The sequence below is a fragment of the Ascidia mentula genome, chromosome 7 (genome assembly GCF_947561715.1).
Source record: "Ascidia mentula chromosome 7, kaAscMent1.1, whole genome shotgun sequence".
Lineage (NCBI taxonomy): Eukaryota > Metazoa > Chordata > Ascidiacea > Phlebobranchia > Ascidiidae > Ascidia > Ascidia mentula.
In genome coordinates, this window is record NC_138572.1 from 5,815,975 (window position 1) to 6,029,576 (window position 213,602).

A 213,602-nucleotide genomic window follows, 5' to 3' on the forward strand; every position below is an offset into this window, starting at 1 on the left:
CATTTTTATGGATATATCATGAAGCAACAAGGCTCAGATTGAAGTCAGCAGATTTAATTGTAAAAATCGATTTCGCTTATGTAAGCATCGTCAGTTTCTTATTCAAATAGATTCAATAGAAATTTTATGGATTTTACGAATAAAAGGCTAATGCTTTTACGCTGTAACTGTTTAAAGGTTTTAAAACATAAGTTCAGCCCATCAATGTCCGTACAGCACTGAGGTCATGATGTTTTGAACTTTGCATAAACTCTTTAAACATAAGTTCAGCACCAATGTCCATACAGCACTGAGAACAATCGTGTTTGCAAAAAATAAAGTAATTTGGATCAGTTCGAACCAAGGTCCACTGAGAACATAATGTTTGTTAACTTATACGTGTCTCATTATTTTAAAGATGTGTCGCAGTCACGTTCCACTTGTTGGAGCGCGCTGCAAAAGGGCAGCAGTGGATTCGATGCTGTACTTTGATCGATACAGATGCTAAATCGCCAAATAGGTTTTAAACGTTTGGACAAAACAAACGTAAATACGCAAATTAGCATTCTTTAGGACGGTTACAAAAACATTTAATATTGACTACGTGGGTTTTGCTCCAAAGCACGGAATTAAACAGCGTCGCTTCGCCAACGTGACGTGATCGTTCCAAGCGTTGTTTTTCATGCATGACATTACCAAGGTTGGCACATCAAATGACGGATGATAAAGCAACGTACGTGTAACTATGATGAAGCGGGCCAACGTCTTTGTAGCTGTCAAAAATTTCCCTAGTTGCATATAAAATTTGTGAATAATTTATGTCTCATCGTTGCATCACAAACTCCAGACCAACCATTTCAAACATTTCCACTTATTTCTTGATACCCAGATAATGCTTACTCCAGTTACACGATTAAAACGGTTTCTGAAAAGTTTAATGTACCTAACAGCTGCCCCCAGTACATCAGTTTGCATCAAACTTTCAGGGTTAATCACTGCATGCTGTTTAAACATTTGGTTTTTAGGAAAGGGATATGACCTATTTAATTCCACCGCATATTGCATTTTAACTACTCCTTTGCATAAAGTAGTTGTGTGGCCAAAAGGCTTTTTTGAGTTTTAGTTAACATTTCGTTTGACAGCGAAAGCCACAAATGACTTCTTTCGCTTTACAAACGTACTACAGTCTTTTATTTATTGCACTAATGCTGCGCTTACACTGTTTTGGTCTATGATCTAGACGTTTGCAACTGGTTTCTGCCTATCTGCAGAGCGATATATGCCCTCACCTGCTGCACCTGCTAACCAGAAGCCTTCTTTTTGTGGACACGCGTGACGTGAATCGATTTCTGGTTTCGCAGAGACAACTTAAAGTACGTACGTTCAATCTGTCAAGAACGATCTGGCGCGAAAACCCTAACGACTTTCTGTATGTGTCCAACGCAATTCCAAAGCTTTCAATGTTGTTTACCAATCAGCCTTTTTTGGTGTTTTTTTTTCTTTTGGCTAATGGCTTTGAACCCATTGTTAAAGATAGTTTTTATTTGACTTTTCTGTACAAATAACGAGATATTTTGATGTCTTTTATATCTTAAAACCGCTCTTCACAGATCTGCACATTAGAGAATGAAGAAATCAAAGTGAAAATGAAATTGTGCTCTTCACAAAAGCAAATCCAAATCCGGAAAATCGCCGATGAAAAACTTGTCTTAAGCGATTTTAATATAAGCGTTGAAAATTCAAACAAAGCCGTTAGGTTGAGCCGATCTAGGCCCACACCATTTGATGATTATCTCGCCTAGAGCTTAGATCTGGCCTTGCTTCAGATTTGCACAATGCTGATTGTGCCTTCGATTTTGTAAGACCAGTTGCTTGACTCGCGTGGTTACCAGCTGTTCTTGATTGTGTATATATGATTTTATAACATCTACCATTCTATCATCGTACAACAACCTTTTCCCAGGTGATGAGGTTATGGCAATAGTAGCATTTTGCATAATTAGTCATACGTCGCTTCCCAATGAAAAGTGCCATCCATGAAACATTAATTAAATAATTACATTTTCACGCCATTAAAGCTATTTGCATCGAAACGACTGCATCCAATGACCAGAACCTAATTAACTACAGGAAACGTGCCTCGCGATGCCTGTAACCGTTTTTTGACCTTCGAATATAAGGGGGGGAGGGGGGGGGATGTACAATTTCGTGACACCCAGTAAGAAAATCATTGTTCTGTGTAAATGGGAAAAAAGCACAAGGTGGCACAAGAATATTTCGCATTTACCTTTACTACAGGTGACTGCACCATAATATTTTTTGTCCACTTCTGAATTTACTTAAAGCGGTAGTGATTGGCAAGCCGAAATAATCTATTAATAGAAACGTGCGTCGGTGCGTGTCATTAAACCATCGCTGTTTTAATTTGTCGCCTATCGCGTGTGGAATTTCAATCTATAGTCATTTGGATTTCTAATAACTACCAGTGGGACCTCAAGGTTCGTGCCATTGAAATGCTAGTTGAATTCGATTGGTGGGTCGATATCAATTTTTTTTGCAAGATTGCGTCGTTGATTCCACATTCTTCCATTTACTTCAGACAACGCCATGAAACATGTGGAGGAATAATGACTAACGCAACAATAATATCTTAATGTACTCTGTGTTGTGCTTGCTGAAGTGCGACATGCTCCGACATTATTTAAATGAAACGTGTTTCCCTTTTTATTGAAACGTAAGTTAGAAAGCATAGTACAGACAAGCTGATTCGCATTGGGAAGTTGAAATGAATGAGGAAAAGCGCACAAGTGTCATAGAAATCAATCACCAATCTCATGTTTGTAAAGTAAAGTGGCTTCATCCGGCCAATCTTTAACCACTTAATAGGAAATGAGAAACCTGATCAAGAGCAGTTGTGGCCAAAATCCAGTCTCCGCAACGTTTTGTAAATCAATTCAACACACCCGGTAATCTCGAACAAATTATCCCCAATTGTTGGTCTTTTGCTTTTTAACCGAAGACTAACCTTCTCAATGTCAGACACAGTTGTAAAACATAAACGTTGCAAAGAAAGGAACTGCACTGTGAAAGCACACTTGTACAGTTACGTAGGCGCCAACAATTGCGACAGAACGTCTGTGACATACATATGCTTGCATTTAACATTCCCAATGTAACATTAAAATGATACAGTCAAAATAGTTATTTGAAATAAGGATCAAAATACTTTTTAAAAGCCCTTTCTTTCAAATGAAGAAAAATCTTAGAATTGCGGGAGAATGGCATTCCTGTTTAATTATAGCGCAAAGGTATTTTTAGTTTTCCGTAGAAAATTCTCAACTGTGACCACGGGAATTTTGTAAGGTCTATCTATAGCAAAAAAGTGACTAAATGTTGCTGTGTTCATATTATTTCAGAGGCAAGACATGAACAAACTCTGCAATGCTAGGTCGACCATGAGGTAAAAAATGAGGTTTTTCTTAGGCTGTCACGGTAATGCACAGGTCGTGTGCCGTCCATGAACCACCAGCCTCACTTATCCATATTTTTGTTACTCTCTAAACGCCAATATTGATTTGCTGTTACTTCCAGAATGCCACATGGCAAGTTCACCTATTAAGTCTTGAAGATTCGCTCCTACACATACTCTGATCCATCAGAACAATTATGCAATCAGAAACACATAAACATGTTACAAATGGTAGAACAACTTTCAAACGCTTTTGATTTTACTGATAATGGTCAAATAACAGCGCAGAAGTGTATTCGTAACCATAGTAATGCTTTATCTTTCGAAAATAAAGGAATAGATATTTTTTTTAATTTTATTTTCGTATTAATGTTTTACTTTTTGCGTGGATAAACGACTAAAAGATGTGCTTTGTCATCACACATTAAAGCCTCAGACTACTTCAGAAAATATCCACATATTTGGCTCTCTACCGTCGTCTGTGGATATTTTTAAAAAAATTATTGTCACTAGGTGTCAGAGTAGTTTTTTCAGCCAATCAAAGCACTTTTGGCAAATTTACGCATTTTTGGTTATGTATTATGAACATCTATCTCACAAATTCACGCGTACATTCTTCTGCATTTATTTTGTTATTTCTAACAACAGAAAGTGGTTCGTCTCCGGTGGTTCTACGTAGTTTAGTGCCCATTGCATCGTCGTATGCTGTGAAGTAACACAAAGTTGATGAACCTGTGAATGGTTAGTTAACCAGCTGCACTGATGAGACGTCGTGTTTCGAAACAGTGTGTATTGTCTGCAGCTCAACAATAAAGGTTCAGCAACAATGGCAAGCACGCTTTTGACAAACAATTTAGCCCATATAGATGATGTGAAATTAAATTGCAAACCTATTGATCGCATCCACAATCATTATCGATAATGATTATAGAAATAATCGATCCGTCTGCTAAATGAATTTCATATCAGCTATATGGGCTAAAATGTTTGTCCTAAACATTTACAAAGCTGTGAGTTGTGTTCCTAAGTTTTATTAAATGCAAATCATTTGAACTGAGGGTGTTTGCAGCGCAAAAGTCGCAAACAAATGGTTACACGTTTAGAGTCACATCGCAGTCGCCGTCGTTCCACTTTTTCTCTGTGTTTCGACGGCGAACCCATTACGTTCACTGGGAAGGTTGAACGGATGACAGCTCGTCGTCTCTGCCGCCCCACGCTTTCGGTTCGGGGTATTCCCCCGGCTCGAGCGTGTAGCTGGGACCCGAAAAGTTTTTGTCGTCGTAAACGGTCCAGCTGCGTGTGAAACAAAAGAATGTTGTAATGTAATAGAACGGAACACGGATGAGATCAACCAAGGAAGGTATAAGGCGTTTACAACGGCCTAAAAACTCTGTTGCTTGAGATACTGCCAGTCGTGCTATTAATTCTAATCCAATTCGTTGTATTTGATAAAGACTTAAATTTTAATACAGTGGTTTAAAAGAAGTATTTTTCCTTTACTCGTAATTCGGTCACGATTCGAATCGTGATACCAGTTGATGGAAAAGCTAAAAAAAATGGGTCTAACGACCCTCCTAGTACTTGCCCTATTAGTTTAAAATTTGGGGGTTTTAAACGCAATTTTTTTACACAATACCTTAACTCTGAAAATAAACCTTTAACCAACCTTCCGACTTCGACTCTGATGGACGAAACTATGTCGTTGAATTTAAACTTTTCAAGATTTTTCGCCCCTTCGGTGAGAACCAACGTTCTTCCGCCAAAATTCTTGTCTTCGTAAAGGATAATCTACAAATACGTGAATAGCAGTTGTACTAATCAAATCATGTGTATTTTGAGCAAAAAAAAAACAACTACGCAGTTGAACAATACGCAATATAAATAGAACGACATGTGCACCGATCAAACCAAAAAGGTTATCAAGTCATCAGGCGCCCACACTAGACCTCAGGAATTCCCAAACTGGAAGTGGAGAATATCCTCGCCGAATTTTATGGGTCGCAAACTATCACTGAAATTACAACATATGTTTGTACTGTGATAAATTTTCAGTCGTTTCATGACAATTCAATGTTGGACTATGAGATCAAAATCACTTTTTTAACCTGTTTAAAGTGGTAGTAAGCAAAAAAGTTTGAGAAGCCCTTCTGTACTTTGTTAGCGATATTTCAATTTTAAATTCGCCCGCAAAAGTTATGTCCAATTACGTAGTTTAACATAAAATTCCCAAGTCGCTTCGTTGTATGTATCGGATTTTATAATTGTTAGGTTATAAATATATTTGACCCCATGTGGGGATCAATGGATTCAACAAACACAAAACGAATTCACAAAATAGAATTTCTTTTTGTTGTTAAGTTACTGGAGCTATATATGGGACTGCTACATTTTAATCGCCAAGTAAACACATCGTGTTGTTGTTTTTCCTTTCGAAGTTTATTTTTTATCCGCTGACTCATACGCTCGCGCTCCACAATAAAACTGATTTTCTCGAATCTTAAAGCGACTTGATTTATGTCAATCCCTACATTGACGCCACTGGACAAGGTCGCAATTTCTGTTCCTTCCATGGGATACCGGAAGCGCGCGATGCAAAATCTGGCCAATTGGCTCCTATTTACGTTCATACAGGCCTCGAATTGTCGCACGACCTTCAATACTTGACCGGGAATTACGAATTCCCAAAAGAAAGTTTTGGTACTACGTCAAGGGTGAAAAATTGCAATGCCTAAATAGTTGTGCCGAAAATTTATCTGCGTTATAAATTTGACATAACAACATTTCGAACACCACGCAGTCAAGAGTTTTCAATGCAAAAATTATTTTGTGTCAATCTATGGATGATTATCTAAGCTGGACCGAACATCGTGCTACATTCACAGGTTTAAAATATATAATTCGTACTTTTGTTCCACCAAATTCGTAAATTGACCATTGCAATCCCTACGATTATCGGTCAAAACACAGGGTGGCAGTTTTTATAAATTAACTTGCTGGGATGTAGGGGCAATTTTACATATCATTGGGTTAACTGGCAACGCAGACAAGCTGAATCAAATACACACTTTCTGGCTGTTTGAATCTTTGTTTTTCTTTTACTATCTATAGTCATATATCTGCAAATCTTTGAGATATTGTTGTCTTTATTTCTTGCTTACCTTGGACATTCTTGCGCTTTGGGTATGGAACTTCAACAGATTTAAATAGCAACAAATGCTTCTGCAAATAAAAAGGGTTTGATTGGTTTCTGTGTACACTATTGTGTCACGGTTACTGTTTTACTTCTTAACAGGACATAGAAAAAAAAATCGGTATCTAATCATAATATATTTTTGCGTGTTAAGTCGACTCGAAGCTACTTTGCTAAACACATCGTAATATTTTCTACACCACTGTATCTGACTTTTCAAAACTTCTCCGATCAGTGATAATTCTAATTGAACAGATCAGTTCTTATAGCGCGACATCTTGAAACATGTTTCCTATAGTAAGCTTACAAGCTCTTCTGGCAAAAATCATTTACTTGGTCAACGTTTCGGTCGTTGTGCAATTGACCTTCATCAGGACAAACTGCATAAATGCAAACGCCACGAAACATACACAAACGCGTAAAAAATGCAAAAGGGGGCGAGAGAAGAAAGACAAATGAATTAAAAACTGCGCGCAAGCGAAAAACGCGATACCCGACGTGTAAACCGTAATGCCTGGAGGTAAGCTGGACAATCAGGGTTACAGCAAAAAATTTATATCTATGGTAAACTGTTTCCTTTACTTCACATATTCTTGTCACGTCATCTTGCACTTTTACACTTTCGTTACCAAACAGTTGCTGCGATCTGGCAAATAACCTAGGACGAGTTTGTGATCTACCAAGCGCTACAAAGCTTCCGTCAGTGGCCTAATATCCTCCCAATTTTCAGGCAACCACGTCAAACTTTTTCGGGCGCAATTTCCTGCATTTGGGGTGCGTGCCAAGTGTGTGGGCTTGCTAGAGCATAAATTATTCAAAGAATTGCTTGCTAACAACGTTTTAATCTCTGTCGCGCGTACATATCACGGGTTTTGTCCCTGGCTAAGTGATTAAATCTGTCGGATTTGCGAGAACATTACAAGTTATGTATTTTGCTTGTATGTGTAGACTATGTATATTTATTTCCATGGTAAAATTATATTTATTTTTAAAGCTTTGTCTGTGTCCAACGAGCGAGGGGTTTTACATTATTTTATGTCTGTATCAAACCAAGAACGAGAACGAGATTAAGATTTAGGTTAAAACAGTTATGACTGTGGCACATATCTAAGCATTACAAACCCGCAAAATCACCCCCCCAAAAAATACTCCAAAATGTTGGCAACAATGTGCGGAGCTTTGAAAACGTTTCTTGAGCATCGTCAAAACTGATAAAATTTACGCGCCGCCAAATACTATAAAAGCGTGAATGAACTAATAAACTAACGCGGGTGCAACGGAACAAATTGATACGACGTGCGAGCCGACTCTATAGCTTTGTTGTCCGTTCCATCCGTCACGTCATCGTAACGATTGACCGCCTAACATGTTTAGAAAGCTTTTCGCCTCTTTCTAAAGCCGAACCGTTCTTTTCTTTGAATGCATTTTTAATGAAATGCGACCGTGTAAATTAAAATAGGCAAGGAATGTCCCACGTCGAACGGACCTCAATTTGCTAAAAAGTTTAAAGCTTTACTTGGTGTTTATTCTTTTAATAACATATGTTACTACTGTAGTTGCCAGGATTAATATCAGTTCTAAATGGTGCTTTTCTGGTGATAAGCCAATAAGTAATATGTTGAAACCGAAGTTTCACCTTCCATTTCTAAAACGTACGTTTGAAACAATTGCACGATGACACAGGTCGAAAAAGTCAATAAACCCGCTTTTTTTATTTTTAGATTCACTGTTTGTTTGAACAGTCGTCCTTTTTTTTATGTGAAAATCTTGTCATTACTGCCATATGTGGCGTACTAATAGAAACATACGATCACCAGGCGACGATGAAGACCAAGCATTTGACATTCAAAATGAATTAAGAATGCAGAAAATCGTGCAAAGATATGGTAAAAATTAAGGAAATTTAAAACCAATTGAAAAGCTCATTAATAAAAAGCATGCGTTAACAGTATTGTATATGGTAATATTCATAAACTTTGTGTTAGCAAGAAGAATTTACACTGCATAGTATTAGGATTTTTTACAACCTACTATAGGCAACCAATTACCAATTTCAATCCATTACTCATTTAAAGTATGCATTCAACAGATGAGCCTCGTTAAATCGCAGAACTGAGGTTTGTTGCTATGTTGCAAGCATAGAACGAACAATGATACATTTTTATACAGTAATTTATACACAAATAAAATGGTTAGGTGGGAAATACGCCGATTTGTGCAGTAACATGAAAACATTGCAAAAAACAATGAACATCACTTGGTAATGGTGGGAGGAAGCTTCAAAAAAGTCCTGAATTACAGGAAAAAACAGACATTTTCTACAGATAGTATAAGGATTCATTTTTTTAAGATTTTAGAAGTTTAAAGTTTCGAGTATAAACAAATGCAAATCCCAGAGAGAATTTATGTACATTGTTTTGGTGACTTCTTTTTACACTTTTGCTCAATAATCCACAGAATCCAACTTTTTTGAATTGTTTCAAGATTGTTTCATCAAACTTCCACCGGACAAACCCCAACGCCCTGCATCGACACACACATACAGGGAAGGTGCCAAAGCACCATAACACAGCTAGGTCGGTATTTGTGATTCACATGTAGGTGGAACATAAAAATCTGTGCGAACATTATCGGAACAATTTAGTGTTATAGTGTTTCAATTTCCATTTATGACCAAAACAAACACGTGGTTGCTTTGTTTACACGCGACCGTTAACGGCACAGGTTTCTATGCTTTATAGATAACCATGTGGATCGCACATACCGACTTGGCTCTGTTGTGGTGCTTCAGTACCAACACACTATGCACTGCCAGACAGTGCATAGTCACCGACTCATTCTCTTCTAGCCCGAATTCTGTTTTCGATCCTGGAACCGCAGCGATTGCAGCGCTCCAAACTCTCCGCACACCTCCAGCAAGTTGTAAAATGTCCACATGGCGTAAACACCGTGTTACTCTGACGTGTTTCACACACAAAACACAACTGTCGGGTTCCTCCACTTTCTTCTGAAACTTTAAAAAGATGAAGTGAGTTAGTTTTTTGTTACTACGTATTTAGTGCCCACTATCTCAGAAACTTTTGTTTCAGTCTGAAATATGTCAGTCTGTTTTAATCAGACCAATATATGATCGCTTTGTTAAAAGCATCATCGGTGTCTATAAAAAATGCAAAGCAAGAATTAGGTTAAACGATTCCCAGAATCAATTCACAAGCACGTATTTTGTGTGACGTTTTAATCGGATTCTTTTCACAAGGAACTAAAGGTTAGTTGCTAAGGTCAGTCTGAAGTGTATTTTATTTGTTTCTTAGTACTGGTCAACTTGACATAATAGTGCCAAGTTTCAGAGCAGCGATTTACTTCAGGAAATAAACGAGTCACGTTAATCATTATATTTTCGATATTCCTACTTTTTATTCATGTATTTCTATTTTAACTTGTATGTATTCTATAGGAAATCGAATATTAAACAATTTCCTTGTCTAAATACATGGCATTGTGTGCGACGCACTTTAAACAGTTCTATAAAAACACATTGAAAAATAAGCATTGGTATCTATTTTTTGCGCACCTTCAAAAACCACCTCTGGACCCGACTGTACTTCACGTGTAGTACTTTGAGGCCTTTCTGTAGATAACTGATTTTCGTATGCTTGAAGATCATCCACAAAATCAGTCACCGAGTTGTACATAGTACCGACTGTGTTTAATCGCCTGAAAATCCAAACAAGTAAATATAGTTTTCAATTGCTGTATAGATGAGATTTTAATGTGCAATTCCGTTTAGATTCAGTCGATCAGGCACTTTTTCCTGATCACGATTCAATTTGGGTCCCAATCACGAAACCTTGTCATTCTGATTGAGTATTAGTTGTATACCAAAGTGTGTGTGATTTAAGTGCATTTTGCAGATTTAGACAAATTTTTTTGTGTACTTTGGCTGCCACGGCGCTTTTCGTTTGTTTAACGACACCACCTTGTTGGCCTAAAAATGTATCTCACCTTCTTGTAACAGCTTCGATGTTTCGTTGTGAGAACCCCATTTGACCAACTAATGTCGCAGTCGTTGAAAGTAGGGCACGAGCTACTTCATCCATATCCCTTCGTCTTGTGGTCGAATTCGTGTAGCCCCGTATATGTTGCGGTTCCTCAGTAGTACTCATGCTTACATGGAGTCCCGGGCCCCTGTACTCAGTCCTAATATGACCTCCAGGTGACCTTGTTTCCGTGCGTTCCCAGGAAACGGGAGGAAAGATCTGGAAGTCCGGAGGCGGGGAAGAAGGTCGAAAACTTCCTCTTGATGATGATGTGGTGGTGTTGGTGGTTGGACTTCTCCTTGAGGAACTTCTTGTTCCCCCAGTAGTGGAGATGTTGCGGATTGGCATCCTTAAATTTTGACGGTTGATGCGTTGAACGTATTCTGTTCCTTTCTTCTGGAGGAGGTATTCGCACCTAACGATGTAAGACAACCGTGTTTTTCGACTGATTGAGGTTATTTTAACACGCTTGAATACTAGGAGGAAAAACCCTAGTTCACTGATCATTTCCATGCTTGAATAAACAGGGTGAAAGAAGTGGACACAGTTGCTCACTTATCATGGATGACTAAGTCTGATTACTAAAATGTGTGGCTGTATGGACAAGTGGTATGATATTTGGTAAAGCGGCAAGGCATTTTGTTTCATAAATATGTAATAGGATATGTCAGAGTGGTGTCCAATACTCAAGTGCTTCTGTGATTCTAAGAATTGTTCGCACTGTTTGTTCAGGTAAGGTTGGTAAAGTTGCGTTGGTTAAAGTGGAAAGTACCAAAACCATTAAAGCGAAGGGAACCGCTCCCTTCCCTTTCTATTTGATCGCTTCACACGACAACCAACCGTGTTTACTAGTCCCACGATCAAAGTTTTAAAATTAAACACTGTTGTACTTACACCGGATGCCATTTAGCATGTTCTTCCCATGGGTTATCTTGTGGCTCCCAGTTTTCTAAACCGCCTCCACAGTACCAACATACTGTTTCGTCGTCTGGACCTACATAGGTTGCATAACTTTATGCCTGCGGTGTTACTTGTTGCAATTAAAGAAAGATCAATAAAACCTAACTTTCTACATGTACATCACAAAAATGTAAGAAAAGTATTAGCAAAATGCTTTGATGGGTTGTCAAAGGTTTTACCTTTAAAAATCACCAAAATAATGGTTGTTAATATATTTATACTCTGTGTGTTATACATACTAAAGCTAGTCAACATTTCTCACACCGTTTCAAAACCTACTATTATAAGCCTGAAACCACCTTTGGCCATTGAACGTTTAGATACCCTATATCAGTATTGCATTTAAACTTCGTGATGCATTTTTTCAAATAAATTGGATGACACAAAAACAAATTGTTCGAAGGGACGAATATCTGTTCATATTCCAATATACTTACCGACATATAACATCCCTGCTTCTGCGATTTCCCTTGGAGAACATTCGGTACTAAAAGGCCTCCAACCCCGGCTGAATGTTCGGACACGGTCTTCCACGTCTCTCATATGAGGATGTCTTGGATTCCGGCAAGGGAACTGAGCTTCTCGGTTCCGCTCGTCCGGAGTCTAAAGGTTGAAAATACATTCAGACTAGAGGTCGTTTCAAATATTTATGGACTGTAAATGTTGCAATGTTAACCATAAAAAGAATGTTTGTCTGGTGCCCAAACATGGACTTCAAACAAAAATTCAATTTTGTTTACAGCCTGGTCACATATAAACCAGCGTTATAAAATGAACTGTACTGTCTTTATGGTTGCAACGTAGTTTCGTGGAGACAAAGGGCAGTTTGATATATTAGTGAATACGGTACCTCAGGAAAATATATATCGAAAAGGGCTTTGCTTTTTTGTGTAACAACATTTTCTTTTAACGGGCATAAAACAAAATTTTCTTTTAGAGTTTAAGTGCTGAATGTTTCCTGGCTGTGAACGAAGTAAACTTAGTAACAAAAAATCCATGGCATATTTCTTATTTACTCGCAAATCGAAGTTCCTCGAAAAGGAAGCGCTTTGGTTTCGGTTCACTTGGTTCGTGTTCCTGGGAATTTCCTCAATTCTTGGTCGAGGTGACGGAGCTACCTCTCTTCTGTCTCTCGGTGAATGATCGAATCTTTCCAAGTTCCGCCCTCTTCCTCCCCCACCTCCACGATTAGCAGGTTGCTCTTCTTCAATTTGTGACCGATAACTTTGGTCTTCACGAGGAGTTTGAGATCTTCTTGGACTATTTACTTGTCTTCGCGAAGATCTCCCGCTGTTTAAACCGCTACGTATTCGAACTGCCGTCTCTCTAGCTGCTGATACGGAGGCGCTGGTTCTTCCGCGGTTGTTGTTCAATGAACGAGGAACGTTTTGAGTCGGATTTCCATTCGCAAAATCGCACGTCGCCAGATGGCGGTAAAGAGAGATGTCTTCGCGGTTCGTAAAGCGATGACGTACGTGACAACTAAGAAACGGTAATAATAGTTTCTATATTTGCTTCAAAAGAAAATACAACAGCCCACAAAGGAGTTATAAAACAGCCCACAAAGGAGGAATGATACAGTAAAAAATACCGTATCATTTATTTATTAAAACGACATACAATAGCAACGCAGAAGTAATACTATGCTTTCGCACAGCAAAAAGAAGCCTGTGAGCCTTGTGACATAATAGCAACTCCCTTTGTGGAACCACCTTACCTAAAACATTCTACATTGCGATGTCTTGAATCATAGAAAAATCCGCATCTGGAGAGTATCGTTCCGTCCAATCCTTCCATCGCATCTTCAAACGTTGAAAGCCTGTACATCTCATCGTGATAGGGATAATCTGTTGATAAATAATCACATGAGATGTCGGACATGGCCCACGCGTGGGTGGTTTTACTGGGCCGATATTATGGTGATTTTTCAGACGACGTAATAACGGTTGCCTATGGTGTAATGTAATAACAGTCGCCTATGTTATCATATAATCAATACATGATCATTTTCACCAGAGTAAATCTATAATAAACTATTTATGTGTTTTAATACTTCTATAATATTAAGTATGAATGACGGTGTAACTAACTCCAATAAAAGACAACAGGATTGAGTTCAAAAATAAAAACACTTTGTTACTTCATAGCGTTTTTCTCAACTCCTAGTATATGTCTACGTGACTATGGTGGCATGCTCAGACACCACGTCATGTCTGTTTAATTTAAACCATACGATGAACACTAACATTCACATTTCGATTTTAACTTCAGAATTCTGATGCCACGTATATTTCACTCTTCAAAATTTACTGCACATAAAAATCATACCCACTTTGAGTTTACATTTTTAGTGTTATGCATAATAAAATTGTGTACAAAGAACTTGGAGCTTGCTATACTTTGAATACGATATTCAATACTAAGAAACTGTTTAAAGCCGTATTCGCGGACGGTTACAACGCAAACTGTGTTCATCATATCACCAAAACTTATCACTTTTACAGGAAAATATTAAAAATTCGAACCGTTTGGGGGGTTGTCGGAGAACAGGTTGGAGATATTCAATGAACTAAGGTTGGAGATGGGAGTTTCGGGTTCAAACCTATCCTCTTCTTCTGGTTGGTAGAGATAGGTCTCAGATGCGTGCCGGCTAAGGGGGGGTAGAAGGCTCATGTTTTCGTGTCCGGTCAGTCCGTCTTTTGATTTTAAATGACTTACAAATGGTTACTATTACCATACCCGTTGTAAGTACTTCTGAAATAATTTTCGGACAAATTTGAGCTACAAGGCAGACTTTGTTGTTATGAAACACAAAAATTTCTCCTTGTCACAGAAACTAATAAATTACGCTTTTACAACGACAACCAGGCTGCCCACGCTAACAAACCTTTCAAACTCCACCTTTCAAACTTCGTTTCGAAATCGCTATCGCGTTATAAAGAAAACAGCGAGAAGGGGATAAAAAATAACAATGCCTTTACCAACTATCTGTATCATTATACTACCAGCTGCATTAGTTCTTTTTAAATCACCTGAATGATTTAATTTTCAATTGTAACTGTTAGTCTCTCAGCTTCGTTACTATTTAATTAAATTCTACAGTGTCGCAATGATGGCGTCGTTCCTTCTGAATTCAGTTTCGCTATATTTTTGCGTTGGTGGTTTACCTTTAAGGTTACCCTGCGGAAGCCTTGTTCGATAACAGGCGAAACGTCGGTGAACACAAGTTACGTTTTAATGTGCCAGAATAACAGACTAATAAAAAATAAAATGCCTTGCAGCAACAACAACGTTATACTTTATGTAAGGTTATATTTGACACCTGAACTCATGATTGACGTAAGAACAGATTTCCCGTACATTTTTTCATTACTCTTAACTGCTTCAGTTTTGTAATCCATCACAAATGTATGCTTGAGGCATATCGTAGTAACTTAATAACTTGCTTTCATAACTTCCGTGATGCGTTCTTTACATTTCGTAAAACTTGCGTACACTTGCTTATAAAAGAAGTTTGAAAGTTCCAGAATTGCGCGGAATGGCGCGATTCAAATGCATTGTCATGCTGTTGCGCAAACGGCATTGGCTGGTGCTTGTGCGCCACCTTACGAAGGTTAAACGGAGAAAAGAACGCGTTCCAAACATACGCTTCTTGTGAGAGCTCTTTTGGTTAGCTTACGAGACTGAAAAAGCTCCTAAACGTTGCGTTCATCATCTTCAAAGTTTAATAACAACCGTTTTGCGTGTCTGAATTCGTAATCTGAAATAGTTGTTTTACTCAGACTATTGCATGGACTCCTTAACATTGCTGGAATCATATTTTGTACTCAACCTCTTCAAAACTTTTCAACGAACCACTCCGTTGAAACAACTATTTCAACTGGCACCAACCACGTTGTTTATCGTGATATGATTGCGACAGATTGGCGTGGTCACAGGGAAACATTTGATGTATGAATCACTTTTAGTCCCATACAACGTTACCTGGTAGCTAGTACCAGTTACATTAGGTGACGATCATGTGTGAGTCATCAAGTCACAATAACCGTGTTTAACTGCGAGGATGAAACTCAGATTTTTACTGTTGGTCAGCACTCCCTAACGATTGCGTTTTTTTTATCTGTTTCGCGGAAAACACGGCGCGTGATGATCTTGTGTAGTGAAATGAGGCTGTAAATATACACTAAAGTAATCCAGGAGAGCTGCATCTCCAATATTATGGCTTTTTTTGCACGTATAAAATAATCCATATTGTTTTTTTTTTGAATTACTTTACTGATTTAGCTTTCTATGCAAATCAGTTTTGAACATACCCAAATGGTTAAATTTCAAAGACGTTACAAATGTTTTGTTGCATCAATATGAATTCAACTGACTTAAACCACAGTCCCATGACACACGTGACATACCAATACAAGTTGACAGTGTCATCGTATATTTTCTCCTGCTTTAAATCTGAGATAAAAATAACTAAATTTCGTATTGTTGCGCTATTTCAACGGCGGCCTGTTCTGTTTCACCTCCGCACACAAAAAAGCCAGACAAGCGAATGCACGGGAAAGATACGAGTTTCAGCGGTGCTGTCCCATGGGTATTTCCCTCGTGGTGGCGCTTGGTTTTAAGTCCGTGGTGCTTTTGAATGTGTCACAATAAGTCATAGCACCACTCGTGTCCGCTGGGTGACCGCTACGTCAAATAAAGCAAAAATCTTACCTGATTCGCTACGTAACACACAATTAAACGTTTGTTACAGAATGTACAGAGTAACTGCACTAAATTTTGTTTTTATTTTTCTGAATTTAACATTACATTATGATGTTATATATCGTTGGAACAACTGTGTACCTATATCTGTACATCGGGTTAATGTTTAAACGCTATGTCCAATTTTGCGTTTTGTTTTATTAAAAAAGTGTATGCGTATAGGCTGAGCTAAAGATGCAGTTTCATCGCATGCTTTGGCGAGGTCAAACGGCGACAATGGCCATTGAGCTAGTTATACGTTTCAGCGTCATGAAATCCTGATGCTGCATTTTAGTCCTGGAAAATGGTCACATGACAGAGGGCGATTCTTTTTGGCGCTTTGACTCCCTGTCAGCCAATCGTCTTCGAACGCTCCGTTCGCTCAAAAGCGGGCGATTCCTTTTTTGGCGCCTTGAACTCTTTTCAGCCAATCGACGAGCGCTGTTCGCTTCAAAGCGAGATTGAGCTCTTTAAGCCAATCGACGAGCGCTGTTCGCTTCACAGTGAGCGATTCTTTTTGGCGCCCTTTCCAGCCAATCGCGTTCAAGCGCTCCGTTCGCTTAAAATCGGGAGAATGAAAACAGCCGTTCCAAAGGCTGTAGTCTTTTGCAACACATGGTGCTCTTAGATCTTAGTTTTCACAAAAAGCTCGTAGACAGACAAGGTACAAGTATTGAATCTTGTTAGTGAGTAGTTCTGAGTCAGGATCAGAAAGTTGTTGTGGTCGTATATTTTACAAGCTATAGAACTATTCGCTATGTATTAAGTCATTAGATAATTGTTAGAGATGAAGTTGTTGTTGAACAATTTGGATTTTAATGTACATACGTATTTCTCGCATATGTGACTGTAAGATTAATCAAAGTGTAATTTTTATTCCAATATATGCGTACACTTTTGAAGTACTTGAATTTTAATTTTGAATTGTATTAACTGATAATCTCTTTTACTCTTGCTTCTATTTAATTAACTTGCCTGTAACCCAGTTTACATGACGGTTTAAGACGGCTTCGAAGCTGACTCGCCGATCCGACTCTCTCGTTTTCGGCGAAGAGAAAAAGGCAAGCGTCTTAAGCCGTCTCAGCCTTCGATCTAACGCGGAGAGTGGTTTACGGGACAGCTTAAGCGATTAAGTCAGCTTAAACCCAGTTGCGACAAGTGCCGCGAAGAAGTTAGGATTAGGTAATTTGTTTATGAGGTTGTGCGTTGAGGGTTTGCTGTTTACAATAAACCTTGAAAGTAATAAACTAGTTCTAGTACAACTACGTGAGTATGCTCTATGCTGCAGGGGCGAGAAGGATGTGCTTACTCGAGTTAAATTTGATAAATACTGCGCAAGTGTTAAATGAATTGTACAAGCATCAAGATACAAACAAGCAGCATTCGTTTTGAGGACCTAAGTTGCATTTTGGAGACCTGAAGGAAACAAATGCATTGCAGGAATGCTGACACTTGCTTGAAAGAAGAATGCACTTGTGTTAACTGTTTTCATTTGCTGCTGGATGTGCTATAATATAACAAGTCAATGCAAACTGGTTGTTTATTCATATTTAGGTTACTGCATCTTATTTATGCAAGGATTATGTGAACAACAATCAACCATAAAATACAAAAGCAGGCTTATGTAAACCTTTTCTGTTTGTCAAAATAAAACGAATATGACAAGAATGCCATGACACAAGTTTATGTTATGTAACTATCACATCTTCTGTATATTTGTTTCAATTTAATTAACATTGGGCTGCTATGAAACATTCCATTCAGCCTTTTCTGACACTCAATTGTATCTGGGATTACGGGATTAGACAGCTTCTGAAAAGGATCCTGTGAAGAAGGACAGAGATAATTAATACTACTAAACATGAAATTTTCACTTGAATACTCTTACCATGGTGTTGTTGTGAACACATTCCAGGAAAATGCAGCCTTTTAGTTTAATCATCTATTATATCTGGCAAAGTAAACTCACATTATAATCAAGGACCAATTTGCAGCAAGCATTTGCGTAAACTAACTGCCAATAACTTTTCTCTGCATGCCTTGATTAGAAATATTGATAATTTATTTAGTACAGAGGCTGAATTTACTGCCTGTCAGCCCGAGACAGCTTAACTTAAGCTGACTTAAAAGCCCCGTGTAAATTCGTCGTTTTCGCGCGTCGAATTTGAAAATCACGTGACCCGGTCACGAGTCGACTTGATGCTCAAGTCGACTTGGCCATGTGAACAGGGTTAGTGTCGCAATGATAGCGTAGTTCAGTCGGAATTCAGTTTCGCTATATTTTCGCGTGGGTGATTTACCTTTAAGCTTGTATTTGACACCTAAACTCATGATTGACTAAGAACAGATTTCCGGTACACTTTTGCATTACTCTTAAGTACTTAAAATCAAAAATGTATGTTTAAGGCATATCGTAGTAACTTGCTTTTATAACTTAAGTGATGCGTTCACTAGATTACATTAATGCTCACGTTCATATACTTTTAAAAGAAGTTGGAAAGTTAAAGAATTGCTTGAAATGACATGATTCAAATGTTTTTCATGCTGTTACGCAAACGGGATTGGTTGGTGCTTGTGCGCCACCTACGGGTTAAACGTATATAATGAACGCATTCAAAACACAAGCTTTTCGTGGAAGCTGTTTTGGTAAGCTTACGAGAACGCGTTTCATTTGCTGTTTCGGAACAAAAAAGGCAGGTGATAATCTTGTGTAGTAAAATGAGGCTGTAAATATAATTAAATTTGATATTGTTGCGCAACTTCAGCGACGGCCTGTTCTGATAAAAAAAGGCCAGACAAGCGAATGCACGGCAGAGATACGAAGTTTGCCGGTGCTGTCCCATGGGTATTTCCCGCGTGGTGGCTTTGGTCTGAAGTACGAGGTGCTTTAGTGTCACAACAATCACAGCGACTAAACTAAAATAAACCAATTTTTTTTTTTTTTTAATTACTTTACTGATTAAAGTGCATATGACACGGCCATGACAACTTTGCGTAAAACTAAAGGTACATCTACAACAAACATATATCCAAAGTTTTGCGGCTCTACGTCAACTAAAAAATATAGAAAACTGCACGAAAAGTAACGGCGACCAAAAATCCTAAACCTTTTGCGCTGAGGAGAAAATGACATCACACAAGGCACTCGCGTCGAAACAATGCATTGTTTAGATAGGAGAAGGCGCCTTTTTTGCAGATATCGAATAGTTTCAAACACAAGAGAATCCACAGATTACGTTACCATAAAGGTCAGGACAGGGTCTAGCATCACACAAAAATATGTCATTGTGACGTCATAAACCAAAGGCTTATTTGTCCCTAATTAACAACAAGAACACCCTGTCCCAGTAACTGTTTTATTATTACACAACTAAATAAGACATAATAGCTCGAACATCGGCCATCTGTGTTCAGCGTAAATTAACATAAAATCCGTATGTTTCACTTGTTCACTTTTTTGTCCCCTGTTTAATGCAATATTATGCTAAACCAGTTTTACAATGTTTTCCATTCCTATGCATGAGGCTTGCTGCCAGCACTCGCGCACGACCGAAGCGCCTTCTATGACGTCACGCAACAATATCTCGCTTTCGCACGATTTCGTTTGCAGCGGCAAAAGACCGACTTTGATCAGCTGTATCTCAGAAACCAGTCGCGGTATCAAGCTACCTTTTTCGCCAAAAATGTTCTCAAGTTATGAACAACTTTTAGTTTGATTATTAGCATGTTTTATTTTTACGTGGCATATGCACTTTAAGCATTCTTGAATTAATTTACTGATTTAGCTTTCCTTGCAAATCAGTTTTAAACATACCCACATGGTTACATTTTAAAGATGTTACAAACGTTTTTTCTTGTTGCATCAATATGAACTCCACTAACTTAAACCACAGTCCCGTGATACACGTGACAATAGAAGTTGACAGTGTCAACGTATATTTTCTCCTGGTTTAAATGTGAGATAAAAATAACTAAATTGGGTATTGTTGTGCTCTTCAACGGCGGCCTGTTCTGTTTCACCTCGGCACATAAAAAAGCCAGACAAGCGAATGTACGGGAGAGTCTTATTTAGTGAGGTTAGTGCTGCTTTCTTCCCGCGTGGTGGCGTTTGGTTTTAAGTCTGTGGTGCTTTTGAATGTGTCAAAATAAGTCACAGCACCACTTGTTGCCCGCTGGGTGACTGCTACGTCAAGTTGGAACAACTGTGTACTTATGTCTGTACATCCGGTTAATGTTTAAACGCTATGTCCAATTTTGCGTTTTGTTTTGTTGAAAAAGTGTATGCGTATAGGCTGAGCTAACGAGGTAGTTTCATCGCATATTCGATTTGGCGCAGTCAAATGGCGACAATGGCCATTGAGCTAGTTTTACGTTTCAGGGCTATGAAATCGTGCTGCTGCATTTACAAATGATTGCATAACAGAGAGCGATTGTTTTTGGCGTTTTAACTTCCTGTCAGCCAATCGCCTTCGAGCGCTCCGTTCGCTTGAGCGAGCGATTTTTTTTGGCGCCTTTGAGCTTCTGTCAGCCAATTTTGTATTTTTATTCGAGGAATACAATAGTAACTCATTGCATAGCTATGGCAAATTATCTTGGCATGGTTCAACGAAATATTGCGGACGATCTTTGATTAGGAAGTATTAGAAAATATTAATTTCGCCCAAGCGGTATCTTCGGGTTCTGTAATTATTCAAATAGAATAATAGCATATTATTGTCCAATGTTTTTGTTTTTGTAGCCGCCAAAACACAGTAGGAACGGGGTACACATCCACAAATGAAATTGTACATGATATTCTTCAACTCCGTGAACAACGACACCAGCATTGTCACCGACATCGACGCCACAATCCAACACCACAGCCAGGTTCATATTTCCCTAATAAAATTTTAGTTGGTTGTTAGTTTCAACAGGACCGCCCTTCTGGCATAAATAAACGTACTTTGTTCTTTCGACGTTTCGTCTGCTATACAGCAAGACTTCATCAGGGTTTAACATCGTAATTCAGACTTAAACAACACAACATTCAAAGTCACAAAAAGAAAAAAGGGGCATGCTAGTACCGCTTGTGAAATTATGGGATAGGGTAAAAAACACACATCGGGAGGCGCAACAGTTACAACAAATTGTTGTATACTTCCGGAAAATATACACATTGTTCTTTATCATTTACACATCCGCTGTTTTATGGATGTGGAGTTTGAACTGCGTTGTTAATAAAGTCTTGCTCTATGGAAGACAAAACTTTTGAAATATAAATACAATAATTTATGCCAGAGGAGCAGTCCTATTTTATATGTCTGGCAGCAAAAGTAGCACAATATTTGCTAAACTTAGTTTGCTACAAGCTGACCTAACAATAAAACAAGTATAAAACAATGTTACCGAATAAGTGGTGGTGTTAAAAGTACACGCAAAACCTGAAATTCACGTCCAGCAAACTAAACATCGTTTTGCATATGACAAAGTTCGTACCTCTGGAAGAACTTGTGTGCAGTCTTCCACGCCACCTACCATGCCAACACTCAGAAACGAGAATTCCCCAAGAGACAGACAAAAGTATGTGAACGGCAAACCATGAACAGTTGACGTGTTGTTAAGCTTGTGACATTTTGTGCACTCCAAGACTTAATACATTCAAACATATTAATGCGAAAGGAATATATTTTCTTTACAGCGCAAATCATGGTTACAGCAATGGTGCACTTCCCTCTCTAAATACCAATGGAAACAGACGTAGAGCAAGAGGTTAGTGCTTTATTTTAGACCGCTTCTTTACATAAATAAATACTTGAAGTTGATTAAATGTTAACATAATTACAGAATTGCAGCGGTTTCCTTGCCTTTCTCCACGGCACCCTGAAATGAGAGATATTGAAGACAGATTAAGAACATTTACTCGAGGATGGCCAGGTCCGCATTCGCCAAGGCGACTGGCAGAATGCGGCCTCTACTATGATGGTTCGCTTCTGACGACAATTTAGTTACTTAGCTAACTTTTCTAACATTTTAGATGCTGACGGTGAGACTGTATGTTGGTATTGTAATGGAGATTTTATCAACTGGCGGCAACACGACGATCCTTGGTTTGAACATGCCAGGTTATATCCCTTGTAAGTTCTAAATGTTCCTGAAGTATGGTTTGTTTCGTGGAATGAAATGCAAATAACATGGTCGGCTTAATTGACAGATGTGAATTCCTGATTCAGACCAAAGGTTTGGCGTTCGTACAACACATTAATCCCAACGTCAGGACAAACGAGTCTAGGTAGACGTTTTAAAAAAACTTTTAAATTTTTTCTGAAACATTATGCAAAACTTTAGGTTGCATCCTGGCCCAAATCAAACGGGAGGTTTCAACCCTTTTGCCAGACCAGACACTGCCATTTACCCACCTGAGTCTGACCAAGGTAAGACATACTATGTATTGAATGTTGGGACGCGTTATGCAAACGTTGACCATAACCCGTAATACGACTGTTTTGCTGCAAGTTACTGTGCTGTAGAAAGAAAACACAGAAGCGTTTTATGCAGACACATGACATAGAAGAATCGCCCCAGGGATCACTAAGTCTTTGTTGACCATGAGGTATGCTAATACCCTGTCGTCACTTGACAGTAACATACAGAAGTGACTCTTAGTCTACGACATGAAGACAACCATGTGTTTGTTATGTAAAAATGGCATTTATCTTGGTAGCTATTGAAATTTCATATTGTTATCCAAAACTATGCTCGTAGAAAATTTTTTTTGCTCGCGTGTCTCAAAATATGAAATATATGCATTCCAAAAACCCTTTTGTGAAAATTCGTTGTCAAGAACATTTGCTTCAAGAAGAATAATTGTTTTCATTTGCTATGCGACAAACAAAAGCATTCTGCTTCGATTGTGTTTTCTTTGTGAGAAAATGTCGGTGAAAATTGCCATTAATGTAAACGAAGCAAATATAATGTATGTATCGTTATGAGTTCTGCTTTCTGCTTGTACATTGTTTACTTCCATTTTCCGCTGGTTTTATTTATTAAAATGTTCACAATCCAGCAATGTATGATTGACTCTACGACTTGTTTGCTGTGAATTTACTTTGGGCCCGAGCAAATGTACAGCCGAGATACGCGTCGGCGCGGTACCAACCCATGGGTTTTCCCCAAAGGTTTATGGCGGTTAAGGCCAAGGTTTACTTGCGGTGTTTTCTAACTTTCCAAAATCACATATATGTCCAATCTCCAAAAACAGGTGTCACAATAAGTATTTTTTACTGATGAGAAAAAAGCTTTTACCTGACACGTGTTAAACTTAATGGAATAAACAAAGCGCAACGGAAACAGCAAGTCAGCAAAATACGAGGAAACGCGTTACCTCGAGGGGAATAACCCCCTAGTGCTTTCCCTTCGATTTTGTATAGTTTGTGTGCTTTGGAGTTTCTCTTTTGCTTTAAGTGTGAAAAACTGACGCAATGTAGATTTTACAAAACAAGTCTTCATTTCCAGTTTATTAGGTTAAGAATCTGTGACTAATGTATAGCAAGTAGTGTGTTGTACAAAGGCCACAAACAATAAGTGAATCAATAAGCAAACTGTGTGCGCGCTCTTAACCTTTCATTCTAAAAGACGTTTTGGAATCATGGATCCAATATTGATAACTGGAAAAGTTCTTTACGCTTTGGGTAAGTGTATGAGAGGTGTATGCATAGCATAATCAGGCATTGCAACACCCTCTTATTATATTTAACTATATAGGCAAACAGATGTGGAAGCTCATGAACTGTCCAACACAAGGTAATGTAAACAGATAAGGTAATTATGTAAAAAAACTTTATTTATCAACTTAATATCTATTTGAACCAAACCACAATAATGAATAACATATTGTTGATTAAACCAAGGCATAGGAAAACTATCAAACTTCATTGTTGCCAAACTACGTTATGTTTGTGAACAAATGTTGGGTTTGGTGTAGCTATAAAGGTTAAGAACCAGATTCCTTGTACGACTATTGGCTGTATTTTCTATTGACTGATGTCCATTAACAGAAAATGCTCCAACGGCAGAAATGACCAATAGTGAGGAAGAATTATCTTCCAGGCTGGCTAACATGTTTTTCGAAATGGGATTTTCACCTGAAGCAATTTGGGAAGTCATACAGAGGTAAACAAACAGTTTTCAGGTTTAAGGAACCTATGAAGGGAATCTTAAGACTTTTGCATTGCAGACGACTCAGCACTGGACATATATACAAAAACGAAAATGAAATGCTGGATGATCTCAATGCACTGTATGCGGAACAAACTGGTAACTTATTTTTAGAATACTAAATGCTTCAAACAAATCACTGATGCGAATTACCCCAAAATTGCACAAAACCCATGTTGTTTTCTGAATAGGTTAAAAAGCTATCATGTTACATGAATCATCCCACCTTTAACTGCTTTTTTTGACCAGTTGTCTGGAGCAACAGATCACAGGAGAATAGAATTCGTTGTAGTGAGTCGCTGCTTCAACCGTTGGACTGTCGCTCTATTGGAGGTAACAGGTTGTTTTTTATACTTTTTACCAAACACAACTTAATGTCGGGGCCCACGAGAGGGGGTGAGCAGTACTATGTCCTCTGTCAGTCTAGGGCAGGGGTTCTTAACCTGGGGTCCACGAACCCCCAAGGGGTCCAAGAAGATGCATTAAGGGGTCCATGAAACGAAATACAATTATTCCGAAAATCCACAATTTGGCTAAAATTATCATTGAAAAAAGTTTCGCTCTGGGTTTAACGGTGGTACGTGCATGCTTGTCTTTCGACCATCACTATGTTGATTAAAACCTAATTTCGACATTTGCAATGTGTTTCTTGCAAAGGGGCTCCATAGCTTTTCAAAGAATGTTTTAGGGGTTCGTGATCCAAAAAAGGTTAAGAAACACTGGTCTAGGGGGTTCATGAATAGGCAACGGGAGCACACTAACAACATTGTTTTCTAAAAACTACATGTTTTCCCTCAAGGGTCCTTGAGTTAACGTAGTTTGCGCGAATCAAATTTAATGCTGTTCTTTTAATTCATATTAGCGCAGTTTATAAAAAAAAACTATTTTATAATATTTGTTCGAATTTGATTTGATTTGCGCTTAGGCAAGGTGGTAAAATGGTGAACATGCGATGTCACATTTAAATAAGCCTAAAGTCTTGTGTCATTTTCCCCCCTACCTGTCTGAAAACAGTGGCTTTGATATAGCCCAACTGCGGTGATACGACATCCTAATACTGGAACACGATTATTTTTTGTTTTTCTTCAGGTTCGCCAAACCGCAATCGTCGAACCACACGTGAGGAATTGTTCTACTGCCATCACTGCGACGAACTATTTGAAGCACTGCTGGTTTGTCCGCATGCACACGTCACCATCACGTCATAAGTTTCCTGTAGTTTTCTTGCATGCTACAGAAACTCCTCTTGGAACATGTCTTAGTATGTTTTGTTGTGTTGTCGTAAAGTGCCTAAAACCTCAGCAAACCAAAGAGCTCAAATAAGATAAACTTTCGGTGGAATTGATGGGATTTTAGGAAACTATTAGATAGCAATTTATTGTGAAGCTGTTATTGGGGGTATAATTTTGCCCAGCTGTCTGGTATTTGTACATTTCCTTCTGTGTGTTTTCTGTTTCTATTTTTTCACCTCAACATACTTGTACATATGTGTTGTCCACTATCCATTCGAGTTTTTGTATATTGCTTATTCTGTCGATGCTGCTTGTCCAAATTCTTGGCAAATTTAAATATTTGTCAATGTATGTGTGCATGACATCAATCTTGTCAAATAGCAAAACTGTAATGACAACCAACCCCGGGCTGCAGAATGCCTAATTTTGCATGTACATCCGTCCTGGGGATTTCCTGGTGCCTTTGTGTAGCTGGTGCAAGCTACATGGGCATGACGACAGCATTTCACAGGAATATACTGTGTCTAAACATTCTTCAACAAAATATCAAAATGCTGATTTGTGTGCTTGTCAAAAACAATGCTTGAAACTTTAAAAGATTTGTTTTTCTATCGCGTCTGCCAGTTTTGAAGTAAAACTAAAAATTAAAGGCAGGCGCCTAACTCCACATGATCGTACACTTGAACCGTCCAGCTAAGTAACAATGTTTGTCTAAAAAAAAGAAATTTGTTAAAAGTAGGTTTGGTCTTGGTTTACGGGAAGCAACTAGCAGTCAATGTTTTATCGTGCAAAGGTGTTGTAGTTTTTATTACACCTCGGATACTAATCTGACACTGTCGGATCAAAACATGAAGATATTAAAAAACCTTCGCATTACATTTTCCGCTGGGTGACACTAGAGTACCCTGTGTGATGGCAGCAAACCGCCCTTCTTTTACACTAAATAAGAAATATAATCGTAATTCAGCCCTAGGATGACCTGGAAATTGTCTAAAAGTGGGGTTTTGACCATCATTTAACGTAAAAGTTTTTCCTCTTGAAAGCTTTACTTGTGTGAAAATCCACATAATATCACTTCTTGATGCAGGATATAGGTATTTACTGGGGTTAATGGTCATTTATATGCTATTGCAAAAAAATAATTAATTTTTTTCCCGATTTAATCGACCAATCACACTCCCTGGCGTCAGTGATACGGTCCAGTAAGTCGCACGCTAAATAACTTTGGTCTCGACGCGCTTCACTGGCAACAAATGGTGCAGCACAGGCCCGTACACACCTCAACAACGTTTACAATACAACCATGGTTTAGTTCCCGTTGAAGACGCATTGTTTCTAGGTATGTATATTGACAAAATTGAGAGTTTGGACGTGTCAGAGTTTATTACCAGTCGTGACAGCTCCTTGTATTTGGGCAATGGAGGCTGCGGAGAAGTTAGAATGTGTTGGTATAAAAATCGACCTGTGGTTGTTAAAAGAATCACCCACAATGAAAGGTACGTTTCGAACAACGGTGACTGTATATCAATAAATATGACAAATTTGGGACATGTGTTCCGATTTCACGTTGGGCAAGCTATACATTTAAGTATTTTAAATATGATGTATTGCGAATATCTATACAAGGCGTTAGGAAAACAGTCTTTTACAAGTTAGGTTTTCAACGTATTTTGTTGACTTATACAGTCGAGTCAGAATACAACGGGAGGCTGCAATTCACATGAGACTTCAGGGGCATCCAAACATTGTTAAAGTTCTAGGCGTTGTGGAATGGTCAAAGTACCATGGGATTGTGTTGGAGTTCGTGCCAAGGGGCAATTTGCTCAGTATTCTGAAATCCAAAGATAAGTACAAAATCTTACCTTGGGGTATCAGGCTTAAAATCCTTTGTGGAGTCGTGCGGGCGTTGATCCATTTGCACAAGTCATTTCAAAACAGGGAATTTGTGCATGGCGACGTGAAATCCGAGAATGTCCTGATCAATAATGACTTCGTGGCCAAGCTTTGTGACTTCGGCGCGACAAACACTAGAAAGGTTACTGAATCCATCAACTCCTTAGACATCAAAAAGACAACGCAGCACACGGCAATTTATTCCGCTCCCGAACTGTTAAAGAACCCAAGTTTGGACCGAACCGTTGCCATGGATACATACAGGTTTGCCGTTTTTGTGAAACCCGAATCCGTGACGCTAAAAATACAAGAGTAAACAAATTTAAATTACATATAAAGCTTTTGGTACGCTTAGAATCTTGCGCTATTAGGTTTACTTTGTTTTCCTTGCGAAATATAGTACTGGGTACAAATGTTTAGTTAATTTTATTCACATTAAAAAGTTTTTAAAGTCAGCACAGCTAGCCTTGGAGATGTGAAAAATTTGCTGCCACGTCGTAAATCCTTTACGTTTGTCTGGTTTTTCCAGTTTCGGGTGGATTGTGTATGAAACTATCTCACGATCCCCAGCATTTAGCGACGCGCAACGTCCTCAATGGGTTGTGGAAAACCTTATTCGCATGGGAGATGCGAAACCTGACCCCGAACGACTTGAAGAAGTTCGTACAACTTTGAATGAAAAGCACCAGATCGTTTTCGATAAGTTAAAAGCTATTCAGGACACCTGCTTGGACGCTGAACCATGCAATAGACCATCATTAAAAGAAGGTATTAAAATTGCAATGCAATTAACGGTAGGGGGTTCACATATAAGCCTATTCGAGAGGTAGGCTTAATAGTTTACAATACAAAAACACAAGCACCCAAACTAACAACGCAAAAAAATGTATAAAAATCTAAAAGAACCTGATAACAGCGAAACTATTTCAAACTTGGAAATCGTAGAAAATATGTTATTTTTGACACAATATTTTAATCTTGTTTGTTAGTCAAGTATCTACTTGACGACATATGTGATTTCTATGGTCGAGATTGCATTATGCAAGAAGTCGTATCACTTCAACGCAAATTTCCAATTGTCCAACCACTGCTCGCTGTCAAAAACAAAGTCACCCTCGATGTTTTTGGAGATACCTTTAGAGAAATAGGCGTCGACTGGTCTTCGGCAGGTAAACGAGATAGTCTATGAAATGAAAAACATTACTTTCTTTGTTATGTTTCTAGGGTTCATCAACCCGAGTTATGAACATGATGAAGAAGATAGTGAGATCTTAATACAAGGTGTGTGTTTTGTTGGATATGCAACGCAGTTTTTTCATTACGAGGCTAACGGCAGTCATTTTAATTTTTTTTGAAGAGTTTGTTTGTTTTATTTTTTTGTAATGTTTCGAATGAAGCTTGTGCAAGTTGTGTTTAATAACAAGCGCTTTAGCTATACGATTGTTTCATCGAAATTTCGGAAGATTAATTGAGATTGTTCAATTTATGTTTTGCATTTAAATAGCTCACCAACTCCCAAATATGTGCAATCAAGAACTTTCCGACCAAGAAACAGACTCTCTTTTGGTACAAACACGTAACACTCAGCGAGGAAGCGTCGACGAAGTCTATTCCTCTACACCGCTTCTTGGAGATAACACTTCCAGTTAGTATGTTAATAAAGTACCACACGGGCCATGGATCACGTGACCCGACAGTGCTGCTCGTGAATTGCTAGATTGCGCAATAGAGCAATGTTCAGCTCGTTTTTTTCCAATAATGCTGAAAAGCGTACTCGTTGAAATACAAAAGTACTTGATATTAACATAGTGTATGAGTATACAACCAATAACGCCCCCATCAACACATAAGCTTTTGTCATAAATTTACTGCGGTAATTAAGCTACATACAATCATGTCTGTATTTTTTTGCAGACGATTCGGAAGTTACTTTTACTGTAGGCCTCGACTCACCTTCAAATACAGGTAATTGCACGCTGTGAAAAAAACGTTTTCAATTAACGATGTATGTTTGAAAGCATCTAATTGTAATGATTGGCTCTTGTCAATGTGGGTAGTGGATTTCAGTAATAATTACACTTATTCATTTTGTCGACTTTCTGTGCTATATCTGTTGATTTTTTGTTTTAGAGCCCTTTGTCAGTGGACTGCGCTGTAACAAAAAAAATGTTTGCGCAATTCTATTTGGAATTGTTATAACTTTGGTTATCGCTCTCACTTTATTGGTTTTTATTGGTTTGAAACGTGGATAATTGTAAAACTGGAAGTTTACAAACCCGTGCACATTCAATGTTGCTATATCGTGTGCCACGTCATCTGTTGATGCCATGGCATCATATTTTGTGTGTATTCTTTAATCTCGCTGATAAGGACTTTCCAACTTTTACTGCCTGAAAACAAACACATGAAACCCATTTCATGTAGGGTTCGACTTATGTAGGCTTTGTAAATGTCATTTTGTGTCACTTTATACAGATTTTCAGTTATAGCAGAAGTAAAGTTTTATTTCATCGGTTCCTTAATGTTACTTAAAATACGTCGTGTTTAGCGTTATTTTTTGCCGTAATCGTGTTATTTGACAAACCTTACTTTAAGCTGCACTGTACAGTTCTGTAAATTCTGTACAATAGCTGTGAAACTCGCAGGTCACGAGTACTGTTGATTTGCAAATACACAAAATATGCATTGAAGAGAGAATTAGGGGTTTTGAAACGTATTCTATACATTGCATGCTGCAGTTAAGCATTGCGATGCAAAATGCGGCCTTGTTAAATGTTTGCTATGCTTCTCGTAATGCGAAGCATTCGGTCGTAAACTGGGCGCATATATGTGCATGTGACGCACGTAGGTGCATTATGCAAGCTTGTTAAATACCAGACGCAGAAAAAAAGTTTCGTAAGAGTTTGCAGAAGTAAACTGAGCGAAATGCGTTTAAATATATTCTTTTTAGTTTGACGTGTCGTATGTTAGCTTTGCAGCTTAATCGAATTTGTCAATGCAGTTTCCCAGATACAAAGAAATACTAGACAGACAGTGGTTAGAAATTAATAAATAATACAGTTTACTTACGAACAGCAGAGGTATAATGAAAACGCGAACATTTAAGCGCGTCACTATAAAATTTGTAATAATATTTGTTGCTTTTTAAAGTGAGATGCATTGGCTATTGGCTCCTGATTATGCATTATTTGTTGCGTTATGGGTTAGTTGTTATATTACAGATTGCTGTAACTATTCGAGTTATGCAGTGGTTAGCCTGATCTGCAACAAAAATGTCGTTTGCATTTCGGTATCTACCGAAGGCATTTGCGCTGCTTGCCATATTTTGCGTCGCAATTAAAAGTGTCTGTGGAGAACGGGAAGAATTGAATGATGGCGAGTTTCAGGGCGTGTCAGATCAACGAAAAGAGAAACCTATGGTGTATGCATTAAACGAACAGTAAGTCCACTTAGACTTTCTTGCATTAATGTATTTAATCATGTCCGATAAGAGGAACGTTGCTCTAAACTTGGTGGTCTAAATTTCCGTACATTGCCTTCCAAAATTGTTAACTAGTCTGATAGTATTGTGATTTCATATTATTTTATAAATACGAAATCCAAAATGCGTAACATTTCAACTAAGCTTATTTTTGGGGGATTTTTGTTGATAATTTGATAAACTAATCCACTAGATACGGAAAGATAAACGAAGGTTTGTCATTGAAATTCATGCTATTGGAATTAAGCTTAAAAAATTATAGGCCTATAATTTAGAAGGGTTTTTGTTCGGGTCTCACTCTGTCGTTTCACTTTACTGGTTACAAACCGGACTCGCATATAAATCTATGGAAAAGTGTCCTACATAAAAAATACGAAAAAGCAATTTTTATAAATTTTGTGACATCGAAGTAACTTGCAACACCACTGCAAGTACCGAACCGCAAAAATTCTCGGAAACTTACTAGTTTTTTTTTATAGACCAAGAATGTACACGTCCGGTGGACACCTTTACTTTGAAACTGGCACAAGTTGCAATATTTCGTTTCTCACCAACGGACAAGGTCGCGTCAATTTAAACGATGAGGATTTGATCGGAATAGTGCAGCAGGTAACATCATCCAAGAAGTAAAACCGCTTTACTTAACATACAAGAAAGGGGAAGACTCGAAAGCCTAACTGCTGATGTTTTTTTATCAAAAATTTAGGTCAAGCAAAACCAGGCTGACATCAAAAATATCGGCAGCGTTCCATCGGATATTGCTGAAAAGGTTGAAGCCAACACAATTGCTATTGGTAATTTGGACACGCTAACCCAAGACCTGGACGTCAGGATGACCACATTGGAGGCAGATGTGAGATTTTTTTCCAAAAACATGCTTATATTTAATTGATTTAAATTTTTTCGCTTGTGTTATTCATGAGTTTATGAAAACATTGTATCACGATTGAGAAATAAAATACTAATTTTATGTTAAAGCTGTGTTTTGCCAACGTGTGTGTTTTTGTGCATTCAGGTTCAGGATTTGAAAACCAAAGTTGAAGACTTAACTAATGTAAGTTTGCGATAAAGTTATAGTACATCTTTAAAAAACACACCATTTAAATTTAATGAAATCACAGTGTGCAGGTATAAAAAATCTTGGCATAGTTTTCTTCTTATCTATCTTCTCTACAACTAGATTTTTTGTGTTTTGTTTGTACATTTCCAACATGCTTGAGAATTGATTCTGGTAATCATTTCCCATTCTGTTGCAATTTGACCCTGAAGATTTCCACCTTATTATATAACAACTGTCTAAGATACTTTCGTTTCAGGTTAAAATCTTTCAGTCTTCTTTAATTAGACATATATATTTCGCTTCGTTAAAAGCATCATCAGTGTCTATAAAAGCTAATTATGAATTAGGTTCAAAGAAAGATTTTAACCTGAAACGAAAGTTTTTTAGACAGTTGTTACATTTCCAACATCTTTTAAACATATAACTGGTAGTTATTATGTAGTGTATAACAGACAATTTATATGAGCAGCAGACCTGGTTTTCGCACATGTTGCAGTAACAATTTTTAATTTACAGAAACTTGAGACTGACCATTGTCAATCAAACACTTGCCAGAATCAAGGAACTTGTATAAGTATCTATGACGACCATCTTTGCCAGTGCACAGACCAATGGCAGGTAAAATGTTTGAGCAATTGCAATGGTTTAAATGTGAAGATATTGTTCCAAATGCTTTACTTCGAAAGGGCAAAGACTGTACCACAGACGTGGATGAATGCAACAAATATTCATTGTTTGGACTTCCTTGCCAGAATGGTGGAACCTGTGTAAACAAACCTGGTACATTTGAGTAAGTTTTTTTCTGGATTATGAGTCCTGCTAAATTGGTTTATTGTGATGTATGGTTTTGATACGGCAGATGCTTACCAGTTTTCATACTTACATAATTGAGAGCTTTTGGGGAAAAATAAGTTACAAAACTTCCTGTACATAATGATGCTTACCAGTTTTCATACTTACATAATTGAGAGCTTTTTGGGAAAAATAAGTTACAAAACTTCCTGTACATAATTTATTGTGTTAGTAGTCGGCACTTCAGCTTAAAAAAAGAAAAGCAACAGTTAATTGTTTATATTTAGGTATTGTTAATGTTCTTTCTTAATTCTTTTTATTGTAACTCAGGTGCACTTGTCCACCAGACTTTTTCGGGCCTTTCTGTTCATCCCAGTATGATGATTGCACTGATGGAAGTGCTAAATGTGTGCATGGTTTGTGTGTGGATAACCCCAGGGATGACCCAAGCACCCCTAAATACTCTTGCATATGTAATGTAAGAAATTTTAAGCATTGGAAAACAAAATAGTTACTGCTATTGCAGGCATTGTTCCAAAAATTAGAATATTACAAAGTTAAGTATGACATTAGTGAACTGTGTATAATGAATATTCCAAAAGCAAAATGAATCACATTGTTTCCATTGTCAAGGAACTCTTTGAACAGAAATCATAGGGATATTGAGGAGTATTTTCATTAGTCAATGTTTAAAGATCAGCCTTTAACTGGACTGCTGTAGAGTTCAAATAAAAGTATGTTCTCATTACTAGGATGGATGGGATGTTGCTTCTGACACTAACCCAGCATGCACAAAAGATAAAGATGAATGCCTTGAAAAGCCCTGCTCTAAAAACCCAGAAGTGCAATGCTATAATAACCCTGGGTCGTACTCATGTGGACCATGCCCAAGCGGTAATACTGAATTTGCCTCTGTTCAAAATTTAATGTTGGATTAAAACAAATTAGTTTCATTTTGTTCCATAGCTATAATTACCATGCTCGAATATTGTTGGATTTTAAGACCATACACTGGAAGCTTCATTGCCATTATGACAATACCAAACTGGTAAACTTTAAACCCTTTTTCTACTTCAGGTTTTGTTGGAGATGGGTGGGCATGCACTGACATAAACGAATGCGCCACAAACAACGGTGGCTGCTCAGTTACACCATCGGTAATCTGCCATAACTCTCCGGGTTCTTACTACTGTGGACCTTGTCCTTCGGGTAAAATTCTGCTTTTTTCATATCGTGATTTCTGAGTTCAATACGACGTATTTGGTGCGTCTGCTGGGAGGGCGTTTTCTCGTGATATTTTCCCACTTTGTATCAGAGACATGTGCTTATATCATTGACATTAGAAACTATTATTCATCACAAAATATAGTGTTTTGTTTTTGGATTCATACATTTGTACGTTTATGCGACAGTATTGTTACAAGCAAACATTCACCCATTTGTTTGTATTAATACCAATAATCTTACTGCTTATCTGATGAAGAAATGTAGTTCGCGCAGACTTACGTGTTTCTTCTTCTAATGTTCCTGTCCCTCAAACGTGCGCATTGGTTCAAGACACAAAATAAGAATGTCAAAGGTAACTGGATGAAATGTGTGTAGGTTACACTGGTGACGGTTTCGTATGTACTGTGTTGGATGCTTGTACGGTGAACAATGGTGGATGCCACCCCATTGCAACGTGCACAACAAATCCAGGTAACGTTTTATGGCGTGACACAGCAACGCAAACAGTTGTAAACTCTTTGGTGAATCGAAGTGCTTTGTACTGTTTTTTTTTTGTATGCCTGCAGTGTCCGCTTAATGTGCTTCAAATTGCTTTTCATGGGCCTGTGTGTGCTCAATGGAAAAGTAAAAAATGGTTTGCGCTTTACAGCCGTCGGCTCATCCTCTGTAATATGTACATGTCCCATTGGGTACACCGGCAACGGATTCGGCTCCAACGGGTGCACAGCAGTGGACTGCACAAGCTCATGTGCAAACGGACAGTGCTCTGTACGTATAACGCACATTATAACAAAGTATTGGTGTATTTAAAAGTGGAACCATTTTTGCGATTTTTATCTGACTATAATGGTCAACTTTTTCGAGCTTTGTCGATTAGGGAAAATGAAGACCTAAATGCCTAAGATCACGTGTTTAAACTCCATCCACAGCGAGTTTTTAATTCTGGCATACATTATATAAGCCTTAGATACAATGCACAATACAAACAGCGATTATTGGTTGTTGGGTAATAAAAAGATTGACGTCTCCAAACTAGCGGCGGTTTTGTTGAAGCATTTTTATGTCCTGTAGGGACCAGCCGCCGATTGGTGGGTAAACGGATTCCGTTTAAATTTTATGACTTAATTAATATTACACAGACTTTGCCCTCGAACACAAACTAGTCTAGGAGCATTTAATTCTGCCGGATACACTTATTAAAGTCCATGATTATAGTTAAGTAAAAAGTATGCAATTTTGTTGTTTTTTTTTGGTTGTTTAGCATTGGACCTAAAATTATATTTAAACATTGGCTAATTAAGAAAACTGTTTATTTTAATTAAAAAAGCAACCTCCCTTGTAATAGTTTGTATGTTTTTATTGCGTAGGACATCTCGGGAGACCTTGTATGTGTATGTGACCCTGGTTGGAATGGTGTTAACTGTGATAGCAACATTGACGAGTGTGTGAGTGACCCATGTCAGTTTGGTGGAACATGCATAGATGGTGTGAATGGGTATTACTGCCAATGTCAAGATGGTTTTACTGGAGACAACTGCGAAACTCAGCAATCAGGTATTTTGTAATTTAATTAGTAGGTTTTCTAGATACTAGGTGTTTGATATCGTTAAATTCTCCCCATTTTTCCTATTTGCCTCCAACAAAACAAAGAAACTTTACTGTTATCATGGTAGTTCGCTGGAGGTGGCATCTACGGCCCTCAATAACAGGAAAAGGGCATGCTTATATGGGCGAACACATAAAACAAATTAACAGAATATAATATTTTGCTCAACATCATGTGACACCCATGTCTATAACAATTTGACACATTTAGGTATTCGTTGCCTGTGTCTGTTTCTACAAATGATCTTTTTTATCCATTAACACATTTTGTCCAACACATATCCCTTAAGGGAACAAAATGCGTAAAACGTATCACAAACAGTCCATCAACAAGGTACTATTGTTTCCAGGTTGTGGAGCTTATTACAGACAAGATTCGGGCGCCTTTAGCTTTCCTACGACTACAGGACAGACATACCCTCCTAGCAGTAGTTGTGCCTGGGTTATCGAAGTCTCAGCTGGAAAGGTTAGTTTTTATTGTAAGGGTTAAACAGAAGTTTCTCTACGATGAAGAAGCTGCAACGTTTGTGATGTATATTATTTATGTTATTTACTGCAACGTTTGTGTGTATGTGGCGAATTTTATGATGTATATTATGTATGTTACATTAATATGTGTATATTATATTGGCTATTAATTTAATTGACAGAATACATAACAATATATGGACGTACAAATCGAAGTTTAGTGTATATTTATTGGACTGGTTGGCACAGAAATGGGGATTTAAAATATGTTGTATAATTTTTTTGCAAGAAATAACAGTTGATGAATATAGGGGAACAGATATGTTGCTCTTTAGGTTCCCGAACAAAACTATATCCGAGTACAGTTATTTGGTGCAGCAGCACTTCAACAAAATTCTTTTTTCAGGTGATTCAATGTACTTTCCCTCTGTTTGAAATTGAGAATACACAGGACTGTACGAGTGACTTCCTCCAAATCCACGACGGAAATTCAGCTTCTGCTCATCAAATCGGTTGGTAACACTTACGGCCTAAATGCACACTTGAACTATCTGTAAAATGTATATGCCACCTCCATATCATAGGTATGTCTGCCTATACAAGTAACAAATAGTAATGCATTAGATAGTTCAATTACTGTAGTAATACCTGTGACGATAAGAAAGGTTGACTTACCGCCACTTTTTCTTCTCTTTTCAAGGAAAGTACTGCGGCACAACGGTACCAGGAGATCCGCTTGTGTCTACCCACAATCTACTATATTTCTGGTTCTACGCAAACTCACAAAACAATATGAAAGGTTTCCAGGTCGTTTGGCAGACCGCAGACCCAGGTAAAAATCTCTGAAATTTGTGCTACTATTTACCAATAGTTAACAGTTTCCATAGTCATTTTGCCTGAAACAATAAATGTTTTTAGTAAGTTGCAGACAGGGCTAATGTACCTACTAGACAGCCTGATGGTGATATTGTTGAATTTGGCGTAGCAGAACAATATTATTTATGGCATCTGTTTTACCTGTTTATGCCAAAGTTGTTTGTCAAACTTTTTGCAATAAATTTAAAAAAGTGCTTTTTCTGTGAGTGAAAAAGTTCTACGATTTTAAATTCGTTTTCCAGTTTGTGGTGAGGATATTACTGGACAGACTTACGGAGACATTTCGTCACCCGGTTACCCTGGCGACTATCCGATAAACACGGATTGCTATTGGACGATTCAAGTGGTGCCTGGCAACGTAGTGCAGTTGCTGTTTGGCGCACTGTCCATGGAAACGCACGAAAACTGCTCATATGATTATCTAGAGGTTGGCTCCGTTTTGTGTACTTGATGTTATTTCGTGAAACCGGATATATGTGAAATGCAAGAAACAAGTTTCTTCGCAACACCAACATCATACTAGGCTTGTCACGTAAAGTAAGGGCGACATCGCTGCCATAGGCAAGATCAAAGAACCTTTAACCAACTTTTGTAACGATTTCAAATCCCATGATTTTCGATTTTTGATTTTTTTTTGACTGGATTTCAATTTTAAAGATAACAAAAAATATTTTTTTTCGTGTTGTTTGCAAGTTTTGCTCTTATATTCGAACTGGTTTAGTTATAAGTTGTGTTGTGGTAACAGTTTCAACAGTAATATGTAAAGCAAGTCTATGTATATAAAATTTTATGCGGAGTGACGCTTGTTTGCAGACCGCCGTTTTATTACTTCAAACAACCGCAATCTCCACACACTTGCTGTTAAGTTAATGATTATACACGATGCACTGGCGGCCGAAACCCTGCAAACAAAAATTTTATGGCCAGGGTCACTTGCCGACAGGGATTCGACATTCTTTTATATTCGCCTTTTTCAGGTCCGCAATGGCATCATGGAAACAGACCCAGTGCTTGCGAGGTATTGCAGTTCTACGACTCCTCCACCACTGATTTCAACGGCCCCTGCTGTGTGGATCCACTTCCACTCTGGGCCGTTCAACTCCGACCAAGGGTTCCACATTGTCTGGTCGAGTCAGCCTGGTACTGATAAATATTTTAAATCACTTCATGTTAATAATTCACATTTTCAAACTACCAAAACCCATATGTTTTAGTGTAATGCTGAAAATATCAATTAAGTAGTTTCTTTTACTTTTTTCACTCATATGTTTTATTTCTTTGATGTCATACGTTTTTTTTTTGGTTAGCAACTAAACTAATATATTTTTTGCGATTTGACCTTTACTTAAAGTACATGGCAAATTATACAGTACAGCTTTTACACCGGAAAATGTAAACGCAAGCGGTAGACTCCTACCAATGTTTTTTCTTCCTGATTTTGTTGTATTTTCTTCAGTTGATATCAACGGCTGTGGAGGTTACTTTGACGATGAAGATGGAATTATTATCTCACCAAACTGGCCGAATCCATACGAAAGTAACCAGGTAGACTTTGACGAAAAGCAGAAAAATACATACATTCGCACACCAAGGCAGATTTGCCCCCTCAACTAAAGCTCGTGCCTAGCGATCCCAGTAAAAATATCCATCACAATTTATATTGGCAGTATGCAAAGTAATATAATTTAATCTGTTAGGTGCTGTGTAGGTGAACGACGAAAGTGAGTTTTAACTTCTGTTCTTTAGGAATGTTTTTGGCAAATTCACATCCGGGACTCCGGACAAATCGTCTTGAATTTCACCCACATAGATATTGAAGAACATGAGCAGTGTGGTTGGGACTTTGTTGAGGTAAAAATCTTCAGTATCTTTGTATTAATACAGGGATATCCAATATGCAGAGAAACATGACTCGAGTTCTTTCACTGACGTTCTACTCGTTAAATTAACACAGGAACTTGGAGTAATTTAATTTCTTTCCGATTAATATAAACAAACCTTTTGGTTTCCAGAGAAAAAAAAGGGCCATGCCACACAAACCAATGCCCTTTGTTTTGAGTTTGTGAATTGAAATAAAGTCAAAATTCTTCTAGTACTGTGGAATAAATTGTTGACTGAAGAGCAATATCTCTACATTAACTAAGTTTTATATGGCTTTGTTCACTCACTGAAACTAATGAAATTGGCATCAGTTTTTCCAAGGCAGCGTTACCGAACCCAAAACCTTTGTAACTTGTAGTTGTTCGTAAGTTTGTAGCGGATCAAAAAACATACGAAAACCACTGTCGTTATTGAACACAATAACACTGACTTAAGCCAGAAACAACCTGACCATAAGCAATTGCTTATATAACATTTTTATAAAAAAAAGTAATTGTTCATTCTGACAAGGTTCGAGATGGGCCAAACGAAGCTGCTCCTCTAGCCGGACGTCACTGCGGCCAAGTACCCCCACCGCCCTTCACATCGACAAGTAATGACCTCTGGATGAGATTCAGGTCTGATGAAGCTCAGATTGGAGCCGGGTTCAGGGCGACCTACACTGCGCTGTGTGGCGGAACGTATACTGGTACATAGTATTGTTGTGCAGTAGTGAAAGGGTTTAGATGAGAACTGTGTAAAAGTCACTGTTATTTACATTGTGGGCATGCTCATTTATTTCCGGAATTAAATCTCTGAATAGTGTTAAAAGGTATGTTTTTCTCTTTACAATTATTTTTTATGCAGTAGTGGAAGGCTTAAAATGAGAACCGTGTAAACGACACTGCTATTTGCATTTATGTGCATGCTCTATTTATTTTAAGAATTCAATTAAAATGCATGTTTTTCTTTGCAATTTGACGTAAGATCGGAAACGCTGGTGCTCTGACATTTGCAACAGCAATCTGATGCATTACAAAACACAGAAATACGAGCATTTTCCTGTTTTAATTCTGTTTGGCACAAAATTATTTTTACTCTTTAGCTCCCGAGGGTCTACTGATGTCTCCGTATTACCCCGAAGCTTACCCCTCCGACAAAGACTGCTATTACGTCATAAGGCAACAACCTGGCTACGTGGTGACGTTAATTTTTGATGACGTTGACATAGAGCACGAGGATAATTGTCAATTCGATTATCTTGAAGTAAGTTGCTGACGATTTTGAATCACTTTCCGGTGATTTACGAATTATGCAACCATGGCATTGTTTAGAAACAATAACGCCAAGGATTTTGCTTTTTTGCGATTAGTAGTTGTTTATATTGTACATATTTTAAAGTATATTTGTTCAACAATAACTTCAGAACATATTTTATTGCACTATATCCATAATAGTAGTGTTAAATTTGCCGTTGGCATAGTAAAAACGTTAGGGTTATTTTGCTGCATTTGACATATTACATAGTTATGCCACTGTAGAATTACGAATTTTCTTATATATCGATCAAAGGTTCGAGATGGTTCAACAGGAGCAGCCCCACTGTTAGCACGGATATGCGGAACAAGCATTCCAGTTCCGCTGATGACCACGCAAAACTACATGTGGGTTCATATGCACTCAGATCCGTACTATGGTGGCGCAGGATTCAAGGCCACCTACACATCAGAATATACAGGTCTATACTCGCCTTGCTTATGACAAAATATCTCAGGTTTTCATCTTCGTTGGCTGGCTTGTTCATTTTTTTCGGTCATCTTTTCGCTATTAGCAAACTTTCTTTCTGGTTAAAAATTTGTCAAAAATATCCTTCGGTCTGTAAACCGGATTTTTAGGGATAGTTAGTTTAAAGCAGTTGCGACAGCATTAGGGTTTATATACAAGCAGAAAGAAATATTTTAGGTCGCTTCACCTAACGCAAATGCACTGACGCCGAACAACTGTGGACCAAACTTTGCCATTGCACAATCAGTTCACCTTTTTGTTACTGGTATTGCAAGGCACGTTACCCATCAAGTGCTTACCAAACCCATAGAGCCCTATAGGTTACCAAATAGTTGGTATGTTCACATAACATCTCATAAATAGGATGCCATTCTGTGAGCATCAACACCAAATCAAAAACCCTTATTTGTTGCTGTGGTTGCTAGACATAATACTGTGTACAAGAAGAAACATTCATAATTACAAAAATCCTGTATCTTTTAATATTAACTTGGTATTACATACAACAGGATGTGGGGGCGTATACACGGAGCCGATAGGTTCTCTGCAAAGTCCTGGACACCCGAGTCCCTTCCCCCACGGAGTCAACTGTACTTACTACATCAGCGTCGACCCCGCATTTATCATAAACTTCGACTTCATCTCATTTTCTATGGGAGATCCTGGATCCGACGGTGCCTGTGATGACTTTGTTGAAATGTTTGACGGTCCCAGTACAACCTCTCCATCTTTGGGAAGGTAATTACATCAATTTTTTTTTATCAAGAAGTCATATGGGCCGTAAAAAAGAGTTCAGAAAAATTCCCTCAGTTGTGCAACCATGCGTGAATAATTTTCCGCTATGGGTAAGATGAAGTGAAGGTGCAACAAAAATGACGTAAGTCTACTCAATCCCCTTTTTCTGCCGCAGATATTGTGGCTCTGTACCGCCCCCAGCGACAGTGACGAGCGGGTACCAGATGACCGTCATATTCTCATCAGATGAAGATATCAACGCGGAAGGTTTTGCAGCCGCATATTCAACTATCAATGCCAGCCTTGGTAACTTGGACTATTTCTTGTTTTACAAACAAAGATGAAAGTTTAGCAATTGAGTCTGCAAGTAAATGTCTGGTGTAAAAGTAGCATGCTAGCATACTTGCTACAGTTACCATGCATGTCTGTTAAATGGCGCAAATATACACATGTTCATAAGAATGGAACACAAACACCATTGTGTAAGGTCAAAACAGTCGCTATCTGACTGCGAAATACACGTGTATGATTATACACTCCTATCCATAACCCCTATCCTTTATTGCACTTCTCAGCTTGTGGCAAGCGCCTTACTGACAACCAGGGTCTTGTGACGTCACCCAACTACCCTGAGAATTACTACGACATGAGGACTTGTGTATGGACTCTTACAGTGGACCCTACCATGCAAATACAAGTAATTGGTTGTGAGCAAAATAGTAAATACAATCTCTGCTTGTAAACCTGCTTTTTTTTTGTAGGTCAACTTCACAGACTTCGTGTTCGAGGGTGGGAATGCTGAAGGTGTTTGCGTGTACGACTATTTGGAAATACGGTGAAGTATTTTGTTTGCATGAAACCTTTTTTGTTTAAGGTACCCGTGTCAAATTTTGTTGGTCGCCATATAAACTTCCGTCTGTGACTACTGACACGGAATCACAAATAGTTTAATTTGCGGCTCCACAAACAAAACTGCTTGTCCCTCACCCAACTGCGAAATACATCAAAATCAACTCTGGCTAAACAATGCACTCTGAACTTCTTTACAGAAACGGTGGATATGACGATTCAGCGTTGATCGGGACGTACTGTGGGACCAACTCTCCGGGTCGTTTTATTACGCACAGCAACCAGATGTACATGAAAATGTACACTGATCCGATGTCGAACTTGCGCGGTTTCTTGATGTACTACGACGGCAGTCTGACGGGTATGTATCATGATTTTGCAATTAGTTTTTGCGTTTAAATGTAAGAGGAAAAACACGGACGGTTTATTATCCAACGTTGTGTATGGAAATAAGTTAATTATTGTTATCTTGGTAAACTTCATGTTTTGGGAGTAGCAAAAAAAAAACGTGGAAATGAAACATTTTTTTTTGTTATTTTTTGACCCCACCGTGACTTGAACCCTGGCCACGAATCCCGATCTGGGTCAGGCGCTTGACCAATACTGCGTTTTCTTTTTGTTCTCAGGTTGTGGAGGGACACTGACCTCTGCTGACGGATATTTCCAATCTCCAAATTATCCGTTCGCTTACAACCATAATTCGGAATGTTATTGGCTCATTCAAGTGTCCGAAGGTTCGACCATCAGGCTTACGTTCACAACGTTTGACATAGAAACACACGGTTACTGCGAGTTTGATTATGTGGAGGTAACCAACCGTTGTGAATTTTTGCTTTACGGTTTAATGACATGCCACTAATAAAGGAAGAAAAATTCCACTAATGCAGGAAGCAAAAGAAAAAAGTTCTTCTGGCATAAAGTTAACGTACTGTATTCTTCCAACGTTTCGTATGTTATACGCGGCACCAAACCCTGATGAAGTCTGGTCGTATGGCAGACGAAACGTTGAAGGAATACAGGTCGTTAATTTTATGCCTTTAAATTATACTAGTTTCTTAAATCCTCAGGTGTACGATGGCCCAACAACTGGTTATCCATCTCTCGGCCGTCAATGTGGTTCACGATTACCTCCTCCATACGAAAGTAGCGACAACCAGTTGTACGTCAAGTTTAGGAGTGACCCCTACGTGGCTGGTTCTGGCTTCATGGCTCAGTACCACGTTGGTGAGTAAAAGGATTTTCAAAAGTGATCTGGGTGCTTTTTTGTTTTTTGATTAGATTGAAGTTTAATATAGTTAAATCTCTGGACACCCTTGTGCCAAGACCTAAAAAATTTCTTTCAATTTGTCAGTGACAAGATATACGTTTTCTCATATATATATATATATATATATATATATATATATATATATTTGCCCCAATTATATAGGCATGGTCAGTATCAAGTGATACTGTTGTTGTCAGTATTTATGGTTTTCCGCTGTGGCCTTAAATCTCTAACTTTGTTAACTGTTAAAATACTACTTTACAATATATACTTTGTGTTTACGTTTGTCTTGAACCAATGAAAGACCATCACGACCCATTTTTTAACCTAACAAGACTTTGATGTCAGACAGCTCTAGCAATTACATACAAATATAAAAAAGCCGCTACAGGCTTGCGAAGTAACTAAATGATACAACACTGTTTAACTCAACTATTATGCTGTGTGCCCCCCTACAGTAATGCCCGTGGCTCTATCCTCGCCCATTAAAACGCAGATGGCAAGGAAGAATTAGCCAAATAAGATCACCTTTATTGAATTTGTATATAACGCAACCATTTTCGATTCTCCTCGTGGCGAACGGCCAATCATAGTTGAGAAACCATGGTTTAATTATTTTCTGCATTTTATTTAGAATGCACGAGGATCATCGATTCCAAGAGTTCGGGCAAAATCCAGTCTCTGGACTTCCCCAACAATTACCCCCCAAACCGAGATTGCGCTTGGACCGTGAAGGGTTCCTATGGCAACCGAATCAACATCACGTTCAGCTACTTTGCCATGGAAACCTGTGTTGATTGTTCGTGCGACTACATTGAGGTTAGCAAGCATTGCATGTGTTTTTTAATTATTTTACGGGCAGTTGCATGGAAGTGCATAAAATTAACAACAACGATCTTATTAGTATTAAACAATATCAACTTTTTAAAAAAAGTGCTTCAAACCCCATCGATTCTCGTAACTGAGTACTCGTGTCTGCTAGTACGGCATTGTGTATTAGATGTTAATATTGTTCAATGAAAGCTAATAACAGATTTGCTCATAATTCTGAGAATAAAGAAACAAGCCCATACTGCAAAAAGTTGACATGTGGGGCAAGAACAACTACGTCAATTTTAAACTGATAATGGCATTAATTTCTGCGTCTTTAAAACAAACAAAACATGTCTTTCAGCAGTATGAGCCAGTTGTTTCTTTGTCAGAATTGTTTTAATCACTTACACTTGAGAGCTGCTGGCAGTGCGTATACACCATATCTGCAGCTCTCAATTGCTGTGGCTTTTTTGCACATATATTTACTTACACTTATTTTTACGATTTCAATTGTGTTCTGTGTAGATTTACGACGGCGAAGACATAAATGAAAGTCCAATGTTGGGCAGATTTTGCACAGGAAATCCCGGTCCTTTCCGAACCCAATCCGATAGTTTCATGGCAGTATTTCACACCGACCCTTCCATACAAGCACCAGGGTTTGAGATTACGTGGGCTGTAGACGGGTATGACGTCACATTCTGTTGTAAATATCAATTAAGTGATTTTTTGCTGGGACAAGTATTTGCAGGCGTATAAATCGCAACAAAAAGGGCGTGTAACTTGCCACGTAATATGGGATTATTATATGTAAGTATTGGATGTGTAGGTGCGGAGACACTTTGACAAAGCCGACAGGCACAATAACGAGTCCAAATTACCCGAACAATTACGATGACGACAGGGAATGTATTTGGCAAATAAATTCAAGTCCTGGAACAAGCGTTGAACTCACCATCACCGTTTTTGATGTTGAACACCACTCCCAATGTAAGCACTATACGCCACAATGAGGGACTGGATGTATGATATAATGATCCAGGTGTCTATAACGGCCTTGGATGACGTCACGCTTTCGTGCGTTCCAGGTGATTATGACGTTCTGGAAGTTTACAACGGAAGATCGATCGACGCAAGTTACCTTATCGTCCGTCTTTGCAACTCAGAGAGTTCCCCACACAACTTACCTATGATCGTTACGTCAACGTCAACTTTTATGACCGTGAGGTTTCTGACAGGTTCGTTTTTGTCGTTTGCTGCCGAATAATCACCATTAAAAGTACGTTATCTTGCCAAGTAATGTTATGTACTAAAGAGAACAATTCAATGTGCTCGTGCGCCGTACAGCTAAGCAGTTTTGACAAATACAAACTGGAACCAATAACTCGAATGTCAATAACAACTATTAACCATTTCAAGTGATGTATTTTCCGGTTCTGAGACTTATTTCACACTTTCCAAGTTCCAAACATCACCACGCCCTGCATCAGAGAAATAATCTTCTTCCTCATAAAATATTTGTACTTTTTGTAACGTTTTATGACCACAGGAAAGTTGCGCTCCTTCTATTGATTTTGCCGTACAAAGAACATATTTTTCATTCAGACGCTTTTGTTAACGGAAGAGGTTTCAGTTCCACATACCGGGAAGTCCCTGGCATATGTGGAGGTCAACTTGCTACGTCAAGCGGAACCATTACGTCACCGAATTACCCAGGGAATTATGGACAGTACCAGGACTGCGAGTGGTTCATTGACGTTGGAGAAGGTAATGAGCGTTTTAAATACCTTTTAAGTATTTTAAATTACGTTTTACCGTGTACTTTTATCGGTTGGTCAGTATTATGTTTATTGCTTTTGGTGTTCTAACTTCTAACGTGTGATTTACTGTAAACCACGCACCATAGCTCACTGATTGAGAGACAAAATAATTTGGTCTCCATTGAGTTTCAACAGAGAAAAGATGTATTCGAAACACGTGAACGAAAATTTATTAGACAGTTTTGTCTTGGCAATTAAACTTTTACTGAATTCCAGAAATCTCAAAGAATTTTGCATTTTATTGCAGGTAGTACAGTGGTTGTCGTATTCGAAGCTTTTGACATCGAACCAGAAGACATTTGCGAATTCGATTACGTGGCTTTGTTTGACGGCAACCAGACCACAGATCCAATGCTTTTGAAAGCTTGCGGCACTTCCATCCCAGACCCTGTGCAGAGCACTGGGCACAAGATGCTCTTCCAGTTCCACTCGGACCCGTATTTCACTCATACTGTGAGTTGTCTTAAACATAAACCTTGCATATGTGTTGATTTTTGACCCTGCATATGTGTTGATTTTTGACCCTGCACATGTGTTGATTTTTGACCCTGTATATGTGTTGATTTTTGACCCAGCATATTTGTTGATTTTTGACTATGAACATCAGAATCGTTCTGTAGCACTGCAAAATCCGGCAACATATTGTATTCAAACTAAGACATTAGGTTTATCACCAAGTCCTTTAATAATTATGATTCAACGTGTCAAGCCCAATTTTTCGAGTAGGACCTGCTGCATGTATCAACCTTTCCTTAGAGAAGCTGCACTATGTGTAGCTGTTCGCAACTTGTATGTATGAAATAAACCCAATAATAATATGTTAATCTTAGACCGTTTCCTATCCCGGCGACGGAAGTTTGACTTCTGCTATCTTTTTTCCAGGGATTTAAGGCAACTTTCAGCAGCGGTTGCGGAGGAAAAATCACTTCCTCGACGGTTTGTGAACTCAATTTTTCCATCTACCATTTCTAATACGTTTTTGTTGAACAGGACGGGGACATAATGTCACCCAACTACCCTGACAGTTACCCGCCGTCGACCAACTGTACTTGGACAGTCCAGTCTCCAGAGGTGGACGGTCACATCACACTCACCTTCACTCACATGGACATGTACTTTGACCCCTATTCCAATGCGATCTGTGGAGGGTACGGTGCTTTGACCTTTGTTTTTTTTGCGTTAAAGTAGCTATTGATAGAACTAACAGCATTTTTTTGAATTCGTTTTGAGTTTTCAGCCTCACAAGAAGATATAGACTAGGGTACACAATTTTATATAAACAAGAATGTGTGTCATATTTGTTGTAAACAATCTATCGAGTGACAAATACCTTGAAAGCTTCACTGGACGTTGTTGATTGCAAAACAACATACATTTTTCCTACATTTTATGAATAAAAATCATCCCGCTTGTCACTTTTAAATCACTGGCGTGCCATATTTGGCAAGTGTGCCCTGTGTCGTGCACCCCTGATATACGTTTAACGCGAAATACAAATTCGACAATCACTTATTTCAGAGATGACTTCGTCCAAGTCCTCGACGGAACCTCCATGACGTCACCACCATACGATCTCTATTGTCGCACCTCCCTCCCTCCCCCAATTACGTCACTAAGCAGGGCATTCACCGTCACAATGGTTTCCCAGGTACTATTCCTTCCTAACATTTTGGTGACCGTTTGTTTGATCTTTCTACCAACCCCGAATAATGTTTCGTTTCTCATCATCACTACTTTAAAATTGTCTAATGAAGATGGCAGGACTTGTTTACTTAGACGTAGTCATATTATTATATGCATTCCACTATTATCAAACATTGTCTAGTGTAGTGCTATTCTTGCTGCCTGGCATTATATTTTTTTCAAAGAACTGTACTCCCTGCGTGAGGTTACATGATAACTTGTTCCCTTATAACCCTGAAGAAGTCTCACTGGATAGTAGACGAAACGTCAGTTGTAAAAAAAATCTCGTAACCTTATGCCAAAAGAACATTTTCAAGTGTCTACAATACAATTTAATCTGCAATGCTTTTCTTTAGAGTCAATTCCAGCGTACCGGTTTCAGAGCAATCTATAGCGCGTCTACATCTCGTTGTGGGGGAGAACTCACAGCTCAAAGCGGATATTTTAATTCTCCTAACTATCCGGATCTCTATCCGTCGAGCACTCAATGTGTTTGGACTCTCAAGTATGAATAAATGAGACTAAACCACACGAAAAGATTGTAAACAGTTGGCAGATTGCAATCTTTAGTTTCATTTATTCCCTTATCCTTAACCCTCTTTTGTTGATATAGAGATGTTTTGTTTGTTGGTAATATTCGGACGTTTATTTTGCAGGTCTTCTCCTGGGAACGGCATCACACTTAGCTTCTTGTTTTTTGACGTCGAAAGTCAATCCAACTGTCTCTTCGATTACGTTGAAATACGCGAAGGTGGGACCAACACACACGTGACTAAACTAGTTCAAAAAGCTAATTTATTTAATAATAATTTTGACTGGCATCGGACAATGATGTCAATATGTTAGACCGTGGGCCACCAAAGCTTATGAACGGTGGCATCTGATCTGCACATTTATGTGCTCTTTGTGACAAAAGTTTAGTGAACCCTGTTCTCGGACCATCTACCAATTAAAAAACCGTATGTCGAGTTATGCGCTCAATAATGCAGTGTAAATATATAATGTGAATATATCATAGGCTTATATGTGCAAAAAAAGCCACAAAATATTGGCAAGCTGCAGATTGCCAATATCATATGCTTCTTCTGCTTGAAAGAGTCTACAGTAACAAGTATATTAACAGGTTCTCAAGATGGGAATGTGATCATGCACGCTTGTGGAAATCAGCTACCGTCTAATTTAACCACGATCAACGGCCATATCCTTTACGTTATATTCCGTAGTGACATCAGTACCGAAGGAAAAGGATTCCAAGCAGCTTATCAACATACATACGGGAGCACTACAATAGCGTAAGAAAATATACTTTTTAGATGAACAACAAGTCTCACTAAAATGTGATTTTCGACCAAAGTATCCAATTATCATTTAATTCCTCCGTTTTCTTTAAAACGAAAATTTAATTATTGTTTGTTGAATCTCGATACGATAGCTGTGATTACCAAGCAAGGACCTGCGCAGTGGGGCGATCCTGTCCTTATTATCTTATTATACGAAAGCATAAAACACTTCTGCGTTGTAAAGTGAAATATATATTTTACAAGGTCACGTTTAGGACTCAGCAGATTACGATTTTAACTTATTTTAACACTTAAGGAATTTATGCCTTGTCTTCAAACCTAACTTCAAAGCTAAAAACAGTTGACAGAAGTGATATTATGAGTGAAACAAAATTGCAGGGAGTTTGATGGAGCGATTGCATCACCCATGTACCCAGGGTTATACCCTGACGAGACCGACGCCTACTATTACATTTACGCACCCGCTGGCCGACTCATATCTTACACTTTTACTTTGTTTGACTTGGAACCACCAACCGAAGAAGGGTACGTCACAGGTTTTTTTGATATTAAACGTGAATTACCTTTTTGTAATATCATAAAAATAGCTTCATTAGACCTTGGAAGACTTTGCAAACGGCACCAACTATCAAACACATTTCGTCATCAACACATCTGCAGTGGTTTACAAAGCCTGCCTCTGAATTGCAGTTGACGATAGCTTATTCGTATGCATATCCAATCTTTCAAATGAGCTGTATATAAGTCACTCCTTCGACCCATTAGGTCTCATCAGTACAGCATATTTTGCCCGTACAATAGGTCAAAACAGTTGCCCTGTATGGCTGAATGCAGTACAATATACATGTACAATCTGTAGAACAGAAAAGAGCTGACCCAGTTCTGCATTCAATTCTTCAGGTGTGTCTACGATTATCTGGTGATTTACGACGGGGACACCACCGACTCTCCTGGAAAGTTTTTCGGTTGTGGAAATGACTTTTTGCCTCCATCTGCCACCTCAGCTCAGGTGAAATCAATACAGCGTTTATTCTGTGAACCAGAAGTCGGCAACCCCTGGATCTGTAGTCAAACGCGGCTCTTTTACCCGGTGTTGTGGCTCGTATGGCAAAAAAAACTAAAATAAAAAAAAGCAGGGAACGTATAAAACGTTATAGTGTTCCATTTTAAACCCATTGGCAAAAGGAATCTAAACATCATCTGTAAGCTTTGTACGAAATACCTGACGGAACCGAATTTTTGAATTACTCGTAAAAAGTAACTACATTATGACCCTCTGTACATTTGCCGTGTTTCCTGTGGCGTGTTTTATTCTCGACTATGCACAAACGTATGCATTCATATTTTATTTAACGTTTTGTTGTTTGTAACGCAGGGCGTACTACTCTTGTGGTTCCACAGCGACTGGGGAGCTCACGGTACGGGATTTTACATGAACTGGGTGGCGACCATGGGTGAGGGAGTTCCCCCGAATCCCACAAACGTTCCCACAATTCCCCCTGGTGAGTTGGATACCACGAGTTTCGGTTAAATATCTGTAATAGTGAAACTCCCAACAAATTTGACACGTGTCATATAATTTTTGACATGTAAACACACGTGGCATGTGTCATGTATCTGCGACATGTATACACTTTGTACATGTGTCATGTAATTGTGTTTAGGGACATGTGGCGCCGAGCAAATGGTGGCAGCGGTTTATCCAATCTACTTTGTATCGCCCGGCTCGCCAGGACTTTATCCGAACAACTTGGATTGTATTTGGGTGATTGAAGCAGCCCCGCAACATACGTGAGTGATATCAAAACTAGTCCTAAAAGTGACTCCAGTCTTTGTGTGAATCATTAAATAAAAGTAAATCCTTTTTGCCGACTGCCTTCGGTGAACACAAGTTCTTTTCAAGAAGCTTTTCTAAGAACATATATTTTGCCCTTAGATCACTGTCAATATTTTCTTTATCCAATGCATTAAAGATGTTAGCAACTAAAAGATCTCTTGGTATTCAAATACAATTGTTTTCATAAAACAATACACAACGCCCAAACTTGTGGGGTGTCATGTACAGTTACGTAATTTCAGCGTTAGGAAAGTTGGAATATTTGGTGCAAGCAAGCAAAGGGATATGTCAAACATATATATAATACTTTGAAATTCAAGAACAGACATTTTAGTTCCTTATGGATTCCATAATAAATTGTACATACAAAAATCCAAGTGCTTACTTCTATCTTACTTATAAAGTAGCTCGGGGGTTATGTACAGCAAGTAACATAACAATGGGAACTTAAGTTAAAGTTTTTGGAAAATTAATCGTATGTCATGTATTCTTGCAGTGTGATGTTGACGATACTATTCATTGACATGGAATCGATCGACGCCTGTACCTTCGATTATATGTCGATTTATAACGGTAACAACTTGTTCCTTAATTTGCTGTGTCTTGCAAAAACTTAGCTCAAGCTTGGCCATCGAAACCTTGTTATTACTTTATCAAAATCACCATATATGTTAAAAAGACCTTGTTGTTGCTATGTACGACTTATTGCTGGAGTATTGAAGCCACCGAAGACTATTTATTGATCTGAGAATTAACGCCAAAAACGACGTTTTATTTTGCTAAAAACAACATGCGATTTACCCCAAGTTTTGTGTAATTAGTTTTTGCAAAATTTATTAACATCTTAATAACTTTCGTATAATAACTTGTTCCGTTTCTTTCTGTAGGTCCCAATGTGACGTCATCATTACTTACAACCGTTTGCGGTAAACGAACTCCAAATGCTCCGATTGTGTCAACGAGCAATTATATGACCGTTCTCTTCCATTCGGACAACAGCGTCGGCTATTTAGGCTTCAACGCTTCATACCAACAAGGTACAACACCAACGTGCTTTTTGCGCAAGTGTTTACCATTGGCATCAATAGTTTTAGTTTTATCGTGGTGTGAAATGTTGATTAATTAAGGATATTGAACGTTATATTAAATTCTGTGACGTTTATTGACGCGTTTTAATATTTTGATGATAGCTCACGTTTTATAAGTAAGAGTTTTTAGGGCTTTTAATTTGATTCCAAACTTGGGAACACGGTTTACTGATTTGCCATAATTGCTGGACAAACACTAAAAAAGAGTGCGCACATGTCAATGTCATCTCTATTATAGACCAGTCTTTCCCATCTCAGAACAATTGATTTGGTATCTCAGTGCACGTATTGTTAAAATCAAAAACCATAATGTCTTTGAAGGTTGCGGCGGTGTTATAATATCAGACTTGGGTGCAATTGAATCCCCGAACTACCCGAATGATTACCCGCCCAACACTTACTGTTTATGGGACGTTGTGTCAACCCTGGGTAGCAATATTACCCTTACTTTTGATCCGACATACGGAATTCAAAACACTGACAATGCCAACTGTGCCGATGAGAGTGGGGACTATTTGATGGTGAGTCGTTGCATTAAGTCGCTTTTTACTATGTGGTAGAGAAAGGGCGTAACAATTTCATCTTTCTTCGAAGTTCTTAAGTTTAGATTTTACTAGTTAGAACTGTTGTAGCCCATGCTATTTTCCTTCATTATAAACAGATTGAGGAGATAACTTAAATACGTACCAAGATTAGAAGCTAAACTGACACGACTTCAATCGATGAAAAAAAAACCAACCAACGAAATTACACGTTCTTTGTTAGGAAATATTTTATTATGTGTAGCTTTTGAATGGTCGTGACCTCGATTCCCCACCGCTTACTCCAAACAACGGTCAAGGCAGCGGTCGCTATTGCGGGAGTTCCCCACCTCAAAATCTAGAAACGCAAGCCAACGGATTGTTGATCGTTTTCAAGACAGACGCTACTGGGAGTGCTGCTGGTTTCAGGTAACCCCGACTCCGACGTTCCTATAAATAGGGGATAAAGCGCCCGACCCATATACCAAAATGAAAGCCTGATCGGGATTCGTGACCAGAATATCCAGGGTTCAAATCCCGGTGTGGTCAAAAAAAGTTAAGAAATACAGGACAACAGAAGTGCAACGAATTTGTAACAGTTTTTCGTTTGAATTAGATTTGTTTGAGTGTTTTTCAATACATACAAGCTGATACTTCATCACTAAAACGACAAGTATTGAATTGCCTCAAGTGACAATGTTTTAATGAGGTCTGTGGTTAGCGGATAAATGCTACGCTATATAACTGGTGGGTTTGCATATTGGCTTATTTTGCAAACTGTCCGAAAATTTAGAAACAATGTCGATGAGATATATGTGCAAAAAAAGCCATATTATTGCAAAGGTTTTGCAACACTGGTTGTCGGATAAGATTTGTTTTTTTTGAAACTAGTTCGTGTTTAAAGTGTTCTTATTAAGTGTGAAACATTCGCAGATTCACGTTTACCGCTGAGCTCGGTGATTGTGGAAGTTTTCTGCATCTTACCGACCAAGTTACATCCGGGACACTATCGTCACCCAACTACCCGAGCGTAAATACATTGTTTCGTACATTGCATGCAAACACACGGCACTCTCAATACGATTCTCTTCATAACAGAAACAATTAAAAATACAATTTGGTATTGTCAAAATTTAGATATTGGATACGAGCTGTGAAATATTACCAACCCTTAATTTTTGCATTTTATACAGGGCAATGTGTTAAACTTCATGTCTGCTTCGTAAGTAATATAAAAGCAATGTTTTTTGTAAACTTAATGTGTTGTTTTAGACTTACCCCATAGGTATTGACTGCTATTGGATTATTGAAGCTCCGGCGACTGAAACTGTTCAACTGGATTTCACAACCTTTAACGTTGAAGACCACAGCAGGTATGTAACGTTTCTCAATGATTACGACATCAATTTAGCACGTATGTCTAATGGATCTGTAGAATGGATTTGAGTTGAGTTATTTTTCTTCTCTGACAAGCTGGACAACTAAATAACATTCACAATGGTACCAGCATTGTATTTGTTATATCGCAAGAGCGATTTGGATTTAGTTTAGCAACAAACTAAGTTTATCAAACGGTTACTGTTGGGACTGTACAAGCTGCAATTGTTTGGCGGCACATATGGTAGCAACACGTTCAGTAAAATATCTGATCGGTTTCTCAGCAAACCTATACAGGAATTGTGAGTGGTGAACATAATATATAAAGCGGTTTTAGCCCATTTGTATCCGAAGATATTACAATGATTTGTTATATACAAGTTTTTTGTTTTGCGCAGTTGCCAATACGACTATGTATTGGTTCTTGACGGTCGATCTGGAGACGGTGAAGTCCTTGGAAAGTTTTGTGGCACAACTCAGCCCCCGACCACTAAATCTATCGGCAACGAAATGACTGTTAGGTTTAGATCAGATCCATATGTTACAGCTGGTGGATTTCAGGCTACATATAGCTTAGGTATAACCAGTACTGTAGTCTTATTGCCACGACATACGTAGGTGGTCAACATCTACCTTATCTCTGTACTGTGTGTAATCTTTACACGAGTTCACTCAGTTCATACACGAGTACAGTTTGACGCACACGGTGTTAACGCCAGTAGGATAATTGGAAATACATGGGACTAATAGTCTTTTTAATCCAGTACAAACAAAAACGTTTTGCTCCAACTGCAATAAACACATTCCTATGCCAGAATCCCGCCATTCGTTACATGTTCGTATGTGCATTATGCCAACTTAATGTTTAATCCAGTACAAACAAAAACGTTTTGCTCCAATTGAAATAAACTCATTCCTATGCTAGAATCCCGCCACTCATTACATGTTCGTACGTGCATTATGCCAACTTAATGTCGCTGTATTTGTTTTTCAATCTATTCTTACCAAAACAACAACAGCATATAGTTGAATAGTAAACGTATATAGACACCTACTAAGCATTTAAACTTTTCAAAGCTGACCAAAACTGTGATATTTGCAGCTGCTTGCGGAGGAACACTGGTGGGGGTCGGGGGGAGCATAACCTCCCCCGAGTACCCCTCCAATTACCCAGTGTCCACGTCCTGTTCATGGGTTGTGCGTGGTCCCGCTTACCACTTCCTCTCATTCGAATTCGACTCCGTAGACCTGGCTGTAGTCGACGGAGCAGTTTGTGGGGATGGCACTGGCGATTATCTTGAGTTCAGAACTTACAACTTTACCGGTGATTATTAATATATTGGTATAAAAACGTCAAAACTACCCCGAAAGCGTAACGTATTCAATGATAAGGTTTTTTTTACACAGCCTTCCATGAACATAAGTATCATGGGTATTATGCAAAAATTATGATGAAAAAAGCATGTAAAATTATTGCTATAGCAGTTGGTGTTTATGGTGTGCTAGTGAAGTTTGCCTAAAGTATTACTTTTGAGTAAAGTTGAAAAGAAAGAGTAACAGACCCATTATTAAAAGTTGTTACTGAATTTCGTTTCTACATTTTCACAATAATTTGTTTTTTTTTACAAATTATTGTGAAAATTAAGGTTTTGTGTAGAAACGATCATTTTTATTTCTGCCTTAGGTCCGTTATTGGCAACGGTTTGCGGGAGTGCAATTCCAGATACGATCGACACCGTCACAAACGTCGTGTACATTACATTTGTGAGCGATTCCGCAAATACAGCCGGCGGCTTCAGTATGAGTTACCTAGCCAGCGAGGACGGTAAGTGTTTTTTTAGCAATAGTGGTTTAAAGGCTAAATTTTGTCCCCATGGTGAAGCATAAAACACTGTATCTGTAACTAGAACTGATTTATTTGAACGTGAGCGGTTGTATTAAGATAAATATGCATTTTTTATGCAAAAAAAACAAATGCATGATACTTGACGTGTAGACATTTGTGGGATGCGCAATTTCAATAACACGTCTATGTTTTTACGGTTAACTTTTTTCTTTAATCCAGCTTGTGGCGCCGACCTTAACAGCGCTGGAGGTTCAATTTCTACTCCAAACTATCCTAATGCCTACGACCATGCCCGCACGTGCACTTGGAACATTGTAGTTCCTGACAACCGAAGAGTTTTGCTAGAGTTTCATGCGTTTGCTGTTGAAGATCCATACGAAGAGGACGGTGTCTGTTACTGGGATTACATTGAAGTATGCGTTATTCTTTTGTGTTTTGTTTTGGAAAAGGATTTACAAGAGAAATGGAGTTTTAAAGTTTTTGTAGCAAAAACTGGGCATTCAACAGTTATTTTTGACTTTAGTTCAACACCAATAGCAGCATTTCAACTATAAAAAATACGTTGAATTCTGTGCTTTAGGTATTTATATCTATAATTTTACAATGTTCAACAGTAATATACACAATGTATAGGGAGTATATATTGTACACAAATACACACTATTGTGTACAACAGCGTTGCTATATTAGATTTATATTCGCAGGTTTTTAATGGAATAAACCCCAACTCACCGTCATTAAGGGGGCGAATATGTGGCTCTGATATGCCAGCTCCTTTCCAGTCAAGTGGAAACACGATGGGTGTTGTATTCGTGACAGATGCTTCTGTTTCCAATGGAGGATTCCTGGCAACCTACAGCTCAAACGAACCGAGAGGTATCATATTCTTAGCATATATACAACATCATTTCGCCAAGAAGATGTTTGTGAGCTGCATACAGTTGGCCACTGTTTCGACTTATTGGATATTGGAAGGGGAAATCCTTTTTTCGGGAAACTAATAATTATTTGCGGGAAGTTTAATTGGGAATCCAACCGAACCTTTTTTGAAAACTTTATCTTGATAAACTTGCTTTCATCTGTAATAAGGTCTGTTTTTTGTCTCCTAAGCATCTGTCCATAAAGGGATGTTCAAATAGAAGTAAAATAACACATTTGATTCACTGAAAAGTCAAAATGGACGGAGAGCTTAAACACCACAAATTAACAAATAGCAAATCAATAAGAGGTTAAGTAAACTTTTGTGTGTTTTAAAGTTTGTGGCGGACTTCTTAATTCACCGAACGGCGGGTATTTTACAACTCCAAACTATCCGGGTCAGTACGGTAACGCCATGGAGTGCTTGTGGACAATCGAAAACCCGAACAACGTGAACTCGACAACCCTCATCACGTTCCAGACATTCCATGTTGAAAATCACGTGATCTGCGACTTTGATTACGTCATGTTCAGGGCAGGTACGCAAAAATAATAATGACGGTATTGTGTGTTAGAGTGACTTTATGTTTGTCATCTTGCTGCATGGCAACCAAAACACATTCTATTTAACGTTTTTATTTTGTTTTTTATTTCCGTTTAGTTGTTAATTTTCAATGAAATTTTATGGCCATTGTTGAAAAGAATCCAAAATTTTATCCTTTCAATGCAAATCTATTGCAAGCAGCAAAATGCCTTGTTTTCTCATAGGAGCAACTTATGATGGCTTCCCCGTTGGAACTTACTGTGGCCACACCAAACCCGACCCGTTCGGAATCGCTTATCCACAAAACTTTGTGCAATTCATATCTGACCCCTACGTTACCGACACTGGATTCAACGCTACATACAAATTTACTAGTAATCAAAGTCTTGTTTTGAGTTTTTAAGTTGCATCACTGTCAGGTTTACAGCGTCATAGTTTCCACAAATGACGTTATCTTTGTTTTAGGATTTCAAGTGTGGAAAGTTTGGTTTTTAAGATAACTCATTAATATATAATCAAAGCTGATTTAATGTTTTTTGTTGCTTTGTCGCTGTGCGTACGGCTTAAGGTTATAAAAACTCAGCAACTAGATCAAAAGGGGAAATTAGGAATTTTCATTTCTTTTTAAATTACAAAAAAAATGATAATTTTTGTTGTACGTAATTCATAAAAATATTCTCTTGATTAAGAATGTGGAGGAATCATCGGAGGAACTACAAACGGTGTCGTTACCAGCCCTAATTACCCCGACCCTTACGATAACGACGATTACTGCCTGTGGACCATTGGTGTGGTTGAGGGCCACAAAGTTAATGTAAGTGTCCGTCCATAAATTGTACACTCAAATTATATATCAAAATAAAAGAAAATAAATGCACTAAAAAGTAAATTATGTATAAAAAATTAGAAAATAAATGCCATAACGAGTAGAATATATGCTTAAATTATATTTATATTATGTCTGCTACCATGTCAGGTAGCTTGGTTCACTGATCCAATACAGTTTGCATTATTTTTTTTCACCTATATTATGCAAGTTCATTAAAAAAATAAATTGTAATAAATAACCTGTAATTTTATGTTTGCTGGTCAAGGTATTGTAATTGTTCGGAACTAAGTGCTTGTGGTCAATAATGTTGTCAAAGAACCATTGCTGCTGAATTGGATCGAAGGTTATCATATTCTGATTTTTTTCGGATAGCTCCTCTTCACCGATTTCCAAATCGAGCCGCACAACAGTTGCGTTTACGATTACCTGAAGATATATAACGGACCGACAATCGACTCGCCTCTCGTGGGCTCCTACTGTGGTGACAACAAACCCACCGAGTTCCAATCTGGTTCAAATACGGTCACTCTGCTTTTCCAAAGCGACTACTCAGTAGCTCATGGCGGTTTTAGTGTTGAATGGTCGGAGGATGGGTCAGGTTAGTTTGGGGCTTTGGGTTGTTCAATTTGTTTTTAAAGATACGTTTTATGGGGAACTTGGAACATCCTTTTTAAATGGAATTTAATTGCAGGGTTTTTAGGGAATATGGCATAGGGTTTTGAGGGAACTGTATTTTTAGGGATCAAGGAGCAGAGTTGTTAAGGGAAGATAGTATAGGGTTTTGAGGGAGGGAATATGGCACAAGGTTTGAGGGAATAGGTTTTTAAGGGAATAGTGAACACAATTGCTCAATTTTGTTTTCTTGTTTTTCAATTTTGTGCAACAACTCCGGTCGGTCAGTTTTGTACGTGCAAGTGTCTTTTCTTCATAATAATGCCTTCCAAGTCTTCCTCAATTTGAAACACATCGTGTTGTTTTAGGATGCGGGAACGTCATATATCACCAACAATCTGGTAGTTTCTCATCACCAAACTACCCCAACTCTTATCCTCGAAACAGTGACTGTATTTGGCAAATGATTGCGGACCCAGCTTATCGTATCAGTGCTACACTCGACGAAAACTTCTATATTGAGTTCGACGATGCATGCTTATATGACTTCGTTGCCGTAAGTTCTTTTACTTTTGTGGCCTTTTTTTTATGTCATTTAAGAATGTTTTTTTTACCATAAACAAAATTATAGCAGTTTTTTTTGTTGTACGTATGCGTCTGAGTTTAAGTCACCAAATCCGTGAATTACTTTGTATTTCTGCACTGTATTACTGACTTCTGAACAGCATTTTTTTGTAACAACATTAATCAACAAGTTGTTATTTTCAAAGTGTACAAACCACCGTTCAGTTGTTTTTTTCTATTGGATCTAAACAGCCGTCAAAATTCAAAAAAATCAAAAAAATAAAATATATCTGTCTACAGCTCGCTTTGCTAATTTTAACATGTAAGAATATTAAAACGGTGCGCGATCGTCAGTCTGTCAGGGGGCCTTTGGTTTAAATTGATCCAATTTTTACATGCCGTCATCACATTCAATCATTATGTTATGTTTAGTTCTACGACGGCTCGTCAGAGTTTTCGCCTGAGATAACGAGATATTGTGGAGCAGCCGGTGACGATACAGCTCCTAGTGACGATCCAGTTCGAAGTTCAATCCAGTATCTCACGGTGCGCTTCAGGACCGACTTCTCAACCCAACGAACCGGTGCGCGTTACGTTTTTTATTTCTGTCGATAAAACAGTGTATATGTTAAAATAGAAGAGAGGTTTGTTTTTTGTTTAATTTAGTACAAAATGCATTGTGTAAATAATTAATGCAAGGACGGTAATCACCACGTGTAGTTTATTGGTTTAAGATCTTAACATAAATGACTAGACGTTTTGTTGCTTGGCATTTTTCAGGCTTGAAATTCTATTTTATTCAAAAACGAACAATAACGGCAACAAAAATTTGGCAAAAATGAATTTTTCCAAAATATCTTGAGTCACACACGGTAAAACCTCTTAGAGTGGATTGATTTAACTATATGTTATAAACAACTCTTCTGCCAGTAAATCAAACTTATCAGTAGAGGTTATTTGGTGCTTTCAGGATTCAAAACTGATTGGGAAGCTGTTTGTGGACAGACTCACACAAGCGCGACAGGCACAATCCAATCACCCAACTATCCATCCGCATATAACAACGTCGAATACTGCGAGTTCCTCATCACTTACGACGACGACTTCAAGTTCATTATGCTCACGTGAGTACTTAAATCGATCGCATGTCTCGAACTGTTCAATGTCAGAAATAGGTCGTCAGTTAAGGAGGTTACGCTTCTCGGTCGTGACAGGTTTTTTCAAGACCTACTGAAATGTTCTTTTTTTGTCGTTGTTTTTGTTGGCATATTTTTTGCTGTCCAAATTTAGGTAGTGCTATGTGTCGCAGACTTTTTATGCAAAACTAACTTGCGGTTTTACATATTGACAAGTTTTAAATCCTCCTTTCAAGTACAAGTGACTAGTATTTTTCTTGTCGGCATTTAAAATGGGATGATGCAGCATCGACTTCAAACTTTTATTTCATTTACAGTAAATTTATGTTGTAACTTCTTAGACCCACCCATTTTAAATACGTCTAAACTATACGTGGTCGTAACTTTGCAGGTTCAACCAATTCAACATCGAGGCTGGTTCCGGCCCAGGTTTATGTGATTACGACTTCGTTCAAATCTACGGTGGTTCCGACAAAAGCGCTCCGATGCTGGGATCGTTCTGCAACAATCTACGGCCAACCACACCGATCTCATCCGAAGTATGATTTTTTTAGTAGAACCTCAACCAGAAATAGTTTTTTCATGAAACCGTTTGATGGTTTTGGTGTTCCGTATTTTATTGCCGTCGCTATTGTAAAATATCACAAATAGACAGCACCACGATGAAAAACAGCTGGGAAAAGTTGTCTTTTTGTTTCTGGTTGAATGTATGAAATGCCCTCCAGAAAAAAAAAACCTTACCTTATAACTTGTGCTTTTGAATTATATAGGGAAGCATGCTAGTTGTATTCAGCACCGATCCAGCCACCGTGGATTACGGCTTCAGAGCAACTTACGAGAGTTCAGACTGTGGAGGAATGCTAACAGATTCAAGCGGTAAATTACCGGAGAAAGTCGTAGTTTTCTTATTTCAGGACAAGTACAAGCAGTGTACCCATGCATTTACTGTAACATTATAACATTATCTTAAACTCTTCGTAGGCAATTACACACAAGCAAAAGGACAAGCTAAAATCTTGTGCATTAATGCATATTTTTATCAGTATACGAGCTACAAACAGTCTTATTCATGAAACATACAAAAATATTACCTGTTTACTGTTTATCTTCACCTATTTACCACATGGCTTTTGTTCCACAGGTTCAATTAACGCTTTCACGCACTCGGATATTCACAACAACCGTAACTGCACGTGGCAGATTGAAATTTCGCCAACCAACCGACTTGTGGATTTCCGGTTTTCCTCGTTTGACCTGGAAGCTCATTCCGGTTGTCAGTACGATTACGTCAAGGTATATCATTTGGAATTTTTTTGGTTACATTTGCCTGTATGTAATCTTTGTATCCAATTGTACGAAGGTTACAAAGGCAGTGGATATGAGGAAGTTTTTTAAGCGTTTTACCCACTAACAATTCTGAATCTTTCTCGAATAGTAATTTAATTCCAATGTATGCTGTTTTTCCAAGTCAACAGGACATTTGTCACATTGTTTCGAATCGACTAATTCTGATATGTAGATTTCGGTTTTACTGCGTACCTCTCGTTAAGCTGTTAATCGTTCCGTCTTTTTGGTATTGGTTCATTCTCCAGCGAGAAATAAATAAATACATTATTTCCATACTATGGCAGATAAAGCTATTTTCTTTATTTTTATTTTGTTTTTTAATCAGTTTTATGATGGAATAAACACCCAAGCGCCGTTGCTCGGTACCTACTGTGGTCAGCAGCCCCCATCACACGTTCTCAGCACTGGAAATCAACTGACTATCGAATACATCACAGACGATCTTGTTACAGGTGGATAATCCGTCTTTTCTACAATTTTCGTGTTGATTTTTTGCATACGTTGCACAAGAAAACTGTTATTGAATTGGCTGCGATCCTCCGACGGACGGTAATTCTCGTGAGGATATCACCTTTACATAGGAGCCCTACTCAATAGCCTTTATGATTTAATCGGAGCCAATGCTATTTTATTTTTATTTATTGTTCGTGTGCGTGAAATACTTTCTTTTCAACGGTAATCTCTTGTAATTTCCCGAAGAGTAAACCAAAAAAAACACACCATAAACAATCAATATTGTGAAACTTTCACCTGATTTAATATTGTCGAAAAATCGATTTCGCCTGACATCTTCAGTTTTTTATTCAAATAGACAAATTGGTGTCGCTGATATAACGACAATGCCTAGAATAGGGATAGATTCAGGCAAAATTAGGGAACCAGCCCCAACATAAACCCTTTTAAACGCTATAAAAACAACCGAACTTGCTTTGAAGGAAACGGATTCACGGGTGCATATCGTGCAATGCCTGGACCTGACGAAGGTTGTGGAGGAAGTTTAAGTGGTGACACTGGCACCTTTTCGAGTATTGATCTCGACAATTCAGGTGATATTGCCGCACTTGTAAACACAGGGTGGAAAAAACCCGACATTGTAATTGCCGAATGCAAGCTCGCTTGGTTAACGTATTGTTTTAGCTAAAACATAATACATGACGTCACCACTCACGCGAGCCTTCGATCTGTATCGTCATTCAGGTTAGCTCTATATAACTGTGGAGCTTGACCAAGAAAGCAATTTTTAACTGATGATGGGAAGTTTTTACCCAAGTATTTACTGCATAAAACATGTCAAGCATACAGACACTTATTTCTCGTAGCAAAAAGTGCTTACTTTTATAAAGTAACTGGAAAAGAAAAATATTTACTAATCTCATGTTTCAAATATGTTGAGCAAATATCAAATATTTTATTCATTCATGAAAAAGAGTTCCTGGTTAACTGACAACACAGTTGCAAAACGTTTAAAACAAATGCAACAAGAAATTCACTTTGCTTTGTATTTTCCTATTAGGAAACTACGACACCAATCTCAATTGCATCTGGTTGATCGAAGTGGAACCCCATATGGTAATTACATTGAAGTTTGATTCTTTCCGACTGGAGAACGAATCATTGCCTGGAATTTGTGGATATGACTTTGTTCATGTAAGTACAGCTACCTGTGAATACATGACAGGTCTGAATTTCCAACTGTTTAAATCTTTGTTTTTTGTTGGTGAATAGTGCTTATTTTGTTACTGTTAATTTAGAAATGAAACAGAAAAATTTGTGATGAGCAACTTTTTAATTTAATGGGTTTACGTCTGCTCTTTGTTAACTTTTAGTCGATTTTTTTTTTGGCGTTATAGTTCGTACTAAAATTTATTTATTAAATATTTATCTGTGATCATGGTATTAAAAAATAATTTTCGTCTCTAAAAACCGGAACAAAAATTTCATTCAAAAATATATTAGTTATATTGGTCAGAGAGCCTTTATTTTATTTTATTTGCACCTAATTCTTAATTTGCTTTCATAGACACTGATGATGCTTTTAACGAAGCGAAATATATATATCTAATTAAAGAAGACTGAAAGATTTTAACCTGAAACGAAAGTTTCTTGGACAGTTGTTATATATTGGTCAGATATTGGTTTTCAACTAAAGATAACTGAAACTCTTTTTTTTGAAAAAAGTAGTTTTAAAAAAAGGATGATAAACAGACTTACAAACACTTTTTTAGATTCGTGACGGAGCAAGCGAACTCGACCCACTTGCCCTCGATGCTTGCGGTTTCACCACCCCATCGCCTTTTCGTTCATCGACCAACCAATTATTCGTTAGATTTGTTTCTGATCCCTACATTACGGATACAGGTCTGGTTTCACCTTTTAAATTAACCAGCTTTATTTGCTGCAACCGCTTTTCGGTTTTTGCATAGAAACCGTTTGTTAAAATAAACTGAATTTTTTATTGTGCGCCATTCCGTTGTTACATCTAATATTAGCATAGTTGAAAAATACCTATTTTCACAACTTGGGTTGTTTTCAGTTTATTTTACCAACCAGCTTTATTTGTTTGGTGAAGTTCTAAGTTAAAAAGTAATTGTAATTCCATAGGTCTGTGATGCTGTGCAATGCGCAGAAGTGTTCCAACTATACTTTGTTGTTCAAACTTGCTATTTTTGTGCGACATTCGAGCATTTTGCAAATTCAGTACCGTTCGGGTCTTCAAATCCACCACACAACCTTATTCGAAAATAAATATTTTCATCTTGTAAGACTGGCCCTAACGCATGCATCAGATTGTATTGCCAACCGACCTTTTACTATTACTACTTTTGCTCTTGTTCCAGGTTTCACTGCAACGTACACAACCTCACCTACATTATGCGGAGGGGCGTTTGGAGCTGGGCCAGCTTACCTTCCAATCACATCTCCCCAACTGTCCGGTTTGTCACAGTCTTTAGGTTGCAGGTAAATATATGATGTACAAGGCTTAACAGAAAAGCTACAAAGTATGTTTTAAGAAATAAGCAGTATCGTGCTTAGTTGAATACTTGTTTACAATACTTGCTTTACCTTTAAAAATTTCGATCATGGTGTATGTGAAGTTGTTGCAAAAAACAATAATCGCACAAGTTACGTTTTGTTGGCTGTTCCTTTAAAAGCAATACACCGCAGTGGTGACTATTTCCGTTTCATTTTCATTAAGGTTTAATTTGCATACGCTTTATTATATTGTGCATTCTTTAATCAAACTTATTGTTTAAATTTAAATTTATTCATTTCAATTAATTCGATCATTGAAATTTCAAACTTATTATTTAAATAGTGTAGAGCTTGTATATAGAAATATCAGTGTTTTTTCTGTTTGCAAGCGTTGCATGTATAAATTGCACAGGTGGACAATAGATGCTGGACTGGATACGAGTCAATTCGTGCAGATTAACTTCTTGGATTTGGATGTTCAATCGACCTCAAACCAAGGATCAAACTGCGCCGTGTCTTACGTTGAACTGAGAGACTTTCCCCTTGGTTGGTGTTAGAGTATCTGTAACCTTTATCAATGTAAATGCGTTGTAGTGGATGATTGCAACCACAGTAATATAAAACAACTGCAAGTTATTTTACAGTTTCAAGTTGTACGGATACCTTCGGAAATATACAGTTAGCTATCGGATTAGAAATGCACAGATCTTCACTAAATATCGTGAAAGCTCATAAAATATGACTTGACAAAATAAAAACTATTTTTTTTCTTTTTAACACGGCAAGAGAATTCTATTTGAATATGACAGGAATTGGTGATGCCAGTAGGCAAAATAAAAAATTTTTGTTTTAATAAAAAGATTACACTGACGCAAACACAATATTTTATCAAATTCCTTCTGTTACCTTGATTTACATGTTTTCAAGGTGACTACGGCCAAGTACGAAGATATTGCGGTTCTGATTTGCCGGAAGATTTCATCAGTTTGGACCAAGTGGTTCAGGTACAACAACAAAATAGTTTTGAAAGTTATTTGGCAATGCTGGAGAAAACATTGAAACCAAAACTGCGAAAAAGATTGAACACGTTTCGATTGAATCTATGGCCCTTTTAGCAAGTAGAATTGCCGGACAATTGCCAAGCTAATTGTGCGCGGTAAATGGCATGCGAATACAGCAGAAACGCAGAAGTTGCTATATATGTGCTTGTGTTATAATCATGTATTTGTTCATCGCTAGATTAACCTACGGGCAGACGTTGGTACGACTGGAAGCGGTTTTAAACTTCAGTACAAGGCTGTTGGATGCACTCGTAACACTAAGCAACCCTATGGACAGCTATTCAGGTTCGTGTATTTGCAGCGTTTTAAATCAATGGCGCTATTAAAACGCGTCATTATGCGATTGGTCTCTGTAACTAAAACATGATGGTTTAAGTGATAAATGTCTGTTCACATGTCATATTTGGAAAATTTCTTGTAATACTTAAATATTTTTTCCTATTTTGGCAACATTGGAAGTTGATATAGAAGTGGAAATACCATAAATAAAAATAAATCTGTATGTTACAAAAAAGATGTTTGCCTTTTAGTCCCGGCTGGCCCGATCCACTGGCTGCCGGCCTCGACTGTCAAACAATCATCAACGTTCCTGAAGACAACGAAATTCAACTTTTCTTCAACTTCTTTAACGTGGAATATGAACCAACTTGTAATTTTGACTACCTTGAAATCAGGCAAGACTTTGCTCTAACGACTTACTTTGTGACTTACAATTGCTATGAATAAGCCATACCGATGATTAGACAACAAAAATGTATTTGTTTGCCATAAATGTAACAGGAGATTCCGTCGACGTAAACTTTCTTCTTCAGAAGATAACAATAGAATTAACATAGAACGCTTGTCGAGTAGAGTTAGCATATAGTATATGAAATAGGCAACAAACCTGTACTGTTTATGTTTAAAGTATGTACATAAAGATTAACCTATTTACTGTAACATAATTGAAAGCATATATTTGTTGCAGGAATGGTTCAACTGCTGATGCCCCAGTAATAAAACGTTTGTGTGGGAATGGTCTTCCTGATCCTGTGTTTGTTCAGTCAAACGAGGTTTTCATTCAGCTTGTTACAGATCCCTACATTGAAGGATTTGGGTACGTGAATTACTTTTTAAGACCAATAACTATTTTTTTGTCATGTTAGTGTTTGTTTTTTACACTCCAGAATGGGTTTCACTGAAAAAATGTTTAACTGAATATAATGCTCAATATCAGAAATGTAATGAGATTTTCAATTTAATTTAAAGCAGTGCTTCCCAACGTTTTTTAGTTCGCGACCCATTTTTAATGAAAGTTTTATTGTGCGACCCACAATGAGATATGACCAAACGTATGATAAAAAACAACTATAATGCAATAATTTCGTGATCTAATAGAAAACTGTAACATTTAGAAATGCTTCGCGACCCACCTGAAATAGCTTCGCGACCCACTGGTTGGGAAGCACTGATTTAATTCAATCGCAGACTTTAAATTTAACATCGAAATAGTTCTCAGAAACAATAAACCAAATCTTATCCGTTGAAAATTATTCTGTGGTGCCCCTTCCCTTCCTGGCCTAAGGCAGGCACCACCACAGGAGGGGTTTTGCAGCCCATGCGGTGTACCATGGCCCGTACGATCCTAATAGACCATGTTGATCAAACGGAAGCCATGAAGAACACCATTGTGTGTTATAAAATTAAGGAAAATGTAGCGAGAACCCTTGGCACCAACTAATGTGATCCCCAAAATTTTAAAGAAATCTTTTGTGCTCTGCCCTAACCACGAACTTCCTTTGTTTATTGGTTGATCAAGTCCTGGCCACAGATTTTCAATTCAAACACTATCCGACTCTATTACTTTGCATGTAGTTACGACATCACTTACACCTCATCCAACAACAGTTGCGGAGGTATTGTAGTTGGCGACCACGGAAGTGTTTACAGTACTCTCTACCCACAGGTATTTGTACGATAAAACACTGTAACCGCCTTTACCAATGTAGGTGTTTAAAAAAATATTTTTAGTGACACTGTTGAGCATCAAATATAAATATTTGTTGGGTATTTTAGGCGGAATATTAAGTCGCGTGTGCATCTCTTGTGTCCAAGTTTTGAGCATTTTTCTTTCGCTCCATTGCTTGTCAATCTAAATTGTTTTTTTAGCCATACCAACCAAACACTGATTGCGGGTTTTCCATAAGAACACCAGCCGGGCGTCCGACCACTGTACATATCACTTTCATTGATATTTACTACACGGTGAGTGCACCAGTCATAGTTTTCCGAATAAACATTTTTAGGTTGGTTTTCCATGCTGGCTTTGAGACTCCGCATACTTGTAGTTGAGTGTAGGTTCTAACCAGCTGTTTGTATACTGAAGGTTGCCAACCTCTGGTATATTTGAACCCTAATACTAAACTATAGGTTTTTAAAGGAATTCCGGATACACCTAATTAATGAATCCAGTGGCTTCTTTTTCCTTTTGTTCGTGTGCAATGCACCTGGAAGGATTTACCTCGCAACGCAATAATTATAAATCTACCAGAACGAATTGTTGTTTTGTTTACAATTTCGGTCACAGAAGGCTGACATAACATATTAGTTTGCCTTCTTTTGTACCCAAAAGCTTTTTTTATTATATCTACGTCACGCTTTTGAAAATTCGGAACAACACAACAGGGCATCACAATTAACACACTGTTAGAGAACCATTAACTTATAATACATGTCCATTCATATTAACCCGTGCTGTGTTCAGTGCGATGATAACGGGTGCTCCTGTGAAAATGACTTTTTGACCATATATGGTGGACCGGATATGACGTACCCCGCCATGAGCTCCTACTGTGGCTATGGAACTTTAACCGATCTCAAAAGTCCAACTAACGGGGCCTATATCAGGTATGAATAGACTGCCTGCATTTCATTGGTTTATGGCAGGATAATCACGGTTGGTATAAAGCAACAAAGCCTTTGCTTAAGTTTTCGGCGATTTTTATTGTATTGCTACAATCATGTTTTGTATTGCTTTCCATGTAACATCATTTTTGCGAGAATAATTTTTTTTCAAAAGAGTGTACAATATTTCTTATTATTTTTTTTAGGTTAAAAACGTCAGATTTTCCTCCGGGGTCAAGAAACAATGCCGGTTTCCGCGTCGACTTCGAGTCCTAAACTTTCATTTTTTCAGTTTTCCCCGCTTATTCAACGTGTAAGAAAAAGTGAAGTCAAGACAAGAAGTGTTTACACAAATTTTTCATGTAATACTTTAGTTACACATTTTTCGTTTAATATAATTAATGTTGATGCAACTGTGCAATTGTTGTAGTTATTTTAATTTTTCGTATAACTCCCTATATGCAACTCATCACAACATGTACTGAAATTTGTTGAAACGAAGTGCAATAAATAAACTTGTAAATCTGAGTGTTGCTTGATATCAGAATAACATTTTTTTACTTTGCTGATATCTAACCAACAGAAGTTCTGTGCTTGTGCATTTTGCCAACTGTATTTTGTAATGAACGGTATGCGTAACTTGAAATTGCGTATGCTCCCCGTTTATTGCTACTTTAGTTATCTAGTCTGTAGCACATCAAAACTTGCACTGTTTCTCTGTCGTTTTAAGTTACACGAAATTTGACTACAAAAAAAATTATCATGTGGTTGTTTAAACACACATCTTTACCAAATATAATTAGGTTTAAACCATTTCTATAAAAAAAAAACAATTCGCTTCGTAATTAAAAAGGGGAGATTTCCCAATCGGTAGTTTTTTTTCCTTTTTTCGTTTGTAACGTCATGAAAGACCATCAGCTGATTCACTTTAAATTGTTTGGATGACAGGAACTTGTTCCCGCAACAGCAGAGGCGAAAACTGTTCATTAAGATGTTGTAAGGGTTTATAACTTAATACAATGTTTTGATAAACGTATATCAGAAACGAAAAAACGATTTTGTAGACGTTTGAAACGTAGGTCATAAACTTAGTGCTGCTGTATAGTACTTAAGACCTATTTATCACGCAGCGTACAGCTATTCCTTTATACATTGTAGTTATTGTCAGTGGTGTTTAATAACTGCTAATGTGCTGTCACAGGCAGGAGCATATTGTTTAATTCCGGGTGATAGTAACTTTCTACAATCCGTGCATGAAGATGCAGTTGTAGATTTGCTGCAAGGTGTTATTTCTCTGCCTTGTTAATTGCATTAAAAACTTATTCTGGAAATGTAGTTTTAAAAGGCTACACGTATAAATGTAACTTTAGTAAAAGTCAATGTAAAAAAGTAGCTAATGTATCAACAAACGTTAAACTTGATAATCTTCACATTGTCCATAAAATCAATGGTCATGAAATGATAAAAGATTCTTCCATGCAATTGACCAACTTATAATCTTGTACATTTATAAACATACAAATGTTAAGATAACCTTTATGTTCATGTTCATTAAAATTCTTGTTGTCAGAACCATCTGCATTGTAGTTCTTAACCTAATAGTTTAATTCAATAACTTCCATAGTATTTCAGTAACCCCAAATAGACTTTTTTTTTCAAAATAAAAATGACTTTTAAAATGGAGCAACACACATCGGCAGCAAAAGAAATGGAATGTCCTAATCTGGATGGTTATAAACTGCTGGTTGAAACTCATGGAATCAAAATCTATCGCTTTTACAGAGAAGTAAGCTGTCAATGTTGATTTTAGCCAAAACACAAATAAGCTAAATGTTGGTTTTCATTACCTTGCATTAACTACATATATATTTATTTTTCGACAGCAATCAAAACTGTTTGAGTACAAAGTGATTGGAACTTGCAATATAAATGCAGAGATTTGTGCAAAGGTTTATATGGATATTGGCTATAGAAAGAAATGGGACAGTTATGCCAAAGGTAATATATAGGGTTTGGTGTGTTGTATTCTCATCTTCAAATTTTAAAGGCACAGATCCGAAAGTTCTGTAAAGACAGAGATGTCTACTGGCCTGCACCAGCCGCTGTTCCATTTTCCAATGATTAAATGGTGTCTAGTATGTTTTCGTAGCAATAAAGTAGACTCGCATTGAGTGGATTTTACACCAAATACTTTTTTTACAGAACTCACTTACATCAGGAAGGCAGACCCTTCCATCATTTACTGGGAAGTTGATTACCCATGGCCTATGTCCAATAGAGATGTATCCTTTTGTTTGCCAGTGAAGCGTAACTGTACTTGTAGCACATATACACACTGTCATTAAGATATATATTTAATATTGATTGGTTTGTGCCTCCTTAAACTTTTTTTCACAGTACATGTTTGTAAGAGAAATGAAAATGACTGAAGATAGTGGGTGCAAAGTCTGGACCATTCTTGCCAGGTTTGGAATAGAATTTGGTTTTCACCAATGCTGTGTTCAGAGATTACAAAAGTGAAATCAATTTTAACACAATTTCTTACATCTTTTTTACAATGTGATTGGGTCTCAACATTTGTGATCAGTTAAGAAGCAACATGGCCATTAATTCTTGTTAAAACTTAGTAATGAACAGCTTCTTATACAGATGTATATGCAAACAAGTTTTTCTTTATCTACAATAAAAAAATACATGTTTGATATTTTTAGGTCCACTAAAGCAAACGAATTGACGCAAAGAGAACAAGTAGATGAAAAAAAGGGGGTTATTCGTGTTACAGACTATGAACAATCCATGGTTATCAAGGATAATAAAAATGGAACATGCCAAAGTAAGTCACAAGTTGCATCTATAGCATTTATGAATAAAATCACCTTTGTGAGTCTTAATACTGTAGTAGTGTATGGGTCCTTCTCTCAAAGGTGCCCATATTTATGAGAGACTTTATCAGCAATGGATGTTTTTGCTTTAGTACTAGCATAAAACCTACAATGAAAAGGAAAGCATTGAGCCTAATTTTGATGGCAGTACTTAAAGCTGGTTTTAGAAACATGTATTGTGTTACAATCCAGCGCATGACTCCAGCTTTAATGAGCATTCAAGCGAAACAAATATGTCAAAATGGTCACTCAGTATTCTGGCCTCAATGGTGTTAGCACAGTACATGCCCATGGTATGTTGGCTTACCAAAAGTCAATATTAGTTTTGGCTTGCCCCCATAACGTCACACCACCGTGTCACAATAACACCAATATGTTTCCTGTGAAATGAACTACTTGCATGATGGGAATGGAGAAGTGACTGCACTGTGTTTATGTTATCATTTAATGAAGAGAAACCCCTGGCAATTTGATCAAATGATGGTGGTTTCCTGTACTTAACAGCAGATACTCACTGGCATGAAATGAATCTTCAACCATCTTTGAAATCAATTTAACTCCAAATAAACAAGATTGGTGGAAAACCAGATCCAAAAGTTATTTAAACCATTTTTAATTATTCGTTGGTCTTATTTTGTATGACTACAATGTTATAAAGTTAGCTTGCAAATCCTATTAGAAGTTTAGAAGTCTTGTAAGGTGAAGCTGTTTATTAGGTGTCTGTCAAACTCCAAACTTTCTGCATTGTCTGGTCTTTTAGAAGCCATAACAATACTGGTTAACTTGCGGTCATTTGGCCTCGGGGCATTGGCATTACATCATTGTAGCTTTCAAATTTTGTGCAGATTTTTTTGAAATTTTGCCTGCCAAAGATTTAATGGGGAAAATTTGGCTCAAGTCAGTGTACTGTGTTAAGTACAGCTGTATTATTATATAAAAACACTTAACCACATGTAACCATGCCAAGAATGCTCTGTAAAAAAATGGGTTAGTCAGTTTATTTACATAACCATCATAATGACACATATATTGTTTATCCAGTCACTTTGCCAACTTCACACCATCAATTTTTATTAGTTTATTAAACACATGCAAAGGAATGGCTAGAAACTGTTTTGTAAAAGTTTTATTAGCCCTTTAGCCAAACTGACCAATGTCCATTTTAAATTGGTTTGACTTTTCATTTCAGCATTTCCTTGCAGCAAGTAGCAATAAGTGGCCTTGTTAACCAATATAGCCAAAATCCAATAACGTTTTCATAGTGAGCTACAGACAAAGCCACTGTTTGGACCTAACAGGTCTCATCAATGCAGCGTCATTGTGATTCAAGCCATATTGCCAACTAAATAGCCGAGCAAGTGGTTTTGTTAGGGTTGCGCCGTTTTCATGTCATCGGCTTTTGAAAGGCAAATTCTCCGCAAAATTACAACGTGCAATTCCTGCTATTACGGTTCCCAATTGGGTTGAGGTCTGTTATTTTCTCTTCTAGATTTTAAACTAGTCGGCTCTGCACGGTGGTAATTTTAACTTGTAGTGTTCGGCAGGTTGTGCGACCAACTGAAACATCAGACCTCGCGCCATAGCATAGATAAGTTCCTGTGTTCGTAGATGGAGCTTCCGCAGTAATCGCTATGTTATGTCACGTAATAGTCCGTCTTGTTGGCTGCCGGACTGACACGAAACCAAGCCCGGATACATTTTGTCGGGTTTAGTTGATCGCACGTCAGTTAGGATGAAGCAAATGGCGTTTTAATGTTGTTGCGGTCGATGGTTTGCGCCAGAAGCGCGGGCTGTGAAAGTGCCCGTACTTGCCTCTGGATGACTTCTGATTTCTTCGAATCATCATGGTGATTGAATCATTTATCTCTTAGTGGCTTTTCTGGTAATTTATTGCAAAGTTGTTCATTTACCAAGCAAATACCCGACAAAACTAAAGTGTGGAACGTTTTATAATGAACGCAGTTATTTTTGCCTGGTAACCACTGTGGTAAATGCAAACCTTGGTTTTTACGATTAAATAGCCTTCTTACCCGAAATAATTGACGATGCGTTCATCGAACAAACCCATTGAGGCGACGCCCATGTGTAATTAGTTTCTGTTGCTACGTACGAAGCTTTCAATGTAACTTATGTCGATTCACAGAATTCACACTGTCCAAATATAAGACGTCACCATGGACCACGGTACATTAACATGGTATTCATTTCCTGTGATTTGGAAAATAATAGTGAATAACGCGTTTCCGTAGCTATTTACATCAAAATTTTACTGTAAATTGACCATGCGACAAAACACGCGGTCTATTCTAAAATACGAAAAATAGTTGCTTTATTATTTGGGCCAAACGTAGAGATTTACTTGTGTCGTTTAAACGGATGCGCAGGTACACAAAGTAAATATCTGATCGCAAAGCACTTTAGAAGAACCGAACTTTCAACGCGTTGCTGTTAACATCGAATATTTCTCATAACGCTCAACACTTTCATGTCAGGAAATTCTATATTTGTCTTGTGACGTAATCGTTTTGTGACGATTACTTAATTGCGCCCTTGGTCTGACGGTAGTCTATATTTTTATTGGCACGAAACTCGTTTGCATTTCCTGCTGTGGTCATTGGCCGAATTCAGGCAAAATAATAGTCAGTAAACGTAATAAAATAAGAAGAAGTGTTTCATAAAAACACACGACAATGCAGGATTGCTCCACTGCCCTACTTGACGCTCAAAGCCATCGTATCGAGATCATGTGGTTCGCTGGCATGGCAGCCAAGTCATATTTGTAAAGGTTGCCTGGAAAGTTGTGCGCTTTCGCACCAGTAAACCTTGACCATAATATGCCCTGTTTAACCGCTGAACCCGTGGGTAGAGCGTGGGACCTGGTTCGCCTAAGGTCGTGAGTTTAAGCCTCGCTGGGAGCTTGATTTTTCAGAACCTGATTCAACTTGTTAGTGGCTGATCCAGCTTGGTCCAGAAGCTAATGAACATGATATATATATGTTATTATTTATCAATATAAGGTTCTCTGGCATCGCAAGCCAATAATATATAATTGAACCTTATTATCTAAATATTATTAATATTACAATAATAACATTAATGTAACCTATCGTATGTCGATACGTTGTAGTATTCATGCACTACTACGACAACCCTCGGGGAATGATTCCAGCCATGGTTGTAAACTGGGCGGCGAAGACCGGAGTACCTACATTCCTAACTACATTGGAGGAAGCTTGCAAAAACTTCGAGAACGCGCAAAATTAACGACTTGAAGTTCTTGTTTTTTTTAATTGATCAACATCGCGACAAGGTGGCTTCCCGAACTCATTGCGACCAACTTTACATTTACGCTTTTCGATGTATCTTCCGGCCAGAATTTCATTATTATGAACCGTCCATGTCGCGCCCTTGTGTACATTAGCCGACAATCATTGACAAATCGTCACAGCTAATTTTCTCCCTTAAACTTTACATTATTCCTGACAACGTCAGCAACAAACTGTTTCTTTCCCTTTTATTTTCGACACGTATGTTATCTCAGTTAAACTTGGCATCTTGCTGCTCTTATTAAAGTGGTGACTTAACTCAGTGCAAGTACATGTGGAGTGAATCGTTCATGCGAAACCAGCAATACTGTATACGCTTGTTTTGCTACAATATTAACGCGTGTACTATTTAACTGTTTGCCCTTAATCGCTTTTATTGCGATGTACATCAGTGAACACAGTCAGTGTACTTTACTTTACTAATAACTGTTTGGCATAAGATTATAACGAATTCGTTTGAAACCGCTGCCGTCTCACAGCCACAGTTTTTGCTTAATTTGTACACATTTAACCAAGGAACGTTGTTTTTGCGCAAGAGCACTTCAGACGCCGATCGCTCCGCCCTAGCATGTGACTTTCTTCTGGCGACTCATGTAAAACGTCCTGGCGTATCGCGTAGCGCTATCTATGCACAATGCGTGGGCACTTGTACCCCTTTTAACGGCGTTTTTATTATCGCATCGCTTATCATTATACGTTTTGGACATGATTGCAAGTTTGGTATTGTGTAGCGTACTGTTGCATTGTGGGTGCAAAATGGACCAGCCAAAGTTGGTTGGTGAGAATCCCGGTCCGTACGTATTTGTGTCACGATCGTACTGTTTTTGTCCACTCTATACATTTATGTGTATTCACATATCTATCTCGTAGACGATACGATAAAGTCAACCCTGAAATAGTTGCCCTCTGCTTGTCACTTCATGTTTGTCTCTTGGGACAATATAAAGTCGACCTTCACCGTAACTTTCATCCCAAAATACATTTCGGTTCAAGAGCAAGTTAAGGAGACCCCTCCAGCGAACTATTGTATCTCAAGAACACTTCCAGCACCGGCGACTTTTTCAATGTCTTGCTTTGTTGTATCTGTTTAACGTGGTATTGTTTTCGGGAAAACAGGATTGTTTATCACATCTATCGGTATATCAAAATAAGTCTTTTTCGTACACAAAGGTTTGCGTAGTAAACATTTTTACATGTTATTCTCCACTGGTCGATTCAGTTTTACAAAAACTGTCTTGCGTCCTTTTCCCTCAATGTCATTGTCGCCCGTACTTTTGTACATATCGTTTGTATCGTACTCGTCCAATCACGCTTGATATCTTACATTTCATTTTATAATTACATCTATACATTATACCACTCGTACGTTACGCGCTATGAGATCACTGCTCACTGCAAACGTGAATTTGTGCGCATTTATATGAATTATGTTGTGTTCGGATCGCGTATGTTCTCTCAAAAGCTTCATTCGTCACCTGGAGTAGTCGGTGATATATTTGTTCGTTTTTTTGCGTCATTGGAACAAGCGAATCTTACCATTGTCGTCGCATTGTGACGCATTATAAAGGATGTGTGACGTAATACAAGCATTTAAAACGAAAAAGATTTGTGTTCTAAGAAATGTTTCAAACAATGAAAATGTAATGTTTCAAACATATAATCATGAGAGTTTTACATGTCGGCCAATCCACAAGTCCCAAAGGTTAGGGTTATTGGAACCAATCGTCAGTGAAGCTGTTTGGTCCGACCATGCGAAGCTAATAAACTTCATGGGGATAGATGTGCGAGATGGTGTGGGTTCTAATCCCAATACGGGTGTATATGAAATAAAGAAAAGCCGAACAGCTGAAAACAATGCTTCAAAACTACAGGCTCTAATTGGAGATTGGGTTTTTTATGCCTTATTACTCAATCAGAACGCAAAAAGCGCGGTTGGTTCTCATGAAACACCCCCAGGGAAATTCGCGTGCTTGTTTCTTCAATTCTCCTGTTTATTAGGGTCCCTGCAACGCAAATCAAAACGCTGATTAAGATTGGGAAACGTTTTTCTCTTCGCCTTCAATCCAACAACGTGTTGTTTCATTCGCTCAAGTTTTCACAAAGGAAGGTTGTGCTTGGTTTCATCAGGTGAGTCTTCCCATAATGTTTTGTAGTATTTGTATTACGATAGTTAATTAATTTAAAAGGGGTTGTATAATATTCTTTAGATCGATCCCAACATTTGCATGCTCGTTGTTGTGTTTTGTGATGTGATTTGGCTTGCTTTGCATGTTTGTCACTGTCACGCATCACGTGTTCCTACTATAGCATAGGAAGAACACTAATATGGCGCCTAGCCCTAGTTAAAGCCGCGCGCGTAGCGAATGAGGATCACGTGATGCATATTCTCGTAACGTTGGGGTCGCATCCGCCTTAGTTGAACATAATACAGATCCTTACAATGCCTCCTTGTTACAATGAACTTTTAACATAGGTTAATGACTGAGTATTCTTGTTTTTGCATGTGGCAACGGAGAGGTCATAATTCAATGTTTAAAGCGACCTTGGCGGTAAGATTAATCTGCAATTGTTCCTTTTGATACGGATTCAAATTTGGCAATTTTTTCAGACCCTTCATGCGTGGACGAGCAGGCGGTTTGGTATGAATTCAATATGAATACTTTGCATTAAATTCATTGGATTTGATCAATACAATTGAATGGAGAATTCATTCGCGAAGAACGTTTCTTTTAGGTCAGTTTAATATTAATTTAAGTCTTTAAACAAACTATTAGTTACAATTCTAAGCAAGTGGAACCAAAAAATAATTTTGTGACCTGCTCACAGTGACAATTTTATTTTTAGGAAATCCTAACCTCAAAACAATGCATTGTAGCCATGTATGTGTGAAGTAATCATGGCCACACAATCACTCAATCATCATCAATGAAGACCTACTGCAAGAAGATTTTTACGTATATCGGTTGTGCATTTTTACCTCGTATTCGCACGATTTTCCACTTGTTCCATTATCAGAAATTAGGTTGAGGTTTACAAGGTTTGTAGCTCTTCTTCTGGGTGCACACAGAGGTAGTGCTACAAATGTTGCAAACGCGGACAGTCGGACGATGATAGCAGGATAGTGTGAAGTTTTATTAGCGTATTTGAACTGAATTCTTTGGGGAGGTCGACTGGGTCGGCGTGCATCGCATCAAAATCCGGCGTAAATAAATTCAAAAACAACCGTCTGTCTTTTTAAAATGTTGTCCGAATGTTTAGATGAAAAATTAACCAAAACTAATGAACAATTATTAGAATGTGTGCCAAAATATGCGCATAGAATCGTTTGCAACTATCATATATGTATAAATTAGATGTAGTTTTGGCCAAAAACTGGGTATATGTGAATGATTCATCTGAATGTGATTACCAGAAAATTTAAGGCATTACAGCCAGCAAGTTATTCAATTTTGGAAAAATTTAAACAGTCGTGTTAGTGTTAAATTGTGCATAGAATCGTTTGCAACGATCATATATGTTGGAATTAGATGTCGTTTTGGCCCAAAACTGGGTATATACTCAAGAAAATCGCAGTGAATGATTTATCAGAAATTGATTACCAGGAAATTTAAGGCAATACATCCTGGAAGTTAATTAAATTCGAAAAATTTTAAACAGTCGTGTTGGTGTTAAATTGTGCATAGAATCGTTTGCAACAATCATATATGTTGGAATTAAGCGTCGTTTTGTCTAAAAACTTGTTAAACCCACCCTAAAAATTGCAGTGAATGATTTATCAGAATGTGATTACCAGAACTTAATAAGGCACTATCCAGGAAGTTAATCGTTTTATTGTTAAATTGTGCATAGAATCGTTTGCAACTATCACATATGTTGGAATTAGGCGTCGTTTCGGCTAAAACTCCAGAAAATTGCAGTGAATGATTTATCAGGAATTGATTACCAGAAAGTTTAAGGCACTACAGCCCAATTAACAGGCAGTCGTGTTGGTGTTAAATTGTGCATAGAATCGTTTACAACTATCATATATGTTGGAATTAGATGTCGTTTTGGCTAAAAACTGGTTAAAACCCCCCAAAAATACAGTGAATGATTTATCAGAATGTAATTACCAGAATTTATAAGGTGACACAGCCAGAATTTTTAAAAATAAATTTCAAAAAATAAAATATATTGGGTACTATGGTCCACTGCTCCATCCGGGTTACTTTTGTGGGAGTACCTCATTACGAAAGATATTTCTGAAATCACTTCTGAAAGCATATACGAATATCTTATCGACGTTTAAATCAAGAGATGAAGATTATAGCACAACGTTTCACCACACTACGGTAAGAACCTGCCGAAACATGGTGCCTATAACTACATTCAAACGATTTTTCTTACTTTATGTTTAAACTATCAGCTGTGGCCGCAGTGCGTTCAGTCGTGAGGTGAGTATAGCGCTTAGTAGCAGTGATAGAGGTTACTGGTTCGAATAACTCTGCGCCTGTTTCTTTATTTACTTTCAACGATAACTATAGTGACAAAAGGGCAACTGCAGCGCTAACCCAGCGTGTGTCCTGATGGTCTGGTGGTCAAAAGAACATGTCACAATTATTCTGGTCCCGATATCGAACCTCCGTGTAAACCATGGCTCGGTTGTTTCAGAGCAGCAACAGGAATTCAACGTCTAAGTCTCTTTTTTGACTTTTCCAATTTTAAGTAAAAATATAAACTTAGGTAACACTTTGACCACAACATTTCGTCACCAGACTTGGTGTAGAGGTTAACGTCCCCATCACACGATACTATGCACCAGAGTTCGAACCCCGGTAAAGTTCAAATTAATTCACTTCGCTTCGGACAAGTTACTTTTAGGTTAAAACTATGCACCAAGAAACTTAAGAGGGCAATTACTTTCCTAAACCCTCGTCACCAGCCGTGGTGTAGAGGTTACCGCCCCCCTCTATTGATGCTCTGCACCACAGTTCGAACCCCGGTAAAGTTAATACTTCTTTCCCGGTAACCGTTAATTCACTTCGGGTTCGGACTTATCCCACTCTAACTAAATTCTTCCCGCTGGTGTCACCTCTCCGTGTGTGTGCCTGTCACGGATGGGTAAAAGTAATTCGGTAATTATCTCCCCCACCCCCGTTAACTCACTGAAATCAGGCTAAGGATCGCGGCCAGGTAGCCCTGCGTTTAGTCAGGCTAAGAAGTCCCCGCTTCTGAGTTGGCCACCGAGATCCGAAAACACACCTTATGCTCCATCAGGGAGCGCCCCACCAGGGGGCAAGTGTCCCATCAGGGGGCATAGGCAGGTGGCCAACTCAGAAGCGGGTGCATGAGGAGATTAGTCAGCCAATGATTTTGCAAAATTTAAGAAAAATTTGTGTATGTCCCCTTGTTTTTTCTTGATTTTTTGTTTAGGTTAAGTTAGTTTTTATCAACCATGCGATGACGACTGCGATGATAGTTGGGTTAATCCCGGGGCCTTACGATTAATTCATTGGGATAGCGGTGACAGATGGGTTAATCCCGGGGCCTTACGATACTGGAGAGCATGTCATGGTAATTACCGGGACAGTTGTTATTTGTTACTGAAAGGCATTACATGAATTACATTATGGTTGGTGGGTTAAACCCGAGCGTTACAGTGGCGATAGTGATGGAACTTATATCATGTTGGGTTAATCCCGGGCCTTAAGATAATGCAGAGTAAGGTTCTGAATTTTTTCTCACTGTTACTGACTGCTTGAAGATTTGTTAACATGGAGATATTTGTTTATTTAGAGTGAAGGAGATTATGTTATGGAATCAGACCTCCGTATTAAGGAGGATCGCCAGTTTAAGTTTAAGAGGATAGTTCGAACCCAATGTGACTTATCGGTTATGGAGAAAGATGTTAACTTTACCGGGGTTCGAACTCGGGTGCAGAGCATTACATGAATGTGACTTTAACCTCTACACCACAACTGACGACGGTTCGTTGGAGACGGAGTTGTCGTTATAACTTTTGTTTAAAGTATTTTTTGAAAAAACAATGGGCGCAAATTTCACAGCGAGGTTCGAACCGTGAACTTCGTCCTAATGTGAATAGTAAGGAATCTTAACCACCAGACTAAACCGGGAGACGTTTGCATCATTTCTACACATTACAGTTGAATCCATTTAACCCTCGTTGGGTGATATTCAAGACACACTTAAAAACAATTGCACCCTTAAATGAATTTAAAGCAAGAAAAGTGTGTCAGGTCAGTTAGTGTCTGGAGTAGTTTGTGCAGCAGCAGGTTATAGGGTAAGCGGTAGGTTACAGGTTCAGAACTCCCTGACGTCGTGTCGATCATTGACTGGAGCATCAACGGAAAAGATAAAGGATTGGATCATGTGCGAAACAACACTTATACCATGATGATGTGCAATCTACCAAAAGCGCGCAGGATAAAAAATTGAAATAAAAAATACGTTAATATGTGATTAGTAAATCAAATCTGGATCAAAAAAACCAAAGGCCCCTGGCAGGCTGTCGATCGCACACCGTATCAATAATAATGTATTAAAATCCAAACACAGCGATCGGAGAAATTTACCAAAATGGAGAAACTGATGATGCCGTTTTAGGCGAAATATATTTTTCTCTAAATAAATCGATCTGAGCTGTCTGAAGATCGCTGTGTTTGGATTTTAATACATTATTAAATACGTTAATAATTTTATGATCAGTTGATTTTAAGGATTTGTTTTTCGTCTCATTTTTACCAGTTATGTGCATTTGGTTGTAATGGCCAATGTGTCGCAAACACATAACTCTAACTCTTTATTTTCCGACTTTAGTTTTTTGTGCCCAACCTCGCATTCATGCTGGATTACTACTTATTTTGTCTCCAAATAGTTGGTCCCCCCAAACTTTGCTTTTGGCGGAATAAAAGGTTTCGATTTTTTGGGTCCCAATCGTATGTTGTCGTATAACCGTGAAGTGTCGACCAAGCCGTACTTATGATGCAACACTTCAACGCGCCTCATATCAACAGCGATTTGCATGTTAGCTGCCTCATGCTACCACATAAATAAGGATTCATGGTCGTGTTAGTGAATAATCCTGATTCAATAACTCACTTGTACCACATACCACGCGAGTCCTGCTTCCTAATCAGGTGCGAGATGTTAATTTTGTTCGTGCCGGAGCGTTACGGCAATAAAAAAAAACACAAATTGTGTGAAGGCGGTTCTTGCTTACTACTATCATTTGCTTGTAGAGGTCCAAGCAGCGCTACAACCTGTGGGGGAATGGGTTGCATGTTAGTCGTTTAAAATTTTACATCTTTGTTTTCCTACTTCTCACCGCGGTGTTTATTGTTTTTATCCCTACATAATCGAACATGTGCTAGTTTCTATTATTTTGCATTCTGCAGCAGAAAATGTCGTTAGATGCATTTAATTTTTCCAAGCCTGTTTTTTTCAGTGACAATGACGATGCCAATGAGTATGCGATAAACTGAAACGAAGCGCTTCGAAGACCTTAGCGTGGACAACAAACTCGCTTGCTAAAAAGGATGTCCTTTTATTGTAATATATTACGTCTCCCTTTTTCCCTTTTCTAAACCAACAAACATATTTCCCCCTTTTTTTTATTTACGCTGTGTTTTTGTGTTTGCGCAAAAGACATGTGTTTTTTCGCTACTTTTTGTGCAACCGATTTTAAACAGTTGAATCGCATACCGCAAGTTAGCGTAACCATCCTATGCTCTGTGTTCACAACGTTGAAAGCAACACCGCCGTGTGCACCCGGCGGTTCAGCTATAAACGTCGTGAACGTAGTTTTCTAACTTACAACACAAACAATGCCGCGCCACCACAACAGAAATCATACAACAGCGAAGTAAATACACAAGCGTTACGATTAAAAAGGTGAAATAATCTTCCACGAACACACATCTGTCTTTCCAGAGTAGGTGATGTAGTTGCTGTGTTGGATTTTTAGAAATCGGATTTAAAACCATATTCGCAAGTATGAAAGCAAATAACGATTCCATATACCTGTAATGACAAAATTTAACAGTTTGTTAGTAAACACGTTACGTAAATTTAACGCAACACTGACCTGAAGTGAAAAAACTGGGCAAGTCTGTTCATTATTTGTCAAATTTAAACGCCAAGCAACAAAGAAAATTCCAATTTATATTAGTTATTATTCAAGTGGAAAACAAGAGTCCGGGTTTGTTTCATTCTGAAAAAAAAGTTAATGATAAAAAATTGCCATGTTTTCTGATACAAACGAAAGTAACAACTCACCAATAGATTAAAGATGCCTCACCAGAGCTGAATCATATTGTCCAGGTTGCAGCATGTAAAATAAAATGTAACACAGTTATAAATATTGCTATAATTTTACTAGGAGCTATTCACTACATATAATACGAGGTATTTTTCCCAGTCGTTCCATCATATTCGATCCCAACATCACGAGAATGTGCATAGCGTGATCCTAACTAAAACGCACGTGTTTTAACTGCGATTTGGCGCCATGTTATTAGTGCTTATGCTAGTGTTGGAAAACAAACAATCATGCAAGGCAAGCAAAGTCACACCACAAAATAGAACAACGAGCAGCATGCAAATGTTGGGATCGATCTAAAGAACAACCTTAACAGGCCTTTAAATTAATTAAATGTTACAAAAGATTAGGCAAAATTAACCCCTCACCTGATGAAACCAAGCACAACCTTTCGTTGTAAAAACTTGAACGAATGAAACAACACGTTTTTTAGATTTAACGCGAAAAACGTTTTCCAATCTTAATCAGCGTTTTGGTATGGGCCGCAGGGGCCATGATATAGAGGAGCATCAAAGAAACCAACAAGCACGCAAATTTCCTTGCTCGATGTTTCGGGTGTGACGGTGTTTCTTGAAGAAACCGTGCCCCTTAAGCAAAGTTTGTGGCGTTCCCTATGAGCAATCAGCTCTGAAGGAATGTTTGTTGGGTTTGGACAAGAGAAAAGGAGGAAAAACAGAAGAAAATGTAAAGTTATCGTATTCGTGTTTACCTGTGAAACTCTTACAAATTAATCTGTTTTGAGTCATTAGATACCAACAATTTTTTTTAAATTAATTCCAGTCTAATATTTGGTGCATGGCAACGGTTGGTGAATGGCTGACGTACGTCACGCTTGACTGATCAAAGAGTGTTTTAGCTGCTGTCAGTGATGATTTTTGAACAGATTTATCAGTAAGTTTCAAAGTGTAGGCTGAGGCGTATTTAAAAACCTACCGAACTAATCAATGTGTATAGTTTTAGTACATTTGCATACAATTGCAGACAAAGCTTAACACAAACCATCAGTTTCGTATTGCTTCGCTCACTCGTGCACCAGCCAAAGGGAAATATAGCGCAGACATTTTGCTTGATAAGGGAAAAACAAAAAAACTATCCTACATCCCGGAAATTAGCCACCAGTGAAACAATGGAAATACGGTTTATGCCAGAGATCCCCCACAAGTACTTTTTACGAAGGGAGTAATACATGCTACGTATACATTTCTATTGCAGACAGACCTACAAATATTTAATATAGCTTTTCAAAGGCTAGTGCAAAATGAAACAATCATCTGCAGTTTTGACTGAGGTTAGCAACATGTTTTTAGCTGTATGTAATATGGGAAGGGTAATGTGTTGTTTGCATTCACGAACTTTGTCCTGATAAGGTCAATCGCTTGACGAACGAAACGCCGATCAAACAAATGGTTCCTTTGCCAGTAGAGCTTAAAAACTGGTAGCGTCAGCAGCAAGTTATTTAATGTTAAACAGATGCTGTGTTTACTGCTATATCCTACTCTACTGCATAAGAGCTATTGCTTTGAACCCCAAGGTTGCAAATCTCAATAGGTTTTGGTTTGTCGAGTTCCAAAACACACTGGTGTGTGCATATTGTGATAGGACAATTCATATGGCCGTTGTAATTGCCTTTAAAAATATGCAACCAAATTAGAATGCTTGGTGTTGAAAAAGTTCATCACAAGGCCAAGAAACGTTATTTTATCAATCATTTATTCCTTTGCAATGCTGTTAAACATTCACTTACCCGATGTGAAAACCTAATTATAATTTACGAAACACTAAAAATATTTTCCAATTTTAGGGACAAACCCCTGGCTGTTATATGAAGACACGATACGTTCTTGCGGGAATGATCACCCTCGGTGTTATCAACGTCTTCTCATTGAGAAACGGAATCAACGTTGCAATACTCGCTATGGTACGTATATTTCGGGCTACAGCACAACGCCAACACCAGTTGTGTCAGCTCACATCGGACGTGATCGTTAATACGCCATGTCTGCAATGCTATTCCATTTTCCATGCTTGTCACATCAAATGCAATGTAACAAGAGAAAATTTATCGTCCCTGTAATCCGTCAAAATGAACTTGGGAATGATAAAATCGTGCGTAATTTGGAAGACTGTTGTCATTTATAATCGAGAAAGTCATACTTAGTGTAAAGTTAGCTCTGCAGCAATTTGCATTGATAAAAGTCACTTTTTCTCAAACAGGTTGACACCACATCTAACGCCAGCACATCCAACTACTCTTATGAAAGCGATTGCTTCGCAGCAAACGAAACTGTCTCGAAAAGCACGAGGGTAAGCAATGTACGCTTTGGAAGATGTTGGTACTGAGTGCCAGCAACACGAATATTAAGGCATGAATTTAGGACTGTTTGGTGATTCTAAGAAACTACCAAAATAACAGATCCAAAAGATTGTACAACAGAACTTGTTGGCGTGCGCATTTGACCTAGAACATGTGTCTCTTACACTGAGTACATATAAGCTACATTTATCAAATATACATTGCTTCGCAACCAGAAGATGTCAAAAAAACCTTGCGTAGCACGACATCTCTTAATAAGATTTGGCAGAAACCCAATATGAACTTTTTCCTTAGTCCTCGCCATAGTTGTTTTAATGCTTTCTTGACGCGACGACTTTGTGGTTTTATCGTTGCCAATGCAATTAATTATTGTGTTCTATTTATATAATCGATCGCTGGGCCTACTCTGTAAAATATGATTTTTGTTATTCACAGGTTGGCGAATTTCACTGGACGATTTCTCAGCAGACTTTGGTCATAGCGAGTTATTACTACGGCTACATGTTCATGAACGTACCGGGAGCATTGCTGGCTAAACGCTTCGGAATCCGGTTGGTCTTCGGATTAAGCGGACTTGTCACATCAACGTTGACTCTGCTGATACCGACATTGATACGACAGAGCATATATTTGCTCGTTGCCGTCCGGACCATCATAGGATTTTTACATGTACGGTATCTGCATAGCCCACTGTAGCCTACCTACATCTTTGAAGGCCACGTTTTGTGTTGAAGTTCGTACAAATAGGCTTGGGGTCATTCGAATCTAACTTGGTAGTTCATACCAGTTAGATTCGAATGGCCCTCAGCCTATTGCTGAATGCGTCAAATTTTGAAAAACACGAGACACTAAGACCATACCAGCGTTTGCATATATCAAAATTTATATTGCACTATTTGTGGTACCCTACTAATCGATATTAATCGTTCAGAATACTGTGAAAAATTTGCCGCCATAAGGTCTCTATCTATGAATGGTCTGATCTATTTCTGACCTGCAGGAAATAAGCTACCACATGTTAAACCCCACATCAACATAAACCATAAGGCGTCAAAAGGCAGAGAAAATTTATGTCGCTTCGCAGGGCGTTACTTTTCCAACCACTATCACAGCGTGGGGATTATGGGCGCCTCCGTTGGAAAGAAGCAGATTGGTGTCGGTCACCTTTGGCGGTTTTTCGATGGGGAATTGTCTGATATTCCCCATAGTAGGCATGATTGTGAGTTCGGTTGGTTGGGAAGCTTCATTTTACGTTACAGGTAAGTCGTGGCATTTTTTCTGACAATTGTGTAAGGTTACAAGATTGATCCAAAGCAAAAGACCTGGTTGCGTGTTCCTGACAAACATTATTTATCATACTTACTTCTCTGCATGTTGTACAATTTCCTCAACGAAAAACAGATTCCCTTCATTGAAACAGACAAAGCACACACAGACTGAAATATTGACTTATTTCGCACAGGAGCATTTGGGGTAGTGTGGTCCCTATGCTGGTTTGCATTGATCCATGACAGCCCAGCACAGCACCCGCGAATTTCAGAGCAGGAGAGGAAATATATTCAAGAAAGCATCGGGTTGCAAAATGTAAATACATCAAGCTTAGAAATAATTTATACCTCGAGTCATGTAACACTGCAACAAACGATTATACCCAAAAGATTTGTACAAAATAAAACAAGTTTACTCCATTACTATCCAATAGTAAAAGATTACATCTAGACAGACTAACTCTGCAAGATCTTCTACGTTTAAATGGTAAACTTAGGTTCCTAGAAGAAACAAAGGAGTGCCTTGGAAAGCTATTGCTACCTCCCCACCATTTTGGGGAACCTTAATTGCGCATATGAGTGACAATTGGATAACACTATGTTTAACGTCACTCGGCCCCATGTATATCGCAAGAGTACAAGGTTTCGACGTCAAGTCGGTGAGTGATTCTATGACACGTATGATTTTCCGCGAGCAATTACATATGGCTTAATAATTTGAATGCTTATTTAGATTGGGTTTAACGCAAGCAAAAATTAAACTAAATAGGCCTAACTCCCTTTGTTACAGGCTGGTTTTTTCTCCTCACTACCATTTCTCCTTCGTGTGATTGTAACACTTTTGTGGGGATTCATTGCAGATGGACTTATCACAACCAAAGTATTGTCTTTGTTGACAGTTCGAAAGGTGAATATATGCATTATTATGTTGCACTGCGTAAATATGACAGGACTTATTTGAAATAGGTGGTGAAAGCATCGTGACCAAAAAGGGATTGGTTTTACTTGTCAAATAAACTTTTCGTTGTCTTTTAATTTGAATGATACAAAGAGTGGGATTAAATTAGACAGGACACTTGTTGTGTTTTAATTTTGTCATTCAAAAATGTTTGACAGATATCATCAACAACTCCATTGCTACTATCAAGTATTTCACTAGTGGCTGTGATATATTTGGGATGTACAACATATCCTGTTGTTATTCTACTGGCATGTGCAGTCGGAATACTGGGAATGACAAGTAATCAATTTTTAAAATTTAAGGTGTTAAAACAATACATTAAAAAAAATTATTAGATAGCTAAATAAAGATAATATTTACACTGATTCATGTTTTAGCATCTGGACTTACCTGCTCATACTTGGATTTAGCACCGATTTATAGTGGTGTTATATATTCCATATCAAATACTTTCAACTCCGCAATTGGGTTCATTGCTCCTCAGGTTTCTGGGCTTTTCTTGGTTGATAATGTAAGCAATTCAATTAATTGTTATTCTGTTATCCGTCTGATTAATTCTAAGAATAAAAAGACTGGCCCATATTGTTATTAACATTGTCATGTTTGAAATACGTTTCGGCAAGAACTTATGCCATCATCAGTTTGAATGACGCGGTTGGTGTAGTTCCGTTATTATACAGAGTTGACCTGACCGATGTCACAGATAGACTTTTTATTCTCAGAATTATCAGGAAATCCGTGATTTGTGTTCCTACGTCTGATTAAATTATGTTTCTATCTTAACTTTTTACTTTTAGTTTGTTAAACAATCCTGATTAGTTTAAATACGTGCTGCAAAACTGTTCTGACGTTAATATGACAAAATGCTTAGCTCAAATACTTATTAACTCTTACACTTTTCAGTCCCTGGGCAGCTGGCAGAAAGTTTTCTGGTTGGCAATTGGCATTGCAATATTTGGGGCACTCTCATTTCTTTTCCTTGCCAAAGCACATGTACAGTCTTGGGCTATGGAGAAAATAAAAAACGGAGGTCGGCAAACAATAATATTACAAGCACACACCAATTCCACAATACTTTTTTACAGAGGAAATTGATGATAAACCACTAATGGAAATGAGGGAATCAAATGCATGAACAACAGTGCAGAAGATTTTTTCCAAACATTCCTCAATGTGGTGCTGATATTTCCGTCTGACATTTTGACGACTTTTTATCTAACTTAGTTTCAACTTTCTATAAGTGATAAACAGAAACCGGTGTGAAATTATTACGTGGAAAAATTGAGTGAATATTCGAAATTATCAGGTTATTTAATATGCAAATACAAAATGAGGATACGCTGTAATTAATAGTTTCGTTATCACGCCAGGTATTTCCTGTATGGAAGTGGATCCCACTTTAACAAACCGATGACGCATTCATCCCTAATAGAATATAATAACGACGCACTCGAAAAAAGTTATGTCGAATGTTTTTGAGAGTCATAAAATCTAGCGTAGTGGAATAATTTGTTTATTTTACATCGGTACAACAGCAACACTAAAATCTTCCTTGGTGAAAGCTTGAACGGCTCTACCCTTTACATTGAAAGTGAACAAAGAAGTTTTAATCCTCGTGTTGTTTTTGGCCGCAGGGAACCATGCTCTGTTTATTTTGGGGATATAAAATTGTTTGTGTTCCGAATGAGAAATCAGCCCTGAAGAATTATTTGCAGACGTCGGACGCTGCAAAAAAAAAAAACTTTATGGCAACAAGGGTGCAAAATTACTTAGTTTTTGTTGTACTTATTTTCAATTGCTAAAATAATCGAATAAAATGACAAACCGCGCATTATTTCTATTGGTAAAATATCTCTTGGCATGAATTGTGCGCATGGCTGACGTACGTCATGCTTGATTGAACAGAGAATGTTTCAGTTCTTTCCTGTGGTAATTTGGGCTCCCTTGGGAGGATAGAGCTATGAGTGGGTTTTAAGATGCATTTTAGCTGAATGTGGATTGGCCGACCCAACCAATGTTAAGCCTTCTGAAACATCAATAGGCAGCAGAGTTGCAACTATATCTGTCATAACAGACTGTATTTTTCGTCACCTCATCCTGTTTTGCGCATCGTTTAGCAGCAGTAAAAGGAAAATGCAGCGTTAACCTTTCGGTTGTTAGCAGAAAAATATAACAACCGGGAAATGTATATGTCTGGCATTATATTACCTCCCAGTATCACAAAGGAAGCGTCAATTATTTCATTTCAGTAGAGCTAAAATGCCAGTGGCGTGAAAGTATTGACACAGACATACAGGAACTTTCAGGCATACATGAACTTCCATCCGTTGACAAAAGTACCAAAGCGTGCTCAGTTTACACAGCATTCTGATTTGTGCATGTTTACCAATAGCTTGTTAAGGAAAATAATAGGATGGAGCCGTCAACTGCACAGTTAATGGAGGTCAGTAATTTGTTAAAACTTATTTTGGCGAAGGAAATTTGGTCATTGGAATATTATTATGGTAGTTAAATTGCCTTAGGGCATTTGGTTCGAACCTCGGGCAATCTAATCACCAATCTTCATTGGCGACTTTGTCGATCGCGTTTCAAAGTATATGTGGCCGTTCGCCTAATTCAATATTGCGGAAAATTACAACAATAAACTTATTAGCCTCTACATAGCGTTGTCCATGTTTAAATCTGGACAATTCATTTCAATTCATTATGAAATATTTTCCACGTAGGGGAAAACCCCTGGCTGTTACGTGAAGACACGATACGTTCTTGCAGGAATGATAACCCTCGGTGTTATCAACGTCTACTCGCTGAGGAATGGAATTAACGTGGCAATACTCGCAATGGTAAGTCAATGTGAAATTTTTGTGCCCCTGCGTGTTTCCGTGTGATTCACTTGTTGCGTTCCACCTGATGAAGTCTCGCCGCATGGCAGACGAAACGTCGTAAAAATACAGTACGTTTATGCCAGAAGATCACTACATTTTTAATTGTAAATCATTGTGTTTCGAGCTATAGCACAACACTAGTCTTATTTCTACACAAGCTTACATTAGGCTTGTTCATTGAAACGCCTTAAAACACACTCAAGACCTATTTAAAGGGAGGGTTTGAATTTCGTGTAGCAACACTCCTTCTTTTCCATTGTATTATCGGCACTTACTGAGATAGACCAATTAAAGGAATAAGTGTTGTAAAACGAGATTTCGCGTGACACTCTTTGCCTTATCAGGTCACATTCCCTATAGTAAATATGTGTAGTCTATACATAAACTGAAAACGTGCATATATGCAAAAGAATGTTACCACATATCTCTCAAAAGCTTGCACGAAAGTCAAAATATTTAGAATTTAAATTAATAGATTGTATTTTTTGTCATTCAGGTGGACACCACATCAAACACTAGCACATCCAACTACTCTTACGAAAGCGAGTGCTTTGCGCCAAACGAAACAGTATCAAAAACATCGAGGGTTAGTAAATACATGTCTAATGCTGTGCGTATATGTCCAACGACATTAATACAAGTGTATGGTGATTTGAAACTATGGCCAATATGGCAGATAAAAAATTAAGCATGGTAAAAACGTATTTTAGTCTATTTGTGCTTTTGTTTGGCAGCATGACGCTACGTTTATTGCAGCGCCTCTTAATCAGCTAAAGCTGAACAACATCTTGCTATATTATTGTGTAATATACACCCGACCCGATTATAGGTTTATATATCTGCCTTTCTCTTAATTTCTAAGACATCGTGTAAAGTAAATTTATCTGACTTTTTATAAAGGTTGGCGAATTTCACTGGACGATTTCCCAGCAGACCCTGGTCTTAGCTTGCTACTATTATGGCTACATGTTCATGAACGTACCAGGAGCACTGCTGGCTAAACGCTTCGGAATCCGCTTGGTCTTCGGAATAAGCGGACTTGTCACATCAACGTTGACACTGCTGATACCAACATTGGCACGACAGAGCATATACCTCCTCATTGCCATGCGGACATTTATAGGATTTTTGCATGTACGGTATCTTCATAGTCCACTTGGCACAATCGTACTTTGTTTTGCAGCAGTCCAAAAGACATAAAATCACCATCCGCCTATATCATAATTATGTCAAATTTTGTATAATCTTAAAGACAAAAATGAGCCCGTGGCCCAATGTTAGCGCATAACGTTCGCACTCGGCATCTCTGGAAATGTCACTTCTGCGAAAAGATCTTGATAAAAACTTGACTTCCCCCATTTTATCGCTTTGGAAATAGTATATGCTCCTTCCCGCCAAAGCGTACATTGGCATAAAACCAAAACGCCTACTAAGCAAGAATAGAATTTCGAGCAAGCTCATTTGCACTTGCTTCGCAGGGCGTTACTTTTCCAACCACAATCACAGCGTGGGGATTATGGGCGCCTCCGTTGGAAAGAAGCAGATTGGTGTCGGTCACCTTTGGCGGTTTCTCGATGGGGAATTGTCTGGTATTCCCCATAGTTGGCATGATTGTGAGTTCGGTTGGTTGGGAAGCTTCATTTTATGTCACAGGTAAGTGGACATTCGACAAAAGCGTGCCCGAAACATTTCAATGTACTTGGTTGATCGGATGCAAAAACAGTGTGTTGCGAATGATATTGGTAAACCTTTGCTGTTATCTGTACACCTTCCTACACGAAAAGCAGGATGTGTGGGACAAAGCAACACACTGTAGTAGTAACGCAGTTATGTTTCATGCAATGGCATGATCGGCAGAATCGCAAAGGTCCTTGCTTGGCGATCACAGCTATCGTATCAACGATATAGTGTCATTGCGATCAATTCCACTTTTACTGTATCAGCAACTTGTTTTATTATTAAACCGTGGTTAATATGCCAGCCACACAATATTATATGTGTAATAGCCTATAGTATATACATGTAGCCAGACACAAAACTCCAATCATTTAAGCACATAACGTGTGGAATGGGGCTCTTTATAGTACACCTTGATAAACGCACATATCATGCTTTAAACAATCAAACTGAAATATTGACTGATCACACAGGAGCATTTGGGATAGTGTGGTCCCTATGCTGGTTTGCATTGATCCACGACAGCCCAGCAGAACACCCGCGAATTTCAGAGCAGGAGAGGAAATACATTCAAGAAAGCATCGGATTACAAAATGTAAATACATATAACTTAGCAAAAATTTGTAACTCGAGCCATGCAACACTGCAACAAACGACATGCTCACTGTCAAACAGTCGCGTCTAAAGATAATATAAACATCAACACTATCATGTGTTAAAACATTTTTTGGGGAGCTTTGCGTTTTCAAAACATATATGGGTTTACTTTACAAGTTAAACGCACTAGCCATGTACAAATGCTTGGGGTGGGGCATGTGTTGTGGTGTAGAGTTTCGTTTCAAAAGCAATAGTAAGAGAAAAACCAACCCTGCAAGGCCACTTATATGTTTATTGTAAAATTAGATTCCACAAGAAAATAAAGCAGTGCCTTGGAAAGCAATTGCTACTTCAATTCCATTTTGGGGAACCTTTCTGGCACATATGAGTGATAATTGGACAACACTGTGCTTAGCGTCACTCGGTCCAATGTATCTTGCTAGAGTACAAGGTTTCGACGTCAAGTCGGTGAGTGATTCTGTGGTACCCGTGATTTACCGGTTCAACTCTATTCTTTGTTTTTTTCGGAGCCATGACATTCTAATTTTTTTTCTACCATTTCACAAAAATAAAATGAATTGAAGATCAATGCAATATTTGATTTGATGTTTGAAAGTAAGTATATAATGTGAGACAAAAATGTTTTCCATTGCGCAAAGGTTGCGACAAGCGCCGTCATATTGCTTATATTATTATGCACTTGCACCTGGTTTGTGAAGTACAACTTCAAAAAGTTGCTTGAATCTCTTTATGTTTACATATACTGGGCTCACACATAAGCAAGAATTAAACTAAATAACTACCCTTACCACAGGCTGGATTTTTTTCCTCACTTCCATTTTTACTTCGCGTGATTGTAACACTTTTGTGGGGAATGATAGCAGATGGACTTATCACAACCAAAGTATTTTCCTTGTTAACAGTTCGCAAGGTGAAAATATGAGTTATTTGCTTGTGTTGTACTCTGTAAATATAACATGACTTCTTTGAATTCGATATGGTGCCATTGCAATCAATTCCACTTTTACTTGACAAAGTCGATTTTCTTTTATCCTCAAAATTTTACCACTTTTCAATTGTTAAAAACTAAGACTATTAAGTTTACTGGGACCGTAGAAATCATTAACACTACCAAAAAAGTAATTATTTTTTTTATATGGATAACAGATATCATCAACAACTCCATTGCTACTATCATGCATTTCACTAGTGGCTGTTATATATTTGGGATGTACAACATATCCTGTTGTTATTCTACTGGCATGTACAGTTGGAATACTGGGAATGACAAGTAATCAATTTTAAAAATTTAAGGTGTTAAAACATTACATTAAAAAAAATTATTAGAAAGCTAACTAAAGATAATATTTACACTGATTCATGTTTTAGCATCTGGACTTACCTGCTCATACTTGGATTTAGCACCGATTTATAGTGGTGTTATATATTCCATATCAAATACTTTCAACTCCGCAATTGGGTTCATTGCTCCTCAGGTTTCAGGACTCTTTCTGGTTGATAATGTAAGCAATTCAATGAATTGTTATTTCTATTTTGTAAACATAAATGAAGAAACCTAACCTGGCCTACTGCTTTAGTTTTTACTCTCCAATAAATGTAATTATGTTTTAGTTTACCTTGTGTTTCTGAAATGTATTTGACAAACAACAGAATGCTAAAAACCTGGAAATACACCCTAAAAAGCATCACTCATTGCTCCTCCACAAACACAATTTTTTTTAAGTCCCTTGGGAGCTGGCAGAAAATTTTCTGGTTGGCAGTTGGCATTGCAATATTTGGGGCACTCTCCTTCCTTTTCTTTGCAAAAGCACATGTTCAGTCTTGGGCTATGGATGAAACTAAAACAGAAGGTCAGTACACCAATAATATCACAACCACACACCAATTTTACTGTACATTTTTTCAGCAGAACATGAAAACATCAAACCACTAATGGAAACAAAAGAAAAAAAATCTATAAACAACAGTGCAGAAGATTTTCATTGATAAATATTTCTGGCTTGGGTGCTTTTTTTCTATTGTCATAAGGAATAAAAACAAAATTTAATAACAAATTCAAAAACACACCAACAATGTTTGCCGCCCTTTTTCGTACGGTTACCGTATCCGAAGTTCATGTTAAGATTTTCAGAAGTTTAAAAAAAAAAATATGATTTGTCAATCATGCATTTAAATACTTTGTCTGAAAACCAACGATCGTAAGCATATAAATTGTCATTTTATCTTCAAAGTACATGCAGTTTTCACTAAAATAAATCAAATTGGCTTATTTGGTTACGTGAAATTGTGTACATACCGCTTGTTACGCATGAGTAAGTTTGGCTGCTGTTGATGTTGCTGGTTACACTGAGAAAGTCGCCCTGTTTTGTTTTGTTATGTGCTGTATCAAACCAGTTTACACTTTGGTAGGTTTGTAATTATGGGCTAAAAATGTACTGGTTGTTTTTTGAGACACTAAGATTGAAGGCTAGTGCTGAATTACAGGTTTTATGCCATTTGACTACAGCTTTAGTTATAATAAAGGGATGAAACTATTTGCCATCAGTCTTTTCACCATCTCAAAGTGCAAGTTAGATCTACAATTATAATCAAACAGAAAATGATATATTGTGTGAAGATATCTTTTTTAATTTTTTTTAAATTGTACTTGATTTAGTGGAAAAGTTCATTGCTGTGTTATGAAAGACAAAAAATATTAACACAGAAACTTGCTGTAGCCTACCTAAGGATTCAGCTGGTTTCGTGGTATTTATGTTGAAAGTTTTCTATTTTTTTGCATTGAAATCTTTTTAAAGCAACACCATTGCCAAGAAACTTCTATAAACATTTTGTCTAATAATTTGCATTAAGTTTAGATTAAAGCAAAATGAAGTGCATAAGGTAGTCAAGTGCTTGTCTTCTGATGGTTTATAGTTGATTTTATTTCAAAATATCAGTGATAAAACGCAGTAGCCTACATGTTACAAGTGCCAACTTATATACAGTAAATAATAACAACATTAAACTGTTCAATACAGTACGTATAATACAGCTCTGAAATATACCAAAGAAAGCACATAAACTTTAATTGGTAGTTTGTAAAATCTTTTGTCAGAGTATATTTCAGTAGCATACTTGAATTATAGTGGAGAGCCACTTTTTTTGTTGCATTGTGTAAATCCCATGTTTTTTTTACATTGCATAGCATTTAGATTTTGGATCACAGTCAATTCAGTCATTTTTGTAGCATATCTATGGTCAGGTTTTATTTCAGGCCTATGTTTATAATGGTGGTGGTGGAGGAATGCCAGTGCTAGACGGTGGTGGAGGAATGCCGGTGCTTGAGGGTGGTGGTGGAATGCCAGTGCTTGAGGGTGGTGGTGGAATGCCAGTGTTAGACGGTGGTGGTGGAATGCCAGTGTTAGACGGTGGTGGTGGAATCCCAGCTTTGGGAGATGTAGGAGCATTGTGCAAAAAGGATGTCTGACGTTCTTTTTCTCCTGTATTAGCGACTGGGGCTCCAGTAACATCTCTTTCTATTTTTGGGCTTGCTCCGCTAGGTGGGGCTGGTGGTGGTGGCGGCAGGACACCGTCTGCATTTTTTTCGCCGGCAGGTGGAGCTGGAGGTGCGCTGTTTGCTTCCGTTTGGTGCGCTGGGCTCGTTGTCTTGAATGATTCGAGTGATTGGCCAACACTACGTTTTGGTGTGGTGTCCGATTTTGAACTGAAAACCGATACGGCGTCGTCTGTATCTGACACAGCTTTGGGCGCATCGCTTGTTTCGCTAACCGATGGTGTTTTGCCAATAACCGGAACGCTAACCTGTTAAATTGTGGAGTTTAAAATGACGTGCTTACAACAGCTCGTATGTAAAGGTTGTTGTATAACGTTTTGTTCGCCTAACAATTGCGGATTAACAGACAAGCAAACCTTAGTAAGTGTTTTTCCGGGTTTAGGGGATGCTTGGCTCTGCTCAGTGCTCGCCACGCTGCTGATGTCGTCAGTGTCGGTTTCTTCCCTTTGTTTTTGAGTCAATCTGATGATGGTGGGACTACTTGCAAATGCTTGGTTATCGGTGTCAAACACGTTGATCTGACGTAAATAAACCGTTGAATTAAGAGAAATTGTCATAAAAGCCTAAAGAAATAAGTATTTTCCGGGAAGGCCAAAACGAGTTAAATTTACGTCTTTTTTATGGAAACTGTTGCGTGATAATGGAACAAATCGCCCTTACACAGGATTTTCACAGAGCAATAATATTGTTTACTTCGCTGTTACGCAGTAAAGAGAATTAAGTTGGGATCAAAGCAATCTAATCTGCCTAAGGTGTTAAATAAAGCGTGTTAGAATCTAACACCTCTTCTACTAGTTATCACAGAAATTACAAGACCAACTAATACTCATTACCGTTGTTTGATTTCCAACATACATGGTGGTTTTGTCCTCGATTGACTCCGAATTCCATATTTCATCCTTGGGAATTATGCTAAGTTGGACTGCACCAGCATCCGATATCCAATGCGGGTTTTGTGCAGCTTTTACCCTAAACGACTACACAAAATACAAAACATTTGTGGTCATTGTAAAGATACCTGGAAATACGGGTTATATCTAACCTCACAAACAATGTGGTCTTATAATTTTGCTCGTCTAGTGGTTAACAGCGTCATGATTAACTTGTTGGGAACGCATATTAAACACTGCATGCAACATAATGCTGCTTACCCTTCGTCTTTTCCGCATCAAGCAGATCATGACGACAATCAATATAATGAGCACTAGCACAACGGCCCCCGCCAGCACCCCAAAAAGCCACGGGTCCAAGCCAATAATTTTGTTTGGCTGGGTAACGGTATTAACATTTGTTGTGGAGACGACACTTCCCTGTGAAGCTGTCGAAGGCACAGCGGTAATATTTAAAGCTTGAAAATCGGTGGTAGCGTTTGATGGTGGTGAAGTGGTGATCCCTCCTGCTGATACCGTATTTGCTTGGCTCGTCACAGTAGTAACAGGGTGAACGGTTGTGCTTTCTGCAACTGTTGTATCCGGGACAGTGGATGTAGCAACTGTGGTGTCAGTAACAGTGGATGTAGCAAATGTGGTTTCAGCAATTGTAGTTGTATCGACCGGGGTGGTTGTTTCCGTTACAACATTTGACGTTTGGGCAGTAGTTGTGGAGGCCAACGTGGTTGCAGTGGCTGTGGCATCCACGGGCGTAGTCGTTTCAATGACAGTCGTTGCGTTGGCAAACACAGCTGCAGTCGAATCTACCTGTGCGGTGGTGGCGGCCATCGTACCTACGTGTACATACAAAAAAGACATGCAAATTACGCACTTGGGTTATTTCCTCGTTCTATAGCGTGCGCCTCGCCCGTTCAAGGAAGCAACCGACACTTGGCCCGGTGAACGTAAGGCTGTGTTCCAGGCTAACTCTCATGATAAACGATTACGTATATTTTGGTATCAATGTAAGCCAACTTAAACCATATTATGTACTCGGATACACTGTGAGTCATATAATCTTTTTCAAGTGAACTTTTCGTGGTGTATAATTTTATGCGCACGTATCTGCACTTTCAGTAAAATAACACATCATGGTTTAAATTTGCCTTGTGGCGGTTTCCTCTTTAGCGGGTTCCCAGAATAGATCCATCACAAAAAAACAATGGAAAACGTGGCCTAATTTGTCGTTTATCATTCTACAATATTGCACTCTTCTGACTTGGTTTATGTAAATGCTTCATAAAGTGTAGATAATAAATATCCTATACTGCCCCAGTTACACCGTACAAATTACTGCAACAAGAACGTCTAAAAAGTCACAACACTTGTACCTGCGCCGTGCGCTTCCCTCGGCTCCCCTGTTGCAACAATGCCCATATCATCGCTGGTGAAATCTTCTAGTGAAACCACGGATGTTGCGTCAATCGTCGACGTCATCGTTGCAAAATATCTTTATGGCTGAAGGTAGCAGGTTAAGATAACAGCGTGTCTTATTGCTTCACCACGTGAGACCAGGACCTCTATACTTGGGTCATTAGGTTACTGGTTCTTAAATTACATAGAAAGTGATGAATCAGCTATGACATAACTAACGTCAACTGGTTTTTAATTAAGGCCAAATGCCTTGCTTTGGAATTGCCGTCTGTGCATACGGTCGTTGCATTTATGAGATAATATCAAATCTAACGCACTGATAAATTCAAGCCATTTAAAGGATTTGTTTATGCAATGCCCTCTTACAAATACTTGTTTTTTTAACGCTAAATTGGGCAAATATTACCCTAACAATCGATATTGTTGACCAATGGACGTTAATAAATACCCTAGGTATACATAAGTATAATTACAGCCTTATTGTGAAATAATTTTTATACATGTAACATTTTTCGTGTGTTGCAATAAGGTTATGTTGTGCAGCATGTGTCTTCATTAACAAAACACAGCAAAGAAGAGTTGAAATTTTAATGCTTTCAGCCAGTTGTTATAAGCATTATTCCAATTGACAGCAAGAATACACAACTTAACAAAAAAACCTTCCATTCTTACTTCCATTTCATTACCTGGAGTGTTTAGCAATATCTTTGATACTAAAGACCTCTGTCGTATGCCTAATCACCACTAAAACTTAAACGCAGTGTTTGGGTTTGCTTGCATCAGAATGAGTAAATTGTAGGCATTTCCGTGTGGAGTTCGTTTGATCGCTGGTGAATCATTGCGCGCCCTCCAATTCAGTAACAAACAAAAGACGGGTTTTTGGCAAAGGATGGCGTGGTTTTATGCCTTTGTGCAACGCGGAACTCTTTACGCAAAACTTGACTAGGTATGATCATAAGAGGCACTATGCAATTGTTTTGCAACACTTAACGCGGAAAATGCTTTTGCTTTGTGGAAAGTACAGTTTCGCCGCAGTTAAAAGGTCATTTGACGCCAGTTGCTTACACCCCGTTTTATATTTGTTTAATAATCAAATTCAGCATCCATCCTATGTTGCTTGACCACATGCAAGACGCGGACTAATTTCATGTATTTGGCGTGGAATATACACGATGGGTTTGTAACTGAAGACATGGTTTTGTCAAGTAGACGTGTTTCAGTAGGTGTGATGTTGTTGCCTAAAACCGCACTGTACGTTGATACTGAAGTGTGCGTAATGCAAAAACTAAGTTATGTTGTGTTCAACGACCCCTAGTTCACCCAAACGCGATTATTGGACCCGGAACATTAAGCGGAAGTTCCTATATTCCCGTGGGTGGCTTGTGTAACCACAACACGTAAAAGCAATCTCCGGAAGCACGTTGCAACGACCTGTGAAAATCCTAACGTTTATCAAAAGTTTGTACTGGTTACAACAAGTACGTCGGGAGTGCAAATATGCATTAAGTTTCTTTTTCAAGTTAGTTGATTCCCGGCGTTAGAAGTTAAAACACGTTACTTTTTTGGTTTAATTCAAACGTTGGTGGTGAACGGGACAATGTTTGATGTGATTGACGCAACATTGTTGTTCAAGATACAAAACAAGTATTCCTTACGCAGTTTTGGATGAGTTATCAGAGTGAATAACAGTTGAGTCGCCTGCGACAATCATTTACCGAACCGTTAATGCATGATTCAGGATGTTGTACCGGTAACATTACGTGTGTGCTGGTTCGTGACGCAAACAGAATATCCCAGAGCGCATTGGTTCGGTTATGGTATATTTACATAGTATAGCCTAGTTTTGGTTCGAGAATGTTCTTGGCGTGACATGTAATTGTTATTAAAACACCGACAACTATGTTTCCAAGTACTTAATACAACTTGATTCGCTTTTATGAAAGTCTTTTAAAACTTCGAGTATTCCATAGACCAACGCTGAGTCCCATTCTACTTTTCATAACTAGTTATAAACGTACCTTGTAAACATGCACATTATAAAAACATTTCACTGCAAGTAAGTACGCATTAACGGAGGTGTTTCAGCATATCAAATTAACTACTGTTTGTTTCACTTGAACTGTGTGATTTCATTGTTGAGGTTTTATTTATTAAATATGTGATGAACCAGAGCAGTATTTCCTGTAACAGAATTGAAACCTTTAAACATAATACCAAGTAAGTGTTCATCTGGGGTGCGTTTCCTTTCGTGAAGGTATGTAGAATGGAACCGAAGGCAAAACACGGGTTGTTGTTTCGTTTTGAATTCCCGCTCTGGCTGCGTTCATTTTTGACGCATTAACAAGACGTTCCCAGTTTTCCACTGTTGGCATACAGTGCGCTCTGGCGACATCAGCGACACTCGGAAGCGATACAGCAGTGCCGTTAGGTGGCATGACAGGCCATGCTGGACTGCAGAATGGTACGGTGGGATAGCTACTATGTGGCAATAAAGGTAAAAGTTGAGCAAAGTGTCGTAACTGCGCCGTTCCTACTAGTGACGCGAGATGCCACTGGCGAAGCAAAAAGTTCTCAAAGTTTGAACCCTCGGGGAATTGGTGATTGGAATAATCACTAGCTGATATGCCGTGTTTCGTAGGCAGATTTCCAGCGGTTCGTGTCAACAGGTTTGGGACAATTGGGATTGGTTTCACGGCAGCAAGGCGTTGCTTGGGTGCTTGGGCAGTGAGGGAACTAATGTTTAAGTACGGCGCTACTCGGCATCCAGGTATCTCTATACCGCCGCCGGACATAAGCATGCCTGTAAAATGTAAACGGTTGATAGCTGGGTTTGGTTAATTGCGTTGGTATTCTATTGTTTGTTCTGTACCTTTTTGCAGCTGACTCTCTTGTTTGCGACACTTCGCTCTTCTGTTTTGAAACCACACCTGTAAATGCACTTGATGAATTTCGGCAAAAACGTCACATTATTTCTAAAGGTTAGTTTGCATCGGTGTTTGCTTGTTATTCTGCTTGTGCAGGTTGCGCTTAAGACCAAGAAAACCTTAATGGAAGTTTTAACGTGCGAATTTACTGCAAGTTTATGTTGTCCTTTTGCGGTTGTTGCCGGGGAGTGGCAATTATACAATGTACCACTATCGTGTTCGCTCTCGGCGCATGTTTTTTAATAAATACGACGCTTCGTGGACTCAAGATCGTGACATTGGTGTTCCTTTGAGGCAGTCCAAGGTTTTACGCAAACTAAACCGATTTGGACGCACAAGCTGCTTCCTGACCCAAATGAACCGCAAATTTACCGATGACAACCAAATCGCTGTGTCACGTGACAAGAAATGTACCAATCAACGACCACTATGACGTTGGCTGTCGTTATGCGCGCACGTGTTAGTTTCTGTAATTTAAGAAAACCGGTTCTACCTGTCAAAAAAACGTATCCGCTTTTTACGTTTTCAATATTTGACAGGTTGGTGAAACGCCAAATTGTTTGCGAATGTTTTGTGGGCATGTAAAATGTGAAACGTTATTTGTGCATCAGCGTTAAACGAGTAAAACGCGATATAAAAATTCGCTTTTTGTCGTGAAACTTGCATAAAACAAACAAAGAAATCAAACCTGCACGCGACCCTCGGATAAGTTGAGTCTTTTGCTGAGTTCTTCTCGCATAAAAGCATCAGGATAATGCGTTTCCTCAAATAATTGTTCCAGTTCGTTGAGTTGTTCCATAGTGAAGTTAGTTCGGCTTCTTCTTTGTTTATTTCCCAACTGTTGATAATGAATATCGTTTCAAGGGTTCGTGTTTTCGATCAATAGAAATTGACAAGAAAAACGGAGAAACGCAAATACTTGCATGACAAAGTGGTTTAATTTAGCTTCTTTTATTGCTAACCGATTTTTCTGGCTCATCGCAAAATTTCGGTATTTTTAAATCAAAACAGTCGAAAAGAATTTGGTTGAATCGTGTTTGATATTACGTTATTGTACCTTGCTTTCTCCACCGGGGCTCAAAGCTTCCATCGAACCCAGCACATCGGCGGAATAGCTGTCGCTCTCAGGATCTTTTTCATGTTCCGAAATCCCGTTTGCTATCAGGACGAAATAGATTGCAATATAACGGAAATAGTGCTTGAAAAAACACATTGAATGTATATAATCGGTCAGAATTAAATTATTATGAAGGTTTTTCGCAAATAGTTTTGTTTAATTAATCGGAATTGCTCTTCTGGCACTTAGTTTCTAAAGCGTTTATTGGAAACCAACGTTTCGTCTGCCATCCGGCGATTTCCAATAAACACTTTAGAAACTAAGTGCCAGAAAAGCAATTCCGATTAATTAGTATGCCTGGCAACAAAAATAGCAGTAGTTTTGTTTAAACCAATAAAACATATATTTTAGCTTTTTAAAAGCAAATATTGTATTCATGCTGTTTGAAAATCAAATGTTTTGAGAGAAATTAAAAAATATTCTTGATAATTTATCTGTAACTTTTCTTTTCCGTAAATAACTTTTTCGTGATTTTTGAAGCTTTTGGTGTGCGTCACGCATGGTGTATTGTTTAACAGTTTTCAAATGAAAGTTTTTCCCAACTAATTTGTCACGGACTTTTGTTGTTCAAAAGTAAGCGTTATTCCAAAGCTGTATAACGATAGTTTTGTTGCCTATCATCAATGGGTGGCGAAACTCCAGAAAATGTTTCATAAAATTATTTTTGAATCGTCAAAATATTCTCTCACCGATAGTTTCTGTGGATGACCCGCTGTCTGAAGAAAAGTTTCGCGCAGTGCTCGACACGCCGCCATTATCCTCCACTGCGTGTTCCTCGCTACTGTGTCGGCTGAAGGTCGTGACCTTGTCAGACTCGTTAAGGGATCGCGACATCCCCTGTTGCAGCAGGTTAAGAGGATGCTCCGCTGTTGTGTTTCCGAGATCGGCGAGGTTTGTGTTTTGTGCAGTGGGAAGGAAAATTGTAGGTTTTGGAGTTAAGGGACGTAATCTTGCGACCATTGATTCAACTGAGAAAGGTAAAATGGACGACCCGCTTTCGTCTGCTTTATTCATAGCTGTTACTCCGTTAGTTTGGTTTTGATTTTCTTCGTCCATCTTTGCGCTGAAATCAGGCAATTTGGTTTAGGTTTAGATCAAATTGAAGCGAGCTTAATATTTTTCATCCCTTTTTTTCGATTTTTCATGTAAATATAAAGGATAAAAAAAACTGGTATGGTATTTTTGTTACCTACCTGTAAAGCTTTTTCTGAGCTTGCTTTTGTTATTCTTCTTGCGAACGTTATCAATTCTTTTTCTAATTTTATCAAAAACATAAGTGTAACGACGCCTAAGCAGTAAAAAAATTATTTAATTCACTACACGACTTTGCGATCTCCCAAGTAAAAGTCATCCTTGCTTTGCACAAATGTCTATCGTGACCTGCAACTTAATTGCGGTGAAAAGCTTCATCCTTGCCAAGTGTCTTTTGCGCGAATGCACCGCGATTTGCAGTGAAACCCGGTTCTCACTTATTTATTCTCGTCATTACGAACGTTTTTCTCCCCTCGGCGGATTTCGAAAGTCCGGTGAGCGCCTTCCAGTCGGTTTCCAAACGAATGAGTGGATACGTCGAAACGGAACGCCTCAACGAAAAGATGATTTCCCCCATTATGTGCGCTCGCCTATTCCTCATCGATTTGTCTCCGCGCGTTTTATCTGATTGAACGCAAGTTTTAGCGTATGTCGGGCATAATAGATTACGCCGAGTGGCTTATTCGTTAGTAATTAAATATCCCCTGCGGATGGGAGAGGGACTCGCGCTGTTCCCCCATTCTCTCCGACCCGTTTGTGGACACATTTTGTCACCTTCAATCTCTGTTTTGCTCCCCGTATGACTCCCATGGGCCCTCCGTCGCGCAGTGTAGGCGCAACTGTGGACATCAAATGCTGTTTCAGATTTGACATACGTAATGGGGATCATCTCATGTCTCAATGCGCGATGTGTTTTTAGATTCGTTGATGCATCGCCCATGCGCCGTTATTTATCTCTATTACATTTTGACGCTGCCATCGGTTTGGAATGCAGGATTTTCTTATGTGCAAGGGCTCAGTTTTCAGTTTCTGACAAATGACCTTTTAGCATAAATAAACGTACATTATTTGCTTACCAAAATTTTATCGAATAAAAATCTACGTTTATTGTTACCAGAAAGTCATTTTTTTCTTGCCTGGCAGCAATATCAACAAACTATAAGTTTATTTCTACGCTACGAAATAAATTTGCAATAAAAATCGGAGGTTTTGCGTTGATAAACCGTTTTGCAAAAACAAGTGATAAATGGTTGTGATGTATTTTATGGAACGGACACATTGGGTTTTTAAAGTTTCCCGCTTTTTCGTTCTCATTTACGACGCACATTTGCATTTTTGTGCTTCGTGACGCCTGGGGTCGAATGTGGGATGAATCATAAGATTTTTTTGCACCAGCCAAGTCGTTGAACTTTGTACTTACGACGTATTAGTAAAATGTGAACTTTTTCAAAATCAAGGAGTTTCCCCGAAAAAGAGCACGGGACCAGCGAATATGATTTTCTTTTGCACAAACTCTAACGCGATGCGACATTATCAAACCGCAGAATCTGCAAATCAATTTCTTAATCATGTCAGTCGCCTCAAAGCAATTCGTCTCGTAAGTTTCTGAGATGTGGATTGCAGCATTACGTTTGTTGGTCGAATATAGACGGGGCTTATGGTGAGATCGAAAGGCCAGGGTGCTTTTTTGTGAGTCGTCGCCGATTTTAGATCCCCGGTGAGATCTACGCCTTTGTCCCTTATCGGGTCGGGCACCTCTCGCGCCACTTGTCTTCCCGAATTATGAGAAAATTTATTCCAGACGCCGCGTCGCAAAAAAAGCAACGGGTTATTTGTCCCCTAAGGGGACAACACTAAGCATTTTTGTTGTTGTTTTCAGCACAATTTTTTGATTTAATTCAGATTTGGTTGCTGCGAAGATGATAATAAACAGTATTTGGATTTTTGTAGAAACTTGATGCTTTTGTAAGCACGGTAGTCGCAAATTCTGCACTTCTAAAACTATGACTTTATGATTCACAACTGTAACACCCCTGCACATGATAGTATTGTGATATGCCTAAATGCTATCTCGTTGTGAATTTGTAAAGTGTGAAATGTGGCATTGTTGTTTTTGCTAGTGGTGTATTGATAGAATTAATCTCTTTGCTTTGGAGCAACAGTGGACACGGGACAGTATTTGTACATTTAATTACAATTGACCACAATCACGAAAGGTAGAGTCATGCTGCTTTAGCAGACTCCTTTGTAGGCCATCTTGGGCCAAAAACGTCGTTCCTAAGTCACCTGAAAACGGACCAAGTTGATTTTGTCAGAAGCGGCTTACCTGCGTTCCCGTAAATGAATTAAGCCGACCGAAGCGACTAAGTGTCTTCATTAATTTCGTTTGGCTGCCTCCACCCTTTACTTCAGTCTTCCGCAAATGGGGGTCGATTAATTAAATGACGACGTGGAGGTATCCGCCTAATTTCGTTCAAATCTGATTGGAAACGAATGCTGAATTGGAGCCACTTTCAATTGAGGGTAGGGGGGTGGCGGTTCACCCAACATCGCGGCGTAAGAACGAGGCGGGGGGTTACGTCATCACCGCAACGTTCGATTAAAAGTTCCTGCCCATGCAATGCTATATCATAGTATGTCGCGCAATTAACTCCTAGCTCGCGTTAGCTCTAACATTACAGTACTGTTGTTCTTCTTTTGGCAATTACTTGTTGACGCGTCTTTTTTACGTTTATTTGGTTTGTTCGGTCGTGTTACGGAAATCGTGTCACATATCGCGATCGTTTGTTTTCTTGGTTCGATTTTTTTGTTGTATTATCAGGCACTTGATCACGAGTTGGCCTTTTTATGTTGTCTGTCTATGAATCGTTTTAGTGACAAGTTTTTTGGAGAAAAAACGGATCCAAAATTGTGTTATGGTTTTTCAAAAAACCTGAAAGTTTGTTCGAAAAAGTTTGAAATAATCTGACATTGTATAAAATACTGGAACTTGTATACAATGTTGACGTTGTTACTTATTTTGTGTAGGCTTTCTGAGTAAAATTAATTTAGGCTGATATTACTGCGAGAAATGGGGAGGCACTCCAGCTCCGATTCAGAATACAGGTATGTTTGCTGATTAAAAAACAGTCGTTTTGTTGAAATAACAAGCTATGCTTACATAAAGTGTTTAATCAATAACATGTGGCAAAAACAATTTGCACGGCGTGCCAGAAAATGCAACTCACCACATAGACCTGAATTAATCAATTTTGTTGGAAATGAAAGCAATGAGCGTAGACTGCCATATCACCAATGTATATTTTTTGCATTCCTTTACCTTCTAATACTTACATATATGGAAATTGTTTGAGCAAAAGTTTAATCAAGGTTCATTTTTTTATCAGAGAATCGAAAAGGAAGAAGAAAAAACGAAGCAGAAAGCACTCCAGGAGCCGTAGTCGAAGCCCCAGTTACTCACACAGGTCAAACAAATCTTCGACATCAAGAAAGTAAAGATATTCTTAACCTTATAAAGCACTCACATACGAATAGCTGCGTTGTTGATTTGAATTTGAATCACACTCTTATCTCTGCCATCAACCGTTACTATTATTTCAATAGTTTTGATATGTCTTTTTGCTTTCCCTAAAGCGTAGACAATGGTTAAAGACTGCTCATATCTCATCGCATTTTCCATTTCCAACATAACTTTTTCAGAGTATGTAGTCCTAAACTTTATTGTAAAACCCAATACGCTCTCATTCAAGATAATTCTCATTTTCATCCATATGTAAAACAAGCAACAAAATTCAACCCCTACACAGACGCCGTTCGCGAAGCAGAAGCCACAGTTCGGAAAGGGGTCGCGAAAGTTCTCCGCGAAGAAAAAGATCGAAATCTTACGACAGACATCGACGTTCATCCAGAAGATCAAGATCACGTTCCTCGTCTAGAGACAGGTACAAACCTGACACCAAACAACCATGTTAGATTTAAATTTAACACAAGTTACGATTAAATATACGTCGCATTGTTGACACACAAACTTTCGTTCAATTTTATTGGTCAGTACCATTCTTGAAACATTGACACATGGTCGCTAAACGGCCTATAGATACTTTTGTTGTGACTATTTCACATACATTATTCTTTTCGTTATTTGACAAGCTATCTCATATTATGAATTGCCATTGGATTTTGCGTGGTTATGACCTTCACACCCGACCTATGGTGCTCTGAGAATCCATTAAACAAACGAGTAAATAATTACAGACATTCGTCATCGCGAAAGCGTTCGCGTTCTAAGAGTCGTGATCGCTCAAGCAAAACGAAGAAATCAACGTCACGTGATCAATCTCGGAGCCCGACTCGAAGAAAAAAACACAAAGACGCCGTCCTGGGAGTTACCACCGGAACCCTAAAGTACGTATTAAAGTTTTTAGATTTACAAGGTTGCTACTTTGTTAAATATCTTAATTACATCCTATTATATTGTTTGTGTGTCGAATCTACTAAATGTCCACAACTTCCATAGAAAACTTGGTCATTGACCTGACGTTGATGTAATGGACTTTTGAATTTCTAATTGTGTTGTTTCTTTCAGAGATGTTATGGACATAGTGCCTGGATTTTCTAAAATGGTAGGTGCCAGTACTGTTATGCTGTTTACACTAAAAATATTTTGAAACTACACCCATGTTTTAAACATTAGTTTTCAAATCTGTCTAATCGAAACGAATGATAACGTTGGTAGTTGTATGGCGTATATTAGATTTGGTTGGTGTTCCTGTTGCCTAATAAAGGCACCAAGTAACCAGAAATTCTTAACGCAAACATGACGTAAACTTTTACCTAAATTGTTAAAATACTGCAGCCATTTTGTTTTTAGACTGGTGTGGAGCAAAGCAAGATTAGAATTCAGCGAGCTTTGAAAGCGGCAGGTATGAATCGTACAGTTGATCGATATTCCAGGAAAGTTTAAGTCACTGGTTTTGTGATGGTGCCTCTACTAAAACTCTACTATTGTATTTTGCGGTGTTCATTCCAATCGTTGCCCATACAATTAACAAAGGTTTTGTTAAGACGGTACAACTATGCGAACAGTGCTTACGTATTGCTGTATGGGCAAAAATAATTCAATTCTATAAACACAAAATAGTAACCCCAAGTGTCCTGATTAACTTACAACATTTTTTGTTAACTTGTGTTTGCAGTTAGAAGTTCATCCAGATCTGATTTTTCTTTTATATTTTAGTCGAATCCACGACAAAAGACGAAGAGGCTGAGGCTAGAGAGAAGGAAAAGCAACAGAAAGAAGGTGTGTAGGTTGAAATTTCCGCTACAAACAAATAACTAGCTTATGCTTCGTGTTAAGGTTTAGCAGCCGTGTAAAGCAGTTAATACAGTTTCAACGAATCTGGCTTTCTGGCACAATTAAACGTAGATGTTTATATACCGACGTTTTGCCAGCTATCCAACGTGGCTTTATTAGGGTAATGGTGTACCGCACAAACATGTACCACCAAACTCACCAGTAAATAAAAATTTACGTTTAATTATACCCGAAGGACAGATTCTTTGAAAGTACAATAGACAGTAACAGCAACACAATATTTGCAGGTTATACAAATTGTCATTTTTTTCGTATCCTTTTCGACTTACACTAGTTTTTTTTGTAATGTAATGTTTTTTTGATATTTTCTGACTTATATCCCACGTGTATTTTTCTGACAAACCTTTTGCTTGCAAAGTATTTTATCTAAAGGATAGAAAGTTCCATATAGCAATAAATCACAAGTAGTTTATGCTGCAAATCCAACAGTAAAAAACAACTGGTTTGCCCCAAATATCCCAACGTCGAACATTTTTCTTCGTGTTGTAGACGAAGCAGCTGCCACTAGAGATAAGATAGACCGTCTTAAAGCCATTGAAGCAATTGCTGATTCTGATGACGAGGGTGGCGATGACGGATTCATGCCAACACATTTTAAGTCATCGGTTAAATTGAAAAAGAAGTTGGCATTGGCCGAAAGCAAATCCTCGGAATCTGGCAAGCCGGTTAGTAAGCGTAGTTACAGTGTAACGCAGTGGTTGTTAACTTTTTTGCATGCGAGAGACACACTTGGAAAGATTCGCGGCACTTGCAACGCACAGATAATAAAATTCATCAGGAAGATTTGTTCCAATGTTCACAATTTTGAGACACGGGACTCAACTTGTTATATGCCTCCATTTTTCTTAAAAAAAATTTTTTTAAATGTTACGCGACGCCCTTGGACACTGCGACGCACAGGTTTGAGAACCTGTATGGGTGTAACGTTATCAACTTTGACCTAATAGACTTTGTTGAGAGGTATTCATAACAGCTATAGCGTATCAAAAATGGCCGGCGTTTCTGTGTGTCGGTTACGTCATTCGAGACGCTTTATATTGTTTTTAAATCGCCTAGAAAATATGTCATTTTGTCCCAAAAAATTTTGAAAATTTGAATAAAATATTTGAAATATTGTCTTTTTAATATATAAGGATCATGGTTAGGGTGAAGCCCTCCGTTCAAATCATTGTATGTACTTGTAAGTTATTTGTTGGAAAACATCGTGTTATAAAATGTAATTTATGCACGTAGTGTGGTTATCCCCATTACAAATTGTGTTCGTTCGTTTCATTCGAATTTCCGCACGTTTCGGTTAACCTTTGTATATACTATACACGCTCTGCGGACAGGAAACCCAACGCATATGTGCATTTTACTTTATAGATCCCACTAAATGGAAAAGCCTGTTATGCCAGTCCAAGTTTATCTGATTGATTTCTTGGCTACCACTTACCTGCCTTGACCGAAACAAACAACTCTAAACTGTAGCCACTTATTGAGCGGAACCTCTTGTACAGCTGACAAATCTATCGTACCACCCTTTCCCACTGCCACGCAACGCACAATATTTTGCCGATTTTAGATTATGCCCTGACTGTTCGGGCAGGAAAATCTCATTCCGTCGCGTTGCGCCATACGTTTACACAGAAAGTAACTCGTTTCCGATTCAAAACGCAAGCTGTGGCCTAGCCGCGAAATTACGCCGAGGCATTGGACTTGTTGCTTGGCTGATACCTGCCTCGCCGTGCCAAAATGGGATCAGCTTGGCCGCGTGTTTGATGGAAAAGCACTCAAGGTTATATTTAATTCGCGTTTGGCAACTGGATTCTCCCTACCACGGTGACAGATGCCTGGCAAGGTCTTCGCCGGACGGGATACTTAACCTTTAGGGTGTAGAATAGAAGACTTTATAAACACTGCGGAGCCTTGTATAATCACTAAACAATAGCAATAAGCTAAATATAGAAGAGGTTTTTTTAGATATAGTTTTTCATTTACACCCGTTAAGCGGGTAACAAAAATGTTTGAAACTGTTTTAACATGTTTGCAGTAAACTTTTCAATGACCATTACTATATATTCGACAAGGTTTATTGGCATCGCAACCAAACTGTTTTAAGGCTAGTTTTTCTTAACATTAACTCTGCTATGATTGTTTAAGAAACTCTATATAATTCCAATTCACTTTTTAAGAGCTATTGTAACGTGTGTACAAGTAATGTGATGTGGGTATTCAGCACGATTTCTATGTTTTTTTCAGAGTTTCATGGAACGGGAAAGCACCCATGAACTTGCCATATTTGGTCATACCAGCATGCTGTCATTGGATGAAGCGATCCAGAGCAGAAAACAGGCAGACCAAAAGGTCAAAAAACGAATGGAATTTAGTCACAGAGACCCTGAAACGTTGGTAGCAGACCAGGTGAGGTATTTTATGTCATGCTACTCCGTGACCCATTTCATCACATTGCACACATATATTTTGGTAATGATTCCCGCTTATTTCGTTAGCTTAGCTATGCTTTCTTGGTTTTACGAACATTATTTTTGCCGTGAAAAACAAGGGATATATTTCTCGGAACCTATTTGTGAAGTGTTACACATGTCATGCTAAATGCTTGTTTGCCTTCGCTGCGCGTTTAATTGAAGATTTTGCTTTCACTACGCCTTGATAATATGCAAAGCTTTTTACAAAGGACACTCGTAACTTTTTGAAGTGTTAAATGCTCAGTTAAGTGGCATACTAAAACTTTCACTTTGAATATAAAGTTAAATATGAGTAGTGGTAAACTGTTGTCGGAGCTACTTCTACAATTAAGAGATCGGTTATTGGCAAGATACCTATTCTATGTTCATACAATCTGTGTTTTTACCGATAAAAGACCTTCGGCACCTATAAAATTACCATTACACCCCTGATTAACTTTTGGCACGTATTTATTTAAGTTTCTTGCTACGCACGATGAGCTGCAACAAAGGTGGAAGGACAAGTTGCAACGACTTCGCGACAAATATTTTAAAAACCGACCCATCGCCGTATGACAAAACTGCCTTCCATTGGTCGAATTTGTCACGTGATTTTTTGGATCGGTCATTTTCTTGCTTGTTGAATTATGTTTTTCGACGTTTCACAAGTTGTTATGATTTATTCGTGTATTTGTTGTCATAATAACGCATTGTCTGTTGTTGTGAGCAAACAAACGCGCAAAAGCGTCAATAAAGAAAGTTGTCGTACTTATTTAGTGGATTATTAGCTTGTTTTCTAGAAATGCAGGCAATGAAAGTGTTTGCTACACTGGCCCACAATTCCAAGTACGTGTTAACGTCCAGCTTCTCTGTACAAATCGCAAACAAACTTCAAAGCAGTCAAGTCGGTTGGGAACTTTGAATTCTATTCAGAAAACACATTGGAGAGGCGTCGAAAAAAGTTTATGTCTTTTCGTGTATCTTTCGCAGATGTGGAATTCGCCTCTTCTTTCATCCGCTGGATGGTGCTCTGCATCTCTTGCGTCAGATGGTGATTCACACCCAATTCCATTTTGTATTGCTTCAGTGTGTCCTGTACGGTTTATGATGCGATCAAATAAAAACATGTTATTTAACTAAGGTTTTTGTATGTGATTAACAAATAAAAACTGGATCAAAAAACCAAAGGCCCTAGAACAAAACAGAAACTGATGATGCCGTTTTAGGCGAAATATATTTTTCTCTTAATAAATCCATCTGAGCTGTCTAAAGATCGCTTTGTTGGGATTTTAATATATAATTAAGGATTTTGTATGATTTCATTTGACAAATAACATCGTTTTGCTTTTGTAATTTTAGTGCACATATGTATATGGGATAATTAACCGTAATTTAAAAACTTTCTATTGAGTTTTCTATGTCATTGTTCGCAATTTCATGCATGTTATTGACAGTGTTTGACTCTGTTACCGTTCTTGCCCAACAACATGAAGAGAATGCAGCCTAACACTTTGCATAGAGGTATAGGCCTAATTTTCTTGTGTACGTTTAGGTCCAGTTTGGGGCCACAGGTTCGAAGCAATATACCTGCAAGATTAGCAGAACCTCTTCTCGAACCGTGGCTATCAAGGGGTCTGGAAGATCGGTGGTAGCGTGTTTAGCAACGCTTCTTAAATACTGCAGGTGTTCTTCGTTGTTCGCAAATTGACTGTGTGACGTCATTTGCGTCCATTGTTTGATCAACGTCATAGCTTTGATCTGTCGGTTAACGCGCTGTGCCACGGATTTTAAAGTTGCTTTCTGAGATTCTGAGTCGGTTTTGGCGTCAGCCTGTCCTTCAGCCCCAGTGTCCGCCGATTGCAATTTACCCCATAGGCTTTTCTTGGGCGTCGTTGTCGTTTTTTTAGCTGTTTCATTGCTCGTAGAGGGTTCTGAACTGCAAGGCATTTTTCAGAATTATTGTTTATCTGTTGTTTATTTTTCAACTTTTTCGGATGTTTTCTGGAACGGCTGATTTAAGCTCCACAAATTAAAAAAAATTAAGAGAAATTAAAAAGTATCTAGGGTTATTTGTATAGTATGGACAAATATACTAACGTGCTGAAAACTTTTCTTTTTGGAACAACATACAACAAGTTCACTTACGACGCAGAAGTCGTTTCTGGACTGTCTGCGGTTTGTATACGCTTTCCTGTATTAACCTTCTTCGTTTCCGCTTCGCTTCTTGCAGCCGTTTCTACTGATTGCTCATTAGCGCTACCAAGCGGATCGTTTTTCTGCTTGGGTTCAACTTTTTTTGACGAATCGCTCATGGTAAAGTTTTACCCACAATTGACTGCTTTAATGACGTTTCCTTTTTGGAATCCCTGGAAAATTCTACCGCAAACAGAATTAGTGCTGCCATTTAGTCAGATTTCAGGTATGTTGACGTAACAATGCTGGTTTGTTCACACTTGTGCTGTAACAATAAAATGAATAAGCAACACTTGGTCCACATGTTACCGTGACTTATCTTTCATCTTGAAATCAAGTTTTGTAGTAAAATGGTTTCTTCTCAGAACGTACAGAGAAAGAATGGTCGCTTTTCCGGCGTGTTTTCTGGCCAACATACATCAGTCGCTGATGACGAGGAATCAGAGCAACAGAGAAAGTATTTGAAGAAAAAAGCCAAGAAGCGGTACCTCCAGTTCCAAAAAATCCTTGAACACCGCTTGAGAAAAAGAAAAAGGCAAAGGAAAATAATTTATAATTGTTAGTCAATCGATTCGACAAAAACGTTGACAACTTTCTTTTTTTGTTTATGTGTATGAAAACGTATAATTCTGCCTCATAAAAATTCGTTTCATTAAAATAATTTTTTTTTTTTTATGTATTAATATTTACAAATGAAATATGCACAATTGGTTGATGTTATGGGAGTAAAATATGACCGTTTTGCAGGCGCATCTAAAAGCATAACCAGCCTTCAAACCATTCCAAAGCAAGTCATTTATAAAAAATTTTCTCACCCTTCAAGAAGTGCTGACAAAATATATGACGACATTATTGAAGAGCGAACGATCCAATTTCGTGTGAAAACAGATGAAAAACATCCAACGACATCAACCAACAAACAAAGTTTCAAAGGCGAGACCATGATTCAATAATTTTGTTGTGTAGCCTTTAGCTAAAACAGAGCTTCACCACTAAGGGTACATGTGCCAAATTACTTTGAAAATGGCCTATTTTGACCTGTGTTGTCCTTGCTTGTATGTTGTTTTCCGTTTGAGTTGTGCACTCCAGACTAAAATGAATAACTAGGTCTGCTTTCCTTTAATATAGTATAATGCACATGCCCTTGTTTGCATATAAAGAGAAAGAAATGACACAGTTTTCAACAGGTCGACAGCCTGTTGAAGTAATTCTCAATTACATCCTAAATGCACTTAAAAAAGCTTTAATTTACGTTTTTAGATGCAAAGAAATTGATCGAATTGACCAAAGAAAATTTAAAGTCAGTGCCCGACTTTCGGAAACCTGTTTCCACAACAAAAAAGAAAGGTGTTGTACTATTTTACCCATTTCCGTACCAGTCCTGAGCGTATTAGTTTCTTTAGATGCGCATGGCCGAATCAATGACATTCAATCGAAACCAAAACCTGATTTTCAAGACCTAATGAAAGATAGGAAAATTACAACAGGAATTTTGTAAATATTTACAATGCATTGTTTACGTTTTCATAGATACGAAAGACCAAAGACGACCGACTCGAAAAGAGTTGCCAGGTAACCTAATCGCGAATCCCCAACAAGGAATGAAATTATTCATTGCGTTTTGTTGAGAAACCAATATTTTACCACGAAACGGGTTTGAAGCTTATTGACTGAGAACTAAGAATTGACCGAATTCCTAAATCTCAAATTTGCAAATATCTTCTTGGTTCTTGTAGATTTTCAAGAACTGGACTCGACAACGCACAATGTAAGAGGCACTGATCATAACAGAAGACATAAAGGTGCGGTATGCCGGTTACCTATATGCTGTACCAGTAATGAGTATTTTGACATGTTTCAGATACGCAGAACCGAATCCAAGACCGACAATCTAAATTTGAACCTGATTTTCAAGACCCAAGAACAGGTGCGAAATTTGTGCTTAAATATAACGAAATAAAGCGTTTCCTTCTGCATAATCTCTCACACATTTTCAGTGCGTTGTTCATGCATTCACAGCTAAAAAAGAGCAAAATCGACAGACTTTATTTTTCTTCGTTTAGACGCAAGGAAATTAACGAAATTGACCAAAGAAAATTTCAAGTCAACAGTGCCCGATTTCCATAACCCTGTTGCCGATACAACAAACTGGAATCAAAGGAAGCCACATAGAAATAAATTTCAAGATGAATATGAAGATATTCGTCGTCCAGGTTCTGATCTAATTCGTTATATATTTTATGTCAAAAGATTATTTGAACCAAGTTGTAAAAAGTTGAATTTGTTCATGTAGACGAGCCTGCACATGGAACTAAGGACAAAAATCAACACAGAAGAAAGAAGGGTGCGATAATAGCAAATGTTACCCTATTTCGTACCTTACCGAGAATTTTGTTTTTTTAGATGCACAGAACCGGATTCATGATCAACAATCGCAATTTGAACCTGACTTTCAAGACCCGAGAACAGGTGTAGAACTTGTGCTTAATTATATTGAAAAATTGTGTTATATTACTGCACAATTTTGCACATATTTTTAGTGCATTGTTCATATTTTTACAGATATTAAAGAGCAAAAATATTCACCTTTTTTTTCTTTTTTCAGGCGCAAAGAAATTAGCGAAATTAACTAAAGAAAATTTCAAGTCAACGATTCCCGATTTTCATAAACCTGTTGCCGATGCAACAAACTGGAATCAAAGGGAGCCACATAGAAATAAATTTCAAGATGAATATGAAGATATTCGACGTCCAGGTTCTGATCTAATCCGTTATATATTTTATGTCAAAACAATATTTATACCCGAAAGAATCAAAATTGCAAAAAATCTTTAATTTGTTTATGTAGATTTACAGGACATGACTACACGAGAAACAAAGGGCACTGATCATCACCGAAGAAAAAAGGGTGCGATAATACCCTACGCTTATACCTATTCCAAAACAGTAATACGCATTTTGTTGTTTGTTTAGATACACAGAACCGAATCCATGATCTACAACCTGATTTTCAAGACCCAAGAAAAGGTTGTGCTTAAACATATATAATAAAATACTGCGGTTTTACTGCAACATTGGCACTTGAATGTAAAAAATTGGTTTTGAAAATATTTTTTTGTCATCATACCCAGGTCGGTTTAAAAACAGTTGCCAGGTAACCGAAATAACAAGGCATCGTTTCGTGAACAAGACACAGCAATTTATGCAATCTGCAGCTTTATTAACATTTTTCGTTTCGCAGAGAAGAGAAACCGCCTCGTATCACACAAAGACAAAATATCACCACACACGAAACCTCTTGACAGTCATCTTACAGGTTCTAGATAGTGTATAGAACGGTTGATAATTTTATTTGTAAGAATTTTGTTTTATAATCCTATTTCATTGCAACGTCGAGCTAATAGTAGTTAAAATGGCTAAATTTTGTGCAAATAAATTCAGTATTTATTTTGTGGTAATCAAAGTGGCAATTTACAAAAATTTAAAAAATCGTTCTATTCAATGTAGACCTTAAGTCCAATTTTCTTTAAATGAATAAAACTCGGGAAACTGTGATGTAGACAAACCCCAGTTGCACCCAGGAATCTCTCATTACTCAATACAACAAACATGTCAAACTTGAAACTGTTTGCTCTTCAAAACAAAATGTTTTGCAGAAAACTTCATCGATGGTCTGGAAAGCAGCTTCGGAGAAGTAAAATTACACTCTCGTTATCCGATATCGGGCGAGAAATTGGACAAGCAAATCGAAGGCGGTTTTATCAACAGCGACAGCTCGTTCAAGAACAGCGAAGACTCGACAAACAAACGTAAGAACCAGATAGCAAAAAAAAACCCCAAGGAAACCTTATTTGCTTCCCACATTTAAAACCGATAGTCGCGACAAGTAAATAATATTGCTTTCGCATAGTAATGTGCCTGGCAGCATCATCAACGAACTTTCTTTTGACAAAATCATCATAATTTTGAGGTTATTAAGACGTTTTCTAATCAACTGCCGCTCTGTCGATACCGACCAACTGTATATGTTATTCAGCTTTTAGATGCTGCAACAACAACGTACTTATCATATTCAACGTCTTCATATATTTTTGTGCCATTCTTCTCATCGTTGAAAGAAGCATCGGTAACCATAGTGTTAGTTGATTGTCAGTAAGCCCGTTTACATGAACAATTGAAGCGAATTCGAATGCGCTTCGCTCAATCGCTCCTCCTGTTGTTTGCGCAAGAGGAGCGACGGAGCGCTCAATCCGTTCGAAGGAGTTGTATTAAATTCGCTTCGCTTTCAATCCACTTCGAGAACAGAAGAATGCGAAGGGTTTTCGGCGTGCGTTTTTTGAGTTTGCCATGTTGTATAAGATAAATGATAAACAGTAAAAGTTTAGTGCTTGACATAGGTTTTAAAGTTGTTTTAGGTGTATGCAGTCCACACTGCACGCAGTGCAATGGATTCCAGCACACTTAATGTTTTTAGTTTTTTCTTGTTTCATCGTAAACGGTATGTTGTTCAAGAGAATGCCGCGTATTTTAAGATGTTCGTTTATTTTGCCACGATTTTTAGTCAATAAAAATTACCAAACCTCACACATAAACACATGCGAATTATCGATTGGATTGAGATGTTCCAATTTATTTCACTTCCGGCTAATCCGATTCGCTTTCGGTCGCACATGTAAACGGGCTTACTGATATAAGAATTTTAGTGCGGCAAAGACTAGTGCAATATTTCCCAATCTGTGGGCCGCGTAAAATTTTTGTTGGGTCGCTTGTTGCAAGTAAAGCAAAAATTACGAATCAAAGTTTGTGTATCGGTTAGTTCTATTATTGTTTGTTACGTTAAAGTGTGAATTTCATGATTAGGTCGTGAGTATTTGCAAAAGGAAATAAAATAAAATAAGGGTTGCTTTAAAAAAAGGTTGGAAACAGTTGTATTACTGATCATTCATTCTGATGTCAGTATGTTGTTGACAATTTAATTCTCTTCTTCATTTTTACAGATGTCTTAAGTTGTTCTATAAACGATGATGGAAGCCCCAGTGTTTCACAGGTTAAAAGTTTCATAATTGGTCCACTGTAGGTCTTTTTATTTTTCTTCTTGTCCGCAGAACAACTCGCTCTTATCGACATTGCCCGGTCACCACCTGATTCCGCCACAACCCCCTCCAGTGACAGAACCAATCTTGGTACCGAGTCAAACACAGGTCACAATCTGCAGCATTGAATCATTTCATAAATTTCAATCCACTTCCAAGATTATGCAGTAATATTTCATGCAATGGCATGATTGACAGGATCAGGAAAAAGTGGCTGATCCAGCTAGGCTGCAATGCCTGGGCTGCCAAGCCTGCAAACCACTTCCAACATTAAAACACGAAATAAATTTTAATAAGGAACATAATTCATCACCGAAAGATTAATTGTTTTTCAGAAAACCACTACTTCGACAAAAGCAACCACAACACTTCCGCCGTCACCCATAATTTCCAAACCCATGTTCATTATGCAACAAAACGTGCATTCCGTAAGCTACCTGTATTAAAAAAAACGTGTCCACTACATGGGCCCATGCAAGTAGTCAAATTAGTACGACAAATTTAGCGTAGCACTTACGAAAGAAACCCACAATAGATGAAAAATCCCATCGCTTGTTTTGCTTATTAGTGTCAAGACTTATCGACGTGTGGTGCCTACTTCAATTTTAATGCTATACATTTTTTTACGCTTTTCATGCTTCGTTGCCCCAACAAAACTGGACAATCTGTTTCTCTGTAATTCACAATGTTTGCGGATAAACTCTCATCACGCTTTCACTTTTAGGGTTTGCCGTTGTATCTTCCTCCCATTCCTACGTACGATAAAAAGGGATCAGCTTACATGCAGCACATTGGTTATTGGTCTAACCTGGTAAGTAACATATAGATATATACATTTTTGTAATCATAATATCTGAGAGCATGTCTGCTAACAGACCTATTCACAACATGTAAAAAAGATGTTTGTAGAAATGATTGTTGAAAAGCGATTTGTGTTGTTTTGGTATATTGTTTCGTCTCACGCATCTTAACAGGTGGAAAAAAGTCGTTTACAGAAGTTTTGTTTTTGTAAGATTAGTTTCTAATTTTTTGTTACTCTTCGCAGTACCGGACGTTTTTCAGCGGGAGTATGGGATTACAACACATTGACAAAGTCCAAGTAGCAATGATTAATTACAGGACTGATCATTGGCTTAAACAGGTGTGTAAACTACAAAACCATCTGTTACGCGTCTGAAACACCCCATAGTCTTTTATCCGAAACTAAGAAGCACAAATCAATTCGTCGCCAGTTCACAAAACTTTGAAACCGTTTGTAAAATTTCATCTTCATTGCGTTAAAGTACGCAGTTATAATAAGCCACAGATAAACATCTTGAAACAGTTTACAGCTAACAGTATGAATCCGACTCTATTTATGTGCAAACCTGGTAAGTATTTAACAACTGTTTGATACTTGTGCTCATTACACGTCATATGAACGTAAGCTAATCTAGAGGTTCGCAAATGCTTCGCCGCGACGCACCGTTACGTCGTTTTAATGTGATGTCGGAAGCTTAGGCCTACTTGAATGCACCTATATTTACTTAACAAACTGAGTTATTGCAGTAATAAATAAACTTGCATTCAATTGGAATTTGTCCCACTTTTTAAGTGTCTCACATTGGTAAAAACTGTACTGTCACCCAAAAAATGAAGTCAACAATTTTACGATGCGTCGTCATAGCACTTGGCGTCCATGGTCCACGAGAGGATCAACTGAACTTATCAACGCGCCATAGTCCAAACAGAAAACGCCATACAACTTCCATTCCGCAGGTGCTTAGTCGTGTGCATGGAGACTACGAGAGAAACATTCCATTGTTAAAGTGGATAGGTATTGAACACGGGTATCCTCATTCCATCAATAGATGGTCAGCATGTGTTTCCAATCTCGTCAGTCACCACTTTAACCTCACTCATCCATCCTTTGTCGGTTTTGTGTCTCTGTTTGTTGGTAAGCTTCTCCGGGGGTGTTTTGCTGAAGTCATCATATTGTAAGAATTAAGAGAATAGCCCACCGCACTGTTGTCAACATTCAATATATTCGTTCCGAAATCGACCTTTTTCTAATGCCACTTGTTGTGCGTGACACAGGTGGAAACTTCACGTTTGCAAAATTACAATATCTTTTTTACAAATCTATTTGAAAATTACAACTCTATTTGAATAAGAACTGAGGATGCTTTTAGCGAAACATGTATTCTTTGCAATGAATGCGATGGCACAAGGTTACTTTATATTGTAATTATTGTCAACATTGTCATGTTAATACGAAAAACGTTTCGAAACGTTGACAATAGTATGGGCCAGTCTCTTCATTCTGAACATCATATTGTATCATATAAGCTATCGCAGTATGCCTTTTCGGGTTCAATGCACACCTTTTTGTACGCAGCGTATGGAAATAGTTCGTTTGAAAATATATGCGTCAGACATATAACTTGTTTCAAGACATTTTAATGCTCATGCGTTGCGACCGTTACTCCAATCTAAATAGTTTATTCCGTTTAAAATTACAATATAAATTCAAATAAATTCGCAGTGCAACCGTTTCCATCCTACGACGGGGGTAATTCGTTGTAAACCTTTTACATGGGTGCCTGCGCTCAATAACCCTTATGCGGTTTCTTGAAAGTCACTTTTCTTCCATATTTCTCTGCTTTCCAGAGGCAAATCTTGGAGCAAGACGAAATGATTTTATTATGTTGCTGTTTGCTGCCAGACGTATTTTAATTATCTGTCCTTCTGGCACAATTAAACGTAACTTTTGTTGACAGGGTAAAAACCATTACCACTAACGTATTAAAGCTTAGATTTTTAGAAATGATTTTATGTTCTATGGGTTGTGTTCTGAGATTTTGACCAGTTTTGCGTTGCTGATTTCTATGCGACAGTTGCAGAAGAATTCTACGAGGCGATTGAAAAATCATCAGTGGCTGCATCTCGGTCTGCAAGCCTACCTTCCTACTTCGACCAGTGCAAAGACGGAAAGAAATGGCAGCTTCACGATCCTTTCAGCTGCTATGCTCAAAACGAGTGGATTTGCCCAGAAACTGGTGAACGGGATTACTCATTTAAGGACCCCCTAATCTACGTGGATATCAACAATGTGGAGTGGGAAGATGCACCGTAGTGAATGGGACTGTAATAAAATAGCTGTTGATTTCACAATGGAAATTGTTTATCGTTCGGCGTACTATCGGTTAAAGCGCCTAAATGAATGGTTTTCCAAGTAGCAGAATCTTGACTAGCCTGCAAAATTATCCGACGTTTGAAACAACATTGGCAATAAAATATTTTTAATGACTTTGTTAAAGCTATAAATACATTGGAAAATGGTTTAGTAACTTAATGGTTACATTATTTTTGCATGAAAAAATCCGCCGTAAGTTCTGCGACAGTTTTGTTGTCTTGGTCACTTGGATTTGTTTATTCCTATGCCGAAACATCAACCAACCTGTGAGGTGCGATGCAGACGCATTTAATTGGGTTACATTCGCTACATTGAAATTGCTAGTGTTTCTTCACGTTCTAAGTTCACAGTCCAACTGGTTAAGTCTTATCTGCGCTGGGCGCCTGTGCAGTGTCCAGCGCTTTAGGTTTATTATCGCCTGCCTTTGTCTGACTTGCAGCGGCGCGCTTTCGTCTTGAAAATGGTGCTGCAGCCAAAGTATTGAAAGGTGTAGCAAAGTAACACAAAAGAAAAGAATACAACAAAGTAACACAAACACAGCAACTTTTGCGTAAGACTTGTTTTCAGTGTCTATTGAGCACGAAGGTCTGCCTATTTTTTCAAATTGCGTAAAGAACTATACATAAACGTATCCCAATCGCAACATGTATACATGTAAATATTTTCATTAACACATTATAATTTTGTTGTCGTTGCCTTGTGTAAACCACCATATGCTTTACTCGGTAATTTATGTAAAATAATAATAAAGGCAATCACATAAATGTTGTAAACACAGTGGATAATCTTGTTTACACACTGGCAAATACTTTATCCAACAACACACGTCGTTCGGTGGCAGTGCTTCTCAATAAACGGGGATATCCTGCTAAGCGCGACTTCGATATGTCAACAAATCCACGAGCTGCCTGCACACCCCTGCAAGCGCTACATTCAGCACATTTCTTGGAAATCCGTTCGTTCGTTCGGGAGTCTTGCGTTCGCGCCAAGCACGGCACAAGGCAAATATTTGTGTTTACGTTCACGCAGAGTGACGTAGCGGCGTTGTTTATCGAAACGCACCAGAACGATTTTGACACCCGACAAGTCTTGACCATTTTACCTCACTTGACTCAAAGCGCCTTTTTAAATATAGGTGTCAAGTAAGTGGTTTTGGTTTGACGGTGTTTCAATGTATTGAATATGAATAAAATTGCTGCTTAACTGTCTTACTTCACAAAAATCTACAATAATACAATTTTAAACCTTGTTTACAAACTCAATTGGTGCACCAGATGTTTAATGCACCAAGAGAATAAAAGCGCTAATGTGCGATTATTCCAACATAAAATAGCCTGAAAATAACGATGCTTGCAAATGTTTTCGTTCCCGTGTATTTTTCATTTACAAGAAAAATATAAGCATTCATATAAAATATTGTCCTTTCCCATAGTGACGTCAGTTCGGTGTATCGTATAAATTGTTTCTTCTGTCAAGCTGGGTGTAAATACTCGTTTTCAAAAGTCTTTGGAAGCGCGTGTTGATAACACATAAATTTTAATAAAATATTGTCATTAACTTTGAACTGAAAAGACTACAAACACATGAGAGCGGCATTTTTATCATATGCCTGTTTATGCGCAGAACAGTTTATTTTTTTGCTGTCAAAAAAGTTTTTTTACTGTTTGCGGATTGTTACAACAGCACATTGTACCCATTCGCGCAATAAACTTAGCATTAATAATTTTTGATTTTTGATTATTTTGTTATAACGTACAACCCCAAACCCAAAACTATCAAGTAAACACAAACTTACAAACCAACAACGGAAACAAACAAGTCCAAGGTCGTAAGATTCTATTGTGACGAAACAATGCGACAGCTCGAAGGGCGTCCGTCAAGTTTACTTGTTCCGGCCATTGTGCGTCGCGCGCTCGCAACAAATTGTAACATGTCTCCTTTGTGGGGTTTCTTTGTGTTATGTCAGGGTTTGTCCCTTATCGAAACGCATTGTTCAGTCTTGAACTTGACATGTGAGTTTACATAGAAAAACTACACGAAGTTTGTGTTATAAAAACAGAGCGCTCCGTCGTCTTGTCAGTTGGATACGAAACATGGTTCTTGTATAAAGGTTTCAACAGCGCAGGTGTTTTGGTTTTGTTTGCCAAATGTCAGAATATCGTCATTAATATTAATGTTTATACGATTAGAATGCGATACTTCAAACTTTTTTATGGTGTGAAGTACGACTTACCTTTTCATTCGGATTTTCGGCAATTTTGAGGAAAACAATTTAACACAGTTAAATGCAAGGTTTTGGTAATATTGTTTTTTAACACAAACTTATACTAAAATGTGGTATGTTCTATGAAAATTGGTTATTTTGTATGTAATACCTGTATTTTCATATAATTGTATATACCAGAATATGTCTACATTTGGCTAGATTGCGTTATAAAAGCACTTAGACTTATATATTGTTTTGTTGTTAATTCAGGGCAGAAATAAAATCGCTGCCTAAAGATATTAAAACCAAAAGTGTCAGTTAATAAAATTAAAACCGCTATAATCCCAACAATTATCGCCGTATTTTTAATTGGTGGTGTTATGCCATCGTTTCGGTGGATTTAGAAGGCAATGTAAGGCATTGTGTTCGGATTGTCAAAATGCGCTGGCCAGCGATGGGAGACCTTTGTTTGGTTTCCGATGGCTTCGTAGCGTGATATCGCCGTTCCCCAAACGTACATGCAAATATCACGCAGGTAGAATGGTCCATTACATGGTATCCCGCTTATTAAGTACACATTAAATTGGAGTTTTGGTCTTGAAAAAAGTTCGATTTGGGCTTTAAATGCTCCCAAGTGAAACCAAAAGGTAGTACACAGATTTTGCATTGCACAAGCAAAGAACAGGGTGCGTCTATAATTTGTCTACCATATCGGTAATAGTTTATAGTAACTTCAGTTGATGCGTATGTTGGCCAGATTTAAACAAAAAATATGACATTGGTATTTTGTTTAGCTTTTGAAGCAGCTGTTCATTAAAATTTTGTATGCAACAATATTTTGTATGCAAATCTACAATATGGTTGTCTTTTATTAATAATCGATAGCTTCGATAACATATTTACACAAAGAAGTGGTGATGCTTTTAGCGTTATGTCAGTGCTAGCCAGACTCTCTGTAGTCGCCGCTCTGTGTTTCTTATTGTAAGTTTGACAATAGATTCACTAACCTTGTGACCTTTGTCTTTTGTCCGATGTTACAAGTTATTGTGTTAATTTTCAATGGCGGTTTAACCTTACGTTATCAGTACGACTACAGCCTTCGAAAATGTTTTTGAAAACAAAAAACTTAGAACATATTGGTTTTCTAGTCGTGTATTACAAGTATAACGTGCTAAGAAGTGGTTGTAATTTAATATGCGATATAGCAAGTTAGTTAAAATAAAAAACGCCACAGATTACTTTTCGGTTAAAACTCGCAATACAACATTTACGCCACGCTTCGGATGTTTAGAAAGTGTCAAGTTTATCACTTTTACAATATCGCTGTTGGAGGTATTGACTTTGTAGAGATCTTTGAAAGCCTTCACGCCACGCGTACCAGTCAAAATAACGGTATCCAGCGGCTAATACAAATACATAGCAAGGACAAACAAATTGAAGAAGTTTGCTGGTACAAAACACGGTTGTGCTGCTCTGTTTCTGACAAGTTAGCCAATGTACCAGTAATAGGTTGAGCTAACTGTTGAAGTGTAACAAACAAAACGGTTTAAGTTCGCGCTAACACGATATATTTATCAGAAGAGCAATGTATTTACTGGTTTTGTGTATGGGAAGACAGAACCAGTTTCTACAATGATAGCATAACATATCGGAGTATTTCACTTAGTGGAAAAGGACACAGAGGTCTGATATACGCTTTTGTTTATATCACGATTTTTCAGAATATCGCAACAATATTTGCCCTTCGCCATATTCTGTTGACACTTGCGCCGCAATTTGCGCAATTCGCTCGACTTCAAAAGTCACAAGTGTGTGAAAGATAACCAGGACGCGTGTCGTCGGTGACCTTGCTTCATGCTTATCAACGACTATGATAACGCATTGTGTTGGTCACGCGTACTTATCTGTAGCATTGACCGTCAACGCTTTGGAGCACCCGTGCCGCACGATAAGACTACACAGAACAGGGAAGCGACATTGACGCCAAAGATAACGTAACCTTACAGGTGGCACGAGTCGCTGGAGCCGAAAAAATGCTCCTTATGGTTTATATACTAAGGTAACTCGACCACTGGACTTGTATTCGAATTCTACCGTAAGCAGTTTAGTGCGTATAATCGGAGTATGTATAACGAACAATTGCGTCCCGCTGTTTAACCATTCTTGCGTTTCCTATACATGGTTTTAATATTTAAACTGCGGCGCAGAGAGCGACAATTAACTAAGATTCAACGACGATGAGCTAATCTGATTGGTAATTGGGACGCAGTAATACGCGAATTTATTTGTGCTATCTGTGTAATAATCTTTATCGTTTGGGCATTGGTGTTGCTCAGACCAAAACGCATTATGGTTCGGACGGTTTGTTGGGAGTCTATAGGTGCGTGCGATTTTTCCAGATGGTAGTTGCGTTTGTTGAGATAGGCGAGACGGCCCTTTGGCAACAAAACGCGGTTTACTGTTGACTGCGCGCGGTCGCCGTCTGTGCTTATTAGTCTATGATCGCTGTACTAAGATCTGTGTATAGACGGGTAGTCGTGCAGTTGGAGGCGGTAGTTAGTAAAAAGTGAACCCAAAATGCGTTAGGACACGGCAACTAACAATGCACTCACGGAGAAGGGTACCATTAGGTCTTTTGTTTAGGAACCACGCTACAGGCATAAAGCAGAAAGCGATTGACCGATGTGTTTGATGTGTTGTTTTATGGCGACACGCCTTTTGGTTTGTTAAATCAATTGAAATGGTTGAATGTATGTGTGTCTCATGGGAATGAATGTGGAATGATGAAAAAAGTGCAGTAGTTAACGAAAGGCATTGGACTGCAGAGCTTATATCTTGTGTTTACACGGCCATGGACGCCAGTATTAGTTCTCCGGATTAAGGCACAGTTGTTTAGCGAGGGAAGTATCCACAGGGTTCAAGGAAATACTGAAGTGGCTAAGATGCTTATGGAGTTTGATCAAGACCCTTTACCGGGACAGACAATATGAAATGTGCTAAGTCAAACGCTTAGCTGGTATCTGGGGACGCACAGCAGGAATGGCTGATAGAGTTCGTCGCGGAAAGGGGGGAAAGCAAACTAGGCAACACCGTTATCAGTTCGCCATTGCAGTTTGGAGCGAAGTCGCTCACCGTTTATCAGCAACTACAGCTAGTTACAAACACAGCAAAAAGAAAAAAGGGAGCTGTCAAGCGAGGGCCAGTCTGAGTTGTATTCAATCATTCTTCTCTTTTTCCCTTTGGGAGTAACATGTAGTTTGACGTCACTTCGCCAGTCAGTGTGAGCGCAGCACAGCCAATCAAAATGCGGGCATAACAACAACAAGAAATAGAGCACGAAATTCAAACGAGTCAAGTGACGTGGTTGTAAATCAACAGGATAATCGAAGATTTCCAAACAGTAACTTCACCAAAATCATTTCTTAAGACAGTACAGTTACAACATACTAGGATCGTAGCAATGAAAGTTTATGAGGTGAGTCAGGTTGCACAAAAAGAACAGCTGGTTTAGTCTAAAAGTTAGCAAAGAATCAGTGAATCACATTGTATAAGTTAAGAATACAATACCATATATGGAATGGATGTATTAAATTGAATGTTGTGTTGGTAATGTTTGAAATGTGACTGTTGGGTATGTATGCAATTGATTACTTTAAACAATTACTTTAATGCAGTACATACATATCTATTGGTTTTTGTTCAGCTATATTTGTCTCTGTTGAATGAAACATATATCTATAAATGCAAGAATACAATGATATGGGATAAGAATATTATATATCTTTAACACAATATTGTGTGTAAATTTGTTGACAAATGATATTTGCTTTCGCAGAACGAAAATTGCAATAGGTTTAGTGCACATATAACCCACACAAATATTAAATATGTCACACCGGATCGGTAATCTACTTGATGTTACAACCAATATGGTTTTTAAAAACCAAACAAATGCACAAAATCAGGTAAATGTCTTATAATGAAGTTTGCCATCAGTTTTAGCATGAACAAGTGATTTTACGGTTATCAATGTGCTTGAATATTGTTTGTTTGGCATGTAACTGTTTAATGTATAATCCTGGCATTATAGTGTTGATTAAAATATAAATGCATGTTGTTATGTGTGTTTTATGTGTATTTATATGTTGGGTATCATTATACAATAGTATATCTTATATATTGCATGAATTGTTGTAATATTTTATAATACATATATGGAATAACATTTTGCATTTACTGTGTGTTTGTGTGTGTGGATAGTAAACCAGTTGCTAATATTATCCATAGTTGCAAAGTGTTATATATTGATTTTATTTTGTAATAGAAGAAAGCAAAGAATGACAAAAAGCCATCTTCAAAAAGACCAGCTACTTCGCCAGCCAAAGGAGCAATCCACAAGAGATCTGCTTTGGGTGACATCACCAATAATGTAAGTTAGCATAAGAAAACAGTTTGTGTTGAACAAAAGGAACAGAGAATAATAGGTGACTTTCATTATAGGCCGGACTTCAAGCAAAGAGTCAAGCTGTTAAGGATGTAAACAAAAAGACAGAAAACACAAAAGAAACTTTAAGAAGAAGGTCAAGACGCTTGAAGCCACAAAATATTGCTGGAGATGATGATAATGTCAACATGGACAATGTTATCAGGTGTGTATTGCAAAATATGAATTGCACTGATTGTATTGGGCGGTTGTGTTTAACTCATTTGGCTTTGTTACAGCTCGCAAGACACTACAAGCTCAGCTGAAACCAGCTACAGCTCAGCATTGTCTGAGGAAATAAAGTCCCTTCCACGTGACTTCCTTTCAAGCCCCGAAGAATCCACACCAACCTGTTTTTTCGAGCACTTGGCGTCGCCATCGAGGCGTGAACTCAATTTCAACGACTTGGACGCAGCCAACAGTGAAAACATATACGAATCTCCGGAATACGCTTTCGTCATATTCGAGTACATGCGCGCTCGCGAACGCAGCTTCGTTATCGAACCGCGTTATCTGTCAAAACAAAAGGAATTATCGTCGGAGATGCGAGCGATCGTCGTCGACTGGATGGTCGAGGTAGGCACTGGCACCTGATAAAATTAACAATAGAGTAGATAATGTGTGAATGCGCGGCGCTAACTCCACCCCATCTTTTGCACAGATTCAGGAGAACTTCGAACTGAACCATGAGACTTTGTACCTGGCCGTAAAACTTGTCGATCACTACCTGCAGAAGGTGTCGGTATCACGTGACCGTCTCCAACTGGTCGGTGCCACTGCACTGCTCATTGCAGCCAAATTTGACGTAAGTTTAGATTGAGCATATTAGAGAAGTGTGTTTGTTTTTTGTAAAATTTGAACATTATGTTGTCACTGCGCGTAGCTTTGACATTGTTATATATGTAATTTAGTGCCACTAACTCCATTTACCAATCATTTATTTCGCAATGAATTAGCTTTTGTAACTGCTTTTCGGCTAAAACCTTTCCAAATATGTTTCAATAAACATTTTGTATTTACAAACAGGAGCGTCACCCTCCATACGTCGACGACTTTCTTTACATCTGTGACGACACATACACGCGTCGCGATTTGCTCTCATTGGAGCGCGAGATGCTTAAAGTCATCGGATTCGACATCAACATTCCAGTTCCATATCGTTTTCTTCGTCGCTACGCCAAATGCGCCAAATCCAACATGCGATGTCTGACTCTTGCCAGATTTATCCTCGAACTTTCGCTTCAACACTACCCTCTGGTACACGAATCTGCATCCAAGCTAGCAGCTGCCGCTTTGTGGCTGGCTTTCAAGATGGAAGGCTCCGACCGTCAATGGGTAGGTGTTATAACTCGTATAAATGTGTTTTATTCAATATTAACTGTTCAATTAGTGATGCTAAAAAGGGGAAAAATGTGTACATACATAGTCTTTGCATTTATTTTCAGTTCAACTGTTTTAAATAAAAAATAATAAGTTTGGGCGTAAAATATGATTTACGAATACCTGGGCAGCAAGGTGCGCAATGAATTGGTCCCTAAAACGTTTTTTTTAATATTTGCAGGACGATACACTTCAATACTACAGTTCGCACACCGAGAAGGACATCATTGATATCGCCATCGAACTGTCCCATATGATTGTGTCTCACAAGCAGAAAAACCTGAAGACGGTGAGTCGCACTTTTGTTATCTCACGCCCCAATTTGCTTTCCACATATGACACCGCACAGCCTGCGGCGTTTATCGGCAATGTAACTCAACTCAATCTTATTTTCCTGCAGGTCTGGACAAAATATTCACACCCGATCTTCTACGAGGTCGCAAAAACCGCGACCCTTTCCGAAGAGAAGTTGGCGGCAGAAAAGATCCGCATTTGTGGAAGCTCCTCTTCTCCAGTTCAATCTCTGCTCCAACTGTAGAGAAACAGCGTACTAAGAGTTTCCGACAGCAAGTCGAAATTTTTCGACGCTCCGTACAGTTCCGGGCGCCAGAAACGCAGAAAAAATCGCATCGACGCAGAACTCAAATTTATTTCCCAGAGTTTCACGACTAAATCGCCGGATTTCCGACTGGACTTTCCTTATTTAGTAGAACATTCCTCTGAAAGGTCTTTTTCTTCTCATCTTCCAATTCACGAACACAAACCTCAATTTACCACGTCACACATCACAAATACCCCAAAAGTTCCTGTATACATTTACATGTACACCCCCACAAAACAAAACATCACACCGAGAAATAATTTATATTTGACTTCTTTTCATTCTTCCTTTCGACTTTGACTTGAAAACGCTCGCGAATTGCTTTTACCGTTTTCACCGAGTAACGCAACAGACCATCGTGGTCTGTTTCTATTGATTCCCGTACTGTTAAACGCCACTGCCCATAGCAGATAGCCATGTAGTGTCCGAAAAGTTATTTACAAGGACTGCCGATTTAGTTTTAAACGCCCCTGCCGCAACGTCAAAGCGTATATATTTTAAAAGCGTGACTGCCAGCGTGGATATGCAGATTGTTTTGCATTTTTACCTTCGCCGTGAAATATGTTCGAGAATTCCAAACCAGGTTTTGCGTTCGCGCGGTCTCTCACCAAATTAATTGATCCTTGTTTCCAAAACCATTCTTCCGCGTTCTCGCGTCGCCCAATTGTTTTTGGTTGTTGTGAACATTTTGATTTTTGTGTCGTTTCACCGTTGTTTACTGAAAACGCGGCTTGTGTGGTCGTAGACTGCCCCTCAATGTGTGTTGCACCATCTATGTTCCTGAGACGTCATGTCTTGATCAGCGCAATGCCGCGTTTCATCTTTTCGCGCCGCAGAGAATACAAATTCATTTGAGATCCTACATTACATCTCATACTTACGATAGAGCAAGTTAGTGTGAGCTGCATATAGATGGTTTCGTCAGTGCAGGTTAGTGTGACTATAGACGATCATACCGGCCAAACAGCAAGGCTATGGTGACTATATTTATCATTTGTTGTGCATCAAACTATCACCGTCAAACGACAAAGGTTGTGACTAATCACCGTCAATTGTTGAGCAATAAACTGGGGGAAATCAATGTATAATTAAGTTCAAAAGTTTATGTTATTGACCACGCATCAGACAACCCGTTGCATACATGGCAGAGGAAGCTTCTAATATTACAGGAAAGGGGTTTTGCATAACTCGTGTAGTTTCTTTGCCGTGACAAGCTAGCAATCAATATTTTTAAGCACTCAGTTGCATTTTTTATCAGAACCTTGCAAATAGCAATATTCGTAGAATGCCTGTGTTTTAAACCCACAACGTATTCCTTGAACTGTTTTAACAACGCAAGTAAAGGTGTTTAACCGTGACTTCATGACACGTGAAAGGAAGATGGTGATGGAGTGTCTGATGAGGTGAAGTAGAAGTTTACAGGAAAGGACGTGTACCGTGATATGCCTCAGTCAACGAAAATGCTGACATACAGCAGGGGCATTTGAAACCTCGTCTGGCTTAAGTCATTGTTATAACAACTTACATTAAAACACTAAACCATGTTCTGTTTTTACTGAATTTTATGAGAGAATACTACTTTATTGTTTTTTTTTTATCTGGTGTATTGGCGCTTATTGTGGCCATCCATCCGTTTGTCACACCTGATAAAGCGAGGAATACTTCACATAACCTCATATTATAAAAGTTTTTTTCAAAAGTCAGTCTCTTTCAATAAGTGCCAATATACAAGAAAAGTTCTTTTATTGTTAAGAGATCCAGTTTTTGTAATGAAGAAAATCCATAGTGCTGGAGTTATTCCATAATACAAATCATGCAAAATTTTAGTTTTATTGGTTATGCTCGCTCGGTACTCGCATATCACACAGATTTAATCGTGATTAAGTCCAACCAAATTCGAAATCACGCAGATAATTAAGTTACGAAAAAAACTATAGCAATTCTGCAGTAACGTCGTTTGTAGCACCTGATAATGCGAAGACGAGCTTGCGAAAGCTGGTGCCATTAAAGTTGTTCTGTAAAAGCGATCAGTCTGTCACAAAAAGTGCACCAGAAACTGTAGAAGTTATATTTATCATTATAGGGTTTTAGTAACTGTTCCACATACTCTATTATCGTGTTTTTACGGTTCCTTAAACTTGGTTGTGTGCTGCACGATTACCCTGAGGAAGTCAAGCTGAATAGCAGGCGAAACGTGGGTAATAAAGTGTAGGTTTAGTTGTGCCAGAAGAACAGATTAATTAAATTACAATAAGCCTGGCATCAACAGCAACATAATTTCTAAAACACGTAAACGTGGTCAATGCTTTCCTTAAAAAAACGCAGACACGTTTCCAGTCACAGTAATTGATCACATCGCAAATACCAAGAACGGTTAAGGAAAAAATTCACACGGCCCGCGTTCTTACGCGGCATTTCCCCCTTCGATGAACCTAACTCGAAAAATTGCGTATTTGTCGGTGCGTCGCATCCTGTGTCTGTGTACTATACGATGGATGATCAAAGTTCAAACAAACAGCATCCAGTTGCGTTTGATCCCGACCTTGTTTGGTGTTTTTCGACAAAATTTTGTGAATTTCTAAGAACTAAGTCATAAATGAGAATGAAAAATGAGATACAAAATGACGTGGACCCTATTAACACCACGAGTTTATCGAGCAAGTGTCTGGATTGACGAAACGTGGACACAAATGTAAAAATTGAAGACATGATCCGTTTTTTCGGTAATGAACACAGCTTAGAGGGCGCTCATTTTTATGACCTTTTTTGTATCTTATGGTCCTAATATTATCAGTGATACAGTTGACATTGCATGTTGTCATCATTGATATGTATATAAAAGTTATTTCAGTCAGTGCTTGTTTACAACGTCAACCATGCTTTGACTATGATTAAGAAAAGTTTAATACATGGTTTGGGGAATTTCTAAAATCAAACTTGATGTCTAAACTCGGCGTCTACACATTAAACGACCAGACGTAATGTGTTATGTAATCTTATTGTATGCAGACAACACATAAAACGATCAGGAAATTTTCTACAGTTATGTAACCTTTTCCAACAGTGACATTCAAGCCCAAAAATGCCCACACACTAAACGTGACGGACGTGTTGTCTTTTTATATACAACTGTGAGACATGACTAAACTTTGACATTTCATCAGTAAAGGAGAAGTAATCGATGACGTAATATGGATGACACCCTTACACTGGTCACATGTCGGTTGTCCCGGCAAGGACCGCGAACAAACCGGACTTTGGTTGTCCGAATTCCTGGTATTCTCCACGATATTATGATCTAATGGCAAGATTTTTCTGATGATTTCATGTCAAACCACGAGGGTTTTTGTCAGGTCTCCAAAAACTAATCGGTGCGTTGTAAAGGTGCCCTGTACTCAACTTCCTTGACGCCGTCGCTCCGTTTAATTAAATCACAGGAACACCTTAATGGTTTCATACAGGTTTAATGTATTTTTTTTATTTAACCACCTTATCAAAACGTGTCCTGGGTGAGAGCATACACAGGCAGTTTATTTTATGTTAAATCCATGCCTTTTGTTCACTGGTGTTAAAGCGTCTGTGTTTGACGCGAATTGAGTTTTTTTTACTGTCAACAAAGAATATCCGCTTCACGTTCAAGTTTTCGCAAAAGTTGTCGTTCCATGAATCGCAGTCAGACGGAGGAAATAAATTACGTTTTCGTCATACTTTTGTGATTTTAACTCCATCTCCCTAGCCGTGAGTCAGGGCGTGAGTTTTTCCAGAAACAGAGAGAAAAAATGGGCGCATTGAACCCCTTAGACCCTGTACACTCAATGTATTTCGCATCGGCTGTCATAAACCGGTCCATTCAGTAATATTGCACTGATGCGCTCGAGCTTTTTCTATTACTCACTCTTTGATAAGGAGATGCAAAATGTTGGTCTTTGTTGGTCTTAAGATAGGAAGCAATGCGATGAAGTGAGGTTTGTTGTCACCACTGGAAAGGAAGTAGCTTCGCATTGAATTTACGTATACAATGTGGCCCGCTGCGGTATCGGAGCTGGCGGCGTTTCCCATTTAATACAACGAAGCTTAAGGGAGCAGTGCAAGTGTTGTTTATGGTGGAAGCTCACCGTAATATATTTACAAATATTGCGTGACGCTTCTTTAACTTAACGACAATTAACCGTCAGCGACTGTCGGGTTATGGGTATTATGCAAATTACGCCTCTTGTACTTAAAGTTGTATTCACGCAGGTTGTCCCGAAACGTTTTGGACATTAAATGTAAAAGATCTGATCATTCAGGAGAAGTTGATAAAAATGCCCAGAGGCTAACCGTATTCATATACATAGAGTAACGACCTGTTCACTGGGGTACATTATATGTAAGTTGCACAGTTGGAGATTTGGTGGCAAAAAAGGTGTGGCTTGGGCTACTTTAAAGTTTTTCTGCTTCAACTGACAAGCAGACGTGTCTCTATGCAGTATTAGTTCGATAGATTATTAGATATCCTGGAATTGCAATTTTGATCTACGGCTTTTTTTGACAACGCCTAGGAAATTTTTGACAGGTGATTGGGATTTCCTTGGCGTCGAATAAACCGGAGCAATAAAAAAAGGCCTTTATTCAATGTTCTAGCTCCCTTTACCGCGAAAAAGGAACGGCTTGTTTACAATGAAAGCCAAGTTCGGTTGAGGTTTCGCGCTGAAATGCGGTTTTGTAACTTACAAAAGCATCCCAAGATCGATAACATCGCAGACGATTTTCACAAAAAGAGAAACGATGGGCAACGGATGTGGTCGCCGATAAGGCGGGTATTTAACTTTAAAATTGGCAACGTGCGAGCTGCGTCGGTTTGCTTAAAAAACGCCAATATGACGCATCAGAAAAAGGTCGTATGTAGTCTTCAAAGCGTAGGCGGGCAAAACGTTGCTTTGCCCTCAGGGTGACTGGCGCTAAAATTAAATCGCGATGACGGCCGTTTGCGTGAAAGGGTGTAAGGAAGTTGTGCATCATATGACGGCACACAAATTGCTCGACCTTCGCGATTTGGTAAAAAGGGCTGGTTCAAAACCAAACGCCCGTCTGGCGGTAATTTATTATGCGATACTGCAAAAGCAAGCAGTGTAAGAGCACGAAGATTTTAGTACGAGAACGTCAATCGTGAACGCGCGTGCGTATTTTGAAGGAATTCCGTGCGAATTTATGTTGGTAAACAAAGGACTTCCCGTTTCGGAGCAAACGCGTAACACGTGGTTTTGGTTGCAGAGTTTAAGGAATTGTAGTTGAAGGACAAGCGTTAAAAATGTATTTGTGTACTGCTTTAGCGTTGGTTTTGGTGGTCGCTTTTCAGGTTCAGTTTGCACATGGACAAAACTGCTCGAATACGAACCCATGTCCTTTTAAAGGTAAGATTAATATAAAATTGCACCAAATGTTCGAAAAAATGTGTAAACTGTACCTATCCGATTTTTCTATGTAAATTTATGCAAATGATTATTAATGTAGCGACATGTTAAACGACTGAAAAATACTTTCACGTGTAGAATATCACGTTTATAGCCAATATACTAAAATGCTGTGTAATCCTTAGAAAGAAAAACATATTGTGAATCATCTGGGCTTTAAACACATACTTTTTTATGTTTAGGCAGAACAGCAAAGCTCTCCTTTCCGAATCAGCACGTTTCGAGCAACGGGGAACTGCAGATAAACCTCACAGTTGACGTCACCAAACTTCAGTTCGAATGGTTCACATTCTGGCGAAGAACTTACAATGGCAAATTCCCAGCGCCCACATGGAGGGTTAAACAGGGGGACAGAATCAAACTCCACTTGGTAGGGAGATCAGTTTCACGCTTTACTCGGCAATGAAGTAGCACTAACTGACTGGTGAAGCGAAATGAGCCCTTGACACAATATCAACAAAAGAATTTGCCAATTGCAAGAATTGCTAATATTATATTTCAATACGCTGTGTCAGTCCCAGGTCTGTAGGTTCCAGTAATTGCTGGTGCACTGTTTTGGACAGACTTATACCGTTTAAAAACTTTATTCGCACGAGCTTTCGCGAGCAAATGCTGAAAGTTAACATGCTAATTTTGCAATTGGAGATGCCACATTAGCACCTCTCACACTTTTCTTGGTGGAAATAAAACTTTCAAACGTTCGCCTAAACACACCTGTTTGTTTAACAACAGAGAAAATGAATCACTCTTTCCACTGCATAGCACACAAAAATACGTGTGCTATATTTTGACAGACAAACAACTTGTCTCTTGACCAAAGTTCCGGTAAGATGAACGAGCAGCGTTATCCGAACAAAACTAACATCCATACGCATGGCCTGCACATCAGCAGCAAGGTAAAAACAAATTCAAGGAGTTGGTAGCAGCTATATCTGCCGTTATAACTTTGAGACCATTTACTTGTGATGGAACTCGATGTTTAAAATACTATTTATTTGATTAAATGGCCTCATCACACAACTGGTAAATTTTCCACACTTCCAGGCTCCAGGCGACAACGTGTTCACAAAAGTGCTGCCAGGGCAATCTTATGATTACGTTTTCGACATTGATAGCCAAAACCCAGCCGGAACTTACTGGTATCATCCACACGTACACGGTTCAACTTTTCTTCAGGTATTGGGGTTTAAAATATGACAAAATTATACCTTAGAGCTGTGCGAACATTCGCAACATTACCTTATTTTCATAAAACGACATTGGGTATCAGCGTCACCAGTGGTGTGAGTTCTGTTAAAAATAATTTGAACGATATACTTACGCTTTTGTTGTAGATTTATTTGAAACCAAATCCTTTTTCCAACCGTGTAAAAATATCGTGTGGCGTGATAGCGACATCTAGTGGTAGATCATTTGTAAACTGGTCACCTCGAGGTGTCAGCATCATTCTTTTTTTAATTTAATAACAATAGCATCAACATTGAGATTCAAATCAAATTCTAATGAGCTCTTAATTACGGATCAAAGACATAAGGCATTACGTCCAGCCTTTATAACTTTATTTGTGCAAATAAACAGGAGGTTTTTGTCAATTTTATGTATTGACACACAATATAAAATGTCTTGGCTTTGTCATATTTGGTATAATTTAATAACTAAAATGGTGTCATTATATTAATAAAGTTGTTGTAAGGAGCCTTATATTTTTCAAAGCACTTACGATATCTCCGAAAAATAAGACCAAGCATTTTTCCAAACTTTAAAAGGTTCAAAGTGGTATGGCTGGAATGATAGTTGTTGAGGATCCAGTCAATGCCTCCACACCCCAGCATATCCAAGATGTATCATGCCCCAATAACTGCCAGCATGATATTCAACTTTTACTGCAACCAGCATTAATGTACTGGAGTCCAGATGGCAAGGGTTTTGTCAAGTTGCAAAAAGAAATCAAAGATGATCCATATTTCAGGTAGAATTGGGTTCCATTATTACTAAAAAAACTCAACATTGTATTACTATATTATTACTAAATCATGAAATTTTCTTTTACACAAGATTTGCAATTACACAAAAGTAATGCTAAAATAGCAGATCCCAAATCAAAGTAGTAAAACTACACTCTGTTAACCCCTATTCTTACTTCTATTTACCTTTTAGCAATAACATTTTAAATTGTCTGCACATTTCAATCCATCACTTTATTCACACATCATGATCAACTGAAGCACATGGAGTCCAATGTTGCTACAAGTGATAATAAAACAAACAAAACGTTTACATTTGTTTTATACCTGACATTTACCTCATAATGAATAGTATTACAACCAGGTACCATCTCCAGCGGACTATTGTTTCATGATTGCTGTGGATTGCCACTAAAAATAGATTGAACAACTCCCGCCATGATTTTTGAATTAGAAACAAACAAACCATGAACTTGATTACATTTACAAGGCCAGTTAAATTATTTTATTTGATATTGCAGAACTGAAAGATTTAATATCCCGGGAGGAAACACGTTGGCAGATTGGCTTAAAAATGAAAACAACGCTTATTATTTTATGGTCAACGGAAATCTGTTTCCAACCTTAGATCTTACAACCGGTGTAATGAAAAGATTCAGGTACGAATTAGTAACGTGCTGATTTGGCTCAGACCCAAAACTACCCGCGTTAAGTACATAGGTTTTTACTACGGCATTTTAAATTACTAGCATTAAAAGTTGCTACACAAAGTAAAATGATTTGAAAATATTTACAATTTGCTGGGTTAATAGTTATTTGAAGTTTCCATCACCTAGTGCATGCAGCAATTCTTCATTGATTACACTTTTATCAGAATGGTGAATGCTGGCGGAAATGCTGTACTTGACATGACGATCACTGGAGAGAATGCATCTCCACTCAACAAAAGATGCAAGTTTATGGAAATTGCCGTTGACGGCGTCTACCTCGACAAAGCAGTGGAGCCGAAACAAGGCAAATCTTACATGGTTCCAGCAACAAGAATTGACTGGCTGGTCGTGTGCGACAGGCCAGGAATATACGAGGTACGATTGGTATACAATGTCTGGAAGTTCCACTTTTTCGAAATTAAATTCACAAATGTCTTCCTTTAAGAAATATATAGAGCATGTTGTTAGCATGTAGACATGCTGAAAGCATTTAGGCCTATACCCTGAGACGAAATGCGAAAGATACAAAATTTGCCCAAATAAATCGACTTTTTTTAACTTCCAAATTTTTTTGATTTTTGATCGGTTAAATTACATGCACAGTCCATTTATGGTGTGTCGTGTTTAACAAGAGAATAAAAATGTTTCTAAATTAGCGACTTTATTGATGGGTAAAATTAAACCAACAATTAATGACAATAATTTCAGGTGCGCTCATTGAACGAACCTCTTACTGTTGGTGACGCCATGGGGAACGCCGAAAGGTTCAACAAGACTCTGTTCTACCTCAACGTGACGGGTCTAGCTACAACTACAACAATACCAACAAGCCTTCCGAAACGCCCCTGGTTTGTAGGCGATTTTCGCAATCTCACCCAGGACCAAGTAAAAGGTCGTCATGTGATTGAAGTCAACCCTAAGAGCAGATTGAACAGACTCAAGTTTCAAGGGAAAGGATATCCAAGGTGATTTGTTACATCTAATGTCCGTTTTTTATTCATACAATTTCGCGAATGTGTGAAATGATAACTGCATAATATCACCAGCCCAATGTCTATCATTTCATGTTGCGTAAAATGTGGAGAAACCTTATACTATACCTATGTTTTGTTGACATCATCCTATAAAAAAGGGTAAAGAATAAAACTGCGTGACATTAATGTGTGTGTAAATGTCATCAAACCTACAAAGTAAGTAGTTTCAACGCACGAACAGTTACATTACGTCTTTGCAAACAAAGACTATGTCTGGCCGTTGGGTCGGCTAAGAGTCACGCTAACCTGCACTGATGTAGACTTTATAGGTCGAAACAGTGGCCATCTGCATGCAGCTGACAGAAAAGTCTATTTTGTCCAGGTTTCAACTTGAAGTAAACACAGTGCAAGAATGGTATATCACCAACACAAACGCTGACTCCTATCATCCGATACATATACACATCAACCATTTTCAGGTGACTTTGTTAGAATTAAATGAACGCAAACCGGTTGGTACGAAACGAAATGTTCACCAACTTCCCAAAAATGATTCATATTTAGGTGAAAAATTACAAGTCGAATGGAAATACCCAGTGTTAGAATGCACTGCTTGAACAATTTAAAAAAAAATTCATCTTGTAAATTCTGAATTCCGTCCTGTAAGTTCTGAATATAGCATTGTATATTCCGGATATATTGTTTTGTAACTTCTGGATTTAGTATTGTTAATTCTGGATTTGTTTGAATCATACAAACACACAGCGGTTGTACGAGAAGAAAATAGTAAAAAAAATTACTCATACTTCGGGGTCAAAATTACAACTCAATTAGAAAACTGGAAGTGCTTAAGCAAGCTTTTAATGATTCGTCTTGTAAATTATTAATTTAGTATTCTAAATGCTGCATTTCCCGTATAGTTACACTCTAAGATGTTTTAAATATAACATAGTTTCAATTTTACACAGGTCACCAGCTACAACAAATATACGGGACCGGTTACTGTTCACAAAAACAACAAGCAGGTATTCTTCGACCAAACGGGAAAACGATGTTTTTATCAACCCACTGGATACAGTTGTAAGTGTAGCGATGCAAAAAAAGTTGTTTTTCGTGATTGCGAAAAAGTTGGTCGTATTCCTTTCACGGATCAATTGTTTTATCAAGCTTTTAATGAAAAAAAAGTAATTGCCAGAGAACAACTGCTGTAAGTCTTGACGGAGACACACTTTTTTACGACAGTTAATAAACATTTTGACACTTGTTTGGCAACAGTGTTTCTTTGGAGCGAGTAAACCATGAGGATATCACTATTTATCGCCAAGTATCATATTATACGACTTTCATTTAAAACAGCTTCGGATCAAGGCACATTCCCACGAAAAGCTCTTGACTTTCTTGGACATGAGAACAAATGGTTGAATGAGACTATTCCAGGAGTAACTGCTTACTCCAGACCTGGAGTGTTCCGAGACACGATACACGTCCCTCCCATGTCCAATATAACGGTACGGTCACATTGGTGCGATATTTTGTCTTGTATTCTGATGCATTGAATTACGTCACACATTTGTGGTCTCTTTCGCTCAAATGCGTTCACGGTGGTTCAAACACAACTTTTTTCAAAACCTTGTCCCATTTAAGTGACTTTTACAAATGAAAATTTTAAATTAAAATTAGTTTACTGTGTGTTTATTTTCAATTATAAACTTCCCCTGTCATCAGCACCTTAATTAAAACCCTAAACAAGGAGACCAGCACACGTTAAAACATCAATGTGCGTGAATGCAAAAATATAAAATCCAAGTTGTGATTCAGCTGTCACAATATTGTTTCAGATTCGCTTTTACGCTCACAAATACACTGGCACTGCCGTCGTCCATTGCCACATTTTGAAGCACGAAGATAAGGGGATGATGTACACTTTTGAGATCACCGAGCCAGGTAAAAATGCCACTGATTGTTACCCTGATTGCGGTTTTAAATATTTTGGTACCACGTAACTAACAGAAAACCTGGCAGTGAACAGGTCTCATATGAGGGATGTAGACTCCACACAGTACAAGAGTCCACACAAGTCTTGCCGTTAATATGAAACCGGGACCATGAATATCATGGCTGCTTTTATGCTTGGCACTCCCAAAAATTCACGCGACTCTCAAAAAACAAGGTCGTGGAGCACATTTCTTAGTTCTTTTTTTTTTAATTTTTGTAGGTAGCAGCAACCTTACTGTGTATGATAAGGCCGGAAACGGTTACCCGGGCCAGTGCCAGAAATGTGACCCCTTTCCGTTCAATCAAGTCGTAAACTGCGGAGGGACTTCTTCTACTAATGCTCCTGTTGGTCAACCTGTTCCACCAGTAGGCGCTGGTGGCTCAATAGGTAGTACAACAGGAAGCTCCAGCACTAGCAGTTCCAGTGGCCAAGGTGGCGCTGTTGGTTCGGGGCCAGGAGTGTCAAATAACCAAGGTGGGTCCCAGACCCAATCATCAACTGGAGCCGTTCCCGGTGCCTCAACAACCATCAAGATGAAAACGACCAGCGGAGCCACGAATATCGTGTTTTCCAGGTAATTTTTTTGCATTGCTCGTAAACAAAATTTCCACAAGATGTCGCATCTAGGTGAAATTGGCAACGTCGGTCAAGGCGCTTGACCCATACTTAAAATAAAAGTCGTTTGGAGTTTTGTTAAGTATTTAAATTGCCTTACTGTAAATTTAAATATAAATGGTGAATGTATTTTATTTGAATAAGACAGAATCTGAAGATGCCAATAAGCGAAACTAATATATCTGTAATAAAGATCTTACTGGCGCTGATCCGCTTTTATACCTTTTGGAGCTATAGGAATATTATATTGATTTAAAAAGACAGAACCGTTGGTCACCGTCTTGCAAAGGCTGATTCCTGTAGTCTATTTCTTACGTTTTCTGTAATAATGGAGAATGTATTCAATAAGTTTTAGGACGAAATTTAACAAAATATTTTGCCTTTAGTTGGATTCTCTGCGTTGCCACGATGACTGTCTTCAGCGTCTTGACCTTGGCCTAAAACAACTCCCCCCCTTGCAAATATTGCACAGTCCAAGGGACGCATTTAAGTTCATTTCGTTTTTAGTACTGCCAGTTAGATGAAACAGTTCCATTACTATTTGCCTTAATTTCTAAACTTAAGTTCCAAAATCTGTATTAGTTCAACATCTTGATTTACAATTGTACTTAATGTCCCCACTGTTGATTTATTGAACACTTCTGACGCTTGTATAGTATTTACATGTGGTAAAATCATGACATAAATCTTTGTGGAATTGTATATTCTTGGCATTGCCTTCGTTGTGCCGTTTTGTTTTCGTGCAGCGTCGCAATACACGGTTAATTAAAGTGGGATCATTTCCTATTGGTGGTTGCGCAGGAAATGATAACATTTGTGCGAAATTGTGTACAAATTTATTGCCAACGTTGTGTCAATTTCGCTGTGGAGATACGCGGCAAATGCAAGTGCAGCTTGACGAAATCAACATGGCCAGGTCATTTTTGCAGCATGTGTAGTTTCATCGATGTTTCGTATTTCTTTTGGACGTAGCATCGACTAACCCTGTCCTATTGCCGCAAGTCGTCACATGATTGATGACGTATATTGGGATTGAAAATTGGCCGAAGCCGGACCGAAGGCAGTCGGCCGTCCGCCAAATCAGCTTTTAGCACGCATGATTGTGCGAGGGGCGCCAAAATGTCTCCCAAACGTTATACCCTTTATGGCCAGTAATCGAATTGCAAAGCTTTACGAACACTCCTTGCACGAATCGCCACATCTTAGGCACAAATTCACAATATAGAAAAAAAATTATCGTGATTGCGTCGTTGAATTCCATGCGTAATTTAAATCCGTGCACAACCCACGTAAGCTTAAATAAAATCCTGATTAGTTGCCTTTGCCTGATTTGAAGACGGCAAGGGCCCTTAAAGTTTCTTACATCGAAGCTACAACTACTCCAATTGCAGCTGAAGTTGGGTTTTTACTCCAACGTATCGCCTGTGTAGGAGTATTTCTTCTCTCGTCTTTCTGGATACTAGAGAGGTAAAGCTCACCAAACCACCTATATAGCGTGTGGAATGTATAATAATGTGGAACTCGATACGCCAACAACGTCTGAAAAACTGATACGCACACAAACGTCAATGTGAGTGTTTTGAAAAACAAAAACATTTTTATTTCGCGCAAAAAGTTGCTACACAAACGTTAATGTTGCTACGCAAACGAATAATATAAGAAAACTATAAAATAGCATTTCCACCGATAAACCCACAATAGTGGTCGGTCAGGCGCATCAAATGCATCACGCCAGGCAACATGTTGAACACTTGCCCGTCGCCCTAAACATAACATAGCACAAGGGCCTGAACAAAACTAATTTTTAGTACGTAATTTTGATTGACGTGTTTTAAATGTTATTGTTTCCAAACACTGGAAAGACGTTTATCAAACGACGAATTGTCGGAAAAACTTGCTGCAATGCCCAAACGTGACTTCCCGTTTAAATGATTTGCTCCCCGCCTGGGTACCGTTGTGATGATTTTACCAAAGTCCGCGAAAAAAAGACGTCACCTATAACACGAAAGTAACGCGGTTGTCAACAATTGATGTCATCCATAATACGATTGCTGCTTTACTGGCGACTTAAAGCTGGGAAAAATGCACCAGGAATTTTCTTGAAATAATAATCTTGACACGGACACCCTGTCATGCTTGCAGTTTATTGGGCTAAAATTGGATGCAAATTGTTATAAAAGCGATTGCAACACATTAAACACGACTAAACGCAAGTCATGGCGCAAGTAACAGACATGCCATAAAGCAGGAAACCATTTCTCGCAAATTTCATGTTCTTTGTTATGTGATGCTTTTCAACGATAAACTTTTGCGCCAAAATTATGCACGTAAAACGTGACGCTGCAGCCCCGTCCGCGAATCACGACAACACGACGGTCGCATTTCTGATCTCATGGTTTCCGTGGTATGTGAAGGAACTATTTACGATTAGTATCCGGAGCAGGCAGGCCCCACAAGGGGGAACACTCGGTTCGTAGCACCAAGGGCCATTCCAATCAGGAGGGCCAATCAATAGGAAAAGAACCCCCGAACACAATTGTTTACTTTTAAAAAAAATTCCTCTGCACCGGCACTCTTCACCTCAAGGGTCCTGGGAGTAAGTATATCCTCACCAATACATGCGAAACCAATAAACCCACGACTGTTTACTTCACGCCAGATTACCACAAGGAGTATAAAAGCGCTTATTCAGTCATATCTCGATTCGTATATTTATTATGTTGGCAAATATTTTGAAAAAAGAATTCCTTAAAATAAAACTTATATAATTTTGAATGCATTCAATCCGCCAACAGTGACGTGACCTTTTCCCGTTGATGATCAATTGAGCATGTGCGTGGTTAAACGTGACGAGGTATCACCTTCCATGGATCACGATATCACGCTTGTTGTGATTTTGGGAATCCAGCGTTCTCCCAATCCTCGCCCTTAATCACGATTACATTTCACGAATAAACATTTGTTCCTCCTCGGCAACACCGCAAGCATTGGTGGTTGCAATTTGGTGACAACACCAGAGCGTATTGGATACATTTCATTCGCTTGGAGTGTAGGGCATTCAACGGTAGGTGATAACAATGCATTTGTGTGCCGTCGTTGCGTTGTTTCTGTTCGTCGGGGTTCGAGGGCAACTTGAAGATCATAGAATTTATTGCTCAAACACAAATCCGTGTCTGTTTCGAGGTGAGGTTGACGTGGAACGTTCGAAAAGTTTAAGTTTTACGAGCTAGTCCACAGTATCAAAATATTTAAACATATTAAAATTCAAAAATTTATGCTTAAATCAATGCAATGCCCAATCTTAAACGTCGAACAAACGAAAAAAAATCAAACTAAAACATAGAACAAATGACTTTTTGTACTGAAATATTTTTTACAAACAGTTTATTACGTATTCCTATTGAAAAGTTTCTCAACAAGATTCGTCGCAATTTAGGCGGAAATGTGAAACTTCCATTTCCCTACGAATTTGTTTCAAGCAACGGCGAAGTCCAAGTAGATCTCACCGTTGACGTCGAAAAGCTTCAGTTCGAATGGTTCACCTACTGGCGAAGACTTTACAATGGAAAGTTCCCGGGTCCAACATGGAGGGTTAAACAAGGGGATACGATTAAAGTTCATTTGGTAAGAGGGGAACTTTAACACTTAACTTGGCAATGATGTAAAATGGGTATAGTCAAGAGAATATATGTGCTATGCTGTACCCAGAGAATTAAAAAAGGATTGAAATTGATGCAGAAAAGGACACACTGAAATAACACTACTTAATTTCTTGCTTGACGAACGAAATTTGTCAAAAAAACGAAGGTTTTTATTTTGAGTAAACGAGCCATTTTTTCCTTGATGCATCCAGCTCTTGCCTAATGAGTAACGATTGTTTACTTTCACAGCAAAACAACTTGTCTCCTATTCAGCCGCCTTTTGTGCAACTGAATGCAATGCACAATCCGAATGTTACCAACATCCACACACATGGCCTCCACATCAGCAGTAAGGTAAAAATAGCAAAATAAGCAACAAAGACGAGTCAAATATAGCGAACCTTATTGGTTTAACCTTAAAGGCATCTTTTCGCAGGCTCCCGGAGACGATGTGTTTACTAGAGTGCACCCAGGCGAATCTTACGATTTCGTTTTCAATGTTGACAGCGAAAATCCAGCCGGTACTTATTGGTATCATCCCCACGTACACGGTTCAACGTTTCTTCAGGTATTGGGGTTTTAAATTTGACAAAAATTTTGCCATAGATTTATGTAAACAATCATTGGCTACATTAGCATATTTTCATAACGCCCTATGAATCAATAGCGCCCTCCAGTGGTGTGAATTCTGCAATCATTTCCACTTGAAAACCTTTGATTTCCGATGCGGCAAAACAAACATAATAAATAATAAAAATATGCCCTATATTGCCAGGTAAATATGTTTCGAATTCCAAACAATAATGAAACTACCCAGTAAAAATGGTTGAGTGTGTGTAATGACAGTTATATATAACATGAATGTTGATAAGAGCACTGACTGATAGGTACAAAGTGGTATGGCCGGTATGATTATCATCGAAGATCCAGTTAGCGATGCTACACCTCAGCACATTCAAGATGTGTCATGCCCTAATAACTGTGAACATGAAGTCCACCTTGTCTTCCAAGCGATCCTACTCTATTGGAGTCCTGACAACAAGGGCTTTATCAATCTGCAGAATGAAATCAAAGATGACGAATACTTCAGGTCGGTAAAGAAACCATTTATAGCGCATTTTAAGTGATTGTGGAAAATATCTTGGCAATTCGATTGGAATTCTCAAAACAAGAATTTTTGTCAGTGGATCTGTATTAGAAAATATAAATATTTACAATAAATTTGTTAAATCACAATCATGGTGATTGCCAAACATTTACAAGGCCGGTTGAAAATTATCGTTCAACAATTTCGTTGCTGCATTACAGAACAGAGAGGTTTCCTATTCCAGGAGGTAAAACATTGGCTGATTGGCTTGGAAGCGAACACACAGGTCCTTACTATGTCTTTGTGAATGGAGAGTTGTTTCCTACTCACGATCTTACCACAGGCGTTACTAAGAGATTCAGGTGAACCCCTTTGAAAAACTCACTGCTGTAACATAAACTGCACATTTTCACCTTTTAACGGGCACGAGGCAGTTAACTGGCTTTAAGACTTGGGTGTAACGTCCTAACAAATCTTATTGCTGGGATGGGGCTTTGGAATTGAGGTCGTTGAAACGAGCACAAGATTTCTGACAAAATGAGCCTCAAAGTAATATGTCAGTGCTTATAAGTACAACACTGTCATGTTATTATTTATAATATTTGATCAAAAATCCCGAAGTAGTTGAAGTTAGGTCATCGTTTGTACTCCTGACGTGAAGATTAAGCGAAAACGCCATAAAATTACCAAAAAAATCCACTTTTGCTTGGTGGTGACTTTACGATTTCATGGTTTTTAGAATGGTTAATGCCGGGGGAAATGTTGTATTGGAGTTAACGATCACTGGAGAGAACGGAAAACCACTTGACGGCGGATGCCAATACTTGGAAATAGCAGTAGATGGCGTCTATCTTGACAAAGCATTTAAACCGATTCAAGGCAAATCCTTCATGGTGTCGGCAACTAGAATTGATTGGCTAGTGGTGTGTGATAAGCCGGGAATATACGAGGTGCGTTTGAATTCGAAATTAAACTATATTAATTGGGCAAGAGTGCATGCTAAGAACATGTTTGCAAAAATCTCATCAGTCGTACAACTCTATGTTCAATCGAAAGTCAATGGTTTCCTGTCATATTTGGAACTAAAATAATCACGCTTCCTTGTAGGTGCGATCATCTGCCGCTCCTCTGACCGTGGGAGATGCACTGGGGAATGCTGAGAGATATAACAACACTTTACTGTATCTTAATGTGACTGGCCCAGAGACAAATACAGTACTGCCAACCAATCTTCCTGAACGCCCATGGTTTGTGGACGACCTACGAGGTTACAGGCAGGACCAAGTAAAAGGCCGTCATGTTGTTGAAGTTGATCGAAGAACCACATTGAACAGGATTAAGTACAGGGGTGAAAAATATCGAAGGTGATACATGAAAAAGAATATTTTGATCTGCTTAATGTTTGTGCTGTGATTTCCAACATGGATATCTTTTACACCTTTGTTTACTGATGCGCTTGATGAAATTCCTCGTGCAAGCATTGTTTCAAATTTCCAAATTGTTATTGGTAACTTTGCGTTATGTGCAGGTTCAAAGTGGAGGTGGGTACGATACAAGAATGGTATTTCACCAACTCGAACAGCGATGCATCGCATCCAATACATATACACGTCAACCATTTTCAGGTAAGCGTGTTTATAGTACCGCAAATGATTCCGGTTTATTTAAAATAAATTTTTTTTTTCGTTTTTTTGGTATTATGCTCATGGAAAAACTTTTCAAAAAGCATGCCAGTTTCTGGGTGTTTTGATATAAGGATTATTAACTTGATTGACGCCTACTATTATACTTTTAGGTGATCAGCTACAACAAATATACAGGTCCGGTTTCGGTAAGAACTCATGAAGACAAGTTGGTCTTTCTCGATCAAACCGGGGAACGGTGTTATTACCAACCCCCTGATTATAACCGTGAGTGGTGCATCTGCAAACAAATTTCTTCTTGACTGGTGCTCATTGTTATTCGAAATACATTCAAACAGCTGATGCGGCCGCTCCTTTTCCGAGCAAAGCGCTGGAGTTTTTGGGCCACGAAAAGAAATGGTTGAACCGAACAATTCCGGGGATCGTCGCCTACCACAGACCTGGCGTGTTTCACGACACTATACACATCCCACCCATGTCTAATATTACGGTAATATATCCAATATTACACATTCCTCATCAGCAGCACAATTTTTCATGGCATTAAGAGCTATGGAAACGATTTTAATTCCAAAAGCAACAAAAACGTTTCCATGCATTTGATTACGACCATGCTTGGACGTCAAATCATTTCTTATAACTTTATATTTGGCTTCGTAAGATTCGCGTTGACGTTTTTATTATCTTAATGTCCACAGCAATCGTAATTCAAACCACAAACTAAAACACGATCTTCCAACTTCGTATATAAACTGTCGAATTTTGTCTTATATCAGATACGCTTTGCTGCTCACAAGTACACGGGCACTGTGGTTATTCACTGTCACATTTTGAAGCACGAAGACAAGGGGATGATGTATGCGTTTGAGATCACTGAGCCAGGTTAAAACTTACTCGTTTTTACTTTGCATTAAAAATGGACATGGTGTTATCCGGCAAATTCATAGCTTTCACTTTTTTGCACCAAATAAAATCCTGTTTCTGCATGATAAAATGCTACCACGACTACAGTTTAAAGTTATGTAAGAAGGATAAGCTTTCTTCTGTGATAACTTAATAATGCCTTGACGATTTGGCAGGGAGCAACTTGACTGTTTATGAGAAAGTCGGAAACGGCTATCCGGGCCAGTGCCTTAAATGCGACCCATACCCGTTCAACGAAGTTGTTACAGACTGTACAAACCCACCCCCCACTGGGGGTACAACTCCAAAAATGTCAACGACCAGCGGGGTTACGAGATTCCCGGTTTCCATGAAGTAGGTTTAGGTTTTAAATATACTTCTCTTGAAAACTCTTTTGAAATAAGAACATTTACTTGCGCTTATGAGAAAATCGTGTGCGTTTTATGGCGAAGTTTGTTTTTTGTTTGATAAAATGTGCTTGACACATTTTTTGTTGCGGATATTTTGGCCAATAAGTGCGTGCAATTTGGACAATGTTGTGGCACATAAACAAAGAAAAAACGCTACAATAGAAAAACCTCCTGGTGAAGGCTGTTGCATAACAGCCGAAACGACAATAAAATAAAGTTTGCCAGAAGAGCAGTATTCAGCAAGAAAACATGCCTGGCAGTGTTAGTAACAATTTATTTATACAAGTTAAAAAAAGTTCATCAAAATAATAATGATATTAACCTAATGCTGATTTTTTTTTATTTTAGATGGAGTCTCTTCATTGGCATGGTGACGGTCTTCTGTGCTTGGGCTCTAAATTAAAACAACTTGCATTTGAAATATACTCCATCAGCTTCAGAGTTGCAATTTCATTTTCTATTACTGCCAAATATATTCTGTACATATGGCTTCATTTTATATACACCAATATTGCTGCAATATTTTTTGACAATAGATCATCATCTTTCGTAACAAAGGATCATTATGTTCATATATTGTTGTACTTTACTCCACACAAATAAACAAATTTATTTACTCATATGTGTACGCATGATACATGGATTTGAGATTTTGTGCGTTATTTAATTAAATGATCAACTAAATTATTAACAGGTGGAAGTGTACAAGGCCTAAATTATGTAAATCACAAAAGTACAGTATGCAATCTGCAAAGTACAGCGTGAGATGAACAATGGCCTAATTGTTGATATGCGGCGTAAACGGAAATACCCTTCGCGCGTCAGGGCACGCGGTAGCAACGTTACATCAGGCTTCGATGGAAGTATTCACCATCAATCAAATGCGCGAGCATAGAGGAACTTACGGCCATAAGCATCGAGCTCGTGTTTACAAATAACCACACGTTTTGTAGGATGGCCTCATAGCCTTTATTAGTGACGGTTTAGGTTGTAAATTTTGCGTAGTCTGCTTAGTGAATTGTGTACAGCAACATGTTCAAGTACAGTGTAATTTTCCTGGGGTTGACAGTTTGCATATGGAAATCAGATGCTCAGTGTTCCATGACAAACCCATGCAAATTAAAAGGTAAGTTTCTGCACAAAGATTTGGGCACAGGACATTTATATTGTAATGCTCTTATGTAATCTGGTAAATTATCATAATGTAAGATTTTAGGTTTGTCAGAAACTTCCTATCATCCTTTGTTTGTATGTTTGTCACAAAGGTGTGCACACATAACGTATTAAAAGTGATAGTATAACACACTTTTCATTACCCTCCACACAAGACCTTAGTATCAAAACTGTTGCTTTAAATTCCTAAAATGTATCCATGTTACGAATTACCCTATTTCAAACAGCCTCCACGAGAAAACGCATTCAACTATATGAATAATCCTGAAGTAACAGGACTATGGATAACAGTTGTGTTTATCATAGGAACAAAGGCAAAGGTTCCCATACCATTCGAGTACGTTTCTGTTAACGGAGAAGTGCAGATTAACCTTACCGTTGACGTCACCAAGCTCCAGCTGGAATGGTTCACATACTGGAGAAGAACTTACAACGGTCAACTCCCCGGCCCTACTTGGCGTGTAAAGCAAGGCGACAGAATAAAAGTCACCTTGGTGAGCTAATGTGTACGCACTCTTTTGCATTACCCAGGTCACGAAGTGACTTTATCTCAACCTCCAATGAGGTTTAAAACAATACTTTCAGGCAGAAATGACTAATAACGTTTCATTTTATATTTCTAAGTTTCGAAACATTCTAGTTTCGTTAGGCATCGTTGCTTGCCAACGAAACATCCGTTGATTAAGGCGAGCATTTAGACTAAGGAAGCGTTTAGACTAAGAGAGGAATGGGCTCGTGTTTCGAAGCTGGTGTTCCTGATAAAGATTTAGTTTAATAATTTAGGAAACAATATGCTATCCTTAATTTATAACTTCAGGCTCTTGGCAAGGAAAAATAAAATATGTTAAAATATCCCAAAAAAGATCTCATTGATCATAGAATATTTTACTTGTAATAGGAAAGGGGCTGGATGCACTCGTTTCAACCCCAAACAGCAACCGATATTACGGCTTATGCAAAGCTTCTAATTATGCATACTTGTGATGTACCTTCGTTTACTTGTACAGAAAAACAACTTGTCCCTAAACCAACCTGCCGGAATTATGAACGAACAACGCCACCCAAACAGCACAAATCTACATACTCATGGTTTACATGTCAGCCCCAATGTACGTGACTTTTATAATTTTGATCATGAATTTTCATGCTCCATTATTTATTTTTCTTCGATAATTTTCTTTATTGTGAGAAAACGCTTTACATTTTACCATTTCAAGGAAGCAAAATGCCTGTAACTGTGTTTATTGCCATATGCAGTAACGTCGAATTTGGATACGTATCTACCTGTTGCCTGATGCATTGTAGGCCAGGAAACTTACTTTACCGGGGCTTCCGGTTGTATGTACATTTTTCTTAGTGATTCATTAGCCTTCAACAGACTATCGGAAACGGTACATCTTCATTTAACTATACAAGAGTGACTTGCATACAACGCCCAAAATAATGCAAATCACCGCAAGACAATAACGCTGCAATCAATACAATTCTGAAACCATTAGATTTTCTCCTTACAGCCCAATGAATATTAGAAAAGCAACTTACCTATTGTAACCTGTTTTGTTTTCAGGCCCCCGGGGACCATGTGTTTACTAGTGTTGGTCCGGGTATGTCTCAAGATTACATTTTTGATGTCGACAGTGAAAACCCACCTGGTACTTACTGGTATCACCCCCACCTTCACGGATCGACTTTCTTTCAGGTTTGTGTATTGAATGGGTTTCGCATCGCATACAAAGAGTCGTTTATTCGCCGAGAAGACGTGTGGTTTACAATACGCAGCGAGCGACATCTGACGAAATAAGTTTTGTCTAGAATGCACCACAAGGGGTCAGTAAAGTAAACTATTTGCCCTAGCTAATACTTTTGACCCGTATACCAGTTAGCAAAAACGATTAAAGTGTGCAATATTACCATCTTATTTTAAGATAAGTTTGAGCTGCCTTTATAAGTTTAACATACAAAAAAAATTTGAAATATATTGAAAACTGTGGCATTTAATAACATTGGAAAAAAATTTCCATAAATGTGATTTGCTTTTTTAAACAAGAAAGTCAAAGCTAATATGCTGCTATACATTATGTGCAAACGTTTCGAACACTGCTGCGTCCATCATCAGTTCAGTTTGAGAATGAGTTACATCCAAGTAAGCGCTTACATATTACAGGTTCAGAGTAGTATGGCCGGCATAATTATTGTGGAAGACCCAGTTAATGCTTCCACACCTGCCCATATTCAAGCCGTTTCGTGTCCAAATAACTGTAAGCATGACATCCCACTCTTATTTCAACCCACGTTTACGTACTGGAGCCCGGACGGGAAGGGGTTTGTGAAGGTACAAAGGGAAATTCAGGACGATCCTTATTTTAGGTAATTCATTCCTAATTTTACCATATATAGGTAATTTTGCAACTAACTACTATGATTATTTTTGTTTGAGTAACACCGTGTGCAACACTGAGCATTTATCTCGAATGTTAATAGCAAAATAACATCATTGAAGCATTATGAATATATATATATATATATATGGTAGCTTCCAATGCAAATTCCAACAAGTTCGGAACTGCTGCGTTGGTAAATTTAGCAATGTTTTATTTTAATTTTGCAGGACGGAAAGGTTTAAAGTAAAAACATATACGTTGGGTGACTGGTTGCGGAACTCACTCACCGGACCTTATCATTTCAGTGTTAATGGTGAACTGTGGCCTACACTGGATTTCAGTACTGGTGTAACCAAAAGATTCAGGTAGTAACTTAGGTTTTTAGGTTAAATAAAAAGATCTTTCGATTAAAAACATATCTGTCGAATGTGATAATCTGGATACGTTGCTTGCAAAATACAAGCACGCTTTGTTGCTGATGTATTAGCAGCGTCCGACTTGCTTGAACAGTAACTTAAAAAAAGTTTTAAGTGAATAAAATGTGGTTTTATTTGCAGAATGGTGAACGCAGGTGGCTCATCTGTTCTGGAACTGGCGATAACTGATGCAAAAGGATATCCACTGAACGGGGAATGCCAATTTCTTGAAATTGCTGTAGATGGAGTGTATCTCGATAAGGCTGTGAAACCTCCGAGAGGCAGATCCTTTCTAATGCCAGCCACCAGAATTGATTGGCTCGTCGTTTGTGATAAGCCGGGAATGTACCAAGTAATAAGTTATTAGGTTTTTGCATGCGTTCACGCTGACACATCTACATCAGTGGGACTGAATGTTTAACGCTGCATGACATCCATATAAATACTAAAATCCAACCAACTTTAAATAGCATCGGTAAAATATTTCATTCATGCTAATGTGGCAGCCTATAGGTTGACAAGTTTCGGTGCTGTAATTTGTAATTGAAACTATTTGTTCAGTGGCCCAGATAAGCCGTTTCGGTTTAAGCTAAAGTACACCATAATACAATGATTTGTTTTTTATCGAAAATGTAATGTCAAGATATAAAGCCTAATGATTGGCTTACCTGTCGATCCAGGTAAGGTCAATAGAAACACCAGGAGTAACCGGAGACTCGTTGGCGAACGCTGAAAGACTGAACGACACCCTTTTCTACCTCAACGTAACCGGAAATCCCACGCCGACCACAATATTGCAAACAAGCCTTCCTCAACGTCCCTGGTTCGTTCGTGACTTTCAGGGTTACACACAGGACCAAGTGCAGGGAAGACATGTCATTGAAATAGACCCTAAAAGCACGATGAACCGACTTAAGTTTCAAGGCAAAGGTCATCCAAGGTGAAAGCACGTGGGAAGTATTCTTGTAGTTGCCACATGATATTAGATAGCTGTTACATCCTGTACAAAATGTGCGTATTTCATATCCTCTTTATACAAGAAAGGCAATCGTTGATGTCTATATGACGTTGGCGTAAACCTCGTTTTGCAAGGCTCCGCATTACACAACGGCCAAATGTCCATTTGTGCAGGTTCAAGGTAGACGTGAACAGTGTACAAGAGTGGTACATCATTAACACCAATCAAAAGGCGTATCATCCAATTCACATCCACATCAATCATTTTCAGGTACGGTTTGAAACTAATGCCTTTTGAAACGAGGTTACAGAGGACTTACAGTGTATACAAATGTTGCAGTCTTGCACCGACAAATACCAATCGGAATTGTTAGGGGGTAAAGGCGTAAAAATATTTTTGGAAACACTGTAATTTTCATCAAACAAGAAAAACAGGGACTAATCGTTTACATGAACACCTTCAATTGGAACTTTGAATTATGTCGACAGGTAATCAGCTTCAACAAGTACACCGGTCCAGTAGCTAATCATAATAATGGAAAGATAGTCTTGTTTGATCAGACAGGAAAGCGCTGTTATTACCAGCCTCCTGGGTACACAGGTAATGCATTTATTTTCGGCATATAAAAAGTAGACCTAGGTTTTATAGGCTGAATTTTTTAACAGCATTTATATACATTTAACGTTTGGCAGCAAAAAGGCTTCAGCTGAAATATGCATATCCTTTATTGGAGAAAAATCTTAATTACTACAGTCTCTTAGAAGGGTTATAAAGGAACAAGCCCATATATAACATATATTCCGCCTACAATTAGGCATCATCAGTATCAATTAAATAGAATCGAAAAAATTAAATAGCAATTCTTCGTTGCCCATAAGACTGTTTGGCGATTTCGATACTTATTCCAAGAGTTTTATTTGACTAAAAAGGTTTATTTTGATTTGAAGCGAGCACACAAGTAACATTTCCTCAATCCGCGCTGAATTTTCTCGGTCACGAAAATCGCTGGTTAAACTACACCCTCCCAGGAACTATGGGTTACTCAAGACCCGGAGTATTCCGAGACACCATTCACGTTCCACCAATGGCCAACATAACGGTATTTTGGTTCGACAAACATTTATATAGCTTTTAAACGGCATATCAATTTAACGTATTGCGTACAAACTTTATAGGCTAAACTTTCCGGCGATAAGTAACAAGTTGAGCACATTTGTTGTTTAAGATCCGCTTCATGGCTCATAAGTATACGGGCACTGGAATAGTCCACTGCCATATTCTGAAGCACGAGGATAAGGGCATGATGTATGGATTTGCAATCACTCAACCAGGTAAACAATAACGAACTAAAGCCTTGCAGAATTTAACCGAAATACATCGAAAACTTTTTCAAAGCATACTGCATTCAAACACGATTGACATATAGAGCTTGTATATTGCAGGAAGCAACATCACTGTATACGAAAAAGCGGGGAATGGCTATCCGGGTCAATGCCTTAAATGCGACCCTTTTCCCTTCAACCAAGTGGTCAACTGTGGAGCAACAAGTTCTGTCGCCCCGACTGTTTCCATTCCTAAAGGAGGTAACGGCAACTCTATTGCAGTGGGAGCTAATAACCAAAATGGTGGCAGTACAACCACCAGTAGGATATTGACCACAAGTAGAGCTGCAGCATCTTATTGCGCGTACAAGTAGGTTGAGAAGCATGGTAGGTTCAAGACAGCATGGTAATCAACCGATTGCTTCCGCTTCGATTATCAACGAAAACCGTGTGTTTGATTCCAAAGCATGGGATGGTATGTGCATGAAAAAAGCTAATAGCGACGTCACCGACGCCAAACGCGTCAGAGCTCAGGTTACCATGGCGGCGCTGCTGTTTGAAGCGGGCTATTGGCAGCATTGCACAAGCGTCCGACTCGTATACCAAAAAAAACTGTCCTGGTTCGTGACCAGGGTATCCGAGGTTCGAATCCCAGTGTGGTCAAAAAATGTGTATTAACAGCATCAATCATGTAACAGTTTATGCTTGCTTACAGGTGGACGTTTATTGTTGCTGCTATCACTGCACTTACTAGTAGTCTTCTGGTGTAAGTCACACTAACAACATGAAGACCTCGCCGGAAGCAGTGATCACGCTTGCATTGCTTGATATTTACATTGTGTGTGCCCACAATTTAAAGTTCAGTATATTTTTAAATGTTAATATTTTTTGTGTGCATGATTTGTTTTTATCGTAAAGCCCTAGACATATTTTCATAAACGCTTTTGACCTCAATCATTACATCGGTGTTCGCACTTTTGTAGCCCACTGTTCTAAATGATCTTCTTCATTTGAGCCAATCAAATGTGTCATTATACATCGCGTCTGTTCCAATAAAGTATTCGGACGGCAATCTCAATAACGTGAGCATGCGTTGACTTACTGTAACACATTTCAAACTGTGAGCGACAGAAGAGAACGTTCTGAAATCGTGATTGTGGACCGGGATCATATTGTTTATGTACAGACAAATATGTATGTGCTATATATTTTTGCCACGTTCGAGAACAGACACCAATGTGAATCAGAGAGACAAGCAGAAAACGAATGGTGGCATCATAGTTTTACAGATTACCTTGTCTCAATGCAGTCATATGACAGCAACACCTGACAGAGAAAATCGTACCTTTCAAGCCGGTGTGTCATGGCAACCGTAACGTAAACGTACACCCGTTCTGAGTAATAAATCACTTGGTCACAGGACCAACTCTATATCGGGCGACTCTTTTTCTTTTAGCCTCACACGGCGCAACGAAGCGTCGCTGGGGTATGGGGTTTCGAGCGACCTTCGGCACAGTTAAACTAATGAATTGTCGTCGAATGTGAAATGTAACCGTAGTGTTGTGTTGCAACGAGTTCAGTACATGTGACAGGTATATGCGAGGCGTCATCAGTATCTTTAATCCAATTGTAGGAGACACACGTCAGAGCGTAAGTGGAACAAGTGGTGCAAATAACGCGACAATCAACAGAGGGAATTGTTATTTACCGGAAGTGCAAATGGTTTATGCGGTTATTGTCACAACAATGTCAATCAAATAGAAGCAAATAAGCTATAATAATCAGTTAGCGGCAGACAGTATGCTACGCACTGTTTCGACCTATCAGTTTACTGCAAAGTGCGACAAATTGCAAAATATATTCGCCTGGCTATAGTTAAGCGTTACGACCATGCGTCATCAGCTGCACTTGTGAGACCCAGTAGTCGAAACTAGCCTGATTGACAAACTGATACAAATAAAAACAAACAAAACGGTATTTGAAATTGTATGAAATTGGAGGTTTAAAAATGGGCAATATGCACACTTGCATATGTTCGTTTTGATAAACAATACCTGTAAAAATAATGATAAAAACAGCAGTGTCAAACTGTGTCGTGAAGGTATGTGTTGTTAAGACTGGTGTTCAGTATTCATCGCGCGCCAGGTCTATTCATATGGTGACAAAGGCTTAAGAAAGAGAGACCATTGTACATCTTCGCCAAATTTGTTTTAAAAGCTTCTCCATCACGGAGCGAACAATTGAACTATGGCTACTGGTTGTAGATACGTTCACACTTTCAGTGTGGCAAAGGTGAACACGAACAACCAACGAAAATATCTTGCCTGGAGTGATTATGATGCGTTTTGTTATTTTGCAATTGTCCTAAGTTACAAATGACAAATAGAGCAAATCGAAAATACGGTTTTCAATGTCATTTTCAAAATGGTTTAGTATTTATTAAGAAAAAGAATGTTATCAATGGCAAGTAACAGACTTAAGCATATATATCAACAGTATAGTAGGCGTTAACCAACGTTAAAATGAGGCCAGAGGTAGTTGGTTTGGTCCTTCTGATCCTGACAACAAAGGATGGAACTTGCCAGCAGGATTGTTCACATGCAGTCCCATGTGCCTTCACAGGTAAATAGTATTTAAATGCTCAGTCGACCACTTGTAGTTGTTTTGACAACGCGCTCTGAACATCTGGATCATCTGAATAATATTGGTCAACTTTTTGCATTAGTATCTGACACAGTATAGCAACATTGCATTGCCGTGACCACAACTTTCTCATATTTGTCCTGCTTTTTTAGCATGATATTTGACTATATATGATAGTGCCTCGCCACTTTGAACTAGAGAACGGTAAAACGAATACAAGTACATACATCCGACGGAGTTTTTTGCATCCATAAACAAATAAAATATGGTGGTCAGTCGCTTTCTACAAATGTACAGGTGGCGCAGCATTTGTGTTCCCTGCTGTCCAACAATCTACCAACGGACAATTGAATTATACCCTGACTGCGGACATGGCTGATATAACGATTGAATGGTTGACCCTACACAGACGTGCGTGGAACGGTCAGCTTGGTGGTCCAGTGCTTCTAATGCGACCAGGCGATACCGTGAACATTCAAGTGGTAAGTGCTACGTCATATGTGCCCTCTTGCTCCCTCTCGCGTCTCCAATCCCGAATTATTTTTTTGGGCGTGTACACCATTATTTTTACAGAATGCCTTTAATACAAGCAGTTCAAAATTAGGAAAAAGAATTTGGAAACTAGCTTTCAATTGTTTGTTACGAATTTTTGAATACTTTTTAATTGTTGTAGACGAACAATCTTCAGCTTCCACACAAGGTGCAAGCATTTAACCAGCAACGGTACCCGAATAGCACCAATCTCCACACACACGGACTTCATATATCCAGCGAGGTAAGCAAAACTTTGCAAATCCAATTCCATAAACGTTTTGCCGCTGCAGTATAAAAGAAAAGAAGGAACTACAGTTAACTTTTGGGTATAGTTTCCGTTATAGGAAAGACAATTCCATTCGATCAAACAATGCGCATCTGCTATCAGATTAGCTTCCATTAAAGGCATATGTTACAGAATCCACAAGACAACGTGTTCGTGCATGTTGAACCGGAACAATCGCACTCCTATCAATACCAGGTAGAAGCCGACAACCCACCTGGGACTTATTGGTACCATCCCCATCTTCATGGATCTACTCTTTTCCAGGTACCATATATATTGAATACACGTTAACATTTAGAAACGTAAACGTATAAAATAGAATTTTTTTTGGTTTACATAGAACAAAAAGTTGACATCAAAATACAACGGTTGTGTGTTTTTCAAATTGTTTATCCCAAAAAATTCAAGGATAATTACGAACGAAAAACCACTTACTCATGCAAAAAACGTCACGAACTAACATTAAAATTACGAAGGTTCATAGCGGCATGGCGGGCATGATTATAGTGGAAGACCCTGCCGACACCACCACACCAGCTTATTTGCAAGCAGTCTCTTGTCCCAACAACTGTGGCCGAGAAGTCCGATTGCTCTTTCAACCCGTTCTCCAGTACAGTCAAAGGGGACCCCGCGCATTTGCAACTGTACAGAATGATATTGAGGACAACGACATGTTCCGGTATAAGCGTGTTGCGAGTATATTTATCGTCTGTCACCGCTAACAAAAGACCTATTTCTAATGCAAAGAATCAATGTTTGACTTGAAAACGTTTTGTTTTGTCGTTTGACAGCATGATTCACAGAGCTTTGTTAACATCGTTGGGTGTTTATTTTTCACATCATTTTTTCAACAGCCACACTCAGTACGCGGTAACCGCAGGAGGAAACTTGGAACAGTGGCTGGCACAAAACGTGAATCACTTTACAACGAATGGACAACTCTGGCCAGTACTTTCAATGCCAACAGGGGAGATTAGACGTTTCAGGTACCTAATTGATTTTTAAAAGAAACGGTAACATGGATTCGTTTGTCATATACATACGGTCTTTACTCATTATAATTATACGTAAAGTATATTATTTTAAATTTAGCTCCAGGAAAAATCGTACACAGCAATGCAAACAGTCACAATTTTCTTAACATGTGCAATTACTTTGCAATCATTATACTTTAGAATGGTAAACGCTGGAGGTGGAGCTGTACTGGAGCTTCATATCACTGACAACGCCGACCAGCCCACTACCGCATGCACGGTGAAGCAAATATCGCTGGACGGTCTCTACTTCGACCAAGGTCGTGAACTCGGCCTAAACGGAAAAACTTTCTTAGTTGCCTCCTCGAAAGCTGATTGGTTGGTGGTTTGCAACACAGCCGGAACTTATCACGTGAGGGCTTGAAGTTTACATTTACAATATAAGCAAGATCGTCCACGCATGGCCGTTTAGCTTCAAGAACATCACGAGACCTAATAGCTCGAGACAGTGACACAGTCTGCAGCTCACTTAAAGTATACATTTACATATACGCACTGACAGTCCACAAAAACCATTGAATTGGTTGGTTGTGTGTCTTTTGACTGAAAAACCTTAGTAACTGAAACTTGTTTCAAGCGTCTCTTATTGATTCTTCCTGCATTACACCTAGATAAGTTGAAGCGTTAGACCTAAAGACTTTCGTATAAAATATAGAAAGGTGTATGATAAGCAAAGTGGAATATGAATTGTGTAAGCTGCAAACAGGTGGCCACTGTTTCGACCTGAAAGGTCTCATCAGTGCAGCTGGTGTGACTTTCAGACGATTTTGCTGACCAAACGGCCAAGCAAAGACTTCCACTTTGTGAAAGGGGTGTTTCTCATTGCTCATAGTTGCGGTCAACACCAAACCAAGCTGACGAGCAATCCATGGGAAATGTGGAACACTACAATGCCCGTCTTCTGACGCTTACAGTAAGTGGAGATGCAACTACAACGACGATTGGAAACGAGTTGCCCGCGAGACCCTCATACGTAAATGATTTTCGATCTTTGACGGACGATGAAGTTCACGGTCACTTTGTTATCGAGGCAAGTGATGGCACCAGACTTAATCGGGAACAATTTTCCGCACAGACTGACTACAGGTAAGCAAATTTAGTGCGTTTTACAGCTTTTACGGTGAAATTGCCATTGCCGTTTGGTTTTAAGTTAGTGGGAAATTTATGAATGTAATTTAAACAAACTGTAACTTCCGAAGAAAAAATAGTTGATATGTTTTCATGCTTTTGCAGGTTTAAAATGGAGTCCGGTAGAGTACAACAGCTTTATTTCGTTAATACAGATCCGACTGCCGGACATCCCATTCACATGCACATCAACCATTTCCAGGTGCCCAGTAAACACCGCATCGCAGTTTTGCATTTTACCTTATTCTGCAATTTATGTTTTTTTAAAAAAAAATAAGCATCCACTGTGTGTTTGACAGGTAAAATGGTCGTATTGCCATCAAAATTTAACTAACTGATACGACCTTATATAGATCGAAATAGTGGTCTTGTATACATCCCTCTTATAACTCGAGCGTTTTATATTAATAAAGGCTTTTCCAGGTCATCAGTTACAACGCGTACACCGGACCTTATTCTGTCAGTGAAAGAGGAAATTTCGTACTTTTCAACCAGCAAAATGAACGCTGTTTTTATCAATCTTCTTCGTACAATGGTAAACCGATAATATTGTTCTGTTGTTATAACAAACAATTGGTTACGAAATTTGTTGTACGAATTTCGGTACCAAAAATGTATCGAGGTATTTTGTTACCCTTCAAACAGTAAGGGAACAATTTGAATTGCTTGTCGTCTAACGCTATCTTTCTCTGTAGCTACTCCGAATAAAGAACACGCTGAACGTTAATTTATTATATTTCTATTTTGGTCGTCCGGCATCAAGTTATGCCTAATATCTGCTCTTCCGGCATTAGCTTAACCATATTTTTAAGCGACGTTTCACTCCAAGATTTGCTGTAGTTTCCTTACCTGTGTTGCTAACGTGTATCTCATGTATTTGTAAAGCTGTTTCATATTATTGCCCATAGAAAACACCAATGTTAACACGCCCAACAATCCACTGCAATATCTTGGCCACGACCAAAGATGGGCCGCAGGTGGCCAGGGAACTTTGGGCTACTCACAAGCTGGTTGGTTTCATGACGTCATCATTGTACCTCCGCTGTCTAACATTACGGTAAGCGGTTTGCTAACACTTGGAACAAGTGAATCATTTAAGTGTACATTTCTTTTCATTAATTTTCGTCTCCTTTAATGTCCGTAAGGTGGCGTCGTTGATTGTCGTAATTTTAATCGAGGCATCCCGGACTTATATTCCTGGTGTGAAAAATGAACATACTTACTGTGTCTTTGGGAGTCACAATTTTCACAAAAGCACCCGTAAAGGCTCAGGATACATGAAAATGAACCCAATATTGCATATCTGGATTTAAAAATATACTCAACAAAAAAATTCGAAAAATAACCATTTTCAAATAAAATCAGTTTCATTCATTTCCCGAAGCATTAACGATATTCTTACGAAATTCCACAGACCAGATTTATGACCCACAAGTTCGAAGACGAGGTGGTCATACACTGTCATCTCCTTAACCATGAAGACTCCGGAATGATGATGACCATAGACATCGTAGCACAAGGTACAGCAGTAAAAGCTCATCATGCCAGCTAAGTAAAGAACATCTCGGTTAACAGTAGTAAAATGTGATCCTTGGCGATTCAACGGAATGCAAGGACAATTTCAACATAGAGTTCTATCTTCAAGGTTTGGAAAAACAGACAAAGAAATCATACACTATAAAGGAACTGATAATGCCCACAGGGCGAAAAATATTTCTTAAAAAAGCAGGAATCTTTTTTGCTTCCAGGTGCTGATCTCACAGCCAACACCATGTCAGGCAACGCTTATCCTGGTCAATGTGGCCAGTGTGACGTGTTTCCTTTTAACCAAGTGCCAACATGTGACACAACAACCACGACTACAACAAGCGCAGCAACAACAACAACCACGACTACAACAAGCGCAGCAACAACCACGACTACAACAAGCGCAGCAACAACAACAACGACGAGTACGACTGTAGCTGGTCAGTCAACGACGTCATCAGCTGTAGTCATACTTCCAACGATGTAAGTTAAAATTAGTTAGTTATTAGGCTGTTAAAAAGACATACGGACAGGCTATTTTGAAAATATAGTAGTTCTGTACGTTTCCCTTCCCTCGCCATCCACGCGACTTAAAAAATGTACAACTTTTAATGTCAGCCATGCAGTCATTTAACAGAAGGGAAGTATTGACTTTACTTGAAAAGTAATAAGTGGTTTGATCGCTGTGTGTTGATGAAGGTCGCCTCCTGAGAGAAGAAATATATTGAAACTATAAGGGGGAATCCAGTCTTCCATGAGAAAATCCCTTTGTTTCAAAGTATAGAGTGGTGTTCATGAACCCTCTTTTGATATCCATGGGGTTGCTATAGACTCGTATTGCCCCTGTTGGTGCGCTCGTGAGTTTGACCTTACGTAGAAACAGACACAAAATACGTTGGGGAAACAGTTGCAGAATTAATGTATTCCCTTGCGCGCCAAGACGGTTGTCTAGTGTTTGTTTGGTGGAAGAGAATGTTACGAAGTAAATAATAAATGCAATTTCAGATCAACAATTCTGCTTTGTTTGGTTGGAGGGTCAAGCTATTGATCTCGTGACATCACCTGTAAACAAAGCAACCCATGACAACACTGTTCGGTGCTTTTAGCGAATTGTTTTTTTATCATTAGATTAATATCGTGTTGAGTGTTTTTAAGTTATTTCTGTTTTTATATCTTAGTGTACATATCGCAAAACTGTTTTTTTCGATAGAACCAAGTTGTTTGTATCAACATTTTCGGGATAGGTCATAAAGATACAAACAGAAAAAAGAATTAAACACAAATAAATTGAAAAGACAAAATCTACAACATCAATGTTAAGAGGCATATTGCGTTGTTAACGATTTTCGACTGCATGACATTACATTTACAACAACATTTATTATCCTGTGGTTATGAGACATACGATATTTAAATGCTAGGTAATTTTTGTCCCGTATACCAGTTGGAAAAAGCGATCCTGCTTCGTGACTAAGATAATCTTGTGGTTAAAAGACTTAACGCTTAACTTCCGAATTAACAGACAACAATTTAAGTGTGCAATATCTCATTTAAGATAAGTTTGAGCTGCCTTTATAAGTTTAATATACAAAAAAAATTTGAAATATATTGACAACTGTGGCATTTAATAACATTGGAAAGAAAATTCCATAAATGTGATTTCCTTTTTTAAACAAGAAAACCAAAGCTAATATGCTGCTATACATTATGTGCAAACGTTTCGAACACTGCTGCGTCCATCATCAGTTCAGTTTGAGAATGAGCTGCACCCAAGTGGTATCTGAATTTTTCGATTATAAACGCTTTTGACCTCATTCATTACATCGGTGTTTGCACTTTTGTAGCCCACTGTTATAAATGATCTTCTTCATTTGAGCCAATCAACTGTGACATTATACACCGCGTCTGTTGCAATAAAGTATTCGGACGGCAATTTCAAACACGTGAGCAAGCGTTGACTTACTGTAATACATTTCAAACTGTCAGCGACAGAAGAGAACGTTCTAAAATCTTGTTTGTAGACTGGGATCAATGAGAGTTTGATTTCTTTGAATCGCCTGCATAGTCTCCATGGCTGACAGAGACTCAGTAACGAATAGGATAATTAATCCCAAGTCGTCTGTCTGTTTAAATTTTCCACGACATATATATTTCGCCTGTGTTTGCAGGCATCATCGCTATCGCTTATTTAAATGGACTAGGATCATATTGTTTATGTACACGTGCAGACAAATATGTATGTGCTATATATTTTTGCCACGTTCGAGAACAGACACCAATATGAATCAGAGAGACAAGTAGAAAACGAATGGTGACATCATAGTTTTACAGATTCCCTTATCTCAATGCAGTCTTATGACAGCAACACCTGACAGAGAAAATCGTACCTTTCAAGCCTGTGTGTCATGGCAACCGTAACGTAAACGTACCCCCGTTCTGAGTAATAAATCACTTGGTCACAGGACCAACTCTATATCGGGCGATTTTTTTCTTTTTGCCTCACACGGCGAAACGAAGCGTCGCTGGGGTATGGGGTTTCGAGCGACCTTCGGCACAGTTAAACTAATGAATTGAAGTCGAATGTGAAATGTAACCGTAGTGTTGTGTTGCAACGAGTTCAGTACATATGACAGGTATATGCGAGGCGTCATCAGTATGTTTACCACAATTGTAGGAGATGATGTTTTAACACACGCCAGGGCGTAAGCAGGACAAGTGGTGCAAACAACGCGACAGTCAACAAAGGAAATTATTTACCGGAAGTTCTAATGGTTTATGTGGTTATTGTCAGAACAATGTCAATCAAATAGAAGCAAAAAAGCTATAATGATCAGTTAGCTGCAAAAGGTAGTCTGTGCACTGTTTCGACCTATCACTTTACTGCAAATTGCGACAAATTGCAAAATATATTCGCCTGGTTATATTTGACCGCTACGAACATGCATAATCAGCTGCACTTATGAGACCCAGTAGTCGAAACTAACCTGATACGCAAACTGATGCAAATAAAAACAAACAAAACGGTATTTGAAATTGTATGAAATTGGAGGTTAAAAAATGGGCAATATGCACACTTGCATATGTTCATTTTGATAAAAAATACCTGTAAAAATAATGATAAAAACAGAAGTGTCAAACTGTGTCGTGAAGGTATGTGTTGTTAAGACTGGTTTTCAGTATTCATCGCGCGCCAGGTCTATTCATATGGTGACAAAGGCCGAAGAAAGAGAGACCATTGTACATCTTCGCCAAATTTGTTTTAAAAGCTTCTCCATCACAAGATGAACAATTGAACTACCGGTTGTAGATGCGTTCACACTTTCAGTGTGGCAAAGGTGAACACGAACAACCAACGAAAATATCTTGCCTGGCGTGATTAGGATGCGTTTTGTTATTTTGCAAGTGTCCTAAGTTGCAAATGACAAATAGAGCAAATCAAATACGGTTTTAAATGTCAATTTTAAAATGGTTTAGTATTTATCAAGAAAAGGATATTATCAATGGCAAGTAACAGATTAAAGCATATATATCAACAGTATAGTAGGCGTTGACCAACGTTAAAATGAGGTCAGAGTTAGTTGGTTTGGTCCTTCTGATCCTGACAACAAAGGATGGAACTTGCCAGCAGCAGGATTGTTCACATGCAGTCCCATGTGCCTTCACAGGTAAATAGTAATTAAATGCTCAGTCGACCAGTTGTAGTTTTTTGGACAACGCGCTATGAACATCTGGATCATCTGAATAATATCGGTCCACTTTTCGCATGAGTAACTGACACAGTATAGCAGTGTGGACATTGCATTGCCGTGACCACAATTTTCTCATACGTATATTTGTCCTGCTTTTTTAGCATGATATTTGACTATATATGATAGTGCCTCGCCACTTTGAACTAGAAAACGGTAAAACCAATACAAGTACATACATCCGACGGAAAAAAAAGAGTTTTTTGCATCCATAAACACACAAAATATGGTGGTCAGTCGCTTTCTACAAATGTACAGGTGGCGTAGCATTTGTGTCCCCTGCTGTCCAACAATCTACCAACGGACAATTGGATTATACCTTGACTGCCGACATGGCTGATATAACGATTGAGTGGTTGACCCTACACAGACGTGCGTGGAATGGTCAGCTTGGTGGTCCAGTGCTTCTAATGCGACCAGGCGATACCGTGAACATCCAAGTGGTAAGTACTCTACGTCATATGTGCCCTCTTGCTCCCTCTCCCGTCTGCCATTCCGTATTAATTTTCGCAACGAGTTTAAAAGTAAATTTTAGTAGAAACGCACCATTATTTAACAGAATGCTTCCAATTCAAGCAGTGCAAAATTTTAAAACATTTGAAAACTAGCTTTTAATTATTTGTTACGAATTTTTGAATACTTTTTAATTGTTGTAGACGAACAATCTTCAACTTCCACACAAGTTGCAGGCATTTAACCAGCAACGGTACCCGAATAGCACCAATCTCCACACACACGGACTTCATATATCCAGCGAAGTAAGCAAAACTTTGCAAAGCCAATTCCATAAACGTTTTGCCGCTGTAGTATAAAAGAAAAGTAGGAACTAAAGTTAAGATTGTAAGATGTGTAGCTTTGGGGTAGTTTCCGTTATGGGAAAGACAATTCCATTCGATCAAACAATGCGCATCTGCTATCAGATTAGCTTCCATTAAAGGCATATGTTACAGAATCCACAAGACAACGTGTTTGTACATGTTGAACCGGGGCAATCACACTCCTATCAATACCAGGTAGAAGCTGACAACCCACCTGGTACTTATTGGTACCATCCCCATCTCCATGGATCCACCCTTTTTCAGGTACAATATATAAATTTAATACATGTTAACACAGGGAAGTCCAAGTAAAATAGATATATATCTGTATTTATGTGAAAACGTACACTATAAGACATTTTTGGGATAAAAAATTGACATAAAAACGCAGTTAAGTTACATATTTTCCAATTTGCTAAATGGAATAAAATGAAATAAACGTCAAAGAAGAGTATTTCAGGATTTCTGGTATCTGCAACATAAAATAAATCTACACTTAGTTTCACTTTTCCTAAATAATTCGGAAAATTTGAGAAAAACTTTGTACAAAAATAATACTTCTCTACTGTTTTTAAAACCAACCTGTACTCAAGCAAAAAACGTCACAAACTAACATTAAAATTACGAAGGTTCATAGCGGCATGGCGGGCATGATCATAGTGGAAGACCCTGCCGACACCACCACACCAGCGTATTTGCAAGCAGTTTCTTGTCCCAACAACTGTGGCCGAGAAGTCCGATTGCTCTTTCAACCTGTTCTCCAGTACAGTCAAAGGGGACCCCGCGCATTTGCAACTGTACAGAATGATATTGAGGACAACGACATGTTCCGGTATTAGCGTGTTGCGCGTATATTTATCGTCTGTCACCGCTAACAAAAGACTTATTTCTAATGCAAAGAATCAATGTTTGACTTGAAAACGTTTTGTTTTGTCGTTTGACAGCATGATTCACAGAGCTTTGTTAACATCGTTGGGTGTTTATTTTTCTGTTGACAACAACATATTAGCTCGAATATTTATGTTTTTGCGACTATTTCTTTAAACCTAAAAATGCAACTAAATAAAGGCGACATCGTTGTTTCAACAGCCACACTCAGTACGCAGTAACCGCAGGAGGAAACTTGGAACAGTGGCTGACACAGAACGTGAACCACTTTACAACGAATGGTCAACTCTGGCCAGTACTTTCAATGCCCACAGGGGAGATTAGACGTTTTAGGTACCCAGTTGACTGAAATAAACTAAGCAAAAGTGATTCGTTGTCTTATACATGTGGTCTCTATTCGTAATTTGCACGTAAGGTACCTTATTATCAACCTAACTCTAGGACAAATTCGTTTGCGAATAAACAAACAACAATACAAAACAGGCACGAGTTTGACCGCATTTTAAAAAAATGTGTGCTATTACTTTGCAATCATTATACAGAATGGTAAACGCTGGAGGTGGAGCTGTACTGGAGCTTCATATCACTGACAACGCCGACCAGCCCACTACCGCATGCACGGTGAAGCAAATATCGCTGGACGGTCTCTACTTCGACCAAGGTCGTGAACTCGGCCTAAACGGAAAAACTTTCTTAGTTGCCTCCTCGAAAGCTGATTGGTTGGTGGTTTGCAACACAGCCGGAACTTATCACGTGAGGGTTTGAAGTTTACATTAACAATATAAGCAAGATCGTCCACGCATGGCCGTTTAGCTTCAAGAACATCACGAGACCTAATAGCTCGAGACAGTGACACAGTCTGCAGCTCACTTAAAGTAAACATTTACATATACGCACTGACAGTCCACAAAAACCATTGAATTGGTTGGTTGTGTGTCTTTTGACTGAAAAACATTGGTAACTGAAACTTGTTTCTAGCGTCTCTTATTGATTCATCCTGCATTACACCTTGATAAGTTGAAGCGTTAGACCTAAAGACTTTCGTATAAAATATGGAAAGGGGTGTTTCTCATTGCTCATAGTTGCGGTCAACACCAAACCAAGCTGACGAGCAATCCATGGGAAATGTGGAACACTACAACGCCCGTCTGCTGACGCTCACAGTCAGTGGAGTTGCAACTACAACGACGATTGGAAACGAGTTGCCCGCGAGACCTTCATACGTGAATGATTTTCGATCTTTGACAGACGATGAAGTCCACGGTCACTTTGTTATCGAAGCAAGTGATGGCACCAGACTGAATCGGGAACGATTTTCCGCACAGACTGACTACAGGTAAGCAAATTTAGTGCGTTTCACAGCTTTACGGTGAAATTGCCATTGCCGGTTGGTTTTAAGTTAGTGGGAAATTTATGAATGTAATTTAAACAACTTCCAAAGAAAAAATAGTTGATATGTTTTCATATTTTTGCAGATTCAAAATGGAGTCCGGTAGAGTACAACAGCTGTATTTCGTTAATACAGATCCGACTGATGGACATCCCATTCACATGCACATCAACCATTTCCAGGTACCCAAGAAACACCGCATCGCATGTTTACATTTTTACAACTTAATCTGCAATTCCTGTTTTATTTTGAAAAAAATAACTATGTGTTTGTCAGACAAAATGGTCGTATTGCCATCAAAATTGAAATAACTGATAAGACCTTATATAGATCGAAACATTTGTCCTGTATGCATCTCACTTTAGACGAAAACGTTGTATGTTATAACAATAGCTTTTCCAGGTCATCAGTTACAACGCGTACACCGGACCTTATTCTGTCAGTAACAGAGGAAATTTAGTACTTTTCAACCAGCAAAATGAACGCTGTTTTTACCAATCTTCTTCGTACAATGGTAAACCGATAATACTGTTCTGTTGTTATAACAAACAATTGGTTACAAAATTTGTTGTTTTCGGAATTTGTTTTACGAATTTCGGTACCAAAAATGTATCGAGATATATGTCACCCTTCAAACAGTAATGGAACCATTTGAATTGCTTGTCGTCTAACGCTATCTTTCTCTTTAGCCTACTCCGACTACAGAACATGCAGAACGTTAATTTATTATGTTTCTATTTTGGTCGTCCGGCATCAAGTTATGCCTAATATTTGCTCTTCCGGCATCAGCTTAACCATTTTTTTAAGCGACGTTTCACTTAAAGATTTGCTGTAGTTTCCTTATCTGTGTTGCTAACGTGTATCTCATGTATTTGTAAGCCTGTTTTATATTATTGCCTGCAGAAAACACCAACGTTAACACGCCCAACAATCCACTGCAATATCTTGGCCACGATCAAAGATGGGCCGCAGGTGGCCAGGGAACTTTGGGCTACTCACAAGCTGGTTGGTTTCATGACGTCATTATTGTACCTCCGCTGTCTAACATTACGGTAAGCGGTTTGCTAACACTTGGAACAAGTGAATCATTTAATTGTATATTTCTTTTATTTAATTTTCGTCTCCTTTAATGTCCGTAAGGTGGCGTCGTTGATTGTCCTAATTTTAATCGAGGCATCCCGGACTTATAGTCCTGTTCTGGAAAATGAACATACTTACTGTGTCTTTGGGAGTCACAATTTTCACAAAAGCACCCGTAAAGGCTCAGGAAACATGAAAATGAAACCAATATTACACATCTGGATTTAAAAATTAATTCAACAAAAAAAATTGAAAAATAACCTTTTTCAATTAAAAATCAGTTTCATTTATTTCCCGAAGCATAAACGATATTCTTACGAACTTCCACAGACCAGATTTATGACACACAAGTTCGAAGACGAGGTGGTCATACACTGTCATCTTCTTAACCATGAAGACTCCGGAATGATGATGACCATTGACATCGTAGCACAAGGTACAGCAATAAAAGCTCATCATGCCAGCGAAGTAAAATACATCTCGGTTAACAATTGCAAAATGCGGTCCTTTTTTAAAGGCAATTCAAAGGAATGCAAGATATTATAAGCAGAGGAATATTTAAGATTGACGGTTGAAAAAACAGTCATAGAAATCATACACTATAAAGGAACTGATAAAGCCCATAGGACGAAACATATTTCCAGAAAAAAAAACACACTGATTCTATATATTATATATATATATATTAGTGCCTTAATTGTGTGCATGTAAATTATTCACACATTAATTTTTTTTCCAGGTGCTGATCTCACAGCCAACACCATGTCAGGCAACGCTTATCCTGGTCAATGTGGCCAGTGTGACGTGTTTCCATTTAACCAAGTGCCAACATGTGACACAGCAACAAGCGCAGCAACAACAACAACGACGAGTACAACCGTAGCTGGCCAGTCCACGACGTCATCAGCTGTCGTCATACTTCCAATGATGTAAGTTAAAATTATTGGTTCAGTTATTGCAGTACTGGACAGTATGTTATAGAAATATATTTATTCTGTACGTTTCCCTGTCGCGCCATCCACGCATCAGCTCAAAAAATGCACATCTTTTAATGTCAGCCATGAAAGCGATTTAACAGAAGGGAAGTATTAACTTTATTTAAAACGTATTTAGTGTTTGGTCGCTGTGCGTTGTGAAGGTCGCCGCAAATAAGCCCCTGAGAAAAGAAAGTGCGAGAATCTTTATTGCGAGGTCACTTTAAACTAAAGGGGAAATCAAGTCTTCACTATAGAAATCCTTTTGTTTCAAAGTACACAGTGGTATTCATGAACCCTCTTTTGATATCCATAGGCATGGCTAGACTGGGTTTGACCTTATGTGGAAATAGACACAAAACGTATGGGAAACAGTTGCAGAATTAATGTGTTCCCTCCCGCGCCAAGACGGTTGACTATAGTTTTCGTTCGGTGAAAGTAAAAGTTGCCAAGTAAATAATAAATGCAATTTACAGATCATCAATTCTGCTTTGTTTGATTGGAGGGTCAAGCTATTGATCTCGTGACATCACCTGTAAACAAAGCAACCCACAACAACACTGTTCGGTGCTTTTAGCGAATTGTTTTTTTATCATTAGATTTATACCGTGTTGAGTGTTTTTAAGTTATTTCTGTGTTTTCATCTTAGTGTACATATCGCAAAACTCTTTTTTTTTCGATAGAACCAAGTTGTTTGTATCAACTTTTTCGGGATAGGTCATAAAGATATAAACAGAAAAAGAATTAAACACAAATAAAGTGAAAAGACAAAAACTAAAACGTCAATGTTAAGCACCATATTGCGTTTTTAACGATTTTCGATCACAACAACATTTATTATCCTGGGGTTATGAGACATAAAATATATAAATTTGGTATTTTTGTAAATACTTGGTAATTTTTGGTTTGGTGTCAGACATATAAGGATTTTAGACTGTTTTCACAATGAATTGCCTTGTTATTCCGAGTGTTGTGAAACCTACGTGTTCAGTGATACTCGTCTGATATCATAACAGCAACTGAGTGAAGTTTTGAAATAAAAAATTGTACTTAAAGGCTTAAAACTTGGGTGTGAAGGACTTTGAGTTGACCACTTTGCATGAGAATAAGAAAAAACAGACGGAATAGCAAGGGCAAAGATAATATAATAATCATAATAAGCAACGTTTCGAACACTCTTGTGCTCGTAATGAGTGCTGTAAAGTAACTGACTGAGTTAGGACTCCACAAAAGCGGGCAAGCGAATGCAGAGACAAGCAAAATAAGACAAAATAGCAAAGAAAACTTTCTCATTAAAAGGCCTAAACCATTGACAACTTTTCAGCTGCAGACGAAACAACAGCTCAACTTTGTTGGTCTATTATTTCAACCAATTAGGTTTAGAATAACCAAAGCGGTCAAAATCCTTTTTATATTTGAGATAGAGGGACACTGCGGCCTTTCTTGGGACATTTTTAAACATTTTTTCTACGAGTTCCTCTTTGCTGCGGCTATCTCTATTGATAAAGAACACTTTTCGGTCCTTCTCAGTAATATTTTTTAACTGTTCCAAATACCGCACGTCCGAATGTAACGTCTCCAACTTAATGACCATGTCGTATTTATACATGCACGGCAGGCAATTGCTCTCGTACGACACCCAGTGGCTGTCGGGTGCGTCCTTGAGGTTGATAAGAAAGTTTACAAAATCCTCAAAAGTTGCCATTCCGCCATTCAGATTCAATCTCTCTGTGACATTGCGCCGCATGCCTCTGTACTGAGCGCTAATTCGTTGAGATATCGGCTTGTAATATTCAGTTGCCCCTGGAGAGTTGAGAGCCATCTTGTCATTGTAGGCAGACACGATACGAGCAAACGGATTTCGGACAGTTATGATCTGCACAACATAATTTTGAGATCAGGACGTTTCAAAAGTTACAAATCATGCTGGAGATATGGTGGTAATATTGGTTTGCATAAGGTTTTGGTTGTGTAAATGAAGGATGTAAAACAACAACCTAAAGCAGTGCTTAAACTGGAAATAAAACAACCACGCAATGAGCCATTTGCACCGTAACTGTATTTCATTCTTATGGAGTTGTTGGCAAACAAAAATGTTCCTGAACTGTACTGTGTTTATAGGAAGGTAGGGTTTTCACGATAGAGGCGAATGTCGTCGTAGACATTATCAAAGACTTGTGGCTAGTTTTAAGAATATAGTAATTAGAAATACAATACGCCTATTTGACTGCAAACGCACAAGGCGTTCATACAAACTCTTGTACCTTTAATGAGTTTTGCCACTCTTCAGTCCATGAACTTTTGTTGGCATACAAAACTCCAAATCTCAGTTTATTGTTGGCAAGCTGCATTACTTCACGCCCACGAATGCGTCCTTCAAAGTAGTCAGGTGGTTTGAAGAAGTCTTCCATCACCATAACACTACCCAGCCAACTGGTACTCCCGCATTTCTGGATGTCGCATACAGCTATCTAAAACCATTAAACGAATGTGAAAAATGTCCGAAGAATAAATTATAACAAAATGGTCCCTTTTCGTACCAACTAGTTGTATCGCTGTAAAAAGGGGGGGGGGGGAGCTTTAGAGAACATACCCACTGACTGTTGCAAAGCACAAAGTCAATCTGCTTACTTGACAATGTAAAATATATGTCTACCAGTTTTAAAAGAAAACACAATTTGTACATTTTTACTTGCATTACTGTACAGAATATTTTTGTGTTTACCTTGTACTTCTTGGAACAAAGCAAGTTCTTGTTAATTGCATCGGGGTAGATGGGCATTCCCTGTGCTCGACAAGAACTAGTCAGCGTCGCGACCCTTTCTTTGTGCAGCAGACTCATAGCATGTTCGAAACTAGTTCGCTTGTTCACTTTTTTTACCGTAGCACACGTGGCCGGCGCAACCGAAGCTGTACTTGACGTTGTCGTGTCGTGAGTCTGTTCAACTCTCTAATTTAGAAAATGAGAGGTCGTTGTAAATATTTATACCAATTAGGTTTATGTGTTGGTTTACGACACAACAGGCCTGACAATGAAAACCTATATGGCCAATTTAAAACAAAAAGCCCAACGACTGGCATTATTGAATAACGGAATTCATCACAGTAAAAGTTGAGTTCCATTCTTTCGAACAGAACGTACGTTTGCAAAGCTGTAACACGGAAATATTTAGACGTGGCTTTGTAGAAACATTGGTCATTTCTAGACATATTTTCGGGCAAAAATGCGCTGAATATGTCTTTCTTGATCAACTCCACCTACCACGCAACACCATTATCAATATAATCGCGAGAAGTTACGTTCAAGCGCCTGTGTGTTATAATATATCACGACGTGCCGGTATATCCATAACGAAACGTTCTGTAATTGAAGGATACGCATAACAGTTTCTGTACCATGTATCAGATATGATGCAAGGAGTGACGAGAATCAACTTACTGTAACATTTGTCACGTCCTCCAGTGCAATGCTGTATATGAAGTAGCACATCAAAGCACCAAGAATAATTCCGAAACAAAAGCTGTTGTGCCATTTTTGAATCACAGCTAACCCAGACATTTTTGTCCATTTGCATCAAGTTATTCAACCTAGTCCTAACCTTTGTGGATATCAGACAAAAATAACATTAGTTGCTTTATGTGACTTAGCCACGGAAACTAATTGTTCTATATACACGATTTTTCGCCAACGACGTCATATGTTGCGAAAAAACACATTTACAGTCGGAAAAAGAAGTAAGATTCACTTCATACATATTGGTATAATAATAAAACATGGTTGCACGATCAGCAGATCAAAGAAAAGGCACATAAATATCAGAAAAATTGCAGCAGTATGCATCATATTGACTGTTTGAGTCATTTGTAACATTTATTCAAAGTAAAGCAGAAACTTTAAAATTAATAAATAAAGTCGGTTTGCTACGAATCTACCAACGTAAACATAAAACAATACTAAACTCGTCTATTCGAGCGTCCTTTTTGTGAGACTACTGTACCTTTTCAACCTGTGGTTACCTTCGACGCGTTTTCTCAAACGTTGTCAGAACTGTTTGCGGCTAGAACAAACCGGATAGACTACGTACCAGTGCTATTGGCCATTTCTTGCCCCGGGCTATACTGAGTTTTACGATGCGAAACAATGGATGTAACAACTTCCATTAGCAGCTTTCGTTCAGTCAACTGGACACGCCTCGTGTTTTTACGACCAAACAACCCCTATTTTTCCTTACCAGTAACGCTTTCGACGTCATTTGAGCGTGACGTGCCTTTAAGACGAACACTATAACAGGGTTTATCACGAAGAATTTGAAATGAAATTTACACAGACACATGTATTTTGTTATCCGGCAAGCAAATCGCAATTTGCAAATTGATTGAATGTTTGTGCATTTCGCGCATTAGCTTCAGGCATTCCAAACCGATTAATTGCAACGATGCACATAATGCGGATCTTGCAATTTAGTCTACCTATGTTTGATGCAAGGTTTGGTTTGTGCACGTACAATGACATTTTGCCATTTAGTTTAATATGCACACCACACTTTTATCAAAGTTCATTATTTATTGTTAGACATTTTCCTGCTGAATATAGCCGAAGGCTGCTGCATAGCAACCGAAAACGGTGATATTTACAAATATTATTGCCAGAAAAGCCTTTTTGTATTTAACATGTATCAGGTATATTTATATAACGTTTTTCAATTGAATGTGATGTGCTTAGTCCCCAAGGGTATAATGATACTTAATCTACCAACTTAGGATTATTTATCATTTTCGGCATTGATCCGTTACTAAGTCTCTGTCAGCCACAAGAACTACACAGGCGATTCATAGAAATCAAACTCTCATTAATCTACCAAGGTATAACTATGAAGCACAGGCTGATATAAAGGAAGATCAAGAGACCCCGCCTGGTCACTAATGGAAATAGTTACACCAAAGCGGTGGAACCGTCACACGTCCATGTAATTTTGTGTTTCTCACACAAAAAATTTCGCAACACTATGTTGTAATGAGTTCTCAACGGTATACTGCACGATGTTATTTGGTCGGAAGGCAAAGGGTTTTTGCAACATAACAAGCAAATCACATCAGTCCAGCCAGTCGGGCTTTGCATAACCGAACCGATCAAAATCCAACCGCAGCTTATTGTATAAACGTAAGGCAGCTGGTTTAGGTACTTGCTTAAAGGTCTCCTCCACAACTGATGGTTTAGTGAGCCAATCCATGCTTGGAAAAAACGCTTTTCGATGTTCCGGACTCACGTCAAGTAAGTTTTCAAGATATCTCATATCCGCGTCCAGAGATTCAAACTTCACCACGAAATCGTATTTGAACACGCACGGCCGACAGTTGCTTTCATATGGTTGCCAATGGCTGTCAGGAGGATATTTGTCGGAAATTAGGTAATTTACGAAGTCTTCGAAAGTGGCCATGCCCTCGTTATAGTTCATTCTGTCTTGGTGGTTTTGCCTTAGTTTCCTAAACTCAGCACTGATCCTTGTTGAGATAGGTTTGTAATAGCTAGATGCGCCGCGAGCATTTGGAGCCAACTTTCCGTTGTAGGCGGACACGAGTCGTGCGAATGGATGCCTCACTGTGATAATCTGTGGAAACAAATCCAATAACTAAGCTTAGTTTCACAGTCACCAGGGATATGTTGCTCTTTATTTCTGTTCTCAAATTCTTATCTCTTTGTCTCCGCCCATCCAGGTGTTCATATATTTAGAAGGGCAAAAAAATGTATATTTTTTTCTTATAGACTTCTGTGGACTTTAGGTTTAATTCATTTAAAGACGAACTGGAAAGCCGATTTTTTTCTAAACAAGTACTCAAAAATGTTTTGTATCAAAATGTAAGCAGACACTATATACCCAAACATGACCATATAGTTCACGCACGCTACTAAATAACCGACGCAGTAAATGTATTGATGTCATGATCCACGAACCTTCAGACTCTGTTGCCAATGTGCAAGCGCCGAAACATTTATCGACGAAAACCGCATGTCCCGGTTCGAGAGTTTGATCAACCTTTCACCACGAATCCGGTTTGCAAGATAGTCCTCTACCGTGTAATAATCGTCCATTACCGAAACGGCGCGTAACCAGCTCGAACTCCCGCATTTCTGAATTTCGCACACCCCAAACTGAAAAATATTTATTTAAAGCATGTACATGCCGCATCCGTGAATGATAAATAATGTAAAAAATGTCACAACATGGCATCAAAGACTTTTGGGTTTGTTTAGAAATGTTCAATGTAAACTTTGGTAAATGTTGCCATATAAGTCATTATCTGTGTATGCTAAGTCGGTTGCTTTATGTTTCCAATGACACCCGCGTTTCAAAATTTTAGGTTTATTTTTATTGGATCAGCACAAACCGTCATTACGAACAAAAATTTAAAAAAAATTAATTAAAAACAAAACAAATCGAAATAATTCTGAGGTCTGAGCTGCAATTTGAGTTCACTGATATCACAAAAGTATGATAAGCAATGTGGAGCCAATAATATGAATTGTGTATAAGCTGCAGACAGATGGCCGAAAGTCGAAACAGTGGCCATCTGTCTGCAGCTTATACACATCACAAAAGTAGCTAGTTATAGGATTATTTGGTCTGTACGAAACCAGCAACAAAATATATAATTAGATTACCTTGTATTTCTTTGAATAAAGCAAGTGTTTATTGATTGTATCGTTGCGGATAATTTGCCCTGTCCTCTCACAAGAACGCTTGAGAATGGCGATTCGTTCCTGGTGCATTATTTCCATTGCATTCTCGAACGAGGCGCGGTTAGGAATCTAAAAAGGTCTCAAGCCTTGAAACAACATATGTAGAAAGCACTATAATACGTTTATTAATTACACATGAAATGCAATGTATACAAGCTGAAAATGCGACCTCTTCAATTATCATAAAGTATTACTATTCGCAATAGGTTAACTGTTACCATAGATTCTTACCACGTCAACTTGTAAGTCCAAGGACATGGCATTGTAAAGATAGCACCACACTGCCAAAGCAGTTCCAACCGCGAGGCATATCTTGTGTTTTGTGCATTTAAATGCAGCGGATACATTCATCATGTTTGCATATATATACTTTACGCACAATTGTACAGACCCGCTGCAAGTTAAAAAAAGGATTTTTGTCTATAACTGCTTTCCCTTGCCGATTATTGTTAGTGTGCTAGTTTAGAGTACATTTTTATCCTGTTGTTGGCCCAGTTTAACTGTACGTTAGCATGTTTAACTTTCCTTACTGGCAATTTACTGAGCACAAGTCTCCAAGTGAATTTACAATAGAAACCATAAAACACTGTTCAGCACACTAAACCCATCTTACCATACAACGCGATACAATTCATTCACAGTTATGCAACGCTGTAAGCGTACTAATTTGCAGTTTTGTGTGTGTTGAATGGGCCAACTTGCTGTTCCATGCTAGCAGTTTGCCGCAGGGGTTTTATTTGGAACACGATGCACCATTCTGTTCTCGCGTTGTCACGATAATTTTGTTGGCTTGTGTTAGCGATCATAGCGTTTGCGATTCACACATACGCCTGGAACACAGGTATCGAAACAAACGTGTTGCATGCTTATATACTGCGTAAAGCCATTTGGTGATTTCGCCTATTTCTTTGGCATACATGGAACATTTAAAATTGTACGACAAACGGCGTAGGGCTAATATATGGACAGGGGAGGGTGTATGATAAAAGAAAACGATTTACAAAGCGTTTGGCGGTTTTAAAGTTCCCTGTAGTGCTTAGAAATAAGACATATTGCGTATTGTTGCGAAACAATGAAGGATTGTTGGTTGAGATTCATGACAAAGAATGGGTGAAAACAGTCAATTTCTAAACGCTTTGTGTTCGCTTTGTAAGGCCTCCCAAACGACAAAGGCCTTGTGCATTGTGAACAACATATTGTTCGAATTTACAGTGCCTTGAAAAGACTGCTTTAAACGATTTCGGAGACGGCAGAGTGACTCAAAGAAAATTTATACAGTTGGCGAATGGTTGCAATGTGGAAAGGGTTTTGTAGGCAGTTACGAAAGCGTTATGGTATCTAAATGTAGGTGATTTAAGCTATGACAACGTAAAGGCGTTCAGCATTCACGTCGCTTTTCCGTTTTTGTACAAGACCATAAACCATGGCTGAATAAGGGACGCCACAAAGGAAATCGACGCGCCGAATTCATCATAAAACGGCCGCTGTAAAGCAAGCTATTCAACGAGGCCAGCATAGACATATTCGCCTTTTCAAGGCCCGGGTGGACAAGTGGTACTAAGGCTCTTTGTGAACAATTCGTTGAATAGCAATAAAAAGCGCCGTGTATAAGACAAAACGCTATTATATGGCCATTTCATTTGAGCGGAGCTTGGCTCAGAACAAACGAGTCGAAATCAGTGTGGCACTGCTGGCAACTTTCTGTTCCAACGAAGTCTGCTGTTTTCCGTGTTCATATTTCGCGGCAAAAGCAAATGTGGATTTATAAACGTGGGACTTATGTCGGCTCTGATACCAAGCGAATTGAAGGTAAGTTATCACTATTCGTAACACTTGTTCGCGTCGTAATCGGTTGCAAACGACGTAAAAAAGGAGGTTGTTCAACGTGTAAATATTGTAAAAGTGTACCGTAATGTAGTCAAAGTGAGCAGTCCACTTCAAGGATTCGTTACGGTCAGCGTAGCGAGCAGTACCACACTTCAACTTTTAGTACAGTATTGGAAACGACAGCACCATTGTTGTTAAAAGAATCGGCGATAATACATGCAAAATTTGGGAAAGGTAATGATGGTAGTTAAGTATTAAAGCAGATGAAATTCCTTCTCCAGATGAGTGAATCGATTACACAAAACTTGATGTTTTTGTTACGCATTAAATTAGGGCACATTACGTAGAACAACATTTGGGCGAACTTACAATTAACGACGATTCAATGTGAACCGTTTTTCTGGGTTATTTGCAGTCACTTCGCAAAATCGTGGCCATGTGCAATAGAAATATTTGTCGCCCACTAACGACAAAAAATTCTAACATTTTTGCCGCTAGGTGCGGCTAAAGGACTTACTGGGTGAAACATATTTTGCTGCAGGCTAGACATATTATAGGATCGTTAAATAGTTTCCACAAACAATACATATTTCTATATAAGGATAAATTGTTTGAGGAGCACTTCAGCAACCATTACTAAATGACAACAATAGAATCCATTGTTTTCTAAGCAAAAAAACACTGGACTATTTCTCAAAATTAAGAGTGCTTTCTCCATAAAACTGTTGCCAATTAGATATCAGTTTTTCGCTGATTGGAATCGTCTTCCTTTTTGTGGCATTTTGTCAATATTTTATGGCTGTTTTACCTCAATCTTTTGTATTGTCGTATGTAGTTTGTCGCAAATACGCAGGCTTTGCGTGGCGCCCAATTAGGACTAGGTGTAAACCAGCTAACAAGCATAGAAATTTTACGCTCGGCTTGAAGACAACAGCAACTAACAAAAGGCCGAAATTAGTCAAGAGCCTTGGGGAGACCGTGCCGTAACAACCATTCTATTTTCCTGCCAATTAATTTCCATGCCCTAGGTTGTCCAGGTGTGCCGTCCAATTACGGGGCTTTGATGTACAAGGTAACGTAACATGAACAACTTATTCTCTGAAGTAAAGGTTTTCTATTAGATTGCATCTCAAGTTTCACCGATTTAAACAGTAATACCTAAAGAGTAACATCAAAAGAACTGCAAAACCCTGTTAAAATTGTGATAACCCAACATTGATAGTTTTTGAAATAATCCTTGATAACGTTTTTGGGTATTATGTGATGGAATGACGTAATGCAAATGAAATTAGATATTTCCACCATTCGATGAAACGTAGCGGTAGAATACAAAGAGTGCATACAAAATTTCTTGAAATCATATTTATTTCTGTCATTCCAAACATTTTCGTTGCCCAATTGCAAAATACACAATTTTAAGCACTTTGCTGCGACTCACAACAAAACGTCCGCAACACAAAGCAAATTGTCCTGCGAGCAAAAATAAACTCCTGAGGCCGGATAAACTTTGGACTGTCTATGGTGATTTTAAGCCTATAGGCGGCGGGCGCGCAGTGGCCTGACAGATAGGCGAGACCTTTTGCGGTTGCCATCACAGGGAGGTCCCGAGCTAGAGGATAGTCGGCGCCACGCTTATTGGAATCGTGCTGATTTGCCCGTGCGAAATCTCTCCGGCGCGCCGGTGGTGGCGAGCATGTCAGTATTCCCCGCGTAGCCGGATTTAGCAAGGAATTTTCAGACGTGCATCTGAATTTTCCATGTCGACGCGTACAAACAGTTTTTAAATTGAAAATTTTCTACGAAAGCTAGGACTAGTTGTACCCAGTTTAACTCTGATGTGGTTTTGTTTCAACGCTGTGGAAATCACACACAATGCTCTTGACTCGATAACTCATGTGATGAAATTGGTTCTCTATTTTTCCATTTCAATTGGTTTTTATTCTTTAGTTGCAGCGAAACACGAATTGCCTTTACTTCACCATCTGCCAAATTACAGCCTAAGCTACTCTTTAAGCGTGTAAAGGATATTTGCACCCGCACCGTAGTATTTAGTAATATTAAAATTTCAACACAATTTTTAAGTTGACAGCCAGGTATATTTTCCATTCATTTCTTGCGTCTATAAAACCAAATCATAGCGTGTGTCTGGTGCCAAACTTGTGCGTGTAGAATTCTGTATATATACATCACAGGGGCTCAGTGTTGAACATAGCTGGCGATTTATCTTCAATGCGTTATGATAGTAGTGACATTCCGTACACGATTAAGTCTTAAGGCAACAGCAGGACAGAAACTGCTCCCGGAGGTTTGCGGGGGAGAAACAAATTAGAAATACCGATGACAGGTTAAAACAACTGCGTCGGCGAAGGTTTTAACAGTGGCCTGACGCCAGCGGTCTCGCCGAGACGTTCATCCAAGTCGCTCGGGCTCAGAATATAAAATCTCGCGTTTACGAATCGGGTCCCGTTTCGCCCAAACCAAACACCTTCCGCTTCTGTTTGCGCTGCGGGCTCTTTTATCGCAGTCGCAGATAAATATTATCATTACTCTGCCAGACAATCGCCAAGTTATTAACCCTTGGGCAGGGCAGCGTCGGGCAGCTTACGATCGGTTGCCAGTGACAACGGCCGGTTTGATAAACCGATTGAATGCGTCTAAATTTGCAGTGTGTGACTTATACAGACAATTTTGCAACCCGCTAAAATTGTAGGAACCTACGTATAACTTATATACAAAATAACTTTGTGGAAAACGCATGCCTTTCTACATAGTAGGCTTTTAGAAACGTGACTCACGACCACGGAAAGGAATTGAATTATAATGTATTTGGCCCAGTGAAACTGGCGAACAGAGTGTAACATATAGCACTTCTCCATCCAACTCGATATTGCAATTCGCTTCATTGGCCAAACTGGTCCAAAAAGTTATGTAATTCCTTCAACTAAAAGATGATGGAATTCTTTCCTACGACCGCTGTGGCACGCTCAGCAAATGTCAGCTTGGAATGTGCGGTGCCACGCTACCCCACCCCTAGCTACCGACCGCTACCCCCCGTGAACAAACTGCCCCCGCAAGGAAAGGCCCCTGATTCCGGTGACGTCATCGCATCGGGGCTAACTTTGTTACGATACGGCCGATTGGGCCCGAGGGCCCGGGGCCCGCGCAGCGGAAATAGGGTCAACGGGCCGCGAAACGCGACTCTGCGAGATTGACAAGTGACGATGCGCACAAGTGAACATTGGATCCAGCTTGGGCGTGGGGCTAATTTAAACCGCCTATACGATATGAGTTTAAGCCCGACTTTTTACACGTTGCAATAAACACTTCGTTTCGAGTTTGATGTAAATTAAGGGGATTGATTTTCACGTAGTTGTAATTTGTAAGGTATGGTTTGCAATTTCTAACACCCGATGCGAATACCTAAAACTTTCAAGAAAATTTATCGTTGACAAAAACAATTTGCGTTTTCGCATGCAAACTGATATTCACTTCTTTGTTATAAATCAGTCCAATAAATGCCACTGCAATCGTTCCGCGAACACAGATTGCAAAATGTGCAACGAAGGTTAAATGGCGATAACCTATATTTCTGCACCCTTACATGATAAATTGAAACTTTATGAATTATAGTTACTGCAAATGAACAGGTGCTTAGGCATATAAGATGCCACTGATATTAATTTTCAATATTTCCGCAACCGACGAAGTGCCGGAAATTTCTACCTACGCGTGGCACTCCGTTTGTAAAGCCGCTTGCGCCGCAACGGACGTCAATTCACTATTTATGAAGGATTTCCTTTCTGAATGTTCTAATGGGCAACGCAAACAATTAATCCTATTGTAGCATTCGCTGTCCGACCAGTTGTATATAAGCATGAATGATTTATTCGCCTTTGAGACAAGACCCTTTACAACATCCACGAAAACAATGTGGCCAAGTAACAAGTGAAAAGGGCCTTTCAACCGCGCGCCCCACTCATTGGTATTATGAATACGGTCGCTCCATTATAGCGAGGATGCCCTAGGCTTTATGGGCAGTGTTATAGACACGCTCTCTCCCTTGTACCGAAGCCTTTATCAACGATAAACAAAAAATGACAACGGGGCCCAATAATACGTAATTGTCCGCAATCGAACAAATGTGACTTTTTGTCACTGCCTCCTTTACAATTACTCTCACAATCCGCTGTTTTTGTCAGTGCTTCCAAGTTACTTGTTGGAAGAGCTGCTTGCTGCCTAATAGTTCACTGAGTAAAAGTGGTGATTTTGTATTTCTGTTGTGTTTCTCTTCGCAAAAACGGATGCAGGAATTTTGGACTTCGTGGAGATCGCCATTTAGGTTTGTAAGAGTACTTTTTACTCTGTACAGAGGCCACTGGATATACCTATGTTAAATTATGTTAAAGCGTTAGTATATCACTTGAATTTTCACCACGGTTTGAGTAAAAAAAATTAGTCGTACTAAAATGTTGGAGATTTCACTAACTTTTCAGAAAAGTATATTTTGATTATACCAAGGCCTATCAAGAGTTAGCGAAATTCGTTTACCGATTAAACGTGTAACAAGGCAACGTACTGGAGCAAACAATAATGCGCACGGTCTTGGCGGAGATGCTCTTTAGCTCATAGCTGTGGCAAAAATAATCATGGTGCCGTAATCGATTTTGCCGGCGCGAAATTTTACGACGCAAATTCGCAATTGACTTGTTGCAAAAACACAAGCCCGACCGCCAAACGAGGTAGGTCGACTCCGGAACATTGCGCCCGGTCGCCAGTCAAAAGGTTTGTTTTTCTCTGAACAAAGTTGCATCACTTCGGGCAACGCCTGTGACGGCATGGTGGCGGTATGTCACGTGATTGTTGCCAGGCAACCGAACAGTCGGAGCCATGGGAAAAACAATTTGGAGACGTGGTAAAATGTGGGTATACCCAAGCATATTGGGTGCAATAAATATGGCTTCCCACTGCAAAACGACAGTAATACACAACTAGTCGGAAAGTCTGTTAGGTGTTAACAAAGAGCAACCCTCCAAAACAGGTCAAGCTGACTGAATTTTCGGTGGTTTGAAAGATTTTCGCCAAGGGCCCAGTTGGGAGCTTCCGCCCCGTGTGTGGGGGACGCGTAACAACTGCTGACAAATGCGCCGTAGCCTCCGCAGGCCTCGGTGTTTGTTTTCGTAAGAGGGCATGTGCTGACCATGCGCGTGCGCTCATTGGACGAGGTACGCGTGGGGATGTCAAGCTTCGTTTAAAACGTAAACAAGGAAGTGCTGGCAGGCAAACAAAATTGGGATCTGGATCGCGATGCCGTTGTATTGTTATTGCGAGGGTTGGTTTAAACAAACACGAACGGGGATATTGACTTAATACCATTGCTCCGTATATATTTCCCATAACGGAGAATATTTTCTCGAAATTTTTGTTTTTGTGTGTTTCTTCATCAAGCTATCGGTAAGCGTGTAATTAGCTTGAACGCACTGTAATTATACAGGAGTCAGCAATTTTCGTCATTAAAAACGTTTTTTAAGGCACTATTACTTTTTTCCGCTTTTTATAAAACCTCGGTCGGTTGGAAAACTAAACCATTTTTGGGGACGCTTATTGTGAAAAAAATGTTGTCCAGTAGGATTTTAATTGGGGGTGACTTTTTACATTTATCGAGTATTGAAGAGTCAACGTACCAGGGGTTATCATTCACATTTTGGTTACTGCTGATGTCACCACTTAAGCGACTCGATTTAAGTGAAAACCGGCATTGAAACCTGAGATTACAAAGTTGGGAAGGCGCCTTTAATCAGCAACAAGCTAATGGGAGAACAAGACGTTTTCCCACACTGCGACGAGAAATTGGGCGCGCAAAAACTCGCGAAAGCAACAAGTCGGTACCCAGTCGCCGACGCCAAAAACCTGCGACGGAATAATACAAGAAGTATCGGCTTTCTCCCTGTGACATAAAAGGTATCGGATGCTTTCCGTGACTCTGTTACACATCTGCTGGCTCCTGAGAAAGGGTAGGCGACATGCGGGAGTTCTGGAATTTGCGACAATGTATGAGTGTGATTTAATACTACAGGGCGGCGTCGGGGGCTAGTCATACACAGGAGCTACCACAAAAAAGCCGATGGATGGGTCACACAGCTCGAGTAAACCAATACGGTGACATCAATGGACCTCAGTAACCGGACGATCCCCGGCCTTAATTGTACTGCTCCGTGCAAGCAGTTCGCGACCGACAAAGATGCGGAATACTGGGGTGATTTTGTGTTTTCGCAACGCGATACCGCTACTTGCTTGATTATGGACAGAAAACAAAGGCAAAACTTTCGCGTTCACTGCAACCCAACACGCGCATCGACGCCTGGGGTAAACGATCACTCGCACACGCGGTTTAACTACACAACAATGACGGCGCGCACGTAGGTACGAATTTACGAACTCTGTCAATTTTTCCGTTGGTCTCCGCGGGCCGAGAGTGTTTTGGTCAAAACTTTTTGGATTAAGGAATTTTTCTCGCGTAACTATATGCCATTTGTTGACGTTTGACGCATGCAAAACGTGTAAGATTCAATTGCTAAAAAATGCTTGCTCCAGTTTCGAACGCAGCTTCACAGTACATCAGAGATTTTACGTTTTGTAGAAACTTCTGTCTACCCCCAAAGTTTAGTCGTTAATAGCGCATAATTTTTACACCATGGTGAAATGATTTTATTGTATATGTTTGAGTCAACATGAATAAAGTGTTGTGTATGGGGTACTATCAACAGGACATATATATAGTTGATGCTATGCATTTGTGTATAGATAGTCAAAAGATCGTTAAGATATTGTACATTGATCATTCTGCACACGTTCACACAAATTACAACATTGCGCCATTCAACATTGTATTTTCCCATACATATTTGACCATTTGTTGTTTGTGAAATTAAATAATTGAGGTTTGTTGTTTGTGACCAGGCACTGCGCAATGTGATTTTTGACGCGGTTTGAAACCGTTCGTAAAGTACCTGCATTACAGTAAACCCTCTTACTCCAGCTGTTACCCTGATCCAGGCATCTTACACCTGGGCACGTATGTAAATGTAGGTAAACCCTCGGATCGCTACACGACAGGGCGAGGGGAATTAAGCGGGCAAATAAGTTTGGGAACGGTGTCGATTCCTGCCGTCCAGGTAGGAGCTCGCGGTCCAGGCGCACCTTGACTCCATTCACCAAGCGACGAATCGCGTGAGAACAATTAAAACAGAATGTCACGTCGCGACGCGCGGTGAGGGGAAAGTGCCCCCGCGCGTAATCACGTTGCTCCGGTTTTGGTCACGCTGTTTAAGCTCGTGCCACGGGGGACCAGGACGCTGGAGTCCTTGTTGCTTGGTTACGAAACGCCAACGGACCCAGTAAAAAATATCAGCAACATTGTTTAAATTTTTGAGGCTTTTCCTACAGTTGTAGTAAAGGCAATACGGGCCGAGTACGTTTTCCAGAGAAAACATGCCTGTTGTATTAACATTGCAATATAGACTCTAAATATATGACATGTAGAACGCTATTCGACAAAAACAAAACACATAAAAGTATGGCTGGCGCTCCTTGATATCAATGTGATTTTATATAATCTTCCCCTGCATCTTTTTCACCCCTCTTAATTTGCGTCACAGTCATTAACTTCTACGGTGCAATCCCAGTTGAGTAATCCATGCATGTGAGATTTACAAACGGTTTTGTGTTACCATCATGCTATAAGTCTTATATATTTGTGCGGTGTTATAGCTTACACACGACAATTCAGTGATAAGCCCACACATTTAAATACGAATCTGATATCTATCATTTGTTTTTTACCTTGACAGAGCCCCGATGACGACAATTTTCAAGATGGAGGTGGTTTTTAATTGTCGAATGACAAATTGCCGCCCTTTGATATTTTGGCGAAGTGCGATTGGAGAGGGTTGAATCCAACAGAAACCCGAGATGTCGTGAAACTGGAGAATTTCCTCAATCGAACAGAATTACAGCGACGTAATCAGCGAAGTTGGCCGGTAAGTGTGTTAAACGCTTGATGTGGTGACTTTGTCCAGCCAATCAATACCGAGGGTCCCATTGGATCGCCATTTCCAGGCGCCTGAAGGAAATGCGGCGACCTATCATTGATTAAATTACGATGAAGAATTAAGTTATGCGTCTGGGTTGCCTTATTTCCGCCTCCTAAAGCCGCGACGAATGTCAAACAGTGTAAAAGTTTCAAACAATGACCAATATGCTCATTTTTGCTCAGAAACAACCAAACTAAACTTTAAGGAGAGGTGGATTACAGTCAATGTTAAAAGTGCTAAAAATGTAAACGTAGAAAACCTTTCACATTTTTACTTTCTGGTCCTTGGTCTTACTCATTTTTTGCAAATATCATCGCCAGAACGCTTGGCAGCGTGTTTCGATAAGTTTTCCTCCGGTTTTTGATGCCTAGGTAGTTTTAAGGGGGTTACCAAGGAAATCGGATTGAACCTAGAAACGTCATCAAAGAGAGTGTGGGTTTTTAAGGTATGGAGTTAATCGTGACGTGTTTTTTCAATTCCAATCCTCGGAGATGAAAACTCTTCAAAGCGATGAGTCTTTTTCGACTGCACGCGAAACGCTAATCCCCAAACTACGGCTTCCTATTGGGGCGTCTTGCCGTCGGCTTGCCGGCCACGTGTGGCACATTCGTGGTTTTCAACCAAAGCAAGTCGAACGCGATTACATAAAATTCAGTCGAAATTCTGACTCTGCGCTCTTCAGAGGTGGTGGCTGTTACGTCACTATGCTTTAAGCAAAGTTCCCACGCTAGATCGAAGACAATGGCCATCGATAAACCACGGCGCGACGCGACTTGATTTGTCGAGCGCCAGGACCACGTTGCCGGAGGGCGGAAAGGGTTGGTGGTGAAGAAGAAAAACTAGGGCCCGCTCTGACCCTAATTTCGCTGGAAGCACTCTCTGGAAAGATGCCGTTGTAAAAACGTCGAAGACGCCGCGGGGCGCCTTTGCGTGCGAGCGACTTTCAGGCCCCTCCCACTTTCCTACCGCAGTTACTCGCGTTTGCGTTCAAATTTTCCAAAACACTCGCGGAGAAGTTAACGCCAACTACCATTGTGGCTGAACATACAAAACAAAAGTATAAAACCTGTTCCAAAGCAACAACATAGATACCAACAAAAAAGTAATTTTACCGATAACCATTCAGCGTGCATTAATGTCGCCCAACGTAAATCTGTTTATGTTTCCCAACTTGTGTGGAGAGGTGCCACAATACAAAGTAGTCAATGGACTTCACAGCCAGGCGAATACACACTTAGGGACAATGCGACCGCCCTTGTCGAAATGAACTGAATGATCAAAAAATATGAACACAATAGCCGCGGTACGGCCATCGTAGTATGGTAACAACCGCGTTAAGAGAGTGCCAACAAAACACTGATGGTACTTCGCTTTCACTGCGTCTCTGTATGTCGCGTGTGGCGATTATGTAGCAAAGAGATCACGAGAGAGTCCCAACAATGGGCATTAAGTCGTTGTTATTATGCTTTACCACCCGTTGTGGCACAAAGAAGCGGCGAAGTGTGAGGGACGTTTTTATAGAGACATTCATGTTTCCAAAGAGGATATTCATTTTGGGCGGGCGCCATTCATCGCGCATTTAAACAAACACTCAGCGAAGTGTGAACGACTGATTGTACTCCGGGAGCACTTTTGGTCGATCGTCAACCGCCCGGCCGGCCGGCCGCGCGTATTGGCGATTGTTCTCTTGTAAACTAATTATGTTAAATTCCAATCTGCAAGTATGTTCTTTCTGGGGAGGAAGTGAGCCTGCTGTTTGATGATGGGGGTTGCTATATTTTGTTGTTGTTGTTTTTTGACTGAGTAATTGTTTTTTGAGTAATTATGAAAATTCATAGAATTATGCTGACAAGGAAACAAATTAGTATAAAGCTGATACGATATTTGTTAAAGCTACAAATGGCATAAAATAAATACAAATTGGCAGCAATTTATATTGGACAAATTGGAAGCAACCAAACCCCAAAAGTCTTTCAAGGAACGATATTCATTACGTGCGAAACCGAATACGGACACCTGCACCTCTGCAAAACTTGCGTTCGAAAAGAAATAGCCAATAGCAATATTCCTTCTCAACCAAAAAGCTTCTGTTTGTATATTAATGAACGCCGAGGGCTCCAGGCACGGAACAATATACCCCGGTACCAACGAAACCTCCGCTAGCGCTGGAAAGTTTGTTATTCTTGTGCCCGGGCGGCAGCAGAAATAGCAAAATTCGTCCAAACATCGCGTGCGGCCTATTCCTTTCGTAGCGGTCTCGCCCGGGACTGGATTGGACTTGCCTGGCGCACGAGGCCGTACTGGGATCTTTCGTATTTATTGTTTGACAGGCGACCGTTTGACTGCGCCTTCACACAGCCATATAGCCGCGTTCAGCTACCGCCGCCATGCTGTTGACATTAACTTTCTTACCTTGCTGGGGTTTTTGAGCTTGTCGTTGCCTACGGGGCCGAAAAGGTTTCGATTATTGCGTTTTTACAAATTGCTGATAAAGCTTGGAAATAAACCTTGATAAACCTTGAGGTTTTGCAACAACTTTTGTCCATTTAAGCGTAAGTAGATGTCGATTTTGGAAATAAGCCTTAACAAAATGGAAATAAGCCTTAGTTTAATTTAACGTCCAGTGAAAACCCAAACAGCAAAAAAACATAAACTCAGATGGTGGATGTGGATTAAGGTATATAACAAGATTATGCTAAACTGACGCCCAGCACGAACACAATGTCTCATTGCAATTATATTATTGGTCAATATTTCCTTGAAGCGCGGTAAAAATTGGTGCATTTATGACTTGCACAGGAGACCGTGTATCTTAGCTAGCGTTATCAGCGCCCTTCACAACCAAACAACAACAAGTCAACAACACTGAATAAACTGGAGCTAGTTCAGAGCCGGCTTACTCCCACTCATCCTGGGAAATTAGTGTCAAGGTTTGGGACGGCCGGTCCCGCAGTTCTGTGTGTTTATTGGATTTTCTACCATCATCGAACAAAACCTGCTTCTTCGCGGGAGCGTAGCGCGCGGACGCGTCGCGATCAAATTTACGGAGATACCTGCTGTAATCAGCGTGTGCTGTAAGTTCTGATAACGGCCTTCAGGAAGACAATGGACTGTCTGGTGCTTCTTGCCTTCTAAACGGGCCAAGGGTGTGTTGCGCTCGGTTGCCTATCATGTGGGCCCTAAAGAGTTTTGCAACAAGTACAAGTTTAATCACGCAGAGATTACGGGCGAGCGCGCGACTTGCGACTACAATGTAAATGTTAATATTGCAGCATTTTACTGAAATCTCATGCTCTGGGGGTCGGCCTCATATATTCACCTGTATACACACGCGCTGGTAAAAGTTCGCAAATTCACTCACCGCAGGTGAATGGCAACTAGTAACACGTTAAAATACACATGCCTAGTTTTTAGGGATGGTTTTGGATAGGAATAACGATCACATAATAAATATTAGCAACACTTGTCAAAAAAATCAATGTACACACAACCTTTTCCGTGTTAACTCTAGTAACTGTGGCAAAATATTTTTTTCCAGAGCATTTTGTACCGAAACAAAGCCACAATCATCTGAAAAATGTCACAACAGTTGTGTTGTATTCCCAATCGCTATAGTAAGCTCGCGTGCGCTAAAATCGAGGCGTATACGAAGGACCAGTCTTCCCTCGGCCCTAATGAAACAACACGCAAACAGGAACAACAATACGGACGGTTTGTTGGGAGAATGGAAGATCTTGGGCGCCAACACCGCATCTCGATTATGGGAAAAGTAAATCACTAAATCAATGACATTCCGCCTTTCAAAACGTTCGATTATAAAAAGAACAACTAGAAAATTGGAATTTGTCTAAAAAAATCTGAACTTTTGTAGTGAACCTTTAAAGACACTGTGCATACCATCAATCCAAAAACTTCATTTCAGCTACAAAGGAATTGTTTAAAGTTTAACATTTTGTTCAAACTATACGCATCAACCCAATATACCGTCATTGTTCCAACTTGCAAGCACAAAACCAGCCTATGTCAACTACAAGTATCTGAGACAAAAATTTTCCCATAGGTTTGGGGAAAAGCACTTTTATACGGATAGCATGTCATTGCCATGTCAGAAAGCAGGGACGTGGGTCCAATTTTTTCGTTCCGCCTTGCTCGCACGCGTGCTGTTTCAACCCACTATACGGTGTTGTGTGTTTACGCAATGGTGGGTGGCGTTTCCTCGGTCGTGGGGACCGAGCTAAAATGAATCAGGACCCCAAAGGATCGCGACACTATGTTCCGTTGCTATGCCAGGAGTTACACAGCGCGGCTCCGGTGACATTTTGACACAGATGTTATACAGGTCCAAAGCGTGCCGCCACTCTGGTTGCGGCCGTTTGCTTTGCAATTCAATATGGCATACGTCACTTATGCAGTGAGTCACCCTTGAAGAGAGCCTGTCGCGTAAGCAACAGACCGTATATGCCCTGTAGTAGTAAAATTGGGGATGTTTCATGCCCTTTCCCGTGCAGAAGTGTGGAGGATCATGCGTAGACACGTGTGTGGACATTGCAAGGTATACGGGTCACATTCCGCGACAAAAACGTCAGTTCTGAATCTTGCCGAACAGAAACGTAGCACATGGATATACTTAATATTTACAAACAAAAATATTGAAAAACAAATATATGTTTAAATATAAGATACCTTTAGAGTGTTTTTGAGCGATACTTTTGTTCTAAAAGTAACTGTATGAAAGTACGGAATTGTTTTGTTGGCCATGACAGGTCCTTGGCAAACAAGGAATTGATTCAGTTTTGCATGCATGGCGGGGACCCGGTTAGGCGGCCATTAGTGTGGCTTCGCGACTCACGAAAATAGTAGCATCATTGACACGGCAAGTTGCCGTGACCCCTAATGGAAAAACAATAACAAATTGAGCGCGACCCAAGCCCAAAATAATGGCTGTGAGTGGCGTGTACTCGGTGCATGGAACTTTGGCCACCTATGCATTGAAACTGGTGGAAAATCTAGAAAGGAATCAATTTTCATGGCCAAAATTTCGCGCGGTTTTTTTGGCGTGCCTGTGCTGCGGTACTTTGTCTCGCGTCGCAGCCAAACGGTGAATAGACATCCTCAGAATAGACTTCTGTCTTTGTTGAGCAGCCTTTTGTTCATCGCCAAACCCAGAGTATGATTGGGTCCCAAAAAAGGATGTGGAGCACCTAAAAATATACCTTTATATTTTGCGGAAATATTTTTGTCAAATATATGTGGATGAAAAACCCAGCAACACTATAAAGCCAACTGTTTTCTGAACTGTAAGACATTGCTTCATACCAATTTTAATTTCTGCGATACGGGGCATATTACTTTAAGTTTGCTCGCATCAAACGCATTCCGTTGTATAGAAGATCCACATCAGTCCAAAAGAAATGTTTATAAGGATCTAGGCCAATTGTTCACTTAATCGAATGTTGTTTTGTGATAATGAAATTTAGCGCGAAAGTTTTTCATCCGTCACGTAAATGCTATCAAAATTTCACTATCTCAACGATACGAGTTTGAATGCCACGGTCGAATATGACGATTTTAGAGAGCTAGCTACGAAGCTGCGCGTTCCCGTCGGCTCCGGCAGCGCGACGATCGGAGAAAAAAGCGCGAGGCTTTCGAAGAGAAAGGCGCCAGCGGTTCTCTCATAAAGGTTGTACTTGGAAGGGGGCAGTCATTCAGGATCTATTGTTGAATGGTTGTCACTGAGCATTGCTTAGAGTCGTTCCAATGAGCGCATTGTGTCCAACGCATTGTTAGACGTCGTGAAAAGTTATGACCGTTCTTGAGGCTCAGTACACTGTTTGTTGCGACTGGGCGAACAATTAGTAGGAAGCCATAGAAGAGGCACTTAAACGCCTGACTTGTCAAACAATCACAGAGAACACGTGTATGAGTTTGTGTGGATTGTGACACGTTGTCAAAAAGGAATTATTACGTTTAATAAATCAGGAAAAGATCAGAAATAAATTATAGAAATAATTAATATAAGGAATCGAGTGAGTCAAAGTTTGTTCGTTTAAACAGAGTTCGCATATTTGTTAGCTGAGTTTCATGTGTAACTACCACACTTTGCAGCGAAAAATAATAATTATTTTTTACGAATCACATGTCAAGCATTGTTTGTTTCAATTGCAGCTTCTACGGACCACGAAATTTAGCTTTTGGTCAGTGCGATAATCAATCTTACGTCGATACACAAATACCGTTATCACACGATAGCAAAAAATGCTTGCTGTGGATCCAGCACAAGCGGCCGGATGGATGCCCGTGCCTTACCCCTCAAACGGGATGTCAGTGGTCAGCAATGCACATCTACCACCTCCCCCGATGGCTACAAGCGGCGTACCTTCCAGCATGCAAGGCGACATTAAACCCTACATCACCGAATCGATGGGAATGGGCGGGCAGATGACTCATCTTTCCCCGCCGACATCCCACCACGGCCCGATGCCAAACCAAAACAGCAACTCGTCGGTGGGTAACAAGGCCGCCCAAGAGCAACGCGTGAAACGCCCAATGAACGCTTTCATGGTGAGTCTCAACGCCCTGTTTCAGTGCATTACCCATAAAATAAACGATTTTACACCGCAAATAACTCATTTAACAAAAAGAATATCGCTCGAAAGCAATAAATTAAACCTAAGGTAAAATAACCAATTATAATTTTTGGGAAAAATTAAACTTGCGTAGTTTCGTACATTATGTGCGAAATCCAAATAGGTTGTACAGTGAAAACTGCACCAATGCCTGTAACTCAAAGCTATTGCTCAGAACGGCTGTAACTGCTGGGCGGGATAAAATTTAACTGCTTTGTACATAAAACGGCGTTTGGCGTAATCGGACGGACGAAGGGCAATAAAAATTGTCCGGACCAGAGTTAATATTTCGTCTTTGACGTGAACAGACTGAATGTAAACAGCGGCAAGTGATTGTGAATTTTCGACTGCAGTTCGACTAGTTTCACATTCCAAACGAATGGATTTTGAGACAAGTAACGATTCCTGCGAAACAAACGTATTATAGTGACACATGGTGATGTTTAGTTGCAGCACCAATTGATGTTCCAATATATGGGGATAATATTAAATGCCGTGGTTGCGATAAATCTTAAATTGAAAAATCACACGGACATTCTCGAAAGATTTTTTTTATTTTTGTGGTGGATTCCAGCTTGCTACCACAGTGGGCAAACAGGTGCGTTTGCTGACCATTAAGAACGCGGGTGACCATTTTTACGCTGCATTTCCTTCGCTAAGACCAAAGCATGAACTAACTATGAGAAAGGCTCTGAAAACCGAGCAATGTAATAAGTCATATTTCGAGACCGGGCTTGCGACCATTTCTGTTGGTTTTTTTTTTGGAGGCCGGGCATCGTTGTCATGACCTGTAAGCTAGCTCAAATAATGACGACCAGCGGTGAAAAATTGGCTGACCCAGTAACGCCGAAATATCGCCATTACGAATTCATCCTCTGTGACGAAACAATGGGCATGACGACGTCGAGACTTGCCTAGCGCGCGAGAAAACCAATTGACATCGGGGCATGTTTTAACTTAGGTGGCTCCATCGGTCCCAGCCAACAAATGTGGATTGCGTCAGGGGAAATAGTAAAGTTGTATTTGCGTTCTCTAAAATGTGTATTGAGGATAAAGTACTCGCGACCCCACCCCGCCAGCGTAATCCGCCATTTTGTCTGAAATTCTCGTCAGCGTGGCGCGGGTTTCGCATATCCACACTCTGGCTTCCACATTGACATCATAATGCCATCGCATTTCCGAGGATTTGTGGCCGTTCAATCAAGACGAGCAGGTGTAAGCCTTCCTTTGTGTCCCTTCGCGCGGAAGCATCGAGACAGACACTTACTGGACAAAAGCGCGTCTGCAGCGCGCTAATTGTTTGCCAATTCGATACAGTCGCCTTCCAGGAACGCGGCGATTGCCCGTTCCCTTTCCGCGCACTTGCCAACAGCGTTAACGTGAACTTAATTATTTTTTCTATTTGCAAAGGTATGGTCACGAGGACAGCGAAGAAAGATGGCCCAGGAGAACCCGAAAATGCACAACTCCGAGATTTCAAAACGCCTCGGTGCCGAATGGAAGACACTCTCCGATACCGACAAACGCCCGTTCATCGACGAAGCCAAACGCCTGCGCGCTTTGCACATGAAAGAGCACCCCGACTACAAATACCGACCCCGTCGCAAGACCAAGCCCATCCCAAGAAAAGACAAGTTCCAAATGGGCCCAGCCGGAGTGGGAATGATGCCTGGAAATCCGCCAGCCGGTTTAGCCCCACCAAGAGGGTCTAGTCACATGTCCCCAGTAGACTACTCCATTACCAGCTACCAACAGATGTACAACCCACAGATGATTGGCTCAGAGTCTCAGATGAGTCCATACGGTAGCGCCGCACCTCATTCCTTCGCAGGACACCCTGGTATCGCCAACGGCGCGGCCTCGGCTCAACGTGGTTACGACACCATGTCGATGTACTATCCGACATACAGTGCTGCTCCTACAGCCCTCCCAAGCATGAGCTCCTTGACAAGCCAGCACAACGGCTACGCCCAAGCACCCTATTCTGTTGGATCGTCTCCAGCCTACAGCCTTGCTCAGCCTCACACACCAACCAACTCCATTCATAGCATTACTGGCTCTCACCACAGCAGCAGTGGAGTCCATTCTCCAGCTAATACAAGCCCTGGCGCATCGTCCGTCACTTCAGCACCGCCATCTTCAGGAGGCAGCCCAAGCCACCAGTCTATGCTGCCCCCCGCCGCGAGCCACCACGCACTGGGTCAGATGTACTTGCAGCAGATGACTGACAGCCAAAATGCAGCTTTGGCGAATGACCCAGAGTCACCGGGCATGCGTTCCATGCAGCCCACCACACATTACCAGGCCTCTACAACAGTGAGCCACGTTCCAATGGCGATGCACATGCCACAAAGCATGTAAGGGGTGTGTGTCAGTGCAACTATACACGTTTGGCACCATGGTGGACTAAGCACGGCCAAGTACCGCGGCGCTCTCGACCACAGGCAACGCGGGATGATTTTGGAATGTGAAACAATGCGTCGCACGCCGTTGCAACCTATCGCGCGCGCAACACAATCGCGTTCGCGAGCCCGAGTGAAATTAAATCAAAATCGTTGTTTGTTCGCACCGACTGGTACCAGCAACTGTGAGTTAATTCGAATGTAAATAACGCGAGATACTAATAAACTTTATGGCCTCGGCTCAGCAGCGCTGGCCGTGCGGTGCTTGTATATACTCCTGCGGCGAATGCTCGCGCTGTTTTTATTTAAGTGGCGCGACAAGCAGCCTGTGTTTTTGGGGCGGTCACCTTCAGCCTTTATGTGCCTTGCAGCTTTCAACGGTAAACCGACGAAACGATGAAATTATTGCAACAGCTTTTTGCAACCTGGTTTTACTATGATTCGATTGTCGTATTTATTGCATTTTTACCAACCGACATTCATTTTTTTTTTGCCGGAAATGGTTCTGTTTGTTACCGTTCCCAGCACCTCTGTATTGCAGTTACATTTGGAATTGCAAATTTAGTTGCTTTTAGTTCGCAAGACTTTTTTAGCGAATTTGCGCTTTCAAAAAACAAGGAAAATTGCTTTTGCTCATTTTCAATTCAACTTCATTTTTTTGTACAACTCTTCAAAGTCAGATATTGCACAATCTTCATTCGACAAACCCCTTTGCTAGTTCACACAACAATTGGCCCGCATCTTCAATGCTTTCAACACATATTTACTCTTCAAATACGACATTAAACCAACTGTTTCAATTTCGATCCGGTGTCTGCCACCGGGATATTGCATCTCTTATTTCCGACTGATGCCAGTCAGGCGTTTATTTATTGAAAATTCACTGTACCGTCATGCGCAAATCACTTCGCGCCGCCAGCAGATTAAAACGTACTCTATATATTGCATTGCTTTGCAGCACCACCGTCACATACTTCATAATAACACAACTTCAACCAACACTCGACTAAGTGGCCCAAACTGTAGTCGCAAAACCCGATACCATTTTCACTCGTTTAGGTGGCACTGTTGTATTTTCTTTATTCCGTGGTTTTTGTTCATTGCGATTTTTGTGGTTGCTGGTTTGATTTTGTTTTTTTTCGCCGAAGCATGTTCTCAGTTGTTTGGATATTGCATTGTTTTTGCGCCGAGTTTGTTCTTGTCTGTTGTGTAGCTGTTGAACAGCTTTAGTGATTCCCGTAGTGATGGAATAAACCAACCACAAAAATATTCAAAAATATGTGCTGTTTATCAGGCAAGCGGTACTGAAAAATGACAACCTATACCAAAGTAAGGCAGCTGTCCGAATAAGGTAGCTGTAAAATCGTACGCTACTAGTTGGGAAAATTCTTCAATGTAAAATATATCACTTCAAAGTTTCTGGCGCCATTTAACATTTAGAGGCAAGTGTGACATAGTATCTTGTGATCAAGATTCAGGAACCAAAACTTAAGACTGAAATTATACAGAAGCTTATGTTTTGTGTGCATATAGGGCTCATAATCAAACCTAATGCATAAATTTCACTTTCAAATTTTTGTAAAGGGTAAAAACCCACAACTAAACTAGCATGATCAGTATTCAACCCACGGAAAGTGTCGATTTAAGAAGAAAATATTTCCAAAGTATTTTGAAATAAACACGACCGAAACTAGTTTATCTTTCAAAAATGTCCAAAAAAGTGTTTTAGTCCAAAAACCAAGTATTGTTTCAGGACTGCATTGAGAGGAACCGTTTGGGACAAAGGCTGCTGCAGTATCGTAAGCAAACAACAGTTTTCCGAAGTTATACGCCTCCCCTCTGCGCACAGCAAGCCCTGGGCAAACATCATTCTCAGGCTTCAGCCACAAAGTTGTTTAGTTATTTGGGGCGTAACCTTTTGCGTTGCCAGCTAACCGTGACCTCTATAAAACCGAGCCTCCGTGAGGCCAATCCACAAGCTATCGGCACCGGCTTAATAAGTGCCACGGTAGCTTTAGGCAAAACTTTGATCGAAATGTTCAAATCAAACCGTGAATCTGCAAATAAACTAAAAGTTTATCAAGCATAAAAGTCATAGCTTCTGGAATTTCCGGCACTACCTTTTAGGGTTTGTTCACCGGTCCACGACAGTTCATTAATATCTTAATATTTTGAAGGCATCTAGAAATTGATTTGTGGCTGAAAGATCTCCAATACTATGAATAAAAAGTGCCTTGTTAGCTGCGACATGCAAGTCGTTGTAATCCCAATGTAATCCGCCCCCAACAAAGAGGGGGACTCGGACACCCTTAGGTATTGAGGCAATTTTATCTTGTCAATCGATTTTTTTCAACAAAGCCCGTCGCGCGGGTCTCTTTTGTTCCCAATTGTTGTCCGTTCGCGACTAACAATGGATTCGAAGCCCGAGCTGACAGAGAATATGCCTTGAAACAAAGCCTGATCCCAGTTCCCAAATGGCCAAGTAAAATGCATATGAGTTTATGAGAAATGTGAGGCTGTAATTATGCAAGCCGTCTGATTTAAGGCAATAAGCTCGGCGGAGTTCTGAACAGCGGCGAAAAAGTACGCTAGTTCTTTGAGTGGACTTCATTTCGAAAGCACGCCCGAGCTGGAACGCTTATCGCCATCGCTGCCGCCACTTACATGGGTACTGAAGGACTGTTGAGTCGTGGGCCCAGCGGGCGTCGGAACGACGTTTTAGGCACTAGGACATACGCTCAAACGATGTCGCAAGCCCTTTTACACGGGCCCGTCTTGCCAGCGACGTTTGGGCCCAAAGTTTTTGAGGACTTCGCTAGTGATTTTTTGGGGGGTTGCTTCAACGCACTGGCTCTCTTCTTCGGCTTAAGTGGCCACTGAGCAAATTATTGGGACAACACGGAAGGGAAGGCGGCATTAATCTGTGTGCCTTGATAATTTCTCGGGATTGCTTTGTGTTAAATAAATTCATTTACAACGCTCATTGACAACGAGGTTTTATTTTTTAAATGGCGATGCGAGTTCGACGCAGCGATTCCTGGGCCTAAACCACAAAACTAAATACAGTCACGTTCTTCCGGACCACCTCGGGCTGTATGAATTTACCGGAAATTGGCACTAAAACAACAAGCACGAGTATAATAGCGCCAGTCAATGCACACAGAAAGAACACTTTTGATAACTTTGCCATGTATTTAAAACGCCTGGAATTTGCCACAAAATTCCCCAATGAAAAATTTGGAATCGCAACCGAGCTCGTTAAGCTTTCCCTGGAGGGTGATTAACGGCCTCTTTTGTTTCTCTCCCATGGTCGTACGTTTTTTACGCTCATTAAATTTCCGGGTCGTGAGAGCCTGGCTTCGCTCGCCGATGCGAGACGGTTGCGACTGCCTTAACCCCAGGATTGATCGGCCTGGCGCAATTTTGATACCGCTCTAGGTTCGCACGGTTTCAGCCCGAAATGCAGACCAGGGAGTGCGTCATAGGTGATGTTTAGCTAGGTTTGATATCGCAATCGTCGGGCTTGAAGTACTTCACCCAGATGAAGTCAGTGGCTAAGGCTCCAGGGAGCCGTGGTTTGGTTTCTTATGAGTCAAGGAAGGCGGTCGGGACCCAGGCCGGTGGGAACTGGGCTTTGGTTACGCGAAATAATCTCAAGCTGGGACGAAACGCGATGGTCGGTGTGGGAGATAACAGGTGGTATCAGACGATGGGTAAATTCTGGGTACGCGTCCAAAATGTACGCCCTAAGACCATTTAACCGTCAACGCCCAATGAGTTGGCGTTAAGTTATAGTTCAACCATTAATGACGCTGTACAAAAATAGAACAGGGTTTGTGGCGTGAAAGTACTTTACAGGGGTTTGACTTTTCAGCCCCATTCGCACTTAAATTGTACCAGATTATTGGAGATACAAATTTGCGTGTGGGAGGGATCAAAGCGCGCGCTGTCACGCGACGACTTCAAAAGTTTAAAAACAAACGCCGCCTTGTGTTTTTTCGACCGATCCTCCTCCTTTTTCCTTTGCAAAATCACAAATTGTGTCGCTAGGGACTGGTAATGGAGGTTACATCCAACCCCGGGTTGTGGTTGTTTTCCAAAACCGCTCTCGAAAGGCAACTGCGCGTGGGCAACACCACAAGGAAACGACCTTGCAGTTGGGTGTGACCTTGAGTGCGGCTCGCACGAGGAAATCGACATGTTTTTCTTCGCCCCAACGTACCGTAGAGTGCTAATGCATTGCGCCTTGGGCTTTAGAAGTCTCTGACCCACCCGTGTCCTTGGCACGCCCACTTCAATGTGCAAAGCACCACAAAACCGCCTACAACCAAACGCGCTTCAAGGATGAAGGCGAGACGCTGAGCAGAGCACTACACATAGTCGAGGACCAACTCTAAAAGTGGTGGTTTGGTTTTATTTCCACAGTACGTGAGAGGGTATAGGACGGCCTGTTGACTATTACAGTACCCATTATAGGTAACTGGCTGCAAAGACGGACCTCACAAATCGACCGACAGAAGGATTTGTGCTAATAAAATACATCATCATGTGGCCTACGTTATCGCAGACCAACCCAAAACACACAACAGCGGTAAACCAAAATTAGTCACCATATTTGTATGATTTCTATTATGCTCAAAAAGAGGCGAAGTTATGACCTCACCAGTTAAATCTGATTAAAAGTAAATCCCAAATATACATCCGGGAAAAAAACGAATACAAAAACAAACCTCGACCTTTCAAAAGCCCCCTTTGGGCACCGCAAGGCCCTGGGGTGAAGAAGGCTTGACAGGCGACACGTGACTTTGACATACGAGCGTGCACCCGAAATCGGTAACGAAACCGAACACCACAGACCGGCGCCGAACCAGAAACACCAGGTATTATGCGGAAGAGGCAAGGTCAGTGCTTGAAAGCACGCGGTACCACACGCCTACCCCACCAAAGGGTTAATGACGTCGTACGGCCGCATTGTGTATCGTTTCGTTCTATGCCGAGGGCCCGAATTATCGCATTTAGCAACTTGTTCAGTGTTGGTTCGTTGCGTAACAATAACCCTTCAAAGGTTTTTGCTTTGACGGAAGGACCATGACTGCAAGTGCTATTTAATATAATACGGGAGGGGGCATACCGGTTAAAGCTGTATCTTTTGTTGTGGAAATCTGACCTTAACAAATTTTATTTCGTCACAACAGAAAAACCATTTGGTCGATTTACACGAATATATTTTTTTTTCAGGCTTTGTGTTTAAATATAGTTAAAAGCACACTTGATTAACACGAAGGTTTGATTTATTTTTGGATATTGACAAAAATATACAGTTATATATGGACAGTATATTTAATGAATATTTTAAAACGGTAGTTATATTTATGCCTTTATTTGGCACTTAATAAAAAGCAATTCTCCATAATGACACAGACCTAGTTCAGAATACAAACACGTACCACGGGTCCAAAAATAACGTCGCTATATAGGCACTTTATACGGGGAAAGGCGTGTTTGGGCGCGTAGGGCATCGACGGGCCAACATGTAAGCCAAATATTGGCCCGATCTCGGTCTTGCGTATCCAAGGGCCGGTCTACAAGGAAGCGAAGCAGGTCTTGCGTGTAAGACTACCATGCGATGGATCAGCGGTGCGAGGTCCCGTAATGGCACACTAATGTTTGCCTGACGAAAGCCCGATGGATATCAGCCCATTTCCCCAACGAACGTCGACATTTTTGCGACGGAAAAAACTTATGGGAGCAACATGAAAATGTTGTCTTGGAAAATTGCTGAGCATCAAATAACACAAGTCCGGTTTGACTGAAAATTAGTCTTTTCTGGATGGTTGTGTATTATGGGCGTGTAATTTGCTGACGTTAGAGTAGTGATGATTTAAAAAATCACGTCAAAAATTTAAATTATACATCACAGTAGATTTAATATAACATCTCTGTTTAGCAGCAGCTACAAGTTTAGCTATAATCTTCGACACATTTTTACAATAGGTTTTACTAAACTCCCAAGTGTATCGTACCACTAAAATCTGCACATATACTCCCTATTACCTCCACGCCAACGCGAATCAACAACACCACCAAGATTTCATGGGAGATATCTAACGCAAGCTATGACTCTCAATGGTGATAAGTAACGGGTGTGACTCTGGAAAGTCGATGGGGATCATCGCAAAATTGACGTAACAGTCTGGAAGTAGCCCCACCTCTGTGGCCGAAAAAAGGAAAACCGTGCGCTGCCTACTCCTCCTGCTTCATACCACAACTTATATTACGGCAGTCAGTTTGTCATTTTCCAGGCGATCCTGGTTATTACCGATGTGATTTACATTAATAATATTACTGTAAAGTTGAATTGAATGATGGTCGCATGTTTTTCCCCAACAATATTGACTTAATTTAAATAGTTTCAAATAGAAATGCATTTAAAGAAAGTATAACGCACCCGACCGAAAAAAATACCCGAACCATATCTCACAGGGAGCGGGTCGGGCCTCATTACAGCCCAACCAGTAATTGGGCAGCTTTTTGGGTCGCAGAGGCTTCGTCTCAAATTGTCCAGAGCGACATTAGTGACTACGTTTTTCACACAACGTTCTACGCTGTCATTTTCCCATCATTTGGGTAACCTGGGGTGGCAAACGCTCCAAGCAGATGGCTGAAATCTTAGTTCTAATGACGACAATATTTTTGTGCGTGACGTATCCAGAGTAGGGATGGGCGTCTAATTTAAGCTCGGTGATGATTTCGTCCTGAAGCAAGAATTCAAAACTGATGTACACTAGACGGGTTGTTGTTCTACCAAAAACAAGACCATCAAAAACATTTTTGATTGTTATGTTTAAATGTCTTTTGTCGACAAAATTATTTTAAGATGTTGCAGAGACAACAGACCATTGATTATGTCGCCTTAATATATAAGATACTACTTACTCATCGTGAATTTGTCCCGCTTACTCATCGTGAATTTAAAATGTCAGTTATTTTGTTTTTGCCCATAGGTCGAGACAGTTTAGACTCCGGTATGAATTTTGTGGCCTGCAGAGTTGTACGAACCTAAAACCCCGTTGAATGACACAAGGTTTCGGTCGATGTGATCCTAAATAACAATTTCCAGAAATTACGGTACCCGTAAAACCACCTTCACCACAGGGAAAGGTCCAATACGGAAACAAAACGAAAGGCAGGAAAAGTCACCTATATATGATGATGCGGTCTTCTGTATTAAAGCTCGACACAAGCAGTTTTGTGTGACAAATTTTTTTACAAAAAAACATATTTTTTTTTCGACCACACCGAGATTTGAACCCAGGATATCCTATCCACGAATCCCGAAATAATCACGCAGAGAAACGAAATAACTTGCGTAACGATAGAACCAGGATAATTATTGAGCAAGGCAGGGGACCGTGTATGGATCTTTTGTTAGAAATATGTTGTATATTGGTCACGTGCAGTACAGGTTTTGGGAAATAATCAATTTTGTCACGTCTCCCGTGCAGTGACACAAGGCAACACGCTTGTGATGTAAACGGGTATTTTTCAGTCTGATTAATACTCGTCAACATCCTGAGTTCCAAAGCCCGAATCACAATAACCACACGGCTAACAACTACAGCCCCTTCACACACGTATATGGATGCCTCCAGGTAGCAAACGTCTCGTACAGAAGACCCCGGCGCATTTGAAAACTAGTTGACCCGTGTCACTCCCACGCACCAAGAAACCATTTCTCCCATGGGTCTCGGGCGCTCTGCTTGTGTCAATTATACTTCCGAATCGAGAGACCCCGCAAGCTCGACCCGGCTTACCCATCAACACGGCAGTGTACACAGGCGTGGACACAAAGCATGGTGGGAATTTTTGGGCAACGGTTTTCGCACAACTGGTCCGCGGGGGCGAAGGAATGCAGCGAGGGTGACTGTTGGCGCGTGTAACGGCGATATTGTGATACTCCTACCATGGGGGACGTGTAGCCTACGTAGTGAGGGTTCAGGTTGCGTTCCCATAGAGTGATTTCTGAAGATGCATAACGTTCACTCGTATATGATGCACGCCGACTGCCATATTTAGTGCTGTAGGCAGTTTGTGGTTAAGCGTAACGCGGTACGTGTGAAAAATGGTTTGTAAAGTTTATTGTAATGATTTTTGCTTTCCAGCTCATTGGAACTGACGAATCAAATGAGAACAGTCGGCCTTGGATACCATGTGAGCAATGGGGAAAAATTTCGTGTATTTTCGATATTCCGCGGAAATATTTCTTTTTACACCTTTGCTGTTGCCCGTATATGCTAGTGTTTCACAAATATTTTCCATTCTTTAAAATTTTAGTGGTTTGGCGAAAGCAGCTGTGACCGCGTGCCCATTTTTTACCATATGTATAGTTACGTCATCTTACAGGAATGGCAACAATTAGCGAAACACTGGAATATTTTGCTTTAACGAGGACAAAACCACGTCAAAGCATGTACGATCGTGTGCATTAATGGCATTACAAATACGGTCGGAATGTCTAGGAACCATTAAATAAAAGCGCGAACCGTCGGCCATAAAACCACAGCGCTGGCAGAGACAGCACATGTTTTTACCGAATCTATTTACCCAGCTGACGAAAGGAAAGTAGCAAAATGCGACAAATATTAGTGGGACAAACGCTTGTGTTTCAGTTGGCGGTCGTTAATTGCTGTGTGGCCTTTGAAGTTTGCCTCAATTTCCTACAGTCGTTAAATAAACGACTGGGCGACCCGAGTGGAACTGGTAAACAAACTTTGATGTTTCAGAGATTGTGGGAATAGTGTGAGAGATTTAAATATTTAAAACTTAAATGCAAAAATTTTGCTTTCGCTTTATGTGGCAACAGTTTTTGTGCTTTTCAAATGGTTTGTATGGCATCAAAACAAATCGTAAGACAGGTGTAAGTTTGTTGTTCACATATATGCTTTGTACTAAATGGAGGTTACATCTAGAGAAAATTTTTACAGTCACTTCTTCAGTCCAATATCTTCCAAAATAACAATATCAATTCTAAAAAAATGCCAATAAATAAACCAATTCCACAAATTCCAAAAGCAAAATAAAACAGATAGCACTATCTAATCATTTCCCCCTTACTCAAAAAAAATTTTTCTTTGTCAATACCAAGTTGACATGTGTACCTTATATACTATCTGTTTATTTTGCAACTTGAACATTTACAGTGTAACACAACCCATCACATCGTCATGCGATCGCGTGATACAAATTCCAGAAGGGCTTGATCAGCTAACTCCATAACAACCAGCATTGACGATAAACACCGGTGTGGAGAACACGTGGTTGCAATTGCGGCAAGCCAGGGGATTGTTATACGTGTGTAGGCTCATCTCATTAAACTTTAATGGCGCGCATATCGCCGAATTAATCATTCATGAGAACACAAATCTACGCGGTTTTAATAAAGTTCTGATGTTCATATAGGGATGTTATAGACGCAGCTGTAGCCAGTGGAAAAATGTTGCGTGCCAGCGGGGAAACATTTGTGGTTATTTTTCCCCACTAGGGGTAGGCTCTTTAGCATATAGATTCTCATGCTTAATGGGAACATTACGCATCCCAAAACGTTTTAAACTAAACGATTTTCACGCCTTGTCAATTCGTGGTCAAAGTCCCGGCTTACTGCGTCATGGCAGAATATGGCCTTCGTAAAGTTGTGGTTAGGTGAACTTCGAGAGATCAACACAGATCAGAAAACATATTTTTTCTAGCCAATAACTTTAACGCCCACGCTGAACATCAGCAATAAATAAAGCATAATTTTCTGTTTGAAAATTACCAAAATCTTATATCTTCCACAAACTATCAAGTGTATAGCCCGCGCACGAACCACATACAGGATGCGCCTATCCAGCGTACAGTTCCACCTTCCTTTACTAACATATTAATAAGCGTTTCTTGAGCAGGACCGGCTTAAGCTGACCGTTCGCCGACTTCTTAACAAATATCCGCGCCATTACACGCAATTCATCAATGATAAGCTTAGGAAGGATTACGGAAGTACTCGCGTGCTGCTCATTACATATTTATCGCCTATTAAAGAAAAGCCAACGTTAAATGAGGGATATGTGTAACGAATCGCGGGGAAAGAAAAAACGCTGATGGTGGTGTACTTTTGCACCTGTGAGTATAAATATATATATAGGTTAACTTCTCGTATTTACACTTTTCAGGAAAATATTTATGTGCCCCAAAGACCTTATACCCGTTTTTAAATTCTCTCAAAATTTTACTCTGAAGATCGCCGAGGTACATGTCGTATACGCAGAAAAATTAATGCATGGGAGGTGAACAAAAAAAAAATTTTTCAACGTTTTTTTGTGTTTTAGACAGGTTGTGTTTTATGTGCCTTTACAAGTAAGTGTTCGTGTTCGGTTTAAAATTCATCGAAACGTTGCTGCACAACAGTTGTTAAGGGTCAAAAATTAAATTGATCCCTATTCATTACACACCCGGTATACAGTTAAAGCGGTTGAAATGCGTGAAATAGAAAAGCCGTGTCCCTGTTGACAAATGTTTGCGCATGGAAATGCGTGTGCTCAAAGCGGTGACGATCACGCCAGGACGAATCAATATTTATTCGGAATTAATAGATGTGGCAGATCTGGCCGGGACGGATCGACGGCGCGGCGATTTATCAAAGGCAGGGGTGCCTTGGACATGTGTAAACACCCACACCCGATAATTTAATCGTTCAGTTTCGGCATGACGACAGAGTCTATTGAGACGAAAGAACAGTTGCATTTGCAAATCGCCCTTGAGTTTTAAGCTTTATAATATGGCCGATCTCGATAAACACCCGGAGAAACTCGGTGCTCCCACTGTTTGATTTGTCGTCTGTTTCTGTTCGCCACCCGCAAAAAGATTGACTTACGCAGAATAAAAAAGCGTTACCTCATAATGTACTCAGGTAAATATAGGGAATTAAGAGGGGACATGTTCCTACACAAATTTTATTATACGACAGTATATTTTTATCTATGACTTCTGGTTATGGAAAAGAAGACCATCACAACTTGTTTTTTAATATCACAAGAACACCCAGCTAATAAACTCACGTAACCTCAAAGTATTCTGTTTAAGGATCCGTAAAATCCAACATTTTCAGCTCATATCGGCCGCTTTACAAATACAGATTATATTTAACATTCACTCAGTGAGTGACAAGCGGTCAACGTCTGACTTTATTGAATGCAAATATAATTTCCTTTTAGTGGCATTGTGTCAATGTTCTGGCGTGTTGAAATTGCAAATAAATTTGCTCAATAATAAATTATCCATCCGAATCACATTGTTTTTAGGCTATTTAATGTGGGTATCAAGTGTTTAAAGTGGTCTTGTTCGCCCCAACGTGAACTCGCAGCATCGGAAACGCGTCATCGCATCGGAGCAGGTTCGTACATTGATTTTCGCGCGCGTAATTCAGCAAATACACACTTGTCGTAGAGAGACTTCAAACGAAGCGAAACCGGATCGGGCAGCGCGACGTTTGGAATCGCAACGATAAACTACGCGCAAACAGGCAGGGCTCACGTCAATAATTAACCCCGGGCTACGCGCGCGCGCTCGTGTACATACAATTTCTCGCGCGATGTAAGACAAATTGATTCGGCAGTCGCCGCAGAGGCGGTTCATCAAAAACGCCATGGAGCTCATTAAATTCCCGCGCCTAGGTTTGCTTTAGCTCAGAAACGCAGAGTCTGTGCACACATGAATTTATTGGTGTAGGGTGGATAGCTCATGGGAGCGGCGTTTGACGAGCACGGGTGTATGTGGCTGGGAAATAACTGCACTTTATGTCGTTTATTTCAAAGCGCCGAGTGCCGCCCTCTTAAAACAAAGGGCGACCTTGACTCGGGTGGTAAAGGTATTTTACCGTCCTAGATTTTTGCAGTAAATACTAGTGATTGACATCCACTTATTTTGGTGTGCATGCATTTTATATGACAGTACTTACGTTATATGATTTATTGACTCACGTCCGTGTTATGGCAAAGCAAACACCAAAGCACCAATGTGAAATTTATGTGAACAATCACTTCTGGGCATTTTTGGCATTTTTTTACATTTTTGTAACAAAGCATGTAAAGATATCTTCAACATGGAAATTTATTTACGTTAAGGATTCAAACACACACGCAAGCATTCTGGTTGGTTAATATACTTTATTTTCACTTAGTCAAAGCCAAATTTTGCATTTCCATATTACGTCATTACGCGCAAGCAGTTGTTCATACACTTGGAAAGAGAACGAATGATGAGATGCGGAAAATGTTGAACTGTGAAACCATTACTGTGGAATCATACAACCACTTCGTGTGGGGAAACCAAGAATTCCAACTTTTATGCAACGTAGCGGCTCAAGAACTCGTAAAGCATTGCGGGACTGACGGGGTTCTTTTTTACGACCGCAACCGACTTTGATTACAAGACGATCTCACCAGCTCCTTGCCGCTCACTTGACAAATGTGGGAATAGGTTTGGTTTACAGTCTCGTTGCGGTTTGTTGGCGATAATTTAGGACCCGCCTCCTTGGCAGGCGAAGGCGATTTGATTTTTACCGAAACGTTCAAACGATCCAGACATTATCGATCCGATATCGAGTGTTTGCGCGAATATGAGGAGAAAAAACAACTTCGCTCTGGGGTTCGTATACTCACGAAGGCAAATAAAGCTATGGGTAATTGATGGCGTTTGCCAGCGTCCAACACCCAACCTAGCAGCTGTTAACAACCACCAGGCATTTATCACTTAGGCTGACGCGTATTCAAACACTGCTTGGTAATTGGTCGCCCATTTTCTGTTGATTCGCGACTCGTCGTATAAAAACACAATTTAATTTTTATAGCACGGTGGCGCAATTCCTGCCTGTTAAAAGTCACTTGTACACCGGGCGCAACGGGAGTGTGTGCGTGTGTGTTCATAAAAAAAAACCCGAAAGTTAAATTTTTATTGTTTTCAAACGCATGCAGTCGAAGCGTCTGTGTTTCTAAGCCTGACTTTGGTGAGGTAATGTTCTTTGAGGAATAAAGGTATAAAGACTGAGATCATTTTAGCCTTGTCTTTACTAATAAGTGTAGAAAATTTGGGCATCAGGGGTGGTATATTTTCCTAACCGAAGTTGGAAACCCGGTAAATAGGTGGAATACCATTAACCTTGAACCGTGAATACATTTAGCAATTTATCAAAGAATTAGAAGAAAGAAAAATGTACCAAAAAGCGGAACAAGCAACCGAAGTCACGTGATTCCAAACAGGGTTTCTCACGCGACGAAACCGTTTAATTTGCCCTCACGACCCGACAAGGTCAAAAACCCCAATAAGATGAAATGAAATAAAATCTTGGGCCACGCGCGCAAAGCTTGTGCATTAATTGATACAAAAGGAGAAACACAACCTTCAACAAACCAAAGAGTTTTTATGCAAATAACACAGCACCTGGTAAAAACAAGCGAATGTGTAATTAAGAATCACCAAAATTTTCCATAGATCAAAGAAAAACACTTCTTTAGTGGCATAAAAATTAATGTTTTTCCAACAAAAAATACAGGGGCATCAACATAAAATAGCACCTTAGCCAAATCAATTCAATTCATTTTCACCATTGTCCGCAAAATACACAATACGAAAATGCAAACATAATGCAATAAATTGGACAGCGGAAAGAGGACTGGTTAAAACCATACCTGGTTACACGAAACCTGTAGCCAGTGCTGTCAAGTTCTGCTCTTTGAGGAGCACTACTAACGTACAATACCAGATTAACCCGCAGTCTTTAACATGGGTCGGATGTTAACGCCCAATAGTGGAAGATGACAATTTTACAAAATCAAACATCGCCCAAAAGTTTGTCGCTGCAGCAGTTGGGAACCTGCGACGAATGTAATGAAGCGTAAGCCGCGACGGCGAGGCCCGGCCCCCCGCATTCGGCTGCCATATTTATTGAACTCCTCCGTTCAGCGCGTTGCTCAGGGTGCATCCTAGTTGGAATAGACAATAGAATCCCGCAGCGACGAGACTGAGCGCGCAATCCCGCTTTATTTGCCGGCGCGTCGACAGCGCAGGAACATCGATCAAGGGAACCCGGGCGGCGTTGGCGAAGCCTGTTCTTCTGCTACCGCATTTCACTTTTTCTCTTGCAAACCGCACTAGGGTTATGGAATGAACAACAATGTAATTTGTACACACCTACTAAAAATTGTGATGTGTTTAAACTGGTTGTGACAGAGATTTAAGGTTATAACAAATTGTAATAAAAATACATATCACGCAGTATTTTTCCGACTGTAAGCAGTTATCAGTTCTATTAAATGAATGACTCAGTGTCCACCTGATAGCATTACCCGCTATATGTAAACCTCCCTTTTGTAGTTATTTTTGTGCAAATAAACTGGTTGACCTATAACAGCACAGTGAACGTTTGAATTTTTACGCAGTTGCTCAACTTAAAACGTTCGAGAAGGAAGCAGCGCCAGAAAAAGTTGGATATTAGTGAGCCAATAATTCCTGTCAATAATCCTCATGAGACAAACACTCCCATCAAACTAAAAATTACCATTGATATTTCACTACAAGCAGCAACAAGAACAAGTCGTCCATCGTACGTTCCACCATTTTGCTGGAAGGCATCGGACCGAAAGCAGTGCGATTTTAAATGACAAAAATTATTACCTTAGGACTTATATCACGACAAATAAATACTCTTTCTGCCTCTAGTACATTTTTGGTCTAAAAGAATAAATTCATTTTCAAACTAAACGTTCGTCGCTTAAATCACAAAGTAAATGGCCTTAAACAGCGGTTAAATACAACTCCTATTGTCCGTGGCTCGTCAAACCGCGTGACAGCCTGGGAGAATTCCTGTGCAGAAGACATTGGAAAGTCAAAACAGAAAAACCCTCTTCAGTGTCTTTTATTCAAAAGGCCGGGCGCAGTTAAATCTCGCGGGGCATTGTTATCACGCTGTTCGCTTTTTGCCCTGAGCCCGTGGCGTGCATTGAGATCCTCGGGCGCACACGTCGGCTATTGTAGCTCGGGCTCGGGCTCCCATTGAAGCTGGTGCATCACAAAAACCCTTTGCTACGTGGAATAATGGAATACAGCCGGGCGGTAGACAATGACAAGGGTCTCACAAACGTTGTCACTCCTTTTTCCATACAATAAACCGGGCCCGTGGCATCCTAAACCAAGTCGCGTGGCCATTTCC

At 39.2% G+C, this 213,602-nt stretch overlaps 22 protein-coding genes across 31 annotated transcripts; 15 read left to right on the forward strand and 7 right to left on the reverse strand.

Annotated features, from left to right (window-relative positions):
* Positions 1-4,282: 4,282 nt before the first annotated feature.
* LOC145908775 (beta/gamma-crystallin-like) lies at positions 4,283-6,663 on the reverse strand. The gene is made up of 3 exons (XM_082996108.1): positions 6,607-6,663; positions 5,115-5,236; positions 4,283-4,741 (listed from the first exon to the last, which is right to left on the reverse strand). The coding sequence occupies exons 1-3, from the start codon at positions 6,613-6,615 to the stop codon at positions 4,615-4,617; spliced, it is 258 nt and encodes an 85-aa protein (XP_082852234.1). The 5' UTR covers positions 6,616-6,663; the 3' UTR covers positions 4,283-4,614.
* Positions 6,664-8,327: 1,664 nt separating this feature from the next.
* On the reverse strand, positions 8,328-14,385 carry LOC145908276 (E3 ubiquitin-protein ligase XIAP-like). 3 transcript variants are annotated; one of them, XR_014402978.1, is made up of 9 exons: positions 14,161-14,385; positions 13,353-13,482; positions 12,652-13,117; positions 12,073-12,238; positions 11,570-11,669; positions 10,641-11,090; positions 10,210-10,352; positions 9,403-9,651; positions 8,328-9,161 (listed from the first exon to the last, which is right to left on the reverse strand). XR_014402978.1 is itself a non-coding variant. In XM_082995521.1 (8 exons), exons 1-8 carry the CDS (start codon positions 14,306-14,308, stop codon positions 9,473-9,475), a joined length of 1,776 nt encoding a protein of 591 aa, XP_082851647.1. In that variant the 5' UTR covers positions 14,309-14,385; the 3' UTR covers positions 8,328-9,472. The 3 variants fall into 3 exon arrangements, 2 of the variants coding, with proteins under 2 accessions (XP_082851647.1, XP_082851646.1); XM_082995521.1 differs by having other exon boundaries at positions 8,328-9,645; XM_082995520.1 differs by having other exon boundaries at positions 8,328-9,651.
* A 6,743-nt stretch (positions 14,386-21,128) lies between these two features.
* Positions 21,129-23,020, forward strand: LOC145909392 (baculoviral IAP repeat-containing protein 7-B-like). Its single transcript, XM_082996782.1, has 8 exons — positions 21,129-21,244; positions 21,847-21,937; positions 22,056-22,126; positions 22,202-22,339; positions 22,392-22,491; positions 22,569-22,646; positions 22,703-22,788; positions 22,998-23,020. The coding sequence occupies exons 2-8, from the start codon at positions 21,894-21,896 to the stop codon at positions 23,018-23,020; spliced, it is 540 nt and encodes a 179-aa protein (XP_082852908.1). The 5' UTR covers positions 21,129-21,244; positions 21,847-21,893.
* Positions 23,021-23,829: 809 nt separating this feature from the next.
* On the forward strand, positions 23,830-26,205 carry LOC145908663 (uncharacterized). Its single transcript, XM_082995984.1, has 6 exons — positions 23,830-24,045; positions 24,119-24,157; positions 24,412-24,526; positions 24,591-24,670; positions 24,821-24,904; positions 25,661-26,205. The coding sequence occupies exons 1-6, from the start codon at positions 24,003-24,005 to the stop codon at positions 25,777-25,779; spliced, it is 480 nt and encodes a 159-aa protein (XP_082852110.1). The 5' UTR covers positions 23,830-24,002; the 3' UTR covers positions 25,780-26,205.
* A 900-nt stretch (positions 26,206-27,105) lies between these two features.
* Positions 27,106-30,512, forward strand: LOC145908683 (uncharacterized). 2 transcript variants are annotated; one of them, XM_082996003.1, is made up of 8 exons: positions 27,106-27,299; positions 27,490-27,960; positions 28,226-28,464; positions 28,686-28,865; positions 28,921-28,977; positions 29,201-29,341; positions 29,611-29,661; positions 29,827-30,512. In XM_082996003.1, the coding sequence occupies exons 1-8, from the start codon at positions 27,145-27,147 to the stop codon at positions 29,946-29,948; spliced, it is 1,416 nt and encodes a 471-aa protein (XP_082852129.1). In that variant the 5' UTR covers positions 27,106-27,144; the 3' UTR covers positions 29,949-30,512. The 2 variants fall into 2 exon arrangements, with proteins under 2 accessions (XP_082852129.1, XP_082852131.1); XM_082996005.1 differs by lacking the exon at positions 29,827-30,512 and having other exon boundaries at positions 29,201-29,345.
* A 493-nt stretch (positions 30,513-31,005) lies between these two features.
* LOC145909173 (cubilin-like) lies at positions 31,006-69,353 on the forward strand. The gene is made up of 80 exons (XM_082996497.1): positions 31,006-31,135; positions 31,657-31,786; positions 31,884-32,030; positions 32,193-32,231; positions 32,754-32,855; positions 32,924-33,027; positions 33,360-33,507; positions 33,782-33,923; positions 34,107-34,238; positions 34,632-34,727; positions 34,906-35,024; positions 35,624-35,810; positions 36,212-36,327; positions 36,736-36,841; positions 37,030-37,161; positions 37,448-37,632; positions 38,183-38,345; positions 38,662-38,750; positions 38,952-39,056; positions 39,597-39,774; positions 40,171-40,331; positions 40,638-40,803; positions 41,360-41,588; positions 41,761-41,891; positions 42,161-42,282; positions 42,347-42,420; positions 42,635-42,795; positions 43,061-43,242; positions 43,502-43,658; positions 44,336-44,520; positions 45,040-45,200; positions 45,344-45,504; positions 45,603-45,752; positions 46,120-46,281; positions 46,582-46,787; positions 47,217-47,270; positions 47,325-47,482; positions 47,853-47,982; positions 48,374-48,522; positions 48,674-48,768; positions 49,141-49,309; positions 49,697-49,843; positions 50,219-50,327; positions 50,694-50,820; positions 50,983-51,109; positions 51,652-51,728; positions 52,043-52,192; positions 52,565-52,764; positions 53,030-53,193; positions 53,698-53,794; positions 54,037-54,137; positions 54,540-54,718; positions 55,244-55,465; positions 55,826-55,966; positions 56,207-56,400; positions 56,692-56,863; positions 57,244-57,444; positions 57,674-57,823; positions 58,139-58,263; positions 58,651-58,876; positions 59,259-59,446; positions 59,887-60,037; positions 60,425-60,578; positions 60,982-61,129; positions 61,361-61,466; positions 61,732-61,883; positions 62,263-62,389; positions 62,873-62,983; positions 63,451-63,584; positions 64,163-64,295; positions 64,775-64,895; positions 65,323-65,456; positions 65,838-65,914; positions 66,150-66,256; positions 66,502-66,645; positions 66,939-67,067; positions 67,826-67,916; positions 68,120-68,215; positions 68,715-68,857; positions 69,061-69,353. The coding sequence occupies exons 1-80, from the start codon at positions 31,113-31,115 to the stop codon at positions 69,128-69,130; spliced, it is 11,031 nt and encodes a 3,676-aa protein (XP_082852623.1). The 5' UTR covers positions 31,006-31,112; the 3' UTR covers positions 69,131-69,353.
* A 1,129-nt stretch (positions 69,354-70,482) lies between these two features.
* Positions 70,483-76,123, forward strand: LOC145908257 (phosphatidylcholine transfer protein-like). Its single transcript, XM_082995498.1, has 6 exons — positions 70,483-70,640; positions 70,738-70,852; positions 71,057-71,136; positions 71,252-71,319; positions 71,566-71,687; positions 74,864-76,123. The coding sequence occupies exons 1-6, from the start codon at positions 70,521-70,523 to the stop codon at positions 74,998-75,000; spliced, it is 642 nt and encodes a 213-aa protein (XP_082851624.1). The 5' UTR covers positions 70,483-70,520; the 3' UTR covers positions 75,001-76,123.
* A 9,066-nt stretch (positions 76,124-85,189) lies between these two features.
* On the forward strand, positions 85,190-89,057 carry LOC145909393 (sialin-like). The gene is made up of 11 exons (XM_082996783.1): positions 85,190-85,297; positions 85,594-85,683; positions 86,129-86,362; positions 86,778-86,952; positions 87,156-87,277; positions 87,459-87,620; positions 87,752-87,868; positions 88,078-88,201; positions 88,300-88,433; positions 88,826-88,952; positions 89,008-89,057. The coding sequence occupies exons 1-11, from the start codon at positions 85,202-85,204 to the stop codon at positions 89,055-89,057; spliced, it is 1,431 nt and encodes a 476-aa protein (XP_082852909.1). The 5' UTR covers positions 85,190-85,201.
* A 1,066-nt stretch (positions 89,058-90,123) lies between these two features.
* On the forward strand, positions 90,124-95,607 carry LOC145908246 (sialin-like). 3 transcript variants are annotated; one of them, XM_082995480.1, is made up of 12 exons: positions 90,124-90,365; positions 90,649-90,765; positions 91,304-91,393; positions 91,708-91,941; positions 92,286-92,460; positions 92,958-93,079; positions 93,388-93,549; positions 93,896-94,012; positions 94,249-94,372; positions 94,471-94,604; positions 94,826-94,952; positions 95,009-95,607. In XM_082995480.1, exons 1-12 carry the CDS (start codon positions 90,336-90,338, stop codon positions 95,086-95,088), a joined length of 1,512 nt encoding a protein of 503 aa, XP_082851606.1. In that variant the 5' UTR covers positions 90,124-90,335; the 3' UTR covers positions 95,089-95,607. The 3 variants fall into 3 exon arrangements, with proteins under 3 accessions (XP_082851606.1, XP_082851608.1, XP_082851609.1); XM_082995482.1 differs by having other exon boundaries at positions 95,012-95,607; XM_082995483.1 differs by having other exon boundaries at positions 90,695-90,765.
* A 400-nt stretch (positions 95,608-96,007) lies between these two features.
* Positions 96,008-99,747, reverse strand: LOC145908618 (uncharacterized). The gene is made up of 6 exons (XM_082995934.1): positions 99,645-99,747; positions 98,916-99,042; positions 97,807-98,378; positions 97,489-97,632; positions 97,012-97,173; positions 96,008-96,903 (listed from the first exon to the last, which is right to left on the reverse strand). Exons 2-6 carry the CDS (start codon positions 99,019-99,021, stop codon positions 96,364-96,366), a joined length of 1,524 nt encoding a protein of 507 aa, XP_082852060.1. The 5' UTR covers positions 99,022-99,042; positions 99,645-99,747; the 3' UTR covers positions 96,008-96,363.
* Positions 99,748-101,183: 1,436 nt separating this feature from the next.
* LOC145909394 (uncharacterized) lies at positions 101,184-104,055 on the reverse strand. Its single transcript, XM_082996784.1, has 5 exons — positions 103,689-104,055; positions 102,940-103,040; positions 102,571-102,720; positions 101,828-101,885; positions 101,184-101,758 (listed from the first exon to the last, which is right to left on the reverse strand). The coding sequence occupies exons 1-5, from the start codon at positions 104,053-104,055 to the stop codon at positions 101,184-101,186; spliced, it is 1,251 nt and encodes a 416-aa protein (XP_082852910.1).
* A 3,001-nt stretch (positions 104,056-107,056) lies between these two features.
* On the forward strand, positions 107,057-112,620 carry LOC145908773 (uncharacterized). 2 transcript variants are annotated; one of them, XM_082996106.1, is made up of 10 exons: positions 107,057-107,136; positions 107,418-107,522; positions 107,838-107,972; positions 108,286-108,435; positions 108,617-108,653; positions 108,902-108,953; positions 109,268-109,330; positions 109,895-110,070; positions 111,647-111,808; positions 112,333-112,620. In XM_082996106.1, exons 1-10 carry the CDS (start codon positions 107,102-107,104, stop codon positions 112,426-112,428), a joined length of 1,011 nt encoding a protein of 336 aa, XP_082852232.1. In that variant the 5' UTR covers positions 107,057-107,101; the 3' UTR covers positions 112,429-112,620. The 2 variants fall into 2 exon arrangements, with proteins under 2 accessions (XP_082852232.1, XP_082852233.1); XM_082996107.1 differs by having other exon boundaries at positions 107,418-107,495.
* A 157-nt stretch (positions 112,621-112,777) lies between these two features.
* On the reverse strand, positions 112,778-114,164 carry LOC145909395 (uncharacterized). The gene is made up of 3 exons (XM_082996785.1): positions 113,998-114,164; positions 113,440-113,788; positions 112,778-112,945 (listed from the first exon to the last, which is right to left on the reverse strand). The coding sequence occupies exons 1-3, from the start codon at positions 114,162-114,164 to the stop codon at positions 112,778-112,780; spliced, it is 684 nt and encodes a 227-aa protein (XP_082852911.1).
* Positions 114,165-128,333: 14,169 nt separating this feature from the next.
* On the forward strand, positions 128,334-131,809 carry LOC145908357 (G2/mitotic-specific cyclin-B3-like). The gene is made up of 8 exons (XM_082995620.1): positions 128,334-128,484; positions 128,844-128,948; positions 129,020-129,168; positions 129,242-129,578; positions 129,664-129,807; positions 130,029-130,337; positions 130,564-130,671; positions 130,783-131,809. The coding sequence occupies exons 1-8, from the start codon at positions 128,407-128,409 to the stop codon at positions 130,918-130,920; spliced, it is 1,368 nt and encodes a 455-aa protein (XP_082851746.1). The 5' UTR covers positions 128,334-128,406; the 3' UTR covers positions 130,921-131,809.
* Positions 131,810-136,234: 4,425 nt separating this feature from the next.
* LOC145908261 (multicopper oxidase mco-like) lies at positions 136,235-143,795 on the forward strand. Its single transcript, XM_082995503.1, has 14 exons — positions 136,235-136,376; positions 136,619-136,806; positions 137,231-137,332; positions 137,481-137,612; positions 138,203-138,405; positions 138,922-139,059; positions 139,275-139,485; positions 139,819-140,075; positions 140,467-140,563; positions 141,053-141,164; positions 141,441-141,592; positions 141,923-142,028; positions 142,300-142,654; positions 143,082-143,795. The coding sequence occupies exons 1-14, from the start codon at positions 136,274-136,276 to the stop codon at positions 143,134-143,136; spliced, it is 2,211 nt and encodes a 736-aa protein (XP_082851629.1). The 5' UTR covers positions 136,235-136,273; the 3' UTR covers positions 143,137-143,795.
* Positions 143,796-145,738: 1,943 nt separating this feature from the next.
* On the forward strand, positions 145,739-150,966 carry LOC145908654 (multicopper oxidase mco-like). The gene is made up of 14 exons (XM_082995973.1): positions 145,739-145,878; positions 146,132-146,319; positions 146,586-146,690; positions 146,773-146,904; positions 147,224-147,426; positions 147,645-147,785; positions 148,163-148,373; positions 148,531-148,787; positions 148,952-149,048; positions 149,219-149,333; positions 149,405-149,556; positions 149,843-149,948; positions 150,146-150,323; positions 150,728-150,966. Exons 1-14 carry the CDS (start codon positions 145,773-145,775, stop codon positions 150,780-150,782), a joined length of 2,046 nt encoding a protein of 681 aa, XP_082852099.1. The 5' UTR covers positions 145,739-145,772; the 3' UTR covers positions 150,783-150,966.
* A 351-nt stretch (positions 150,967-151,317) lies between these two features.
* LOC145908662 (multicopper oxidase mco-like) lies at positions 151,318-157,611 on the forward strand. Of its 2 annotated transcripts, none has more exons than XM_082995981.1 (14): positions 151,318-151,505; positions 151,859-152,046; positions 152,560-152,661; positions 153,120-153,251; positions 153,717-153,919; positions 154,161-154,298; positions 154,491-154,701; positions 155,030-155,289; positions 155,481-155,577; positions 155,796-155,907; positions 156,255-156,406; positions 156,533-156,638; positions 156,750-156,999; positions 157,345-157,611. In XM_082995981.1, the coding sequence occupies exons 1-14, from the start codon at positions 151,412-151,414 to the stop codon at positions 157,397-157,399; spliced, it is 2,100 nt and encodes a 699-aa protein (XP_082852107.1). In that variant the 5' UTR covers positions 151,318-151,411; the 3' UTR covers positions 157,400-157,611. The 2 variants fall into 2 exon arrangements, with proteins under 2 accessions (XP_082852107.1, XP_082852108.1); XM_082995982.1 differs by having other exon boundaries at positions 156,750-156,890.
* Positions 157,612-159,123: 1,512 nt separating this feature from the next.
* Positions 159,124-165,653, forward strand: LOC145909280 (laccase-like). Of its 2 annotated transcripts, XM_082996642.1 has the most exons (15): positions 159,124-159,251; positions 159,570-159,754; positions 159,946-160,047; positions 160,225-160,356; positions 160,569-160,771; positions 160,947-161,078; positions 161,268-161,478; positions 161,959-162,212; positions 162,360-162,456; positions 162,678-162,789; positions 163,163-163,311; positions 163,669-163,774; positions 164,003-164,103; positions 164,176-164,264; positions 164,787-165,653. In XM_082996642.1, exons 1-15 carry the CDS (start codon positions 159,152-159,154, stop codon positions 164,827-164,829), a joined length of 2,016 nt encoding a protein of 671 aa, XP_082852768.1. In that variant the 5' UTR covers positions 159,124-159,151; the 3' UTR covers positions 164,830-165,653. The 2 variants fall into 2 exon arrangements, with proteins under 2 accessions (XP_082852768.1, XP_082852767.1); XM_082996641.1 differs by having other exon boundaries at positions 164,003-164,264.
* Positions 165,654-167,315: 1,662 nt separating this feature from the next.
* LOC145909281 (laccase-like) lies at positions 167,316-173,724 on the forward strand. Its single transcript, XM_082996643.1, has 14 exons — positions 167,316-167,446; positions 167,786-167,970; positions 168,184-168,285; positions 168,478-168,609; positions 168,975-169,177; positions 169,435-169,566; positions 169,776-169,986; positions 170,316-170,569; positions 170,709-170,805; positions 171,026-171,137; positions 171,527-171,675; positions 172,034-172,139; positions 172,443-172,632; positions 173,154-173,724. Exons 1-14 carry the CDS (start codon positions 167,344-167,346, stop codon positions 173,194-173,196), a joined length of 2,019 nt encoding a protein of 672 aa, XP_082852769.1. The 5' UTR covers positions 167,316-167,343; the 3' UTR covers positions 173,197-173,724.
* A 166-nt stretch (positions 173,725-173,890) lies between these two features.
* On the reverse strand, positions 173,891-176,265 carry LOC145909282 (carbohydrate sulfotransferase 11-like). The gene is made up of 4 exons (XM_082996644.1): positions 176,117-176,265; positions 175,403-175,627; positions 174,942-175,148; positions 173,891-174,553 (listed from the first exon to the last, which is right to left on the reverse strand). Exons 1-4 carry the CDS (start codon positions 176,234-176,236, stop codon positions 174,038-174,040), a joined length of 1,068 nt encoding a protein of 355 aa, XP_082852770.1. The 5' UTR covers positions 176,237-176,265; the 3' UTR covers positions 173,891-174,037.
* A 1,505-nt stretch (positions 176,266-177,770) lies between these two features.
* On the reverse strand, positions 177,771-179,797 carry LOC145909396 (carbohydrate sulfotransferase 9-like). The gene is made up of 4 exons (XM_082996786.1): positions 179,648-179,797; positions 179,339-179,485; positions 178,631-178,828; positions 177,771-178,286 (listed from the first exon to the last, which is right to left on the reverse strand). Exons 1-4 carry the CDS (start codon positions 179,768-179,770, stop codon positions 177,771-177,773), a joined length of 984 nt encoding a protein of 327 aa, XP_082852912.1. The 5' UTR covers positions 179,771-179,797.
* Positions 179,798-180,642: 845 nt separating this feature from the next.
* Positions 180,643-199,624, forward strand: LOC145908285 (uncharacterized). Of its 2 annotated transcripts, none has more exons than XM_082995534.1 (4): positions 180,643-181,225; positions 189,091-189,279; positions 195,499-195,894; positions 197,370-199,624. In XM_082995534.1, the coding sequence occupies exons 3-4, from the start codon at positions 195,589-195,591 to the stop codon at positions 198,318-198,320; spliced, it is 1,257 nt and encodes a 418-aa protein (XP_082851660.1). In that variant the 5' UTR covers positions 180,643-181,225; positions 189,091-189,279; positions 195,499-195,588; the 3' UTR covers positions 198,321-199,624. The 2 variants fall into 2 exon arrangements, with proteins under 2 accessions (XP_082851660.1, XP_082851661.1); XM_082995535.1 differs by lacking the exon at positions 180,643-181,225 and adding an exon at positions 185,450-185,582.
* Positions 199,625-213,602: the final 13,978 nt, after the last annotated feature.

What these genes read in the sequence shown, in the direction of transcription:
- LOC145908261 (XM_082995503.1), top strand. Translation starts at nt 136,274, where the DNA reads ATGTATTTGTGTACTGCTTTAGCGTTGGTTTTGGTGGTCGCTTTTCAG. An exon ending in CAAGGGAAAGGATATCCAAG is followed by an intron (nt 140,076 to 140,466) that starts GTGATTTGTTAC and finishes TATTTTGTCCAG; the next exon opens with GTTTCAACTTGAAGTAAACA. An exon ending in TCAACCCACTGGATACAGTT is followed by an intron (nt 141,165 to 141,440) that starts GTAAGTGTAGCG and finishes CATTTAAAACAG; the next exon opens with CTTCGGATCAAGGCACATTC.
- LOC145909392 (XM_082996782.1), top strand. Translation starts at nt 21,894, where the DNA reads ATGCCAACACTCAGAAACGAGAATTCCCCAAGAGACAGACAAAA. An exon ending in TCCCCAAGAGACAGACAAAA is followed by an intron (nt 21,938 to 22,055) that starts GTATGTGAACGG and finishes TTTTCTTTACAG; the next exon opens with CGCAAATCATGGTTACAGCA. An exon ending in GTCAGGACAAACGAGTCTAG is followed by an intron (nt 22,647 to 22,702) that starts GTAGACGTTTTA and finishes GCAAAACTTTAG; the next exon opens with GTTGCATCCTGGCCCAAATC.
- LOC145909282 (XM_082996644.1), bottom strand. Translation starts at nt 176,236, where the DNA reads ATGTCTGGGTTAGCTGTGATTCAAAAATGGCACAACAGCTTTTGTTTC. An exon ending in AGGACGTGACAAATGTTACA is followed by an intron (nt 175,628 to 176,116) that starts GTAAGTTGATTC and finishes TTTCTAAATTAG; the next exon opens with AGAGTTGAACAGACTCACGA. An exon ending in AGTGGCAAAACTCATTAAAG is followed by an intron (nt 174,554 to 174,941) that starts GTACAAGAGTTT and finishes TATGTTGTGCAG; the next exon opens with ATCATAACTGTCCGAAATCC.
- LOC145909173 (XM_082996497.1), top strand. Translation starts at nt 31,113, where the DNA reads ATGGTGTATGCATTAAACGAACA. An exon ending in AACTATCAATGCCAGCCTTG is followed by an intron (nt 41,892 to 42,160) that starts GTAACTTGGACT and finishes TGCACTTCTCAG; the next exon opens with CTTGTGGCAAGCGCCTTACT. An exon ending in TTACCTAGCCAGCGAGGACG is followed by an intron (nt 55,967 to 56,206) that starts GTAAGTGTTTTT and finishes TCTTTAATCCAG; the next exon opens with CTTGTGGCGCCGACCTTAAC.
- LOC145908773 (XM_082996106.1), top strand. Translation starts at nt 107,102, where the DNA reads ATGGGGAGGCACTCCAGCTCCGATTCAGAATACAG. An exon ending in AAATCTTCGACATCAAGAAA is followed by an intron (nt 107,523 to 107,837) that starts GTAAAGATATTC and finishes ACCCCTACACAG; the next exon opens with ACGCCGTTCGCGAAGCAGAA. An exon ending in GTTACCACCGGAACCCTAAA is followed by an intron (nt 108,436 to 108,616) that starts GTACGTATTAAA and finishes TGTTTCTTTCAG; the next exon opens with AGATGTTATGGACATAGTGC.
- LOC145908357 (XM_082995620.1), top strand. Translation starts at nt 128,407, where the DNA reads ATGTCACACCGGATCGGTAATCTACTTGATGTTACAACCAATATGGTT. An exon ending in AAACAAATGCACAAAATCAG is followed by an intron (nt 128,485 to 128,843) that starts GTAAATGTCTTA and finishes ATTTTGTAATAG; the next exon opens with AAGAAAGCAAAGAATGACAA. An exon ending in AACATGGACAATGTTATCAG is followed by an intron (nt 129,169 to 129,241) that starts GTGTGTATTGCA and finishes GCTTTGTTACAG; the next exon opens with CTCGCAAGACACTACAAGCT.
- LOC145909281 (XM_082996643.1), top strand. Translation starts at nt 167,344, where the DNA reads ATGAGGTCAGAGTTAGTTGGTTTGGTCCTTCTGATCCTGACAACAAAG. An exon ending in ATACCGTGAACATCCAAGTG is followed by an intron (nt 167,971 to 168,183) that starts GTAAGTACTCTA and finishes TAATTGTTGTAG; the next exon opens with ACGAACAATCTTCAACTTCC. An exon ending in ACACAGCCGGAACTTATCAC is followed by an intron (nt 169,987 to 170,315) that starts GTGAGGGTTTGA and finishes CATTGCTCATAG; the next exon opens with TTGCGGTCAACACCAAACCA.
- LOC145908683 (XM_082996003.1), top strand. Translation starts at nt 27,145, where the DNA reads ATGTATATTGACAAAATTGAGAGTTTGGACGTGTCAGAGTTTATTACC. An exon ending in AGAATCACCCACAATGAAAG is followed by an intron (nt 27,300 to 27,489) that starts GTACGTTTCGAA and finishes TGACTTATACAG; the next exon opens with TCGAGTCAGAATACAACGGG. An exon ending in TAGTGAGATCTTAATACAAG is followed by an intron (nt 28,978 to 29,200) that starts GTGTGTGTTTTG and finishes GCATTTAAATAG; the next exon opens with CTCACCAACTCCCAAATATG.
- LOC145909280 (XM_082996641.1), top strand. Translation starts at nt 159,152, where the DNA reads ATGAGGCCAGAGGTAGTTGGTTTGGTCCTTCTGATCCTGACAACAAAG. An exon ending in AGTCCCATGTGCCTTCACAG is followed by an intron (nt 159,252 to 159,569) that starts GTAAATAGTATT and finishes ACAAATGTACAG; the next exon opens with GTGGCGCAGCATTTGTGTTC. An exon ending in CTCCGCTGTCTAACATTACG is followed by an intron (nt 163,312 to 163,668) that starts GTAAGCGGTTTG and finishes GAAATTCCACAG; the next exon opens with ACCAGATTTATGACCCACAA.
- LOC145908654 (XM_082995973.1), top strand. Translation starts at nt 145,773, where the DNA reads ATGCATTTGTGTGCCGTCGTTGCGTTGTTTCTGTTCGTCGGGGTTCGA. An exon ending in GTTTGAGATCACTGAGCCAG is followed by an intron (nt 149,949 to 150,145) that starts GTTAAAACTTAC and finishes ACGATTTGGCAG; the next exon opens with GGAGCAACTTGACTGTTTAT. An exon ending in AGATTCCCGGTTTCCATGAA is followed by an intron (nt 150,324 to 150,727) that starts GTAGGTTTAGGT and finishes TTTTTATTTTAG; the next exon opens with ATGGAGTCTCTTCATTGGCA.
- LOC145908257 (XM_082995498.1), top strand. Translation starts at nt 70,521, where the DNA reads ATGACTTTTAAAATGGAGCAACACACATCGGCAGCAAAAGAAATGGAA. An exon ending in TCTATCGCTTTTACAGAGAA is followed by an intron (nt 70,641 to 70,737) that starts GTAAGCTGTCAA and finishes ATTTTTCGACAG; the next exon opens with CAATCAAAACTGTTTGAGTA. An exon ending in TAAAAATGGAACATGCCAAA is followed by an intron (nt 71,688 to 74,863) that starts GTAAGTCACAAG and finishes GATACGTTGTAG; the next exon opens with TATTCATGCACTACTACGAC.
- LOC145908663 (XM_082995984.1), top strand. Translation starts at nt 24,003, where the DNA reads ATGGATCCAATATTGATAACTGGAAAAGTTCTTTACGCTTTGG. An exon ending in AAAAGTTCTTTACGCTTTGG is followed by an intron (nt 24,046 to 24,118) that starts GTAAGTGTATGA and finishes TTAACTATATAG; the next exon opens with GCAAACAGATGTGGAAGCTC. An exon ending in CATGAACTGTCCAACACAAG is followed by an intron (nt 24,158 to 24,411) that starts GTAATGTAAACA and finishes GTCCATTAACAG; the next exon opens with AAAATGCTCCAACGGCAGAA.
- LOC145909396 (XM_082996786.1), bottom strand. Translation starts at nt 179,770, where the DNA reads ATGATGAATGTATCCGCTGCATTTAAATGCACAAAACACAAGATATGC. An exon ending in TTTATTCAAAGAAATACAAG is followed by an intron (nt 178,829 to 179,338) that starts GTAATCTAATTA and finishes AATATTTTTCAG; the next exon opens with TTTGGGGTGTGCGAAATTCA. An exon ending in ATTGGCAACAGAGTCTGAAG is followed by an intron (nt 178,287 to 178,630) that starts GTTCGTGGATCA and finishes TTGTTTCCACAG; the next exon opens with ATTATCACAGTGAGGCATCC.
- LOC145908662 (XM_082995981.1), top strand. Translation starts at nt 151,412, where the DNA reads ATGTTCAAGTACAGTGTAATTTTCCTGGGGTTGACAGTTTGCATATGG. An exon ending in ACAGAATAAAAGTCACCTTG is followed by an intron (nt 152,047 to 152,559) that starts GTGAGCTAATGT and finishes TTACTTGTACAG; the next exon opens with AAAAACAACTTGTCCCTAAA. An exon ending in TCCACATCAATCATTTTCAG is followed by an intron (nt 155,578 to 155,795) that starts GTACGGTTTGAA and finishes TTATGTCGACAG; the next exon opens with GTAATCAGCTTCAACAAGTA.
- LOC145908285 (XM_082995534.1), top strand. Translation starts at nt 195,589, where the DNA reads ATGCTTGCTGTGGATCCAGCACAAGCGGCCGGATGGATGCCCGTGCCT. An exon ending in GCCCAATGAACGCTTTCATG is followed by an intron (nt 195,895 to 197,369) that starts GTGAGTCTCAAC and finishes CTATTTGCAAAG; the next exon opens with GTATGGTCACGAGGACAGCG.
- LOC145908276 (XM_082995520.1), bottom strand. Translation starts at nt 14,308, where the DNA reads ATGAGCCTTCTACCCCCCCTTAGCCGGCACGCATCTGAGACCTATCTC. An exon ending in CGCAATGTAGAATGTTTTAG is followed by an intron (nt 13,118 to 13,352) that starts GTAAGGTGGTTC and finishes ACCGTTTCTTAG; the next exon opens with TTGTCACGTACGTCATCGCT. An exon ending in ATCGAAGCTGTTACAAGAAG is followed by an intron (nt 10,353 to 10,640) that starts GTGAGATACATT and finishes TTGGATTTTCAG; the next exon opens with GCGATTAAACACAGTCGGTA.
- LOC145909395 (XM_082996785.1), bottom strand. Translation starts at nt 114,164, where the DNA reads ATGAGCGATTCGTCAAAAAAAGTTGAACCCAAGCAGAAAAACGATCCG. An exon ending in CCAGAAACGACTTCTGCGTC is followed by an intron (nt 113,789 to 113,997) that starts GTAAGTGAACTT and finishes AATGCCTTGCAG; the next exon opens with TTCAGAACCCTCTACGAGCA. An exon ending in AGGTTCTGCTAATCTTGCAG is followed by an intron (nt 112,946 to 113,439) that starts GTATATTGCTTC and finishes TAAACCGTACAG; the next exon opens with GACACACTGAAGCAATACAA.
- LOC145909393 (XM_082996783.1), top strand. Translation starts at nt 85,202, where the DNA reads ATGAAGACACGATACGTTCTTGCGGGAATGATCACCCTCGGTGTTATC. An exon ending in ACGTTGCAATACTCGCTATG is followed by an intron (nt 85,298 to 85,593) that starts GTACGTATATTT and finishes TTTCTCAAACAG; the next exon opens with GTTGACACCACATCTAACGC. An exon ending in GGCTTTTCTTGGTTGATAAT is followed by an intron (nt 88,434 to 88,825) that starts GTAAGCAATTCA and finishes TACACTTTTCAG; the next exon opens with TCCCTGGGCAGCTGGCAGAA.
- LOC145909394 (XM_082996784.1), bottom strand. Translation starts at nt 104,055, where the DNA reads ATGGACGAAGAAAATCAAAACCAAACTAACGGAGTAACAGCTATGAAT. An exon ending in GTCATCCACAGAAACTATCG is followed by an intron (nt 103,041 to 103,688) that starts GTGAGAGAATAT and finishes TCGTCCTGATAG; the next exon opens with CAAACGGGATTTCGGAACAT. An exon ending in AGAGAGTCAGCTGCAAAAAG is followed by an intron (nt 101,759 to 101,827) that starts GTACAGAACAAA and finishes TACATTTTACAG; the next exon opens with GCATGCTTATGTCCGGCGGC.
- LOC145908775 (XM_082996108.1), bottom strand. An exon ending in ATCAGAGTCGAAGTCGGAAG is followed by an intron (nt 4,742 to 5,114) that starts GTTGGTTAAAGG and finishes TTTCACACGCAG; the next exon opens with CTGGACCGTTTACGACGACA.
- LOC145908618 (XM_082995934.1), bottom strand. Translation starts at nt 99,021, where the DNA reads ATGACGTCGACGATTGACGCAACATCCGTGGTTTCACTAGAAGATTTC. An exon ending in GAGGGAAGCGCACGGCGCAG is followed by an intron (nt 98,379 to 98,915) that starts GTACAAGTGTTG and finishes ATGTACACGTAG; the next exon opens with GTACGATGGCCGCCACCACC. An exon ending in CCGGAAAAACACTTACTAAG is followed by an intron (nt 96,904 to 97,011) that starts GTTTGCTTGTCT and finishes ACAATTTAACAG; the next exon opens with GTTAGCGTTCCGGTTATTGG.
- LOC145908246 (XM_082995480.1), top strand. Translation starts at nt 90,336, where the DNA reads ATGGAGCCGTCAACTGCACAGTTAATGGAG. An exon ending in AAAGCATCGGATTACAAAAT is followed by an intron (nt 93,080 to 93,387) that starts GTAAATACATAT and finishes TTGTAAAATTAG; the next exon opens with ATTCCACAAGAAAATAAAGC. An exon ending in AAGGTTTCGACGTCAAGTCG is followed by an intron (nt 93,550 to 93,895) that starts GTGAGTGATTCT and finishes CCCTTACCACAG; the next exon opens with GCTGGATTTTTTTCCTCACT.